This window comes from Vulpes lagopus, chromosome 2, assembly GCF_018345385.1.
Source record: "Vulpes lagopus strain Blue_001 chromosome 2, ASM1834538v1, whole genome shotgun sequence".
Taxonomy (NCBI): Eukaryota; Metazoa; Chordata; class Mammalia; order Carnivora; family Canidae; genus Vulpes; species Vulpes lagopus.
Window position 1 is genome coordinate 169,435,507 of NC_054825.1, and position 243,793 is coordinate 169,679,299.

The window sequence follows — 243,793 nt, forward strand, 5'->3', positions numbered from 1 at the left end:
AATTGTGTGCAAAACCCTCTTAGCAGAAATAACCATGCATGTTATGCTATATGTTGGCAAATTGAACTCCAATAAAAAATTTAAGAAAGAAAGAAAGAAAGAAAGAAAGAAAGAAAGAAAGAAAGAAAGAAAGAAAGAAAGAAAGAAAGAAAGAAAGAAAGAAAGAAAAAGAAAGAAAGAAAGAAAGAAAGAAAGAAAGAAAGAAAGAAAAAAGAAAGAAAGAAAGAAAGAAAGAAAGAAAGAAAGAAAGAAAGAAAGAAAGAAATACCCATGCAGTCCAGTTTGGAAATAGTGTCACATTCCGGAAAGCATCATCCTGCTTCAAAATAAATTAAAAGCATGTTGAAACTATTATTTATTTTTATATCAGGACAGTAAAAAAATACCGTGATGAAAAGAAAAAGAGGGGCACCTGGGTGGCTCAGTCAGTTAAGCATCTGACTTCAGCTTAGGTCCTGATCTCAGGGTCCTGAGACCAAGCCCCGAGTCAGGCTCAGCACGGAGTCTGCTTATCCATCTGCACCTCCTCTGGCTTGTGCTTTCTTTCTCAAATAAATAAAATCTTTTTTAAAAAAAGAAAATTATGAGGGGCCTGGGTAGCTCAGTTGGTTAACAATCTGCCTTAGGCTAAGGTCTCAGGTCACAATTCTAGGGTCCTGGGATTGAGCCCCACATAGGGTGCCCTGCTCAGCAGGAAGCCTGCTTCTCTCTCTCCCTCTGCCCTTCCCCCACTCTTGCTTATGCGCTCTCTGAAATAAATAAATAAATAAATAAATAAATAAATAAATAAAATCTTTTTTTTTATTTTATTTTATTTATGATAGTCACAGAGAGAGAGAGAGAGAGAGAGAGAGAGAGGCAGAGACACAGGCAGAGGGAGAAGCAGGCTCCATGCACCGGGAGCCCGATGTGGGATTCGATCCCGGGTCTCCAGGATCGCGCCCTGGGCCAAAGACAGGCGCCAAACCGCTGCGCCACCCAGGGATCCCTAAAATCTTTTAAAAAAAAAGAAAAGAAAAAGAAAAAAAGGCATTGTGACAGAAATTGACTAAGTGTTCACCAACCCCATTTCTTTCTCATGGGTATATAAGGTTACATTTCCCAATATCCTTTGTAGCTAGCTTAGGACCAGGGACATCAGAATGTGTTTCATGTAAGTAAGAAATAAACCTTCTTGTCTTGAGTTAATGAGATTTTGGACTTGTTTGTTACAGCAGCGAGGGGAATAACTTGCAGATCCAAGCACATAGCCGTTTGGGTCAAAACTAGCATTACTTCCCACATAAGGGTTATGATATTTAAAAATGTAAGTTTTTATTCAATTAAATTGAATCATTATTCTGAAAAACTTTATTTCAATAGTAATAATGTCTTTTGTATGTTATTTTGAAGTAATTTCTGAAGTCTTGAAACCTTGGACTTACATTAAAATTTAATGGATAGTCACAATCTTGCAATAGTGGTTACTAAGCATGATTGTAAAAGTACGTAAATTTTATTTTTATTTTTACATGCTATGGAGCTATTATGACTTATAGCCACCTTATTTTTATTTTTTTAAAGATTTTATTTATTCATTCATAACAGACAGAGAGAGAGAGAGAGAAAGGCAGAGACATAGGCAGAGGGAGAAGCAGGCTCCAGGCAGGACTCGAGCCTAGACTTGACCCCGGGACCCCAGGATCACACCCTGGGCCGAAGGCAGGCACTAAACCTTTAAGCCATCCAGGGATCCCCTTACAGCCACTTTAATAAACAGGTTCATTTTGTAACTTTTTAATTTTTTTGAAGTAAGTTCCACACCCAGTGTGGAGCCCAACATGGGGCTTGACCTCCAAATCCTGAGATTAAGACTCTGGGATCAAGACCTGAGCCAAGATCAAGAGTTAGATGCTTAACCAACTGAGCCACGCTGGCACCCCTGTTTTGTCACTTAAAAAGATGTAAAAGGGATGTACAGGGTTGTAGGAAGTTGTATTGAAAGTTTTACTGATCGGCTGAAATGCCGATATGAGAGACAGTTCTCAACTATCTCTTTCCCCACAGCCAGTTTTCTCTGTGAAATAGACAGTAGTTGCTTCGGTTAAAAATTAGAATTAATATGAATAGTTCGGACTAGGGACAGTAATGACAGAGAAATACAATTGTGTATGTGCTTTTGGGTGTTTTTTAGGGAAAAAAGTAATTTTGTTCAAAAGCAATGGTTCTCAGGTTACTATTTATTTAGTCTCTTATTGAGGAACCCAAAGAGCTTTAGTTTATGTGGGTGAGGTCTATTTTTATTACTGTAGTGACAATTGAGATGGAGAAAATTTTAAAATATTTGTGAATCCATTTAAGATAACAATAATGAGAGCATTACATATTTGCATAAATAATATCTTGGTATTGTTTGACCTGTGGACTGCCTCAGAGAGACTTATTGTCTTCAGCATCAGTTTGCTCCAGAATAAAATCTTTTTAAAAACCAACTCTCCATTTCTCCTTTCCTTAAAAATTATTTTAATTTGAGTATAGTGAACACACAACATTATGTTAGGTTTCAGGTGAACAATATAGTGATTCAACACGTTTATATATTATGCTATCCTCACCATGTGTACAGCTACCATCTGTCACCATGTATCACTATTACAATTTTTGCCTTATTTTTTTTAAGATTTCATTTATTTATGCATGAGAGACATACACAGAGAGAGAAAGAGAGAGAGGCAGAGACACAGGCAGAGGGAGAAGCAGGTTCCATGCAGGGAGTCCGATGTGGGACTTGATCCCAGGTCTCCAGGATCACACCCTAGGCTGAGCCACCTGGGCTGCCCTCTGCCTTATTTATGAATGATGTATTTGCTATATATAGAATTCTTGCCTGACAGTTTTTTCTTCCAACACTCAAAGGTGTCCCTCCATTTTTTTCTTCTTTGCATGATTTCTAAGAGAAGTTTGTTATGATACTTATCCTTGTTCCTCATAGGTAAGGTGCATTTTTTCTTCTGGTTACCTATAAAATTTTCTCTTTGTCTTTGGTTTCCTGAAATTTGAATATAATATGCTTACATGTGTGTTTTTTCTTTTTTAATCCATTGGTGGTTTTTGATTTTCTTGGATCTGTGGTTTGGTGTCTGTCATCACATTTGGAAAAAACCCAACTGTCCTTTCTTGTAATATTACTACTGTCCTATTATGTCTCTCTTCTTTGAATTCCTTTGGCATTCCAGTCGTGCAGATGTAACACTATTTGATGGAAGGAGGGATAGAGGAAGGAGGAGGAGGAAGAAAGAAAGAAAGAAGAAAGAAAGAAAGAAAGAAAGAAAGAAAGAAAGAAAGAAAGAAAGAGGAGAGAAATGACAAAATGAGGGAAGCAGTACGTTGAGAGAGTGAATTAAGGAAGAAAGAAGGAAGATAGAGAGGGGAGGGTATTTGAAAGAGGAAAGAGAGGGGGAGTAGGGGATAGAGAGAGAAAAAGATGAGAAGAAAACAGAGGTAATAGAGTGAAGAGGGGAAAGTAAAGGGAGACAAGAAGGAAGAGAAGAAGAAAATGAGGGAAATAAAGGAAAGATAATTTTCAAATGATAAAAACATAATTCTCAAAATAGATGAATATGTGCCAAAGATTATTTAATCCATTAGTTAGGGAACTAGATATAAACAAAGCTGATTCAAAAGACAAATGAGGAATGCTTGGGTAGCCCAGCAGTTGTATGTCTGCCTTCAGCTCAGAGCATTATCCTGGGGTTCTGGGTGGAGTCCTGCATAGGGCTCCCTGCAGGAAGCCTGCTTCTCCCTCTGCCTATGTCTTGGCCTCTCTCTCTCTGTGTCTCTCATGAATAAATAAATAAAATCTTGGGATGCCGGGATGGCTCAGAGGTTGGGCGTCTGCCTTTGGCTCAGGTCCTGATCTCGGAATCCGGGATCGAGTCCCACATCAGGCTCCTTGCATGGAGCCTGCTTCTCCCTCTGCCTATGTCTCTGCCTCTGTCTCTGTGTCTCTCATGAATAAATAAATAAATAAACTGTTTTTAAAAAAATTAAAAAAATAAAATCTTTAAAAAGAAAAAGACAAATGAAACACTAGGTTTTTTTATAGGAAAAAAGAAGTTCTGAGTTAAATACAAAACTAGCTAATGTCTGATTTAATGGCATTATTATTTTTTAAAATTTTGGTGGAAGGTCACCTTCTCTACCAAACAGAAAAGATAGTCATCGTGACTTAGCAGTTTTGCAGAACTGTAAAAAGCTTAGACCTTGATTAATTGTGCAAACAAAGTAACATTCCATTTTGGGGATGAGATTATCTTTAAATGGGCCTGTTAGAAAATATGCCTAACTTGACATGAAAAGGGCCCATAAATCATTTTTTTCTTTATTCACATGTTTCAAATAATTTTTCTTAGCAGAAGGAAAGAAATTTGGAGCTCCATTCACTATCCTTCCCACTTTCCAATAGAAAAAATGATCTCTGTGCCGCATTCACCATCCAGGATTTGGTTCCAAAGATTCTACAAGTTTATTTTGGTTGTGACTGAGAACAACAGGTATGTACCTGCTGTACCTTTCTGCTCTGAATGAAAACATCCAGAATGGAATAAGAGGTCATCCTGCCCCTTTTTCCACATTCCTCCCTTTTCTTTTAGGATTTTATTTAGTCATTCGTGAGAGACTCAGAGAGAGTCAGAGACACAGGCAGAGGGAGAAGCTGGCTCCATGTAGGCGGCCCCACGTGGGACTTGATCGCAGGTCTCCAGGACCATGCACCAGGCTGAAGGCAGGCACCAAAAACGGCCCAGCCACCCAGGCATCCCAACTCCTCCCTTTTCTAAAGCTCATCCCTACTCCCAACTAGAACAATCTATACACTGAAAGCTGAAAATCGTAGAATTCTGGAATCCTCAAACATTAGAACAACAGATTCTGAGAACCATGGAATCTTAAAAAAAAAAAAAAAAAGCCAGCTTCAAGAAGCTCAGTCTTGGAATGATCCCATAAAACATCTCCTATAATGGGTCTTCTTAGACAATGCATGAAATTCTCCAGGCCCTAATCTTATCTCCTTAGAAAAAAGTATTCAATTCTAGGTACTCTCCCTTGTACTACAGCCAAAGAGAGGCTAATAGATTTCTTCAGGTTCCCGTGTCCTTTCTCCACTCAGCTTTTCCTAATCCTGGCTTCATGCCCAGCGGCGCTCTAATTTTCATTTGAACTGATATTTATTAAGTGCTTGTTGTGTGCCATAACTCACCAAGTATTCCCCCAAACCCAAAAGATCAAACAGTCATTTGCCCCATTTCCTAGATAAAAAAACTGAGGCACAGATACTGTCCAAGGTGTATTCAGGGAATCTTAGAATCCTGCCATTTTATAACTGTCAGATGATGCTAAAAACCTCACATTACTTGAGTTCTTTATCCTGGGCCAAATTTTAAAAACCCTATGAGGGAAGTACTATTGTCATCTCCCAAATACAGAGGACAAAGGCTCCAAGAGGGAGGTTCACTTTCCTAGGGGCTTCATGTCTGTCAGTCTCCAGACACGTTAGAGTGCTGCCCCCTGTATAGCATTGTCCATATGCCCTATCCTGTAAGCTGGACGTTTGCGTTAGAAGGTACCCTGCTTGTCAAACACACAGCTCAGTGCCTGGCACAGGATGACAATAAATAAATAATGACATCCTCAGTAGCATCACAGTATTTCTTGGTCCCAGAGGAGAGCCATGTGACTCGACATAAAATGATCCAGGCTCCATTTCACGCTCATATCCCATGAACCCCAAATCATTCTCTCTCCATTCACTTTGCTCTGTGTTTGTCTCTCTTCGTATCTCTTTGTGTCTTTGTCTCTCTCTCCCTGTTCATCTCTACCTCTGAGTCAATGGTTTTATAATAATGAGAGAGGGAGGAAAAGAAGAGAGAGAGCACTAGCTTTCTGGGTTCCTCTTGTCTCTTCTTCCTTGACCATATGTCTCTTTCTCAGTCTCACTGAAGCTTTTTTTTTTCTTCCTGTCCTATATATATTTTTTTCTGATTGTCTCTCCCTCTCTCGGTTTCTTTGAATTTTCTTTGTCTCTGTGTCTTCCTTGATACCTATCTTTGACTCATTCTCTCTCCCACTCTCCCCCTCTCTCTGCTCTATTTTGGTCTCACTCTAGTTCTAGTTCTCTGCACACTTCTTTCTTTTCTTTTTTCTTTTCTTTTCTTTTAATATTTTACTTATTTTTTTTTTTTATTTGAGAGAGTGTGTACATGCATGGGTGGTGCGGGGAGTAGGGGGAGAATAAGCCAACTCCAGGCTGAGCATAGAGCTGATGCCAGGGCTCCCTTGTACCCTTCTTTTTTCTTTGTGTCTCTCTAGTCTTGGTCTCTATCTCCATCACACGAAACCTGGCACAATCAGCCTCTCCTTATGTTTCTCTGCAGCTATTTTGACTCTTTAACTTGCTTACACCATTGAGTTCAAGCGCCTTCACTCCTGGCTTCTTGCCTAGAGTGGGATGGTGAGAGGGACTGCTCTAAGGACACCTCTCCTTTCCTGTCTTAATGAGAAGACAAGACTCAACCACCACCATCACAAACAATTAAGGAACTAGTCCTGAAGGTGTAAGGGTGTGTGTGTTGTGGGGGAGGTCAGAATGGAAGGGAGAAGCCAGAGCTGGGAGGGTCCTAGGAGGCAGCCTAGAGCTAACTCTTATCCCAGAAAAGACATCATAGCAGCCCATTGAAAATCTAGAAGATGGTGCTGTGTGAGTCACTCTGTTTTCCCAGAATCCCTACCACTTCTCTTGGACACAAGATGCCTCAAATCAGCCAGCCAGGCCTTATTCCAAAACTGGCAGGTTCCCTAAGGGATTCATTTTCCATATCTGAGAATCAGGACATATGAGAAGGGCATTTGATTTTTTTTTAATTTTTTTTTATTTATTTATGATAGTCATCAGAGAGAGAGAGAGAGAGGCAGAGACATAGGCAGAGGGAGAAGCAGGCTCCATGCCCGGGGAGCCCGATGTGGGATTCGATCCCGGGTCTTCAGGATCGCGCCCTGGGCCAAAGACAGGCGCCAAACCACTGCTCCACCCAGGGATCCCCAAGGGCATTTGATTTTAACAACACATATAGGTAGGTTATAATACACTAGAATTTTGTTTCAGGACAGTACAAATTTACAAATATTTGATACAAAAAGAGTTAAAAATCATTTACTTAGATTAATACAGAGAACAATCAGTTCACCATGATTCTAGAGATGGTCTTCCCCTCTGGAGACTGGGATTCAGAGATCGTCTCTATATCTTAGACTTTGGAAATCAACGTACGCACACACACACACATACCAGCAAGGTCCTGATAAACAAACATGAGTAATCTTTATCACTATTTAATATCACCTTGAGGAGAAACAAGACTGAATAAAACCCTTTCAGGGTGCCTGGGTGACTCAATCGATTGAGCATCCGATTCTTGGTTTGGGCTCAGGTCATGATCTCAGGGGGTGAGATCAAGCTCCACACTGGGCTCTGTGCTTGGTGTGGAATCTGCTTGAGATTATTTCTCCTCCCCCTCCCATCCCTTCTGCTCCTCCTCCTGCTTGCACTCTGTCTTTCTCTTTCTAAAAATAAATAAAATCTTTTGGGATCCCTGGGTGGCGCAGCGGTTTGGCGCCTGCCTTTGGCCCAGGGCGCGATCCTGGAGACCCGGGATCGAATCCCACGTCGGGCTCCCGGTGCATGGAGCCTGCTTCTCCCTCTGCCTGTGTCTCTGCCTCTCTCTCTCTCTGTGACTATCATAAATAAATAAAAATTAAAAAAAAAATTTAAATAAAATCTTTTTTAAAGATCCTTTCAATTGAGTTATTTCTTTTGCTATTCTGAATCTTCATCTTACTATATTTTTAAATTATTAATTGGGGTCTGGCAAAGAGAAAGGAGTCATCTTTGTTCTCTACCAAGAACTTTTTATTATTTTTTATTTTTTTTAATTAATTTTTTATTGGTGTTCAATTTACCAACATACAGAGAAACACCCAGTGCTCATCCCGTCAAGTGTCCCCCTCAGTGCCCGTCACCCATTCCCCTCCACCCCCCGCCCTCCTCCCCTTCCACCACCCCTAGTTCGTTTCCCAGAGTTAGGAGTCTTTATGTTCTGTCTCCCTTCCTGATATTTCCCAACATTTCTTTTCCCTTCCTTTATATTCCCTTTCACTATTTTTTATATTCCCCAAATGAATGAGAACATACACTGTTTGTCCTTCTCCGATTGACTTATTTCACTCAGCATAATACCCTCCAGTTCCATCCACGTCGAAGCAAATGGTGGGTATTTGTCGTTTCTAATTGCTGAGTAATATTCCATTGTATACATAAACCACATCTTCTTTATCCATTCATCTTTTGATGGACACCGAGGCTCCTTCCACAGTTTGGCTATTGTGGACATTGCTGCTAGAAACATCGGGGTGCAGGTGTCCTGGCGTTTCATTGCTACCAAGAACTTTTTAAAAAGATTTTGTTTATTTATTCATGAAAGACACCCAGAGAGAGGCAGGGACATAGCAGAAGGAGAAGCAGGCCTCCCACAGGGAGCATGATGCAGGACTTGATCCCAGGACCCCAGGATCATGAACTGAGACAAAGACAGACACTCAACCACTGAGCCACCCAGATGTCCCTACAAAAACTTTCTAAAACAGTATGACTACCTTATTTTTGATAGATTCCAGAAACTGAGGCCAAGAGATTTAGGCAACTCACCAATGAAGAAAAGGTGAAGCGGAATTTTGAACCCAGATTGTCTGATTCCTAAATGCAATAGCCTAAAAATGATGTTCAACAGCTTCCCATATCCTGCCAAGACTTTTTGAACTAGGGATCAAGCTGAGAGACTGGAAATATGAAGAAAGAGGGATGGCCCCAGTGGATTTCCCTGGGTGAATTCAATCCATCTTTATTCAGGTGGGAGATTATAAGTTATATAACCACCACCTCCCCCAGATAAAGCAATATCCTCTCTAATGGCCTCCATACCCGGAAAACATGAATCTCAGGGTGTTCAGATTTCTGTACAGCTGATTTCCCAGAACATATTTAAGCAGGATCTGGTGTCCTGGACACAACCCCTCAACCTGGCACCATGGAGCTAGGAGGGGCCTTCACCATCTTCTTGGCACTCTCCTTGTCTTGTCTACTCATCCTCATTGCCTGGAAACGGAACAGCAAGGGGGGGAAGCTTCCCCCTGGTCCCACACCAATACCCTTCCTGGGGAATGTGCTGCAAGTCCGTACTGATGCCACTTTTCAGTCTTTTATGAAGGTAAGTCTAATTACTCTTCTCACAGAATTGGAAGCAACTAATTATATAGACACACACACGTATAACCTTCTAGCATCTAAAACACAGACTCTTGGAAACTAGACTCCATAAACTTTAGAATACTGAAACTCTGAAATCTTAGACTCTAGGAATACAGACTCCTGGCACACTGGACCTTAAGACTCTCACAAACTCAGGACTTTGGAATCATAGCACCTTACACCCTTAAACACAAGAACTTGTGCACTCCTTTGGACTTAGAACTTTGACACTTAGTATCATGAAATCTTAGGGTTCTAGAAATTGAGCATTGCAGAGAAAGAAGCATAGATCTTGTAGTTCAGCTCATCCAGGTCCACCATATTACAGATGAGGAAACTAAGACTTTAGAGGCATTGGGGGTCTTACCCAGCATCATAGAAGCCAACGCATCTGTGCTTTTTGTCTCAATGGTCCTTCAAAGCCCAAGACTCACCTACATTTGTACCTCTTGAAATGTCCACCCTAAAGTCCTTGATTGGTCTGTAATTGGTGCTCCAATCAGCTCCCTTCTCTTATGCCTTCCTTCACTCTCAGCTCAGGGAGAAGTATGGCCCAATCTTCACCGTGTACATGGGTCCCCGGCCAGTAGTTGTTTTATGTGGACATGAGGCAGTGAAGGAGGCCTTAGTAGACCGAGCAGATGAGTTCAGTGGCCGTGGAGAACTGGCTTCAATAGAGCGAAACTTCCAAGGTCATGGTAAGTAAAAACAACAACAGCAACAACAACAATAGCAACAAAATGATTATAATATACTTCCTATGTCCCAGGTTTTTGATAAGTACTCTGCAGTGTTGCACAGCCTGCATTATTGCATTGACTCCTTTGAAAGAACTATTAATGTCTTACTAATTTTGCAAATGAGGAAGTGAGGGTGGAAATGTTAGGTAATACTACACAGTAAGTGGAGAACCATTTTGTTTTCAACCCAAACCATCTGATTCTTCAGTATCTGCTGCATTTGTTTTTAACGGATTAGTGACACTGTGTACCCACTGAAGCCCTTACAGCCAACCTTACTTCTCATTTCTCTATACATACACACATACCCAGCGCATAGATCTCTGCCACCTCCATTTAGGTTGATATCTTTCTAGTGTGTCCTGCATATCCATCTCTAACTGCTCACACCCTGCAATTCCAAGCAGCCTCATGTTATTCTTTCCCTACTTCCATCCACCCATCTATTGCTATATATTTCCTTCCATTTATCTAATTTTCCATTGATCCATACATCCGCCAAAAACAGCCATTTATTAATTTGCCTTTCTGTACAAATTTCTTTCTATCCAATTTATCTGTACATCTATGAATTAATTTTCCATTTACCCATCTATCCATCATTCCACCCATCCATTCATTAACCCTTACATTATTTACCGATCTTTTAGTCTTTCAATGCACAGATCTTTCCAATCATTTATCCATTCATCGCAAACTATCTATCCATTAATCCTTTACTCATCCATTGAGCCTTTCATCCACTATCAGTCATTATCAGTCATCCCAGTCAAAAATTCTTCCTTCCATTCATTAATCCACCAAAATAATTTCATTAAATTTCCAAAAATTAATTATCAATCCATGTACATCTGGTAACTTCTAAATGTTTCTTACTACAGGGTAGCTCCTTTTGGGTAGGTCTATTGATGTACAGGTGTGAGCTTCTGCGTATATGTATGCATATACTACAGAATCCAAGTGGTATATAGAAAACAGAAGTAGTTCTCCATTCCAGGGTACTGTATATGACATTTTACTTATACCTTCCTCCACATTCCTATGCATCTAACCAGTTATTTATCCAGTTCTAGGTCTTTATCCTATAAGAAATTCTCCTTGATCTCTCCCAATCACTCCTAGCCTGACTTCCTTTCCTGCTTTTGAGAGTCTTGTAGGGAGGGAACCATAATCAATCCATCAAGCCTGGGAAGTTGGGAGGGGCTTCCTTGAGACAAGAGTCTAATATGTGTTTCTAATATTGCTTTCATAATTTGTCCTCCTTGTGTAGCATACAGTTGGACACAGGAAGGGGAGGGTAGGCAGGAGGCTGACACAGAGATTTTGGCAGGTGTAGCTCTGGCTAATGGAGAACGATGGAGGATCCTCCGACGCTTCTCCCTGACCATTCTTCGGGACTTCGGAATGGGAAAGCGGAGCATTGAGGAGAGGATCCAGGAGGAGGCTGGCTTCTTACTAGAGGAATTACGGAAGACCAAAGGTATGGGGGCCACCAGGGGCAGGGCTAAAAGGTGACTGAATGGCTATATAGAGCTCAATAGTGAGAAGATAGGCCTTGGCAGAGGAAAGCTCTAGAATGGTAGAGGATGAAAAAGACTAAAGGTTTACTGAGATTTCCAGCTAGGTTCCACGTTAAAATTAACATGAAAGCCCCTTAAAGACCACTAGTTCAGAAGATTTAATCAGTGGATTTCAGGGATTTTGTGAGCTCCTGAAATCATGTGCAGACTTCTGCAATATGTAAATTAGTGCCTTTTTCCGGTGACAGGATCAAATTTAATTACATATATATGTATACATAAAATACATACATGCAATTATCATAAAAACCACATAATATAAAATTTTGCCATCCTAACCATTCCTAAGTGTCTTTGTCAGTGTACTTGCATTGTTGTGAAACAGATCTTTAGAACTTTTTCATCTTGAAAATCTGAAATTCTATGCCCATTTGATTCTATTTTTTAAGGAATCTGATCCTTGCCCCCAAATAAGGTCTGGAACCAATGGGATTTAGAGGAAAAAAGACAAAGCAGCTAAGCAATATAGATATGAATAAATAAGGAATAAGGTATAGAGAGATTAAATTTCTCTAAATCAGAGTTTTTCTCCTAGTTTTCATGGATGCTGATTAAGCAGTCTATATAAAGGCTTTGAATGTCCATGTACCCCCAGAAATTATTTGCAAAATTGTGCATCTGTGAATATGAGCATTGTTCTGGAGAAATTGATCCCTGATCTAGGATCCTGTTTTAGATGTGCAGCCGAGGCCAACGGAAGAATTTTCTTAATAGCTCAAATGGAATCATTGATAGAGAGACTCAGAATCCAGCCATCCTTTTTTTAAAAATGTGTCCCGTGGCATGACTTCTTTCCCAAATCTGTGACTCTACAGCACAAATACAGTTAAATACTAATACCAAAAAAGTAATGATTAAACTCCATCAACATTTCTTGAGTGCTTACTTAAACATGACAAGGACTGTGAAAGCATTTCACATGGATAATTACATCGAAGCCTCAGGTTGAGTGGTTACTAAACCAATTTGCAGACTGGGAGATCTAGACTCAAAACACAAAAATGAAGTAACTAACACATGCTATTAGGCAGTGGAGCCAGGACTCATATCCATCCCTGAATGATTCCCCATCCCATGCTTCTAATCATTGTCTCCAACCTAGATAATTTCCATCATCCAGGTTCTCCCATCGAACCCACCTTCTTCCTGAGCCGCACTGTCTCCAACGTCATCAGTTCTGTCGTCTTTGGAAGCCGCTTTGACTACGAAGACAAGCAGTTCCTGAAGCTGCTGCAAATGATCAACGAGAGTTTCATTGAGATGAGCACACCCTGGGCACAGGTGCCCACCAACTACCTCCCTGCCCACCCCCAATCTCAGTTAACTAAGCACCTGCCAATACCTCACTTAATCCTCCCCCCACAATCCTGGGAGGCAAGTGTCAATACACCCCAAGTCTCCAAGAAGCAAATGGACTCACCCAATCCTCAGACCCAGAACTGGATGTTCAGCCCAGGTCACTGACTCCAGATGCCTATGCTGGCCCCAGGCTCCCATTGCTGACAAACCCCCTTTGCCTATTCCCCACAGCTATATGACATGTATTCTGGAATCATGCAATATTTGCCAGGAAGACACAATCGCATCTACTACTTGATAGAAGAACTCAAGGACTTCATTGCCTCTAGAGTGAAGATCAATGAAGCATCTCTTGATCCACAAAACCCTAGGGACTTCATTGACTGTTTCCTCATCAAGATGCACCAGGTACCCCTTCCCCTTTCTCCAATCCTTTTTTTTCTCATCATCTTATTCCCTAGCACCTGCAACTTTAATTTGCAAACATGTTGGAGACAAAGGAGCAAGCATTGTTTCACATGGTTGACTTTTATTTATAAATGAGATCTAGAAACTGTAAAGGCATACATAAAGTCTTACACTTTTAAAATAAACTTTGAATCTCAAAACTGCAGGAGCAAGGATCCTTGAAACTTAAGCCTTTTAAATCATTTGTGATTACAACTGCCAGAGACTTACAAATAAAGAAAACCAGAATGAGTATTTATAGTCTTAGAATCTGTGAAGCTTAGGCTTTAAGAATTTGAGAAGCTTAAAATTTTAAATTTAAAGCTTTAAAATTTAAGCTTTAAATTTAAAAGTCTTAGAGATATAGAAATTTAGAAGCTTAATACTTCTGTATCATAAAGTCTTAGAATTTTAGGCATTTTTATGTATATTTTTATTATACAAACCTTTCTTGATTTTTTTGTTATAAACTTGGAAGTGTATAATTATATAGCTTAATGTCCTAGAACTTTCAAATCTCTACTTTTTTCTCCTCACATTCTCTCCACTGTCTACTCCAACCACTACTGGCCTCCTCCTTGCTGTTCCGCTACATACCACGCACACTCCTGCCCCAGGACCTTTGCTCGGCTATTTCTTCTCCCAGATAGTCATTTGGTTTACCCATCTATTGTGTTTTAACAAAGGGAGAAAATAAGAAGATAATGACAGAAGAGGGTGATTCTGTGTCCTATCCCTCTTGTTTTCAGGATACAAATAATCCCCACACAGAATTCAACCTCAAGAACTTGGTCCTGACCACTCTCAACCTCTTCTTTGCTGGCACAGAGACTGTGAGCTCTACACTACGTTATGGATTACTGCTAATGATGAAGCATCCTGAGGTAGAAGGTGAGTGTCCACCTGAGCTGCTTACCTGGTGACTCTCGCTCCCAAGGAGGAAGAATACATAATCTTGAAACCTTAGAAACCCAGGGCCCTACACTCTTCACACTTAAGAATCTCAGGCTATGGGATCTTACAATCTCTGATTTAGAAGGTCATTTAATTAATCTTCTACTTTGTGCCTGTGTTAGTTTCCTATGGCTACTGTAATAAATTACCAGAAACTTAGTAGCCTAAAGTAGCATAGATTTATTATCCTATAGTTCTGGATTTCAGAAGTTCACACGGGCTTTCACTAGGTGGAACCAAGGTAGAATTAGATTCCTTGCCTTTTCAGCATCAAGAGTGTATTCCTTGCATTCTTGGGCTTATGACCCTTCTTCCATCTTCAAAGCCAGCAGCGTAGTATCTTCAAATCTCTCTGCCTCAATTGCCACATCTCCTCTGACTCTGACCTTTCTGCTTTGCACTTATACAGACACTTGTAATTATATTTAGGGCCAACCTGGATAATCTCCCCATCTTAAGAGCCTTAACTTGATGATGTTTTCAAAGTCCCTTTTGTCCTCTATGGTAACATGCACAAGTTCCAGGGATTAGGAGGTAGATATCTTTGATGGTCATTATTTAGCTGACTGTAGTGCCAGAATCCAATAGGATCCATCTCCGATAAATTAAAATCTGATCTCGTTGGTTAACTAGTGATGAGGAACTCATTCTTTGCTTAAGGAAAACCCCCAATTTTGACAGCTTTCTCTTCTAATGCAGAAACTTACAAATAAAGTCTTCCCCCAAAACAAGCCAACAGATTTCTCCTGGTATAGAAGATGGAAAAGACTAACTTGTTTCCATCAAACTTTACTAGTTTTTCCCCCATTGTCCAAGTTGTGTTTTACTAAGTATCTAAATAATAATAATATTCATAACAACAACTAAATATCTAAATAATCAGATATTTAATGGACACCTGGTATGTGCTAGGCACTGTTCTAGTTACTTGCACACTGGATTTCATGTAAATTTTACAATTCTATGAGCTGGTTGGACCATCACATCCATTTAGAGGGTAAAGAAACAGAGACTCAGAAGGTAAAGTCATTTGCCTCAAAGTCACTCATCCAGGAAGTACAGGGAGGGGTAACTACACCAATAGTGTTCTTAATTCCTGTTTCATAATTGCTGTCACTTGCTTCAGTCCTGTCCTGGCTTTGTACCTTTTTCCCATCCTGCTAAAAACCTGTATGACAGCCCATCTGGGACCAGGACACTGCCCTGCTCCTTAGATCTTTTAAGATAAAGACCAAACATCCCAGCAGGCACGGAAGGCTCCCAAGCTGTGTGCCTCCTAGTAGGCTGATGAGTATTTTTTAACCCCACCAATGTCTCAGATGTTAAGAATAAAGAGGCAGTGCAAACATACACGGTGTGGTCCCTTGGGATCCACAGGTACTAAAGATACAAACCCGTAGCCTAGCCTTGACCTCCACAAACACCTCCTGTGTCCTTGTCTGCTATGTTTTCTGGCCTCTTCTAGCCAAGATCCATGAAGAGATTGACCAGGTGATTGGACCACACCGGATCCCAAGTGTGGATGACAGAGCCAAGATGCCCTACACAGATGCTGTGATCCATGAGATACAGAGACTGACAGATATCGTACCCATGGGTGTCCCCCATAATGTTATCCGAGACACTCATTTCCGAGGCTACCTTCTGCCCAAGGTGGAGTTGGGTCTCATTGTTACCCTTTCCTTCTCCCTCCACCTCCCTCCCCTCTCTTCCTAGTTCCCTGCTCCATCTTCCAACATTGATTTCTCCTAACTGTCCCCCTTTTTCACCCCAGGGTACTGATGTGTTCCCCCTGCTTGGCTCTGTTCTCAAAGACCCCAAATACTTCCGCTACCCAGATGCCTTCTATCCACAACACTTCCTGGATGATCAGGGCCGCTTCAAGAAGAATGAAGCCTTTGTACCTTTTTCTTCTGGTAGGTTTCTATGGTCTGAGTCCCCTGCTCCCCACCCCCAGGAACATGCTAGATATAACCCTCACCCCAACCATTGGTCTGTATTTGACATTCAGGTTTGAATGGGAAGTTGAATGTTATTTCCCAGAATCATATTAAAACCACTGACTCTGATAATTAGAAAAGGAATAGCACTAAACAGAGATCAGCAAACTTTTTCTGTTAAGGATCAAATAGAAAATATTTTAATTTTCACCACCCATAATGTCTCAGTCTGAACTATGCAATCTGAACTATTCAGCTGCCCCATAGTACTGCAGAAGTGACCATGGACAGTATGAAAATGCATGAGAATGTCTGTGATGCCAAAAACCTTCACTTATGGACATAGAAACTTGAGTTTCATTGAACTCACACATGTCACAAAATACTATTTTTCTTTCAATTGTTTTCAACCATTTAAAGATGAGAAAAGCATCCTTAGTTTTGTTAAAGAACAAATACTCAATTGAGTAAATTTGAATATATAATTGGCTTTATTAAATGATTCATGAATCAAGCAGCATTCCACCTGGTTAGTAGAGGGGAGCCTCAGGAGGTGTAGAAATGGAAGTTCTTTATGGGAAGGGGGAGCAAAAAGTTATTAGCAAAAGAAACAAAAGGCTTGTTAAAGGAAAGGTCACATTCCCCTGGAGGAAAGGCAGGAGCTTTTTTTTTTTTCTTTTTTTTTTAGTTTAGTTAATTAATGTATAGTGTGTCATTAGTTTCAGAGGTAAAGTTCAGTGATTCATCAGTTGCATATAACATCCAGTGCTCATTAATCAAATACCCTCCTTTTTTTTTTAAGATTTTATTTATTTGAAAGAGAGAGACAGAGATAGCGACTGAGAGAGCACAAGCATGGAGGATAGGGAGAAGTAGGCTCCACATTGAGCAGGGAGCCCGATGTGGGGCTCTATCCTAGGAACGGAGGATCATGACCTGAATTGAAGACAGATGTTTAACCAACTGAGCCACCCAAGTGCCCCCATATGCCCCTCTTAATGCCCATCACCCTCTTACTGCATCCCCTCTAATTCCCTCCCCTCCAGCAACCCTCAGTTTGTTTCCTAGAATTCAGAGTCTCTTGTAGTTTGTCTCCCTCTCTGATTTCATCTCATTTTATTTTTTCCTCCCTTGCCCTATGATCCTCTGTTTTGTTTCCTAAATTCTACATATGAGTGAAATCATGTGATATTTGTCTTTCTCTGAATGACTTATTTTGCTTAGCATGATACCCTCTAGTTCCATCCATGTCATTGCAGATGGCAAGATCTTATTAGATGGATTACCTCACTTCCTTTGGGTTGGAGAGGGCCCATGTGACAGATCACTTCATTGAAGTTGATCAAAAAATCTCTGACTAAATAGTTAAGACTACATTTCTGGGCGAGGTTGAAACTGCCATAAGGTTAGATTTTGATTCTGGTTTGATGACTTGATCTAACGTAAGTGACTTTATTTGGGGCCTGTGGGTTTTTTTTTAACAGTTTGCAGGCAGTACAAAAACAGGCAGAAGGTGGATTTGCCTAATGAACAGTAGCTTGTGACCCATGACATAATCCCTTACAATAGTATTTTAAGTATAAGCCATATTGAGTCAGTGCAGTGGTTAGGAAACAGGACCTACCCCTCCCCTCTCTTTACAAAGTGTAGAGTCATAGGTGAGTTACTTCCATTCTCTGTCTGTAAAATGGAGATTTATTTCTCCAAACCATTGAAAGGGTGACCAACAAATAGTAAGCATTATTTAAGTGTGAGCTTTCTTTTCTATTCTTTTTTTTCCTCACCAGTGTCTGGCACCTAGTAGGCATTTGATAAACCTTTGAAAATTTTAAATGAACAGAAACTTCAAATTCAAGAATTTTTTTTCTTTTTTTATTCATGAGAGACACAGAGAAAGAGGCAGACACATTAGCAGAGGGAGAAGCAGGCTCCCTGCAGGGAGCCAAATGGGTGACTCCACCCCAGGACACCGGAATCACAACCTGAGCCAAAAGGCAAATGCTCTACCACTGAGCCACCCAGGTGTCCCTAAATTCAAGGATTTTTTTAGAACCATTCTATCGTGGGATCTGATGAAACCAAGCCATTAGAGAAGTAGCTGCCACGTGTTGAGCCCCTATAAGTGGCAGATCCTAGCGGAGCCCACTGAGTCTTTATAACCCCACAAAGTAGGTATTATCATGACCCCAGAGGGGCTGCGGACGTTCTGAGATGTGATGGGGCCAGAACGCTCCCCAGGCCCTCCTCATAGCAATACAGATATGAGCCGTCCTCCCACCCTCTCTTGCGTCCACAGGAAAGCGTATCTGCCTTGGTGAGGCCATGGCCCGCATGGAACTCTTTCTCTACTTCACCTCCATCCTTCAGAACTTCTCTCTACACTCGCTGGTGCCGCCTGCTGACATCGACATCACACCCAGGGTCTCAGGCTTTGGCAACATCCCTCCGATTTACGAGCTCTGCCTCAAGGCCCGCTGAGCGCCCCCTACTGGGCGCAGAAGGAACCGTCAGAGAACAGAGCTCTGTCCACCGATACAAGTGCACCACCTCATCATCTCCATAAATTCCCACAACAGGGGCACCTGGGTGGCTCAGTGGTTGAGCGTCTGTCTTTGGCTAGGGTCGTGATCCCGGGGTCCTGGGATCGAGTCTCTCTGCCTATGTCTCTTCCTCTCTCTGTCTCTCATGAATAAATAAAATCTAAAAAAAAAAAAAAATCCCAACAACAGCTCAAAGAGAAGGCACTATTCCTACTGTCATGGGACTGCGGGTCAGTGAGGGTCACCTGCAAATATAGAGATGTGCATCAGCTGCATCCAGTGGAAAAGGAATGCGCTGTCCAAGATTTCAGCCCCCTCTAAGTGTGTTTTTGGTCTCCACCAAATTCTTGTAGATTCTGTCTTTATGTGATAGTGACCCAAATGTAGTTGACCATTCTTCCTAATTATCATCTCCCACACAAAACAAAATAAAATAAAAGCAACCATGGTATCAAGGCTGTTGTGAGTAGCAAGTTTCTTGTGTGTTGTGTGTATCATCACTGTAGGGCATAGAAAAAACTAAAAGGACCTTTTAGACATCCCTGTTATTATCCTTCCTAGCAGTCCACTACCAGAGATTACCCACTTGATGGTCCACTCCCTTAATACTCCATTCTCAACCATATTCCTACATCCTTACCTCCCACCCCCATCACTCATCTCTCCCTCTAAAACTGCCTTCCTGGTCTGGAGAGAACTTCTATCACAACTCCCAGTTCCAAATTCTTCTCATTCTATTTTGAAGAAGAGTTTAGCCACTCCAACTTCTATTATCATATTTCCAAACTCCATCAACATGCTTCCCTCATGCATCATTTTATTTGACCAATGTTTACTGAATACCCAACTTGTGCCAATACTCTCTTCAAGTACTTAGGATCCATCAGTGAACAAAGCAGACCAAACTTCATTCTAGTGGGAGAGGTAGACAATGAAGAATAAACATAATAAACAAATAAATGATATAGTATGTTACAACAGAAGAGATTCTGGAATTGGAATTAGAATCAAGACAGGGTAGGTCTCACAAGATGTTGGAGGAGCAAGTTATGCAGGTATCTGGAAAGGAAGTGTTTCTGGCATGGAGATTAAAAATAACAAAGTTGTAAAGCAGTAGGCTATGTGTGCATGTTCTAGAATCCACAAGGGGATTCTGGCTGGAGTGGAAGAGGAAGAGTAGAGGTAAATGGGAAGAAGGCAGAGGATTACAGAGCCAGATTGTGTAAAGCTTTGTGGTCCTCAGTAAGGACTTGGGGCTTTTATTTTAGCCTGAGTGAGATGATGGTTCATGGTGAGCATAGGGTGACTACACTGACTCATATTTTAAAAGCAAATTCTAGCTGCTGCATAAAAATAGGCTGAGAGTAAGGAAGCAGAGATACCTGTTTTTTAAAAAAGATTTTTATCTGTTTATTCATGAGAGGCAGAGGGAGAGAAAGGGGGGGTAGAGATGGAGGCAGAGGGAGAAGCAGGCTCCCTGCAGGGAGCCCGATGCGGGACTCGATCCTGGGTCCTCAGGATCACACCCTGGGCCAAAGGCAGCACTAAACCTCTGAGCCACCCAGGCTGCCCAGAGATACCTGTTGTACAGGCAGGGAGAAGTGAGTGGATTTGGAATCTGCTGTGAAGATAGAGCCAGCAGGGTTTGCTGATGAATAGGATAAGGGGTGGGAAAGAAAGAGGGCAGAGATGAAACCTCAACCTTTGGAATCTCTTTTAACTTCAGGTGTTCTGGGCACATGAGTCCCCACAATAATTGGCTTTGTAATTTTAGGGAACATGAACAAAATTTGGCTACTTAAGTATATAAGGCTGCTGGCTGCTGTAAGACTATCAATAAGTTCATATTATTTTGGGATCCCTGGGTGGTGCAGAGGTTTAGCGCCTGCCTTTGGCCCAGGGCGCGATCCTGGAGACCCGGGATCGAATCCCATGTTGGGCTCCCGGTGCATGGAGCCTGCTTCTCCCTCTGCCTGTGTCTCTGCCTCTGTGTGTGTGTGTGTGTGACTATCATAAATAAATAAAAATTTTAAAAAAAGTTCATATTATTTTGTGAATTCTAGAGACCTTGGCTCAGAATATGCGTGGGAAAAAAAGAGTTAACAGCCAGCAGCTGCTGCTGCCACTGCCCCCCCCCATGACCCCTGTGACCTTGGACACCGAACCACTGCTATGGGACTCTTGACTCATTGCTGCCACTATGGACAACTTCCTCATTGTATTTGTGATTTTGTGTTACTTCCTCATGATTCAAAGTTCCAGGAAGGACTTACTATCCAATTAGTCACATGTTAAAGCCTTAGGGCTCAGGGTTTGGTGAAGAAGAGTAAATGGCCCCTTTAGCTGCTGTGGTGGATGACAAAGCCTGGCCCATGACCAAGAATCTCACAATAGGAGATTCTCCCAGAATTGGAAGGGATTTTGAGATGGGGTAGGGAAGTAACAACAAATGTCATTCTTTACACACAATATGTCCATTGGGTCTTCTGGGAAGCAGATGTTGGCTTGATGTTAAGAGGGAAAGTGTTTCATGGAGGGATAAGAGAGGTAAGAAACAGAATGGGTCGGAAAGATCTTCAAACACAGGTGTAGATGCAACACATTTGTGGAATGAAAAATGAAGGAAAATTGGGCAAGAAGAGACACGGATCTCCATGCAGAGCTGACAGTCTCATTCCATCAAAAAAGTACATCGGGATTGAAGATTGTCTTTTAGGGGTGCCTCATGTTGGGCACAAATGGTCATGCCCCATGCCCCAACTGTCTTCAGTCACTGGCTGGGGCTTCCTTGGAAGAGCGTGGACTCTGCTCCAAGCTAAGGTAGATCCTGATGGTGCTGGAGCAGAAGGCTGTCAGCTTACTGCTCTCCTTGCAGCTGAACGGTAAGTTCTTCTCGAAGGGGGATTGGGATGCACGTCTCCATGCTTACCACAGACATAGATACACAAACACACATCACTATAGCCCTACTGCTCTTTCCATGAGTAGTTTTAGAGCTATCAACACACCTAGCAAGTATATAGTCCAAGGGTCATTACACATTTTTAGCTGTGAAAATCCTATGCCAAATATTCCTGTGTGCAAGTCCAATACATGAAATAGGTGAAGTACAGAAGAGCTGTAGACCCTCAAAGGCCCTTTACTTTCTTTCATGAGGAGACATCCCCAGGGTAACAAGCCACCCAGTGATTCCAGACACATTCCTTCTTCAGTCCTACATACTGTTGGGATCTACTGACACTAAGGTAATCAGGATACAGCCAGTCACTGGCCACACGGCTCACAGTCCAGCATGTTACTTACTGGTCTCAAGGAAAACCAGTAATTAGATGGGTTTCATCTAACAAAGGCAAAGGCTAGAGTTATATAACAGAAAGGTGATAGAGGCAGATGGAAAAGTTACACAATGTGGGGACTCTGAACTTTGTTTTTCTTTTCTTGAGTGGGCTGCTGATGAGCTGGCAGCTATTAGAGGCTGGTTCTGCCCTTGGGTAGTTAGATGGATCACCAATAAAAACAAATTGAAGGGATCCCTGGGTGGCGCAGCGGTTTGGCGCCTGTCTTTGGCCCAGGGCATGATCCTGGAGACCCGGGATCGAATCCCACATCGGGCTCCCGGTGCATGGAGCCTGCTTCTCCCTCTGCCTGTGTCTCTGCCTCTCTCTCTCTCTGTGTGACTATCATAAATAAATAAAAATTAAAAAAAAAAAAAACAAATTGAATTTTTTTTTTTTTAAGATTTTATTCATGAGAGACAGAGAGAGAGAGAGAGAGGCACAGGCACAGGCAGAGGGAGAAACAGACTCCATGCAGGGAGCCGGACATGGGACTTGATCCCAGTTCTCCAGGATCACACCCTGGGCTGAAGGCAGCACTAAACCGCTGAGCCACCCGGGCTGCCCAACAAATTGAATTCTTTATGGAATCATCCAGGAGATCTTGAGACTTGAACTCTGTCATGTGTGAAAGGCTCTCGCTATCCATATCTGTCACTGTCTTGACCACCTTCATGTTTGGTATTTATCATTTCCTTACCTGAACTTTCCATACTGCTCCCTTATGAGACACATTGTTCTCAAAATTTGTCAATTGAATGATCACGAAAAGGTGATACACTATGGTTTAAGTTTTTGTCTCTTTGATTAGGAATGAGGACTTTTGTGTGTATATTCTTGCATTTCTACTTTTATAAGTTGTTAGTTTATATCCTTCACCCATGTACCTACTCTATATTTAGAACTTTTCTCATTGGTTCTATAAACCTGTCATGCAAAGAAGATGCTGACCTTTATTCTTGGTTTTGGGTAAAGAGATTTCATTATGCATTTGCCCTTGGATTCAGGTTTTTAAAAAAATAATGAAATTACTACTTTTGAAATAAAATTCTAATTTTTGGTGATTTGTCTAATTATCTCTGGTTTTAGAAATATCTTCTCTGTACATACATTTTGACCCAACAGTTATACTTCAGAAAAATGTGCAAAGATGGAAACACAAGAATGTTTGTTTCAACTGTGTTTATAAAGACAAAAATAAATAATCCACATATGCATTTTCTAACAGAGCAGCATGCATTGGTTATCAATCCCAAGGGAGCAGAACACCATGCACTGGTTACTCAATCTCAGGAAAGGACTCAACTACATGAACATTAGGAAAAACCATTGCCATAACAACCACCAAGAATAAAAGTCCAAACAACACGTTTGCCAACTGAATCTTGGTATCAGAGTTGCTAAGGAAAATACAGTGCAGTCAAGTACTGGATGGAACAATGGTGAATTGACATAGAGGAGAGACATTAAGATGCCCATTCATCCCCCATGGCCAGCAGATGTCTTCTAGCAGGTGATACAAGACGATTCACCTCTGGTTCACCTCTCTTGTGCCATATGGAAAGACCTTGTCCCCATCCAGTGGAGACAGATACAGCAGTGGGGTTGGCCAGCGGTCATCTGACACATGCTTAAGCAGAACAAAGGAGTATTCATTGAACTTAAACAGAAACAGATATTCCTAGCCAAAGTGATAAGCCCAGCACAAGCTATTTAGGCTCCCTATCTCTTAGTAAGGAAGTGTCCAAGCCCAAGAATCATTTTATGCTGACTGGAGGTCAAAAGACTGCATGTTGAGACAGGCTCTTCCAACATCCATCTATAGGGGACTGAAATATCTCATACAATAAGATACTAAGCAACAAATAAAAAGTCAAAACTGAAATTTAGACACGTAAAATTACATCATAATTTGTAGTGTAATATTTGTGTTATGAAACTATCTTCTGGAAATATTTGGACAAACAGAAGACTCCATTTTTCTTACCAAGCCGTAACTAAATTAATCTGTGCTTTTCCTCCAATAAGAAAAAGATCTAGAACTTGAAAAAAAATTACTAAAAATGTTTCAACAAAGTCTCTTTTATTTTCCACTTGGTATAATAATAAGTGAAAAGGAGATATTACCTGAGCAACTTTCTTGGTTCTCAGCAGCTGGGGTTTCTTCCCTCCACTTCAACATTATGAGCATTAGTGAACTCTCCCAATATAAGAGGGGTGTGCAAAACAGACTCGTTGAGAGAGGATGACCACATCACCACTCCCAAGGGGTGAGCTATCAAGACTTTAACCACTGAAAAAAATGACTTTAATGATACCTAATCACAAACTTCCCTTTCCCATATTGGCCAAGAGAACAGGAGTGGAGGTGTTACTTAGTCTTCCTCTAGATCTGCGCTGTCCAGCATGATTGCCACTAGCTATATGTGACAAGTAAGTGCTTGGAATGTAGCTAGTGAGAAGAAATCACAACTGATGAGGGAGTTTTGCTACCTTGTTATTAATTCCAGTCCATAGTTTCATTAGGGTTTACTCTAACTGAGAAAAATAAATATTGCATGATCTCACATGTGGAATCTAAAAAAACCCCAATTTCTAGAAACACGGGTTAGACTGGTGATTCCAGAAACTGGAGACCAGGGGAAATGGGGAGATGTTGATCAGAAGGTACACACTTCCAGTTATAAGACAAGCAAGTTTTGCAGATCTAATGTATGGCATTATGACTACACTTAACAGTACATTATATTACATACTTGAAAGTTGGTAAGACAATAAATCTTGAATGCTCTTACCACCAAAGAAAATAGTGATTATATGGGGCAATGTGTTAATTTGCTCTATCCTAGTAATCATTTTGCAGTATATATGTGCACCAAATCATCATTAGTTCACCTTCCATTTACACAGTGCTACACGTCAATTATAAATGAAGCTGCAAAAGAAAAGAAACCCAACTTCAGATGAGCCTTGAATATTATGAGGGAGCCTGTCACAAGATGCTGGGGAACAAGGTTTCAGGCAAAGGGAACAGTAAATGTAATTGTGTACTAACATATATTTATGTGCACTCAGGAAGTTCTGGAAGAGAGTTCATCTAAATAGAAAGTCTTATATCTATGAGAGGGGATTTAGGGTTGACCTGCTTACCTTTTCCTGGGTAACAAAGCACAATTTCTTTTTTTTTTAAAGATTTTATTTATTTATTCATTCATGATAGTCACACACACACACACAGAGAGAGAGAGAGAGAGAGGCAGAGACACAGGCAGAGGGAGAAGCAGGCTCCATGTACCGGGAGCCCCACGTGGGATTCGATCCCGGGTCTCCAGGATCGCGCCCTGGGCCAAAGGCAGGCACTAAACCGCTGCACCACCCAGGGATCCCACAAAGCACAATATTTCATTCCGGGATAAGTATTTATTGAACTTGGGTTTCTGAGGGTTAGCTGGGGGTTTGTCAATATGGGCTCAGCTTGCCTAGGTGGCTCCCCTCCCTATGGCCATCACTTCCTCATGCCCAGTGGCCTAGCCCACCCCGTTCTCATGGTGATGGCAGAGATGCAGGAGTGAAAATTCAACTATACAAGTGCCTTTCATATCTTTGATCACTCCACATCTGTAACTCAAAGCAAGTCACTGGGCCACACCCAAGGTCAAAATGTGAAGACATACACTCTACCCATGAGGATGTGGAGAAGGAGCAAATGTTTCTGAAGGATAACTTACTCTGAGTTTTACTTTTTTCTTTAGCCTTTTCTGTTTAAATTACTTTAATAACCAGTGTGTATCATTTCAACATTAAGGGAAAAAAGTAATAAAGTCATTCAATTTAAAACAAAAGAGAACAGGGATGCCTGGGTGGCTCAGTCAGTTGAGTGTCCAACTCTTAATTTTGGCTCAGGTCTTGATTCTGGGGTTGTGGAATTGAGCCCTGCTGGGCCTGGAGCTTGCTTGGGAGTCTCTCTCCCCCTCACCCCATGCATACTCTCTCTCTCTAAAAAAATAAAAATTAAATAAAGATTTAGAAAATAAACAAAAGAGAATAGAGATGCCCAACAACATACATATATTTATTATTGTCTAGTTTTTAAATGGTTACTTTTTCGGCAAAGCTTACTGAATGAGTTCTTAAGACTGCCATAATGCATTGCAAGCCTCTGGTCTAGCTTCCACCAGCTGCCTGCAACCCCTGGCAGTCCTCAACTTGTTAGCTACATCACTCCGATCTTTTCCTGTCTTCTCATTGCCTCCTCCTCTGTGTGTCTGTCTTCAATTCTGTCTGTCATCCCTCTCTCTGCCTTTCTTTTATAAAGAAACTTGTCATTGGATTTATGGCCCACTCAAATAATCCACAATGTTCTCCTCATTTCAAGATCCTTAAATTAATTACACCTGCAAAGTCTTTCTTCCAAACAAGGTAACATTCACAAGATCTGGATATTAGAACACAAGACATACCTTTTAAGGGCCACCATTCAACCCACTACTCCTATCATACATACTAATTATTGTATAAAATATACAAGAACTTTTTCAAGAAAAGAAAATGAACACTTTCTTCACCCAGGAAATAAAACATTACAACTTTAGAAATCCACTCTGTCCCTTTCCAGTCATATCTCTTGCCTTCCCTGATAAACAATTTCCATTCTGAAATTCCTATTTATCATTCTCTTGTCCTTCTTTAAAGTTTTCCCACATATGAATCATCCTTAATACATGGTGATATTACATTAGTTTTACCTGTTTTAAACTTTACATAAACAGAATCATAGGATACATATTCTTCTGTGATTTCCCCCCTGCTCAATATTGTTTCTGCAATTCCATGTTGTTTTGTATGGCTGTAATTCATTTTTATTTATGGATAAATATGCCATTGGAATGAGCCCACTTTATGTAAATATCATAGTGTATTTGTCCATCCTATTGTTGATGGGCATTTGGAGTGGTTTCATGATGCTTTTTATTTTTTATTGAAGTTCAATTTGCCAACATATAGTATAACACCCAGTGCTCATCCCATCAAGGGCCCTCCTTAGTGCCCTTCATCCAGTTACCCCAACCCCCTGCCCACCTCCCCTTTTGCAACCCTTTGTTTCCCAGTTAGGAGTCTCTTGTGGTTTGTCTCCCTCTCTAATTTTTCTCACTCAGTTCCCCTCCTTTCCCTTATAATCCCTTTAACTATTTCTTACATTCCCAGTATGAGTGAAACCATATGATGATAGTCCTTCTCCGACTGACTTACTTCACTCAGCATAATACTCTCCAGTTCCATCTACACTGAACCAAATGGTGGGTATTCGTCCTTCCTGATGGCTGGATAATATTCCATTGTATATATACACCACATCTTCTTTATCCATTCACCTCTCCAAGGACACCGAGGCTCCTTCCACAGTTTGGCTATTGTGGACACTGCTGCTATGAACATTGGGGTCTAGGTGTCCTGGCGTTTCACTGCATCTGTATCTTTGGGGTAAATCCCCAGCAGTGCAATTGTTGGGTCATAGGGTAGCTCTATATTTAACTTTTTGAGGAACCGCCACACTGTTTTCCAGAGTGGCTGCACCAGCTGGCATTCCCACCAACAGTACAAAAGGGTTCCCCCTTCTCCACATCCTCTCCACATTTGTTTTCTGTCTTGTTAATTTTCGCCATTCTCACTGGTGTGAGGTGGTATCTCATTATGTTTTTGATTTGTATTTCCCTGATGGCAAGTGACACAGAGCATTTTCTCATGTGCTTGTTGGCCATGTGTATGTCTTCTTTGGTGAGATTTCTGTTCATGTCTTTTGCCCATTTCATGATTGGATTGTTTCTTGGCGGCTGAGTTTAAGAAGTTCTTAATAGATCTTGGATACTAGTCCTTTATCTGATACGTCATTTGCAAATATCTTCTCCCATTCTGTAGGTTGTCTTTTAGTTTTGTTAGCTTTTGCTGTGCAGAAGCTTTTTGTCCTGATTAAGTCCCAATAGTTCATTTTTTGCTTTTGTTTCCTTTGCCTTCATAGATGTATCTTACAAGAAGTTACTGTGGCCAAGTTCAAAAAGGTTGTTGCTTGTGTTCTCTAGGGTTTTGATGGATTGTCTCACATTTAGATCTTTCAACCATTTTGAGTTTATCTTTGTGTGTGGTATAAGAAAATGGTCTAGTTTCATTCATCTGCATGTGGCTAATTTTCCCAACACCATTTATTGAAAAGACTGTCCTTTTTTTTTAAAGATTATTTATTTATTTATTCATGAGGGAGAGAGAGAGAGAGGCAGAGATGAAGGCAGAGGGAGAAGCAGGCTCCATGCAGGACGCCCAATGCGGTACTCAATCCCGGGACTCCAGGATCACGCCCTGGGCTGAAGGCAGGCACCAAACTGCTGAGCCACCCAGGGATCCCCAAGACTATCCTTTTTCCAGTGGATATTCTTCCCTGCCTTGTCAAATATTAGTTGACCATAGAGCTGAGGGTCCACTTTTGGGTTCTCTATTCTGTTCCATTGATTTAGGTGTCTATTTTTGTGCCAATACCACACTGTCTTGATGACCACAGCTTTGTAGTACAACTTGAAATCCGTCATTGTGACGTCCCTGGCTCTGGTTTTCTTTTTCAATATTCCTCTGGCTATTCGGGATCTTTTCCGATTCCATGATTTCATGATATTTTTATACATTTCCTGGTGCAAACTTGCACAAATACCTTCAGGATATACACATGTAGGAGGAAGATTGAGTCAAATTTCCTCAGTAAAGCAAACTTTTCCAACATCACATAATTTATAGTTCTACCCTCTGTGAAAAGAGTTTCCATCCTGCCATATCCATCAGTTGCCATTATCAGACACTTTCAGAATATGCTGATTTAGTGGGCACCAAAACGGTGCCTCAATTTGATTATAGTTTTTAATTTGCCTGATTATTAGTAAGGTTAAGTATCTTTCCATACTTTATGGGCTATTTATATTTCCTTTTCTGTGAAATAACTGTGTCTTTTGCCCATCTCCACAGGCACGAGCTGTCCCAACAACCTGAAAGAAAGGAGCTTGCTTTCTTCTGCTCCTTGACTTTCCGCTGACCCCATTTCAGCCACACTCCTCCAGCCCACCCTGATCTTTGCTACCACCTGAAACCTGAACACAAACACTTCATTCTCCAGCCAACTCCTTGTTCTGCTCACTCTCTACCTCACTGCAGTGACTCTGCTTGGCCGGGTATTTGGTTACTCTTCCAAAGAATGCCAACTCAACAGAAGGTCAAGTCTCCCTCCTACTGAAGAAGTTTTTTATTTTTATTTCTTATTTCACACTCAGAATTTTCTGTTTTAGGCTTATAGGGAAGCATTTCAAGAACCACAGGATTATCAGGAACAGTTTCCTGATGTCTCATAAAGAATCAAGGTGAGGTTTGGCAGTCCAGAGTGGTGATTAAGAGCATGAAATCTAGAGTCAACACAAGCCCATGCCAGGCTCTACCCTGATCAGCCATGGAGCCCCAAACAACTCACTTCCATCTCTTTGGGTCTTGTTTAACTCATCTGCAACTGGGAGTGCAGGCTTGCTGTGAGGGCTTTAAAAAGATACTGCTCATAAGAAGCTTCACGCAGTAAGATAATAAGCTCACTGAATGCTATCATTATCAGCAATACAAGCATTTACATTTGAACCAAGAAGGCTTACCTCAGATTCTCACTTGGGAATGTTTTAGAACTATTGGAGGTGGCTGGTTTTTCAACTCCATGAATGTACTAAATGTCACTGAACTGTTTCCATTGAAAAGGTTCATTTTTTAATAAATATTTGTTGGGAGAATTCCTGGATTGTTCAGTGGTTTGGCGCCTGCCTTCGGCCAAGGGTGTGGTCCTGGGGTCCCAGGATCGAGTTCCACGTCGGGCTCCCTGCATGGAGCCTCTTCTCCCTCTGCTTGTTTCTCTGCCTCTCTCTCTCTCTCTCTGTGTGTGTGTGTGTGTGTGTGACTCATGAATAAATAAATAAAATCTTTAAAAATAAATAAATATTTGTTTATTTTTTAACTTACATATTTATTTATTTAAGCCATACATCCAATGTGGAGCTTGAACTCACAATCCTAAGATCAAGAGTTGCATGCTCTACTGACTGAGCCATCCAGGCACCCCTTCACTTCAATTAGAAAAAACATTCTCATTTGGGAGAGGTCATAGATTTCAGCTGCACTTGTGAGCATGAGCCAAGTTTTCCTGAGAGTTTTGGGTCAGGATAAGGGGTCGAAGACAGCAAGTTGACTGGTGAGGTTGGCAGAGGGAGCAGGGGGTGTAGCAGTCACATATGTCTTCTCTGTCCCATCATCTCACAAGTCTAAATGTGGCTTGCCAGAACTTGCCAGAGTCTCTCTGAGCTGCCCTCTTTGATCCCCCACCTGTGAAACCCATCCTGCAAGACCCAGTTCAAATGACACCACCTCTAGGAAGCCCTCCCAATCCTCAATCCCAAGTACTCAATCATTACAAATAATTACTAATGAATACTAATAGGATCATTGAAGACTTTAGTTTATCAGGGTCTGCTGTCCCACTAGTCTAAGAAATCCCAAGAAGCAGGGATTGTGCCCAGTTCCCACCATGTCTAAAGTGGAACTCATTATCTCCTTCCTCAAACCTGCTCCTGATCTGTGTCCCCAAAGCAATAGACAACATTACCATCTACCCCCACACTGGGCTCCTCCCTCACACAGCCAACACATAACCAAGTAAGAATAGGTTTTTCCTTCTGTATATTTTCCAAACCACGCCTCTTCCCCATGCTCATGGCCAGGTCCTCTATAGGCCTGGAGCCTATAGAAGCCACTTCTGGGTCTTTGGACCTGCAGTCTCATCTCCCAAAATCTGAACAATCTCCCTGAAACTCAAATTTGAATTTTGTTCTCCTGCCTAAGACCTTTCCAGGGCTCCCCATCATCTTAGGACAGAGTCTACACTCCCCTCCAAGTCACATAAGGTCCAGCAGGTCTGACTCCTGCTGATGACGACAGCCTCATCATTGCCCAGCTCAGATCCTGCCAGCCTAACAGCACCTGACCATGCTCCCCTGCCTTGGCACTTGGATTCCTCTGCCCAGCATGCTCCCTCCATAATCTCCCCCTCCTGCCTCAAAAACTCTTATTTAGTCCTCTAGTGGCTCATCCTGAGCATACAAGGTTGAAGCAAATGCCATTTCTGGGTCCCTACAGATGCCTGTGCGCCCCCCCCATCCCCATCCTGATCCCTCTGTCTGATCCACCATCCCCATCCTGCCCTCTATGCCTAGGTCTCCATCCCTCTGATGCCTTTTCCTGACCTGCCCTGACCTTTCTGCCTGTGTCCCTGTGCCCACGTTGACCTGTCTTCCCTGCCCTCCCCTGACCCCTCTGTCGGTGCCTTCTCACACCAGCCCTGTACATCCTGAGCTTCACTGACTTGTGGCTACTCTTTCTCTCCAGTGGAGTGAGAGCTTCATGAGGGCAGGGCCCAGGGTCACCCCTGTGTCCTCAGCATCCCTCAGCACAGGCTGGCACAGAATGACCAGTTGACTGAGCGTAGGTCAGATGACTGGCTTAAGTGTGTTGAAGGCTTAGGAGGCTGGGGGACACCGTGGGAGAGAGAATTTTCAGAGTGGATATTTGAGTTGATCCTCAGAATACTGTCAGGACACACCTGTCACATGCAGGCCTTTTCTGTCTACTGTGACCTTTGAACACTGAGAGAGGCAATACCCTGGAAAAAAGAAATACTTGGTTTTCCAGGAAGGAAATGGAGCTGGGCCAGGGTTGTGTTTGAAAGCAAACACAGGCACAAGCAGATTTCAGACACTGTACATTGCGTGGCCCACGTGCCTACATCTCATGCCAGAATGCACACGCAGAATGCCCAACCACACACGCACACACATAGTCACCAGTACTACGTGCATACATACACATGTGAATGCACAGTCAGACGTCAGGGTGGACACACAGACACACATGCAGACGCCCTCCAACAGGCACACTGCAAAGCATGTACTCAGTTGCTCACAAACAGATACAGAGACTGGCGTGCATTCAGGCACACTGGCCTGCACACACGCACCCTGTCATAAGCTCACACAGGTGTACACGTCTCGACATAAACAGGTATGGATACCCTCTTGTGTGCGCACGCACACTCCACAAAGACAGGGGTGTTCATCAATACAGGTATCAACATAGACACGCTGATACATACGTGCGCTCAGACGGGCAGAGACCCCCAGCATGTGCCCAGAATGACACACATACACAGATGTATAAAGAAGAAGAAACATGACACAGGCCTCCAGGAGAACCTGCTGCACACACTGGCATGAACAGAAAGATCCAGAAGCGCACAAGAGGGCTGAAAGGCTGACTTGCAGGATGTACATGACAAGGGGAGACACAAAGATATGGATGGGCAAGGTGCTATGCCCCCTTCAACCCCCAAACAAGCTGAGGGTTGTTTGCACCCTCCTCACACTCCACTATCCCTCCAGGAGGCCACCTCTGAGGTCAAAGCTCCATTGGAAGCTCCAGGAGAAAGGCTCAGCTGTGCCCCAGAGGGAAGGGCAGGCAGATTCCCCCAAGGCTTTCTCTCCCTTCCCCGTTTCCCAAAGGGGAAGTATTCAGAACTTCAGACCAGAGAACATAAAGTCCAGAAGGGGGTTTAGAGAACCGCTTCCTCATGTCCTTCATCCTGAAGATTAATAGGAATAGCTATTACTTATTGGCACTTACTGCCATGTACTTCACAGCCATTAACCCACTGACTCTTCCCATAATGGGGGAAGAGGCAGGTCCTGTCATTGGCCTCAGGAGGCTCAGAGAGATGAGGTGAGTTGTTCAAGGTCCCACTGCAAGAACGGATAAGGGATTCCAATCCAGGCCTTAACTGTGCTCTTAACTGCTGTGCAACCTGCTGGTTGGGATTAGGGGAACTGACACTTGCCAGGCTTGTGCTAGTAGTCCAGCCAAGCTTTTCATGACAAACAGGGGTACCTTAGTGGCTCAGATGGTTAAGCATCTGCCTTCACCTCAGGTCATGATCCTGGGGTCCTAAGATTAGCCTCACATCAGCAGCTTCTCATTCTCCCTGCCTCTCTGCCTACTTTTGTGTGTACGCTCTCTCTCAAATAAGTAAATAAAATCTTAAAAAAAGAAAACAAGCCAACAAACATTCCTAGCCAATGAACAAAAACAAAACAAAGCAAAACCAAAACCACCAACAAACAACTTTTCTATCTCTGTTTTGTTCTCTGCCCTCTGTTTCCGCCCCAGAGGACTACGGCTCAGCGGCAACATGCCAGTCTGAGTGCCAACCTCACCCACCTGCACTCATCCAAAGTTAGCTCTGGCATCTGAGCAGGTGAGAGAAAGTTTTGACCATCAGATGCTGCCTCGTGCCCTATGGGGCCCACAGAAGATCAATCCAAGACCCACATGGTGCTTATGTCAGAGCCAGCTGGGACCAGCCTCAGGGCTACATGGTGCCACCCTTGTGACCCCCTGAAGTCAGCCCCTGTGGCCGCCAGGGCCTACCGTCAGACCCTCCTGGCACCAGGGCTGGCTCCGTTAGTGTTCTCTTGGTATCAAGCCCAGTGTCAACTGGCTTTCAATGCTAGTGTCTACTGGGGGCCAGCTGATGCCAGCAGCAGAAGTTGCTAGCATCTCTGTGCACTAGCAACTATTTATTAGCACTTACTGCCATGTACTTCACAGGCATTAACCCACTGACTCCCACATGCCAATCCCATGCCACCCCTTGCTACACTTGGCCTCCACTTGGCCCTCACGGTGGGCTAGGCCAGTCAGTGGAGGTAGGAGAGGACACGGTTCAAATCCCAGCTCCCTACCTGCCACCTCTGTGACCTCAAGCAAGTGCCAGTAGAGAGGCTCTTGTGAACAGCAAAACGAAGATGATATGAACAAGCCGCACTGCTAGAAGGATTCCATGAGCTCACACATCCACACACTGGCTCTTCACAATTAGTGCTCACCAAAGGATAGTGCCCTATTGTTGAGGAAGAAGGTCACTGAGGGAAGGACAGCAAGGCCACCATGTGTTCTACTCCCACCCTCAGTCTCCAGGGCTTGGCTCTCTCCCCACTCAGTTTTCCCAAACCTCTCCCACTGTGGGTCCCTCTGTGTGCCTCCAGCAGCCCTGCTGAATCTGCAATCACCCCAAAGGGACCTCACACGCCCTCACCCTCCACCTTCTCTTCTCAGGTACTCCCTTTCCACTGGCTACTAATAACAACAATGGGGATGATGATCCTAGTGAGCTCCCCAGGGACCTGGGTAGAACCAGTGAGGCTTTCTGTAAATTACACCCCTTGAGACACTTGGGACTTTGGGGCACCGTACTGGTGGATGTCATTACTATTTCAAGTCTTGCCCAGTCCCTCTGCCACTCAGACCACAAGTTACTCTTCCTTGCTAAGGGAAGTTCCACTTAAATGTGGCTCTGGACTTCTACCTCTTTCCCAATCACAGAGAGGCAGGGATACTGATCCTAACCTTGCTTTGAAGTCCTATAGGGATTTTCTGTTCAAAGCAATGGCAGGGCAAAGCCTGGGGCAAGTGCTACTCTTTGATCCTGCCAGACTCCCATATACTCCTCCTCCCAGGAACCCTATCACAGCCAGGGGTCCTCCCTCTCACAAAACCCTCAGATCCAGTCCCTGGGATCTCTCATCCCATGGCCTTTAACCATACATCCCTCTTCCCTCAAAAAATCCTAAATCTACAACCATACATGCTGTCCCATTCCAACAAAAACCCAATTCTCTGGATTCTTGTCTCCAAAGATGCCCTAATCCATAATTTTTGGATCACTTCTCACTCTACCTCAAATCCAAAGTCCAGGAGTCTGAATCTATATTTCCAAAATCTTAAGAATCAGAATTTGCTTACTGCTTCACCCAGAGTCTATAGACTTCAGGTGACCCTTCCTAAGGGCCCTTCCACTCTGTTAATCTCCCAGGTGTCCCATCCTTCTGACTTGCTGTCTTGTCCCAAGCTCAGCTGTGAGTCCAGGGGTGGAGGTTGGGAGGCACTATATCTGGGAAATGAAATGGCACAATTAACAAACAGAACCAAAGTCCACCCTTCTCTCCCAGGTGGTATAAAGGCGAACCACCCCAGCCAGCACCATCTGACCGTCTTGCCCAGTGCCACCATGGTGGCCTCAGGGATCCTTCTGGTGGCTTTGCTCACCTGCTTGACAGTAATGGTCTTGATGTCTGTCTGGAGGCAGTGGAAGCTCTTGGAGAAGCTCCCTCCAGGACCTACTCCATTGCCCTTCATCGGGAACTACCTGCAGCTGAACATACAGCAGATGTCTGATTCCTTCATGAAGGTGTCAGGACATAATGAATGGGTGGAATGGAGTGGGGCTGGGGGGCTTGCCTAATTGATCTGGGACTTTGTGGCAGGGGATGGGCAAGGTTGGATCATTCTTAAGAAAGTAGAAATGTGCAGGTTGGGCGTCAGGGTCCTGGACAAGAAAGAGCAGATTTTGGGATGTCCAGCCCCTTGAGTAACAGAATGTGGGGGAATGCATGCAGTAGGTAAGGACTGCTCTCAGGGCCAGGTCCCAGTGGGGGCTGCAGCCTCTAAGCACCCCCACCTCCATCAGATCAGCAAACGCTATGGCCCTGTGTTCACCATCCACCTGGGGCCTAGGCGCGTCGTGGTGCTGTGTGGATACGAGGCGGTGAAGGAAGCTCTGGTGGACCAGGCTGAAGAATTCAGTGGGCGAGGCGCACAGGCCACCTTTGACACTCTCTTCAAAGGCTATGGTGAGGGGGCTCTGGGTGAGGGCCCGTGGTCAGGCACACTTGATGCCTCAATTTCTCCACTCTTCTTCTCCTGACTCACCTGCCCAGAGCTATGGCCAAGTTCTACCCCTGCTCCCCTCTGTCCTGTTCTTGGTTATTGTGGCCTCTCCCTGGTCTTCTCTAGCTTGACTCAGGGTGTCTGTGTCTCTACTCCTCCTGCTTCTCGGCCTATCTCCTTGTTCTCTCTCACCCATGCCTCTTCTTCCTCTGGGTTTGGGAGGAGCTCTTGCTTGAAACCCAGGTCATAAAAAATAAATAAATAAATAAATAAATAAATAAATAAATAAATAAATAAATAATAAAAAAGAAACCCAGGTCATACATCTCTGTGTCCTTTACTCTCTCCTGATTGTTTTCTTCCAACCTGGTCTCTAAATCTTTCAGTATTTCTCTAACTCTGACTTGTATTTCTCCTTGTCTCCCCACCAATCGCTCCCCAACCCATCTTTCCCTGCCTCTTGCTCTCTGACTACCTCTGTCCACCTCTGTCCACACCCCTACCCACATCCTCTCAGCCCTATGCTCCCTCCCCAGGGGTGACGTTCAGCAACGGGGAGCGGGCCAAGCAGCTCAGGCGCTTCTCCATCACCACACTGCGGGACTTTGGAGTGGGAAAGCGCGGCATTGAAGAGCGCATCCAGGAGGAGGCAGGCTTCCTCATTGAGGCCCTCCGGGGCACACGAGGTGAGTGAGCAGGAGGGAGAGAGAAGGAGGGCCACACTCACACAGGCATGTGCTTTCTCCTCCAGGAAGGGGACTGGATTGGGAGAAGGGATCCAGGCTCTGGGATCCTGTGCTAGAAGTTTGGCTCCTCACTCCAGGGCCCTCCCCCAATTCTCAGGCTGGCATCAGACCACCCAGTTGATGCTTTCCCAAACTGCTGTCTCTTCCCACCCCCAACCCATTCCCCAGGTGCCTTCATCGATCCCACCTTCTTCCTGAGCCGAACAGTGTCCAATGTCATCAGCTCCATTGTTTTTGGGGATCGCTTTGACTATGAGGACAAAGAGTTCCTGTCACTGCTGCGTATGATGCTGGGGAGCTTCCAGTTCACAGCTACATCTATGGGGCAGGTAACCCATCTCAATCTGGCTCTACAACACTACTACTGCCAAATGCTCCCCCATGTGGAAAACAGCTGCCCCAAACTGCATCCTTCTCTAGTAGGGTATTCTAAAAAACAGCCCCCATTCTTGGACAATTGAACGTTGCATCAGAACCCAGGACATGTGTCCAGGACCCAGTTTCCAAAGACACCTGGATATCTCAACAGTAGATCCTCACCAAAAAGAGGAGGAGGAGGAGAATGAAGAGGGGAAGAAGGAGAAAGAGGAGGAAGAGAAGGAAAAGGAGGAAGCGAAGGAAGAGAGGGAAGGAATAGAAGAAGAGGAGTTGGAAGGGACAGTAAAGTGGAAATAGATGGAGGACGAGGAGAAGAGGAGAAGGAGGAAGAGGAGGAGGAGGAGGAGGAGGAGGAGGAGGGGGAGGAGGAGGAGGAGAAGAAAGAGGAAGAAGAAGAAGAAGAAGAAGAAGAAGAAGAAGAAGAAGAAGAAGAAGAAGAAGAAGAAGAAGAAAGAGGAGGAGGAGGAGGGAAGGGGGAGGAGGAGGAGGAAAGGAGGGAAGGGGGAGGAGGAGGAACAGAGGAAGAAGAAAGAAGAAGAAGAAGAAGAAGACGACCATCAGAGCCTGCAGACAAGAAACACATCCTCATACCAGCTCTCTCACCTGGGTAGGTGTTCTCATCCCGACCTCACCTTAATATCTAATAGTTGCTCCCTATTAAGATATTCCATCTTTCCGCCTGAGTATCTTAGCACCTGGACAAATAACCACCTCAGCCCATTTCCCGAACACCCAAACACCAGGTGCTATAAAATCCAGCCCATTAAAATAATTTGATATTTACACAGATATCCCACACTGGCCCACTAGAATAGCTAGTAAGTGCCACCTACAAGCCCAGATAAATATCTGAACATCATGACAGGTTCCAGTAATGGTCCCCTAAATGTGTAAACACACCTGGGTAAACTGATCCCCAAACACTGAAAAAGTATCCCCCAATCCAGCTCACTCAAACACCTGCAGATATGCCCCCTATCAGCCCATATGAATAACTCACACACATGAACAGATGTCTCCACCCACATTTAAAACACCTGCACACCAGCCCCACTTAATACCTGAAACCTAGACAGAAGCCCTCAATTCAGATCCACTATGAATAATTGTCTCAAACCTGTGAGATCATATGAATGCTTAAACAACTTAGATATGTGTCTCCCATCAAATCTTGAATACTTGAAACCTGGATGTGTCCCAATCCATCTCACCTACATTCTTTTTTTTTTTAAAGATTTATTTATTTATTTACTCATGATAGACACAGAGAGAGAGAGAGAGAGAGAGAGAGAGAGAGAGAGAGGCAGACACACAGGCAGAGGGAGAAGCAGGCTCCATGCGCCGGGAGCCCGACACGGGACTCCATCCCAGGACTCCAGGATCACGCCCGGGGCCAAAGGCAGGCACTAAACTGCTGAGCCACCCAGGGATCCCCTCTCACCTACATTCTGAGACAGGAGCCCTCACACTGAACTCACATGAAAATGTATATATCTGCTCCCATCAAGCCTCATATATAACCTAAACACTTGGACAGGTGCCTTTAACCCACTGCCTTCCTTGCCCCAAGAAAGGTCCTGCTCCTATCAGGACCTACCCACTGACGCCTGTCCTTCCCGTCCTTTCTTCTCTCCCCATCCTCAGCTCTGTGAAATGTTCCATTCAGTGATAAAATACCTGCCAGGGCCACAGCAACAGGCAATTAAGGAGCTGCAGGGTCTGGAAGACTTCATAACCAAGAAGGTGGAGCAGAACCAACGCACACTAGACCCCAACTCTCCTCGAGACTTCATTGACTCCTTCCTCATCCGCATGCAGGAGGTACAACCCAGCAGCATTCCTCTTTTGCGGACAGCCTGCAAAGCCAGGCAGAGGGAAACCAGGCTGGGATGGGGAGAGCAGAGGCCCATTCTTATCATCCCCCTGATAACATCCTCACCATCCCAAGTGTAATAACCCTGGCTGCTCCATCTATGAGCACTTGCCCATGGGTAGGACCTGCAGGTGAACCATTAAGCAACACTTGTGTACCGTGTGCTTGCTGTCTGCATCCCTCTCCTTCTAATATTCCCTACCATAAAATTGTGACGCCGGGGCTGATGAGTAAAGGACAGATAGGCAGCCAGGTAAAGAGTGTGGAAGGGGGTTTTGGGCAGAGCCAGCAGCCTGAACAAAGCCTTGGCTGGACTGAGGTCCTCTCCCCACCTCTGGTCTGGATCTAAGAGAGGTGGGTCCACACGGAAAGATCCCGGAAGGGCTCTGAGAGCCCTGAGGGGAGTGGGTCTGGCCTGAAGCCCTCTCTCCCTGCAGGAGCAGAACAACCCTAACACGGAGTTTCACTTGAAGAACCTGGTGTTGACCACACTGAACCTCTTCTTTGCGGGCACTGAGACAGTCAGTACAACCCTGCGGTATGGCTTCCTGCTGCTCATGAAGCACCCAGATGTGGAGGGTAAGCCGGGGAAGGGGGGCAGGCAGTGAAACAGTGGCCACAGATCCCAACACTTCCTCTGAGTCCACTGTAATGTCCCCGCCTTTCCCAGGGCCCAGGACCCTAAGGATGCCCTGTTATCCAGCTATAGGTGATATTCTGCTGATAAGCATCAGCTGAGTTTCACTCGCTGTGAAAATGTTGAAAATACCTGAACTGACTGGCAGTTCTGTGCCGAGTCAACTGTATGTGAGACCACATACAGCTTGAGACCAGGTGAATAGGATGCTTCACCAACAATGTTTATGGCCAAGATCTGTTTTGAATGGTCTACATCCATGTTACAGATAGATACACATATTTGGACTATCATCCCCACCCTGAGACCCCCAGATACCTAAACACTTTCCCCCTCCTCCCACAGCCAAAGTCCATGAGGAGATTGATCGTGTGATTGGCAAGAACCGTCAGCCCAAGTTTGAGGACCGGGCCAAGATGCCCTACACAGAGGCAGTGATCCATGAGATCCAAAGATTTGGAGACATAATCCCTTTGAGTCTGGCCCGCAGAGTCACCAAGGACACCAAGTTTCGGGAATTTCTCCTCCCCAAGGTACTTTCCTGTCTGGCCTACAGGGACCTCCAGCCTGCTCCTTGCGACCTAGCATCTCCCATTCCCCTTAGAAGCTTCCCAGCCCCTGTCCCACTGTCTCAATCAAACACTCCCCCAACCACCATTTATTTCCCTTCAACCCACCCACTCAGAGATTCTTGAATCCTTTATCTTCCCCAGAGCTCCTGCCACAGGGCATATGAGCCCCATGTCCCCAAACTTTCTCTTTTAAAAGACATGAACCTCATTTCTAGACCTCTTCTCTCAAGGGCATGAATCTCATGCCCCCCAGACATCTCACCTAGAGAGGCACAAACTTGATATCTCTCAAACTTCTGTCTCTGGGAGCATGAACCCATATCCTTTCAACTTCCTGCCTTGGAAGACATGAGCTCCACATCCCCCATACCTTCTGTCCTAAGAGACACAGAATCTGTGCTTTTCAAACTTCTCTTGTCAGGAGACATGAACCCCATGTCTGCCAAGCTTCCTTCTAAGCACCCACATTCCCACACCTCCCATTTCTCATCACCTAGGGCACTCCAATTGTCCCTCCAACCTCCATGCACTTTCAGCACACGATACCCCCACTCTACCTTATCAGATCCCTCTCTCCTCCTCACCAGGGCACCGAAGTGTTCCCTATGCTGGGCTCTGTGCTGAGAGATACCAAGTTCTTCTCCAACCCCCAAGACTTCCACCCCCAGCACTTCCTGGATGAGAAGGGGCAGTTTAAGAAGAGCGATGCTTTTGTGCCCTTCTCCATTGGTAAGAGACCACTGTCTGCTGCCAAGCCACTGCTCCCACCAACAGGGCCTCCTTCATCCCAGCTCCCTCTCTAAGGTGTAGCCTGGTGTCTTTCTCCAGCTTGGAAGTCCCTCTCATGCTCTACCTTGCAGCCCATCAGTTGCCACCTCCAGAGCTACTTGAGCTCAAGCAAAAGGATAGGGGTGATCATACCCGTTTCAGAGAAGCAGAAAAATCAAAGCCCTTAGTGAATCAGAGATTTGTCCAGAGTCATTTACATTCTTCTTTAGGTTCCTTGGGAGGAGATGAGAACCCAGCAGCCGAGTGTATACTTGGAGTGAAGGGGCATCTAAATTTCCCATTGCTACAGACTGCTAGCTCACCCCCATCTCCTGTGCAAGGGAAACTGATGCTCAGAGAGGATTAGAGATGTCTCTGAAAGTCTCTCAGGCCACGATATTGCAGCACCTCCTCCCTGGGTAATGCACCTGGGGATGGACAGTGGGGCAAGAGGGCAGTGAGAGCAGGCCTTACCTCCAGCTCTCCCATTCTGTGTCTTCAGGAAAGCGATACTGTTTTGGAGAAGGCCTGGCTAGGATGGAGCTCTTTCTCTTCCTCACCACCATCTTGCAGAACTTCTGCTTCAAGTCCCCGCAGCTGCCCCAAGACATCGATGTGTCCCCCAAGCTCGTGGGCTTAGCCACCATCCCACGAAATTACACCATGAGCTTCCAGCCCTGCTGAACAAGGACTTTGGGAGGGTAGGGCTGGTTGGGGGAGCAAAGCAGAGGTAGGTACAGGGGCTTGGCTATTGAGAGTGGCGGGGTTATTGGAGGGCAGGGCTAGCAGGAGGGAGGTGGATTAATGAAATAAGAGGGGCAGAGTGGATGGGAGAGGAAGAGGAAAGGAATGGGCTTTATTCACCTTGGAAAACATAGATTCTTCAGAGGTGGGATGAGAGGAAGGGAAATTATTGAGCAAATATTCTCTGTCGGGTCCATGCAAAAGTGTTAACACATTTACTTCACCTAATGCTCACATGGCTATGCAACAGAAAACTGTTTATGCCCATTTACAGGTGGCAAATCTTAAATAATTCCCAAGGAATCTACAACAATGACCAAAAAAAAAAAAAAAAAAACTCCTAATAAACAACTTTAGCAAAGTCACTAAACATACCAAAAAAATTTTTTGTGTTGTTGCTTTCTATACACTAGCAAGAACTCTATGAAATCAAAATTAACACAATACCATTTACAGTCACTCCAAAAAAATAATATACGTAACTATCTAACAACACATGCACAGAATCTAACAACACATTCACAGAACTTAAATGCTGAAAGCTACATAACACTGAAGAAAGATAAAAATTTTTTAAAGATTTTATTTATTTATTCATGAGAGACAGAGAGAGAGAGAGAGAGAGGCAGAGACACAGGCAGAGGGAGAAGCAGGCTCCATGCAAGGAGCCCAACATGGGACTCGAGCCCGGGGCCCCAGGATCACACCCTGGGCCGAAGGTAGGTGCTAAACTGCTGAGCCACCCAGGGATCCCCAAAAGATCAAAATTTTTATATAGACAATCTGAATATCCATTGATAGATGAATGGATAAATGAAATGTGTGTGTATGCAATATGCAATAGAATATTAGTCAGTCATAAGAGGGAAGAAAATCCTTGCATGTGTGACAACATAGATGAAACTTAAGGATTTTATTGAGTGAAATAAGCCAATCAAAGAAGAACTAATAATATGTGAATCCACTTGTAGGGTGAATCTAAAATAGTCAAACTCATAGAAGCAGAAAGTAGAGTGGTGGTTGCCAGGGGCTGGAGGAAGGGGAAAAAGAGGCATTGGTCTTCAGTGGGAATAGTTTCCTTTGCCGAAGCTGAGTAAATTCTAGAAATCTGAGGCAGGACATTGTGTCTATAGTTGCAATACTGTACACTTAATTTGTTAAGAAGGTAGTTCTGTTGAACGTTCTTTCCACAACTAAAAAAAAAGAAAAGAAAAAATCTAACAACAAAGAAGTATAAACTAAAAATCAGAAGGATTTACTGACACCCTAAAAAAGAGGATTAAAAGTCACCTCAGGGGCACCTGGGTGGCTCAGTGGTTGAGCGTCTGCCTTCGGTCCAGGTCATCATCCCAGGGTACTAAGACTGAGTCCCGCACAGGCTTCTGGAGCCTGCATCTCCCTCTGCCTATGTTTATGCCTCTATGTGTCTCTCATGGATAAATAAGTAAAATCTTTAAAAAGATAAGTTACCTCGGGGATCCCTGGGTGGCTCAGCGGTTTAGCGCCTGCCTTTGGCCCAGGGCGCGATCCTGGAGTCCCGAGATCGAGTCCCGCGTTGGGCTCCCGGCATGGAGCCTGCTTCTTCTCCCTCCTCCTGTGTCTCTGCCTCTCTCTCTCTATCATAAATAAATAAATCTTTTTTTAAAAAAGTTACCTCAAAGTGATGAATAACCTGGCCTTTGTGATTGCTCAGGTCAACCTAATACATCGCATAGAGATTGGTAAGACCAAAATGACATTTATTTTACATATATTTAATTTAGGTGACAGTGTGCATACCAGTGAGAATGATTCGGTTGAAAATATAGGAATTATGGCATAAAAGTTAGTCTGGAAATAAAAGTCATGATGTAGGAACGAGTTAGGGGCAGACGGGGCTAGGCAGGGAAAGATAAGGAAAAGTCCCCAGAGTCAGGCTTCTATCCACTCCAAGAAAACAGATAAGACAGTAAAAACAGAAAAAAATAAACCCAGCTCTCTAGCTCCAAAATGTTAGGGAGTATCCCCCTTTAATGGCTACTAAGTAATCACAGAAATCCCAGATGTAGAGAAATGTTATGGAGGAGATATTGACTGTAGAGAAGGGAACACTTTGTGCTCATGACATTTACAAAAAAAAACTTGTTGTTACAAGCCCACCTTTTTTTTCTAAATATAGACATGATACTTACAAATCCACCCTGATATTGATGAGAAATTTACCAAGTTCCCTTGTCATTTTCCTATAAAAGACAGACCATAAAAGTCCTCAGTGGCAACCCTATGGGGAGCTCTCTCACTTTTGAGAATTTTCTCTGTATTTCTGCTTAATAAACCTCTATGGCTTTGCTCCCTTTCTTGTCAGTGAGATTCATTCTTCAACTCCATGAAACAAGAATCAAGTTCTCCTGTATCAGTCACATGCAAATAAATGTCCTATTATAGTTTGAAGAAAGTACCTTCTTATACCTTACTCAGCTTAACCTCCTCAGAAAAGAATGCTCACAACTGGAAGCAACACAATGAAGGTGGGACAGCCATCACAAGGATCATTTTTAGATGTTTAGAAATGTTTTATAAATCCTTTTTTAAAAATGATTTTATTTATTTATTTATTCATGAGAGACACTGAGAGAGGCAGAGACATAGGCAGTCTCCATGTCAGGAGCCTGATGTGAGACTCGATCCCTGGGATTCCAGGATCATGCCCTGGGCGGAAGGCAGGTGCTCAACCACTGAGCCACCCAGGAGGCCCTTATAAATCCTTTTAAATAATTTCTGTAAACTACGAAGATATCTGTGTATCTAATACTTGAATGTGTAGGAAAATTTTGGAGATTAGTTATACTGTACTTTGAATTCCTGAGAATATTAATGAGCACCAAACTGTCAGATCTTTTCAATTGTGATGTAATATTGTTTGAAAAGGTTACTGGACTTGGGTCCTTGGACCTAGGAACAAGAGAAACCAGGCTGAACCCAAAATTTAAAGGCACAAGCAAAGCTTTATCAGAGCTTATGCTGGAGCACCAAGGAGGCAACACAAAGGAAAGAATCCTCAGGCTGACTCTATGAGGTCAGGAAGTTTTTTTTAAAGAAACCTAGGTGGAAAAAGCAGGACTTCTATGCAGGTAGAAGTGGGGATTTATTAGTACCCGCATACTAAAAGGTTATGTTTCTTCTTATATTACATGTCTAATTAACATGTTAAATCTTATCCTTCAGGGTGCAGAGTGGCTTAGTTAAGTGTTGGACTCTTTTTTTTTTTTTTTATTATAGTCACAGAGAGAGAGAGAGGCAGAGGCAGAGACAGAGGGAGAAGCAGGCTCCATGCACCGGGAGCTCAACGTGGGATTCGATCCCGGGTCTCCAGGATCACGTCCTGGGCCAAAGGCAGGCGCTAAACCGCTGCGCCACCCAGGGATCCCAAGTGTTGGACTCTTAGTTTCAATTCAGGTCATGGTCTGGGTGCCTTGAGGTCAAGCCCATGTAGAGCTCTGCACTCAGCAGGGAGTCTGCTTGAGATTCTCTCTCTCCCTTTCCTTCTGCCCCTCTACCCACTAGCACTCACACACATGTGCATGCTCTCTCTCTCTCTCAAATACATAAATAAATCTTAAAAAAAAAAAAAACCTCTACCCTTGTGTGATTTTTAGTATTATAATGAAGGGAAAAGTTGCTGAAATTTTGGCACTGGGGGGTCCTTCTTGGTCCAAACTGGTTTGGCCTGGTCTTAGTAGTGAGCATCCTCCCTCCCCATTCCTGCAAGATATCCTAATCAAGAAGCACAGAGTTTTAGCTTCTTCTTCTTCTTCTTCTTCTTCTTCTTCTTATGGAGGTAGCTATTAGGGGTACCTGGCTGGCTCAGTTGGTGGAGCATGTGACTCCTGATCTCTGAATTGTGAGTTCAAGCCCCACATTGGGTGTAGAGCTGACTTAAAAGATAAAATCTTAATAATAATTAAAAAAAGAATGCTGGATTTTGTGGTCAGGATTGAGGGGACCCAAGTCTAGTCCCTACCCCTAGTCTACCCTGTATGTTTCTGAGGAGACAAAAAGGGCTCTTACTCAAATAAATATGTTACCCAAAATAAGTCAGAGGGTTGCCTGGGTGGCTCAGTTGGTGGAGCATCTGCCTTCCGCTCAGGTCATGATCCCAGGGCCCTCAGACCTGTGTTGGGCTCCCTGCTCAGCTCAGAGCCTGCTTCCCCCTTGCCCCCTGCTCCTGCTTTCTCTCTTTATCTCTCTCTCAAATAGATAAATAAACCCTTAAAAAATCAAGCCAGAGTTCAAAAAGAAAAAAAAGCAAGAAGTTCGTCAACATAACTCTACTAACTAGTAGAGTGCCCAGCACCTATTAGCTGCAGGGTGATGTTTTAAACATTAACCATCTGGTATGACAAGGTGCTGACCAATGAAAATGAATACTATTTGCCTTTGCTTTTTCTTTTTTTAAAGATTTTTTTTATTTACTTGATGGAAAGAGAGTGCACAAGAGCAAGCACAAGCGGGGCAGATAGGCAGAAGGAGAAGCAAACTCCCCTCTGAGAAAGGACCCTAATGGGGGACTTGATCCCAGGACCTGGCAATCATGACCTGAGGGGAAGGCATACACTTAACCAACTGAACCATGAAGGTGCCCTGCCTTTTCTTTTCCTATTGAGAAGCAGGGGTTAATATCATGAACACTGGTGTCAGACAAGTTGGGTGTTTAAATCCCAGCCCTGACTGTGTAACCCTGCAAGTGATTCCGTCCCTGGGTGGCTCATTTTCTCATGAGTCTGTCTGGGGACATATGTTTCAAGCATTTCGAATCCTAGGGGATTTGTTAGGGGTAACAGGTGACTTCTTATTCTCTTTCTGTTGTGTCAATTTTTCGCTTTCTGTTTCTCGATTTCCACGTGCCTCTTTCTCTGCCTCTCCCTCTCTCCTATCCTCTCTCTAACCAGAATATCTTGTACGTTGCTGTTCCCTGCCCGCCCCCTCGCCCCGCTTCCACCTTGGTTCTCCCTTCTCTGCCCTTCCTCTTTAGTCCTTCGCAGTCCTTACCACCACCCCACCCCAGCCTGCCTCCATGGACCCCGATTCTGCACCATGGCTCTCCTCAGGTGAGAGCACGAGTTCCAGCTGTGCTCCACGAGACCCCTCTCCCTGCAGCCAGAACCGGCAGAGGTGACCTCACTCTCTTTGGCGACAGATGATCCTCCTTTCTTAAACTCGGGCCCACTGTGTCGAAAGCTCCAGAGAAAGATGAGAGACACAAGTTTCAGGGTCTCCAAGTGGCTAAAACATAGGTTTCTCCTCCTCGGGGTCTTTTGTTGACTTGAGGGGGGCAGAGCATGTGGAAGACTGATTGTGGAGAGGGTAGAAGGTTTTAATGGCAAAGATGATGCAGCCAAGAGAGTATGACAAGAGGGAAAGTAGCCAATAGGGGGCGGGGGGCGGGTGGTGGTGGTGGTGGAAACCTCAGCTCTTGCGCAGGCGCATTAAGAGCCTAGGCGAGCCTGTTGCGGCAAGAATCAATTGGGGCCACGTCGATGTCCTTGGGCGCCCCCTGCGGCTGCAGCGAGAAGCTGTGCAGAATGACGGTGAGGGAGGTAGTCGAAGAACTCCACGTACCTCGTACCTCGGGGACTTGTCCAAGCCACAAGGGCACATCCGACTCCCTGGCGTGAGAACAGGGTCTGAGTTGAAATGACAGATAAGAAGAGAGGTTGTGACTTGCTCAAAGCCATACAGCTAGAAGTTACTGTAGCCGAGTTCAAAAAGGGTGTTGCCTGTGTTCTCCTCTAGGATTTTGATGGAATCTTGTCTCACATTTAGATCTTTCATCCATTTTGAGTTTATCTTTGTGTCTGGTGAAAGAGAGTGGTCTAGTTTCATTCTTCTGCACGTGGATGTCCAATTTTCCCAGCACCATTTATTGAAGAGACTGTCCTTTTTCCAATGGATAGTCTTTCCTCCTTTGTCGAATATTAGTTGACCATAGAGTTGAAGGCCCATTTCTGAGTTCTCTATTCTGTTCCATTGACCTATGTGTCTGTTTTTGTGCCAATACCACAGTGTTGATGACCACAGCTTTGTAGTACAACATGAAATCTGGCATTGTGATGCCCCCAGCTATGGTTTTCTTTTTTAAAATTCCCCTGGCTATTCGGGGTGTTTTCTGATTCCACACAAATCTTAAAATAATTTGTTCCAACTCTCTGAAGAAAGTCCATGGTATTTTGATAGGGATTGCATTAAACGTGTAAGTTGTCCTGGGTAACATTGACATTTTCACAATATTAATTCTTCCAATCCATGAGCATGGAATATTTTTCCATCTCTTTGTGTCTTCCTCAATTTCTTTCAGAAGTGTTCTGTAGTTTTTAGGGTATAGATCCTTTACCTCTTTGGTTAGGTTTATTCCTAGGTATTTATGCCACAATAACTTCTTGCAAGATACATCCATGAAGGCAAGAGAAACAAAAGCAAAAATGAGCTATTGGGACTTCATCAAGATAAGAAGCTTTTGCTGTGCAAAAGATACAGTCAACAAAACTAAAAGACAACCTACAGAATGGGAGAAGATATTTGCAAATGACCTATCAGATAAAGGGCTAGTTTCCAAGATCTATAAAGAACTTACTAACCTCAACAGCAAAGAAACAAACAATCCAATCATGAAATAGGCAAAAGACATGAACAGAAATCTCACAGAGGAAGACATAGACATGGCCAACACCCACATGAGAAAATGCCCCGCATCACTTGCCATCAGGGAAATTCAAATCAAAACCGCAATGAGATACCACCTCACACCAGTGAGAATGCGGAAAATTAACAAGGCAGGAAACCACAAATGTTGAAGAGGATGTGAAGAAAGGAGAACCCTCCTGCACTGTTGGTGGGAATGTGAACTGGTGCAGCCACTCTGGAAAACTTTGTAGAGGTTCCTCAAAGAGTTAAAAATAGATCTGCCCTATGACCCAGCAATTGCACTGCTGGGGATTTACCCCAAAGATACAGATGCAATGAAACGCCGGGACACCTGCACCCCGATGTTTATAGCAGCAATGTCCACAATAGCTAAACTGTGGAAGGAGCCTCGGTGTCCATCGAAAGATGAATGGATAAAGAAGATGTGGTTTATGTATACAATGGAATATTACTCAGCCATTAGAAATGACAAATACTTAAAAAATAAAAAAAAAAGAGATGACAAATACCCACCATTTGCTTCGACGTGGATGGAACTGGAGGGTATTATGCTGAGTGAAATAAGTCAATCGGAGAAGGACAAACACTATATGGTCTCATTCATCTGGGGAATATAAAAAATAGTGACAGGGAATAAAGGGGAAAGGAGAGAAAATGAGTGGGAAATATCAGAAAGGGAGACAGAACATGAGAGACTCCTAACTCTGGGAAACGAACTAGGGGTGGTGGAAGGGGAGGTGGGTGGGGGGTGGGGGTGACTGGGTGACGGGCACTGAGGGGAACACTTTATGAGATGAGCACTGGGTATTATTCTATATGTTGGCAAATTGAACACCAATAAAAAATAAGTTTACAAAAAAAAAAAATAAAGCCATACAGCTAACAGTGACAGAGCCAAGATGCAGAAGCAGAGCCCTGGCCTCTATAGTCTTTCTCGTATGTGCTAGGTGCACACAGCTAGCAATATCATATTACCTCTTACAATTATTCCATTTTTCCGCAACTATGTAAACATCAATATTTTTTCCCAATCTAGTAGTGTACTAAATATGAAAAACTATAACCAGTTCTATTGCGCCAGATGACAAGGTTCATGTAAGCTCTACCTCAAAGTTGTCATTCCTTGCCTGTAACTACAAAACTGGACAGTCAGAGCTGGAGGTGTCTCTGAGCACAGGAAGCAGACACTGTTTGAAGCTTTCTGTGTTTCCCTAGCTTGAAACGAAGCAGTGAGAGTGGAGAATGGAATCAGAGCTGGGGTGGAGGTAGGAGAATGGGAATCTGGACATTCCAAGGCTGTGACTCCCACCCTGACCACACTCACCAGCTGAGAATGGCATGAAGGCAGGGATCTTCTTGAAGGACTGACTAGCATCCAGAAAGTGCTCACAGTTGAACTCCTGGGGCATCAAGAATTGGCTGAGGTTGTGGCAAACAGTACCAAGGAGGGTGATGACATCTGAGCTCTGCAAAAGAGGAGGAGAAAATCAGTGGTATGATGTGAGGGACAAACTCCCGGAAGCAGAGCTCTCATATTTGCCAGGGCTGGAGGCCTTGGGACTTGAGAGGGGAATGGAACATGTGACCTGAGCAGAGTGTCAAGGGAGCTGGTGTCTGGGTCTCAAGACCTGCTGTGTGCAGGTCTAAAGCTGAGATGTATGAGTGGGGGGGTCTGAGGTGTGAGTCTGAGCTCCCCCTCCTGAAGAAAGGCATCTGGGTACCTGAGTTGGTCTCCTGGGGTAGTGGAGAAGACTCAGAATACCTGGGGATAGTCCATGGGCCCCAAGTTCTGGAGAAAGGTCCTGAGAAAAGAAACCTGGCCTTGTGGAGGCGTGAGATTTCAGAATGGGTTCCAGGTTGCTCAGCACAGGAGGGGATCCTGGGGAAGAGTATGGTTGCTATGTCTCAGGATGCCAGTTGCCAAGGCTCCAGGAGCCCCAGGATGCTAGGTGCCAAGGCCCAGGTTCCAGTTGACAGGTTCCCAGTGGAGGCTGGTACATGACACACATTGGGCAGCATAAAGCCGAGGAATACCGTGTCCCTGGAGACACAGATGGAAAGTTCAGAGGAATGACATCTGCAAGCCCTGTACCTCTGGATTTATCTTAGGATTAATGTAAGGCAAGACCTGGTGGTCCTCAGCACCGGTAGCTCTGCATACCCCACCATGGGGTGGATCTCCTGCTGCTTAAGAACTGTGGGTGGAGGCCTGGAGGAGGCAGGTGGTGTCATTGAGGTTGGGCCTCTCTTCAGGGACATGTAGGGTAGCTAGGGGGAATCTGTACTTGTTTTTAGAAGCAGGAGGCAGGCCCATAGGAACTTGTTGGGATTTGCCAGAGACTGGGAGGGAAGGGATGGTGCTGACTGGGTTAATGGATTCACAAATGGTATGGTGGTAGGTGGTTGCATTGGGTCACAGTGCTGAGAAACCAGGTTGTTTCTAGGGAGTGTGTGTGGGTGGACAGGTCATGAAGTCCTGGAAATATGGGTGAGTTTGGGGAGCTTAGAATTGGGTATGTGGGTGGGGCTTCTGGACAAGGAAGTGTCAGATACTTCACTTGGCTGTGGGCAGAATCTGAAGAAGTCCTGGGGAATATGGGGTGTGATAAGGGGGCATGTTAGAAGGGAAAAACAGGAGCCTTTGAAATTCTAGGTGCGTGGTAGAGGAGCTGGGAAGGCCCCCTGAGTGGGAGACTTGTAACTGTCTCCATGCTGGGGGGGGGGGGGGCTTCTGCACTTCTAGTGCTTCCTGAAGGATAAATAAACAAAGTCTTTTAGCGCACACACACACACACACACACACACACACACACACACCTTTCCTTGGCGGAATTGAGGAATGTGGAGGTGTATGGCTAAACACATCCCACTCAAAGGGTGCCTTAATGACTTCTTCATCAGGTGTGAATTGGTAAACCAGGACCTGGGTGATTTGGCTGATTTTTCCAGACCCAAATGGCTAGATGTTCGGGCTCCGCCTGAGGGTAGTGAGAAGGAAGATCTCAAAACACTTCATCCTGTTTTCTGAGCTTGCTCAACCTGAGGTTGGGTTCCCAGTCCCCTCCCTGTGGCAGAGCCTGCAGACAGAGATGGGACTGCCAAACAGTTAATACCTGTGCAATGTTGGCAAGGAAGCAGTGGATGGAGTCCCGGAGAGAGGGTAGACTCGGAGGCCTGAGGTTCAAGAACACTGAGTGATGAGGTGCTTCAGGCACTCCCAGCTCTGGAAGAGGTGATGATGTGGCCTGGGCCGCCAGCCTAGGAGGCTGAGGGAAGAGGCTGTACATCTGGGGGTGGGGCAGGGGCAAGAGAGGCAGGTAGGAACACAAGGGATCCAAAAAAAAGAAGGGTTCTGTCATATTAAAAAGGGGTGGCCGGGAGAGAGTGGAAAGGTAAGACCTGGAAAGAGGTGCTGGAATATCAGGTGGGGAATGGTGAGGTCAGTCAGAATGTTAGAGGTGAGGTGCAAGAAGTGATCATTGAGGAGTCTCCAACACCTGCTCTGTGGGGTTAATCTTCACTCCACCTCAGACTCTGGTGTCTCCCTACCCCAGTATCACCTGATCCTTAGTGCCTTCTCCCCCTACCTTAAACTCTCTGTTCCCCATTCTTGATTGCCCTACCCCACAGTCCCATAACTTTTGTCCTCAAGTTCTCAAAGATCTCTAACCTTTCCTGGACAGAAGATCAGAAGATGGTCAGTCTTGCCCTAGAGGTTGTTGATGATCTGGAATTTGTCTTAGAGGAGCCAGTGATCAACACCAGATGCTTATTTTCAAGGTCAAAGCATCCGCTGAAAAACACAGAGCAGATGGCGTTGCACAAAGAGTGATTCAGCACTAAAGTGGAGTCTAAGGTTGGCCTACGGGTGGGAGATAAGGAAAGTGGGATGCTCTTTGGTTTCCCCATCACTCAGGAGGCCCAGGGTGCAACAAAACAGTCTGTGCAGCCACAAAACTGGTTCATATAATATAGGACTAATCTACAGAAATATCACTGGCAGCACAGAACATGCACATGGCTGTGCAAGATATAGCCCAACAAAGCCTCGTAAGTATGTAGTAGCTCAGAAGGCCCCACAAAACATCATAAGAACACATAGCAACCAAACACAGCAAATATGACAACTGTGTATTTTGGCACACAACAAAGCCCAACAGTAAGAGTAACCACGGGGAAGCCCAGAACACTTCATAAGACACAGTGTCACAGTACAAAATACAGAGCTGAATAATAACAGCATGTGGCTGGAATAATCTGTCACACAGTGCAAAACCAAAAGACAATTTGCAATGTAATGACATCAGAATGACACACAACAATGAAACATCACTTAACTAAACCCTACAGGGTCACCTGATACATTTGTCTACCCACAAGTTATGAAGGATCAAAGATCAAGGCACAGAGATATAAATTTCTTTGTCTAATTTTCTTCTTTAAAATGAGGCTAGAGGGATGCCTGGGTGGCTCAGCAGTTGAGCATCTGCCTTCAGCTCAGGGCATGATCCTATGGTCTCGGGATCAAGTGCCGCATCGGGCTGGCTCCCTGCATGGAGCCTGCTTCTCCCTCTGCCTGTGTCTTTGCCTCTCTCTCTCTCTGTGTGTCTCTCATGAATAAATGAGTAAAATATTTAATAAAATAAGGCTAGAGGGGCACCTGAGTGGCTCTGTTGAGCATCCAACTCTTGATTTTGCCTCAGGTCATGACCTCAGGGTCATGGGATCAGACCTGCATTGGGCTCATGCTCATTTTGGAGTCTTCTTGTGCCTCTCCCTCTGTTCCTCTCTCTGCTTATACCCCCCCTAATAAGTAAAATAAATAAATAAATAAATAAATAAATAAATAAATAAATAAATAAAATTTTTAAAATGAGGCTGGGGTGCCCGGCTGGCTCAGTTGGTAGAGCCTGAGACTCTTCATCCCAGGGTCTTGAGTTTGGGCCCCATATTGGATGTGGAACCTACTTAAGAAATAAAATGAGGGTAAAAGGAGTATCTACCTTATATGTTATGGTGATGATTCATTTTATAAATGTAAAACCCTAAGGGTAATTCATAATACATGGTAGTGCTATTTACTAGTTGTTAATCTGGTTTTCCAAGTGTTTGCTTTAGGTTTATATTATCTATCTTGAACATATCACAGTCTTCCTTCAGGTAATATGTACCACGTCTTGCATGCTGTAAGAACATAGTATTGTGAAATTATTTTCCTCCTGGCCTTTGTGCTATTGTCAAGACTTTTGCATGTGTTAGAAATCCTACATATGTCATCATTATTTTTTGCCTTTAACACACAAATACTTTTTAAAGAGTTTTTAAAAATAAGAAGTTGGGGTGTGTGGGTTGCTCATTCGGTTGAGTGTCGGACTCCTGAGTGTCAGACTCTTGATCTCAGCTCAGGTCTTGATCTCAGGGTTGTAAGTTCAAAACCCATGTTGGGTTCCATGCTAAGCATGGAGCCTACTTAAAAAAAAAGAAGAAGAAGAAAAAGAAGCCCTTTATATCTACATACATATTTACCATTTCTGCAGTTCTTATGACCTTTGTAGACACATATCTTCATTAGCACCATTTTCCTTCTGCCTGAAAAACTTCCTTTGATAATTTTTTGTAGTGCAAATATGCTGGTGATGATTTCATTCCAATTTTGTAGACTTTACAAAGTCTACTTTCCTTCATTTTTTGACACTTTTCTTCGGGCCTTAAATTCTAGATAGATGGCCTTTGGTTTTTCTGGGTCTTGGGGGGTTTCATGACTTTTTCCTTTCAGGACTTTAAAGATGCTACTCTACAGTCCAGGGGCTTGCATTGTTTCCAACTATAAGCGGGTTTTCCTCTTTTTTAGTCTTCTGTATGTAACAGGTATTTTTCCCTCTGGCTACTTTCAAGATTTTTCTTTTTTTTTTTTTAAGATTTTTTATTTATTTATTCATGAGAGACACAGAGAGAGAAAGGTAGAGACATAGGCAGAGGGAGAAGCAGGCTCCATGCAGGGGGCCTGACGTGGGACTCAATCCTGGGTCTCCAGGATCACGACCTGGGCTGAAGGCGGCACTAAATGGCTGAGCCACCGGGGCTGCCCAAGATTTTTCTCTTTATCACTAGTTTTAAGCAATTTGATTGTGTTGTGCCTTGATGTAGTTTTCTTTCTATACCCTGTGCTTGAGGCTTACGATGAGTTTTCAGTTTGAGCGATTATGGAATATTTTATCCACATTTTTTGCATTTAACTTTTCTTTGTTTTCTCTTTTGAGACTTTTAATTTCACATGTTAATCATCTCACAGTTTAGCACCATGTTTATTTTTATAGTTTTGATAAATATGGCTTTGAGTGTTCTAATCTTCTGCGCTTTCTTTTTTTTAAGCTTTTATTTATTTATTTGAGAGAAACAGAGCATGAGTGGGGTGGAGGGGCAGAGGGAGAGGGAGAAGCAGATTCCTACTGAGTAGCAGGGAGCCCAGCATGGGGCTTGATCCCAGGACCCTGAGATTATGACTTGAGCCAAAGGCAGATGCTTAACCAACTAAGCCACCCAGGTGCCCCTCTTATACACTCTCTAATCTGGTAAAATTCCCTTCTGTTGTGTTCTTTATTTCAGACATTGTAATTTTCAACTGATAAAGTTCAATTTGAACTCTTTCACATGTAACATGTCTCTCCTTAGCATACCTATGAAGTTGAATTTCAGTTTGATTTGAGGTTGGGTTGTTACACAATGTGTTGGATTTGGTGATTGGATCTGTAGAATTTATTTTATTTTTTTTCAAAGATTTTATTTATTTATTCGTGAGAGACACAAAGAGAGAGGCAGAGACATAGGCAGAAGGAAAAGCAGGCTCCCTGTGGGGAACCGGGTAGGTGACTCCATCCCAGGACCCTGGGATCACAACCTGAGCCAAAGGCAGACGCCCAACCACTGAGCCACCCAGGCACCCTGGATCTGTAGAATTTAGATGGAGAACAAGTATTGGAGACTGGCCAAATTGGAGAGTATTTGGGATAGAAGATGGAGCCAGAAATTGGAAGAAAATTGTGAGTGTATTTTGACAAATAGGATTGGGATGGGGGGGTCCCTGGGTGGCGCAGCGGTTTGGCGCCTGCCTTTGGCCCAGGGCGTGATCCTGGAGACCCGGGATTGAATCCCACATGGGGCTCCTGGTGCATGGAGCCTGCTTCTCCCTCTGCCTGTGTCTCTGCCTCTCTCTCTCTCTGTGACTATCATAAATAAATAAAAATTTTAAAAAAAGAGTATAGAGGGATTTGTTGTACTATTCTTGCAACTTAATATTTTTAATGTTTCAAAATAAAAAATTAGGGGGAAGAACCATCCTTACACATATCTTTTTTTCCCTTACACATATCTCATTGCACACATGAAACTCTAGGTTATATACTATAAGTGTAATTTCTAGGTCATAAAATATGAGCATCTTTAGCTTTATTAGATATTGCTAAATTACTCTCCAAGGTAGTCGTCCCAGTTTATACTTCCACCACATTTCACCACATCTTCACATAACACTGTTAATGCTCATTTCTGCCAATCTGATGGGTGTAAGATAGCATCTCATTGCTGCTTTTTTCCCAAATATTTTATTATGAAAAAAATTAAACAGAAATTCTAAAAAATTATGCAGTGAATTCAGGTGGCAGCTATGAGCATTTGCCCTTTTTGCGTTATCATGTATTTACACCCAGGAAATTTCTTACAAAAGTTGTGTTTTGTAATACACAACACAATAGGGAATAGTGTTTTCATTTCCTCTTTATATAAACCCAGAAGTGGGATTTCTGGATTGCATGGTAATTCTATTTTTGGCTACAGAGGTGATGAGCTATGGCCTGAAGGTACTGAGAAAGACACCTGAGAACCACACAGCAGTGACCAGGTCTATTAGGTTCTTGAATCACCACCAACAGCTGCCCCCAGGTTTTATCAGGGCCTTTTGCATCAAGCCCAAGGGAGATGATGGGGAGGGAGGTCCTAGGTGCCTCCAACTGAGTCATTGTTCCTGGCCATGCTGGGCTTATTACTTTACTAGGGCTTCAGGAACTAAGTACTACACCTGAGTTGCATAATCATTAGAAATCCATCCAGCCCAGTTGTAGTAGCTGTCTTTCGGTACACCTTAGGCACTGTGTTGTTGGAGTCTGCCTGTTTTCTTCCCTCTTAGCTTATCCTTTTCCTAAATTCTATTACGTATTTCTCTCTCCATCACATCCCATTCAGCTGCCTCATCTAGATAATTGGGCTGTGTTGTCTCCTCCATGGAGTTGCATGGAGACATGTGGGAATCCCCACTTTAGGTGCTATGGGAGCCTCCACTCCTCCAGCATTTTCTGAGTCACTCTTTCAAATCCACTGCTCTTTGGCCCAGCTCTTCTCTTGCCTGACCAGCTGTTCAGAGCTGAGTAAACAAACCACATGCTGGATATGGTTATGATCCTTTGACAAAATGCTATAGGGACAGGAGGTATGAAATCCCATGGCCCTCAGGAGAAAACGTGGAGAAGTAAGAATGGATGTTTTCCTCCCCCAGGACACTCTCTAGAGTGCCTAGAGTGCCTAGAAATAGAAGAGAAGGTTCCAGTAGTAAGTGGGATAGAAGTTAGACTCCGAAAAGAAGTTGGTGAATGTGGTGCCTTTTCTGCTCCAGTCTTCTGCTCCAGGTATTTCTGGGTGTGAGTTAATTGAGGGTTGTGAGTTCCTAAAAGGGAATCCCCCTTCTTTCTCCTGTTTGCCAGAGTGGGTTTGGGAATTCTAGGAGCTGGACTGGTTTGGGGCCAACTCAAGTTTTGCTTTCCTCCCTCTCTTTGCCCTTTTATCATGTTAATCACTAAATCAAAAGACAAGCTAAGGACTGGCACACAAGATAAGTTGATGGTAAGCAGAGCTGTACTGTCTTATGTTGCACTGTTGAGTACTATTGAGACTCTGATATAGCTGACCTAAGTTGAAAGTCCCACTAACAGCCATTTCAGGACAGGACTATGGCATAGGGTCTCCTTAAGTGGCCATGGACCATGTGTCTTGGCCTGGGTTTATTTGTGCGTCTCAGAATGAAGCTGTGATTCATGTGAGACTCAGGGGAAAGACTATATCCTGTAACTGATTAGTTGTATGTCCCAACCAGGCTTTGGCCCCAGATATAGAGCACTCAGAGGAAGGGACTATACTCTGTGATGTGTGGGTCCATTGAGTGACCACTCAGGGAAGAGTCATCTCTGGGGAGCTAAAAAAAGAGAGAGAGGGGAAAAGAGGAAATAAGCCGCTTTAGGTGGCATACTGAGGTCCACACTCTAAGAGTGGACTGCTCACCAGAACCCTCACGTTCCTATGCTACTGCTGCTCATGCCTCTGTTACTGCGAGGATCCTGATCCTCTGGGTTATAGGGTAAAATGTCCAGTGCACCCCTTGGCACATGAGGAGATTAATTCAACCTGACTGAAGTGTTATAAAGTAATCACCGCCATGGTTCTTTACCCATTCATCTGTCACAGACATTTAGGTTGTTTCCATATCTCGACTACTATGAATTATGCTGCAATGAACCCAAGAATTCAAATATCTCTTGGATATCTTGGAAATAGTGTTTTCGTTTCCTCTTTATATAAACCCAGAAGTGGGATTTCTGGATTGCATGGTAATTCTATTTTTGACATTTTGAGGACCAGCCATTCTGTTTTCCATCGTGGAAATAAATTGATGGTTTACCAATTTACATTCATACCAATGGTGTCACAAGGGTTCCAGTTCACATCATCGTCAGTATTTGTTCTCTTGTATCTATGATAGCTATAAGGTTTGAAATAATATCTCATTGTGGTTTTGATTTGCATTTCTCTTATAAATAGTGATATTGAACACCTTTTCATACATCTGTTGGCTATTTGTATGTCTTTTTTTTTTTTAAGTAGGCTCCATGCCCAGCATAGAACCCAATACAAGGCTTGAACTCACAACCTGAGATCAAGACCTAAGCTGAGATCAAGAGTCAGTTGCTTGGGATCCCTGGGTGGCGCAGCGGTTTGGCGCCTGCCTTTGGCCCAGGGCATGATTCTGGAGACCCGGGATCAAGTCCCACGTCGGGCTCCCGGTGCATGGAGCCTGCTTCTCCCTCTGCCTATGTCGCTGCCTCTCTCTCTCTCTCTCTCTCTCTCTCTCTCTTTCTGTGACTATCATAAATAAATAAAAATTTTAAAAAAAAAGAGTCAGTTGCTTAACTGACTGAGCCACCCAGGCACCACTGTATGTCTTTTTTTGAATTACATCTATTCATGTCCTCTGTCCAATTTTTAATCTGGTGGGTATTTTTTGTTTTGGGGGGTTCTTTTTTTTATTTTGAGGCGTTTTTTGCTACTGAGGTATGAGAGAGGCTGAGTGACATTCCATGGTGTGTGTGTGTGTGTGTATTTTCCATTCACTGAGTTGTAAAGCAAAAATCAATAAGTTGAAGTACATCACTGAAAAGTTTCTGCACAACAAACAGATAATGTATAAAATGAAAAGGGAACCTCCAGAATGGGGAAAATATGTTGTAAACCATATACCTGATAAGGGGTAAATATCCAAAATATTTCCTCCCTTCAGGATCTAATCTAAAACCATGCATTACATTTATTTTTTTAAGATTTTATTTATTTATTCATGAGAGACACAGAGAGAGAGGCAGAGACACAGGCAGAGGGAGAAGCAGACCCCATGCAGGGAGCCCAAAGTGGAACTCGATTCTGGGTCTCCAGGATCAGGCCCTGGGCCGAAGGCGGCACTAAACTGCTGAGCCACCTGGGCTACCTCATGCATTACATTTAGTTGTAATGTCTTTGGTCTTCTTTAATCTGGAATAGATTCTCAGCTTTTGTTTTTCTTGACCTTGATATTTTGAATAGCATTGAATAATTATTTTGGAAATTGTCCAGACTTCAATTTGGAGTTGCTTGATGTTTTCTTGTACATTTTTTCTAGCACAATTTTCATTCCTTTGGAAGGACACTTAACATGGCATCACACCAAAGCCTAACCTTTGGCTTCCATAAACTCTATTGAAGTGAGCTTTGGAGGAAGTCCTTTCAATTTCCAGTATCTGTTGTCTCACAGTTTCATGAGGCTCTATAGTCAAGCCTTTATAGATAGGATTATTTTTTTTAATTTTTTTTATTTATGATTTTTTAAAATTTTTTAAAATTTATTTATGATAGTCACAGAGAGAGAGAGAGAGGCAGAGGCACAGGCAGAGGGAGAAGCAGGCTCCATGCACCGGGAGCCCGACGTGGGACTTGATCCCAGGTCTCCAGGATCACGCCCTGGGCCAAAGGCAGGCGCTAAACCGCTGCGCCACCCAGGGATCCCTAGATAGGATTATTAAATGCCACATATCAGGGCACCTGGGTGGTGCAGACTGTTAAGCATCTGACTCTTGTTTCAGGGCTCTCCTCTCAGGGTGGTGAGACTGAGTCGGGTGCCATGCTCAGCACAGAGTCTGCTTAAGATTCTCTCTCCCTCTGTCCCTCCCCCTGTGCATTCTCTCTCTAATAAACAAATAAATCATTTTTAAAAAGTCACATGACTGAGTGGCTCAATGGTTTAGCATCTGCCTTTGGCTCAGGACATGATTCCAGAGTCCTGGGATTGATTCCCACATCAGGCTCCCCAGAGGGAGTCTGCTGCTCCCTCTGCCTGTGTCTCTGCCTCTCTTTCTGTGTCTCTCGTGAATTAAAAAAAAAAAGTCACATGACTCAAGTGACCTCAACTAACAGAACGTTTTAGATCATCTGCAGCTAAGATTTTTGCCCCATAATCTCCCCACAGATTTGGCTCACTTAAAAAAAAGTCCTAGTTACTCTTTAAAAATATATATATTTTCACATGCAGTAAAACCTGCTTTTTACTATGGGGTTTCACAAATGCATAGATTCTTATCATTACCACCACAGACAGGATGCTGAATAATTTCAACAGCCCAAAGCGTTATCTTGTGTTATATTTTTATTCAAATCTTTACCCCACCTCTACCTTCTGACAGCCATAGATGTATTCTCTGCATCAATATTTTTGATTTTGATTCTTTTCCAGAATTTCACATAAATGGAATAATACATTATATAACCTTTTCAGACTGGGTTCTTTGACCTAGCACAATGCCTTTGTAATTCATCCAAGTTGTGTATCAACATTTGTTAGTTTTATTGCTGAGTAGTTTTGTTGCCTGAATGTGGCACAGTCAGCTCCTCTGTTCAACGCTGAAGAACATCTGGGTTGTTTCTAGTTTGTGGAAAAGTTGCTATAAGTATTCGAGTACAAGTTTTGTGTGCACATAAACTTTTACTTTTTAAGAATAAATACCTGGAAATGGGATTCCAAGTCATCTGAATTAAATGTACATTTAGCTTTTAAAGAAACCACCAAATTGTTATCTAGAGTTAACTGTACTATTTTGCATTTCCATCAGCAATAATAAGAATTCCAGCAGCTCCACATCTTTGCCAATATGAGGTGTTATTAGTATTTTTTATTTTAGTCATTCTAATAGGTGTGTGGGTATCTCATTAGGTTTAAATTTACATTTCCCTAATGACTATGATGTTGAGCATTGATTTGTGAGCTTGTCATTCATATATCTTTTTAGTGAAGCACATGTCCAAAAATTTAGCCCATTTTTAAACTGGGTTGTTTTCTTATGCTGTCATTTGAAAGTTCTTTACATACCCTGTATAGCAGACCTTTGTTTTTGATATGAGTGGTGGTTACCTGAATCTACAGGTGTGATAAAATTGCATGGAAACACACACAAGTGCATATAAAACTTGTAAACTGAATAAGTTCTGTAGACCTACCAACATCAATTTCCTGGCTTTTGATATTGTACTATAGTCATGCAAAATGTTGCCATTGGGGGAAGCTGGAGAAACAATACAGAGAACTTCCCTGTACTTTTTTTTTTTTTTACAAGTTCTTATGAGTCTGTAACTATATCAAAATAAAAGGGAATCTGTAGTGTAGCCAAGTTGACAATAGATATTGAATCCATACTCTTCATAACAACCTAAAAGTTTTTTCCATTAACTTCTCCATTAATATCTATTGTCTCCTTCCTTACACTATCTTTGAGTTTTCTGTATTGTTCTTTTTCCTAACTTTTAAAGATGGACACTTAGTACATTAATTTTTAAACTTCCTTCCTCTCCAATATGAAAATATAAGGCTACAAACTTATCTCTAAACAGAGCTTTTATTGATTCCCAAGGGAACAAATTGGAAAGTGTGATTCTCCACTTCATCCTTCTTTAAAATTGTTTTAGCTCTCTTCCTTTGCCTTTCCATATAATTTTTTTAAAGATTTTATTTATTTATTCATGACAGACAGACAGAGAGAGAGAGAGGCAGAGACACAGGCAAAGGGAGAAGCAGGCTCCATGCAGGGAGCCCAATGTGGGACTCCATCCGGGGTCTCCAGGATCACACCCCGGGTGGGGGGAAGGCAGCGCTAAACCGCTGGGCCACCAGGGCTGCCCTTTCCATATAAATTTTCAAATAAATGTCTAAATCCATACCAAAAAAATCTTGCTGTCGTTTCTATGGTAATTATGTTACACCTATACATCAGTTTTCTTCTTTCTTCTTTACTGTACTGATCCGCCAATCAATGAACATGGTATCTCTTTTTATTTAAAAAATATTTTCTTTCCCTCATCGGTATTTTGTAGTTTTCGCCGTACAGGCTTGGCACATGTGTTGTCAGATTTATACTTAAGTATTTCAGTGACTCTACATGTTATTGTGTAATTTTTATGTCCTAAAATATACAGAAAAACAACAGAAAAAGACTTTTATGTGCTTAGTGACCTTACTAAACTCATTTATTAAAAGAATTTTTCGTTCTTGCTGTAGATTCCTTGGGAATCAGTTAGATTTTGTCACTTGTAAAATGGGCATGAACACTGGCAGATGGGTTTGTGAGCATTAAGTGATGTAAGTGTGTGACGCTTTTAGCACAGAACTAACACAGAGTTTGATTCAATAAATAATACGCATTATTATTATTAACAGTATAGTATAAAGTTTCCCTTCCTCTTACCCCACCTCTTAAGGATCCATCTCTAACAAGATCAATAGATGGAGTCAATTCCTTTCCTCTTCCTCTCCTATTAACCTTGCCCTATCATTCCCTAAAAGCCACCTCCCTCCTACTAGCCCCACCCCCGCAGAAACCCAGTAGCTACACCCCTGTTCCCCACTCCCCTTTGCTTCTCCCCATACCCCGGCCCTTGCACAGCCCTTGTTCAGCGGGGCTGGAAGCTCATGGTGTAATTTCGTGGGATGGTCGCAAAACCCACATGTTTGGGGGACACATCGATGTCTTGGGGCAGCTGCGGGGACTTGAAGCGGAAGTTCTGCAAGATGGTGGTGAGGAAGAGAAAGAGCTCCATCCTAGCCAGGCCTTCTCCAAAACAGTATCGCTTTCCTGAAGACACAGAATGGGAGAGCTGGAGGTAAGGCCTGCTCTCACTGCCCTCTTGCCCCACTGTCCATCCCCAGCTGCATTACCAAGGGAGGAGGTGCTGCAATATCGTGGCCTGAGAGACTTTCAGAGACATCTCTAATCCTCTCTGAGCATCAGTTTCCCTTGCACAGGAGATGGGGGTGAGCTAGCAGTCTGTAGCAATGGGAAACTTATGTGCCCCTTCCCTTCAAGTATACACTCAGATATGGCTGCTGGGCTCTCATCTCCTCCCAACCTAAAGAAGAATGTAAATGACTCTGGACAAATTTCTGATTCACTGAGGGCTTTGATTTTTCTGCTTCTCTGAAATGGGTATGATCACCTCTATCCTTTTACTTGAGCTCAAGTAGTTATGATGGTTGCAGCTTATGGGCTGCAAGGTAGAGCATGAGAGGGACTTCCAAGCTGGAGAAAGACACCAGGCTACACCTTAGAGAGGGAGCTGGGATGAAGGAGGCCCTGTTGGTGGGAGCAGTGGCTTGGCAGCAGACAGTGGTCTCTTACCAATGGAGAAGGGCACAAAAGCATCGCTCTTCTTAAACTGCCCCTTCTCATCCAGGAAGTGCTGAGGGTGGAAGTCTTGGGGGTTGGAGAAGAACTTGGTATCTCTCAGCACAGAGCCCAGCATAGGGAACACTTCGGTACCCTGGTGAGGAGGAGAGAGGGATCTGATAAGGTAGAGTGGGGGTATCGTGTGCTGAAAGTGCATGGAGGTTGGAGGGACAATTGGAGTGCCCTAGGTGATGAGAAATGGGAGGTGTGGGAATGTGGGTGCTTAGAAGGAAGCTTGGCAGACATAGGGTTCATGTCTCCTGACAAGAGAAGTTTGAAAAGCACAGATTCTGTGTCTCTTAGGACAGAAGGTATGGGGGATGTGGAGCTCATGTCTTCCAAGGCAGGAAGTTGAAAGGATATGGGTTCATGCTCCCAGAGACAGGAAGTTTGAGAGATATCAAGTTTGTGCCTCTCTAGGTGAGATGTCTGGGGGACATGAGATTCATGCCCTTGAGAGAAGAGGTCTAGAAATGAGGTTCATGTCTTTTAAAAGAGAAAGTTTGGGGACATGGGGCTCATATGCCCTGTGGCAGGAGCTCTGGGGAAGATAAAGGATTCAAGAATCTCTGAGTGGGTGGGTTGAAGGGAAATAAATGGTGGTTGGGGGAGTGTTTGATTGAGACAGTGGGACAGGGGCTGGGAAGCTTCTAAGGGGAATGGGAGATGCTAGGTCACAAGGAGCAGGCTGGAGGTCCCTGTAGGCCAGACAGGAAAGTACCTTGGGGAGGAGAAATTCCCGAAACTTAGTGTCCTTGGTGACTCTGCGGGCCAGGCCCATGGGGATCATGTCTCCAAATCTTTGGATCTCATGGATCACTGCCTCTGTGTAGGGCATCTTGGCCCGGTCCTCAAACTTGGGCTGACGGTTCTTGCCAATCACACGATCAATCTCCTCATGGACTTTGGCTGTGGGAGGAGGGGAAAGTGTTTAGATATCTGGGGGTCTCAGGGTGGGGATGAGAGTCCAAATATGTGTATCTATCTGTAACATGGATGTAGACCATTCAAAACAGATCTTGGCCATAAACATTGTTGGTGAAGCATCCTATTCACCTGGTCTCAAGCTGTATGTGGTCTCACATACAGTTGACTCGGCACCGAACTTCCAGTCAGTTCAGGTATTTTCAACATTTTCACAGCGAGTGAAACTCAGCTGATGCTTATCAGCAGAATATCACCTATAGCTGGATAACAGGGCATCCTTAGGGTCCTGGGCCCTGGGAAAGGTGGGGACATTACAGTGGACTCAGAGGAAGTGTTGGGATCTGTGGCCACTATTTCACTGCCTGCCCCCCTTCCCCGGCTTACCCTCCACATCTGGGTGCTTCATGAGCAGCAGGAAGCCATACCGCAGGGTTGTACTGACTGTCTCAGTGCCCGCAAAGAAGAGGTTCAGTGTGGTCAACACCAGGTTCTTCAAGTGAAACTCCGTGTTAGGGTTGTTCTGCTCCTGCAGGGAGAGAGGGCTTCAGGCCAGACCCACTCCCCTCAGGGCTCTCAGAGCCCTTCCGGGATCTTTCCGTGTGGACCCACCTCTCTTAGATCCAGACCAGAGGTGGGGAGAGGACCTCAGTCCAGCCAAGGCTTTGTTCAGGCTGCTGGCTCTGCCCAAAACCCCCTTCCACACTCTTTACCTGGCTGCCTATCTGTCCTTTACTCATCAGCCCCGGCGTCACAATTTTATGGTAGGGAATATTAGAAGGAGAGGGATGCAGACAGCAAGCACACGGTACACAAGTGTTGCTTAATGGTTCACCTGCAGGTCCTACCCATGGGCAAGTGCTCATAGATGGAGCAGCCAGGGTTATTACACTTGGGATGGTGAGGATGTTATCAGGGGGATGATAAGAATGGGCCTCTGCTCTCCCCATCCCAGCCTGGTTTCCCTCTGCCTGGCTTTGCAGGCTGTCCGCAAAAGAGGAATGCTGCTGGGTTGTACCTCCTGCATGCGGATGAGGAAGGAGTCAATGAAGTCTCGAGGGGAGTTGGGGTCTAGTGTGCGTTGGTTCTGCTCCACCTTCTTGGATATAAAGTCTTCCAGACCCTGCAGCTCCTTAAATGCCTGTTGCTGTGGCCCTGGCAGGTGTTTCATCACTGAGTAAAACATCTCATAGAGCTGAGGATGGGGAGAGAAGAAGGGATGGGAAGCTGTCAGTGGGTAGGTCCTGATGGGAGCAGGACCTTTCTTGGGGCAAGGAAGGCACTGGATTAAAGGCACCTGTCCAGGTGACTTTTATTTATACGGGGCTTGATGGGAGGAGATATCTAAGTTTTCACGTGAGTTAAGTGTGAGGCTCCTGTCTCAGAATATAAGTGAGAAGGATTGGGACACACATCCAGGTTCCAGGTATTCAGGTGAGGTTGGATTGGAGAACACATCTAGGTATTCACATATATTCAGGTGAGGTTGAATTGGGAGACGACTATCCAGGTGTCTACCTATTTTTTTTTCCTGACTGATATGGGCAGGGGAGGTCACCTATTTAGGTCTTTAGGTATCAAGTAGGTTCAGTTGGAGACAACTATCCAGATATTTAGGGGATATGGAATGGTGGCTTCTGTACAGGTGTTGAGGTATTAAAGTGGGGGCAGGTATGCAAGTGATGAGGTGGGGTAGTTCATGTATTTCAGATATTCACAGGGGCTGATGGGGGAGCACTTATGTGAGTCAGCTGGGTTAGGGGACACGATTTGGGTGTTTGAGGAACCATCTATCCAGTGTTTAGATGTGTTGGGATCTTCTTAGCTGGGGCACCTGTCCAGATGTTCAGGTGTTTCAAGGGGCTCTGTAGGGACACTTATCTAGGTAGCCAAGCGGGCTGGTGTGGGACCTGTGTAAATACCAAATGATTTTGGTGGGCTGTGTTTTAGAACACCAGGTGTTCATGTATTCGGGAGGTGGGCTGAGGTGGTCATTTGTTCAGGTGTTAAGATATTAAGATAGAAAAATGGACTATCTTATAAGGGAGCCAATAGGTAAGTTGGGATAGGAACACATGCCCAGGCAGTATGGCTGGGCTGATAACGTGTACCTTGCCTGCAGACTGTTCTTTGTTTGGTTTCAGTTTTGGGTTTTTTTTGGTGGGGGGGAGCATCTGTTGAGATGTCCAAGTGTCCTTGAAAACTGGGTATTCTGGTATAACTATTCCACTGTCAAAGAGTGGCTTTGACGGAACCCTGTCTGGAGGAGGATGCAGTTTGGAGCAGCTGTTTTCCACATGGGGGAGCATTTGGCAGTGGTAGTGTTGTAGAGCCAGATTGAGATGGGTTACCTGCCCCATAGATGTAGCTGTGAACTGGAAGCTCCCCAGCATCATACGCAGCAGTGACAGGAACTCTTTGTCCTCATAGTCAAAGCGATCCCCAAAAACAATGGAGCTGATGACATTGGACACTGTTCGGCTCAGGAAGAAGGTGGGATCGATGAAGGCACCTGGGGAATGGGTTGGGGGTGGGGAGAGACAGCAATTTGGGAAAGCATCAACTTGGTGGTCTGATGCCAGCCTGAGAATTGGGGGAGGGCCCTGGAGTGAGGAGCCAAACTTCTAGCACAGGATCCCAGAGCCTGGATCCCTTCTCCCAATCCAGTCCCCTTCCTGGAGGAGAAAGCACATGCCTGTGTGAGTGTGGCCCTCCTTCTCTCTCCCTCCTGCTCACTCACCTCGTGTGCCCCGGAGGGCCTCAATGAGGAAGCCTGCCTCCTCCTGGATGCGCTCTTCAATGCCGCGCTTTCCCACTCCAAAGTCCCGCAGTGTGGTGATGGAGAAGCGCCTGAGCTGCTTGGCCCGCTCCCCGTTGCTGAACGCCACGCCTGAGGAGGGAGCATGGGGGTGCCAGGAGGTGGGGGGGAGATGGGGGACAGAGGTGGACAGAAGTGGGCAGGGAGCAGGAGGTGGGGAAGGATGGGTTGGAGGGGAGATGAAGAGAGATACAACTCAAGGTCAGAGCAATACTGAAACAGAGACTGGGTTGGAAAAAAAAGAATCGGAAGGAGAGAGAGACAAGTCAGATGCTCAGAGAAAACGAGATACGGAGACACATAAACACAAAGCGATGGGGTGGGAGGAGGCATCTGATATTCCTGGGGATCTGGGAAGTGGCAGTAAAAACCATTAAGGATTCTAACTCTGAGCCAGAGAAAGGGGAAAATACAGAGCAAGAACAGAGAGGGTCTGGAGAGAGGAGAAGCGGTTTCCAGAGATAGAAGCATAGGATGTGAAGCAGAAACAAGGTGAGATTCTCACACCAAGAACCAAGATGCAGACAGAGGGAGGCAGAAGCAAGGGGAAATATCGAAGCTGGGAAGGAGAAAGAAGGACACAGAGGTGGAGGACCGAGTTCCAAAGCAGAAATCCCAAGAGCTCCTCCCAGACCCGGGGGAAGAAGAGGCATCCGTGAGAGAGACCAGGGAGGTAGGCCGAGAAGCTGGGGGAGTAGAGACATAGACCCTTGAGTCAAGCTAGAGAAGACCAGAGAAAGGCCACAATAACCAAGGACAGGACAGAGGGAGCAGGGGTAGAACCCCGCCATAGCCTTGGGCAAATGAGTCAGGAGAAAAACAGTGGAGAAACTGAGGCATCAAGCATGCCTGACCATGTGCCCCCACCGGGAGCCTCCTCACCATAGCCTTTGAAGAGCCAGTCAAACGTGGCCTGCTCGCCTCGCCCGCTGAATTCCTCAGCCTGGTCCACCAGAGCCTCCTTCACCGCCTCGTGTCCACACAGCACCACGACAGGCCGGGGCCCCAGGTGGATGGTGAACACCGGGCCATAGCGCTCGCTGATCTGATGGAGGTGGGGGTGCTTAGAGGCTGCGGCCCCCACTGGGACCTGGCCCTGAGAGCAGTCCTCACCTACTGCATGCGTTCCCCCAGGTTCTGATACTCAAGGGACTGGACATCCCGAGATCTGCTCTTTCTTATGCCCAGTCTGCGCATTTCCACTTTCTTAAGACTCTGTCCAACCTTTCCCGTCCCCTGCCACAAAGTCCCAGCTCCTTTAGGCAGGTCCCCAACCCTACCCCATTCCACCCATTCCCTGCCTCCTGACACCTTCATGAGAGAGTTGTACATCTGCTCTGTGTTCAGCTGCAGGTAATTTCCGATGAACGGCAGTGGGGTGGGTCCTGGAGGGAGCTTCCCCCCCAGTTTCCTCTGCTTCCAGACAGACATCAAGACAATTATTGTCAGGCAGGCCAGCAAAGCCACCAGAAGAAGCCCTGAGGCCAGCATGGTGGCACTGAGACAGACAGTCAGATGGTACTGGCTGGGGTGGTTTGCCTTTATACCACCTAGGAAAGGCGGAGTTTGGTGCCGATTATATAATTGTGCCATTTCAGCTTTCCAGCTACACCCACACACAGACACCCCCGGCTCACTGCTGAGGTTGGCACACAGCCAACAAGGCAGGAGGAGGGGACTCCAGGGAGATTAACAGGGATTAGGCCCCAAAACAGAGTGTGTTGTCCCTCAGGAGGGCCCACCCCAGGGCCATAGAATTGAGTGAAGCAGTAGACAAATTCCAGAACTGAAGAGTTTAGAATACTTGGATGTGGAGCACCCTGAGGTTTGAATATTCAGTCTCAGAGAAGGGACCCTAACATTGTATAATTTGAGGTCTCCAGAGAAAAGAATCCAGAGAGCTGGGTTTAAGAGTGTTGGAAGGGAGAACACCTGGGTGGCTCAGTCAGTTAGGCATTCAACTCTTGATTTCAGCTCAGGTAATGATCTCAGGATCATTAGATAAGCCCAGCATCAGGCTCTGAGCTGGACTGGACTGGTTGGGGAGGCTGCTTAAGATTATCTCTCTCAGGGATCCCTGGGTGGCGCAGCGGTTTGGCGCCTGCCTTTGGCCCAGGGCGCGATCCTGAAGACCCAGGATCGAATCCCACGTCGGGCTCCCGGTGCATGGAGCCTGCTTCTCCCTCTGCCTGTGTCTCTGCCTCTCTCTGTCTCTCTCTGTGGCTATCATAAATAAATAAAAATTAAAAAAAAAAAAAAAGATTATCTCTCTCCATTCTCCCTCTGGCCCTCCTCCTCCCCTACCCCAGCTAAGCACTCCCTCACTCTCTCTCTAAAAAAAAGAAAAAAGAAAAGAAAGAAAGAGAAAGAAAGAAGAAAGAAAAAAGAAGGAAAGTTAGATTAAAAGAGTGTTGAGGGAATCCCTGAGTGGCTTAGCGGTTTGGCACCTGCCTTCAGGCCAGGGTGTGATCCTAGAGTCCCACCATCAGGCTTCCTGCATGGAGCCTGCTTCTCCTCTGTGTCTCTGTCTCTCTCTCTCTCTGTGTGTCTCTTATGAATAAATAAAATAAAATCTTAAAAAAAAAAAAAAGAGTGTTGAAATGGGATAGCCTGTGTGTCTGTAGATATAGATTTGGGGGTTTTGGTAAGGAGGGATACATGTTTAAAGGTCTTAGGAGGGGATCAGGTGCCTGGGTGGCTAGTCAGTTAAGCATCGGACACTTGATCTCAGCTTAGCTCTTAATCTCAGAGTTGTGAATTCAAGCCCTGTGCTGGGCTCCAGGCTGGGTGTAGAACTTACTTAAAAATAAAAAAGGTAGGAGAGACTGGGTGGCTTGGTGGTTGAGCATCTGCCTTTGGTTCAGGTTATGATCCCGGGGTCCTGATTTCAAGTCCCGCATCAGGCTCCCTGCCTACTTCTTCCTCTACCTTGTCTCTGTCTCTCATGAGTAAATAAATAATATATTTTTTTAAATGAAATAATAAATTAAAAATAAAAATTTTAAAAGTCTTGGACTGAGAGATCCCAGGGACTGGATTTGAGGGTTTTGTGAGAGGGAGGACCCCTGGCTGTGATAGGGTTCCTGGGAGGAGGAGTATATGGGAGTCTGGCAGGATCAAAGAGTAGCACTTGCCCCAGGCTTTGCCCTGCCATTGCTTTGAACAGAGAATCCCCACGGGGACATCAAAGCAAGGTCAGGATCAATGTCCTTGCCTCTCTGTGATTGGGAAAAAGGTAGAAGTCCAGAGCCACATTTAAGTGGAACTTCCCTTAGCAAGGAAGAGTAACTTGTGGTCTGAGTGGCAGAGGGACTGGGCAAGACTTGAAATAGTAATGACATCCACCAGTACGGTGCCCCAAAGTCCCAAGTGTCTCAAGGGGTGTAATTTACAGAAAGCCTCACTGGTTCTACCCAGGTCCCTGGGGAGCTCACTAGGATCATCATCCCCATTGTTGTTGTTAGTAGTGGGGTTACTAGTGTTCCCGATTTCATATGTGAGATACTGAGGAGAGACAACAGAGGGTGGGCAGGGGCTCCTGTGTCTCCTCTGCATGCTTACTCCCCTTTCTGGGGCTGGGTTTCCCCGCCAGAGAAGAGAAGGTGGAGGGTGAGGGCGTGTGAGGTCCCTTTGGGGTGATTGCAGATTCAGCAGGGCTGCTGGAGGCACACAGAGGGACCCACAGTGGGAGAGGGTTTGGGAAAACTGAGTGGGGAGAGAGCCAAGCCCTGGAGACTGAGGGTGGGAGTAGAACACATGGTGGCCTTGCTGTCCTTCCTCAGTGACCTTCTTCCTCAACAATAGGGCACTATCCTTTGGTGAGCACTAATTGTGAAGAGCCAGTGTGTGGATGTGTGAGCTCATGGAATCCTTCTAGCAGTGCGGCTTGTTCATATCATCTTCGTTTTGCTGTTCACAAGAGCCTCTCTACTGGCACTTGCTTGAGGTCACAGAGGTGGCAGGTAGGGAGCTGGGATTTGAACCGTGTCCTCTCCTACCTCCACTGACTGGCCTAGCCCACCGTGAGGGCCAAGTGGAGGCCAAGTGTAGCAAGGGGTGGCATGGGATTGGCATGTGGGAGTCAGTGGGTTAATGCCTGTGAAGTACATGGCAGTAAGTGCTAATAAATAGTTGCTAGTGCACAGAGATGCTAGCAACTTCTGCTGCTGGCATCAGCTGGCCCCCAGTAGACACTAGCATTGAAAGCCAGTTGACACTGGGCTTGATACCAAGAGAACACTAACGGAGCCAGCCCTGGTGCCAGGAGGGTCTGACGGTAGGCCCTGGCGGCCACAGGGGCTGACTTCAGGGGGTCACAAGGGTGGCACCATGTAGCCCTGAGGCTGGTCCCAGCTGGCTCTGACATAAGCACCATGTGGGTCTTGGATTGATCTTCTGTGGGCCCCATAGGGCACGAGGCAGCATCTGATGGTCAAAACTTCCTCTCACCTGTTCAGATGCCAGAGCTAACTTTGGCTGAGTGCAGGTGGGTGAGGTTGGCACTCAGACTGGCATGTTGCGCTAAGCCTTAGTCCTCTGGGGCGGAAACAGAAGGCAGAGAACAAAGCAGAGATAGGAACGTTGTTTGTTGGTTTTAGAGGGAGTAGTGGAGGGAAGGATTAGCACAGGCTTGGCAGGTATGAGTCTCCTTAATCCCAAAAGGCAGCCTACACCTGGGCCACAGGCCACACCTTCCCCTCCCTCCCCCACCGGTTTTCCTTGGCAAGGATAGAGGTAGAATTTCAAGAGTTTGTTTTCAGTGAGTTTGGCACCAGGCAGGGAACTGAGTGTTCAGACTGGCTCTCGTTAGCTGGGAGTTGAAGCAGGGAGTAGGGCACGTGGCAGACAGAAGTATTTGGCAACAGAGAGGTCAAGTGAGGTTGGCCTTGTTGGTAACACTAGAAATAGAGTGAAGTCAGTTTTTATCATGCTATCTCCCCCAGAGGCAGGAGCATTCCAGGCGAGTGTACAAGGGCCAGGGATCAGCTTCTAGGGTGAGTTAGTGGTGCGCTCAGAAAAATCTCTTTCCCTTACTGAGACTCAGTATCCCTTTCTGGACAATGGTACAGCACTTAAGAGTGCAGTTAAGAGCACAGTTAAGGCCTGGATTGGAATCCCTTATCCGTTCTTGCAGTGGGACCTTGAACAACTCACCTCATCTCTCTGAGCCTCCTGAGGCCAATGACAGGACCTGCCTCTTCCCCCATTATGGGAAGAGTCAGTGGGTTAATGGCTGTGAAGTACATGGCAGTAAGTGCCAATAAGTAATAGCTATTCCTATTAATCTTCAGGATGAAGGACATGAGGAAGCGGTTCTCTAAACCCCCTTCTGGACTTTATGTTCTCTGGTCTGAAGTTCTGAATACTTCCCCTTTGGGAAACGGGGAAGGGAGAGAAAGCCTTGTGGGAATCTGCCTGCCCTTCCCTCTGGGGCACAGCTGAGCCTTTCTCCTGGAGCTTCCAATGGAGCTTTGACCTCAGAGGTGGCCTCCTGGAGGGACGGTGGAGTGTGAGGAGGGTGCAAACAACCCTCAGCTTGTTTGGGGGTTGAAGGGGGCACAGCACCTTGCCCATCCATATCTTTGTATCTCCTCTTGTCATGTACATCCTGCAAGTCAGCCTTTCAGCCCTCTTGTGTGCTTCTGGATCTTTCTGTTCATGCCAGTGTGTGCAGCAGGTTCTCCTGGAGGCCTGTGTCATGTTTCTTCTTCTTTATACATCTGTGTATGTGTGTCATTCTGGGCACATGCTGGGGGTCTCTGCCCGTCTGAGCGCACGTATGTATCAGCGTGTCCATGTTGATACCTGTATTGATGAACACCCCTGTCTTTGTGGAGTGTGCGTGCGCACACAAGAGGGTATCCATACCTGTTTATGTCGAGACGTGTACACCTGTGTGAGCTTATGACAGGGTGCGTGTGTGCAGGCCAGTGTGCCTGAATGCACGCCAGTCTCTGTATCTGTTTGTGAGCAACTGAGTACATGCTTTGCAGTGTGCCTGTTGGAGGGCGTCTGCACGTGTGTCTGTGTGTCCACCCTGACGTCTGACTGTGCATTCACATGTGTATGTATGCACGTAGTACTGGTGACTATGTGTGTGCGTGTGTGGTTGGGCATTCTGCGTGTGCATTCTGGCATGAGATGTAGGCACGTGGGCCACGCTATGTACAGTGTCTGAAATCTGCTTGTGCCTGTGTTTGCTTTCAAACACAACCCTGGCCCAGCTCCATTTCCTTCCTGGAACACCAAGTATTTCTTTTTTCCAGGGTATTGCCTCTCTCAGTGTTCAAAGGTCACAGTAGACAGAAAAGGCCTGCATGTGATAGGTGTGTCCTGACAGTATTCTGAGGATCAACTCAAATATCCACTCTGAAAATTCTCTCTCCCACGGTGTCCCCCAGCCTCCTAAGCCTTCAACACACTTAAGCCAGTCATCTGACCTACGCTCAGTCAACTGGTCATTCTGTGCCAGCCTGTGCTGAAGGATGCTGAGGACACAGGGGTGACCCTGGGCCCTGCCCTCATGAAGCTCTCACTCCACAGGGAGAAAGAGTAGCCACAAGTCAGTGAAGCTCAGGATGTACAGGGCTGGTGTGAGAAGGCACCGACAGAGGGGTCAGGGGAGGGCAGGGAAGACAGGTCAACGTGGGCACAGTGACACAGGCAGAAAGGTCAGGGCAGGGCAGGTAAAGGCATCAGAGGGATGGAGACCTAGGCAGAGGGGTCAGGATGGGGATGGTGGATCAGACAGAGGGATCAGGATGGGGATGGGGGGGCACAGGCATCTGTAGGGACCCAGAAATGGCATTTGCTTCAACCTTGTATGTTCAGGATGAGCCACTAGAGGACTAAATAAGAGTTTTTGAGGCAGGAGGGGGAGATTAGGGAGGGAGCATGCTGGGCAGAGGAATCCAAGTGCCAAGGCAGGGGAGCATGGTCAGGTGCTGTTAGGCTGGCAGGATCTGAGCTGGGCAATGATGAGGCTGTCGTCATCAGCAGGAGTCAGACCTGCTGGACCTTATGCAACTTGGTGGGGAGTGTAGACTCTGTCCTAAGATGATGGGGAGCCCCAGAAAGGTCTTAGGCAGGGGAACAAAATGTTCAAATTTGAGTTTCAGGGAGATTGTTCAGATTTTGGGAGATGAGACTGCAGGTCCAAAGACACAGAAGTGGCTTCTTAGGCTCCAGGACACAAAGGACCAGGCCATGAGCATGGGGAGGAGGCGTGGTTTGGAAAATATACAGAAGGAAGAACCTATTCTTACTTGGTTATGTGTTGGCTGTGTGAGGGAGGAGCCCAGTGTGGGGGTAGATGGTAATGTTGTCTATTGGTTTGGGGACACAGATCAGGAGCAGGTTTGAGGAAGGAGATAATGAGTTCCACTTTAGACATGGTGGGAACTGGGCACAATCCCTCCTTCTAGGGATTTCTTAGACTAGTGGGACAGCTGACCCCGATAAACCGAAGTCTTCAATGATCCCATTAGTATTCATTAGAAATTATTTGTAATGATTGAGTACTTGGGATTGAGGATTGGGAGGGCTTCCTAGAGGTGGTGTCATTTGAACTGGGTCTTGCAGGATGGGTTTCACAGGTGGGGGATGAAAGAGGGCATGGCAGAGAGACTCTGGCAAGCCACATTTAGACTTGCGAGATGACGGGACAGAGCAGACATATGTGACTGCCACACCTGCTCCCTCTGCCAACCTCACCAGTCAACTTGCTATCCTCTACCCCTTATCCTGACCGAAAACCCTCAGGAAAACTTGGCTCATGCTCACAAGTGCAGCTGAAATCTATGACCCTCTTCCAAATGAGAATGTTTTTTCTAATTGAAGTGAAGGGGTGCCTGGCTGGCTCAGTCAGTAGAGCATGCAACTCTTGATCTTAGGGTTGTGAGTTCAAGCTCCACATTGGATGTATGGCTTAAATAAATAAATATGTAAGTTAAAAAATAAATCAACAAATATTTATAAAAAATTAACCTTATTAACGGAAACAGTTCAGTGGCATTTAGTATATTCATGGAGTTGAAAAACCAACCACCTCCAACTAGTTCTAAAACATTCCCAAATGAGAATCTTTGGTAAACTTTATTGGTTCAAATGTAAATGTTTGTGGGGATCCCTGGGTGGCTCAGCAGTTTAGTGCCTGACTTGGGCCCAGGATGTGATCCTGGAGTCCCGAGATCGAGTCCCGCATCAGGCTCCCTCCATGGAGCCTGCTTCTCCCTCTGCCTCTCTCTTTCTCTCTCTCTCTCTCTCTCTGTGTGTGTGTGTGTGTGTGTGTCTCATGAATAAATAAAATCTTTAAAAATAATTTTTTTCAAATGTAAATACTCGTATTGCTGATAATGATAGCATTCAGTGAGCTTATTCTCTTACTGTGTGAAGCTTCTTATGAGCATGATCTTTTTAAAGTCCTCACAGCAAGCCTGCATCCCCAGTTGCAGAGGAGTTAAACAAGACCCAAGGAGGTTAAAGTGAGTTGTTTGGGGCTCCACAGCTGATCAGGGTAGGGCCTTGCATGGGCTTGTGTTGACTCTAGATTTCATGCTCTTAACCACCACTCTGGACTGCCAAACCTCACCTTGATTCTTTATGAGACATCAGGAAACTGTTCCTGATAATCCTGTGGTTCTTGAAATGCTTCCCTATAAGCCTAAAACAGAAGATTCTGAGTGTGAAATAAGAAATAAAAATAAAACAGTCCTTTCAGTAGGAGGGAGACTTGACCTTCTGTTGATTTGGCATTCTTTGGAACAGTAACCAAAGACCCGGCCAAGCAGAGTCACTGCAGTAAGACAGAGAGTGAGCAGAACAAGGGTTACGGACAGAGAGTGAAATGTTTGTGTTCAGGTTTCAGATGGCAGCAAAGATCAGGGTGGGCTGAGGGAGTGTGGCTGAAATGGAGTCAGTGGAAGGCCAAGGAGCAGACAAAAGTCAAGCTCCTTTCTGTCAGGTTGTTGGGACAGCTCATACCTGTGGCCACTCACATGCCTTCTTACAGGAGCAGAGCAGGTCTTGGAGGAGAGAGAGGGAGAAAGTTTGACAGAAGACAAAGCCAAACGAGACAGATTCATAAAGGAAGGGTTTTAATGAGACTGAGGAGAGTCATACTCTAGAAGTGCTCTGGAGGGTTCCTGACTCTGGTAATGGTTGAGAAGCTCCTACTGGATCAAGCATCCTGAAAGTCACAGCTATCAACTCAGAAAATGTTCAAAAGAGCAACCACCTGCTTCCCTGACATCACTGGGGAATGGATCAAAGCAGGCAGATACTGAAGGGGATCAGAAGGGAATTTCCTGTTATGAAAGCTTTGGGCCATGGGGATCCCTGGGTGGCGCAGTGGTTTAGCGCCTGCCTTTTGCCCAGGGCGCGATCCTGGAGACCCGGGATCGAACCCCACGTCGGGCTCCCAGTGCATGGAGCCTGCTTCTCCCTCTGCCTCTCTCTCTCTCTCTCTCTCTCTCTGTGACTATCATAAACAAATAAAATAAAATAAAATAAAGAAACCTTTGGGCCTGAAGACAGGTGAGGACAGTGCCTTGAGGAGGACTGAAACTGAAGCAGAAGCTTGTTAGTTTTCTGAGTTGAAGAATCAGAGGACAGAATGCAGGGTGATTACAGCAGCTGGTGGTAGAGGTTGTAGGATCTCAGAAAGAGGAGATCCAGAGTGGGGGAACCCCCAATCTATATCTAGACATACCATATTTTGTTGTCCTTCACAGTCATTGAATATTTTCCAAACTGAAGTTTGTGGCAACCTTGTCTGGAGATAGTCTCTTGGCACCATTTTTCCAACAGCATTTGCTCACTTTGTGAGAACACAAGTGTCTCTGTGTCATATTTTGGCAATTCTCACAGTATTTCAAGACTGTTTTTTATTCTTATATTTGCTATGTTGATCTGTGATTAGTGACCTACGATATTGCTATTATAGTTGTTTTTGGGTGCTGCAAACCATGCCCATATAAGGTGGCAAACTTAATGGGTAAAGATTTTGTGGGTCCTGAGTACTCCACTGTCAAGTCCATCCCCATCTATCTCCCTCCTCTGAGCCTCCCTATTCACTGAAATAAAATATTGAAATTAGGCTCCTAATTTCAATTAGGGGCACCTGGGTGGCTCAAGAGGTTGAGCTTCTGACTCTTGATATCAGCTCAGGTCTTGATCTCAAGGTCATGAGTTCAAGCCCCACATTGGGCTTCCTGCTGGGCATGGAGCCTACTTTAAAAAGAAAGAGAGGGAAGGCAGGAGGGAGGGAAGGGAGGGAGGGAGGAGGGGGGAAGGGAGGAAGGAAGGAAGGAAGGAAGGAAGGAAGGAAGGAAGGAAGGAAGAAACTGGGTCAACTAATAACCTTACAGTTGCCTCTAAGTGCTCAAGTAAAAGAAAGAGTTGCACATGTCTCACTTTAAATCAAGAAATAAAAAAAATCAAGAAATAATTAAGGGGATGCCTGGGTGGCTCAGTTGGTAAACATCTGCCTTTGGCTCAGGTCATGATACTGGGGTCCTGGGATCAAGCCCCACATCGGACTCCCTGTTTGGCAGGGAGTCTGCTTGTCCCTCTCCCTCTGTTGCTTCCCCTGCTTGTGCTCTCTCTCTCTCTCTGTCAAATAAATAAATAAAATCTTTTAAAAAAAGAAAGAGTTAAGAAATAATTAAGCTTCATGAGGAAGACATGTCAAAAACCAACATAGTCCAAAAGCTCAGCCTCTTGTGCCAGTTAGCCAAGTTGTGAAGACAAAGTAAAAGTTTTGAAGGAAATGAAAAGTGCTACTTCAGTGAACATATGAGTGATAAGAAAGCAAAACAGTCTTATTGCTGATCTGGAGGAAATTTTAGTGGTCTGGATAGAAGATCAAATCAGACACAACAGTCCCTTAAGCCAAAGCCTAATCCAGAGCAAGGCCCTAACTTCCTTCAGTTCTTTGTAGGCTGAGAAAGGTGGGGAAGCTGCAGAAGAAAAGTGTGAAGCTAGCAGAGGTTGGTTCATGAAGTTTAAGGACAGAAACCATCGATCTCAATTTCCTGGTTTTGATAATTGTGCTATGTTTATATTAGATGTTCACATCTAGAGAAGCTGGATGTAAATATAATATTCAGAGTGAAATTTATACTTGTAAAAGCATATGCTAGAAGATAAGAACAACTGAAAACCAGTGATGTAAGCTACTATTACAAGAAGCTTGATAAAGAATAACAATTTGGCTAAAATCAATACAAGAAACAAGTGTTGGCGAGGATGTGGGGAAAGCGGAACTCTCTTACAATGTTGGTGGGAATGCACACTGGTGTAGCCACTGTGGAAGACAGTGTGGAGGAAAATTAAAAATAGAATTACTATATGATCCATTAGTTCCTCTACTGGGTATTTACCCAAAGAATATGAAAATGCTCATTTGAAAAGATATATGTGGTACACCTGGCTGGCTCAGTCAGTAGAACATAGGACTCTTAATCTTGGGGATATGAGCTCGAGCCCCACATTGAGTGTAGAAATCAATTAAAAATAATAAAATATTTTTTTAAAAAAGAAAAGATGTATGCATCTCTATGTTTATTTACAGCAGACAAGAAATGGAAACAACCAAAGTGCCACTGACAGATAAATGAATAAAAATAAAAGAAAAGAAAAGAAAAGAAAAGAAAAGAATAAAAAAGATGTGGTATAAATATATATACACCACACATATTTAAATATATGTGTGGTACATATATATTTATATATTTGGTATATATGTATATATAGGTACTAATAAATATAAATATATATTTATATATGTGGTGTATGTATATACTACATATATTTAAATATATATTTATATTGGAATGTGTGTATATGTATATATATATATATATATATATATATATATATATATATCTCCCATATCTTGGCTGCTGTAAATTTTATATGTATATGTATGTTGGAATATTACTTAGCTATAAAAAAATGAAATCTTGCTATTTGCAACAACATGAATGGATCTAGAGGGTATAATGCTAAGTGAAATAAGCCAGAGAAAGTTAGAGAAAGGCAAATACCATATGATTTCACTCATATGTGGAATTTAAGAAACAAATCAACAAAGAAAAAAAAGAGCCAACCAAAAAAACAGACTCTTTTTTTTTATTAAAATTTTTTTTATTATTATTTATTTATGATAGTCACAGAGAGAGAGAGAGAGGCAGAGACACAGGCAGAGGGAGAAGCAGGCTCCATGCACCGGGAGCCCGATAAGGGATTCAATCCCGGGTCTCCAGGATCGCGCCCTGGGCCAAAGGCAGGCGCCGAACCGCTGCGCCACCCAGAGATCCCAAAAACAGACTCTTAAGTATAGAGAACACATTGGTGGTTAGCAGAGGGATGGAAGGTGGGGGGATGGAGAAAACAGGTGAAGGGGATCAAGAGTACACTTACTATGATGAGCACTGAGTAATGTACAGAATTGTTGCATCACTATATTGTACACCTGAAACTAATATAACACTGTATATTAACTATACTGGAATTTTAAAATAAATAAGAATAACAATTTGTCCAAACATTTAAGAAATAAATAATAACAATTTTTGGAGAAAAATACTCTTACAGAAAATACAAAAGGAGGTAATACTTCTCAAGTTATTGACAAAAGCTTGCCAAAGGCTTACAAGAAAGGGAATATCAGTCATGATAATAGAAACAAAAAACCTAAACAATATATTAAATCTAATACTGCAATATATAAATGGAATATTTCAAAGACAAATGGGTTTACTGCAGGAATAAATGCCACTTTACACCAACAGAGGAGCTAAACTAGAATGAGCAGGCAAGTCCAAGGTTTGCCATTGATGTGGAGAAATAAGAAGATTCATACCTTGCTGTTGGGGATGTATAGTCATACAATCCTTTAGGAAACTGGCCGTTTACTAAAACTAAACATATGCTTAACCAGCGAGGAAGCAAAGCCTTGGTATAAACCCAGAAGTGATGCGTGCACATGTCCCACAAAAGATAAGTACTAGGATGTTCACGGCAGAGTTGTTCAAAATGGCCAAACATTGGAAACAACCCAAATGTCCATCAATTGTAGAGTAGATAAGAAACAATAGCCTATTCATACAATGATATTCTGCATAGCAATTTTAAAAAGTACCCACTACAATGTGCTGGTACCTGCGACAATGTGAATTATTATCATAGATATGTTAAGTGAAAAAAGCAAACATACAAAAATGAAAACATACTCACTCTGTGATTCCATTTATGTGAATTTCAAAAATAATGGCAAAACAAATTTGTTAAGGTCAGGACAATAGTTGCTTTGGGGGTGAAAATGACTGGATGGGACACAGAAGAGTCTTCCAAAGTATTAGAAATATTCTGAGTAGTATCTACATGGTCTATACAAGTGTAGAAATTCTTCAAGCCCATTCATTCAATATCCATGCCCATTACTGCATGTAATTTATAGTTATCAAAGAAAAAAGCAAAAAAATTGAGCAGAAAATAGCAAAATATATACAAGATAATAGTTTATTTAAAGTAGCTTCCTTTAGGGTCACCTAACTGGCTCAGTCAGTAGAGCATGCGACTTTTGATCTCAGATCGTGAGTTGGGCATGGAGCCTACCTAAAATAAATAAATATTTTTTTAAAGTAGTTTCCTTTAGGGATGCCTGGATGACACAGCGGTTAAACATCTGCCTTCGGCTCAGGGCGTGATCTTGTTGGGGGGTCCTGGTATCAAGTCCTGCATTGGGCTCCCCATGAGCCTGCTCCCCCCCCCCCCACCTACATCTCTGCCTCTCTCTGTGCATCTCTCATGAATAAATAAATAAAATCTTTCTCTTTTAAAGTAGTTTCCTTTGGCTGAGGGGCGTCAAGGGTAGGAGGATAGGTTGGAGCAAGGTAATTTCACTTTATATCCATTTTGAATTTGAAATCAAGTGAGTTACTTGTTCAAAAGAATAAGTTAGGGATCCCTGGGTGGCCCAGCGGTTTAGCGCCTGCCTTTGGCCCAGGGTGTGATCCTGGAGTCCCAGGATCGAATCCCGCATCAGGCTCCCGGCATGGAGCCTGTTTCTCCCTCCTCCTGTCTCTCTCTCTCTCTCTCTCTCTCTCTCTATCATGAATAAATAAATAAATCTTTAAAAAAAAAAGAATAAGTTAAAAGTCTGAGCAGAGGGTGTGTCTGTTTCCAAATGAAGGAAAGAAAAATGATTGGGCCATCAGCCCAAGAGAACTGGTGGGGCCTTAGCCTGGTTGATATAATCACAAGTAATGGTCACAGGTTTCTAATGGTCTCTAGGTTCTATTTGAAGGGCTTCACATTTAGTGATTCACTTAATCCTCTCAACAATCCTTTGAAGTAGATACAGTTATTACATCCATCTCACAGATAATTAGACTACATCCTAGCCAGGCTGAGTCATTTGCCAAGAGAGAGCAGAGAGCAAGAGGCAGACCTGGAATTTGAGCCTGACAGCTTGATCTCAGAACTGTGCACCCAACCATGGTGTTGGGCTGCCTCTCTTGACAAGCAACGTATATTTACAATCCCAAAAATGAGCTTCTAGGAGTATGGCTCTTCTACTACATGTCACATGTTCAGATGTAGTTCCCAAGTCATGATGAGTGAAGTTGAAGGCTCTTCTAGCTTTTACCTTGCACCTGCCTGGACCAGTCCTTTTCCATCAACATGTGTGCAAAGTTATCTACTACAGGTCCCTTCTGCCCTCAAAGTGAGATTCCCTCTCGGGTCCTTGGAGTCTTTTTTGTGGCATCAGACTTAAACCAGACACATCCCAATCTATGAGAGGGGTTCTAAGAAAAATGAATTTCTAAAGGGGAAAGGTTAGAGTGTCCTAGCAGATTCCTTGATCCCTAGGCAAATTTATCTCATTCTAACCTGGAGACCAGCTCTCCACTGAAGAAGAGATCTGCACTGGACACAGTCTATCAATATCCCTTCCTTTGAGAACAGTGCTTCCCTTATTCCACTGGGAACTTGCTCAAGTTCACGTGTGGTTTGGGATGGAGAAGGTAGGGGTGGGATCATAATGCAGGCATGACCAATCACAGTACACCACTCCCTGCCACCACTCTTTCATAAGAGATGGCCACATGATCTACTCAGATTTCTTTCTGAAATGTTCGCTTCAGCTGCTGGGGAAAGAGTTGCTGCTTTTCTAAAAACTAGAACCATGAATATAATGTATCAGTCAGCTTAGACTAAGTTATCCAGCACCAACAAATGACTCAACAAGGGTACAGTACTTACAAAGTCATACTTGTTGCTGATTAGCTGTGGATTTGCTTCATATCCCCTTCGTTGCTGGACCAATGCTGAAGATGGAGCATTTGCCTGGGACAGGCCAGTACTATGTGAGGGAAGAAAAATCAAAGCAATGAGATAATCCTTAAAGTTTATGCTTACCAGCTCATTTTCACTCACAATTTATTACCCAAAGCAAGTTAAATGGGCAAACCTGAAGTAGGAGGGTGAGAAATATAATCTGCCCATAGGGTAAGGCTCAGTAGGGAAGGAATATAATCTGCCAAAGACAATGTAGGCCTAAGACTGTAAAAGTCCATCTTACAACCACTTGGGGAACCCCTAGAAGAGAACAAAGTCATACATAGACCAGTAGATCCAGAAAATGCAGTTATGGACAGCGTCCAGAAGACTCATCTGAGCCCCTGAATTCAAACTCAGTGTGAGTTAACAAATTACAATTTTTGCTAAAGTTGGTTTGAATCTAATTTCTACCACTTGCAACAGAAGAGTCCTGACCCAGGGCTATCTGAGAGGCTTTTGTCTATCCCTGACCTACACCTATATCTCTACCACAGATTTGAGTAATGATTCAACTCAAATCTTTATTAACATGACCACTAACTAAGACACCTAGAAGCAAACAACCTCTCTTCTTCATTCTCTCTAATGAGCCAGGGGATCCCTGGGTGGCGCAGCGGTTTGGCGCCTGCCTTTGGCCCAGGGTGCGATCCTGGAGACCCGGGATCGGGTCCCACGTCGGGCTCCTGGTGCATGGAGCCTGCTTCTCCCTCTGCCTCTCTCTCTCTCTCTCTCTCTCTCTCTCTCTATCATAAATAATTAATATATGTATATATATATATTTGCTCTCTAATGAGCCATGCCTTGACACATAGAACCAAAGCTGTAGAATAAGAACCACTACCTCGGGCAACCCCGGTGGCGCAGCGGTTTAGCGCCGCCTGCAGCCCAGGGCGTGATCCTGGAGACCCTGGATTGAGTCCCGCGTCAGGCTCTCTGTATGATGCCTGCTTCTCCCTCTGCCTGTGTCTCTGCCTCTCTCTCTCTCTCTCTGTCTCTATGAATAAATAAATAAAATCTTAAAAAAAAAAAAAAAAAGAACCACTACCTCTAAATCTTAGCATCAGGAACACTGAATTTTAGAATCAGGAATTCTTTCTCACTCATATCTAGACACTACATTAGAAGATCCCCTAGAATGGCAGATTTCTATCCGAAGAGGTTGGTATTTCTTCCCAACACCCATCAAAAATCCTTCCCACCACTGCTTATAAAGAAGGAGGAGGCTATTCTAAATTCAGCTTGGTTCTGTAAGCCCAGGGCTCATCCCAGAGAAGGACATGTGACTGGCTGATTAGTAGGTGGGAGAGGATGGATGGGAAGAGGGAGAAACAATTAATCCTATAATCGCAGAGCTAACAGAGAAAGTAGGTGTGACCAGATTTCAGCAGAGGTGCTGAGCTGAATCACCTTCTGAGTCAACAAAGCCCTGCTCTTCTTTGACTAAACTGTTGCCGGTGCCCAGCTCCAGAATTTTGAAAAGCTACTCCCCACTTAATAAAAATCTCAATTCATGATATTAGTTGGAAGGCTAAGTAGCTCTAAGAGGCCTAGCTGTCAGGGAGGCAAAAGTGCTGGCTTCTAGCCCAGGATCTGTCACCACACCCTATACTATCCTAGCTCCCACAGTTGGTCACTGTTTCCCCTTCTGTGAAGTGGGGATGGTGATGACTTCTATCTCCTCATTCAAAAGTCTCACTTTTAGGTCAAAATGGAAACCAGATGGTAAAAGCTTGGAAAACTGCCAGTGACAGGAGCGATAAAAGAACCATTAACACGTGCTGAGCGCCTCCTGTCAAGCACTGCCCTCTCAATTCATTTAATCCTTACAACACCCAAAGGAGATGTTGTGATTACCCTCATTTTACAATAACATGAATAACACAAAGCAAAAAGAGGTTAAGTAACTTGCCGAGTCACATGGGCAGTCTGGCCTCTGGGTGCTTGCTCTTGTGCATTACACATCTTAGGGGCTCAGGCTCAACACCGGTTTATCTGTTGAGTCATATATGTCTCATCAACCCAGGTTCCTCCATCCTGAGACCTTTGGCCTGAGACTCAAATACCATCTACGGCTGTCCTAAAATATAGCAATCAAATAATAATAATAAAAATTTTGGGGTGATTGTTTTGTCTTACCCATATAATAATAATGATAAGGGTTAACATTTATTGGGCATGTCAGTAGACATGATAACCATATCTCTTGCGTGGTATCATCGTATCTTTACAACAAATGTGAAAGGAACGGACAGTATCAGTGATCTACTGGGAAGTGTCTAATAGCTGACTTTCAGCAGTCGGGGCAGGGAGATGCTCTGTCTTCTGGCTGATTTCAAGCTATTGACTCAACATAAAGTCACTAAACAGTGGAATTGAGAAAAGATGCACAGTGGCTCTCGGGAGTTGGTACTGGCCAGTTCCAGCACACCACTGGTTTATGTTCATTTTACAACAAGAAAAAGTAAGACTTTTTCTTTTTAAGATGTTGTTTATTAATTCATGAGAGACACAGAGAGAGAGAGCAGAGACACAGGCAGAGGGAGAAGCAGGCTCCATGTGGGAGCCCGATGCAAGACTCAATCCCAGGTCTCCAGGGTCAGGCCCTACGCTAAAGACAGAAACTCAACCACTAAGCCACCCAGGAGTCCCAAAGCCAAGACTCTTCATCACTGTCCTCTACTATCTCTCTAAGCTGGGTTCCCCCTTGGACTAGAGATAATCCATAAAGATTATCCACTAGGAGGAATTAGCAGATTTATTCCCTGGAGAAACAGTCCCTAGCTTGCTAGTGACCCCTAACGAAGACTGAAGGCCTGATTTTGGAACATTAAATGACCACATAATCTGTGCTATCATAAACTGAGTATTATCTTTTTTTTTTTTAAGATTTACTTCTTTATTTTAGAGAGAGAGTGAGCAGAAGAAGGGGCAGAGGAAGAAAGAGACAAGCAGACTCCCCGCTGAGTGGGTAGCCCTATATGGCACTCGATCCCAGGACCCTGAGATCATGCCCTTAGCCAAAATCGAGTCAGATGCTTAACCAGCTGAGCCACCCAGGTGTTCAAAGATGAGTATTATCTAATCTCTCAAGCCACAAAGTTGGATGTATGCAGCAATAATCTATTGTCAAGTGGAAATGACATATGGATATATGAACAAGGTAGTTGTAGGAGCAGTTGGCTCCAGTTTGGTTGACACCAACTCCTAGTGAATTGTCTTCTCTTTTCATCTATAACTTTGGCTTCATGGGGAGATTTCTTACAATCAGTTGATCAAAGACACACACACACACACACACACACACACACACACACAAAAGAAAAACACCTTAAACCTGGTTTAAATATGTTTCTAAATGATATGTTGATACCAACTGAAAATGGACTGCTTGCCAAAGCATTAAAATTCAGTTAGGGCTGCTCCTGAAAGGAAGCGAGGAAGTGAGAACTTTGAGCAGTATATTTGACCTGACTGGGAGATGGGCAGAAGTATGAATATATAGTAATTAGTGGGAAGCTGTAGATCATTTAACCAAATGCTCAGGGACTTCAAACAAACAAACAAACAAACAAAAAGATAGATGAAAAGCAGATCTGGGGAAGAGGCATTTGGACAGAACTCTCAGAATGGCCTTAGAATATGAAGTTTTGTTTTTGTTTTTGTTTTTTTTTTTCCTGATATGAATGCTCAGTAAAGTACATCCAGTGTAGTTTATGCTCAGTAATCAGATGTACAGAGTGATCCATACTGTGGATTTCACTCAGCCTCTGCCTCCAGCCACCTAAGTGCTTCCTTAGTAGGCCCACATCAAAACAGTGTCAAGAGTGAGGACTATGCATGAACTGAACAACATGGATTTAACCTCAGTGAGGCTAACCTCCTTACTTCCAGTGTTGAGAGCCTAGCCTGCCACCAGCAGAAACCAAAGTAGATACTTTGAATAAGTGACTGATGTATGATCCTATTTCTTCTACAGGATTCAAGAATCAGTGGTGGAATGGAGCATAGTACCTTTCATTAATAACTCACTTGCAGGTTTTTACCCCCTGAAATCTTAAGCTCTGCAGTTTGAGAGAGCTTACTTCCCAAAAGAGGAAAGCTTTCAACAGAGCACCTGGCATTGATTCAACTGAAAAGGAAGTTGAGGAACACCTGGGTGGCTCAGTCAGTTAAGTGTCTGCCTTCAGCTCAGGTGGTGATCACAGGGTCCTGGGATCGAGCCCCCCATCAGGCTCCCTGCTTAGTGGGGAGCCTGCTTCTGCCTCTGCCCCCCTCAACTCATGTTTTCTCTCTTTCTATCTCAAATAAATAAGTAAAATCTTTTTTTAAAAAGGGGAGGTTGAAATTATATCTCAACATTTTGGGCTTCTCATCCTACTATACCAATGGGCAAAGAAACACTATTAGATGGGATGGGTGATCTGATTAGGAAGGAAAGATTGGATTGCTGATACACAAGTGGGGCATGAGAAACATATCTGTCACTTAGATGAGTCTCTGGATACTCCTCAGGACTTGTATGTCCAACTGGAAACATTCATGAAAAATTACAATAATTGCAAAAAAATCAAGCTATTGAAGATTTAGATACTTCAGACACAAAATTTAAGGTCACATCACCCATAAATGACCCAAACCAGCTAAGGTCTTGGTTGAGGGAAAAAGAACCATGCAATCTGGTAGTGGTAGAAGGAAATATAAATATCAGAGCCAGGAGGATATGGTGGTGAGGATAATGTGCCAAGGCACCATGGTTTCCATACATAGGGAAAGGGCCGAATTTTACCAAACTTGGGTGAGAAGTTTCTGAGATGACAGGAGTGCCATGCTGGGGAGACCTACTTGGGATAGCAAAACATATCATGGTGGCGCAGGCAAATCGATGACTTTGGGGTTCTTGATTCTCTATGGCTATTTTTTAAAGATCTATTTATTTATTCATGAGAGACATATAAGAGAGAGAGAGGCAGAGACAGAGGCAGAAGGAGAAGCAGGCTCCTCACAGGAGCCTAATGTAGGACTCAATCCCGGATCCTGGGATCACAACCTGAGCCAAAGGCAGGCGCCCAACCACTGAGCCACCCAGGTGTCCCTCTTTTTATTTTGTTGGTGAAGAAATGGAGTCTGAGAGCCATTGAATAACATAGCCATGATTACACAGCTAAAAAGTAGCCATACCCAGACTTCAACTCGATCTTTTTGGCTCTTTCTTGCCCTTTCTCATTCTACACACAGGCAAAAGAAAAGTCAAATGTAAAGTAGTAACTTAACCTCCAGAGCCCTGTGTGTTTCATAATACACCATAGTTATCCGATTCCAGACATTTTCAGATTTGTGTGAACAGCTCAGGTTCCAGTTTCAGATGATTTCCATGGGGGAAGGTGGGAGAATAGGAGGAAACCCAAAATCCACATGTCTTGTTTCATAACAAACACATTAATAACAAGTGCCTGTTCGGACCATAATCATCCATGTGCACTGTCTCTTGGGAAGAAGCTGAAAACCTTTGACTCACAAACTCCCTTTCACAAATCTTTGATAGATGGCATAAAGATTCATGAAATCTGGGAACCATGGTCTCAGTACCAAAGACTTGAAATATTATAATCATTGTACACAAAATCATAGTCCCTTAAAAATAAAAATGTTTGGGGTGCCTGGGTGGCTCAGTTAGTTGAGCATCTGCCTTTGGCCCAGGTCATGATCCTGGGATCCTGGGATATAGCCCCATGTCAGGAGCTTGCTTCTCCTTCTCCCGCTGCTGCTCCCCTTGCTTGTGCTCTCTCTGGCTCTCTCTCTCAAATAAATAAATAAAATCTTTTTTAAAAAAATAAATAAAAATGTTCTAATATGAACCTTCAAAATTTTCTCTTAACTACTGTGATCAGAGATTCCAAGATGGAAAACAAGTACATTCACACACCTCATTTATTCAGTTTATTCCAGATACCCGTCTATTATTAACCAGAAGTCTGGTATCCCTATCTTGAGAATTCTTAGTAGCCTCCAGGACAGTTTTCAAAACATTTAGGGTTAAAGACTTAGTCTAAACCAGCAACCCTCACTTTTATCCACTGCTTGTGGAGTTGTGGGTTGGTACAACCCCTGAGTATGATTTAACAATATCATCCAAAATTATAAAGATTATTTGACTCAACAATTCCTCATCTAATAGTTTATCCTACAGTTTTACACGAATGTGTGCAAAATGACCTTTGTGCAAGTTTATGTGTTGCAGCTTTGTATAATAGAGAAAGAGTGGAAATAGCTGTACTCAGATGACCAACCATACAAATTATGGAGCAGCCATACAATGGAATGCAAGACACCAGCAGGAAAGGTGAGTCACACACCAATGGGGTCATTAGAGTTTAATAAAAGGACTATTTGCAAAATTGAGAGAAATCCAACAAGGCATAGTGGAATACCTGTAAACTAGCCACAGTGAGGCTGTATTGTATCCTTGAAGGTACAAAGGGAAGGAATAGTTGCTGGAACCTGACAAGACCTATAGGCACAAAGAGGGCCAACATGAGACATGGTCAAAGTGAGTTACATGACCAAGCGTGTCAGCAGGGACAGGAAAGTGTAATCCTCTCCTAAGGAAAAGGCCAGTGGGGAGGAAGAAGACATTTTGAAAACGAAACAATCTACCAAAGACAAGGTAAGCCTCATACTTGCAGTAGCTCTCCTCTCATGGCAGAGATAATACCTATCAGACAGTAAAGTTAGAAAGAAATGGAGCATTTGGGTGGCTTAGTCGGGTAAGCATCTGACTATTGATTTCAGCTCAGGGTTGTGAATTCAAGCCCTGCGTTGGGCTCCATGCTAGGCGTGGAGACTACTTAATATAAACAAACAAACAGAGTACAAAGAGATTAAGAAAAACAGAATCCTGAAGACATCACATAAAGCCTGAATCCAGAGCTCCCAAAATAGATGCCCATTTTTGTTTAAACTAGCTTGAGTTAGGGATCCCTGGGTGGCACAGTGGTTTGGCGCCTGCCTTTGGCCCAGGGCGCGATCCTAGAGACCCAGGATCGAATCCCACATCGGGCTCCTGGTGCATGGAGCCTGTTTCTCCTTCTGCCTGTGTCTCTGCCTCTCTCTCTCTCTCTCTCTCTCTCTCTCTCTCTCTCTCTCTCTCTGTGACTATCATAAATAAATAAATAAATAAATAAATAAATTTAAAAAATAAATAAATAAACTAGCTTGAGTTAGATTTTCACCACTGGCAACAGAAGTCCTACCCCCTCCAAAAAAATAAAGAAGTCCTAACCCCAGATCTTTGGGGAGAAAAGCCTTTGTCAAGCTCCGTTACATCCTACCAGCAGACTTGAGTGCTGGCTCAACTCCCATTTGAAAATCTCAAATCAGGGCACCTGGGTAGCTTAGTCAGTTGGGCACCTGCCTTCAGCTCAGATCATGATCATAGGGTCCTGGGATCAAGCCCGGCATCGGGCTCTCTGTTCAACAAGGAATCTACCTTTTCCCCTCTCTCTGCTCCTCCACTCCCTGCTTGTACTTTCTCTCTCAAAAAAAAAAAAGAAAAGAAAAGAAAAGAAAAGAAAGAAAATCTCAAATAATTAACTCTTCCAAGGCAATCAGCTGTCTCTACTAAGAGAAGTGAATAGCATCATATTCTCCTAACATTTTCTTATGATAGTTTGGAAATACTCAGAAAAGTTGAAAGAATCATACAGTAAACTACTACCTAGATTCTATAGTCAGTATTACTATACTTGCTTTATCACACACCCATCCACCTATACATACTCTGATCCTTCCACTAATTCATCTGTGTTTTGATACATTTCAAAATAAGTGGCAGACATCAGTGCACTTTCACCCTCGACAATTCACAAATTGTTCGTTTTATAATTCTTCAAGATGAGACATCCTTGACACCTAGAAACAAATTTTAGTCCTAGAAGAAGCATCGGAGAATCTCAAACTTCCCAAATCTTAGAATCATGAGGGACCCAAAAATTTAGACTCCAAGATTATTCTGCATTCATCTTTACAAAGGACATCCGTAGCTTCTCCTTGGTAGCAAATCTCTTCTTAAAAAAATGATGTTTCTTTCCACCAGTCATCATAAATCCTTCCCAGTCACTGCTGTGAGAAAGAGGATGGCTGGAACCAGCTTGGTTTGCTAACGAAGAGCTCCTGAAGAAGGTTTTCAGGTTGGCTGACTGCCATTACACATGGAGAGACAACAGAGAAGAAGGAATGAAGATTAAGCCCCAAATCTGAAAGCAAATGGAGAACATGGATGTGACTGCAAATAGTATTGAGGCCATGAAAGGAATCACCTCCATCTACACTTTGGAAGTGCTACTCCCCACTTAGCAGCTAAACCCAGCTCAGCTCTCAACTGAAATCTCAGGCATCTCTGGGGTTTAGGGAAAGGAATAGTTAGGGAAGGCAGGGGTGTACGGATCTTGCCCAGGCTTTGGACTTGCCCACAAGTCCCTATGTAATCTTGCATATGATGATGGCTATTTCTCCCTCCCTTGAAAGTGTCCCTACATGTCAAGCACTGTTCTAAGTGCTTTTAAATTTTCAGTTGATTGAATCCCTACAACAACCCTAAGAGTTAGTTGCTGCTATTATCTTTATTGTACAGATGAGTAAACTGAGGCACAGAGAAATTTAATAACTCAGGCCAGTGCAGACTGGCTCCAGATCCCACACTCTTATTCACTGCACTGTCCTGGGATAATATTGAACCAAAGAAATCAGGCATAAGGTGCGTCCTGCATGATCCCCTTTATAGACAGAATAAAATGGTCTCCTGGGTGGCTCAGTCAGTTAAGTGTCCGACTCTTGATTTCAGCTCAGGTCATGATCTCAGGATTCTGAGATCAAGTCCCAGGTCAGGCTCTGTGCTCAGCGGGGAATATACTTGAGATTCTCTCTCTCTCAGTCTTCCTCTGCCCCTCCCCCTGCTTGTGCAATAAATAAATAAATAAATAAATAAATAAATTCCTTAAAATAAATAAATAAAGCTATTTTAATTATTATATTTTATTATATTATTTTATTTGAAAAATAAAACTCACATGGCACAGAAAGGATAAATATCAGTAAGTAGGAGAAGACATAACAGCTTAATGTCCCCTGAAAGAGAGTGTGACTATACTTCTATATAAAATAAAGTTGAAAAAAAAATAAAATAAAATAAAATAAAGTTGACATTATGGCAAAAGGGAATGTCAAAAGTGCAGGAATGAAAGAAGTAAAACCAATAAATTGCTGAAGTAGCAATTAATAGAAGTTTATTGTGCACACACCAGAAAGAGTTTGCAAACCAGGAGCATCCAAACCAAATATGGAATGAAGCTCAGGGGTATATTGCTGAAAAGCAGCTTATAAAGTGAGACAGCAGGGCAGCCCTGGTGGCTCAGTGGTTTAGCGCCGCCTTCAGCCTGATCCTGGAGTCCCGGGATTGAGTCCCACATAGGGCTCCCTGCACAGAGCCTGCTTCTCCCTCTGCCTGTGTCTCTGCCCCTCTCTCTCTCTCTCTCTCTCTCTCTCTCTCTCTCTCTCTCGTCTCTCATGAATAAATAAATAAAATCTAAAAAAATAATAATAATAATAAAGTGAGACAGCAGTGACTGTTTATTCTTCACAGTGATTGGTCATAGTAATGGAATTTTCTTAAAGGACTGAAAGTTTTTTTAAGATTTTATTTATTTGAGAGAGACAAAGAGCACAAGCAGCGGGAGGGGCAGAGGGAGGCTCCCGCTGAGCAAGGAGTCAGACTTGGGTGGGGCAGCTCTATCCCAGGATTTGGGATTATGACCTGAGCCGAAGTCAGATGTCAACCAAGGTGCCCCTGAAGATTTTCTCTCTCTCTTTTTTTAAAGGTTTTATTCATTTATTCATGAGGGACAGAGAGAGAGAGAGGCAGAAACACAGGCAGAGGAAGAAACAGGCTCCTTGCAAGGAGCCTGACCGAAAGCAGGCACCAAACCGCTGAGCCACCCAGGGATCCCCTTCTGAAGATTTTTTTTTAATATAAATTTATTTTTTATTGGTGTTCAATTTGCCAACATATAGAATAACACCCAGTGCTCATCCCGTCAAATGCCCCCCTCAGTGCCCGTCACCAGATTTTCTTAATCCTTGGTCAGTGGTTACCTTATATCAACCTTGGGCGACAGGTCAAGTTCTACACATGATTTCCAGAAGCATAAGCAAGGAATGACCCAGGTCAAGTTAATATTGCAAAATAAGCTGCATGAAGCTTAGTTTTTAATGTCTGCACTGGTTTTGACTGGTCAGGGTGTTTTCAGGGCTGGTCTCTGTTTTTTTATTTTAGCAGAATTATTAGGAAAAACAGGAATATTGTGTTAAAAGGAACAATGCACCATGAAAATATACAAATCCTGACATATAACAATATAGCTCTAAATTACAAGATCTTAATGCTATCAGTCATTGAGAAATCAAACAGATAAAAAATTAATAAAGGTTAGAATATTTGAAAAAGATAATTAGGTTAAATCAATTAACAACTATAGATTCCTCTTCATTTGTGAATCCTCATTCCTTTCTTTTTTTTAAGATTTTATTTATTTATTCATGAGAGACACAGAGAGAAGGCAGAGACACAGCGAGAGGGAGAAGCAGGCTCTTCGCAGGGAGCCTGATGTGGGACTCGATCCCAGAACTCCGAGATCATGCCCTGAGCCGAAGGCAGATGCCCAACCGCTGAGCCACCTAGACGTCCCGTCCTCATTCCTTTCAATCACATCTGAGGTTTTACAAATATTAGCCACAAACCAGGCCAAGACATAAATCTTCATAAATGTTGAGGAAATATTATAGACAATACAGTCTACTCACAATACAGAAAGAAAGAAAAGAAAGAAAGAAAAATCATTAACAATAAAGAGAAGACCAGGGGTGCCTGGGTGGCTCAGTTGGTTGAGAGTCTGCCTTCAGCTCAGGTCATGGGATGAAGTCCTGAGGATCCTTGCTCAGCAGGGAGCTTGCTTCTCCCTCTCCCTCTGCCTGCTGCTCCCCCTGCTTGTGTTCACTCACTCGTGCTCTCTCTGTCAAACAGACGAATAAAATCTTTTAAAGAGAGAGAGAAGACCACACACCAAAATGCTTTAAAATGTTAAAGCATGCTGCTCTATAATGGATGGACCAAATAGAAATCATATTGGAAATTAGAAATGTTTACAGATGAATCTACATCTCAATACTTAGAGGAGGTAGGTAAAGCAGACTTTCAAGGGAAGTGCTTATCTGTGAAAATAGGAAAACTGCAAATTAAAGAGTTTAGCATCCAATATAGGGAACTTTTTTTTTTTTAATTTTTTATTTATTTATGATAGTCACACAGAGAGAGAGAGAGAGGGGCAGAGACATAGGCAGAGGGAGAAGCAGGCTCCATGCACCGGGAGCCCGATGTGGGATTCGATCCCGGGTCTCCAGGATCGCGCCCTGGGCCAAAGGCAGGCGCCAAACCGCTGCGCCACCCAGGGATCCCCAATATAGGGAACTTAAAAAAATAACAGACCAATCCATTCTAAAAGGGGAAGGGAAAGAAATAATATCATAGCAGCAATGAATGAAGCACAAAACAACAACAAAAACCGTGGAGGGAATCTATGAGATCAAACACTACTCCTTTAAGAAGAAAAAAATTGTTAAACTTCTTATAATATGTGGGGTAAGCAGAATTCTAAAAATGATCCCCAAGGACACACCTTCATATAATCCCATTCCCTTGAGTGTGGGTGGGACGTGTGAATAGGATAGGATGTCACTCCCATGACTATGTTACATTATATGACAAAAGGGATTTTACAGATGTAATTAGAGTACCAAATGCATTGCTCTTGAGGTTAATCATAAAGTAAGATCATCCTAGGGGGGCCTGACCCAGCCAGGAGTTGAGTCCTTCAAAGGGGACCTTCCAACCAAGAATTTGTGATTAGACTAAATAATAAACTCCTATAAACCAATAAGGAAAAAAACCACAAAAGATATTCAGAGGCAGTCGCAAGGCAGGAATTTGAATGGCCAACACACAGACTCAACTCAGCAGCCAGCCAATTGGAGGAAAGTAAATGAAAGCAAGATAGAATTTCACACTCATTGGATTAGCAAAATTTTATAACTGACAGGATCGAGTATTGAATGACAACACAGGAATCTTGTTTTTAAAGATTTTATTTATTTATTTGACAGAGAAAGGGGAGAGCACGAGCAAGGGGGGAGGAGCAGAGGGAGAAGAAGCAGGCTCCTCCCTGAGCAGGGAGCCCTGACACAAAGTGGGGTGATCCCAGGGTCCTGGGATCATGACCTGAGCTGAAGGCAGATGCTTAACTGCTTACCAGACTGAGCCACACAGGTGCCCCAGAAATCTTTTTTTATCCACTGTTGGTGGGAGTAGACATTAGTTCAACTGCTTTGCAGAGCAATTCGGCAATGCCAAGTCCAAGCCAGCAGATCTACCTCTAGGGATGGACCCCAGAGAAACACCCACAGCTGCGCACATGAGGTAGCCCGGCTAAAACGTCCACTCCCTGAGAGCACGGCATTTTTTTCTGTTTTATTCTTTGCTCTATCTCCAGTGCTTATGCTTAGTTGATGTTTAGTTAACATTTGTTGACTTGATTAATGGATGAACTAAAGACATGGTGATATTGGGGAAGATCGCTCCAAGCTCCATCAAGGAGGTGGAGACTAGAGGCAGGAGGAGAGAGGTACAATGCTATAGGTGGAAAGTGACGGCGTCCTCTATCATGAAGACCAATTCAGATGGAGTGACTGTCCCAGTTGCACACTCAGTTATTCCCTGGTAAGCTCATCTCCTTCCTCCTCTTCTCACAGACAGCCTGAGGGTCTCTGCCTTAGACCTCAGTCAGGAGATTCCTAAATTCTTCTTTAGTAAACCGAGAGTCAAGCATTGTGTGCAACGGATCTCATCATTCAGCAACCGTGTTCCAGGACCTAGTAAACAAAGTCCGAGTTCCTCAGCCTGGCATTTAATACCCTTTAATACCTATCATTCCCTACACTCAAATGCCCCCAGGGGCCTGATGGGCCACCAGCAAGAGATTTGGGCTGGGAGGGGACTGGGGGCTGAGAGCAGGTGCCCCATCTGAAGTGGGCAGCCACCGCCAGCCCAGCAGACACTGAGACAGTCCTCCTGACCTGCTCTGTCACTCACCTCTGGGATCTTACACACACACACACACACACACACACACACACACACATTCTAACATCAGGGAGCGGTGAGCACCTCAAGAAGATACAGCAGTTAATAGCTGCAGAGGAATGAAGTTGCCTGGTTTCCATAAGGTGGATGGAAAGGTTTCCGTGAGGAAGAGAATTTGATTTGAGATCTGAAGGAAGGAGTGAACCATGCAGATGAGTTAAAGAATAGGGAAGGCGGGGGATCTCTGGGTGGCTCAGCGGTTTAGCGTCTGCCTTTGGCCCAGGGCGTGATCCTGGAGTCCCGGGATCGAGTCCTGGGATGGAGTCCCACATTGGGCTCCCTGCGTGGAGCCTGCTTCTCCCTCTGCCTGTGTCTCTGCCTCTCTCTCTCTCTCTCTCTCTCTCTCATGAATAAATAAATAAATCTTAAAAAAAAAAAAAAAAAAAGGGATCCCTGGGTGGCGCAGCAGTTTAGCGCCTGCCTTTGGCCCAGGGCGCGATCCTGGAGACCCGGGATTGAGTCCCACGTCAGGCTCCCGGTGCATGGAGCCTGCTTCTCCCTCTGCCTATGTCTCTGCCTCTCTCTCTCTCTCTCTGTGACTATCATAAATAAATAAAAAGTTAACAAAAAAAATTTAATAAAAAAAAAAGAATAGAGAAGGCAGTCTGTGGAGCTAAACCCAGCATGCAGATTATTTTATTTTTTTAATTGAAGCACAGGTGACACACAATGTTACATTAGTTCAGGTATACAACATAGTGATTGGACAACTCTATATGTGATGCTATGTTCACCGCAAGTGTAGCTCATGCTATCATGAGACTTTTTTCCAGAACCTCACACCTGGACAGAGCCATTCAGCGTTGGAAACCAGCAGGCTGCTCTGCACAGAAGAGTGCAGAGCACAAATATACCTTTGACTACATGCCCTATGCTGTACCTTTCATCCCCATGACTTATAACTGGAAACCTGTACCTCCCACTGCCCCTCTCTCATTTTGCCCTTCTCCCTCTATAAACCATTAGTTCTCTGTCTTTATGGGTCTGTTTCTGCTTTTTTTTTGTTTCTTTGTTGTGTTTTTTAGATTCCACATATAAGTGAAATCCTATGGTATTTGTCTTTCTGTCTGACTTACTTCAGCTAGCATAATACCCTCTGGGTCCATCCATATTGTCACAAATGGCAAGATCCCATTCTTTTTTATGACTAATATCCCATTTTATATATACCATATCTTCTTTATCCATTCATCCATTGATGGACACTGGGGCTGCTTCCATATGTTGGCCATTGTAAATAATGCTGCAAGGGTATATATATCTTTTTTAATTCGTGTTTTAATTTTCTGTGGGGTAAATACCTGGTACTGGAACTGATGGATCATATGGCGATTCTATTTTTAATCTTTTGAGCAACCTCCATACTGTTGTCCACAGTGGCTGCACCAATTTTCATTCTCATCAATGGCACATGAGGGCTCCTTTTTCTCCACATCCTCACCAACACTTGTTATTTCTTGTCTTTTTAAAAAAAGTATTTATTTATTTTGAGAAAGAGAGAGACTGAACCTGAGTGGAGGGCGGGGAGAGGCAGAGGAGAAGAGGCAGACTCCCCACTGAGCAGGAAGCCGACTCAGGGCTCAAACCCAGGATCCCAGGATGACTCAGGGCTCAAACCCAGGATCCCAGGATCACGACGTGAGCAGGAGGCAGACACTTAACCAACTGAGCCACGCAGGTGCCCCTATTTCTTATCTTTTTGATACTAGTCATTCAAGTGATAACCTATTATGTTTTTTTTAGGTTTTATTTCAGTAATCTCTGCACCCAACGTGGGGCTCACCACCCTGAGGTGAAGAGTCACATGTTCTTCCAACTGATCCAGCCAGGTGCCCCTCATTGTGGTTTTGATTTGCATTTCCCTGATAATGAGTGATGTTGAGCATCTTTCCATGTGTCTATTGGCCATCTGGATGTATTCTTTGGAAAAATGTCTGTTCAGGTCCTCGACCCATTTTCTATCAGATTGTTTCCTTTTTTAGCATTCAGTTGTATAAGCACTTTATATATTTTTTATATTAACTCCTTATCAGATATATAATTTGAAAATATATTTTCCTATACAGTAGGTTGCCTTTTTGTTTTGTTGATGGTTTTCTTTGCTGTGCAAAAGCTTTTTATTTTGGTAGAGTCTCAATAGTTTATTTTAGCTTTTTTTTTTAAAGATTTCATTTATTTATTCATGAGAAACAGAGAGAGACAGAGACACAGGCAGAGGGAGAAGCAGGCTCCACACAGGGAGCCCGATGCGGGACTCAATCCCTAGACCCTGGGATCACGCCCTGAGCCAAAGGCAGACACTCAACCACTGAGCCATGCAGGCATCCCTTGTTTTTGTTTTTGTTTCTCTTATCTCAGATGATATATCTAGAAACATATTGCTAAGGCAGATATCAAAGAGATTGCTGCCTATGTTTTCTTCTAAGAGTTTTACGATTTGGGGTCTTAATTTTAGGTCTTTAACCCATTTTGAGTTAATTTTCATGTATGGTGTAAGAAAGTGGTCCAGTTTCATTCTTTTGCATGCAGCTGTCCAGTCTTTCTAGCACCATTTATTAAAGAGAGTATCTTTTCACCATTGTATATTCTTAGAGTGTAGATTTTTTAAAATCTTGTTCCACGTGGTATTAGACAAGGTTTATCTCATAAGCAAATCCTCTCAATTTCTGATCCCTTTGAAAGTCCAGAGCTGTGTCCTTTGGGGGTCCCCCATCCTCACTCCCCAACACACAGCAGCCAGTATGGCTTCTGTGCAGAGCAGCCCACTGGGTTTCCAATTCTGAATGATACTGTCCAGGAGGGAGGTTCTGAAAAAAGTCTCATCGACTGTGCTTGGGACCTGTGAGGAGTTCCCTTCCACCACTGGATGATGAAGCCTGCCTTGGGCCATCTCTCCCCAGACTCTCCCTATTCCTTGACATCCAAGCTAGAGTGCTTAGAAAGCACGTGACAGGAAATCAGTGCCTTCATTTATTCAGTCAGCAGCTCTAACACTGGCAATCACCCACTAGGTTCTGGCAGTTATACCTACTATCAAAGGCTGCTGGTCAGTGCCCATGCCAAGCAGTTGCAAAAACTCCCTACTGGAACTTTTAGTCTAATTCTTTACCCCTCTGTCTGCTCTTCAGTCTCCTTTCTCTCCAACTCATGACTTTGCAGCTTTGAGGCTGCCAACATCTCCCCGAGCTCTTTCTGAGAGAATGGGTGGCACATTCAGCAAATTAACTGACCTGTTTAAAGTTTCAGGGTCATGAAAGGTTGAGGAATTGACATGAATGTCATCCAATATGCCATCCATACTAGATGCTGTGTGTTAGGGAGCGAGGAAGGGGGACCCCCCCCAAAGGACACAGCTCTGGATTTTCAAATGAATTAGAAGTTGAGAGGATTTGGTTATGAGATAAGCACTTAGTTGACTCAAAGTCCTCTTCTAAAACCAAGTGAAATGGAAATTTCAATGTGGGGCCTGAACCCACAATCCTGAGATCAAGTTCTGAGCTGAGACCAAGAGTCGGATGCTTAACCAACTGAGCCACTCAGGTACCCCCAAACCAAATTTTTAAAAATCAGCATTCTAAGGGAGAACTTGCCTGGCTCGGTCAGGGGAGGGGAGTGTGATGTGTGATTTTTTTTTTTTTTTTGATGTGTGACTCTTGATATCGGAGTTGTCAGTTCGAGCCCCATGTTTGGTATAGAGATTACTTAATAAACTTCAAAAAATCCTCATTCTAAGAATATACAATGGGGAATTTATAAATATTCATAAATTGGAAGAGCCTCAGGAGACACGAAAACTAAACACAATGTGAAATTCTAGATGACATCTTGGAATAGAAAATGGACATTCATGGTAGAACTGATAAGTCTGAATAAAGTCTGAGTCGGTAGTATTGTATCAATGCTAATTTCTTAATTTTGCTCACTGTACCATGATTTTGCAATATGTTCTCATGAGAGAAAGCTAGATGAAGGGTAAGCAAAACTTTTCTGTACTCTCCAACTTCTCTGCACTTCTGAAAGTATTTCAAAATTTATAATTTTTTATTTTTTTAAAGATTTATTTATTTATTTATTTATTTATTTATTTATTTATTCATGAGACACACAGAGCCAGAGACATTGGCAGAGGGAGAAGAAAGCTCCCTGAGGGGAGCCCAATGTGGGACTTGATCCCAGGACTCTGGGATCATGTCTTGAGCCAAAGGTAGATGCTTAGGCACTGAACCACCCAGGCATCCCAAAATCTATAATTTTTTAAGACTCTTCGAATACTTGCCATTTTTTAATCTTTCTCGGTATCTTTCCACTGCATGAAAGATTTAATCAGATAATAAAAGGGACTTCTGAAACACTTTAACATAATTTCCCTCATTAATTACCCTAAACCACAGCTCTTCTATATCATAGTTATTGACCAGTCCTGTGTAACCTTCCCCTGAGCCCCCTTCATTGTAGGATGGCTTATAGGCAAAATGTGAGGCCACTTTTGGAACCTCTTAGAACCGTCTAGCTTGCATGTAGGTCAACCTCTAATTTCACTTTCGGCATCAGAGAGATAGGCAGAGACCAGACATACAGCTAAACATCCTACCATGCACAGGATAGCTCCCCGCTACACATACACACACACACAAATAATTATCCAGCCCAAATGTCAATAGTACCAGGGTTGAGAAACCCTACAACACAGCCCCCCTATCCCACATTTTCTCTGTAGCAGGAGAGCAAGTCAGACTATAAGAACTCAAAGCCCCTTAAAATCCCTTCTTATGAGTGCCATGTTCCCCAGAGAGGCAGTCCCATCTGGACCCTCTCAACTCACTTTTAGGGTCAAGGAAAAGTAATTTATAGGCTTCAGATGGATCCAGTCCTGCCCCTTGCCCCAGAAGTAGGAGTAGATGCCAAGGGAAACTGGAGATATATAATCCCATAATCTAGCCTTCACCCTTCTTCCAGGGCTTGCCCTAACCAGACTCTCTGGAACTTAAACAACAGCATGGGCCCCACCTCCATCCTGCCATGTGCCTGAGACCTCAGGTGTCAAGTTTCTCAGGACCTTCAAGCACTTCCTCATCTTCATGGGAAAGGCAAACACTGTGTATACCCACAGACCTGTGGGGGCACCCACATACCACCTGGCCTCCCAGACTCTTAACCTCAGGGGCTCTCTTCCCCACCCTAACTCCTAGCACTGGAGTCCTAGCCTAGATCCATGTTTTGCAGCCTGCCCTCCTGACCTTGCCAGTTTCTGGGGGCAGGAACCCAGAGCAGGCACCGCTGGTGGGGGCTGAGGAGAGTGGGGGGAGACAGTGTAGGCAGAAGGCTGCAGGGGAATCATTCAAGTATGAGGTCAAACCTACTGGCTCAATTGGGAGAACATGAGACTCTTGATCTCGGGATTTAAAATAAAATCTTGGGATCCCTGGGTGGCGCAGCGGTTTGGCGCCTGCCTTTGGCCCAGGGCGCGATCCTGGAGACCCGGGATCGAATCCCACATCGGGCTCCCGGTGCATGGAGTCTGCTTCTCCCTCTGCCTGTGTCTGCCTCTCTCTCTCTGTGTGTGTGTGACTATCATAAATAAATAAAAATTTAAAAAAAAAATGAAATAAAATAAAATCTTGGGATCCCTGGGTGGCTCAGCAGTTTGGTGCCTGCTTTCAGCCCAGGGTGTGATCCTGGAGACCCGGGATCGAGTCCCACATCAGGCTCTCTGCGTGGAGCCGCTTCTCCCTCTGCCTGTGTCTCTGCTTCTCTCTCTCTCTCTTTCTCATGAATGAATAAATTTAAAAAATCTTTAAATAAAAAATAAAATAAAATCTTTAGGGGCACCTGGGTGGCTCAGTTGGTTAATTGCCCCACTCTTGATTTTGCCTCAGGTCACGATCTCAGGGTCATGAGATGGAGCCCTACATCGGGCTCCATGCTAAGTGTGGAGTCTGCTTGGGATTCTTTTTCCCCCACTCCCTCTGCCCCTCCTGGCCCGCTCTCACTCTCTCTCTAAAATAAAATAAAAGCTTAAAGCAAACAAATCTGAGGTCTGTTCTCCAACTTCCTCCAAATCCTCCCTCAATCTCAGCCCACTTCAACACTGCCCACTGCAATCTGATTCATGGAGGCATGAGAGACAGAAAGAGAAAGATACCCAGAGGGTCAAGGAAGAGACAGTGACTGAGAAAGACTTACAGGGAGAGGGAAGCAGAGAGAAAAAGAAAAATCACAGAGAGAATTAGAGACAAAACAAAGATGAGAGGGGCACCTGGGTGGCTCAGTCAGTTAAGCATCTGCCTTTCAGGTCATGATCCCAGAGTCCTAGGATCAAGCCCCACATCGGACTCCCCATTCGGGGATGAGCTTGCTTCTCCCTCTGCCTCTGCTGTTCCACCTGCTTGTTCTCTCTCTCTCTCTCTCTCTCTGTCAAATAAATAATTTTTTAAAAAATAAAACAGAGATGAGAGACCCAGAAACACACAGGGTGCAAGAATGAGAGAGACATAAAGAGAGACCAAAGGATTCAGAAGCAGAAGCAAAGTGAGACACACACAGAATTTCAGAGACCAACCGTGAGAGACAGAGGATGGCCAGAAGAGCTGTGAACAGGTGCCAGAGAGTGGGAGAACTCCAGTCCAGAACAGAAAGAAACTTGCCTGGGTCACATGACCAGTCAGGGGCAGGAAAGAACTTGAACTCAGAAAAACAGACCAAGTGCCCAAAACACCGAACAGATCCTGCCCCAATCCCTGGCTCATTCTGCCGAGCCCCGAAACCCCAGATCCAACCCAAAATGAGACCTAGGGCCCCAAATGGCAAAAAAAGGAAAAGTTTGGGGTACCTGGGTGGCTCAGTTGGTTAAGCCTCCGACTCTTGATTTAGGCTCAGGTCACAGTCTTGGGGTGGTGAGATCCGGCCCAGTGTGAGCCCGCATGAAGCCAGCTTCAGATACTCCCTCTCCCTCTCCTTCTGCCCCTCTCCCCACTTGCACCCTCTCTCTCTCTTCAAAATAAATAAGTAAAGTCTTTAAAGAAAAAAATGGAAAAGATTTCGCCCTACTGTAGGGCAAAGGGCTACTATTGATCACAGTAAAGGAGAGATTAGGTCAGCCCCAAAGAGGCCACTGGAGGGCTCCCAAGGGGTGGCACCCACCGAGGCATCACTCCAGCTGGCTGCGAGCCCCAAGCCCTGGGCCACTTGAAAGGTAAGGCAAGAAAATGGAAGGGATTAAAAGTCACTGGAAAACCTAGGGGCGGGGGGCAAGGGGTGTGGACAGAGATGATTTAAGAGCAGCCCCCACCCCCTAGGCATACCCAGAGCGGCTGGGCACAGATCTGGAGCAGATCACACCTCGGCTGCCCCCCAAAATTCAGCAGGTAAAGAACCTGGTGCAGGTCACAGAGGAGGATGGCTCTCAAGAGAGGGGTCACCGGCTTCATTTCCCTGTCGCTAAGACTAGCCGGGACCTTCCCTATCACCTCTTCCGAGGGGTCTCGAGGTCTCTGGGACTGTCTTTCTGGGTTTTTTCCTGGCTCTCTGTTCGTCTGCTACGTTCTAGAGCTCTCAGCGGGGCTGAGCACCGGCACTTCCAGGGACTGTGCTTTACCCAGCAGGTGGTATGTCTCTCTGGACTCCGTCCCTCCGCTTCTGCTTCTGCCTCTTTCTCTGTCTCTGTGCGTCTCTGTCTAATGTTCCATGTGCCTGTCTGTCTGTCTGTCTGTGCATCTCCCTTTTCTGTCACTTTCTCCCCTTCAGTCTCAGTACAGCTCTGTCTCTCTTTCCTGTCCTTTCTCTTTCCGTGTCTGTCTTTATGTCTCCCGGGAAGTGTGTGTCTCTCTATCTCCCTCTTCTTTCTCTAGCTTTGTGTTTTCATTTGTCTGTCTCTGCCCCCCTGTGTCTGTATCTCTTATCACTGTCTCTGCATAAGTTTCGGTCTCATGATAGATGACAGATGATGACAGGCAGGCAGATAGCTAGATGATTGGCAGACATCTATAGATACTCAGATAACTCACTTGGTTTTCCCTGTATCCCTCATTATCTCCATGTGTCTCTCTCTGTCTCTCCGTCTGTCTCCGTTCTGTTGCTGTCTCTCTTGCTGTCAATCTCTCTGTATTTTGACTGTCTCTGCCTCTATTGTCTCTGTGTGCGCTCCCTCTCTCCCTCCCCACCTCCCCACTTCCCTCCCCTCATCCCCTGGCCTTTCTCCATCCCTACCTCTCTCTACCTCCTTTCTTCTCTTTGCCTGCCATCACTTCTAGGGCCTGGGGAAGGCAAGTCCCAGGAGATGTGGAGTGAGGGGGTCTCACTTTCTCCCCAATCCCACCCTCTCCTCTTCTGCCCCACCCCCAGATACCTGCAGCTGCTTTCACCATGGATGGTGTGAGCACAGCCATCTTGCTCGGGCTCCTGGCTCTCGCCTTTCTGTTCCTGATCCTCAATTCAAGGGGCAAGAGCCAGCTGCCCCCAGGCCCCAGACCCCTCCCATTCCTGGGAAACCTGCTGCAGCTTCGCTCCCAAGACATGCTGACCTCTCTCACCAAGGTGCAAGGATCTAGGCTTGGAAGAGGGGGGAGGAACTGGGGGAGGGGTCTCAGGGCCCCAAACACCCCTGTGACGTCTGTCTTCCTACTCCCAGCTGAGCAAGGAGTATGGCTCGGTGTACACAGTGTACCTGGGGCCGAGACGCGTGGTGGTCCTCAGTGGGTACCAAGCCGTGAAGGAGGCCCTTGTGGACCAAGGGGAGGATTTTAGTGGCCGTGGTGACTACCCTGTCTTTTTCAACTTCACTAAGGGCAATGGTAAGCCTGCTCCCCATCTTCTCCACCCCAACTCATTCTACACTGAGGGAAGGGACAAGAGTAGGAGAATGTCCTCCCAATTTTAGTTATACTCAGGGCTATTGGTCTCACCGATGACACCAGCTGGGTGGAGCCAGACAGCGCTAGTCTAGAGTCTGTCTGTTCCACCTTCTCCATCCCCACATCCCACCACCATCTTGAAATGCACTTCTTTTTTTTTTTTTAAGATTTATTTGTTTATTTATGAGAGAGGCAGAGACACAGTCAGAGGGAGAAGCAGGCTCCCTGTGGGGAGCCCGATGGGGGACTCAATCCCGGATCCCGGGATCACAACCTGAGCCAAAAGCAACCACCCAAATGCTGAGCCACCCAGGCGTCCCTGAAATGCACTTCTATACCAATCCCCATCCCCATCCCCATCCAACTCCAATCCCATTCTCATTCCAATCCCTACCTCCAGCCTAACCACATGATCAAATTTCCATCTCAGTCAAGTGGCCAAATTATCTGGCCCAGCCCACGTTGCCCACCTCAACCGGGTCCTCATCAACCCTACCTCCATGTTCCCCATTCCATCTTCAATTTCATCTTTATCTGCAACGCTGATACATCTCCCTCCCTCCATTCCCATTATGAACCCTCTCCCAGTACCCACATTAAAATCTGTTATCAACCCCATCCTAACCCTTCAAACTGAACTCCACCATCACTTTTCTCTGCAGCCCTATATTCTATCTTCATCACCTATTGAAGTTTTCAGTTCCCAGTTGCATTTTCAACCCTAATCAAACTACCATCACCAAAACCAACCCTGGCACATATCTACCCAAGCCCAAGCTCAAACTCCACCCCAATCTACCATTCCTTCCCAATCTACACAACTCCATTCCCATCAGCAACCTCACTCAGTTTATCATGAGTCCCATAATCACCTCTCATCCCCCATTGTCATCCCTTTCCTGATCCAAACCCAGATCCACCCATCCAGCAATTCATATCAACCCCAAACCTCTTCTATCTCAATATCCTGTCCTCCTTAGGTTTGGAAATCACCTTGTCTTGTGGGTTTTCTTTATTTATTTATTTTTAAAGATCTTATTTATTTATTCATGAGAGGCAGAGAGAGAGAGAGAGGGAGAGGCAGAGACACAGGCAGAGGGAGAAGCAGGCTCCATGCAGGGAGCCCGATGTGGGACCTGATCCCGGGACTCCAGGATCACGCCCTGGGCCAAAGGCAGGCACTAAACTGAGCTGAGCCACCCAGGGATCCCCTCTTTCTTTTTTTAACATTAATCTTTTATTCAAAGAAAGCCATGTGACAGGGACCAATAAATGACAAAGGAGATAAAGAAAGAGTAAGTTGACAGAACGTTTCTCTGATTGGAAAGGAGATCCTGGAGACTTGTACCTTGGACTGTTCTTCTCCCCCTAAAGAAGACCTAGGGCTCCCCCGTCCCCTTCACTAGATGGGTCCCAGCTGCTCCAGGATTTGGAAGTCAAGAGCTCTGGTTAAAAACAAAAATCCACCTATTGTGTATTGAATACACTTTCCACCTTCATGTCCCCTTCCTGGACTTGACCTTATGACCTCACCTGTCCAGGTACACCAAATGCAAGGAGGTGGACACAGAGCATTTGAGAAAGTCACCTTGCTACTTTCACACAGAGGACATCTGGATACATACGTTACCTGTTACTAAAAATAGCTACCATCTAATTCAATACATACCACAGAGGATAAGAAACAACAGGGTCTGCTGCTTACTGGTTGTGTAGCTTTGGATAAGTGGCTTCCCCTCTCTGACCCTGAGTCCGCTAGCATGAGAAAGTTGTTACAAATCAATGAGATAATGCAGGCAATGCAAGAAAATCACTGAGGTTTTTTCTTCTTTAGCATCTAGTTCTCTGCTTGCTCCAGGGCAATCAGAAACAAACACATCAGAGACCTTATCCTACTGTTAGCCCCACCGCCAGACTATGGCACATACAATGGAATGCGGGATGCCAGGGGAACTGTGGGAGCCCAGAGGAAGCACCTGAGCCAGCCAGGGAGGGAGAGCCAGCAAGAGCTTTCTGGAGAAAGGGACCTCTAAGTTGAGACCTAAAAGATGAAGATCACTAGTCAGGAGCAGACAAAGAGTGAAGAGTGTTCTGGAAGAAGGACCAGCCTGTGCAAAGACCCTGAGTCCAGGGAACGAAGCGAAGAGGATCTGTCATGTTCCTGAATGAGGTCCCAATGCCTCAGTGTTTATTTCCCTTGCTTTTCTCCCTTATTTGTGCTTTCATTAATTTTTAAGCAATCACCACCAGCACCTCCGGTGTGGTAAGCCCTACACTGTGGACAATGCTAGGGACACAGTGGTGACCAAGACAGCCCCTTCCTCCCTCCATTCTCACCCCCACCTTCACAGCTTAGGGAAGGAGATAGCCCCATGGCTAGATGGTGATAGTTCAGAAAGATCAGGTCTGCGATGAAGGAAACAGAGGCAGAGTGATCAGGACCATGGTGAGGAAGCCCAGGACCCTCTGGAAGCTCAGAGGTGGCACTTGACCCAGGCTGGAGGGTTAGGTAGGACTTCCCAGGGTGGACATAGGGGGTTGATTCCAAATTCTCAGCCTCTCTCCCAGCAGTCATCAGGAAAGGAGACTTGGATGGTAGTAGTCTTGGGGACAAGTCATCAGTTGAGTTGGCCCCTCCCTTTCTCCCCAGGCATCGCCTTCTCCAACGGGGACCGGTGGAAAGTCCTGAGGAGGTTCTCCGTCCAGATTCTGAGGAACTTCGGGATGGGGAAGAGAAGCATTGAGGAGCGGATCCTGGAGGAAGGCAGCTTCCTGCTGGCAGAGCTAAGGAAAACTGAAGGTTGGGGTCCCCGAACATAGTAGGATACCCCTAACTCACATCCATCCTCCTCAGTGGTCAGGACTGCCAGATAGGGTAGGCATGAACTCAAAACTCCTGGAGGCTCCTCACTTGGAGCGCAATAAGAGTGGTGATCCCTGCAGGTGGATCGGTTTCAGGTGCTGTGTTCCTTGATGTATAGCGACAGGATAGGTCATATGGTAGCCGCTCTGTTGTGCTGTCTCTGCAAGGTATTCTGTTTTAAAGATTTATTTATCATGAAGGGGGGCGGGGAGAGTGGGCAGGGAGGTGCAAAGGGAGAGAATCTTCAAACGGACTCCCTACTGAGTGTAGCAATCTACCCGCGGCTCCATCTCACTACCCTGAGATCATGACCTGACCTGAGTGGAAACCCAGAGTCCACCAGTTAACCCACTGAGCCACTCAGGTGCCCCCTCTGTGTGGTATTTTGAATGCAGTTGTTATCATTGTGGTGGATGGTGATGATGATGATGATGATGATGATGATGATGATGACACTCTTGAGAATGCTCCACTTGTGGGGCCCTGTGTTAAGCACACTTACATGCATAACCCCCTTAAGCCTCTGAGCGATCCTTTTTCCAGATAAGGAAACTGAGGCACAGAGAGGTCAACTAACTGGCTTGAAATAATAAAACTAGCCAGTGGAGGAGCCAAGATTTAAACCTGTGTCTTACTGACACTAAGGTCCACCCTCAACACACTAATGCCCATTTACTGAGCGCTTCCTAGACACCAGGCACTATACTAAACTCTTCATATGTATGAACACATGTCACCTCCCCCCAAAATCCTGGGAAGTTATTGCAAGCAATGAACCTGAGGCCCAGTTGATTAAGCATCCAACTCTTGATCTCAGCTCAGATCTTGATCTCAGGGTCATGAGCTCAAGCCCCACATTGGGCTCCATGCTGGGCTTGGAGCTTACTTAAAAAAATGGAAATAGCCAACACTTACATGGTGCCTACCATATGCCAGCGTTGTTCTAAGGACTTTGTGCATACTACCTCCTTGAACAATCACCCAAACCTAAGAAGGAGATCCTCTTATAAACCCCAATTTACAGGAGAAGAAACTGAAGCAGAGAGGTAAACAGCTCTCTATTCTGATCTCCAAATCTTGCTGGCTTTGGGAGGCCGGGGGAGCAAATGTGGCCAGCGATGCTGCAGGATTAAATGATACAATATAAATAAAGGAATAGGGCAGCCCAGGTGGCGCAGTGGTTTAGCGCCACCTTCAGCCCAGGGCCTGATCCTGGAGACCCAGGATGGAGTCCCACGTTGGGCTCCCTGTGTGGAGCCTGCTTCTCCCTCTGCCTGTGTCTCTGCCTCTCAATCTCTCCCTCTCTGGGTCTCTCATGAATAAATAAAATCTTAAAATAATAAATAAATAAAGGAATAATGACTGCCTAAGTTAGTTTCCAATGACTGCTATTTTTTAAAAAAAGCTACAAACTTACTGACTTAAAGCAACACAAATTTATTCTCATATAGTTCTAGAAGTCCATAAAACTAAAACAGTTGGCAGGGCTGGCTCCTTCTGGAAGATCTAAGGGAGAATCCACTTCCTTGTTTTTTCCAGGCTCTAAGAGGCTCTCTGCATCCCTGCCTCGTGGTCCCTTCCCCCATCTTCAAAGCCAGCAACATAGCATCTTCCAAAATCTCTCCCTCTCTTCTCTCCTTCTCTCCATCACATCACCTTTCGTTACTCAGACCCTTCTGCCTCCCTTGTGATTACATTAGGCCCACTCGAATAATAATTTCCCCATCTCAAAATCCTTAACTTAATCACGTGTTCACAGGTCCTTGGAGTTGAGGACAAGGATATTTGGGGGGGGGGCATTATTCAGTCTATCACACCACCCTGATTTATACAGGCTCTGGATGAGCCAGGCCCTTAGCCAGCTACTTTCTTTTTCTTTCTTTCTTTCTTTCTTTCTTTCTTTCTTTCTTTCTTTCTTTCTTTCTTTCTTTTTCTTTCTCTTTCTTTCTTTCTTTCTTTTTCTTTCTTTCTTTCTTCTTTCTTTCTTTCTTTCTTTCTTTCTTTCTTTCTCTTTCTCTCTCTCTTTTTAAAAGACTTTATTTATTTATTCGTGAGAGACACAGAGAGGCAGAGGCAGGCAGAGGGAGAAGCAGGCTCCCCATGGGGAGCCTGATGCAGGACTCGATCCCAGGACCCTGGGATCACCACCACCTGAGCCAAAGGCAGATGCTCAACCACTAAGCCACCCAGGTATCCAAGCCAGCCACACTTTCATGGACTCCTTATAACAGCTCCACGAGAAGACTGTCATCAAGCCCACTTTACAGACAGGAAAAATGAGGCTCGGAGAAGGGAAGTCAGTTCATCAGGTCCACAGTGAGACTGAGAGGCCAAGCCAAAATCCAAACTATGTCTCTCTAATTCCAGACTCAGTTTCCTGGACTGTTGTTATAATGACTAACTTGTTATTTTCTATGATCTGTTCAGTCTTCAGATCATTGGGTGTTAGATGTTGTGTTGCTGTGCCATTACTGGGTGAGGTTGTAGTGTTATCAGGTGCTGATGGGATATTATCTTGTATTGTATGTTGCGTGCACATTGTTTGGTGTGTGCTGTGTGTCGTACAGTAAAGAACAGTCTGTTCGGTTGTTCAGTGGTGGTGTCCACCAGGACAGGATGTTGTGGGTTCTGTCCTGCCTGGCGTGTTGCCAAGTACATCTAACATGCAGTAGCACCTGGGGTGTTAGATGTTAGACGGCCTGACCATCTGTGCTGCAAGTCGCACTGTCATTGTTGGGCGGGGTGTTGTGCCCTCTGGCGCTGTTGCCGCACGGGGTCTGGTGTGTTGCCCAATGCACCCTCTGACCCACTCTGCCCCTCGCTCTCAGGCAAGCCCTTCGACCCCACGTTTGTGCTCAGCCGCTCCGTGTCCAACATCATCTGCTCGGTGATCTTCGGCAGCCGCTTTGACTACGATGATGAGCGTCTGCTCACCATTATCCGCCTCATTAATGACAACTTCCAAATCATGAGCGGCCCCTGGGGAGAGGTCAGGAGGCCTAGCTCTGGCGGGACGGGGTTGGGGGTTGGGGTTCATCTTGTCCCGGGAAAGGGGAAACAGCGGGCGGGGAGACGAGGTGACGGGCTGTCTGGCCCCGCCCCTTCCCGTCTGGCTCCGCCCCCCGCGCCGCACCACCGGGTCCTGCCAAGGTCGGTCTCCCCACCACGTTGCGGTAGACGCCCAGAGCCCGCGTCCCACCTCGGTCTCTCCGGAACCCAGCTGACCCACAAGATCCCGCCCGTGCCCACCTGCTCCACCTGACCTCACTGGCAGCCACGCGCGCACACACACCTTGCCTGATCCCCCAAACCCCTCCCACTCTCCCTCATCCCCAGTTGTACAACATCTTTCCGAGCCTCCTGGACTGGATACCTGGGCCACACCGGCGCCTTTTCCAGAACTTTGGGTGCATGAAAGACCTCATCGCCCGCAGCGTCCGCGACCACCAGGACTCCCTCGACCCCAGCTGTCCCCGGGACTTCATTGATTGTTTCCTCAACAAAATGGCACAAGTAAGCCTGGCCTGGAAGTGTCGTCTCTGGTCTGACCTGCCGCCCCCGCCTCAAACCAACACGGATCCCGGGCTGAGCAGGTTTGAGAATGATCTCCCTGCATCTGGGGAGTGAAGTTGAAACACTTAGCTCTGCCCGGATGGAGCCCCGGAGCCACTGGGGGCCACTGCCAATTAACAGCTCATTAAGAAGTCCTTAAGGATCTGTTAATTGTGGGCCTTGCGGCTAAGAGTGCCTCTACCCAGCCCTTCCGCGCTCCCCAGCTTCCCCGAGGAAACAAAGTTAAACCGAGGAGGGACTGAAGTGAGACCCAGCAGGTGTCGTGCAGGGCTGTGGGAAGCGGGTCGCACAGACTCCCAGCCTGGGGTCAGCGTCCGGGCGGGATCTCTCAGGGCTCAGACCCCCACTCCTCTCCCCCCGCAGGAGAAGCAGGACCCGCACAGCCACTTCTACATGGATACCCTGCTGATGACCACACATAACCTGATCTTCGGTGGCACCGAGACCGTGGGCACCACGCTGCGCCACGCCTTCCTTGTGCTCATGAAGTACCCGAAAGTGCAAGGTGCGCGCGCCCCAAGCCTGACCCGGAGATCCTGCACCCAGCGCCGCGGGGCACACCTGCTTGGCACTCACCTACCTCTAAGCCCTGCCCACAACCAAAGGGCACGGCCCCGCCCCGCATGCTACTTAGCCCAGGCCTCCTGGGTAGCCTGAGACCCCCAGCCAAACCCCCAAGCCCCCTCCCGTGGCCCGCACAGCCTGCGGGAACCCGCACCCCGCCCTCGTGGTCTTGCTTTGCGGCCCACCTCTGACCGGGTCCACACAGCACGCATCCAGCCTCGAGCCCCGATCACAGTCGGCTAGAGCCTGGGCCCGAGCCTCCCCCGCAGGGCCAGCCAGGAACCGTCAGCCTGACCACCCGCCCACACAGCATGGTCTGGGACCCCAGCTCCCCAAACCCAGCCTGTGGCCGGATCGTGGAACCCTGGCCTTCGGCACAGTCTATCGGAGTTCACGCCGCCTGCATCACCCCCAGTCTCCCGGGGCTTTCGCGAGCCCACGCACTCGACCCACCCTCCATCCCACCTGGTCCTTCAGCTTCCCCCGCAGCCCCATCCGGGACCTGACTCCAGGCAGCCCCTAGGTCCCCCACCCCCAGCACAACCTGCCCCTAGGAGCCCTTGCACCAACCAAATTTTCGCCCTCACCTACGTCTCTCAAACCAACCCTTCCCTTCGAGGCTTCCGCTAACCATCACCGGCATCTCAGCGCCGGCGCCCCTACTGGGAAGCGCTGGCTGGACCCCGCCCACACATGCCTCTCCCCAGCCCAGTCGAGCCCTTGGGTGCCCTTGACTGCGCTGCCCCGTCCCTCCTCCACCTGCAGCCCGCGTCCAGGAGGAGATCGACCGCGTGGTGGGACGCGCGCGGCTGCCGGCGCTGGAGGACCGAGCGGCCATGCCTTACACGGATGCGGTGATCCACGAGGTGCAGCGCTTCGCGGACGTCATCCCCATGAACTTGCCGCACCGCGTCATTCGGGACACACGCTTTCGCGGCTTCCTGCTACCCAAGGTGTGCTGGGCACCTGGCAACGGGCGCACTAGGAAGAGGCATCCCAGACTTGCGAATGGCATGCTCGTCTCTAGCAAGGAGGATCCCAGGCCCTAGCAATCAGTACCCCGGGCCTTAGTGATCGGCATCCCATGCCCTTAGGAACAGACATCTGAGGCTCTTAAATCCAGAACCGCAGCCCCTTCCCAGGACCCTATTCAGTACTATAATGGACTGGATCCTGACCTGAACCCCAGACCCCTTCCTCATGACAGTTCCACTTCCCAGGATCTCTCTCCAGCATCCCCAAGACTTCATCCTGGGGAACCCCTGTGCCTACTAAACACTGTTCTGAAAGAACACTCCCTATTCCCAGAAACACCAAATCTGCTCTGACAAGGAGAGGTAGCTCCCATCCCTGTCAACACAGCTTCCAGCACCCATCACTTGGGACCCCAGACAGGGACACACGTTTCCTGAATTGCTGCTGGAGTCCTATGCTCCACGCCCCATTCGTTATCAAGTCCCTGGGACCTCCAGCCCTGTGGGGTGGAGATTTCAGCTTGACAATCTCCTACATCTTTTACCGTACTGATCCTTCCTCCCCACCCACACAGGGCACGGATATCATCACCCTTCTTAACACAGTCCACTATGACCCCAACCAGTTCCTGACGCCCCAGGAATTCAACCCCGAGCATTTTCTGGATGCCAATCAGTCTTTCAAGAAGAGCCCTGCCTTCATGCCTTTCTCAGCTGGTGAGAGCCATGGCGACAAGTCAGGGTCTTTGGGGCCCCATTCCTATCTGCATTCCTCAGTCCTAATTCCACTTTCCAAACCCTCTCGCTTCTTCATCCCACCGAATCCTCAGCTTTGGGTGTGCGGAGACATTTGTTCTCCCTCTCATCTCTGCTCCTATATAGACTGATAGATAATGGCTAAATCCTTACGGAGGGAGGTGGGGAGGCAGGATGTTAATTCAACTTGGAAAAAAGAAAAATTCAACTTGGAAGTGGTCACCATCAGTCTCCCCACTGGGTGGCGCAGGTGAGCAGTTCTAGTTTTCCACGCCTGTGGTCTTGATCCCGCTGGGAAAAAAATCGTTCCAGTTTAACCCAGGGGCAGAAATTTAAAAGGCGGGAGGCGGGGGTGGGGGTGGGGAGATAATAAGCCACTTACCCTACTGCCTACTGTGCTCCAGGCGCTACTTTTAAGAAGAGCTATTAGAGCTATTAGTGGCTAAGAGTTGGGGTTTTCCAGCCAGACCCTAGCTCTGTCATCTCCTAGCTATAACGGCCTTGAATATGTTACTTCACCTCTATGAGCCTCAACTTCCACATCTATAAAATGGAGAATGATAAAGCCCACCTCTTGGAATTAGGATTAAATTAATGACTATCAATATAGTGCCTAGACTAACATATGACACGCAGTATGACCTACATAGCATCATATTCTCATTTCTTTACCTGTATGTACCATTCACAACAATTACTGAGGCACTACTTTCATCCCCATTTTTTAAATTTTATTTTTCATCATCCCCATTTTATTTTTTAAAAAGATTTTATTTGTGGGGCAGCCCGGGTGGCTCAGTGGTTTAGCGCCGCCTTCAGCCCGGGGCCTGATCCTGGCGACCTGGAATCGAGTCCCACGTAGGGGCTCCCTGCATGGAGCCTGCTGCTCCCTCTGCCTTTGTCTCTGCCTCTCTCTTCCCCTGTGTCTCTCATGAATAAATAAATAAAATCTTTAAAAAAAATAAGATTTCATTTGTTCATGAGAGACACAGAAAGAGAGAGAGAGGCAGAGGGAGAAGCAGGCTCCATGTAGGGAGCCCGATGTGGGACTCGATCCTAGGTCTCCAGGATCACACTCTGGGCTGAAGGTGGCGCTAAACCGCTGAGCCACCCGGGCTGCCCATCATCCCCATTTTATTTTTATTTTTAAGATTTCATTTATTTATTTATTCATGAGAGTCACAGAGGGCGGGGGGGGGGGGCAGAGACACAGGCAGAGGGAGAAGCAGGCTCCATGCAGGGAGCCCGATGTGGGACTCGATCCCGGGTCTCCAGGATCACGCCCTGGGCCAAAGGCAGACGCTCAACCGCTGAGCCACCCAGGCGTCCCCATCCCCATTTTAAATACTCGGAAACTGGCTTGCCCAAGGTCACAGAACTAGTAACGACAGAGCTGCAATTCGAACCCATGAACTTGTCCTTGTATGGGCCAGACCCTCCTTGGAGGATTTACTTAAGCATCTTTCCCAGACCTTTAGATGAGTGGCTCTGTGACCCAAACAGTTTTTTCCGAGAGTCCGGGACTGGAGCCGCTCACCCCATCTTTACCTGGCCGCTCCTCCGCACCCCGCAGGTCGCCGGCTGTGCCTGGGCGAGTCGCTGGCGCGCATGGAGCTCTTCCTCTACCTCACCGCCATCCTGCAGAGCTTCTCGCTGCAGCCGCTGGGGGCGCCCGAGGACATCGACCTGACGCCGCTCAGCTCCGGGCTCGGCAACCTCCCGCGGCCTTTCCAGCTGCGCCTGCGCACGCGCTGAACCCCGCCGCCCTTCCCGGGGAGGCCAGCCTGGTGCAGGGTGGATCCCCCCGCCCGTCACCCTGTGCCCCCGCCCCTCTCGCGCACACACCCGCTTCCCCGCCCCCGTGCCTGCCGCCCCCGCCATCCTCCATCCCCCATCTTGACCTGCTCTGCGCCCCCAGAAACGGAGAAACGCAAGGGGAAAGGAGGAGAGCTCGCCTCGTTCTACTGGGCGCCCTTGGGGGGGGGGGGGGGCTATTTGTGTCATTTTCTAATAAAGTGTCTTTATGAAAGATTCAAACCTAGGACGCCTGGGCGGCTCAATGGTTGAGCGTCTGCCTTTGGCTCAGGTCGTGGTCCAGGGGTCCCGGGATCAAGTCCCACATCGGGGTCCCTGCATGGAGCCTGCTTCTCCCTCTGCCTATGTCTCTGCCTCTGTTTTCTGTGTCTCTCATGAATAAATGAAATCTTTTAAAAATTAAAAAAAAAAAAAAAAAGATTCAAACCTGCCTGGGCTGAATGACAGGGAGGAGGACACCCCACCCCACCCCACCCCCGGATCAGGAGAAGGGATGTCTGGCTGCAGAGAAAGGAGTCACTGTACTGATCAGTCTTACTCCCAACCCCTAGAGTGGCTAGAAACTGGGAGACATTGTTTCCTGGGGTAAGGGCTGTGAGGGCCTGATGACACAGAAGCAGAGAAAAAGCCCAGAGGTAGACAGAATAGGTCTGCAAGAGATGCAGGGTGCTGTGCAAAGATGGACATGGAAGCAGAGAGAACGTGACAGCTGGGAGACAGCCACAGAGACTGAGAAATAACACTAATGCACAGCGCTTCCCATTCACTCCAAACACCCCCCATTTAAAGCTCCTTATAAGGAACACCTGGGTGGCTCTGGTTGGGTGTCTGCCTTTGGCTCGGATCATGATCCCACAGTCCTGGGATCAAGTTCCATATTGGGTTCCCATGGTGAGTCTGCTTCTCCCTCGGCCTATGTCTCTGCCTGTGTCTCTCATGAATAAATATATAACATTAGAAAAATAGAAATTAAAAAAGAATAAAGCTTCCTATAGGACAAAGCAGCATTACACACGTTTAGAAACTCAGAGGGCTGAAAGGACTTGGCCAAGATCATACAGCCGGAAGCAAGGCAGGGTTGGGAACAGAATGCAGACTCTGACACTGCTCCCGTCCACCTCACAAGTCAGAGGCGCAGAGGAAAGCAAAGGGGTACAGGGACGGAGAAATGGGGAGACAAAAGAGAAAGGAGAGACAAAGAAAGAAACAGAAATGGCCAGAGAAGGCCAAAGAGGAAGAACGATGAATGGAGAGAAGGCACTAGAAGATGGAAGACTATTCCTTTGTCTCGCACTCCCTTTGGGGTGCGGATAGCAGTCCCAGGCACGGGGCCTCCCAACCTGGGGCTGGGCTTGTCAGCCTGACATCCTGCTGACAGCTTTTCTCAACAAACAGGTGAATAGACGAATAGGCGTCTTAAGTTCTATGGAGCCAGAGTCAGGCAGAGCGGTGGTGGCCTCCCAGCCATGGGCGGAGGCGGCCTGCGTGATCCTGCCCGAAACAGGGTCTCCCCAAGGCCATCCAGAAGCTGGGACATGCTCTGCTGAGACTTATAGGCGGTCCCCACGCCAGGCGTTGGCTCCTTAATCCCCATGGCTGTTCCCACCACAGGCCAACCAGAGTCTGCTCCAGGGGCCATTGCAGGGCTGCAGGGGTGGAGAGAGAGGGAGAGATTCAGAGGGCCCGAGGAAGAAAGATGAAGAGACAGCAAACGGGAATACATGGAAGTACAAAAAAAAAAAAAAAAAAAAAAAAAGGAGAGAGACAGGAGAGATCCCGAAGACTAAAAACTGGAAGTGAGACAGAGAGACAAGGAGGCACTGACAAGAAGGGAGAGACAGGGGCACGGGGGGGCGGGGGGGGGGGGGGGGCTCAGTTGCTTAAGTGTCTACCTTCAGCTCAGGTCATGATCTTGAGGTCCTGGGATCGAGCCCTGCTGGGTGCTCCCTGCTCAGCTGGGGGTGGGGGTGGGGGTGCCTCTGCTTCTCCCTCTCCCTCTTCGTCTCCCTCTCCCCTTCCAGTTCCTCACAGGCACGTACTTTCTCTCCCTCTCAAATAAATACATGAATCATTTTTTAAAAAACAACCAGGGACTCCTGGGTGGCTCAGTTGGTTGAGCATCTGCCTTCGGCTCAAGTCATGATCCCAGGATCCTGGGATCAAGCCCCACATCAGGCTCTCCGCTCAGCAGGCAGTCTATTTCTCCCACCCCCTCTTCCAGCCTGTGCTGTCAAGTAAATAAATAAAAATCTTAAAATAAAAGGGGGGGGGAATGCTTGGGTGGCTCAACAATTGCGTGTTTGCCTTTGACTCAGGGCATGATCCTGGGGTCCCGGGATTGAGTCCTACATCGGGCTTCCTGCATGGAGCCTGCTTCTCCCTCTGCCTATGTCTGCCTCTCTCTGTGTGTCTCTCATGAATAAATAAATAAAACATTTTTAAAAAGAGACAGAGAGAGATATGAACAAAGAAACACAGAGGAAGACACTGAGAGATGAAATAAAGATAGAGACCCTGAGAGACACTCCCAGGGACAAGGCCATTCCCTAGAAGCTGTGCAGCCCCCACCCTCTTCCCAGGTCTGGGCCCTGTGCCAGGCACCTGGCGGAAGGCTGGATCCGGCCAGGCAGGGGCCTGCAGGAGGGTGGGCCGCCTTCCTGAGCACTTTACGGGTACAGCATACACGGTTCCAAGGGCAGGGGCATGAAAGTGACAAAGGCTCAGGCAAGAGCCACCAGGAATCACAAACACAGGGCACAGGAGTGTTTTTGAAGTGTAATTGGAAGTGAGGAATGTGTTTAGGAATCAAAAGTATAGAGTACAGCATTCAGGGTGTCACAGGCCCAAAGGTGGCCAGGGGATTCATAAATGCACGCCTACAGGCCAAGGATGATGGATGCAAAGGACCCAAAGGCTTAGTAGGGTGCACCTGTTGGTCAGGTGTATTGACATGGAGATGCTAGTGCAACAAAGTCGACAAATGGGGCAGACTGAATCAGAAAGGATGAATACCTACCATTTACTTCAAGGTGGCGGGAACTGGAGGGTGTTCTGCAGAAATGAAATAAGTCAATTGGAGAAAGACAATTAGCATACGGTTTCACTCATATGTGGAATATAAGAAATAGTGAAAGGGACCTAAAGGGAAAAAAAATGGGGAAAAATTAGAGAGGAAGACAAACCACGAGAGACTTCTTTTTTTTTTTTAATTTTTTTCTTTTAATTTATTTATGATAGTCACACACAGAGAGAGAGAGAGGCAGAGACACAGGCAGAGGGAGAAGCAGGCTCCATGCACCGGGAGCCCGACGTAGGATTTGATCCTGGGTCTTCAGGATCGCGCCCTGGGCCAAAGGCAGGCGCCAAACCGCTGTGCCACCCAGGGATCCCCGAGAAACTTCTAACTCTAGGAAAACACAAAGTTGCAGAAGGGGAGGTGGGGGGATGGGGTGAATGGGTGATGGGCACTAAAGGGGGCACGTAATGAGATGAACACTGCGTGTTATATATGTTGGCAAGTTGGATTTAAATAAAATATATATTTTTTTAAAAACAGGGCAGGCTGAGCCTGGCACAAGAGTGACAGAGCTGGGGGACTGGGTGGAGACCTTGGGTTGGGGAATCTGCAAAATGAGCAGCCTGGCGACACCCACCTCTCCCACTCCCAGTATCCGCCCTGCTCCACCCAAGGACCCAAAGGGAATCAAATAAAGGCAAAGAGGGCAGGCAGGGAAGATAGAGGTCATGATGTTCACGGCGCTGCTGCTGCTGCTGCTGCTGCTCCTGCTGCTGGCCCTAGCCAGGCGGAGTTGGGGTGCTCGGGGCACTCGGACTCAGGGGGCCCTACCCCCGGGGCCCACGCCTCTCCCACTGCTTGGGAACTTGCTGCAGCTGGAGTCTCGACGCCTGGACCGTGCGCTCATGGAGGTAGCCCTGATTTTTTTGGGGGGGGAGGGGGCTGGAACTCCTGGTTCTCTGAATGAAGACAGCTGAGGGCTCTGATCCCCCGAGTCCTGAGGAGGGTGGAGGGGTCTTGGAGGCCTGTGTCCCAGGAAAGGAGGCTAGAGGTGGAAGCTGGGAGCCTGGACATCTGCTTGAGAGAGGAGAGGACAGTGGGCCTGGCGGAATGGCCCTGGGATCCCTCCCTCCCGCCCCATCCCGCGCCCCCGCTCCCGGGTCCTGAGGGAGGAGGAGCCTAGGGTGAGAAGTCGGGTCCGCTCCCCTGGTTCGGCGGAGAGGAGAGTGCCGAGGGCCCAGACGCCTAGTTCTGAGGGTGCGGAGGGCTCGGGACCTGGTGTTTAGATCCCGAGAGAAGAGGGAGCTGGGAGCCTGGACTCCTGCAGAGGAAAGAGGGAGGGAGGAAGTGGGGATCTGATCTCTCCTCCGCCAGTAATGAGGGAGCTGGGGTCGGGGCTCCGGGCTGCAGAGGGAGGTCCGGAGCCCCGACCCGGAGCGCTGAGCCCCGGCTCCGCGTAGCTCTCCGGCCGCTGGGGCCCGGTGTTCACCGTGCGGCTGGGCCCGCGCCCTGCAGTGGTGCTGTGCGGCTACGCGGCGCTGCGGGACGCACTAGTGCTGCAGGCGGACGCCTTCTCCGGCCGCGGGGCCGTGGCGGTCTTCGAGCGCTTCACTCACGGAAACGGTGAGCCTCAGGCGGCGGAAGCGCTGGCCGGGACCACCCGGCTCGAGGGGCGGGGCGGGTCCGGGGGCGGGGCCTAATGAAGCGGCCAATGAAGGCAAAGAGCGAGGGGCGGGGCGGAGCTAAAGCGCAGGGCCCGAATGGGGTGGGGGCGGAAGGAGACCTGCAGGGGTGAGGCCGACGTGTGGGTAGGGCCGCGAAGGCTGGGGTTGCAACCATCAAGTCTGGAAAGCAGTAGAGGGGTTGCGAGGAAGCCGGCCCCCCAACTGGACGCTTCCCGGGTGGGGCGTGGCCCACCCCGCGGCCCGCCCCTCCCCTGCCCCACCTCCAGGCATCGTGTTTTCCAACGGGCTGCGCTGGCGGACGCTGCGCAATTTTGCACTGGGAGCACTTAAGGAGTTCGGACTGGGAACGCGGACCATAGAGGAGCGCATCCTGGAGGAGGCGGCTTGTCTGCTTGGCGAATTTCAAGCCACCACTGGTGCGGCCTGGTCGGAAAAGGAGCGGGGACTTTTGTGGATGTGGCCAATGATCAAGAAGGGGCAGGGTGGGGCGCCTGGCTGGTTCAGTCAGTAGAGCAAGCGACTCTCCATCAGGGTTGTAGGTTCGAGCCCCGGGCTTGGTATAGAGATTACTTAAAAATAAAATCTTTCAAATCTTAAGAAGTGGGGAGTTGGGGCGCGGGGCGCAGGGAGGCATTTGCTTTCTTGGCATTTGCCAAACCACAGCGTTAAGACCCCGTGCTGTCCCCACCCCCAGGAGCACCGTTCGACCCCCGGCGGCTACTAGGTAATGCTGTATCTAACGTTATCTGTTCCGTGGTCTTTGGGAACCGCTATGGCTATGAGGACCCAGAGTTCCAGAGACTCCTGGACCTCTTCAATGACAACTTCCGCATCATGAGTTCCAGATGGGGCGAGGTGAGAGAGCTAGCCCCAGGCCCTCCCTCCTGTGCCCAACCCATGCCAAACCCAGAGTACATAGACCTACCGACCTTGGATCATTAGGTCGTGTCCCCCTAGATGTACAACGTTTTCCCCTCCCTCCTTGACTGGCTCCCGGGCCCACACCACCGAATCTTTCAAAACTTCACGGAGCTTCGGGTCTTCATCTCTGAGCAAATCCAGCGGCACCAGCAGACGCGGCAGCCTGGGAAGCCCCGCGACTTCATCGACTGCTTCCTCGATCAGATGGATAAGGTTCAGGCCCCTGCGACCCTAAACTCTACCCACGCTGCCCACCAGGAAGAGCCCGGCACGCCACAGCACCCATCTCTGTCCACAGGAGCAGAATGACCCTGAGAGCCATTTCCAGAAAGAGACGCTGGTAATGACGACGCACAACCTTTTCTTCGGTGGCACAGAGACCACAAGCACCACTCTGCGCTACGGGCTCCTCATTCTGCTTAAGTACCCAGAGGTGGCAGGTCGGTGAGCTGGAAAGCCTGCGGTTAGGGGGTGACGGGGCTGGCGTTTGGGGATGGCTGCGGGCCAGGGCTCACCCAACTCACACCCTCTGCCCACCCCAGCCAAAGTGCAGGCCGAGCTGGATGCTGTGGTAGGTCGGTCGCGCACCCCAAGGCTGGGGGACCGTGAGCGCCTGCCCTACACCAACGCCGTGCTGCATGAGATTCAGCGCTTCATCAGTGTGCTGCCATTGGGGCTGCCACGTGCCCTCACGCGTGACACCCACCTGTATGGCTACTTCCTGCCCAAGGTGCCCACTCAGCATGGGGATTCTGCGGGGGGCTGGGGAGCACCTATAATTGAAATTGTCAGCTCTGAGCATGTGCAATGCTAAGTCACAACCGTGGGAGGAGAGAAGGCCCACCTTCCCACTGGCTTTTAAACAGGGTCTTGGGTGGATAAAAGGCAGTGGCTAACCAAGTCCTTGGGGTAACCCCTGTGCACCACCCCCCAGGGTACCTTTGTGATTCCTCTGCTTGTGTCTTCACATCGGGACCCCACCCAATTCAAAGACCCAGACTGCTTCAACCCCACGAATTTCCTGGACGACAAGGGCGAGTTTCAGACCAATGATGCCTTCATGCCCTTTGCCCCAGGTCTGGGCCAGGGAGGGAGGGGACAAGGCTGGGCAGGCCCCAGGTTGCCTGGTTCCCACCCTGCATCCCTGTGTCCTCAGGAAAGAGGATGTGCCTGGGAGCAGGCCTGGCGCGATCGGAGATCTTCCTCTTCTTTACGGCCATCCTGCAGCAGTTCTGTTTGCTCCCAGTGAGGAACCCTGCCAACATCGACCTCAGCCCACAGTGCACTGGCCTGGGCAACATCCCCCCAGCCTTCCAGCTCCGTCTGGTGGCCCGCTGAGGGCAGGCTTAGCTGCCCTCTGTTCACTGGCTCCCAGACCTCCTTACCCCCTCTGGTCAATAAAGGCCCTTAACTGCAGATGGACGGGTCTCCTTACAGTAAGTGGAAGCAGGAGAATCAGAGGATTGCAGCTCTGAGGTAAACTTTTATTTCTTTCTTGGCTGACAGGACTCTTCACGCCCATGCTCCTCCTGGCACCTTTTCTCCTGCCCACGCAGTGGCAGCCTAGTCCACAGGTGCCATGGCCACAGGGGTTGGGGAGTCACTTCACATTCCAGGCTGGAGGAGTGGGGGGCTTGGGGCTACTGTCCCCCCCAACAAACCTTTGCCAGCAAGAGGCCATGACACCCCCAACCCCCAATCCTGCATCCTGGTGGGAGGTGGCAATGCCTCCTTCCAAGTCTCCACATAAAAGGAGTACAACCAGACAGGGCAAGCCACAAGGCCCCAGCTCCAGTGATGGCAGCTCCCGACACCGGCCCCTGCCCGGGTCACCACCTCAGCCCCCAACCCAGGGCAGCAGAGGTTTCTCCTCCTCCTTGGTCCTCAGCGTCAGACGGAGCCCTCCACACCAGGCAGGACAGAGGCAAAGCTGGAAGCAGCAGCGGTGGCAGAAAAGGAGCAGGCACCAAGACTGGTGGGCTGCTGGGCCTGCAGCACGGGGCCAAAGGCTCTCCCGAAGTCAGGGCAAGCTGTCTGTCCATGCAACTCTGGGGCTGGCCCCTAGGTGGGCGTGGTCGGTTGTGACACGGGTACTTGCACACCTTTCTGTCCAGATGCTAGGGGTGAGACAAGAGGAGACAGGGAGTCATCAGGGAAGGGACACAGAGGCCAAGGAAAACATGGAAATATGGAGAGGACCACAAGGGATGGGGCTCATGCCAGGGGTCCCAGGAGAAAGGGCTGTCTAGGGGAGATGGGCAGAGGGGAGGAAAAAAAAAAAAAAGACTCACAAAATGTAGGAAGAGAATGATAAAGTGAATAAAGGGACTTGAGGCCTTGTGAGGTACATGGACTAGAAAGGGCCTGAGAGAAGGGATGCTATTTGGGATGCAGGTACCTAGCTGATACTTGTCTTTGGCCGCTGCCCGCTCCTTAGCATCAAAATACCAGACAGTGATGGCGTACCTGGGGACCAGAGCAGCCCCAAAGGGCAGTTAGGGATCACTGTTCAATTCCAGCCACCACCTCCACGATGACACTGCAGTCCACCCTTCTGAGCTTGGTTCTATTCCCGCCTAGGCCCCACTCAGCACTTCACTTCCTAGCCACTCCTGGGGTCTGACAAGACTTTGCTGGCACAGAGCAGGACACCTGAGCACATCCCCACAAGTATCCATCATACCTGGTGGCATAGGCTGGTTTCACCTCGTGAGGGTTCCGCCGATCAGACCAGAAAATGAGCAACCGATCAAAGAGTGGTTCGATGTTGGCAACCACAGGCCGGCCCTCAGGGAAGATCTGCAGCAGGCCGCCATGCACCTGAGGGCAGGCCAGAGGATGAGGCAGGAAGCTGGCTGGTCCAGCCTGGAGCCTCTGCCTTGCCCTCTGGAGCCCATGCTCTGGATGCCGCAGCTGCTCCTATCACTCCCTCCCACCACTCAGGCTCTTAAAAGTGAGTGACAGCCCAGAGTCTGCATCACCAAGGAGCAGGGCAGGAAGCTACTAGAGACAGGAAAAGGGATTGGGGGGTGCTGCCACCAGCCGGGTCAGCTGGAGACAAGGAGGCCCACTTCCCAGGAAGAACCAGCCAGCAGGCTGGCTGCACTGCCCCTGTGGGCTGAGAACAGGAATGGGAGAATGCTAGAAACTGAGCTGGGAGTGCAAAAAGGAGTGCATGCAACCACCTCACCCTGACCCCCACCCTCATTCCCACTCCCACCCCCTACCTTGACGTCCCAGTTTTGATTCAGGTAATAGATACAGGTGATGCAGCGCCCATCGCCGTGGGGATTGTCAACATGCCTCACGTACCCCAGCCCGTTGCCTGGGTAACACGCCACCATGGCCTGGCAGAAACAGATGGAGTGGGCTTACGGGGCTAGGCAAGGACGTTTAGGGAAGCAGCCATTACCTCTTCTCTCACACCTCCCAGCCCCTTGTCTCTCCCTGGACACCACCAAAGGCTCCTCCAGCCTCCAGACCTTCATCAGCCAAGCCACCATCTACCAGAAACAGCTCTTGGGCCTTGATAGCCCACTACACGACCGCACATGAGGACACTTTTGTATTTTCAAATTGTCATCACTGAAGAAAAGGTGGTGGTCATTACACACACACACATACACACACACACACACACACGTGCACATACGCCCAGAGCCTGGCACCCAGATAGGGCTCAATGAGTAACTCAGGGTTTTATTTTTTAAAGATAACCCAACCTCCCCCTACCTCAGACCCATCAGAATAAAACCAGTGTACATATTTTCTGGTAAGGAGGGATGTGGCCTCATAGCCCTGCACCAGGGGTTCTACACCCTGGCTTCAGTATGGGATCACCTGGGATGCTGATGCCCAGGCCCATCTCACGTTCAGAAATACCTAATCTAAGGTAGAACCTGGAATTTTTAAAGGTTCCCCAAATAATTCTAATGTACAGCAATGCTGAGAACTGTTGCCCTTGACTACAAAGAATCCCCACTAAATAACTTCTGTGAATCATACAAACAAGTACCAAAACCGTGAATGTGACTAAAACCTGACCCTCTAGCCCCCACTCCAAGGATAACTGCTGGGTAGTTCTTGACAGTCCCATCACCTGAATGGGCCGCAAACGCCTCATCCATTAAGTAGACTAATAAACACCTCCTCTGAGAACAGCCCTCTGGAGATTCCTGACTCCCCCACACCTTGGCCAGTGTGTGTACAGGTCTAGCCGCAGGGTTCTGACCTCCTCTCCCTGCTGGCTGCCATCCCCCTGGACTATGTGGAGGCCTGGGCCCCAGATGCTCATGGGGCCTGTTTTTCATCGGGGAGCCAACAGAAAAGTGGATGTGGGGTGAGGGAAAGGGTCCAGGCGTTCCTTCAGCCCTAATTCCCAGGTTCAAGGCCCAGGGCAGCCACATCAGCTGTAACATCATGCTGGAGACTTTGCTTCCGGTCTCCGGTTCCTCATCTGTGAAATGGGGCTGATAAACTATTTCCCAGGCAGTTGTGGGAATTGAGTACGACAAACGTTTGGGAAGGCACCAAGCACAGTGCCTGCCACGTGACTGAAAGCCAAAGCGCAGGCTGAAATGATGTTAAAAAAAAAAAGAAAAAAGTCCTTGTTCTACTCTTTGCCCAAAGCCACTTGGGAGGGCTGCAAAAGGCCAAGGGGGGAGTCCTGGCGTGCAGACCCTCCAGCTCCTTGGACCATCTGTCTTGACACTGTGACCCATTCCAGGCCAGAGACAGCCGGCTGCTGCTCCTCATTAACGCTCAGCTACATCTGTGGGTCACAGCCCTGAGATAAACATTCCACATCAAAAAGATGGGCATTTACTACCCAAACAGGAAGCCTGCCTAGCACTCCAGATCAGGCTAGACTGACTTCTCAGCCTTCTTCCAACACATTATCCCCAGGGCTCACACGGGCATGAACGGTCAGCAGCTCTCCATCAAACATGTGTACCCGAAGCGCCACAGTACCTGCCCTGGAAAAGGAGAGGCCAATAGGGCCGCAGCTAGGTAAGGCCAGCCAGCATTGGAAAGCCATGCTTCTCTCTGGCAGGAACAGGGCAAGACCCTGACCCCCACACCCCCTGGGTTCAGGAGAACCTTCTTTGCACTGCTTACTCTCTATAAATGGGTCAGGGCTCTGAGCAACCATCTCACTGGGAGGAAAGAATGTGGTTATGCCCGGGTGGCCTGCCATCAGTGAATCACTGAAGCCCTCCCCGGATCGAATCCAAGCAGATTTTGCTGGTTCTGCACAAGGATGTGGGGAGAGGGGTCCCATGCTGCAGCCTCTCCCCGCCAGTCCATCTCCACACAGCAGCCACAGACCCATTCCTCCAGCTCTTCACTGTTCAACCCGCTTCAAGACTCCACTGCATCAGGAGAAAATACAAAATACACATTTCATATTTTCACAGCCCCAGCCTCCAAGGCCACCAATCTCAACTACTACTCCCTTCACTCTGCTCCAGCTTCTCTAGGCCACCTGACTGCTCTCTGACCAGGCCACGTTCATCCACAAGGCCTCTTCCCTGCCTGAAATACACTTCCCCTGGTCCTCCCTTGTTTTTGATGTCTCAGGTCAAAGAGCACCTTGAGTATTCCAGCTGAAGGCATCCGGGCTGATCTTCCATTCCTCCCCTCCCGACAGGAAATCAGTCCAGGTACTTGTTTACTTAGTTCTGGCCCAACAAGCAGCCCTGTGGAAGCCCCTGGGGCCAGGCGTGTCTCCCTAGTGCCCAAGCAGTAGCTGCTTACTGAAAATCCTCCTTCCTCTAGGTCTCAGAGCTCCGTGGAGTCCTGTCCTGCACACCCTCACACGGGGTCTCCCGCCATGCAGGCAGGGACAGCGTCTGTATTCTGGCCTGGAATGGGAATCCTGCATGAAGGCTGCGCACAGACACAGACCTTTTAAACTCCACTAATCTCCCTACATACAGGCTTTGGGAGGGAAGGGGAGCATCCTCTGGCCCCCAAAAAACACTTACTTCCTGCCCACATGAGGGAAAGGGATAACAAGCAGAGTGACATGGAAGCCTGCTCCTCACCCATCTCAGGAAAAGGGGCAGCTAGTGTCAGAGCACCGAGAGACTACAGAATTAAAGGCTACTGGTGACACGGTGCCAAAAGCCACCCCCCCACACACACACAAGAAACTGGGGACTGAGCCAATGACAGCAGGCCCCACCTCCGAGCTGCTCTTAAAGGGGTAACCAAGCCAGCCAGGCCCTCCTTGCGGTTCCCTATGGTTGTCCTTGATGGCAGTAGGAGTCCACTCTCTCCCACCTGCAGTCCCTTCAGCAGAGGAACTAGAGAGTTGGGAGAACAGAACATACAAGCTCCAATTCAGGGGACGCCTGGGTGGCTCAGCAGTTGAGCGTCTGCCTTTGGCTCACGGTCTATGATCTAGGGTCTCCGGATTGAGTCCCGCATCAGGCTCCCTGCAGGGAGCGGTACGTCTGCCTATATCTCGGCCTCTCTCATGAGTAAAAAAATCAATCTTAAAAAAAAGACAGCTCCATTCAGGCATTCAGGAATGACCAAGAGACAGGTTGTTGCTGGCCTGAGCCACACTGGTGATCCGTGCCCGCTCCACCCACACCTCAGCACCCCACACTCTCATTTCAGAGCGTGGGGAGAGAGTCCAGATGCTGGCCATTGAAGGAGTGGGCATCTCACTGGGGCAGGGGAGGGTCGGAGAGGAACTCCAGTGATTGGGTTCGCTCCTCCCTTCCTTTCTCAGTTTAGGCTAGTTTGCTCTTACCTCCCAGAGCAACAGAAGTCACCCAAGGCTAAAATTGTCCCAACACTCCCAGCCCCCAATCTTAGCCAGGGTCTTGTCCCCAACCACATCCAAGGCACCAAAGGGGAAGAGATCTGCACACTTCACTTTCCGTTCACCTCCTAAAACTGCTAAGACTAGCTGGGGACTTAACTGATTTTCCCATCCTTGGATTAGCAAACAGGCTCAGGAAAGCGTGCTTCAGTTCTCAGTCTCCCCTCAAACTCCCTCCTATGAGGCTGGGTGACCTGAGGTGAAGATGCTGAGCACCTGGTGGCCAGGAAACTCCCACTCATCTCTCCTGTCTGCACAGGAGCAAAGACCAGGAAAGGGCCTCTTCTGGCTCTCAAGCTATCAACAAATGGGAGGAAGAGGGAAGTAGGACAAGTTCTAGCTGGGTGGAGAGGATGCTGGCCCTGACTGAGGAAGCATGGGTCCCTGAGCCAGCTCCAGCTGGAGACAGAAGCTGCACAGAGGCAGAACCCAAGATGGGACCAGAGGGAGGAGGGAGGAGAATCAGGAGCACAGCCTCATGCCTGCTGGGAAGCAAACAGCCCTGCCATCAGCCAGGCATCACTGGTGTGCAGCAGGCATTCCCTACAGGGCCTTGGCCAAATAATACTGGCCTTGGACTCAAGGCCAGAGCCCTCTCACCCCTCTATGAAGAGAATTATTGTGTCAGGAGGCCAGAAAGGCCCAACAGACCACTGTCTTGTGCAGAGCTCCTGACCCTCGGTTCTCAAATGGGCAGCTGGAGATTCAGGAGGTGTTGACAACTGCTCATAAATAGACAAATAAGCATTTTTTCTAAAACAGGGTCTGTGGTTTTGGCAAATTCTCAAAAAAGCTGACTTCAAAAAAAAAAGATTAATAACTACTCCAAAACAAGGAAAAGGTACCAAGAAGAAACAAAAAAACAAAAAATCAAGAGAACAGATCAGAACCAAAAATAATAAAGTGACGGATAGACAAGACGGGAAGGATATAAGACAAACATTAGGATGGGAAGCATAAGAAAGATGGAAGACAGGACCCTCCCTCCTCCCCTAGGCCAGCATACAGGCAGCCAGTGCCACCCTCAGGAAGCTGTCCTTGCCACAGATGCCACAGTACGGCACATGGGGTACAATGTAGTCCAGCACAAGTGCAGCAGGCAGCACCTCCTCCCTCAGCCTGGCACTGGCCTCACCACCGCCACCCTCCCCACTCCTCCTGGGAGACAGAACAGACAGACCAGAGGACAGACCAGAAACGACTGAAAGGAGAGATGAGACAGGGATGGATGAAAAGATAGGGGATCGGAGAAAGAGTAAGAGCACAACCCCCAAAATCCTCCCAGGAAGGGAGAGCCCAAATCAAACTCCAACACCAACATTTACTCCACTAGAGCTGCCTAAATCCTTTTGTGACCCCAGAAGCCTATCTTCAAGGGCGTTGATGCTCAAAGCACCAGGTCTCCAACAAACAAGTACTGGGGGGCCCCCTCCACACAAGGCCCTGCAAGTCTTACCTTGGTGCGCCCGTTGATGACATAGCCACCTAGGCGCCCAGCGCAGTGGCGAATCACAGCATCCACATGGGCCATGAGGACCCCAATGCTTCGGCAGCCCGGCTCATGGCCTTCCACCCAGGCAATCTGGTCCCCACGAATGCTGCGTGGCGGGATAGCCCGCTGGCTCACCAGCTGCCCGTCACGCAGGCGCCCGCTCCGCTTCAGGGCCTCCACCTCAGCCAGCACGCAGCCACCCAATGCCGCCCCCAAGAAGCTGTCCTTGACACAGATGCCATAGTACCGCATGCAGGGCACAATATAGTCCAGGGCCAGACGCTCAGGTGCGGCGGGCAGCACCTCCTCCCGCGGCCCCACGCTGGCCTCTCCATTGCCACTGCTGCAGCCCATGCCGCCCTCCCCTTCGGCTTCTGCCTCCCGGTTCTCCTGCCTGGCCCAGGACCGCTTGCTGGGTGCTGGGGCATCCCCACCATCCTCTGCCCACTTCCGTTTGGGGGCCTCAGGCCGGGCACCCTGGGCGGCCAGTCGCTGGCACCCCTTGGTGACCAGTGCTGCAGCGCCCTCACTCTGCAGCGGGCGCAGCTCGCCACCATCCTGCCCGCCGAAGCCCTCCCGCAGGGGGCTGGCTGTTGTGGAGGTGGCTGTGGCCCTGGGGGTCCCACTCCCCGCCGAGGCCTCACCAGGTGCTCCTGGGCGGTGGTAGGAGGGTAGCAGTGGACAGGGCAGGTAACTCTCCACCCCCATCCTGGCCCGGCCAGGCTCCAAGGGCTCTGACACAGAACCCGGCAACTGAGGAAGAGCCTGACTCAGGGGCTGCGGCTGGCACGGGCTGTCCATGGCAGCAGTGTCTTCATCCCCCGGGCATGGAGGGCACGGCCCGGGCCCATGGTGCCACCCTCCTCCGCCTCCGCCTCCTCCACTTGATGCAGCCGGGGGCCGGGGCGGCTCAGCCTGGCGAAGGACAGGGTGAGGCAGGGCAGGCAGCAGAGGCTCTTCTCGCGCCCTGAGGGTGCTTGCTGGTCCCCAAGTCCTCTGCTGCCCCTAGGGGCTTGGGAAAGGACCCGTCAGGGTGGCTGAAGGGCGAAAGAGAGAAAAAGGAATGTGAGAAGAGCTAGAGGCACTCCAGCTGGGGTAGAGGTGAAGGGTAGCAGGGGCAATAGAGAGGAAGGCAGACTTGGCTACACAGACACCCCAAACCCGAGGCCACATTGGAGAGAAAACCATGAGAACTGGGGAGGGGGGTGACAATCACGGAGAGAGGAGTGAGGCTGGGAAGATGACCCAGAGACACAGAACTGTGGTGGGGGCTGCGGGAGAGCATCCTGAGACAGAGAGAGAGAAAAAACAGAAAAGACAGAGAAGACCTAAAGTAGACAAGGAATGCTGGGGCAGTGGGGAAGCAGTGGGGAGCAGGAGATCGGCCTCGGGATTCCAGACACGCACGGCGGGACCGGGGGGCTGCACACACACAGCAAACCGGGGAGTCCAGAGACAAAGAGAATGGGGGGCCCAGAAGCGGAAAAGCCGACCGGGGAGAAGCTGGGAGGGCGGGCCTGAGACAGCGGGACAGACCGGGGCGGAGGGGTCAACCTGAGCCCAACGAGAGGAAGCCTGCCGGCGGCTCACACACACCCAGACGGAAGGGAGGGCCTAAGACAGACAGACAGACGGAAGGCAGCCGCGAGAGGAGGGTCCACGGCGACGCGGGGGGAGGGCGGGGGAGGGCTCACGCACTCGGGCACAGGACGGGGGAAGGCGGCCCCTCCCAACCCCCTTCGGTGCGGGCCTCCCCGCTCGGGGCGCTGGAGGCGACCGCGGCCGGGCCGGGGGGCCGCTGGGCCCCCGCGCCCGCTCCCCTCCCCCCTCCCGCCCGCCGGCACGCGCCCTCCGCCCCCACCCCTACCCTCCAACGGCCGGCACTCGACGAGCCGGGCGCGCTCCCTCCCCCACGCCCTGCCCCCTCCTTCCCTCCCCCCGCTCGCCGCGCTCCGCCACGCCGGGCCGCCGCGCGCCCCCACACCCCGCCCGGCTCGCGCCGGCGCCCCGCCCCGAGAGCCTTCTTCGCCCCCTTCGCTCCCTTCGCTCCCCGCTCCCTTCCCTCCCCGAGCTCTCCTCACCGAGCTTTTTCCTCCGGCCTCGGCGCCGCCGTTTGTGCCAGCCGCCCAGCGCCGCACAGCGCGCCATACCCCGCCCCCACCTCCCGCGACGCTCCGCCCCCGCCTCGCCCGGTGGGCACGTGACCGCGCCCGCGGAGGACACCGCGCGTGCGCAGGCGCGAGCCGCGCGGGGCGGAGCAAGGTAGCGCAGGACAACCCCCCCCGCCCCCCGAGAGAGGGGAAATGGGTCGGTCGCCAACGGGAGGCTCATTTGCGTGCTGCGCTCCGCCCCTTACGGGCGAGGAGGGAAGGCCTGAGGGAGTTCAACGGTTAGGCCAAAAGACGTGGGAGGGGCATGCAAATAGCGTTATTTGCATGGGCCGGCCCACCCCTCGGAGCACCGAGCGGTGGAAAGTGACATGCAAATAATATTATTTACATGGGCAGTCCCGCCTTCTCCCAGCCCCAGAGTAGGACTGTGATAGAGAAATGTCAAAAAAAAAAAAAAGAAAAAGAAATGTCTGCGCATTTAGTAGAGAAACGTATAGAAACGTGCACATTAGTCATTTACTTAAGTACTTTTTATAAAGGAGGGAAAGAAGCTGTGGAAGGTCCCTAAGGGAGGAAGACTGGAAGGGATGTGCCACAGTAAGACCCGCTCCACCCTGCCCTGTCGGGACAATTGTGAGAATCTAAATAAAGCAACCTAGGAAAGCTACGCAGAGTTCGCAGACAAGACATTTGTCTGACAGCCTCGGGTCTAGGAACATGTTAGGTGACCTAGCCTGGAAGGACTATGCAGATGAGGTTATCTAAATGCCCTGCCCCCTCCACCATCGCCAGAGCGGAGGTGGGGGGGCGGGGAAGAGGCCGCAGGCTCAGGGGTCAGGCCTACCCTGTGAGTGGGTTAGTGCGGACTTGGGGATGGCAGAGAAGCTGGAAGTGTCCTGAGGGGGGGGCTGCACCTGTCCCTGGCAGAGTACTTGCAAGTATGTCAGTTCCTCAGGACACAAGAGATATACACCAGTATCAAGTATGCACAAGTCTCAAATATGCACAAGGTGCACAAAGGCCCACAGAGTCCTCGGGAGCATACTCAGGGTTCATGGTCACACGCAGGCGTGTCAAGGGTGCCAAATTCACACAAGACACACACAGACCTCAGGGACATACACACAGTGTCACACACACAACAGTCAGACATGGCCTGGGACTTTCTAGCATCAAACATGCATGGGTATTACCTCCTGGCCTTAATTTTCATTCCCTGGCCTTGGTCCCAAACAACACCAGCCTCATGGTTACAATCACTAAGGACACAAAGTAGTCACAGGCAACAGTATCACACACAATCAGCACATATTCCTACAGATACCATCATACAGGTCACAAACACAGGACATCAGCGCCCCACAGGTGGACTTCCAGCATGCCTTGTCACAACATGTGCAGTTGCAAATTCCCTCCACAAGACCACTGGAGTCATGGTGTACCCCCATACCATATCCAATCCAAAAACATGGCCCCCAAACACCATGACACATGGTTCTTCCATCAGGGACCTCTTCCATCTCCCCTCCCTCCCCATCACCCCAAAATAACAGAGGCCAAGACACAGGTGTAAACAATGCTTTATGGGGGTGGAGTGGGGACTGGACAGGCCTCCAGGCAATAAATAACACGTACTCGCAATGGCGGGGAGCTGGGGCCAAATGCCCAGGTCTCAGGCTTTGGGAACTCTTCGAGTATGGTTAGGGGTTCCGGGGGGACAGGGGTTAGCCAAGACAGAGGAAGCAGCAGCAGGTACGGATTCCCCCTTCCCCCGTGGCTCAGTCTTGCCCCTCAGCCAGGCCCCACCAGGCCAGGGAAGGGGAACAGGTGGCGGGGCAGCTTCTCTGGGGCCAGGACAGGTGAGGGGCTCGGCCTCCCAGGGCCTGGGTCTGGGCCCCGGCCAGAAGGGCAGGGCTGGTCCTGGAGAACAGGTGAGCTGAAAGAAAAGTGTGTAGTGAACTAGAGGGATCCTGGGTCTGTCCAGCCGGTGTCTCTGTCTCATTTCTGGGTATCTTCCTGTCTTCCTATCTGTGTCTGTCTGTCCGTATCTTTTCTCTTTCTTCCAGAGTTTCTACATTGTCTGATTTTCTATTTCTTGTCTGCAATTTGTGGCTGTCTCTCTGAGGGTACTTGCATCTCCCTGTTTGTCTCAGAGAGCTGACCCAGTGAGTCTGCAGCAGGATATTTCAATATCTAAATTTCACACTCCCACCTTTGTATCTCTGTGTCCCTCTATGTTCCTGGATCACCCCAGATCATTCCAGTGTTTTCCAAACTGAGGAGACACCTTCGGTTAGTAGTTGTTGCTTCAGCTACGATAGCATTACCTGGGAGCTTCTAGAAATCCGGAAATCCCTTCAGAATCTCTGGGGTGAGGCCCAGGCATCAGACTCTTTTAAAGCTCTCCAGGTGATTTCAGTGTGCAGCACTGCATTAGTGGGTTGGGAAATCAGTTTGGTGGGCCCTGGCCACTTTTCCAATGAGATAGAATAAAATAGAATAGAAAATATCAGAGTGGCATCATATGTAATAAGAATGTTGCTCCACAGACATAGCAGGCAAGATTGGTGGGTGTCAGAGGCTGGCAGGGGGAATGGGGAGTGACTGTGAAAATGTTTTGGAACATTTTCATGGCTAAATGTATGCCGTTGTGAATTTCATCTCAATAAAAAAAAAAAAGCAAAGAATATTAGTGCTAGAAAAATATGTCTTAGCTTTACGTGCATGTGACTGCATCAGATCGAGACATAAAATGTATTTTCTTGGGGCACCTGGGTGGCTCAGTGGGTTGAGCAGCTGCCTTCAGCTCAGGTCATGATGGCAGCGTCCTGGACCGAGTCTTGCGTGGGGCTCCCTGCTCAGTGGGGAGACTGCTTCTCCCTCTGCCCCTCCTCCAGCTCCTGCTCTCTCTCACTGGCTCTCTCTCAAATAAATAAAAATCTGAAATAAATTAACTTATTTAATTTAATGTATTTTATCCTGAAGATTGTAGTCAACAATGTTTGAAAAAGCACTGTCTTACTACATTTGATTCACTGAGGGCAAACTCTGAAACGGATGCTATATACTAAGCCCTCGGGTGAAGAATACCCACCCATCCATTTCTCCACAGCCCAGATTCGTTAAAGTGGATAGTAAAAAGAAAAATAATAAACAGCTCTCATCTATCAAGTCTTTACTAAGCATCAGGCTCTGTGCTAAGGACTTCACATGACTTGATATCATTAATCTTCAACACCCACAGGAGGGGAGGCCCTATTATTAACCCCATTTTACAGGTGAAAAAAAACAAGTCCCAGAGTGGTTAAATAATTTGCCCAGGGTTGTGCAGGTAGGAAGTGACAGAGTCAGAGTTGAAACCCAGGCAGCCTGGCTCTGCAGTTTTCGACCTATCACCGATCCTTCCCTTCCCAGATGGGAAAGACAAACTTGATCACGACCAAGTGTGCAGAGCTGGATGCTTTAAAGAGTAGGGGGCAGCTGTGAGACCACCCAGTTGGAGGCAGTGAGCCCCCCATCTGGGAAGCTGATAAAGGTGTCCTGCAGGAAAAGTCATTTTAGTGAAGACCAGATGAGGAGTGGCAGCTGGCATAAGAAAAGAGGCCGGGGCACAGCAGATGCAGAGGCACGGGAGGAAAAGAGGGATGCCTGAAACACTCACCCTTGACTCCTCTCTCTCAAATGCCATGTCCATTCATCAGGAAATCATGTTGGCTCTGCCTTCAAAGTGTATCCAAGGTCTAAGCACTTTTCCCCACAGCCACCCTGGAGCCGCCAAGGGCTGGAAGCAGGGGAGGCCGGGGGCGTGAAGCACAGGGGAGAACTGGCAAGACACACACGCTCTCAAAGAGGTGGGGAAGGGACCTCATCCTGCAGGACCCTGCAAGCCCAGAAAGGAGTGTGGACCAAGCATAGGGGAAGCAAGGCTTCCTGGAGGAGGCAGAGGAGGGAAGAGAGGGAAGGAACAGTGTTCCTGGCAGAGGGAATGGCGTAAACAAAGACCCAGAGAAACGGGGAGAACTTTAGTGTGGCTACAGCAGCCTGAGAGGTGGGGAGGGGTGTGTGAGTTGAGACAGATGAGGCTGGCAGGGGCAAAAACCAGGCTAGGAGCCTCCGGCTGTGTCCCACAGACCCTGGGAGCCATGGGTGGTTTTAAACAGGGGAGGGACAGAATTAGATTTGTGCTTTAGAAAGACCCAGTGGCTACATCAAGAGGGGCAAGACTCAGTCTGTCCTCTAAGGGCACCCGCACCCCACGTCCTGTCCACCATGGTCTCTCAGCCTGACTCTGCAGTAGTCTCTCACTGGTCTCTCAGCAACCACTCCTGCCCACACCCTCCTCTCCTCTATATGCAGCCAGAGGGATCCTGGGAACACCTGCATCAGGTCCTGTCCCTTCTCTGCTCAGAGCCCTCCCACGGCTCCCATCCCAACTGGGGTATAACCCAGAGCCTCCTCATGGACAACAAAGCCCTATCTGATCTTCTCCCCCCACCCCTGACCTCATCTCTTCTTACCTCCCCTACCCCCCAATACACACATGTACTCCACTCTAGCCATGCTGGCCTCCCTGGACTTCCTCCTCACCCAGCTCAGGCATGCTTCTACCTCAGGACTTTTGCATTGGCTGTTCTCTCTGCCTAGAACACTAGCCCCCAGGGACCCATATGACACCCCCCACCTCATTCCCCTAGCTTCAGGTCTTTGCTCCAATGTCACCTTTTCAGGGAGGGATTCCCTCATCATGGAAAATTCCACTCCTCACCTCCCTACCCCTCACTTTCCCTTTATTTTTCTCCATAACTCTTATCTTCTTAACTACTGTATCATTTTCTTATGTGTCTTGTTTATTGCCTGCCTCCTCCCAAGAGCATGTCGGCTCCACGAGGGCAGGGATTGTTTGGCCCACTGCCTGAACAGGATCTGGCACACAGCAGACACTCGCTCAATATTTGCTGAATTATGAATGGGTGGGTCAGAGATCTGGGGCAGGGAGCTGGTGGCAAGATGGAAAGGACGTCCCCGAGGCCAGGACGATGGCTCCTTTCATGCAACTGTTTCTGCATCGTTCTTTCTCACCCTTTCTCTTGTCACCTCTCCCTTTCTGTGTCTCTGTCTCTGCTCCACATTCCCCCTTGCTGGGACCCCACCCCTGCCATCCCCAGGCTCCCACCTGGGCTCCCACCTGGCTCCACATGTCTCAGCAGCCACAGGGCTGAGGGGCCACGGCCTGGGCACTCCGAGGCTGCCGCAGCTGACGGAGGGAAGCATCCCCGTACTGAATGCCTGAGCCCATCCTCTCGGGGTCCAGCTCACCTGGGGGTTGAGGGGAGGGGGACAGGAGAGAGGTCAGGACTAGTGTCCTGGAGACTTCTGGGCCCTGCCTTCCACTCCCACTCCCACTCTGGGCAGTCAGGGGCCTCACCTGAGTCGATCTTGTTCAGGATGGTGCGGGCACACTTCAGGAAAGCCTCTTCCACGTTCTCACCCGTGAGGGCACTAGTCTCCAGGAACATTAGCTCTGGGGGGCAGGGCCTCGGTGAGTCCCTGCCCTTCCCTTGACTCTGATCTACCACCTCTGCCCTTACTACTCCAGGCCTTTGCACCTACCATTGGCCTGCCACCAAGGGACCCCCTCCCCAGGTGGTTCCTGCTAATATGCCTCCTCCTCCAGAAAGTCCTCCCTGACTTCCCAGCATGGATCAGGTGCCCTCCCCCTCCTCAGGCTCCCAAAGCCCCCAGTGCCTCCCCTACCTCAGCCCTGACCTCTCTGGGCTATCACTGGAAAGGGTGGTGTCTCCCTTCCCTACTCACTGGACTGTGAGCCTGTGAGAGCTGGGCCTAGGGTGTCTTTAACGCTATGTCCCTACCACCATCTGGGACAGGCCCAGGCCCACCACAGACAACCCTTTAGCCTCAAAGCCATATATTTCTGATGGCAAAACATCGTCTCAACCTGGAGGTTACAAGCTGGAGGAACATGGACAGACCCCGAGCCAGTAGATGTTTGGCCAACACGAACTTTTCAAATGAGTTTATATTTGCACACCTTTTGACGTGGCTGTGGGATCTGTCTACACCCCGAATGCTGGTGCCTGCTAACTTGGGGTCCACCCTATCCTGTCTCCCTTAATCACAAAACAGGCCTGTCCCCTCGGGCCATCGGAGTTTGCAACCTCCACGTTACACCAATACCCAGCACTGGCCGAAACCTTCTTAGCAGCCAACATTCATCAAGCGCCCGCTGCTGTGTCCAGGCAGTGCCAAGGGCTCTCCGTGACCAACTCCCTTAAGCATCACACGCTATGTGAGGCAGAAACATCGTGACTCCCCTTTTCCAGACAGGGAGACAGGACCAGAGTGGTCACACGGCTCACATGTGGCCAACACTCGAATTTGAACCCAGACCTCTAAATCTCCGCATTCCTCTGCTAGGGAGAGCCACAGAGGCCGGGAGCTGTGGGCCCCAGGGGACACCCCCTGCTCCTCAGCCCAATCCCCTCCCCCACTGGCCCACCAGCAGGTCCTCACCATTCTCCTGGGCAAAGCGGGAGGCCTCCAGGAAAGTGACCTCACGCTCAGGGTCCAGGTCTTTCTTGTTGCCACAGAGGATGACCACGATGTTGGGGCTAGCCAGCGTGCGGGCGTCCGTCAGCCAGGCAGCCAACGAGTTGTATGTCTCCCGGCTATGGAGAAGGGAGAGAGGAGGAGGGCAGGCACAGGATAGGGGGCCCCCACCCCAGCCCTGCCCCACTCTCTCCGTGCACCGACCTGGTGATGTCGTACACCAGCAGGGCTCCAGCCGCCCCTCGGTAGTAACTCCGTGTCACCGACCTGTGGGGCCAGGGGGACCCAGTCACCCCCGAGGCTGGGGTCTGCCCTGAGACTGCCCCCTTCTGCGGAGAGAGACTGATGCTGGTGGCTCAGAGGGCCCCCCGCCCCCCGGCCTTTACTGCTGACCTATCCCCCAGAAGCTAGCGGTGTTCTGGTCTCACCACAATTTCCTTCTCTGCTGGTCTCTCTCCTTGTCTCCCTCAATCTCCCTTAGCTGTCTGTCCATCGGCCTCAGAGGCTCTCCCTGTCTTTGACTCTGTGTCCCTGTGTTCCCTTTCTCTTCAGTGGTCTGTGTCTTTCCGTCCATCTCTCTAACATGTGTGTCTCTCTCACTTCCTTATGTCTCTGTATCTCTGTGTGTCTCTCTGGCTCTGGTTCTCTCATCCTTTTTTTTTTTTTTTTAAGATTTTCTTTATTCTTTAGAGACACAGAGAGAAAGGCAGAGACATAGGCAGAGGGAGAAGCAGTCTTCCCTGCGGGAAGCCTGATGTGGGACTCGATCCCAGGAGCCCTTGGGCCCTGAGCCAAAGGCAGACACTCAACCGCTGAGCCACCTAGGAGTCCCTCTTCACTCTTGATTTCTCATGCATTCACTCATGCCTCATTTCGCCTTCTTCCCTTTGCCCATTCCTGGCCAAGTGCTCTGCAACTACACTGGCTTGTCCCTCTCCTGCTGCATCTTGGGGAGGCCCTCTTCCCAGGGTGGCTGCATCTGCCTGCATCTCCGTGTCACCTGTCTGGGTCCTCCTCGAATTCAACCATTCCACAAGCACTCACTAAGCACTTAGCACAAACCCAGCGCCAGCCACTCACCCTTCGCCTTCTCTCTGTCTCTCTCACATGGTGATATCAACAATATCACCAATATTAACTTAGCAGCTACAACGCCGTGCTGGCTAGGGACCACACTTCTCCATGGACTCGATTCCCTCGTGTCCCTCCTCTGTCTCTTAAACTCAGGGTTTCTGTGCCCCAACCACCTTGTCTGCAGCCATTTCTTGAAGACACACTGTATGCTGAGCCCTCCGCCATTCTCTCTCCCCCACCACACAACATCCATTTCTCCATCTCTCTGGCTCCTCCTGTCCCATCCTCCCTCTCCGGCTTGGACCTATTTCTCTTTGTGTCTCTTTATCCTCCTTCCCTTGCTCTTCTTCTCAGTCTCTGTCTCTCTGTCTAATTCTGAGTGTATCTCTTCCTCAGTTTCCCTCTCTTTCAATCTCTCTCTTTCCACCTCTACCCCTGGCCCCCACCCCAAGCGCCTTTCCCCAGGCACAAATCTCCATCTCTCCAGCCTCATGGCTCGATCTACTGCCGTCTCTCTAGGGTCTGTGGGTCTCTCCTTTCATTATGCTTCTTTCTCAGCCTCATTCTCCCTTGCAATCCTTGCTCTCTCTCCAGGACCCCTGCTAGCTCTGGCTATAATAGGCACCTGTACTGAGTCTCTGCCTTTCTCCCGCAGCCTCGCCTGCCCTCTCATTGTCTCTGTGCTTCCGTCATACCTCCAAGTGACTGCACACACCTCTCTCTCTGTCCCTCTATCTCATTTTGTCTCCTCTTTCCTCTGCCCCCCTCCCTTGGGAGCCCGGCCCCCACCTACCGAAACCGCTCTTGGCCGGCTGTGTCCCAAATCTGGAGCTTCACAGTCTTCCCACCCACGTTGACTACCCGAGATCCAAACTCCACGCCGATTGTGTGGTTGGAGTCCTGTTTGACTGGGAGTGGGAAGGAGAGAAGAGGCAGTGCAGGGGCTCAGAAGCTTCCCTGTCCTCCAAAGCCTCCTCAGCACCATTCTCATTGCTGGGGTGACTGAGATCCTCAAGGAGGATCTAGCAAAGGCGAGGGCCAGGCAGCCAGCACTGAAATTGTACCTACAGCCAGCCCTGCCCCTGCCCACGCTATGCCCACACCCACAGTTCAGTGCTCCCGGGACCACTCCCAGAAACTCACACTTATTCTCAATGAACTGATGAAGGAGACATGATTTGCCAGTTCCTGCACTGCCAATCACCAGGAATTTGAAGAGGAAGTCTGAGCAGATGGAGCCAAAATCAGGGAAACCCATATGGAGAGAATGATACAGGGCAAAAGATGGAAACCAAGAGACCATCACAGTTACAAGGGGACAAACAGACACAGGCAGAAACAGAGCAACAGTAACAACAGACAATTCATATACAGTGCTTACCACATAACAGGCACAGTTCTAGAGCTCTTTACTACGGCAAGCTCACTTAATCCTCAGAAAAACACTACAAGGGAGGTATACCAACAAGTATCTCCATCTTCCAGATGAGGACAGAAAGGTTAACTGGTCTACCCAAGACCCCATAGCTGGGCATAGCTGGGATTCGAACCCAGCTCAACTGGCTCCAGAGCTCAAAAGCTTAGCTATGATGTTGTTAAAGCCTCTCAAGATCCATGTTACCCAGGGTGACAGCCTTGCCCTTGCCCTTGCCCATCACGACCTCACCTCCTACCACGTTCTCATTCACTCTATTCTAGCCTGGGGCCTTCAGTCTATTCCCTGAAAATGGCAAGCTGGTTCTCACCTCAGGATCTTTGCACTTGTTCCCTCGGTTTTTCTCTACTCGTTGAAGGAATATAGCTCCTTCTGATTCTTACACCAGTGCTGTTTCTACGGCACCCTGTCCTCCCACCTCCTATTCATCCATCCATCCGGATTCTCCAATTCTCAGTCCCTCCATCCCTTCCTCGGCCCAAGGCCCTCTCAAGTTTAAGCCCCACCCACCCCTTGCCACTAGTCCCTCCCACCACCTAATTCAAGGACGACGCATCCCCAACCCCACTGCAGCCCTCTCCAGCCAGAGCAATCCCAGGATCCACAGCAACCCCTCGGGGTTCTCCCAGCCCACCATCCTCAAGCCCTGCCATTCACACAGCCAGCCCCACCCATCCATCCAGACTCCGCCCCGACACAGTAAGAACCATCCTTTCCTTCAAGGCCTGCCCAAGTCCATCAAGACTGGCTCCCTCAAATCCCGCCCCAGATCTATTTAACCCACACACCAGACCCTCAGGCTCCGCCCAAATCCATGAAGCCCAGCCTCGTACCCATTAAACCCCTCCCAGCATCCACTAGGCCCTGCCCCATGCCAGACCCCGCCCCCTGGCACATAAGGCCCCGCCCCACTCCCCAAAGGCCGCATCCTCCCTGGGCCCAGACCCCAGACCCTGACTCCGGCCCACCACCCTCACCGTAGGTCTCGGCCATGACTCGGTCGCGGCCGCTCGGGGCCGCAATATGGCGCCGCGGCCGCGCCTGCTCCTCGGCTGGCAGCCGCTCCACTCCGGCTGCAGCCCCGGCTCCTTCCTACTCCCGGGACCGGCGCCGCCACTTCCGCCTCCACCCCCCACAGCGCGACCCGCTAGGGCTGCGGGATACCAGGCCACGCTTCCCGAGGGCAGGGATTGGCGAACTCGGCGGCCGGGAGGCGGGACAAAGGGCGCGGATTGGCCGCGCGAGAGGGGACGGGCCAAGGGGGGCGGGACCAAGACGAGCGATTGGCGGAGCAGGTGGGAAGGGACCGTACCGAGATGCTTCAGCCCCGCTGAGAAACGGATTTGGTCAGGAGTACGGGTGCAGAGTCGAGACTCCGGATTGGGTAGGAGCGGACCTGGGGGCGGGGACACGGCTGCAAAGAAGGGGGCATGGACAGGATTGACAGAAAGACCCCGAAGAGGAGCGGGTATCGAGCTGGGGAGCGCTTTTTCAGACCTCAAAGACAAGAAAGACGAAAACGGGGGGGGGGGGTAGGGGGTACGCGCTGGCTAACCTCCCCCTTCCCTTTGCAGATGGTCTTCCACGAAAACCTCTTATTCTGTTATTCTGTGATTTATGTCTTCCTCGTGGCCTTATTGGCTCCTTCCCAACAGTTCAACTCCCTCCCCTCGGTCTAGAGAGGACACTAAAAAACCCGCAACCGGTCTGTTCAGGTTATTCCGCCTTCTCATTTGCTTGTGTATCTAAGTTTAGCCCACCTCTGGTACCCAGCTCGGAGCAGAGAGCATTTAGTGGAAGTCTGCCTAGCAACCACTGACGTCACGAGAGTCAATGAGTTGACTGGCTAAATTCAGGAACCTGGGGAAACATTTCCTTTGTTACACCACCCCCCCCCCGCCCCCCAAAGAAAGACCACGGAGACCTGCATTTTGCACTTGGCTGATATATTTGTATAAAGCCAGAAGGAAAAAAAAAAAAAAAAAAAACCACAGCAGGAACAGTGGTAGGTTGAGCTCACTGGCAGTAGAAATCCCATTTCTGAAAAAGAGAAAGGGTAAACAGTGGGGAGTAAACCAGCGGTCACACCACAAAGGATCTAGTGGTTTTTGTTGTGGCAGGGGCCAGGTTTGGCCAAACATGTGCTATGCAAATTAGTCCAGAGTCCTCCAATCTTTGCACCTCTCAATCTAACAGGGACTTCAAAAAAAAAAAAAAATCACTCTCCCATTTTACAGATAAGAAAACCGAGGCAGGGAATTTGTCCCAGTGCACACAGCTACACTGCCAGGGAGCCAAGGGCAGGAGCATCTTTGCCTATCATCACAACCTCAGGGTCCTCCCTCCGGATCCCTGCCAGCCCCCCAAGTCACTCACATCTGTCTTCACGTCGATTTTGCCAGGTTTCAGGGTCTGGTCCTCACGTACAACACTACTGGGGAAATAGCCCAGGCGAGCAGCTAGATCTCCATAGTAATCTCCCTGAACCTGGAGAGGAAGAATTCAAAGCCAGGGTTCTGGGAGGATGGCAAACTTGTTCCTGCTGAAGACCATAGCACTTTTCCTCTTCCTGATTTCTAGAGGACTGGCTCCATGCTTGTCACTCAGCTCTCTTACAGTCACTGTGTGGAGGCCCTGCCTGACCACCTGAAGTAGCCACCCACTCAATGGGTATTAATTCTCAAAGGAGGGGCCCCTGGGTGGCTCAGTGGTTGAGCATCTGCCTTTGGTGCAGGTCATGATCCTGGGGTCCTGGGATTGAGTCCCACATCAGGCTTCCCACAGGGAACCTGCTTTTCCCTCCACCTCTGTCTTTGCCTCTCTCTCCCCATGTCTCTCATGAAAAGACTAAAATGCTTATTTTTTTAAAGTTATTTATGAGAGGCACAGAGAGAGAGAGAGAGAGAGGGGCAGAGACACAGGCAGAGGGAGAAGTAGGCTCCATGCAGGCAACCTGATGTGAGACTCGATCCTGGGTCCCACATCAGGTGGGACCCCGGGCCGAATGAAGGCAGGTGCTAAACTGCTGAGCCACCCAGGGATCCCAAAAAGTAAAGTCTTTAAAAAAAAAAATTCTCAAAGGAGCACGAATTTGCTTATTATTTTTTGATGGCTTGCAGTAATTGAGAGACTACCTTTGGCTTGGGTCATGATCCTGGGGTCCTGGGCATCAGGCTCCCCATGGGGACCCTGCTTCTCCCTCTGCTTATGTCTCTCATGAATAAACAAAAAAGAGTACAATATCCTCTCCCCCGGCCAAACTATTTCAGTCTACACCCTCAAACTTTCCCTTTGGGTGGAAAACTAGGATGCACTCCCACCCTAGCCCCATATCCTTTCTTTTTCTGTTCTCCCAAGACTCACACTGCCTCCCCAGAAGAGCCGCCCTCGGCCCTTCAGCTTGGAGAAGACATACACAACTTGGCCCCTGTGTATGGTCAGGAAACGGCAGTCGGGGGCCACGTAGTCCTGAAGGGCCACAGCCATGGAGATGGGGTCTGGGGAAGGAATAGAAGGGAATGACAGCACCCTCCACACAGGCTGGCAACCCAAGCTCCCAAGGCCCCCCAGCCCCCAAGTCTTACAGCTGCATTCCTCATCAGCACACAGCTTGCGGTCAGCCAGCTTGGGCATGGCACGGCCCCCGACACTAGGCGCTAGGAAGGCAGACAGCAAAACAATGATACCGAGGAACACTGGCGACCCAGCCATCATGGACTGAGCAAGGGAGTGACTGAGGGGGAAATGGGGTCTCCAATTTCCTTCTGCCCTCCCTCTCTCCAGCAACACAAGGAAACCTGTGTTCTCCATCCTGTCTCCACCCTTAACCGGTCCCAAATTTCACCCACAATACCTAGAGGCTGCTGCCCAGCCAGAACCATTTCAAAGACAGGGTGAGGGCAGCCTGCCCAAGAAAATGCCCAAATAGGTCCAAAGCAGCCCAGGCCGCTCCAAGTGACAGCAACCCCTACCTCCTGCCCCCACCTCAACCATCAGAGGCCCAGATAGGCAGGTTGAGATATTCAATTCCATCTTTGTCAATTCTAGGCTGTTTGGGTACCTGGGCCCCTCCAAGAACAGAAACAGGCAGCTAGTACAGAAAACTATCTTGGAATTTCCTGTGTTCAAGGACAGAACAAGGCGGCCTTTTGATCGCCAGGAACAGCCCCCACTCTCAAGGACCAAGTATTATATGCTGGGTCTTAAGGCTAGTAAGGCCCTACCATAATCACTATTTATCTTCACAAGCCACTTCCTGACTGGGTGACCTGGGCTAAGCTATTTCTCTTCTGAGAGCCTCGCCTTTCTCCTCTGTAAAATAGGGACAATGAAATGAAAGCCAAGTTATTTAAAGAGCACTCGGCACATAATTTCAAATGGACCGCATCATCTTAAGGGGGCTGTTATAACCCCACTGGACATAGAAATGGCAGGGGAGAGCCTTCAGAAACTTGAAGTCTAGAGCCAGGAAGCAAAGGGGCCAGATTTGGCTCCAGGCCCACACCTGTCACTCACTGAGCATGGAGTTGGCAGCTGCAGTTCAGGATAAAGTGGTGGTGGGGGGAGGGATGTGGAACTCAAGTCTCAAACTAAAACTGCGTTTCCTGGGATGCCTGCATGGCTCAGCAGTTGAGCACCTGCCTTTGGCACAGGGCATGATCCTGGGGTCCTGGGATCGAGTCCCACATCAGGCTTCCTGCATGGGGCCTGCTACTCCCTCTGCCTATATATGCTTGGGGTTGCCCCATGTCTCTGCTCCTCTGTCTCTCATGAATAAATAAAACCCTTAAAAATAAAACTGTGTTTCCTATAGCTCCACGTGCCAAGATCATTCACCTGCGCGGCCATCTCCGTCGTAGGACATACTCACCTCTGGCCTCAAGTCCAAACTTTTGTGCAGGGGAAGTGGATCAGGCACACATGGGCTCGGGGATTGGGAAAGAATTCATCAGGGCAAAGCCTGGACCTCAGCCATCTCTACGCACCCAATTACCCAGCACCATCATGGCTGGGAGATGCTCAAGTCAGCTCTGCTCAAGTCACCAATGATTGGCTTTCCTTGATCACCGGGACCATTCCCCAGCTGGGCCACCTCAGTTGTATCAGAACATGGTATTTGCAATGAACTTTATTCACCACTGTGTGTCCTATGCAAAGAACAGTATTTAGCATAATGGGTACTTGGCAAGTATTTGCTGAATATATAGGCTTACTGAGTGCCCTTGGGGATAGTGACCTACACCAATGGTACCACAGTATGAATATACCGGAATTCTGGGGCACCCAGGTGGCTGTCAGTTAAGCATCTGCCTTTGGCTCAGGTCATGATCCCAGGGGTCCTGAGATCAAGCCCCACATCAGGCTTCCTGCCTAGTGGAGCTCTGCTTCTCCCTTTGCCCCTTCCCTCCGTGTGCTCACTCTCTCAAATAAATTCTTTAAAAAACACCCAAACGTAACAGGAATTCTTTCCCTACACAGGAATAAAATGTAGCTCGGAGTGGGCATGTCAATTGCTCATAGGAAACATAGGAGGTCCACCAGGCAGACAATAAAAACCAGGACCCACTGACCACAGAACCTGATGTGGTGGGTGAGATGTTTCCATTTGCCATCTGCAATAATACTTGCCTCTTAGTGAAGATAACAATCTTTCAGTCTTTCAGATCCTACAAGAAGGAAGACTGTATTTGGTGCCATAAGTCTTTATCATTGCAAACACTGATGTTCCTTTTTAATAGAAAAGAGCAGAGCCAGAGTAGGCTTAGCTTAGAGCCTTCACAAAAGATAGACACTACTCAACACTCTTGTCTTTTTATTTTTTTTGAAGATTTTATTTATTCATGAGACAGAGAGGCAGGCTGAGACACAGGCAGAGGGAGAAGCAGGCTCCCTGTGGGGAGTCCGATGTGGGACTCGATCCTGGGGCTCCAGGGTCACACCCTGGGTCGAAGGTAGACACTCAACCACTGAGCCACCCAGGCCTCCCAACACTTTTGTCTTCTTGTATTTATTTTTTTGTTTTCTATATTCTACTTCTGGCAAATGATCTCAGGGGTATCATGTTCAAGTCCTGAGAAAGATCTTAAGCAATATATACATGTTTTTTAAGTTAACTAATAAAATTTCCAGGGGGGCCCAATTGGTTAAGCATCTAATTTCAGCTCAGGTCATGATCTCAGGGTCCTGGGATCAAGTTCCGAATCAGACTCCCTGCTCAGTGGCGAGTCTGCTCCCTTCTCTCTCAAATAAATAAAATCTTTTTATTTTATTTTATTTTATTTATTTATGATAGTCACAGAGAGAGAGAGAGAGAGAGGCAGAGACACAGGCGGAGGAAGAAGCAGGCTCCATGCACCGGGAGCCTGATGTGGGATTCGATCCCGGGTCTCCAGGATCGCGCCCTGGGCCAAAGGCAGGCGCCAAACCGCTGCGCCACCCAGGGATCCCCTAAATAAAATCTTTTAAAAAAATTTTGTTCCAGATCAAATGTGTATGAGACTGAAGAAGGTTCCTCCTTCCATCTCCCTTCTTATCCATAGCTTCAGCTGTTATTTCATGACTGTCCAACCAGAACTCCATTTCCTAGACTCCCCTGCAGCCAGAGCACTGGAGGGGAGGAACGTGGTTCAGCCACCTGCCCGAGGCTCCTGGCTGAGTAGCAGGTGGCCAGAAGGGAAGATTAGCAGTGTTTGAAGTGGCTACACCCATTGTGCCTGGTCAGCAGCTCTCCATGTGGGATGGGGCACTTCCATCAGCAGCCGTGGCACCTTCCTCTAGTCCAGAATACAGCTCAATCAGAGATTGCAAACTTCAACTCAAGTGTCTCAAGCCCAGGCTACCACTCCTTCTCTTCTTCCAATGAGTTCCTGAGCACTCAGTTCCCTTTCTTTTCTTCCTGAAGTATCTAGCATGGATTCTGGGGACTGTTGCTAGGATGGAACAATTTTTGTGAAGATTCAAAAAAGACAAAAAACCTCTTTAACATTCCATTATGTTTGAAAAAAAAAAAACATGAATCTACAAAGTGAATGGCGTGCCCTTTAAGGTGGCATCCTTATTTAGTACAAAACCTGTCCAAGATTAGATGGCAGCATGGGTTTTAATTTCCTGCTCTGAATGCTGATTGAGACAAAAGAGAAATTTTTCCAAAGGATTAAATAAAGATTCCTGAGTCTTAGAGAAAGTTACTACACTATTCTGTGTTTCCCCAAGGTTGCAAAGCCCAACACGCTAACAGGTCCAAATACCCAGAATGTTCTGATATGCAAGAAAACGCAGCAGAGAAGACAAAAAATAAATAAATAAATAAAAACGACAAATGGCTGTGAAAAACCAAACCTCAAAAAAACCACTTTAATTCCGGCCTAACAGCGCCAGGTGCAATGTCTGGGGACAGACTCTGGGTACAATGCTGTGTGGCGACCACTCACTCACACACGGCTCTGAGAAGGCCCCTGAGGGGGACTTACCTTCAGGGGGCTGAGCCAAGGGGGGGAAGGGGTGGCCCCAGAGCAGGGGGCAGGGGCAGGCAGGGGGGAAAAGGTGCTACTTCTTGGCAAAAGAGATCTTCATGGCATTGTTCTGGGTGATCTTGAAGCCCTGCAGTGCGTCGCGAGCGGCCCCTGCCTGTACCTCATTGTCAAACTCCACAAAGGCAATGTCGTGCCGCCCAGGGACCAGTCGTACCTCCTTGAAGCCAGGGAACCTGGGGAGAAGGGAAGAGACCTCAGGGATCCAGACTTGGCATCTCCCCCAAATGTTCTGGCATCTGAAGTGTAGAAGCCACCAGGGATGCTGCTAAACATCCGCTACAATGCATAGTAAGAGAGGATCATCCAGACCCAAGTGTATACAGTCCTAAGCTGAAGAGCCCGGACACAAACGAGTACACACGATGTAAACATGTCATTTAAGGAAATATTTTAACGTGAACACCTATGCAGCCTTAAGTTAGATCAAGGAATAGGACACTGCCCCCATATCCCTCCCTGATCATACCCACCACTGGGTTCCAGAAATAAACACTACCCTGACTTTTTATGATCTGCTGTTTCTCTCACCCCCCCCCCACCCTTCCCCAACTTCCTTCCCCATAAGGCAACCATCCTCATGTTTGCTGGGTACACTTTCTTCTGCACCTATTCTTACGGAGTCTGTATTGTTTCACAGAAAGATATGCGTGTGATACTGTATTTCCCTCTTACGGAGTTTCTCAAAATTCCCTCCCAGCACTGTTACAGAAAACCGTCGGCACTGCACTGTTCCTCAGCTGCCACAGAGCAGGCCACAGTGAGCAGCCCTTCTGACCTCTGGCTTCTTCCCCTGGGGCTGCCTCCAACTCCCTACCACCCAGAGGAATCATGCCCATCCACACCCCCTTGGGACTTCTGTTAACAATGGCTTTAGTAGGGGTGCCTGGGCAGCTCAGCCGGTTAAGCATCTGCCTTCGCCTCAGGTCATGATCCCAGGGTCCTGGGATCCAGTCCTGCATTAGGCTCCTTGCTCAGTGGGGAGTCTGTTTCTTCCTCTCCCTCACTCTCTGCCATTCCCCCAACTTGTGCTCTCTAGCTTTCTCTGGCTATCAAATAAATAAGTAAATAAAATCTTTAAAAAAAAAAAACAAAAAAACTTTAGAAGACCAGAAAGCAGAGCCGCCAGGTGAGCACACAACCCTTCCTTCACTGAACAGTGAATGTGTTACCCTGTGCAATAGCCATAGTGGTGTACACCCCGTCACCAGCACCTGGAGTTGCCAACATCCCTAACCTCCCACTGTGCAGTTTGAGCGTGCCAATTCCGACCAGTCTAGCCAGTGCTCGATGCCACTGCACTGTTATTTTATACACACCTGGCATTTTTCTGATTTAGAGGCTGGAAAGAAGAGGCCCAGGGACCCCTGCACCCCCCACAAGGTCAAGGAAGGTCCAATGCTCCCTTGGCCACGCTATGTCTGAGGCTTGCCACTGCCACGCCTCCTCAGGCTGTGGGCCTCAGCCTCCACCCTTTATGCCTCCAAATCACTGTTCTGCCTGCAAATCCTAAGCAGGCTCAAGACTCCACCAGCAGAACTCCAAGGCCTGTCTCCACGGTGCTGACTCCTGGGCCATCACCCTCTGGACCCTGCCCAGCTACGGGCCCCACTTACTGGTTGAAAAGCATGGACAGCATGAGCTCATTGGTCTCCTCAGGCAGGTTGGTGAGGAATAAGATGTGATTTGGTGGATTTTCTGAAAGCTGCAAGGAAGTGACAGAGCCTGTGAGTCTAGTGGGAGAACCTACTGCCTTCCTATTTTCTACCCCTGTCCCCTCTTAAGTTCCTCCTGGTCCCTTCACCTGACATGCCTGATGTTGCCTGTCTATACCACCTTGCACCCACCAGACTAAAAGCCATAGAGAACACTGCTGTTTTCATCAGTGTTTTCATCAGATTCTGCACAGAAGTTTACTGAATCAAGCTGGGCTCTGGTCACTGCTCCAGCCTCACCCCGACCTCTTGAAGCTCCTCCGACATACATATAATCCCTCTCTGGCTCTATAACAGCACCCCTACCCGTCCCTTTTTATTCCCATGTTCTGACTGTTCATAGGAGACCCCAGGAGCAGTAGGTACTTACAGGCTGGGCTGGTGGCATCTGCCCCGGCATAAGCTGCTGTGGGGGCATGGCCCCTGGCGGGATTTGTCCAGGTGCCAGGCCTGGAGGCGGGATCATGCCAGGAGGCGGCATGTAGGGAGGCTGGCCTGGCATGTGATGCATGATGCGGGGGGCTTGAGTCATTGGGGGCATACCCTGCAGAGAGAGGGAGGACAGGGTTGAGTGGGGCACCCAGCAGACAAGAGGGATCGAGTCTGGTGTCAGGAGAGAGAACAGTGTGTCAGAAGACCCAGGGAGAGATTCAGACTTGCAAGGTGGAAAAAAAGGCACCCATGGAGACAAAGGTCATCCAAAAGAAAATGGATGGAGCAAAACAGACCCAACTCAGGCTCGAGGGAGACATCAAACCAGAAACTTAAAAATTTTTCTAACAAAGAAAAACTAATCAGTGTGGTCCAGCTCTATCGACATAGAAGAAAGAAAACAACACTGGAAAAAATCAAATGCTAACAACAGTCAACAAAAAGAGCGAAAATAAACACTATAATGAGCATGCTGGAGTTTTACTTCCAAAAATACACTTGGGGGTGGGGGGGAAAGAGACCTACAGAGAAAAAAGGAGCAGACAGTGGACGGCAGAGATGGACACGGACAGTCAGGACAGATGGAGAAAGCAATGGAGGGGTGGCAGGGAGGTGGGAGCCAGCCAAAGGGCACAAGGTCATGCACGCAAGGGAGACAGGGCCATTGGAGCTGGAGCCACCGCTAAGGACTCAAAGGTGCACATACAGCTGGGTGCAGCAGAGGAGAGTGGGGAAGAAGAGGGAAATTAGACAGAGGGAAACCCTGACATCACTGCTGACACCAAAGAGCGAGAACTGGTATCAGTGAAAGGACAAGTACGGTGTGATCCGGTTAGCAGAGGTACTATGGGGACTCAGAAATGAGTAGAGGCAATTCATCTATCTTAAGTACTTCGTGCTTTCTCGATTCTGTTTTACAAAACAGGATGTTTCTACTTCTCATGCCCTCACAAAGTTCATGAAGAGATTTTCCTGTTTCCTTCTAGAATCTTTATTGTTTCAATGGCCACAATGAGGTCTACTATTCATCTCAAACTAACTTATATGGTTGAGGTAGGACTAACACTTTGCCTTAAAGACATCTGATTCGTCCAGCACCATTTATTAGCAAGATAAAGTCCTTTCACCACGGGAACGCAATGGTGCCTTCACTGGCTGACAAACCACGCCTGTGTGGACCGGACCGACTTTTGGACTCTCTTCTGCCACCTGGTCCCTCTTCTTCCCCTCAGGCCAACATCTCACCATCTTGATGACTACAGCAGCCTCCCTGCTTCATTCTCCCTGCCTTTCTACATACCTGTGGAAAGACTGCCAGCGTGCTCAGAATTCCTGTCGGCATTTTGATTGGAATTGTGCTGAGGGTTAGGCCAGTTTGGAGGACTGACATCCTAACAAGTTTGTTTTAAAATTTAAATTCAGGGGGGGATCCCTGGGTGGTTGGGCGCCTGCCTTAGGCCCAGGGTGTGATCCTGGAGTCCCAGGATCAAGTCCCACATCGTGCTCCCTGCATGGAGCCTGCTTCTCCCTCTGCCTCTCTCTCTCTCTCTCTCTCTCTCTGTGTTTATCACGAATAAATAAATAAATAAATAAATAAATAAATAAATAAATAAATAAATAAATATTTTTAAAGAATTTAAATTCAGGGACACCTGGGTGGCTCAGCGGTTGAGCATCTGCCTTTGGCTCAGGTCGTGATCCCAGCGTCTGGGGATGGAGTCCTGCAGCTCTCCCTCTGCCTGTGTCTCTACCTCTGTGTCTCTCATGAATAAATAAAATTTAAATTCAATTTGCCAACATATAGTATAACACCCAGTGCTGATCTTATCATGTGCCTTCCTTAAAGCCCATCACCCAGCCACCCCATCCCCTCCACCTCCTCTCCTGGAACCCTTTATTTTCCAAAGTTAGGAGTCTCTCATGGTTTGTCTTCCTCTTTAATTTTTCCCCTCCTAATAAGTTTTGAGTCTCCCATCCATTTGCTGAATTCACCTCCCATTTCTCTCAAGAGATGCTCTGTACTTTCAGTGAGTATATTTTGCTTACCCTTCATGGGATTTACTCCTGAGCCATTTTTAAATTTGGAGGCTACTTGTTTGCTGCTAGCACACAGAAATAAAACTGACTTCTTCCACACTAACCTTCTCTCTGATGACCCTGCTAAATTAAATTCACTAATTAATCCCAAAAAGTTGGTTCATGGCTTCTTCTGGGTTTTCTGCATAGACATTAACTTAAAAAACACAGACAGTAAGATCAAGGTCAAGGGGAGAAAAATACTAAGGAACAGAGAGACAGAAAGAAAGATCTGAAAAACAGGCAACCACAGAGGTATTTCCAAATGTAGACTCCATCACGCAGGTGCATAATCCCTCACAGTGAGGTGCATAATTTCCATCAGAAAATGGAAGGGGAGAGTGCCCAAACCCCTGGGGAGACCACCTCCACCCTCCACCATGCCCACACGCCAGGCCACACAGCTGAGGAAGGCCTGATGGGAGAGAGGGCAGGGTCTCTCAGCCCTGGCTTACCGGGACAGGGCCCTGGACAGCCCCCACCACAGGGGCGGCAGCCCCACCCTGCACAGCCTTCTTGGCTGCTGGGGTCTCCTGGCTTTTGGGCTTCCTCTTCTCCCGCTTGCGGTCCCGCTCCACGAAGGTACCCTTCATCTTGGCAATAATATCTGAGTCAGTCTTGGCATACTGAATGCGCTGCCAAACAAAGAGCAGAAGGTTAAGGAGTGTATCAAGGCCCAATCGCCTGGGTACAAAAGCAGATCTTACCAGAAGCTCAGTGAACAATGTTATGGAAATCACTTGGCCTCAATATCCTCATCTGTAAAATGGTAACTGAGATTTTCCACTGGAAAGGAGAACTGTAAGAACTAAATAAGCTTAAGTGCTCTGAACAGTAGCTGGCACAAACTAGGCATTCAGTCAGTGAGATGTTGGGATTTTGAAGGGAAGATGGGACAGTCCTGAGCATCAGGCCAAAGGCAGATGCCTGAGGAAACAAGGCTAGGAGAGGAACACTATGCAGGGGGGATTCTAGTCACACAGGAGTTTATATTCCCAGGTGAAAGCTGATTCTCAGTGGTCTACGGAGAACCTATACTCTGGGGTACAGCAACGAGTGTGTCAAAGGTCCCTGCCCTCATGATCTCCTTGGTGAGAAAGATATGATGAAAAAAATTAAAAACTAAACTGGAAAAGGAGATGGAAAATTTCAGAGGCGCCTGGGTGGCTCAGTGTCTGCCTTCGGCTCAGCTCATGATCCCAGAGTCCCAGGATCGAGTCCTGCGTTGGGCTCCCTGCTCAATGGGGAGACGGCTTCTCCCTCTCTCTGCTCCTCCCCCTGCTCATGTTCTCTCGCTTGCTCACTATCAAACAAATAAAATCTTAAAATAAAAAAAATAAAACAAAACCCCAGAATTGAAAATTTCAGAGTGTGGCTAAGGCAGGCCTCAGTGAAGTGACACTGGCATAGAGACAGAGGGAGGAAGGCCTGTTAAGAGAAAAGCATTCCAGGAAAGGGAACAGTAGACCTAAGGTGTGCAGCGTGTGTTCAAGATCAATGGGGATGAGGAGGGAGACAAGATCTCAGAGAGCAGGGTGGGGTGGTACTCTGGACACAGTGGTCCAACTTGGGGTTTTTTCCTGAGATCGCTGGGACCCATGGAGTATCTTACGCAGAGTGAGATTTCACTGGTGTGCCAGAAGCAGCCCTGGGGCTGTGTGTGGAGAATAGCCCACGGGGAGCAAGGGTCCAAGCAGAGACCGGGAAGCCACAGGGGAGGAGGGGAAAACAGGCAGTGGTAGATGTCTCCAGGGCAAGGTCCCCACTGTCCCTGATAGAACTCACTCATGCTTGAGTGTCTGAAATGGTCTGAGCAGTGATTTGGGGAGTAGAGGGGAGGGAGGATCAACACAGTAAGATCGTGGTCTTTATGCTTCAATTCAAAACCTAATTCCTGCTGCTCCAGAAAAGCAATGGGAGATGTGGCAAGTCTGGGCTCACACCATCTAGAGGTGACAGCAGGCAGATGAGTTCCCCCGCCACACGGAGGGTCCCAGGGCACCCCACGGACCCCAGGTCCACTGTCTCCGACAGCAAGTCACCTGCCTGGGACCTGAACACACCAGCATTTGCTGTTCCCTCCTCCAAAGAGTTGGTTCAGGAAGAATATTCCAATCAGGGGAAAGTCAGCTGACAGGGGGATGAGGGAAAAGACCCCAAGAACCAAAGACAGCTGCCAGTGATCCGGCAGGAATGCTAGTTCAGGGCAGGCACTTTAAGCCACTCCTCACCTCCCAGAACACAGCCCCCTCAGCTGTCCACTTGGCCTCTTGAACCCCTGCAACCCACCGTTTCTACCCATTCCCCGCCCCTGCCCCAGGCCTGGCACAAGCCCTCACATCTGAGAGCCCGACCCAGCCTCCTCTAACCTACCCGCTCTAATCCACTCTCCCCAATGGCTAGAGGCATCTCCCTAAACCCTCCCATGGCTCCCCAGCACCCCAACCCACCCCCACCCTTCACTCCAGCCAAACAGTCTTGACTCACTTCCTCCAAGACAAATGCTCTCAGTTACCTAACACTTTCTCCCCTGCCTCCCACAGCTACTCCTCCCTTGAACCTCACATCCAGAGAGCCTTCCTCGAACCCCTAGACTGGGTGAGGTGTCTCCCCTAAGCTCCCCGAACTCTGTGCATTTCCCCTGTCCTGGCCCTGATCCCTCATCACCATCTGGGGTCTGAAAGAGCAGGGCTGCGGGGGAGTCCCTCAGTCACTGTATCCCTCATCCCCCGCCTCCAGTACAAAGAACAGTGGATGCTGATAAAGGGACAAAGAAAGCCTTGCGACTTCAGGGGACTGCACTAGGGGTGACAGGTCCGGACCCAGCTAGCCCGCCCAGCGCTCTGCAGCGCACACCCTCCACACCCACAGTGCTCACCATGGGCTTGTCGTAGAAGGGGAAACCCTGCATGGAGCGCAGGGCATTGGTGGCACTGCTGACCTCCTTGAAGATGACAAAGGCCTGGCCCCTCATCTTCAAGCTTCGAGATACCAGGATATCCAGGATCTGGCCAAACTGGGAGAAGATGGCGTAGAGGGACTTCTTCAGCTCTGCAGGGGGAGGAAGGGAAGGCCCATGGGTGACTAGAGCTCTTGGTACCTGCTCCTAGGGTTGGAGCTTCTTTTCTGGAGCCAAGTGATGCCCAGGGAAACCATCGGCCACCTGACACAACGGCTACAGGTCAGGAATCCCTCAAGAGCCAGCAATACCAGTGGCAGCTGAGCACCACTGGGGTGGTCCGGGCTATGCGCACTCCTCCTAAGCACAGAAGGCACAGGTACCTGCCCACCCCCATACCCACCCCCCAGGGCTGCCAGATGAAGAACAGGACGCATTCTGAACAATGGCACATAGCAAATACTCAATAAACGAGTATGCTTTTCCTTGTCACCAGCACCTTGACCCAGGCCTGTGTGGTGTGGCCCCGGCCAGCTTCTCCAACCCGGTCTCCCCACACTCCACCCCAGAAAGTGTTAGGTAACCCCACTCCCCTGTCTCCAGTCACAGTGGCCTCATAGCCCTTTCTCAGGCCAGTACACAGAGGCTGCCTCAGGACCTTTGCCCCGGCTGCTGCCTCCACCAGAAGGACCTTCCTCCAGATGTGGACCCGGTTGCCTCCTTCTAGTCACGGGGTCTCAGCAAAGTGTGCCCGCTTCAGGGGCCTGCCCTGATCACCCTCTCTAAATAAAGGTCTCCCATCATCACTCTTCCCACTCCTCAACCCCATTCTTTTTCCTTCACGGTATTTCCCACCTCCAAACTCCAGAGTTGCTGACTTATTTAGCTATCCTCAACTACAAGCCTCTCCAATTTACTGCAGTATTCCCAGGCTCAGCGCAGACTCTAGCACCCACGTTTCTCCAAACACACTTGCACGACTAAAGATACTTAAAAAAAAAAAAAAAAAAAAAAAGATATTTACTCACGAGGGAAACGGGGGGGGGGGGGGGGGGCACAGAAGCAGGCTCCTCACTGAGCAGGGAGCCCAATACAGGACTCGATCCCAGGACACTGGGATCTTGACCAGAGCCAAAGGCAGATACTCAACCAACTGAGCCACCCAGGCACCCTAAAGATACCATTAAATGTAGACAGAAAAGTTTGGTCCCTTTCATAGAAAAGGAGACATTTCAGGGTGCCTGGGTGGCTCAGTCCTTAAGCATCTGCCTTCAGCTTGGGTCATGATTTTGGGGTCCTGGGATCAAGTCCCACCTAGGGATCTCTGCTCAGCAAGGAGTCTGCTTCCTTATTTGCCTGTCTCTCAACAAGAAGTAAATAAAATCTTTGTGGGGAAAATGTCTCTTATGGAAAAGACTTCACTAAATTCTCACAATGACTTCACAAGGCAGCAACTGTAACGGTCTTAATTTTACTAACATGCAAACAGGCTCTCAGAGGATTCGTAACTGGCTCAGGAGAAGGTACTTCTTACAAAGAACCAACAGAGGGACGCCTGGGTGCCTCAGGGGTTAAGCATCTGCCTTCCACTCGGGGCATGAGTCCTGAGTCGCCGGATCAAGCCCCACATTGGGCTCCCTGCTGGAGCCTGCTTCTCCCTCTGCCTACGTCTGTGCCTCTCTCTGTGTGTCTCTCATGAATAAATAAATAAAACCTAAAAAAAAAAAAAAAAAAAAACAACAGAGCTGGGACTGGGACCAGGACCCACGTCCATCTGAACCCTACACCACCACATCTCACTAACAAACTGCCACCCCTGACAGAAAAGAATCCCAATCTTATTCAAAGAAAAGGCGGCACCTGAGCTGAAGACGCTTGCTGAAAGACTAGGTAAGGGAAGAAAAAAAAAATGGTGGGGTAAAGAAGGAGGCCAAAGGTGTTTTGGCGAGATTTGCCAAAAATTCTGTTGCCTTATTTTTTTTTAATTAAGATTTTATTTCTTGGGATATTTGGGTGGCTCAGTGGTTGACCATCTGCCTTTGGCTCAGGGTGTGATCCTGGATCCCGGGATCAAGTCCCATATCAGGCTCCCTGTGAGGAGCCTGCTTCTCCCTCTGCCTATGTCTCTGCTTCTCTCTCTCTCTCATGAATAAATAAAATCTTTAAAAACAGGAAAGAAGGGATCCCTGGGTGGCGCAGCGGTTTGGCGCCTGCCTTTGGCCCAGGGCGCGATCCTGGAGACCCGGGATCGAATCCCACGTTGGGCTCCCGGTGCATGGAGCCTGCTTCTCCCTCTGCCTGTGTCTCTGCCTCTCTCTCTCTGTGACTATCATAAAAAAAAAAAAAAAAAAAAAAACAGGAAAGAAAGAAAAGAGAAGAGAAGAGAAGAGAAGAGAAGAGAAGAGAAGAGAAGAGAAGAGAAAGAAGAGAAGAGAAGAGAAAAAAAGAGGAAAGAAATGAAAGAAAGAAAAGAGAAAAAAGTACACATGTACATGAGCAGGATGAGGGGCACAGGGAGAAGCAGGCTCTCCACTGAGCAGGGAGTCTTGATAAGGGCTCGATCCTGGGACTCTGGGACCCTGACCTGAGCCGAAAGGTATGTTTGACCACCTGAACCAGTCAGGCGCCCTCCTGATTCCATTTTTGGTGTTTCTCTCCCTCCTCCACCCACATGATCTCAGTTTGGCCCTCGACATTCCCCTGGACTCTGGGCCTCTCTCCCTCCTCCCCTCTTGCCCACTCAAGTTCACCCTCCTGATGTTGTCCTCATACCAGAGGGTCCCTCACCTGGCTCCTTGATGGCCTCATGACAAAGTCTAACGGCCTACCTGCCCACAGGATCCCATGAACCATCAGTGCACTGCTCACTAGAAGGTGCTGCCTGTGTCACAAGTCTCAGTCACACAAAACTACTTGTATTTTCCAGAATGCCCCAGGCTCTCTTTTGCCCCTAGGCACCTGGACACATAGGTCTGGGTTCGGAACATTCTTCTTCCGCACCACAATATATATACTCCTTCCTCTACACGGAAACGCTTTCTGAAATGTCTCCTTTTCCTTTTTTTTTTTTTGGTAAAGATTTTATTTATTCATCCATGAGAGACAGAGAAGCAAACATAAAAAAAAAAAAAAAAAAAGAGAGAGAGAGAGGCAGACATAGGCAGAGGGAGAAGCAGGCTCCCTGTGGGAAGCCTGATATGGAACTCGATCCCAGGACCCCAGGAACACAACCTAAGCCACCCAGGTGCCCCTAAATGTCTCCTTTTCTATGAAAGAGACCAAACCCCTCTGTCTAGGTGCCCAATCCCTCCTGACCACTCTGCTTGTGCTTCCCCCATCATGGCCCTGGCTACTCTGGGCAATCACTGTCTGGAAGGTCAGTCTCCCCCACTGGACTGTCCGTCACCAGTGTTTCTCCAGCACCACATGGTACTGGCTGCACATGATACCCTAAGAGCACATGGGGATTTACATAGCTTGGTCCATTTTCCTCAACAGTTAACTTTATTGGTAACCTCAAAGTTAATCCCAGAAACTCCTTCCTTTGGTTCTCCTGAGAATTTTCTTAAAGTGACAATAAAAGATAAATTTTATCCAAACTTAACTATCTGACAGGTATTTAGCTAATTTAATCCACAAAGCATTCACGCCCAAAAATACCAGGGATTTGTTCAACTTTCAAATATAAAAAATGAAATTCAATGCGATGATAAATGAAACGAAAAAATATGTCCAATGAATGTTAAGAATCAAGTTCTTAAGCAGTATTTCCACACTGGTGGCCTCAACCACTTTACCTTGCTGTGTGACTTTTGGGCAACTCACATCACCCCCGCCTGAGAAATAGGGAGTAATAGCTCCTTACTGAAAATTGTCGAGAATTCAATGTAATAAAGTCGTATGTATCAGTGCCTAATGACAGTGTTAGCCATCGTATTATCATTTCATTTTCTTTTTGAAATGAAACACCTCCACTGTGCGCTGATCATTGAGATCACAAGGCCGTCCAGGCGCTTGCCCTCGTGGAGCTCACAGACTTGTGCAGACAGCCCCACAACAGCCCAAAACAATTGAGGGTTTGAGCGGGAGATATCCAGGGCCTATGGGAAGTCAGGGGCAAGGCACCTGGGGGGAAAGAGGCCGGCGAAGGATTCTTGGAGGAGTCCTGTGAGTTGAAACCCTGAAGGATGAACAAAAGCGACCAGGCTAATGGGCAGAGTAGAAGACGGGCTGGAGGAGCGTTAAAGACACAGGAAGCAGCGTGTGCAAAGGCTGAATTCAGTATTAACTCGACAGTTTGGAGAAAAGGAAGAGAAGTTAATTCGAGGGATGGAAGAGGGTGCCGGCTCGTGCGAGGCAACCTGGAGTCTGTACTATCCCAACTCACCATCCTTCTTGATCTTCTCGTTGAGGTTGTTGATATAAATAGTGTGGTTGGGGCGGGTCTCGGGAACTGCCATGGAGAGAGGTGCCGAGGTAGAGCTGAAAGAAGGGGGAAAAGGTTAACTTCAGCCCCGGGTTTCTCCAAATCCTCTGCCCTAAAGCAGGCTTAACGAGCTGCTCGGGGATGGGGATCTTCCTTCCAGGGGGAAGTCCGGAGAGGAGGGAAGGAAGTACAGCTAGGAAACAAAGCGAAAGCAGGACACCCCTTCTGCTCCCCGCGTGGTTACCAGAAGGAAATCTCGAGAGGCTTACTACGAGTCCCAGAATGCTCTACGGGGCCCAGTAGGCGGAGCGTCCTAAGCGGAGACTCCCATTGGCTCACGAGCTCAAAGGGCGGCCCAGGAGAAAAAACCCGGATACATGAGCCAGTTCAGGAGACGGCTCTGGCGCCCTAACCTCGCGCAGCGGCAAGAGAATTTCCCCACACGAGGCACGAGAAGGCCCAGGCGGCAAGCGCTCCGCCCGCCCGGCGTCCACGGCCGCGTGCGCACGACGACTACTCACCAACAGAGTCGCAGCTCCCGCAAGCGTCGCCTCCTACGCTTCTGAGAGCCGACGACAAAAGCTTCCTCTCTTAGTCCCGCCTTTAGCTTTCTGCAGGCCAATCCCGCGCGGAAACTCAGTAGCCTGACCAATCAGAGCCAGCCTCGCCCCTGGGTCCAAAGGTTGCCAATCAAAACGACATTTGGGTTCCCGCCTCGGCAGGAAAGCCCCGCCCGACGCTGCACCGAGGGTCTACGGGCCAATCAGCGAAGGCCGTGCCCCCTCACGCGCTTCCTGCCAATGGGGAAGCCGCTCGCGCTTCAGTCTCTTCCGGGGGCAGTCCTTTGAAAGCAAAGCCTCTCCTCTCCCGCCCCGCCTTCTCTCGTCACGTGACCCTCCAAGGGCACGAGCCGCCGGCCCCGCCACGTGATACGGGAAATATGCGTGCTGCGGCCGCCATTTTGGTGGAAGGGGAGGCGCGCTTTATTTTCTGGCTCGCCTGCGGCTCCCAGCGGTGTCGCGGCTGCCAGCGTCTTCCCGTCTCTGCCGTCCCCAACCCGGAGGACTTTTCCTTTTGCGCGCTGATTCCAGCACCTTCTCCACGACTAAGTCGTTCTCCCTGCCGGGTGTTTTTTGATCTCTTGAGCGCTGATTCAAAGGTCAGCTCCAAGGTTCCGAACTGGGGCCCGGGATGTGAGGGGTTTCAGAGCCTAAATTCCTTAGTCTGTAGCCCCGGCCCCCGAATCCCACCCGAGCGGGGCCTTCATTTTCCCAGAACTGACTCGCGAGTTTCCAAACCTCGTTCCGGATAATACAGTAACTCTTAACTACCCTCCCCCCCACCTTGAGCCTTGCAGCCCAACCCCACACCAAGATCTAGTTGCGGATAAAGGACCCGCCCTGTTATCTTCTTAGATCCCCTGATGATTTGAGTCCAAATGTCAGTCCTGGTTCTTTTGAGTCCCACCGCTCAGCAGCCAAGTTCTGGAACTTTGCTCTAAAACCCTCAGAACGTCCATCCCGGCGACAAACCTATTTTAGAGGATCCAACCGTCTCCCATTCTTGACCTCCCAGCACTTGCATGCTGTAGACCCCCAAAATGATTTCTCCGTGCTCTCCTGAACAGCCCCCAGCCGCTCCTCAGACCCCTGTTCCCCAAGCCCCCATCACTCCACTTCCTCCTCCACCCCCAGCAAGTCTCCAGGCCCCTATCCCACCCCCTCCTCTGCCACCTCCACCCTCTGTTAGGGGGCTGGCTCCCCCTCATGTCTTTGGCCTGGAGAAGAGCCAGCTCCTGAAGGAAGCCTTAGAGAAAGCTGGCCCAGTCCCCAGCAGCAGAGATGACGTCAAGAGGCTCCTGAAGCTGCACAAGGACCGGTAGGGTCTCCCTGAACCACCTGTCCCTGGGGACAGTCACTGCGTCCTGTCCTGGGGTTTCCTGTTTCCTCAAGGTCAAGGAGCCTGCATGCCTCAGCCCCCTACTTAGGCCTGTTCAGGATGCGCCTTCAGCAAAGAGCCTGACCTCACGGGCACCTACCCTGGTGGCAGAGACCCATCCCTCCCTCAGCAGTGGCAGCCCAGAGCATCAGAGCTGTGATGAGGGCGTGCCTGGCCAAGGCTGAGGGTTAGTGGGGCCTGCCTGGAGAAGGGGACCCCTGAGAGCTCCCCCGCGTTGAGAAGAGTCAACAGCCTGTGTAGAGGCCCAGGCTGAAATGAAGAGTTGTTCTTCTCAAGGCTCTGCAAATATTTAACAGGTCGGGGCTGGGGGCGGGGGTGGTTGGTAAACATGGGGTTTCACAGGTGGACAGGAGCCAGATCACACAGGGCATGGGCACCATGTGGAGGGAGATGGTCTATCCTGGGGGCGCCTGGGAGCTGTGGGAGGGCTTTGCACAGACAGCAGGGCTCCCTGTGGGGAGTGGAGGTGGTGACACAGTTGACAGCCCAGGGGGAAGCTGGAGCACCCAGAGACCCAGGCTGGAGGGGGCTAGACCCGGGCTGGGACGACCCAGTTTAACAATAAGTGAGTTGCCCAGACTCACAGAAGAAACTTTCCACTCTCCAGACAAGTTTATAATCTGTTTGGTTAGAACATTTTTCCTAACCCAAGTGAGGAAAATTGAATGCAAATATTGGCCATCACCCAATAGTGCACGTCTATGGTATATCAAACATTATTCTAAGTGTTTTTAGGTATTTATTTCATTCTCTTGGTGATTCTAATAATAAGAACTATTATTACATCATTTTGCAGACAAGGAAACTGAGGCTCATGGAGGTGAAATCACTTAGCCACAGCACTTAGAAAGAGCCCGATTTGCACAGGGCTTCGTGCTTTTAATCACTGTGGCGTGGTATCTTCCATCAGGTTGCTGCCCCAACCTGGGAACCAGGAACATTTTTCCCCCCAGCCTTGCTCTTTAACTGGCCTTGGAACAGAAATACTGGATAAGCAAGTTTCCCAGCCCCTCCTGAGCCCTGGGGCAGCAGCGCAGAGATCAAAATTTTCTGAGTGACTTCCCCAAGGGTGGGGCTGAACAGGCCTGCAAGGGCTCCTCATGCAGGTGATCTCTTAGGCCTGGAGCATGTTGTTACCTGGTTCTTCTCTAGGCTGAGTTAAGGGATTTTCATCCCTATTTAACAGGCTTGAGAAGGGAAGGAAATCACAGGAAGGGTTTGGATATAGAGACAGCCCTTCGAGAAATTTCTCCTAATCCATTTTTCTGGCTCCAAGTTGCAGAGCTTTTGCACATCTGCTCTTTGCCCCTTCGGTAACAAAGAAGGCGCAGGGAGCAGCAGGTGGGAGGATGATCCCCACTGAGCAGACAAGGATTCTGAAGGCTGGAGAAGGGAAATAAGCCTCATTGGGGAGAATACAGTTGCATCAGAGCCTGGAGATGCCCTCAGGCCTTAGGACAGCTAGGCCTGGGTTCCTTTCCCCATCCCTCAAGCTACACTCCCAGTCAGACCTCAAGGGGGGATCTAGGAGCTGGTGTCCATGTGACCTGAGCACACTGTGATTCAGTTTCAGAAGTGACTTGCAATGGATCCTCTTCTGTGCCGACCTGCCCTCCCTCATCCAGGAAGGCCCTCAGTACGTGCCCTGATCTGGGACCCCGAACTTTGCTGTGCTTCCTGAGGACCTATCTGTAGGGTGGGAGGTGTGGGTACATCCCAGGCAGCTTAAGAGGAGGTGGAGGGGAGGGGAAGCAGGGGACTGGAGAGTGGGGTCCTGGGTGCATGCGCAGTGAACTGTTGGAATGCATGAGCAAGCAAGTAAGCAGGGGAACAGTCTTCAGCTCTGATCCTGCTTTGGTATCTCCTCCTCCTAGAAGCCCAGGTGACCTCTCCCTACTCTCCCACTCTCCCTGCAGCCCTGCAGCACTGCAGCCCTAGCCTCAGGCCAAGGTCACCCTCTTCCCTGTCAGGCATGGGAGGGAGGGAAATTCACCCAGTGCCGCAGACCTGTTCCCCACACTCCAGCTTCGGGGGCAGAGGGTACCCCGTAAAGACATGACTTAGGGGTTGGGGGACTGGGCCTGTGTCTCCCCAGGTGCGGGCTGGTGGCTCTATGGATGGCAGGCACACTCCTGGCACCACCCAGTGGCGTCCCGCTGGAGAAACTTGTGCAGGTGGCCATGGAGAGAGGCTACACGGCCCAGGGAGAGATGTTCTCCGGTGAGTTGGGTGCAGAAAGGTCTCAACCCACGTGTGTGAGGGAACCCTTTTCTCCCCACCCAGTAGAGTGTGGGGTGGGTTGTCTTCATTCTTTTTTTTTTTTTTTTAAGATTTTATTTATTCATGGGAGACATGGAGGGGTAGAGAGGCAGAGACACAGGCAGAGGGAGAAGCAGGCTCCACGCAAGGGAGCCTGACGTGGCACTCGATCCCAAGTCTCCAGGATCACACCCTGGGCTGAAGGCAGACGCTCACCCGTGAGCCACCCAGGCGTCCGGGTTGTCTTCATTCTGAGCCCAGCTCTGCCACCCTACCCTGTGCTGGGCGGCTGTGACAAGCAGCTTACCCTCTCTGTGCCTCATTTTCTGTGTTTGTACAAAGACGTCAAGGTTGCAGTGATGATTAGAGGAGCTGATCCCCAGTTAGCCCATGGTTTGGAGCCAGGCACACAGTGATCGTTCTGTCTGTGTCACCCCTGCAGTGGCTGACATGGGCAAGCTGGCCCAGGAGGCATTGGGCTGCCAGGTTGAGCATCTTTGCGGTGGCCTGGGCGGTCCCAACAGAGCCCGTGTCCTGCAGCACCTTGTCTCTGGACATCCCTTGCTCATCCCGTATCCCGGGGCCCAGGAGGGAGCTGGGTGGGGACAGAAGAGTGGGTACCAGGGCCACACCGCAGCTTTGGCCTTAACCCCAGCACCAGCTACGACGAGGACTTCAACCACGAGCCATGTCAGAGGAAGGGTCACAAGGCCCACTGGGCAGTGAGCGCAGGTGGGTCTTCCTTCCTATACCCCTGTGTGCTCACCCTGTTTGTCCCATTACCCTCACCACCCTCCACATTCTCAACCTGACCCTGACGCTTCTCCTATACTCGAGGCAGGGACCAGGGCTGGGCTTTCCCTGTCCCCACAGGGTACTTAGTAGGGACCTGGCAGGCAGCAGGTGCCTCAGTATCTGCTAATCAGGATTTCCACAGACAAACTCATAACACTGACTTTAGGATCAGTGTGGGCTCCAGATCTGGTCCAGCCACTTCCGGGCTCTGTGACTCTGGGCTTTCCTTCCTCTATCTGGAAATTGGGGTGACAACGGGCAAAATGTATACAAGTCTGAATGCGCGTTGCACATGTCAGTAAGTGTTAGCTTTGATCAGCCTTGTCATCCACCCCACCTGCACGAAGGCTGATTTGCATGTTGGGGGGCCTGGATGAGGCTCCCTCGTGCCCAGGTCTGTGGCCTCGAGGGATCCTCTGAGCATTTTTTTGCTTAATGCCATCTCCCCTCCCTGTGCTGCCAGACTGTTGGAGGCAAGACTTAAAAGCCTGCAGCCCTGGAACCAGACACCCAGGGTCACCTCCCAGCCCAGCTGTGGGCCCACAGCCCTGCTGACTGTTCCAAGACGCAGTGTGGAGGCAGCACCCACACCTGCCCTGAAGGGCTGTGGGGAGCTTGGTGAGCCCCAGCACCGAGTCAGGGCTCACTCCCACTCACAGCCTCCCCTCTCCTCCCAGGGGTTCTGCTGGGTGTGCAGGCTGTGCCAAGCCCCGGCTATGCTGAGGACCCCGAACTGCCAGGTCTCTTCCACCCGGCGCCCAGCACCCTCCACCAGCCACCGTCCCTGCCAGAGGACGGGTCCCCGGGAGCCGTCTACCTTCTCTCCAAGCAAGGCAAGAGTTGGCATTACCAGCTGTGGGACTACGACCAGGTCCGGGACAGCAACCTGCAGCTGACGGACTTCTCGCCCTCAAGGGCCACTGACGGCAGGGCATACGTAGTGCCTGCAGGTGGGGTGCAGGCCGGCCTTTGTGGTCAGGCCTTGCTCCTCACACCACAGGACTTCAGCCGCTAGCCTGCTGCAGCCCTGAGCGGGGGTGACAGGGCCCCGGCCACCACTTGGCTCTTTCACCTTTTGAACAATTCACCATTTTCTCCCTTTGCGACGGCCCATGGGTGTGGACTGTTCTGGGGAACCTCCAGCCAGAGATCCTCCATGTGGAGGCCCCCTCCCACCCCAGTCCATCCAGTCCAATCCCCTTCCAACACGCCCGCCCCCCAGTATTGGGCTCTTGCTGTGTGGCTGGGGTTAAAGCCAGGAGCCAGCGAGACAAGCTCCCTCTCTAGGGAGGGAACTGACCACAGCTCAGCCCGCAGGTCCCGCCTGCCCCACCTGAGTGTTGCATCCAGCCATTTCCCACTGGTGACCACCATCTTCTACAGCACACTCCTCTCTGGACCCCTTTCTGCCCCCATGTCTGTTTCCATGGAGCCTAGGGAGCCTTGCCTTTCAAAATGCAAACCAGATCTTAACCACTCATCTCCAGGGAAGCTTCCAGCAGGTCCTTGTCCACAGGACAGGGATTAAACTCTCCCAGCTCCAGCTCACCGGGATTTCTGCCACAAGCCATGAGCCATACTGGCCCTTCAAGTCCCTAAAGTGTCATATTCCCCCACACCCAATCCTCTGCTAAGGATAACTCCTTACTTTTCTGTTTGGCTCATCTTCCTCAGGGAAGACTTCCCCAGCCCCAGGCACAGCCGCTTCCCAACCTCTCTGTGTTCTAATTTAGAAACCCACAGTAAGTGCCTCTGAGAGCAGGTCTATGTGCCAACGCCGTTTGCCTGTTTTAACTCCTCAAATTCTCCAGCCAGGTAATAAGGAAGGTACTAGACCTTCCATTTTAGAGATGGAGAGACCAAGGCCTGGAGAAGTGCACTCACTGGCCTAAGGTCACAGAGCTGGCCAGTGGCAGGCCAGGACTCAAACCCAGCAGTTAGTACCTATGCAGACAAGGAGGAAGAGGTTATTAATTGAATAAATACCTGTCACTTCCACTGTGAAAGGGGAGGAACAGGTCTGTCTTGGTCACTTGTGTACCCAGTGCCCAGTCTGATTTGGAGAAGCTGTACCGTGTGGTGTTTCTCCCCTAAAGAGTGTGCGTGCGCGCGCGCCCATGCGTTCACACACACACACACACACACACACACCCCAGGCACCTGTGAGCCAAAGCATCCCAGCCCTGGCGCCTGGTTGGCAGTGTCTGGTGCACCGTCCTAGGAGCCTCTGAGGGCACAGCGTGGAACTACCTTGGTCAGTAGTATGTTCCCCATGTTGTCCAACAGAGCCAGGCACAAGAGCAGCAGCTCGGTGAATGCTGAATGGATGAACCAGCCTGCTCTGTTCCTGCATCTATATCCCAAGCTAGTCATTATCACATGACCCCACCCAGCACTAGTGGCGAGTTTTGAAAAAAATCCACAAAGTTGACTTTGAATGTGTGATTTATTGGAGCATCAGCACAGGAGGAAAGGATGTGAAGCGATTTTTGCCTCCTGTTCCCCAATGCTGCCCCAGCTAACAACTATCTCTCATATAAATAAGTATAAAGACGATCAGTAGAAAAGGAGCACACCTCCTCAGGTCTGGAAGACACATTAGAGCTTCAGCTTAGGGAAGAGGGAGGTGCCTGGTTCCCAGCCTCAGGCTAGGAAGCTGAAGGGACAGGTGCAGGAGGAGGGGGATGGAGGGGCATCACCCACGCTTGAGGGTGCTAAGGTCTTTGGTTTGGACCAGGCTGCAAACCCCATGTCACAGCCAGCGGCCCCACCTACCTAGTCTGCACCTCTGATTCCCAAGCCCGCTTTTCCACGTCTGAAAGCCCTTCCTGCCACCAGCTGGCTTGGAGCAAGGACAAGGGGGTGGGGGGAAAGGAGAAAGTCCCAAGGCTGAGGCTGGTGCCCAAGGAATGAGGTTGTGCTAGTCACAGTGCTGACATGGGATGTGGCTGTGGTTTAGGTCGCAGGGGATCAGCATAGTTCTTTCAGGAGTGGGGAAGATCTCATGGGGCCAGGGGAGGGCAGGACCGGGGGAACTGGGTCCCACCCAACAGCAGCAGCTCTCAGACCAGCCCCATGGTGTCACACCCTCCCCAGAGTCCTTCAGCCCTGGGATGGCTCCCAGATGAACAGATGGGGCCCTAATTCTCCCAGGCAGGCAGGTGCTCCTGGGGTCCTAGCTCGCCCAGGCAGGCACTCCTGCGTCTGTTCGCAGGTGAGGGCTGGTTCTCTGGGGCACCAATGATGGAAACTGACCCTCCCCTGGCCTCTAGGAGCCAGCTTGAGCCTGGGAGCAGGCTGGCAAGGAGGCAGTGACTATAGTCATTCCTACAGTGAGAGGCACCATCTCACACCCACACCCTGTGGCTTCTGAATTGTGTTCTGTTGAGGCCCAGAGCTAGTTATGGTCTCCAGCAGCCCCTCAGAAACTTTCCTGGCTGGTGGGAGGACCCAGTCTGGTTCTGATTCACCGTGAGATGCGGCCATGTCACACCCCCTCTCCAGTCTAAAACCTCCGGGCACTACGTGGTCTCCAAGACCCTTAAAAAGACCTTCTGCTCTGGTCTTGTGTACAACACCACCTTTGCTATCCCCAAGGTCCACCCCCGTGGCCAATCCCGGGGCACCACCAGCCAGATGGGCACCATCCAATAAGTAAACCTGGCAGTGGGCAAGTGGGTCAACCTTGGGCCAGCCCCTGAAGGAGGTGGATCAAGTTGTCCAGACCCCAGAGGTACCCATCCTCGCGGTTGCCCTCTGCCCAGGGCAATCGGTGGCTGAGCGTCTGGTGGTCAGGCAGGGCCACTGTCTTGCCGAAGTCAATCATCCAGACCCTGGCCAGGCCAGTGTGGTCATGCACAAAGAGAAGCGAGCTGCCCACCACCTGCAGGGAGAGAGGTAGGAGGTTAGGGGGAGGAGCAAGCACTGGCTCAGGGCCCTCCCCACCCAGCAAGTGGCTGAGCAGAGCAGCTGACCATGAACTCTGGAGCCAGGCTTGTCTGGGTTCAAATCCTGGCTCTGCCACTACTGGGGCTAAGTGGCCTTGAGCAGGTGACTTACCCTTCCTGTGCCTCTACTTGCTCATATACAAAGTGGGAATCATGGCATAACAATACCATTTGCCTCAAAGATTGCTGTGCGTGTCACGTGTGGGAATTCATCCACATACAGCTCTGAGGGTAGCTGCCAGTATAGCGAGTGGGCGGCAAATGTTAACCATCACCCTTTTTCCTTAAGACTTTTTTATTTATTCATGAGAGACACAGAGAGAGGCAGAGACATAGGGAGAGGGAGAAGCAGGCTCCATGCGGGGGGCCTGACGTGGGACTCGATCCTGGGTCTCCAGGATCACGCCCTGGGCTGAAGGCGGCGCTAAACCGCTGAGCCACCCAGGAGTCCCACCATCACCCTTTTTCAAGCCAGGGTATAAAGTCAAATGCCTGTGGGATCTTACATGGATCAAGGGAGCCCAGCGGGCACTATGAAGTGGATAATGCCTTCCCCGTGGAAGAACTGCTCAGCCCCGGACGAGAAAGGTGACTGCCTCTACCCGCTAAGGCCGTTGGCAGCAATCCACAACCCACACACTCTTGAAGTGCCTTGTGGTGCTTGACACACAGCTCTCGGTAGATGCTGGCTTGGGCAGGGGGGAGGGGGTGTTTATAATTAGAAATAGTACTTTCGTGGCCTTTATGGAACTCCAAGTACGCAAGCTCCTCTCCTTTTCTAGTCAGGTTTCAAACCCCACTGCTCCCAGAGAACCCAGGTAACTCGGCAGGTGAGCAGGTGGCTGTAAGGAGGGGCAGCCGCCGCCCCACTCTGTTTGGCGGTTGGTGTACGGTGAGCAACCCAGTTATTGCCCAGCAGGCCAGGGAAACCGGAAGTCCCAATTTTGGTGTCAAGTCTTATGTTATAGACGTTGGCAACTTATTTTTTAAAATGCCAAGTCATCAGGTAAGTGAAACATGAATTCAAAAGGGATGAGGTCCCGAGGCCTCCTCTTGTGACGTGCGTGTAAAGCCCAAAGGTAGTGACAAGGACGATGAGGATGACATTTGATGGCAATCAACATGACAGTAGCAGCTGGCACCTAAGGGTTTACTATATGGGCCGTGCTTCCACGTATTAATCCACTCTGTCCTCACCATCCCCAGGAGGCAGGTCGCAGGCCCAGGTAGCTGGGGGGTGCAGACTGTGACTCGAACCTAGAGGCCCAACTCCCAGATCAGGAATCTATCAGAAGTTGGGGATTCCAGGAAAAAGAAGTGAGGGGGGCCTAAGAGGAGAGGTAGAGGAGCTAGGAGAGAGGAGGGAGAAGACACATGAGTGAGGTCACCACTTCACAGACTTCCTGTGACAGCCCAGAAAATGAGACACAGACTGCCGAAGGGACGGAGGAGGGGAGGGGGGAGAGCCACCAAACAGGAAGGCAGTTCCCATAATTGGATATAATTATTATTACAAAGTAATTTTAGGAGCAAGGAGTTACATGCACTTCTGTGCTCCAAATGGCACTTGAAGTCTGCTGGTCTAACACCTCAGCAGCCCCGTGAGGAAGATACCGTTGTTCTTCCCTGTGCAAGAAGGAGGCCAAGGCCCTAGAAGGTAAGTCACGTGCCCAGTGTTGAACATCCTTCATTGCAGACCACCTGGCTCAAGCCCATGTTCCTAACTGTCCCATCTCCCTGAAATCCCCTTTGCTGCCTACCCTAAAAGAGCAAACCCCAAGACTTGGGAGTTCAGCTTTGCCCTGTAACTCTGTGAATGGTTTCTCTTCAGTGTCACCTGGATGCTGACATGCACCCCCCTCCCGACCCCCAAACACACAGGGCCTTCTGCTCAAATGGCAGCTGGGGCTCGCACCTCGTGGGTCTTGAAGAAGGGGGAGTTCTCCAGAGCTTCTCGGAGTTCTTCCAGGCGTGCCACATACTTTCTCTGTATGAGAGGGAGCATTTCTTGGTTAGCACAGGGGCTTCGTGGGTCCTTACCCTCTTTGAGATCCGACGCGGCGCGGGATCAGGGGAGCCACCCTGGGGACACTGGGAGGTGAGTGGAGGCTTGGTTGTCTCTGGGTGGCACAGGCAAGAGCCTGGTTGGGAGATTACAGGAAGAGCCATAATTCCTAGAAGCTCCTCCCACCAAGAGGTGGAGTCCGAGTCCCTTTAATCTCAGCTTGGTCAAAGGACGTGCTCTGGCCAATAAAACAGGGCAGAAATGATGGTGGCCATTCTGAGCCATCAAGACATCTTACATTTTCATCTGTTCTCTGGGCCACCTGCTTCCACCCTGGGAACAAGCCCAGGCTAGCCTGCTGGATCATGAGACACAAGTGGCCAAGTTGTGAGGCAAGATGGTGAGCCCATCACCAGACATATGAGCGCAGGCCCCTCCTAGACCAGTCTGCTCCAGCCAAGACACCAGCTGACCACAGATGGTACACAATGCAGGCCAGTAGAGGCCAACCTCAGCCTAAAGCAGGCCATTGCCTTAGGAACAATGACTGTGGTGATCTTAAGCTGCTCAAATTCAGGGCATGGGTATCCCGCTCACCAGGATTCCACGATTCCCGTCCACAAAGTCCTCCAACACCTTTGTCACCTGCTCTAGCTCCTTTGTCTTCTTAAAATTGGTGTTGCAGGTCCCGTTGGCTTTCTGCAGGGCAAGGCGGGAAGGCAGTGTCATACCTTTTCCTTCGTATGCCTGACACCAAGCAGCCTCAGGCACCTCCCAGGACCACCTGCCTGTCCCAGCATTCCTGGCTGTTCAGGAGGAGCCAGCCCACCTGCCAGCCCAGCTCCACCCCACCCTAAGGCACACTCCAGAGCAACCGGTCCTTCCCAGTCTAACCTTGAACCCCCTGGCCGAGCCAGTCTAGCCAAGTGGACTTTGGAGAGGGGTGGGTCTGGCTTTGAACAGTGACTCTGCTACTTCCTAGCTGGCGGCCTTAAACAAGCCACTTCACCGGCCTCAACCTCAGTTCCCACATCTGGAAAATGGGGATTACGTTGATATTTACTACCTCAAGCTGGTACAAGGATTAGAAGAGACTGGATGTGTGGGATACATGGCACAGTGCCTGGCACACAGTTAAGTGTGCCAGGTGCCATGTGTGCACTGATAACACGGAGGTAACAGGACAGACAGGTGAACAAGGCGGGTATGGAATAAGATCATCACAACGGGAAATAAGAATAATGAGGAAGTAAAGAGAGGACCCTGATGTAGCAGGATAGAAGTCAAGACAGGCTTCCTGAAGGAAGTGAAATTTGAAAGGAGACAGGAAAATGACTGGGAGTCAATCAGGGGAACAGTAGTGGGAAGAACAATCCTGGCAGAGGGAACAGCATGTGCAGAGGCTCTGTGGCAGAAAAGAGCAGGGCTCTTTCAAGGAAATGAAAGTGCTTCACAGTGGCCTGAAGGTAGATAAGGAGGAAGAGAGGGGGAAAAGATTAGGCTAGACCTCGGAGGGCCCCCTAGGCAGGGAACTTCTCCCGAAAGGACGAGGGAGCCATGGAAGGATTTTGAAGAGAAGAATGAGTCAGATGTACAATTCGGAAAGATGGTTCATGGGGCTGTGGGAAAACAGGCACCCCATGTATCACTGGTGGGGTGCACAATGTTTCCACCCTTGTGAAAGGAGTCTGACAATCTCTCGCAAAACTCCCATTGCACCTCATCTTCAACATTGTCCTCCTGCTTGTGAGAATCTCGTCTACAGCCAACTGTACACACTTAACAAAGTGTTTTATGTACAAAGTGATTCACTGAGGCACTGTTTGTAATGGCAAAAAATGGAAACCCAGGTGGCCATCTGTAGGGGACTGTTTCTCACCCACAGAAAGCTATTACACAGCTGAGAAAGATAGGAACAGAGGAAGGAAGAGAAAGAAAGGCAGGCAGGCAGGCAGGCATATTTTCTATGGAACAATATGGAAAACTCTCCAGGGTTCTGCTACCTTTTGTGTAAGAATGGGAGGAAGAAAATTGAGGATATGCAATTGCATTGGTTTGTATTTGCGGGAAGAATCAGGAGAAAGCCTAAACTGGTTCTCCAGGAGCAGGCGGGGGTAGAGGGAGAGATTGGAAAGGACCGCAGTGGGGCTGGGAGAGACATTATACCCTTTCTTATTATTTTGACTTTTGAACTGTGCAAATTCCTCTTCAAGCAATTAGATGTAATTTATAACAAAGGAGAGAAAGGAGAAAGGAAAGAAAAAAAAAAAAGAAAATCTTTCTCCATATGGGGGAAAAAGGATCCCTCCAGCTGCTGTGTTAGATAAGGATCAGAGGGGGTGAGACCAGGACCCAGGAGCCCAGGGAGACTAGGACAGGAGAGGCCAGGGAGGTCAGGGTGGGAGAGATGGGCAGACTAGGGCAGGGTCATGGGGAGGGGGAGCAGATGGACTCAGGAGCTGTTCAGAGAGACAGATAAACAAATCTTGGTCACTGATGGGGGTGACAGAGAAGCAGGACCTCCTGAGCCCCTGTCTACTCATCTTTGAAAGTCTTCTGCTCTTTCTCCATGTCCTGGTTCTTTCCAGCTTTCCCTGACAACCATGTTCCCCGAGAAGCCCAGCCTCTGATCTAGTTCTCAGCCTTCTGGCAACAGGCTAGTGGCTCCTGGCCCCCACCTTGATGCCCTCAATCCGGAAGCCCAGGGTGGAAGTTGAGCTCACGGTCTCCCTCCACTGCATGTAGCGGGGCTTGGTGACAGCACCCTGGGTATGTTCCTCAGGGGTGGGGGCCCCAGGGTCCACAGCCACCATCTTCTCATACATGTCCTTCCGGGGCCGGGGCCTTTCTCGTGCCTTCACTAGCTCCTCCTCCAGGTAGGTCCTGGGACACAGAGGATGTGACAAAGAACACTATGAGAAACAAAGATGGAGGACATACTCCCTGATATCGAGACAAGTTATAAAACTACAGCATGATGCAAGAATAGACAATCAGATCGATGGACCAGAAGAGAGTCTAAAAACAGACACACACACGTACATTCACCCAAATTATGACAAAGAAGGCCTAGCAATTCAATGGGAAAAGGGGGGCAGCCCTGGTGGTGCAGCAGTTTAGCACTGCCTGCAGCCCAGTGTGTGATCCTGGAGACCCGGGATTGAGTCCCTCATAGGGCTCCCTGCATGGAGCCTGCTTCTCCTTCTGCCTATGTCTCTGCCTCTCTCTCTGTGTCTCTCTCATGAATAAATAAATGGAGTCTTAAAAAAAAAAAATGGGAAAAGGGAAGTCTTCTCAATAAATGGTGCTGAGTCGGGATCCCTGGGTGGCGCAGCGGTTTAGCGCCTGCCTTTGGCCCAGGGCGCGATCCTGGAGACCCGGGATCGAATCCCACGTCGGGATCCCGGTGCATGGAGCCTGCTTCTCCCTCTGCCTATGTCTCTGCCTCTCTCTCTCTCTCTCTCTCTCTCTCTATCATAAATAAATAAAAATTAAAAAAAAAAATGGTGCTGAGTCAATAGGATTGCCATATGGAGGAGGTGGGGGAAACTTCAATACCTACCTCACACCATGTATAAAAATTAATTTTAGATGGACTTCAAATCTAGATGTGAAAGTTTAAACAATAAAGCTTGTAAAAGAAAACATAGGAGATGTTTACAATCTTGGAGTAGGCAGATTTCTTAAATACAAAGCTACCAATCATAATGAAAAATGACAAACGGGCCTAAACTAAAAGTGCTTCTGTTATTAAGGAGTGAAATGGGGAATGCCTGGATGGATCAGCTGGTTGAGCATCCACCTCTTGATCTTTGCTTAGGTCATGATCTCAGTGTGCTGGGCATAGAGACTGCTTGGGATATTCTCTCTTCCTCTCCCTCTGCCAATACCCTCCTCCATCCTCTATCTATCTCTAAAAAAAAAAAAAAAAAAGATTGATATAGGAAAGCTGGAGAATGTGTGTATGGATATCCAATAAAAGACTTGTATCCAGAATATGCAGAGTCATTAAAAAAAAACAACAAAAAACAGATAGCCCAATAGAAAAATGGGCAAAATATTCAAAGCAGCACTTTTCAAAAGAGGATTTCCAAATGGCCAACCAACCAACACTCAACTTCTTTGGTCATCAGAGAAAGAGATATTAAAATCCTAATGAGACACTCACCAGAATGATTAAAATTAATAAAATAGGCAATACCAAATATTGATGAGAAGATAAAACAACTGGAACTCTCACATACTGCTCGTGGGAATGTATGTTGGTACAACCACTTTGAAGACTGAGTAGTACCATCTTCAAAAATGCCCTTTCCTGACGCTCCACCTCTGCCCCATGGCCGCCCTTGAACCTACCTGCTGCCCATCTTGCAGTCCATAATGGAAGGGCCCTCAAAATCCGCCAGGAGATCTTCCATCTGGTTGAAGGCCTGACCATCCCGCTGTACCATACCATAGTAGGTGGGCACGAAAGGCCGCAGGGGGTCATTCATCAGCTGTTCCAGGCTGCGTTGCTCACACTGACAGAAACGCTTTAGGATCCGACCATCCTCTCCTGCTTGGAAGTTCCCTAGGAGCAGCACAACCGACAAGAGGGTCAGAAGCTGGATCAGCCAGAGAATCTTCTCTCCCCATTCATCAGATCCTGGTTGCCCTCATCTTGCCTGACCCTTCCAAAAGGCTTTCTCTCCCTCCCTACAACTCTCACAGTCTTGGCCAGGATGTGCCAAGGGAATGACCATACTGCTGCTCCTTGTTTAAAGAGTCCTGTTCATAGCACCTAGTGTCTTCATTTGTTTTTTTATTGTTTGTTTTTTTTCATTTGTTTTGTCATTTCAGATTGTGAGCTCATGATCAGCTGTGGGAATTTTTGCGTGATTTGAGTCGAGAGCATGACGCTCTAGAGCAGATTTGCATTTGTTTCTGCCTGGAGTCCCACAATGCTAACTGGGGCCCATTTAAGTTAAATGACAATTCTGGCATTTCCTGGACCATGCAGACTGTGTAGATTAGAATGACAAATTCTTTTTTTTTAATATTTTAATTTATTTATTCATAAGAGACGGGGGGGGGGGGGGGAGGAGCAGAGACACAGGCAGAGGGAGAGCAGGCTCCATGCAGGAAACCTGACATGGGACTCGATCCCAGGTCCCCAGGATGACACCCTGGGCCAAAGGTGGCACTAAATTGCTGAGCCACTCGGGCTGCCCCAGAATTACAAATTCTTATTGAGGCAAATTGTATTTTCAGGTTATATTCTCCAAAGATGGGCTGCAGCAATAGCTCCTGCCCCATATGTTCTTCTAGAATTTCACCACTCCCCATCAAGAAGTGGAATCTAATTTTTCTCCCCTTAAATCTGGGAGGGCTGATGGCAGAAGCAATACTGTGACTTCAGAGTCTAGGCCACAAGAGGAGATGTGATTTCGACTTTATTGGCAGAGATGTTTGCTTCGTGGTCCTGAGCAGCCACGTAAGAAAGCAGACTACTTGGGGACGCCTGGGTGGCTCAGTGATTGAGCACCTGCCTTCAGCCCAGGGCATGACCCTGGTGTCCCAGGGTCAAGTCCTACATCGGGCTCCCTGCATGGAACCTGCTTCTCCCTCTGCCTGTATCTCTGCCTCCCTCTCTCTCTCCCAGGGTCAAGTCCTACATCGGACTCCCTGCATGGAGCCTGCTTCTCCCTCTGCCTATATCTCTGCCTCTCTCTCTCTCATGAATAAATAAGTAAATAAAATGAAAAAAAAAAAAAAAAAAAAAGCTTTCCAGCCAGTGGCCCTGAGACCTAGCCAACAATTGATCATGAGGCCCATGAGTGAATAAATCTCAAAAGTTTCTGCCCTGCAGCATTCAAGCTGTCCTAGCTGAGTTCTCAGATACCATGAAGCAGCAAGAAGCGACCCCTGTCATGCCCTGTCTGGATCCTGACCCAAAACCTGTAAGGGTAATAAAATGTTTTTTTTTTTACTCCACTAAGTTTTTGTTTAACCACCATTAACTTATGAGGGTTTTTTTGTTTTGTTTTGTTTTGTTTTGTTTTTTGTTTGTTTGTTTGTTTTTGGTATCTTAACCCAGTTAGAATAACTAGAACGCATAGACATGGCAGCCCTGTGTTTTCAGTAGCAGGGGAGCTGGCCTTTTCAATGACTCAGATCTAGGACAAACAAGTTAGGTAAATTCCCTTCTGTCTTTCTTTCCTGGTGGGCCCAATTTGTCTAGTTGCCACCAGTACTATTTTTGTAAATAAAGTTTTATTGGAACACAGACACATTTTTGTGTTTCTGTATTATCTATGGCTGCTTTTGTGCTGCAACAACAGAGTTGAGTAGTTGTGACAAAGACTGTATGGCCCACAAAGCCTAGAGTATTTACTATCTAACCCTTTACAGAAAATGCTGTGTGATGATGGGCACGGTGCTACTATGTGTCTGAGACATCATGCTAGGTTCTGGGGAAAGCCATTAGAGCTGCTGTTTATTGAGGGCCTACTATACTTTAGACATGAGAAGAGAACAAAGAATGACTGTTTATATTTACGAGGGGCCCATGTCTCAATCTTCATATACATTTTGGGGTTTTTAATTATTTTTTAAAGATATTTTATTTTATTTTTAAGTAGGCTCCATACCAGATGTGGGGCTTGAACTCCCAACCCTGAGATTAAGTGTAACATGCTTGGAGCACCTGGGTGGCTCCATGGTTGAGCGTCTGCCTTTAGCTCAGGTTGTAATCCTGGAGTCTCGGGATTGAGTCCCACATCAGCCTCCCCTCAGGGGGCCTGCTTCTCCCTCTGCCTGTGTCTCTGCCTCTCTCTCTCTGTGTCTCTCATGAATAAATAAATAAAATCTTAAAAAAAAAAACAAAAAACAAAACCTCACATGCTCTATCAACCGAACCAGCCAGGCAACCCATTCATATACATTTTTATATTAACCCTTCAGTTAAGCCTGCAAGGGAGGTATGGTGAGAAAACTAAGGCCCAGTGAGAGAAAGTAAATTGCCTGGGATCATCCATATATAAAGTGCAGCATGAGGAATTGAGCCCAGGACCATTTTTCCCCAGGGTTGAGGATTTGCTCCCCCATCCCCCTGGCACTGAGACAACAGGGAGCAGCCCTCAGCCCTGGTGTAAGGATGGCTCGGCCCAGCCCTAAGCACTTCCCATAAAAGACTCATAAAGTGGACGCTCTCCACCCATCTGACATAGTTGAACTCCAGAGAATGGCTCTAGAACTTTCTTTCCCTGGCCTGGGTGTCTCTGCCCAGCCAGTCTGCCACCTGCCCCCACCACCATCCCCTGCACCCCTGCTCTCACCAGCATGTCCCGACAGCTGGACCCAAGGGTAGTGTTTTCGGAAGGAAACCACGAAGGGCGAATATTTCAAAACCGTCTTCAGCTTCTTCCACGGTTTATTCTGTGTGAGGCAAAGCAGGGTGGGATCAGTGCCAGGGCTGGGGAAGGAAGGGGGTGGAGATGTTGCATTAAGGGAAACCAGGTGGACCAGGGGGCCTTCCAGGGCCAGGAGATCACTGTTCCCAGCTCACTGGGGTGAACAAGGCCCACTACTTCAGTCATCTAGAGATCCCCCAAAAGCCTCAGCAAAGGTGGGGAAGAGTCTGTCTGTTTTTCTCTGTCCTTCTCAAATGAGTACAAATAGGTCAGGTCTTGCTGTAGTAACAAGCAGCCCCCAAGTCTTCCCCTCCACAGACACACACCAAACACTTAGAAACCTCACTTCTGTCCCAAAACCAAGTCAAACCTTCTAGAGGTGATAACAGAAGCAGGAGTTGATGAGGGGAGGCTGAACCACAGAGAAAGACAAAAACAGAAGCAGATGACAAGGTGATGACAGAGATGGGCAGAGATGGAAATGGGGATAGTCATGGGAGCTGCTCACCAAAAAGCCCCAGTTCCCCCCCCTGCCAGGATGTCCCTGCCATCTTGAACTTAGGCTACTGACTTGCTGTGGCCAGTGAAATGTGAGCAGAAGCGTTAAAGCCAGTACATGATTCTCTGTGTCCTTTGCCCTGCTATAGAAGGGGGTAGGGACCGTGGAAAGAGAAACAGAAGCTTCCTCAGTCTGGGCCTTGAGTAAAGACAGCATGGAGTAGAGCCTCCTCACCCACCAGTGGCCCATGGTCCATGCGCAATATGAAATAATCCTGTGCTTTCCAAGTCAATAAATTTGGGGGTTCTTTGTTGCTATAGCAAACCCTGACTGAGCCTGACTAATACAGAGACAGGGTTACCAAAAGACAAAGAAAGAAAATATAGAAACCCAGAAAGGGAGACAGGGATACAAAATAACAGAAAAAGATAAATAGAAGCAAAGAAAGAGAGCGAACAAGCAACAGAAAACCAGTAAAGCAAACTGAAAACAAAGATTCGGTTGTATCATGTTGACTCAGTCAAGAGGTTCTTGAAAAGGGTCAGTGTCTGATTCACATGCATGAGCACACATGCACATACAAGAATACATTCTTGGCTCCAAACACATGACAGCCCCTTAGGCAAGTGTTAGGGAAGGAGACCCCACTACCCTGGCATCAGCCATGTTCTCTCCCATCTGCTCAGAGCCCAGCTACCTAGCAGACATCGAACTGATGGTGGGAAGGTCAAGCAGAGGCAGGGTGTTGGGAATGTAGGATTCAGGAAGGGCTATTCCTTCTACCCTCCAACTGCCAGCCATGGAGAGGAGGTGATTAATAAAAGTTCCTGTTTACTAAGCACCTGGAACATTCCAGGCACAATGACAAAGACTCGGTGAGCCATAACCTACTTAATCCTAAAAACACAACTCCAGGAGGATTGTTGACTATGTGTTACAGAGGAAACAGAGGCTCAGAGAGATGAAGTCACTTGCCTAAGTCACACAGTACAGTGCTAGGGTTCTAACTTAGAACCCACTGCCCTGGGCTTACAGACTATACCCCTGGCTGGACTATGAACTCGGAAGGCAGGGATTGGGGTTATCATGGTTATGCCTGTGTCTCCATCCCATGGCCTAGCACACAATAGCCACTCACTCCAAAACCTTGTTTGGATTGAAAGAGGTTAGTTATAATGGTCTTTTTTTTTTTTTTTTTTTTTTTAAATCGTAAGCAGATTCAGTATCTTGTCTCTTTCTTGGACCTCATGGTTAATCCAGGCTTTCTCTGATGGTTTCACGGTGGTCTCATCACTCATGCCCCCTCCTCCTGGAAGCCCTCTCTGATACCCCAGGTGCAGCCAATCACACCCCATAACCACCCCCCCACACTCACCCCATGGTCTGCCACAACACTCAGCTTCTCCCTTCCCAGCCCTGACCACTCCGTATGGTGATGGGTCTGTCTTCTCCACTGGCCTGGGCGCCCCAGGAGGGTAATGTCTCTGTCCCCACTGTGTCCCCCGCAGAGCCAACACAGGGCCAGACACAGAACAGAGGCTCAAGGACTGTTGGTTGTCTGATTAGGAGGACAGGAGGGATGTGAGAAGGAAGGGAAGCAGGGAGGAAAGGAAGAAAGTAGTGGGACTTGCAGGTTGGATGGGATTTCAAAATTAAGCAGGAAGGAAGCAAGAGTTTGTTTTCTGGGCAGTGGGAACAGCTTGAGCAAAGAGGGGAGGCAGGACGGTGGCAGGGTGTTCAAGGAACAGTGTGGCCTTTGGCTTTGTGGCAGTGGAGAGGGACAGGAGGGGAGGCCGGGAAGCCGCCTGGAGACAGGAAGCTCTGAACACAGGACTGAACTTCTGATCACTATCTGGAAGGCCCTGGGGAGCCACAGAAGGCACGGAAAGCAGGGAAAGTTCACAAGTTGATCAGAAGTGGGTCTGGGAGGCAGATTCTGGAAGGATGAAGAAAAACTGGAGACGGAGGTCTGGGAGAAAAGCGAGTTAGGGACGGATCCATCCATACACCCCAGAGGCTGAAATAACAGGGTTTTAAACTCAGCCAAACCAAAACTGAATTAGAATCTTGGCTCCGACCAAGGTTGGCCTTGGCCAACCCTGAGCAAGTGACCAAACCTCTCTGAACCAGCTTCCTCATCTATGAAATACACACGATCAAAAAAAAAGAAAGAAATACACACGATCATAATCCCGATCTCACAGTGCTGTTATGAGGACTCAGGATTAACACATACACAGCACTTAGAAAACTGCCTGGTGTTCCAAGGGTTTGAATCCCAGGTCTGTGTCTTCCAAAATGTGTGACCTTGGACGGGCGTCATGACCTGTCTGGACCTCAGTTTCCCCATCTATGAAATGGGAATAATAATAGTATCTACCTCATAGGGCTGCCATGAGGATTAAGTGAGTTAATTCGAGTGAGGAGCTTAGTATATAGAGCTGGGCATAAGTGAGAGCTAGCTGCTATTTTTTTCCCCATCCACTTCCAGATCAGCTGTTTTGAAATGCCAAGAACGTGAGAGAGTAGGTGGAGGGAATAGTTAAGGCAGAAAGACCAGAGGGTTAGCTCCTTTCCTCTGGCACAGGCAGGTTGAGGCAGGTCTGTCTCTACCCATGGCCACATGTGTGAGCATGTTCCTAAGGGAGGCCTGTGGGGTGAGGGGGGCTCAGGGCAGACGCCAGCCAGAGGCCCCAGGAGAATGGGAGGACCCAGTAGGCCAACCCACTTGAGGTTCTCACACCTGCCTCTGTGCTGACCCTCCCTGAACCTGCCCTGCCAGCCCTCCTGATTCACCAGGGAAGAACCGCACCCAAGCTGGGAGTGAAGGTGGAGGATGTAAACAAGAATCTGCAGAGGGCCCTCTGGGGAGTGTGGGGGAGACCAGGAAGGTCCCTGGTTAAGTTGGGGGTCCTTAGCATTTTGGGCTCACACAGCCCTTTAAGAATCTGATAAAAGCTGGGGGGGCTTACTCCCTACGAAAGTGAATGGCTCAAGGGTAGCAAAGGTTCATGACCCCTTAAGACAGCCACAGGCCCTAGACTAAAAAATTTGGGGTAAAAGGTGTACCTTTCTGTCTTCCTACACTAGAGCTCTTCAGATTTTGAGGTTACATACTTTCGAGAAGATCCAACAGAAGTCATGCACACTTGCTGCAAAAATCTATGTGTGCACGCACACAGACTCACACGATCACACAATTTCAGGAGTTCCTGGGCACCATTAAGTCAGCCAGTGGCTGCCCATTTTAGGCCCTAGGACCAGAGGCGTGGAGGAGGAGAAAAGGAAAGGATTAGGAGGGGGCCTGGAGTGGGCTGGTAATCCGGCTGTCAGAGGGAGGAGGTCGACAGGTGGAAGCGGTGCCCGGGAGATGAAATTGTTGGTGGCTGCTAGAAAACTTCTCAAAGCAAAAGCGGGGGTGGGGGAGCGGTTAGGGGTCTGGGGGGATGTGGCTTAAGGGCAGGACGGTCCCCACTCACCCCAGACCTGTCCTCGGGGTCGCTGGCACCTCCGCCCCCGGCCACCACATCATCCTCAGACTCGTCGAAAGAGGAGGCAGAGGAGAAGCCGCCATTGCCCCCCTCAGCACGGGAGGGGGGTCCCACTGGCTGAGCCTCGGGCTCTGGTGTTTCAGGAGTGATGATAAGGCGGGGTACAGGGGTCAGGAGGCTACACTCCAGGTGAGAGTACAGGTGCGTCCCCAACTCCCCAGGTTCTGGTTCCTCTAATGGGCCATCCTGCTTGGATTCGCCCAAAAAACAGTCTGTCCCAGGTTCTGTCTGGGGACCATCAGTGCCAGGCCGTGTCCAGGAGCCAACAGTATCTTGCTGTGTTGGGAAGCCATCAGTGCCAACCTGTGTGCAGGCTGTTCCAGTATCCCGTTGTATCTGGGAGCCATCAGTGTACAGTTCTTTCCAAGAGCCACCAGCATTTGGCCCTGTTGAGGTACGGCCCCCCTCTGGCTGAGTCCGGAGGTTGGACCTGTTATTATGGGTCCAGAGGTTATGCGCCCAGGTCTTGGCCCTCTCTGGTTGGGTCTGTGACCCATGACTTTCTGTCTCTGTCCACGGCCCCGAAACACCGCGCTGCGTCCAGAGGCTGGCCCTCTCTGACTGAGACTGGAGGTCAGACCTGTGTGGATCCGTCCAAAAGCCATCTGTCCCAGTCTCCGTCCAGGGACCGGCTGTCTCCAGCTCTGACCAGTGGCTGCTCCTTTCTGGACACGTCCGGAGGCTGGATTTGTCTGGCTCCGTCCTTCGGCCGGGCCGTTCTGTGTCCCCTCCGAGGCCAGCTGCTTCAGGCTCACCCTGTCCGTCTGTCCCCGGCTCAGGCCCGAGGCCGACCCTCTCGGGCTCCGTGTGGAGGCTGCACCCCTCGGTCCCGGCCCAGGGCCCGCCCCCGTCCGGCCGCCCCGCCGGGCCCCCTGCGCCGGGCCCAGGGCGCTGCTGCCCGGGCTGCCGCCGCCGCCCCCCTCGCGGCGCCTCCAGCCCCATGCGGGCCGCTCCCGGCAGCGCCCCGGCCTCTGCCTCGCTCAGGCTCCCCCGGCACGGGCAGCGCCGCATGCCCGCTCCCTAGCTTCGGGCTTCCACCAACCCGGCCCCTCCGGCCCCTTTAAATCCCGCGAGGGGTGTGGCTGGGGAGCCCCGACTCGCGGGTTCCGGCCAGCGGAGTCCTGCCCGGTCGGCCACGCAGGGGTTAACCGATACTCTCCCCGCCCCGCCGGGAAAGCCCCGAAGCCCCGCCCCCACCGGACGTGACGCAAGGGGGCGGGCCTCGCCTGGTCCCGCCCGCTCCAATGAGAGGGGCGGGGCTCCGAGCGCTCGGAGCTGCTCCAGCTTGGATATGGGCCACCGGGCTCCCGGCTGCGGGGCGGTGTGGCCCCTTCCTAGACCCCGCAACTAATCCGACCTACCTGCCTCCTCGAGTGACCAACTTAGCCTCCCCGTAGCCCTCGGTGACGAGTCCAGCAGCGCGCCCATTCTTCAGATGGAGCATGGACTGGCTTGCAAAGACTTGGAAATCCTACTGACCTGGGTTCAAGACCTGCCTCTGCCACTTTCACCTGTAGTGTGTGGCTTTCTTTCCCTCCCACCTGCCCCAGTCCCAGGGCTCAATTTTCTCACCTGTAAAACGAGGATACATAATATGACTTATTGTTTCAGAAAATGTGTGCTGGATGCTACAAGAGCCAAGTATTTTTACCAACAGGGATCTTGATTCCCAGAGCGGTGAAAGAATTTGTCTAAAGGCAAAATGAGGGCATCCCTAAGTGGCTCAGCGGTTTAGCGCCGCCTTCGGCCCACGGTGTGATCCTGGAGACCCTGGATCGAGTCCCACGTCGGGCTCCCTGGGTAGAGCCTGCTTCTCCCTCTGCCTGTGTCTCTGCATTGATCTGTCTCTCTTTCTCTGTCTCTCATGAATAAATAAATAAAATTTTAAAAAATAAAGGCAAAATGAGGGGCACCTGGGTGGCTCAGTCAGTTGAGCATCTGCCTTTGGCCCAGGTCATGGTCCTAGTGTCCCTGGATCAAGCCCCATATCTATGGGGAGGGGAGAGGATACTCTCATCAGCAGGGAGTCTGCTTCTCCCTCTCCATCTGCTGCTTCCCTGCTTGTTCTCTCTCTCTCTCTCAAATAAATAAATAGAATCTTAAAAAAAAAAAATAGAGACAAAGTGAGGTTAGATGAGGGGCAACCTTAACCCTGAAGTGAGGATGCCTAGCTTTAAATCTTGACTCCAGCACTCGCTTCTTCTCTGAGCCTGTTTTCTCGTCTGTAAAAAGGGGATAGCAGGGATAATTTCCTCACAGGACCACTATGGGAGTTTTTATTTATTTATAACAGCATTTACATTTGTGTTAAAGAAAGAGAGGTTAAAAGAGTATTTTCTCGAAATCAGATCATATCCTCTGCTCAGAACCGTCCATGGTCCCCATCCCACAGGGTAAAAACGATAGTCTTCACTGTGACTCACTATCCCCTAAGTGATCTGCTCCTAGTTACATCCCAGACCTCCTGTCTTTCCCCCTCACTAAGTATGTCCATCAGTCTCTTTGCTATTTCTCTGACATATTTTCCACCACAGGGCCTTTGCACTGGTTGTTCTTTCTGCCTGGAATATTTTTCCCTCAGATATTCCAATAGCTCCTCCCCTTGCCTCTTTTAGATCTTTGTTCAAATGTTACCCTCTCAAATACCTCTTCAGTGAGGTCTTCCCTGACCACTCAAAATCTGTTTAAACGCAAGGTCTCTACTCCTTGCCCCCCTTCCCTGGTTTATTTTTCTCTTTAACACATGTCATTTTTTTAAATATACTTACTTATCCCCCCCCACCATTGGAAGCCAGCACATTTGCCAAAAGAGCAAATATTTTTGGCTGAATTACTCCTTGGTGTGTCCCCTAGAAAAGCCTAGAGGGATGCCTGGGTGGCTCAGTGGTTGAGTGTCTGCCTTCGGCTCAGGACATGATCCCAGAGTCCCGGGATCAAGTCCCACATGGGGATCCCTGCATGGAGCCTGCTTCTCCTCCCTCTGCCTATGTCTCTGCCTCTCTCTCTCTCTCATGAATAAATAAATATTTTTTAAAAAATGCTTAGAAAAAAAAATGCTTAGAAATAAGTGCTTAACAGGAAATTTGGAAAGTGTGACTTTTCCATAAGAAATTTCTCTCATGAAAAAAAAAAAAATTCTCTCATGTATAGAGCTCTTGTCCTGTACCAGGTCCTGTGCTGAGCTCATTACAGACACTGTTTCACTACATCTCTTTCTTTCATTAGCACTGAGTGAGATAGGATGCCACAGCTCCATTTTACAGATAGTACACTGAGGCTCAGAAATCTTCCAGTCTCTAGCCTTGCTTGTAGCCTTTGGTATGACCTCAGAAAGGTGCAGCATGTGGCATTGGGCTTGGCACTATCAGCCACAGTCCTGTAGGGTTATTTATCGTCATAGGTGTTTTTTATATATTTTTGCCCCCAAGGATGAGCTGTCACCCAGCTCCTGAGTCACACCTTTACGTCTGGAGGGTGACAGGGGGTGTTTTGTCTTGAAATCGAGTCATCTGGGGGTGGGGCATTGGGCACAGGCCCAGGGCTCTAAAATGAGTCATCTCTTCACAGACCAGTAAGAAATCATAGCGGGAGCCCCCTAACAAGTCACACAGGCTGGGAAGATAAAGTGCAGAAAGAGTTGGGGCTCTTCTGAGGTCATAGCACGGGGACAGAGACAGGGAGGTCTGATTTCCAACCAAAGGAGTTAGACAGTGGGCGGGGGGATTTCTGCGACGAAAGCGTCACATCCCTCCTTCTCCCAGCGGTGGGAGAGATGCCCCAGCCAGCTGCTTCTATTCCAGACTGTGAGAAGGGGTGAGTCAGCCTGTTGTGGGGGGAGCGGGCTATAAGCCGGCCTGCCTCCCCCCCGCCCCCCAAACACACACCCAGATGGGCTGGGAGCTGGTTTTCTGGGATGCCAGGGCTCCTGACTCAGCACTGGGAATCTTGGCTGAGCGTGTTCTGGGAAATGTCAGGCCTACAGGAAACAGAGGGCTCCCACTCACACCATCCCGCAGGTGGGCGGGGAGTGGAGAGAGAGCAGGGTGTATGAGAGAACAGGAGCCCAGTGTGCAAGGGGCTAAGCAAGAGGGAGTTTATATGGGGGGGGGGGGGGGAGTTGAGAGTATGAGAGGGAGACAGTTGGCAAGCAAAGCAAAGGGTTTATAAGTGCAAGAGAAGAGGCTGGGTGCCAGGGTGTGGGTGCCTGAGACAGCGGGTGGATGTGCAAAGTGGAGGGGCTCCCAGTGCAAGGGAAGCGTTTGCTGGGGAGATGTGGGTTCAAAGGAGAGGCGTCCAGTCCGCCGAGGGGGTCAAAGTAAGAAAGCAGCCGGCAAGATGTTCGTGCAGGGAAGAGATGCGGAGGTTGTATGGCGCGTTTGCAAAAAAGACAGCGTGGGGGAAAGAAAGGTCTGCCACGCACGCGGCACTCAAGTGCGCGGAAGGGCATAAAAGGGCACGTGTGCGCCCCAACAATCCCAGCAGGCCCCAACGCCCCCGTAGGCCCCGCCCCCAGCCCCGCCCCCGACGCACAGCGGAGCGTGCTACGCGCCCGGGAGTGAGCTGCTGCTCCACCATTGGCTAGCTGACCGGAGGGGGCGGGCGTGCAGACTCTCCCGGAAGCGCTGGAGGCTCCCGCTCGTAGCGGACCGGGATCCTGGGAACAGTGGGTGCTTAGCAACGGGGGGAGGTGCCCAGTAACGGGCGAGGTGGGGGGGAGGAATTGTGGGTGCCTAGCAACAGAGAGGAAGGCGGTGCCTAGCAACGAGGGGGGCCCCGAGGAGTGGAGAGGTAGCCCCGGAGAATCTGTGGGTGTCTAGCAACGGGGGAGGACCCTAGCAACGGCGGGGAGTGGGACAAGGGGACAGTGGGTTTTGGGAGGTGCGCAGGAAGAGCTATGGGTTCCTAGCAACCGGAGAGGAAACCAGGAGAAACTGGGGGAACTAGTAGCAGGAAAGGAAGTCTTTGGTGGGTGGGAATCTTAGCGTGGACGCGGAGGAATGTGAGGGCTTAGCGAAGACAAGGGCAAAGCAGGGAGGTCAGTGCCAACTCCTACTCGAGTAATCCCTCCCGTTCTCCCCCAGGCGATGTGGCTGGAGGTGGGGGGCTTACTGCGGGGGACCTGTGGACAGCTGGGCCGGACTGTTGGTCTGCCTTGTGGGGCCCTGGGGCCTGGGCCCCACTGGTGGGTAAGAGGGGGAGCAGTCTCCAAGGGGAGGAGGCTGAGGGAGGTGTTAGGCCGTAAAGTGACAGGGAGGGGCCCCAAAGGGCCAGGCGGATCCTATGTCCTCCACTCCTTACCGATATCCACTTTTCTTGCAGGGGCCATGTGGGGGTTCGCGGGCCCAAATGCTTCATAAGGATGGGCCTGGTAGAGGCCTGGGTGAGGAGGACATTCGCAGGATACGGGAGGCCCGGGTCAAGAAGACATCCCGGCCCCAGGTATCATTGGCTCCCACCCACCCCGCAGCACCCCGTCAAGGCAGCTGATCTCCCAAGCTTGGGGAAGGGTATGGGGGCAGGTTGCTCGGACTCCCTGGGCACTATGCTCATCTTCCCAGCCTCAGACCTTCTCCCCATTTCCCAGCTGAGCGACCGCTCTCGAGAACGCAAGGTGCCCGCTTCCCGCATCAGCCGCTTGGCCAACTTTGGGGGTAGGTGTGACTGTGGAAAATTGTGACCTAGATCAGAGGAGGCCACATTTACAGAATAAAGCAAGGGGGGAGAGGGTGAATCAGAGACAGGGGGAGTAGTGAGAGATGGAAAGAGAAGGAAGGCAGAGGCCTACAAAGCCAAGAGAAAGAGAGGAAGGAAACATTTTTTGAGCGTTTGGCATGTATAAGGCCCCAGGTATACTTGATATCTCTGCACTGAATTAATGAGTGTTAATTTCCACTCTATATATGAGGAAATTGAGGTGAAGGGAACCAAAGTGACTTGACCCTAAATTATGCAGCAAGATTATTCAAACTTCAGGTCACAGTCTGCATGAAATAATTTAGTGGGTTGGAACCAGCATTAAAAAGAATAGAATGATGGATGCCTGGGTGGCTGTTGCTTAAGCGACTTCAGCTCAGGTCATGATCTGGGGGGCTCTGGGATTTTTTTTTTATCTTTTTTTTTTTTTTAAGATTTTATTTATTTGACAGAGAAAGAGTGTGCACAAGCTGGGGGCAGCAGGCAGAGAGAGAGGGAGAAGCAGGCTCCCCACTGAGCATGGGGCCCAATGGATGCAATGGATGCAGGGCTCCATCCTAGGACCCTGGGATCATGACCTGAGCCGAAGGCAAACGCTTAACCAACTGAGCCACCCAGGCGCCCCTCAAATTAAAAAACTCTTAAAAAAAAAAAAAAAGAAGAAGAATGGAAAATATAGGTGCACATGTAAAGGAAATTCTTTTTTTTTTTTTTTTTTTTAAGATTTCATTCATTTATTCATGAGAGACACAGAGAGAGGGGCAGAGACATAGGCAGAGGGAGAAGGAGTCTCCTCACAGGGAGCCCGATTAGAGGCTCGATCCCTGGCCCTGGATCACACCCTGAGCTGAAGGCAGAGACTCAAGCATTGAGCCACCCAAGCGTCCCAAGTAAAGGACATTCTTATTTAATGGCATATGTCTTTAGTATGGATCATGGTTCAAATTTTAAATGTACTGGTTGACAGTATAAAGAGGGAGTTAAATGCACTGTTTAGAGTTTTGATACCAGACTGCTCAGGGTTCAAGGGATGATTCTGCGGCATTCTCACTTCGTGACTCTGGACAAGTTACCTAACTTTTCTGAGCCTTGAGATTTCCTTTTTTGTGAGGATAAAATGAGTTAATGCATATAAGGCCCCAGGAATGGATCCAAGCACATAGCAAGCGCTCAGAAAAGGCCAGCTACAATGATTTACAGAGATGGTGATGGTGAAAGAGGCAGAGAGGGGACCCCTGGGTGGCTCGGTTGTTGAACATCTGCCTTCAACTTAGGGCATGATCCCCAAGTCCTGGGATTGAGTCCTGCATCAGGCTCCCAGCGGGGGACCTGCTTTCTCCCTCTGCCTATGTCTCTGCCTTTCTCTTTGTGTCTCTCATGAATAAATAAAATCTTAAAAAAAAAAAAAAGGCAGAGAAACTCAAGGTGTCTTTAGGGACAAGGAGAGAGAGGAGGCAGAGGAAAGCAAAGCCAGAGAGATAACATCAAAAGGAGGGACACAGAGAAGCCTGAACAGCTGTGCCAGGTGGAGGGAGGGGGAGGGGGAGAGACAGAAAAACCAACTTACATGAGGAGAGGTGGGCCTGAAGAAGATGAGCTGTAGACAGAGAAATGGAAGTCATAGAAACACAGAGAGACCCAGGAGGGTCATTTCAGAGCCTTCTTACCCTTGGCTGCATGCTAAAATCATCTGGGATGCTTAAAATACATACATGAATTCCAAGGCTCATCTCAGGTCACATTTAGGGGGAACTTCAGTGGAGAGGCCTGGGCCTCATATTGACCAAAGTCCCCCAGAGGACTCAGATGTGCAGCCAGGGGTGAGATCCGTCAGCCCGGGAGACAGACGTGGACAGAACGATGGAGAAAGAGGTAGCTGTACCTCCAAGGGAGCCCCAAGCAGGGAGAGAGTAAGAGACTGATAAGAGATAAGCAGAGAGTTGCCGACAGAGAGCTGGGGGACAGGTTGATTAGGGAGAAACTGAGAGCAGACAGGGTCGGGGGACAAGGCCCAGGGGTGGGCAGGCAGACACCCGGGCTCTTGTCTTATCCGCAGGACTGGCTGTGGGCTTGGGGCTGGGAGTGCTGACTGAGGTGGCCAAGAAGTCCCTGCCAGGAGGACGTCTACCAGCAGGTGAGTGATCCACACTGCCTGGGTTCAGACTCTGGCCTTGCTGTGTGACTTGGGGCAAGTGGCTTCACCTCTCCGAGCCCAGTTTTCTCCTGAAGAAAATGGCTGATAATGTACCCACCTCTCTGGGTGCCTGGGTGGCACAGTAGTTGAGCGTCTGCCTTTGGCTCAGGGTGTGATCCTGGGGTCCTGGGATTGAGTTCCACATCGAGGTCCCCACAGGGAGCCTGCTTCTCCCTCTGCCTGTCTCTGTCTCTGTCTCTCTCTGTCTCTCTCTCTCTTTATCTCTCATGAATAAATAAAATCTTTAAAAAAAAATGTACCCACTTCTCAGGGTCTTCATGAAGCTGCCAGCAGGGTCATGATGGGCAGAAGCCTATAGTGTGAGAAAAACAATTAGAGTTTGAGTTCCTACAAGTTTTTACAAAAGAAAAAATTAAATTAAAAGGTGGGTTTAAGTGGAAGATTAGGCTTTAGGTAAAGCCAAACTGGGTCTATACCCAGCTCTAGCTCTGCCACTTCTGTGCTGTGTGGCCCAGGGCCAGGCACTGGACCTCTCTGAATGTCTTACTTCCTCACCTTGAAAATTGAGGCACTGGTAGTTCTTCCTTCTGGGCTAATTGTGGGGATTCAGCCAGAGAATCCACAGAGACACTTGGAACTCTGCCTGGCATAGAGTGAGCCCTAGCTAGATAAAGAGCTAATAATTTTTTTTTTTAAGATTTTATTTATTTATTTGAGAGAGAGTGCAAGTAAGAGAGAGCACAAGCAGTGGGGAGGGGCAAAGGGAGAAGCAGACTCCCTGATGAGCAGGGAGCCTGATGCAGGACTCAATCCCAAACCCCAGGATCATGAGCTGAGCAGAGGCTTAAGCAACTGAATGACCCAGGCACCCCAAAGAGCTCAATAAATTTTTTATCAAATAAATAAAAGCTTAATAAATGCTATATTGAATAAGCATATAATTTGTATACAGAGCTATACACATATCATAAGCGTATAGCTTGGTCCATTTTCACAAAGTAGATACATCTGTGTACCCCGATCAAGAAACCCTAAGACAGGGATGCCTGGGTGGCTTAGCAGTTGAGCATCTGCCTTTGGCTCAGGGCGTGATCCCAGGATCCGGGATCGAGTCCCGCATCAGGCTCCCTGTGAGGAGCCTGCTTCTCTTCCCTCTTCCTATGTCTCTGCCTCTCTCTCTGTCTCTCATGAATAAATAAATAAAATCTTAAAAAAAAAAAAAAAAAAAAAGAAACCTTAAGACAGCAGTTCTCAAACTTTTCAGTCTCCGGATCCCTGCACACCCTTACAACTTAGGAATGGATAAACAAAATATGTTATATTCACCTGATGGGATATTATCCAGCTATAAAAGGGAATGAAGTACTGATCCATGCTACAGTGTGGATGAATCTTGAAAACTATCCTAAGTGAAAGAAGCCATACGCAGCAAGTCACATATTGTATGATTCCATTCATATGAATGTCCAGAATAAGTAAATGCATAGATACCACAGATCAGTAATTTCTGGGGCCTCGGGTTGAGGTGGTTGGGAGAAATGGGGGATGACTGCTAATAGGTATGGGGTTTCTTTTTGGGCTGTGAAAATGTTCCAAAATTGCTTGTGGTGATAGTTGTACAACTTGAATTATATACCTTAAATGGGTGAGTTACACGGTTTGTGAATTCTATCTCAATAAAAAATAGAATAAGGACCCCAAAGAACCTGTTTATGGACTATATTTTGTGGTTATATTTATGGATATTTACTGCATTAGAGATTAAAATAGAATATTTTTATTTTTATTTTATTTTTATTTTTTAAAGATCTTATTTATTTATTCATGATAGACATATATAGAGAGAGAGGTAGAGACACAGGCAGAGGGAGAAGCAGGCTCCATGCAGGGAACCCGATGTGGAACTTGATCCCAGGTCTCTAGGATTGGGCCCTGGGCCAAAGGCAGGCGCTAAACCACTGAGCCACCAGGGATCCCAAATAGAATATTTTTAATGTTTCAAGTTGTTATTTAAATTCAGTTAGTTAACATATACTGTAATGTATTAATTTCAGTAGAAAACAAATTTCTATTTTTTATTTTTTTAAAGATTTTATTTATCTTATTTATTTTACTTTTTAATTTATTTATTCATGAGAGACACGGAATGAGAGAGGCAGAGACACAGGCAGAGGGAGAAGAAGCAGGCTCCATACAGGGAGCCTCATGCAGGACTCAATTCTGGGACTCTAGGATCAAGCCCTGGTCCAAAGGCAGGCGCTAAACTGCTGAGCCACCCAGGGATCCCTATTTACTTATTTATTCATGAGACACAGAGAGAGAGGCAGGCTCCCTGCAGGGAACTGGACTAGACCGGAATCACACCCTGAGCCAAAGGCAGATGCTCAATGGCTGAGCCACCCAGGCATCCCGAAAACAAATTTTTAAAACACAAGGATACACAGACAGGTGATTCCATCAGCCGTCAAAGCAATGGCATCATCAGAGGTCATGGAGTTTCTGGAAATCTCCACTAGACATTTATGGGAGAATGAGAGTAAAAAAGGAGCAAATAACATTAATATTATCATGAAAAGAATTTTGATCTCACAGAGCCTCCTAAAGGGTCTCAAGGGACCCTCAGTGTTCCCAGAACCACAGTTTGAGAATGACTGGCCTCATTCTCCAGAAGCTCCGATCTGCCCTGTCTTGGCTACTCATCTCACCAAGGGAAACCATTATCTTGGCTTCAGACGCCCAAGATCAGTTTTGACTGTTTTTCCTCCTTACACCAATGTAACCAGACAGCATAGTCTCATGCATGTCTGGCTGCTTTTGCTCAACATTCTGTTTGAGGGATGCCTCCATGTTGCTGTGCATGGATGTAGGTTGTTCATTCAATGCTGTAGGAGTCACTGTTCCATCATGCCTTTGTTCATTCTCTTGACAGTCATTTGGGTTATTTCCATTTGGGGATAGTTATGAATAGTGCTGCTGTGAACCGTCTTGGAATAACTGTCAGTGGACACCCATATGCCATATATACCTAGGAGAGAAATTACATTGGCTGTAGGTGTGTGCTCTCTGGAAGCTTCCCAAAGGGCTTGTGCCATGACTCTCATCGACAATATGGGTATTAGGCTGCTCTACATCCTTGTCAACACTTAGTATTGTCTGTTTCATCTTAGCCATTATGCAGTGGTGCTATCATGATTTTTTGTGTGATCATAATACTTATGATTATTCTCTCCACCCCAGAGAGCAGCTCCCCGCCAGGCTCCAGCCCTTTCCTGTCAGAGGCCAATGCCGAGCGGATTGTGCAGACCTTGTGTACAGTTCGGGGGGCCGCCCTCAAAGTTGGCCAAATGCTCAGCATCCAGGGTACAGCATGACCCTCAACTCCTGACCCTCGACCTCAGTTCTTCCCCACCCCACCCACCCACCCACAGATACTCCTACAGGGGCCCCACCTCGCCTCCTCCCTCACTACTTCCCTTGTCCCCCTGTCTCCCAAGACAACAGCTTCATCAGCCCTCAGCTACAACGCATCTTTGAGCGGGTCCGCCAGAGCGCCGACTTCATGCCCCGCTGGCAGATGCTGGTGAGTGCCTGGCCAGGGAAGACTGGTGAGGGAGGCGTGCTCCACCTGCCTGATCCCCCTGTCTGACTCTGAGCCTCAGTTTTCCCATCTGTAAAATGGGGATCACTAAGGTACATATTTCAGAGGATTGTTGAGAGGATTACATGAGAGAATGGTGCACAGTGCTAAGTCCAGCCCCTGGCAGGCTCTGGGCCCTGTCATGGCTACTAAAGAGGCAGGGAAGTACAATGGATAGGGGCCAGACTTTATCAGTTCAAATCCTAGCTCTGCCAGGTACTGCCTGTGTGATCTCAGACCTCTCTGTGCCTCAGTTACCTCATCTGTGAAATGGCCACGGTGATAGTAACACCCACATCATAGGATTGCATAAATTAGTATATGTAAAGCACTTAGAAAGGGTCCCTGACACACCATGAGTGACATGCAAGTTCTTGATATTATTAGTACTAGTTGGTTTTTTGTTTTTGTTTTTGTTTTTGTTTTTTAAGAGTTATTTACTTGAGAAAGAGAGCGTGCATGTGAGCGTGGGGAGTGGGGCAGGACCAGAGGAGAAAAAATCTCAAGCAGACTCCATGCTAAGCATGGAGCCTGATATGGGGCTCCATCTTAGGACCCCGAGATCATGACCTGAGCTGAAATCAAGAGTCAGACACCCAACTGACTGAGCCACCCTGGCACCTCAGTACTAGGTTTTTAATTAAAGGAGATTGTATCTGGAAATAGGTTGGCACAGCACCTGGCAATTAGTAACTTCTAATTACTAGGTAAGGGTGTGGAATCTGGATCCAGCTGCCTGCCTACCTTCCTTCTGATCTCTGCTCTGCTCATTTGCCATGTGTCCCTGGGTCATTAGTGCCTCTCTCCAAGCCACTCTGGACAGGTCCTGGCCCACAGGAAGCCCTCTGTACATTTTAGTTCTTCTTTATCACTATCACATTCACTTCGGGTTGATAATATAATCTAGGAGTATAACAAAGGATTATATCAGTCTCAAATATACATAATAGCAATCCCCACAATAGCCCACATCGCCTTGGGAGTACAGGCTTAGGCCAGGCCTCCCAATCCACTGGCACCTGGCTTGTCGCCTTGGCCAAGAAACTTCTGGCAGAGCCTCAGTCTCCTCATCTGTAAAGTTGAATAGTAGCCAGGAGCTTAGCCCAGAGCTCAGCATGTGATGAAGCACTCAGCACAGGTAGTGAACTCAGCTGCCCGTAATTCCAGTAACGATCATTTCAACCACTGTCCCCAGAAAGTTCTCGAAGAGGAGCTCGGCAGGGACTGGCGGGCCAAGGTGGCCTCTTTGGAGGAGGTGCCCTTTGCTGCTGCCTCGATCGGGCAGGTGCACCAGGGCACGCTGAGGGATGGGACGGAGGTGGCTGTGAAGATCCAGGTGAGGGGGGAGGCAGGGCAGGGGCGGGAGTGGGCACCCTGCTATCCCAGCCAAGTGACTTGCACCCCCTGTCCCTTCCTGCTCGCAGTACCCAGGTGTGGCCCAGAGCATCCAGAGTGATATCCAGAACCTGCTGGCGGTGCTCAGGATGAGCGTGGCCCTGCCAGAGGGTGAGGTGCCAGTCAACCCCTGGCTGTGGGAGGGATGCCCCAAAAGGAGAAAGTGGGGCTGGACGGAGGGAAAGAGGCCAGCTCGGGGTGGGGAATGCCCATATGTATGAGTGTGGGTGAGTGTGTAAGTCCATGAGTCTGAGACAGAAAGCAGGGGTACTATGGCAGGGAGAGCCCAGAGTTTGAATGGGTCAGAAAAAGACAAACTTAGAGATTCTAACAGTCCCAGAGACAGAAGCCCACCCTGAAGTTCAGAAACAGACACACAGGGTGCTCAGAGAGGGATTGGAGGTCTGGAAAAGAGCCACAGAAGCAGGAGGTGGGGGTAAGTGGGACCCCGTGTGTGTGTGTGTGTGTGTGTGTGTGTGTGTGTGTGTGTGTGTGTGTTAGGTCTGGAAGTAAGATTTTGAGGCCGTGAGAACAGTGTGAGAGATGGTGTGTGTGCCCATGAATGAGATGCCTGGGGGCTGGCATGTGTGCCTGAGAAGGAGACCCCCGGAGAGAGACTTCCGGAGAGGCCACAGCTATATGAAGGACAGAGGGGAGGTGCGTGTGGATGGACAATGTAGTAAAAGGCCTGGAGCAGAGGTGTGAGGACCTGTGACAGACAGACAGGGAGAGACCTGATTAGCAAGAGAAGACATCGCTGAGTGGAAGCCTGGGGGATGGCTGTCCTATGGGGACAGGCTCTGGCCTTCCCTGGCTGATGCAGCTGCCCCCTCAGGCCTGTTTGCTGAGCAGAGCCTGCAGGCCTTACAGCAGGAACTGGCTTGGGAGTGTGACTACCGTCGTGAGGCAGCTTGTGCCCAGAACTTCAGGTGAGCTGAGCCCTCTGCAGGCTCCCCCAGGATCCCTCGCTTCGCTCCCAGGAGGAAGGGGAAGTTGAAGGCCTGGCAGCTGAAGGCCTGGGCTGGGGCTGGCAAACTCTTTCTCTTCATTTGCTCATCCATCCCTCTGTTTACTCCTGACGTGAGTTATCTTCCGTGTCCTCCGTGAGCTTGGGCCCATCACTTCCTCTCTGTCAGTTTTCTCATCTGTTAAATGGGATGCACAACCACCATGGTCTGGTGGGGGAGATGGATTTGTCAGCAGGTACTTAGTTATGCAGTGAGGTACCCCCACTGTTGGATGGACAAAGCATAAGCAGCGTGACAGTGTCATGAGGGGGAAAGAACGGGGCTCCAGGTCATCCCTTATACACTGTGGGCAGGAGGAGACATTGAGATAAGCATTTTGGAGAACAGTCTGGCCTCATCAAGGCCCAGTATTCACATAAAACCCCATAACCGCCCTCCTTGTAAACAAATGTTCTAGGGACACTTAGGCTGGTATATACATCAGCCTTTTCCAGAATGCTCAGAGCAGCAGTCACCCCAAACTGGACACAACCCAAATCTATCAAATTCATCCGGCAACATAGATAAATAAATTACCGTATATTCACAGCAGACTATCATACAGCAGCGAAAATGCAGGAACTCAGCTATAGAGAACAATGTGGTTGTATCTTAGAAGCATTGTGACATGCAGCAGTTAATTACACCCAGTGAGACCCTCCACGGCATGGCCCACGGGTGTACGGAGCCAAGGTCTGTAGATACAGAATGAGAGAAGGGGCAGTAGAAAGCAGTGGTTCAGGGCATGAGCCCTGGACTCATGTGGGATCCAGTCCCAGGTCAGCCCTCAGTTGGCTGGGTGGCCTGAATCTTCACTCGGGAGAGCATCCTTCTTATATGGGAGTGAGGGGAAAAGGGGGATTGTGTCGATTAAATGCTTGGCACAGAGCCTGGTCCAGGAGGAGCGGTTCAAATATCAGAGATTTTATAAACAAGGACAAAAATAGACGCCCCCAAGTGGGACCCTGAAGGGTATGAGTGGGCTGGGCCAGGGCACTCCTGTGTGGAGTATGGAAGCCCCTTCCAGGATTTCCCAGTGCCCTTAGAATAAAACTCCTATCGTTCCCCAGGCCCTGCCCATCTCCCTGCCCCCTGGCCCCCCCAGCCATCCCACAGCTCCCAACCATGGGTCTTGCTCATATTCTTTGCCTCCCAAATCACATATTGACACACTTCACTCAATCTATTATTGGTCCATTTGTATATTTGTTAGAATATGGTCTCTGTGTCTAGGGGATGCAGGCCCAGAGCTCATCCACTGCTCTGTCACCCAGCATCATCTAGCACAGAGATAGACACCAAGGAATCAGTATTTTTTTTTAAAGATTTTATTTATTTATTCATGAGACACACACACACACACACACACACACACACACACACACAGAGGCAGAGACACAGACACAGGCAGAGGGAGAAGCAGGCCCCATGCAGGGAGCCTGATGCGGGACTCGATCCCAGGTCTCCACGATCCGGCCCTGGGCTGAAGGCGGTGCTAAACCACTGAGCCACCCGGGCTGCCCCCAAGGAGTCAGTATGTATTAACAGTGTTCAGAGTAATGACTCCAAGGAGTAACCAAGGAGTATCGCTATGGACTTGAAGATTTGTATATCGGCCACTCCTTTTTTGGATGGATTACATAATAAATTGATGAAAAAGTAATGCTCATCAGGCTTAATACATTGAGCTCTGTCCTGGGGGCAACCGGAAGTCATAGAAATGTTTCCGGTAGGGAAGTGGTAACTGGGGCTCCAGTAGCGCCCACCTTAGGGGTGGGCACAGAGTAGGTTCTAAGGAGATATTTGATGAATGGGGGAATGAATGAATGATTGAAACGTCTGAATTAATGTCAGTCTGGCTAGGTATTGACCATCACTTGGGACAGACATGCACAAGGAGGGAAGGCAAGACCTAGACTTTTCAGAGTACTTCTCAAAGGAAGAGGAGGAGGCCTTGAGCGGGCCACTGAGGCCTGACGCATGAAGTCCCACCCCTTTTGCCCCAGGCAGTTGTTGGCAAATGACCCCTTCTTCCGGGTGCCTGCTGTGATTAAGGAGCTGTGCACAACGCGGGTGCTGGGCATGGAGCTGGCTGGAGGGGTCCCCCTGGACCAGTGCCAAGGCTTGAGCCAGGACATCCGGAACCAGGTATGGGGTCTCAGGATGGGAGGGCAGGTCTAGTAGGGTGGATAGACCCACAGTCCCTCTCCAGGCCCGAGAGAGCTCTATAGGGGCAGATGACTCTGAGATGTCTGTTACTCCTCCCCACTCCAGATCTGCTTCCAGCTCCTGAGGCTGTGTCTGCGGGAGCTGTTTGAGTTCCGATTCATGCAGACAGACCCCAACTGGGCCAACTTCCTGTATGATGCCTCCAGCCACCAGGTTGGTTCCTTGTGATATGTATCGTGGTACATAAGCTGCTTTAACAGATAAGTTCCCCATAATTCAGTAGCTCAACACAGTAGTAGTTATAACCCACATAACAGGCTAGAGTGGCTGTCCTCTACATGTGACTCAGGGACCCAGGATCCTTCCCTTCTGTGATTGCACCATCCCCTAGGTCTTGCACTGTTCTTCTTCCAGTGAAAGGGGGAAGAGAGGTCAAGAGGATAGCACCCTGTCTAATTGCTTTGGCTAGAAGTGACACATCATTCTGTACTGTTCCATTGATAAGAACTGGTCACAAGCCCTGTCTAGATGCAAGGGATGCTGGAAAATGGAATCTGCTGGGAAATGGGTACCCTAGCGGCACAATTTTTGGAAGGCAGTTAGTCATCACTGCCGCACTCTGCATTGATTTAACACACCAAGCATCTGCTGCCCCTTGACAGTAATGCCAAGACAACCCTGATCCTCATCTCAGAGTTCCCAGTCCAGGAGAGGGCCCCATGACCAGATGGTGATGACCAAGTAGTTATAGTACCATGACGGGCAAGCATAGGCCAGAGTGGGCAGTGATGGGGGGGGGGGCATAGGCGGGCTGTGGGGACCCAGGAAACACGCCTGACTCAGCACAGGATAGGTGAAGTCAAGGAAGACTTCTGGAAGAAAGTGCCATTAAAGTTGAAACCAGAAAGATGAGAAGGGATCAGCCACCTGAAGAGCAGGGAAGAATGTCCCCAGCAGAGGGCACAGGGTGGCCAAAGGCCTGGGGTAAGAAAGACTCAGTGAGCCTGGCTGCCAGGTGGCTCTCCAAAGAGGTCTATACCCATTCCGTCCCCAGAAGAATCTTTTGAAAACACACAAATCTGGCCAAGCTGTCCCTTCCACAGCTCCTCATGCACCTCAGGAGCAGATCTGAGTCCTCTGCTGAGCGCAATGTTGTTGGTTTCACTGAGTCTCCAGCCTCAGCCTCTTGCCACCCCCTCCGTGCCAAGTACACAGATAGCCTGTGTCCCTGCTGGGCTCACATCACTAGGAAGTATTTTTCTAACTCAGGGTGAGGGGGGTGATTATAGGAGTCCTGACATCAATTTATTGGGTCTCAATGGCAGTTTTTGTTTTAAAGCCATAAAATAGAAGATATCCATGTGTCACAGATGGGAGGGATCCACATTATTTCGGGAGGCTTTTGTTTGACCTTATATTTGCGTGTGGCTGGGCACTGGCACCCAGTTCAATCTGTATTTCTTACTGCAGTTTGTGATCAATGGTGTGAACTCCACTGTCCTAGAGAAACTCTTAAACACCTGCCCATTGGGCACCGTTTTAAATAGCAAACAACCAGTGTCCATCAGCCAGATAAACACACTGTGATGTATTCACACGATGAAGTCCTTACACAGCAGTGAAAACATGAATGAGTGAGGGCTGCGCAGAGCAATGGGAATTAATTGCAAAACCCTGTCGAGCACAAAAGACAAGCCATAGGATAACATAAATATCATTTATGTGAAGTTTTTTTTTTAATGTTTTTTTTAAATTTTTTTATTTATGATAGTCAGTCACACACACACAGAGAGAGAGGCAGAGACATAGGCAGAGGGAGAAGCAGGCTCCATGCACCGGGAGCCCGACGTGGGACTTGATCCCGGGTCTCCAGGATCACGCCCTGGGCCAAAGGCAGGCGCTAAACTGCTGCGCCACCCAGGGATCCCCATTTATGTGAAGTTTTAAAACACACAGAGTATTACTATTTGTTGTTCCCTCAGCACACATGTATGTAGAAAATGTAGAAATGCACACATGGGAATTTCAGGAAATAATACCTGAGTATTGATAATCTCAGGAGAGTGATGACCCTGGAAGAGAGGATGGGGACATTGGAGAGGTTGGATCAGGCCGGGGTCTGTGGGAGGCTCCACTCGGATTGGTCATATTTAAAATTAAGCTGGGTGGTGGGATTTGTGAGTGTTCGTTTTACTTTTCCACATATTTTTTATTATCCTTCAGATTTTTTCTATGCCTAGAACATGCTAGTATAAAAATAATTAGGGCCAAACATATAAAAGTTAGGTCCCTTCAGTTTCATGTGGGGGTGGATGGGAAGTGTGGAGACCGGAAGCCAGGAACCCAGGCAGGCAGCCAGGCAGGGACTCTGTCAAGAGGGGTAGGGTGTAGGGATGGACCGGGCATCCTCACCTCAGACCGTGGGGACTGGTGGTGGACTCCCAGCATCCCTTTCACCATCCTTCATCCCAGGTGACCCTGTTGGACTTTGGTGCAAGCCGGGAATTTGGTACCGAATTCACAGACCATTACATCGAGGTGAGTCCTTCCATCCCTGGGGTGTTTGAAGGGCCTCAACCCTGATACTGAGGTGAGGGTGAGAAGGGGAAATATAGTATCTGGAAGTAAGAGATCATAAATAATAGTAATAGTAATAGCTAATAAATGCAGAGCTCTCGGGACACCTGGGTAGCTCAGCGGTTGAGCATCTGCCTTTGGCTCAGGGGGTGATCCCGGGATTCCGGGATGGAGTCCCGCATCAGGCTCCCTGCATAGAGCCTGCTTCTCTTCCTCTGCCTGTGTCTCTGCCTCTCTCTGTGTGTCTCTCATGAATAAATAAATAAAATCTTTAAAAAAAATTAAAAAACAAAAGCTCTCAATATGATGTCAGGTACTCTTCTAGGTGCTATCCATGTGGTAACTGAGCTAAACTATAGAGCAATCTATGGGGCCAGGACCATTTTTAAGCATTTAAATTTTTTTTATTTTTTTATTTATTAGAGACAGAGAGAGACATGAGTGGAAGGGAAGGAGGGGCAAAGGGAGAAGCAGACTCCCCAATGAGCAGGGAGCCCAACTTGGGGCCCAATCCCAGGACCCCGAGATCATGACCTGAGCTGAAGGCAGATGCTTCACCAACTGAGCCACCCAGGTGCCCCAGGTTAGGAACATCTTTGGTGACATTTTACAGATGAAGTTACTGGAGCTCAGATAAGTTCAGTCACTTGCCCTAGGTCACAGCAGACCTAGGATCCAGACTCAGGGAGCTTAGGTCCAGAAGCCATGCTCCCAAACTCTCACTGGCCCCTGATGGCCCACAGTGGCCATCCTGCCACCTCCCCACACCCCAGGCTGCCCTGGGCCTGGGTGTTTGGCCTTACACTCACATACCTCCCTGGCCAACTGCTCCCTGGAGGGCAGCTCTCCCCTCAGGAACGTCTGTTACCCGTCCTTCCCACCCACCTGCCTAAGGCCTCGCATTAATTTATTGAGTCTGGCTATTTGACCTGGGTCTTCTACTCATTTACTCATCACTTCCAGAATTCTCTGACACCCCTCTGTGCCCAGCCCTGTTCTGGGCAGTACCAACCCAGTGAGCCACACAACCCAGTCTCTGCCTTTACAGATCTTACAGACCAGGACAGGGATAGACAGTAAGGACCCAGAGTGGTCAGGGCTGGATCAGGGAAGCACAGCAGACTGGAAGCCCAGAGGTGGAGCCTGAGCCAGCCTAGGGGGCCAGGGAGAGCTTCCTAGAGGAAGAGGTATAGTTGAGACCCAAGGGATGAGGAGACCAATTAGGAAGAGGCAAGGTAGGTATTCCAGACTGATAAACATACAAAAGCCAAGAAGAGAAAAGGGATAGTCCCAGTAGGGAAGCGCTTCTCAAACTTTAGTATCTATGAGACACCTACCACCCCCACTACCGGCATGGTCCTCCTAAATGTGGTCTGGAATCCGGCATAAGATGCTGCGTTTCTAACACACTCCAAGGTGATGCCAAAGCTACTGGTACAGGGACCACACTGAGTAGTCGGTCCTAGAGGACCAAAAGGAAATTCATTTCTGACTGGGCCAGCAGGTGAGGGATGGGGCAGGAACCAGCAGCCAAATCACTCTGAGTCTGAAAAGCCATGCTTTGCGCTTTGTACTTTCTCCAGGTGCTGTGAGGACCCACGGGTGGGACAGAGAGTTAGACAACTCTCAGGATAGCAAGTAGCCTTTGAGACTGGGGGCTGGGAGCCCAGAGAAGAGAAGAGAAGACAAAGCTCAGGGCTCTGACTTGGGGACTGGGGGATGGTGGGGCCACCCCTGACATAGAGACAGGAAGGAGGAGCTGGCAGCCCCTCTACCCACACACACACATCCGCACAGGCTCCTTGGCCCTCCCTCTAGGCCACCTGAGGCACAAAGCCAGGGCCCCAGTATCTGGGTAGCTGGAGCATTTTGTGTGTCCCTCCCTCCCCAGGCCTATTTGGCATGGCTGTCCTCTGGGCTCCCCAGCCTTTTCCAGTTTAAAAAAGCCCCATCACACCAGTCCCTGAGGACCGCAGGCCTGACAGATGGCCAGACAGGCTCGGGCAGGGGGAGCCGAGACAGACTAGAACTGCCAGATTGAATCTCGTATTCCCCTTCCTCCCAAGAAAGTGGTTAAGGTTTTCACTTCTCGTTTGCCGTTCCCCACTCAGCCTTTTTACTTTCCTGTGAAGCAGGGACCTTCCCATCCATCTCCTAATAATGGTAGCTCATCATGGTTATAGCTCTCCCTACGTGCAGGCAGATAGCTCCTCCTGCCTCCCTACAGCCATCCAAAAGCAAGAGACTCTCGGGATCCCTGGGTGGCGCAGCGGTTTGGCGCCTGCCTTTGGCCCAGGGCGCGATCCTGGAGACCCGGGATCGAATCCCACGTCGGGCTCCCAGTGCATGGAGCCTGCTTCTCCCTCTGCCTGTGTCTCTGCCTCTCTCTCTCTCTCTCTCTCTGTGTGACTATCATAAATGGATAAAAATCTAAAAAAAAAATTACCATTCTTTAAAAAAAAAAAAAAAAACAAAAGCAAGAGACTCTCATCACCCCTGCTTCACAGATAAGCAAAGAGGCGGCCCAAGGCAAAGCACCTTACCCAGAATCTCTCAGCCCGCAAGTGGCAGAGCTGGGACAGAGCCCCAGGAGGCTGCCTCTGATTCTATCTGCCCTCAACCTGATTCCTGCTCTCCCTAAACGCACCCGTGGTTGGAGAGGGGCATCACTCCACAGCTGATTTGCCAAACAGGTTCACCAAGGGTCTCCTGAATGCCAGACCCTGTGCCACAAGTCCAGCTGGGACTAAAGCCAGTGGGGATCCCTGCTGTCTTGGGGCTCCAAGCCCAGTGTAGGAGACAGATGTCCACCAGGCATTTACAGAGATGCACAGTGGCAACCTTAGATGCAGTTCCGGGCCACGGTCACATCCTTGTCCAGTTGAGTGTTTGGACCACCCACAAATAGCACTTGACATTTATTTTCCTCTGGCTGTTTCACTGTGCTGGTTTCTAGGCAGGCTCTACATTCTAGGCCAGGTGGGCAGAACCCCAGACCACCCTCTTACCTCCCCTCCATACCCCAGGCTCTGGAACAGTCCTGAGGGAGATATAGACAGGGGCAAGGTGGGGAGGGAGAGGCTTTTAGGGGAGAGGGCCTAAGTAGAAGAGAATGTAGCAAGGGCCAGACCCCTCCTTGAACCCTACTCCCTTAGCCTTTGACCTCTGTCAAACACCCATTTCCCCAGGTGGTGATGGCAGCAGCCAATGGAGACAGAGACCGGGTCCTGAAGAAATCCCGAGACCTTAAATTCCTCACAGGCTTTGAAACCAAGGTTGGAAACACTGCAGGGCTTGTGGGGCTGCTAATTTTTACTGGGGGGCTCTGAGGACTGGGGGGGAGTGGAGACTGCTTGGCTACTGAGAGACCCTGGGGAAATGGGCCCCATTTATCTACTCTAGAGGGAGGGAGTGGGGGGACTCCTAGTGGGTACTGGGGGTGGGGAAGTGGAGGCTGTTAGTTCTAGAGAGAGGGTTATTTGTCCACTGGAGGCTCTGAAAGGAAATAAAGGGACATTTTGGGGAGGTCTAGGGGCTCTGAAGAAAGTGGAGGTTGCTTATTACTCCTCAGGGAGCAGGGGGCTTGTGTTTATACTTGAGAGTATGAGGGAAACGAGGGTCCCTCTGGGTTAAGTGGAGGGCTGTACCTCCACACCGCGTGCCTCTTGGTCTGTCCTGTCCATAGGCATTCTCGGATGCCCACGTGGAGGCAGTGATGATCCTGGGGGAGCCCTTTGCCACCCAGGGCCCCTATGACTTTGGGGCAGGTGACACTGCTCGCCGAGTGCAGGGCCTCATCCCCGTGCTGCTGCAGCATCGGCTGCGCCCACCACCGGAGGAGACCTATGCCCTGCACCGCAAGCTGGCAGGGGCTTTCCTGGCCTGTGCCCGCCTCCGCGCCCACATCGCCTGCCGGGACCTCTTCCAGGACACCTACCACCATTACTGGGCCAGTCGCCAGGCATAGCCACTGCCTGCAGCCTCCGGACCAAAAGAGACATCTGATCAGACCCTTTAGACCACCTCCATCCCCGGATTCCGGCCCCAAAGCCGGCCATCCCCTGCTGGGATGCCTTCTTTCCATTCTCCTGCAGGTCGGGGACCACCCCCTTGGGCTTCCCAGTCTTGCCCTAGCTCCCTTCCTGGGGGCTGGGGAACCCTCAGGCTAGGGAACTCCCATATCTTGCTCCTCACACTCCAAAGTGGGCATCCAGGAACTCTGCGCCAGGGATTAACTTATTTTTGCCAACATGAAGAGCCTTAGGTCCCCTGCCCGCTGATGTGCAGATCCAGCCTCATCTAGATGTAGAGCCCCTCACCTCTGCCTCAGGTCTCCCAGGGATCTGGCCAATGAAAGGGGAGGGACGGTGGTTGGTGGAGGCAGCCCTCACCTTTGCTGCCCTCAGCCCTCCGCCAGCTGCGTTCTCGAAGTTCTCCGTGGCTCCGTCCCTTCTGTGTGTCGGGGAGGGGGCAGGGAGGGTGTTTGAAACTTCAGACGGAATAAAAGCGGCCCTCCCCTTCCCGGCTCTTTTCTCTGCGCTGGTGGGCGGGGGGGGATGGGGGGAGGAGCTCTCAGCCTGCCTCCAGGTGCAGATGGCCAGCCCCCTCCCATCCTCTGGTCTGAAAGCCCCAGCCCAGCCTGGGCCATCTGTTGCCGGGAACCTCCTTCTACCCTTTCCCTCCCACCATCCCGCCCCTCCCGCACGTGCTGACCACCTGCTCGGAGGGCTGTGGCAGCTGAGAAGGCCTGCCCACCCCCCCTCCCAGGCTCCGCGCTCCCTCCCCTCGGCTCCCAGCAACCTCGCCTTTGCTAATGGGCCGTAATGCCCCTGCCAGCTGCTTTGCCAAACCCATAGGACTGAGTGGGAGCGGGGGTGCGGTGGCGGCCAGAACCGCGCCCCGGTCCCAGCCTGGTGCTCCCGCCCCCAAAGCCGAAACGCTCGCGCGCTAGGACGCCGGGGTCTCCTCGTTCCCCCTCCCCTTCCTTGCAAAAAGTGCCTCGTCACGGCTTCTGCCCGCCCCCGCTGGGCTGGGAGAAATCGTGGGGTTAGCTGGAAGATTTGGGTATGTGGGGCGGCAAAGAGCTTCCCGAAGCAACTCTTTCACGGACGTGGAACAGAAGGGGACCTGGGGTCAAGGGTCACCGAGGGGAAGAGAGCCCACGCCTGGATGGGCCTGGGGGAAGGTCTCAGCGAGGCTCACATGCTGGCTCAGCCAAGGACTGGCCAATGGGCGTGGCGGGGCGGTGGCCGCACCAGGGAGGGCGGGGCCGAATCTGCGTGTGGGCGGGGCCTGCGGCCAGGGGGTGGGGCCTGGGCCGGCCGGGCGCCGGGCCGGGGCGGGGCCTTCTTGCAGATCCCGCAGGCGGCGGGCCAATGGGCGGGGCCGGGGCGGGGAGCCGAGGCGGGAGGGGCGCTCCCCCGCCCCCGGAACGGAATCCTCCGGGGAGCGGAGCAGGCTCGCGCGCGTGCATCCCGCACCATCCCCCGGCCCCCGGCCCCGGCCCGCGTCAGATCGAGCTGCCGCCGCCGCCGCCGCCGCCGCAGCAGCAGCAGCGCTCGGGGATCCGGGCCCAGCCGGGGCCGCGGGAGGCGGGGGCGCCCGGGCCCTGGATGTCCCGCAGCGCGGCGGCCAGCGTGAGAAGGGCGGGAGAGGGGGACTCGGGTGGGGGGCGGCGCCGCTGCTGATGTGGCGGAGGGTGGGAGGCGGCCGCGGCGCCCGGATGGAGCTAGGGTGCCAAGGCTGGGGAGGGTGGGCCCGGGTGGGGGTCCAGAACGGGCCCCCACCAAGCAAAAGCTTGAGAGACGGGGGTCCGGCACAGGCCCCCTCTTGCCCAGGCCCTGGAGATAGGGCTCGTGGATATAGACCTGGCCCTCAAAAAAATCAAGGACAGGGGGACAGATTCTAGGTACAACTCCCTGGGCAAGGTTTTGGGGATAGGGGTCCAGGACACAACCCCCACATCAAGCCAAGGCCTCCAGGAGGCCATTCCAGAGCAGACGCAATCCCTACCCCTCCCTGCCTGAGGTGGTCTCTGAGCACAACCCTCTAGACAAGGTCTTGAGGATGGGGTCCCTGGGCACAGCTTCCCCACCAAGCCAAGGCCAGGGTGGGGGGATTCCGGGCATAGTCTGTACCCAGGCCTCAGAGACGTCCTGGCCACAGCATCTCCCCCAGTCCTTGGGCGGTGTCCCAGGGATAGCCCCTTCTCGAAGCAAGGTCCCTGTGCCTGGGACTTCACCCCCCACCCAGCCTGAATAAAATAGGGAAATTTCAGGCAACCCCCAAAGGCTTGTCAAGTGTCCCTGGGGCTGCCCAGCTGCCTGGGAGCGCCCCCCTCCCCCCACAGACAATGCGCCGCCTCCCCCTCCTGGGTATGGCCCCCCAGGCTCCACCATTCAGGCTGGGGGTGGGGGGCGGCTCCCCAGGGATGGAGCGAAGCCCTATCTGTCTGCAGCGTCTGCGGGTGTCGGCGGCTTTGTGTGTGGTACCTGGGGGGAAGGGGGGAAGCAAGCGATGGGGAGGTGGCTAGGAGTGTGACCCGGTGTTTATGTGACTGTGGCTCTGTGTGCGCGCTCATGTGTGCTGGAGCTGAGGAATCCTGTGCGTGTGTTTTGTGCTTGTGGTTGTGTCTAATAATGCGTGCGATTGTGTCTGTATGTGACCCCAGCATTTGTGTGACTATATGTGTGTGTGACAGCTGCTCCTTGTGCAGAACCCTGTACTTTTTAGTCTGTATTTGAGTGTGTGTGTGCATGGTTGTGACTGTGTGGTTGTGTCTGTGATTACACCTTTTGTGACCCTGGCATGTGCTTCGGTAACTATAACTGGATTGTGACAGTGTGTGTGTTGGGTTTGGGGTTGGGCAAGTGTGTGGCTGACACTCTATAGGTGGAGTTGGGACTGTGTATGTAGAGTTGTGTCTCTGACTCTATGTCCATGTGCCTCTCTCCCAATGACTTGTGAATGTTTGTGGTTGCATCTATAACTGATTGTATATGTGGGTCACACGTGTCTGTATGACACACAACTGTCCCTGCAACTCTGGGTAGTGCCTGCCATTGCATATGGAGTCACATTGTGCCTGGTTGTGTGATGGCACTGTGACTTGTATGACAGTGGTTGTGTGTTCACAACCACATCTAGGTACGTGACCAGGTATAAATGTCTCCATCTAGCTCTGTGTTTTGATACTAAGTGACTGTGCGGTTTTATAGTTGTGTCTGTGTGTGGTTTGGGTTAAACATCAGAGTAGGGGTCTGAACCCCTGACTGATTATTTTAGAGGGTTATTTCATCGCGTGTGACTCAAGCTCTAGTTGTGTTTATGTGAGATGGCACCAGGTAACTGTGTTGTGGGGGTGGGGGTATGTGTGACTGTGGCTTCTATATTTGTGTTTGACCTGCATGTCTGTGACCCTGGGTGAAGATATGTACTTGTGTCTGTGTCATGGCCTATGAGAGTGTGTGTGTCTATAGCCGTGTGGCTGCCTGGTGTGTGTGTGTGTGTGTGTGTGTCCCTATGTGCACGATGGGCTGCATGTGTTTCCATCTGTGTGATTTGGTGACGGGGTGACTATCCTGACTGCGTATATGGCTCTACCAGGAACCGTGTCTTCTGTGTAAACGCAGCTAGAAATGCTGTGTGACATAGAAACTGTGTGCTGATGTCTCTCTGTGAGATACTGTGTGTCTGTCCACATGGGACTGTGATTGTACGTGGCCACATGCTTATCCCTGTGACCTGTGCATTTGCATGAGGAAAGACTATGTGTTTGCAGTGGGGTGACGTGGTGCCGCCAGGTATGGGACATTGGGTGACTGGATAATGGCCATGGTGTATGGCTGGGTAATGTGGACACTGATGCTGTGTGACTTCACACACATAGTCATTTCTGAAATGGTGTATGGCTGTGACTCTGAGCCAGCAACCGTCTGGCTGTACCTGAGTGTGGCCATCCTTAGGGACAGTTGTCTCTGGGTGGTTCTGTGCACGTCTTCAGTGTGTGTGCCTGTTTCTCTATAACTCATAGGCCACAGCCATCTGTGTCCCTGGTGATTGGTTAGGGGAGACTATCCATGTAAGTGTGGCTGATACTGTGACCACATGTGTGTCCCCATGACTGGGTGTGTGTGTGACTGTGACAGCATGTGACCAAAACAGTGTGTTGGTGTGGCTGCTATGGTTGGGGCTGAGTATCCACGTGCAGCCTTGTGCCTGGAGATGATTAAGCACATGTGGCTGTGACCGGGTGTGGCAGCGTGGAACCAAATGTGTGTCAGTGTCATCTGCATGGACCCATGACCAGATGTCAACGTACACCAGTGGAGCTGTGTGTGACAAGTGTGTGTGTCTGTGACTGTGTCTGTGTGTGACTCTGTGCTGGTGGGCGACCTCTGACTTGGGGAGGTGACATTCTAGGTGTGATTCTAGGTGCTGCGACAGGAGTACCTTGGGCAGGGGCCTGGGGAAACGTCATTGGGAGTGGTTGTACGCGTGTCGCTCTGGCGGGTGTGCCTGGACCCGGCTCTGGGTATGTGGAGAAAATAGAAGTGACCAAATACCCAGTAGCTGATGTGACCAGATGTTTGTGGCAGTGCCTAGCGGGGCTGGGACTTGGTATTCAAGCGGACAAATGTCTGTGTCTGTGAACATGGATATGTGACCGGGTGGTTATAGTGGCTGCCACTGTGGATGTGTATCTGTGTGATCTGGGGTGTGCAGCGCAGCTGTGGTGGTGTCTGTGTATAACCACACGTGCAGAGCTGTGACCAGGTGCCAGGGACAACTGTAGACATGAGCCACGTGCATGCATGCATGTGACTGTATGTTTCTGTGGAGCCTGGACAAGTGTCTAGAGGTCAAGGCCACTCCCTCCTCCCGCCATCCCCTTGGGTACTGAGGACCTCCTGAGGCCAGGGCATCCCCACACATGTGCCAGGAAACACACCTACTCATTCCTGGGCCCCTGCTACCAGGTGGCTGGTCTCCCTAGTAACAGTTGCTATGACAACCGGGGCTCTCCCCAGGGAGCCTGAGATGGAGGGGGGGTGTTGGCTGTTGTCCAAAGAGGGGGTGAAGTAGGGGACTGAGCCCCAACCCAAGCCAGTTTCTCACCTTCTCCTCCCTTCCTTGGGCAGGGCGGACCCAGGAGGCCTGAGAAGCATCTGCCCCCAGCCCCCTGTGGGGCCCCGGGGCCCCCCGAAACCTCCAGGACGGAGCCAGGTGAGTGACCAGCTGGGGCCAAGGCAAGGGCTGAGTGAGTGCGTGGGTCTGCCTAGGACGACGAGAGGAACTGTCCCTGTGCTCACACAGGCTTAATCACACTCACGAGGGGATGCCCTCTAGCATCCTCCCTGCACACTCAGTGACCATCAGTCACCCCCTCACAGATAACACGTGTGAACACACTCTCACAGACACAATCTCATGTTCTCACACATCTGCCCAGACACTTGGTTGCATATACAAACCCTCAGAACAATGCTCATGAACTCACACTCTGGACAACAACCACGTGCTCTGACACAGACACATCCTCTCAAACAAAAGCCACAGCCCCACAGCCTCACCCCCAACAGTGGCACTCTTGGCCAGAGACACGGGCTCTTGGGTAACGCACCATCACATACTGTCATAGGTGACAGCCATGAAAGACAATAGCCACACCCTCACACAGACGCACAGCTTCAAAGACAACAGCTTTACCCTCAGACACAACCTCATAGGCAATGTTCCCTGACACACATTCCACAACTACTCTCACATTTGGATACTCTTCAGCAACAACTGTCAGGGACCTTCACTTATAGACAACAACCACACTCTTGGATACAGACCCCCTCACAGACAGCATTCCCAGACACACACTTTTACAGACAACCATTCTCAGACTTGTGTCCTTCTGCACATACAGTCTTCAGAAATACACACACTCATAGACAACTGCTGCATGCTCAGATCTAGACACTGTTCAGGAATATACCAATTGCTTGTACACACACACACACACTCCTCCCTTCCTTGGGCAGGGCGGACCCAGGAGGCCTGAGAAGCATCTGCCCCCAGCCCCCTGTGGGGCCTGTACACACACACATACACAGAGTCCCTATCTGCTGGTGGTGCTCTATCCTGGTTGTCCCCTCATGCTCCTCCCGGGACTGTCAGTATGGCCTAACAATCAGTGGAGACTGTCTTAGTCAATGAAGACTGTTCCCATCTCCATTGTGGCCACCCCACTTCCCCCTCCTTCCTCTGATGGTCACAGGTGCACACTGCCCCAGGGGCTCCTGTCTTAGCCTGGACACGGTTGTCAGAGGGGCGTACCTCACGGAGATGAGCCCTCAGCCCCTATACCCTCTGGCTTGGGTTCCGGACCTCAATCTTTCTGAGTACCCCCCACTCAGATATCCCAGGTATCCCCCGACTGCCATGTGCTCTGACCCAGTGACCCTGTAACCCAAATGCCACGTTATCTGGCCCCTGTCCTGTGTTACCAGAAGGGGCGGGCACCATGAATAAGTTACGGCAGAGCCTGCGGCGGCGGAAACCAGCCTACGTGCCCGAGGCGTCGCGCCCCCACCAGTGGCAAGCAGACGAGGACGCTGTGCGCAAGGGCACGTGCAGCTTCCCGGTCAGGGTGAGTGGGCGGGGCGTCGACGCGGGTGGGGCGGGGCTTGAGCGGTCGGGGCGGGGCTTGGGCGGGGCTTGGGGCGGGGCACCGGCTACAGCTGTGTGCTTGCGGGTCCCTGGTGCTGGGCGCGGTGGCTGAGGCCACGTTCTGTGTGTAGGAGACGTCACATTCCCAAAGAACCGTGGATCCTGCTGGAGCAGGACCCCACGCCCTGGGCCCTTCAAAGGTGGGATCAAAAGCCAACACAAGGGGCTGCTCGGGTGGCTGAGCGGTTTAGCGTCGCCCTCAGTCCAGGCCTTGATCCTGGAGTCCCGGTATCGAATCCCACGTCGGGCTCCCTGCATGGAGCCTGCTTCACCCACTGCCTCTCTCTGTGTGTCTCTCTCATGGATAAATAGATTAAAATCTTTAGAAAACAAAACAACAACAAAAAACCCCCAACACACATTCTCCTGTACCCGGTTATCTTTCTCCTGAAGTCACCCTATTCTGCGGGAGCTCACAACTTCCAAAAGGTACTGGAGGGTCACAAAAGTCTGTAGCATTTGGACACCTCTCTACTGTTCAGTCCCATCTGGTTAAAACCATCACGCCTCTTTACAACACACGCTGCGCTTCTGTGAGGGAGACAGCAGGATTCAGGTTCAAATCCCAACACTGCCCTTGCCTGGCTGAGTGAGTGACCTTAGCAGATGGTCACAACCCCTCCATTTTTTGTGTGTTTTTTTTCTCCTTCCCCCAGAAGCATGCATAGAGCATGAAGGGGTCCATCTGGAGGTGTGGGAAATGCTGGTGGGGCTGAGGCAGGGAAAGCAGCCAGTAAAGGGTGTGTCACTGGCCTGCAGCTATGGGTACTGGAGCTTGGTGCCCCTGGGGAAAATGCTGGCAAATGAGCCATCACACCCACGGGGTGAGCGAGCTGGGGTGAGCATCCCTCAGTTCCCCCTAGTCATTGATGGGCCAGTCCTGAGGCCCAGAGATGCACTGATGCCCAGAAGGAAGAAAGTAATGAGTTAAGGCCCAGGAAGAGAGGCAAGATGGGAATCAGGACTACTCGCTTGCTTCGGTGTCCCCATCTGTATATCAGAGTCCCTACCTCACAGAGCTGAGGCGCAGAGTGAATGAATATGTATGATGGGCTAGGGACCTTGTGTGACCCATCGCAGCTGCTCCGGGGACACTGGGAAGGTATTGATTACCATGCTTATTTTCTGTCCTCCCATCTCCTCCCCCGCCAAGTACCTGGGCCATGTGGAGGTGGAGGAGTCCCGGGGGATGCATGTGTGTGAAGATGCTGTGAAGAAGCTGAAGGCGGTGAGTGAGGGGTGGGGCTGGGAGGGGCTCAGACCAGAAGAGGCAGCCTTCTGACCAGGCCCTGTGCCCTCCTCCTCCATCCCAGATGGGCCGGAAGTCCGTGAAGTCTGTCCTTTGGGTGTCGGCTGATGGGCTCCGAGTGGTGGATGACAAGACCAAGGTAGGAGGCCTGTGGGGGGTGGGAGGCAGCACCAGCGGGCCCCTCTCTAACCTCTTGCTTGAACTGGGGGTCAGGACGCCTTCTCACCCACCTCCAGGATGTCCCTCCCTCCCAGGCCTCCTAGATTGTGTGCTCCTGCAACATCTTGGCACACCTGGTAGTCACAATTCACAAATGAGTCCTGCAGTTATTATGAGCTGGCACAGATAGTGGGTGAGAGCACAGGCTGTGGAGCAGCCACCTTAGCTCGGATCCCAGCTCACCCACAGATCTGCTGGGTGACCCAGAGTATGAGACTTAACCCCTCCATGCCTCAGTTGCCTCATCTGTAAAATGTGGATAAACATGGACTCTCCCCATAAATGAGAAGGTGCATTCATGCCATGTAACACTGCCAGGTGCAGCTTAAGTGCTCAGATCAGTAGATGTTAGCTGTTCTGTGTTTATTGTCGCGGTGCCCGGCCAGCAGGGAGCATCATGCGGCCCGGATCTGAGTAGCTATTTGCTCACCATTGATTTCCCCGCCCAGAGACTGCCCAAGGAGGCAGCAGCACAGGACAAGAGTTAGGTTAACAACTAAACAGGATTGACACCTTTGCACAGGCAGTTCCCTCACCCCGAAAGACTGTTCCCTGCCTTTTTGCCTAGTTAATACCTCTTCCAGGAAGCTCTGGCCGTCTCTTCACCAGGTTGAGTCAGGCACCTCTTAGTGGCTCCCACGGGTCCCTGTGCCTCCCCCACTTCTGGGCCTGACCCCGTGCCTGTGCCTCTCTGCTGATGGGCCTGATTCGCACACTAACCCAGAAGCCCCATGTGAGCAGGACCCACTGCTGTTTCAGTGAGTCGGGGTCCCCACCCCATCCAGGACAGGACAGAGAGCAGACACTAAGAGAGTCCTGGATGAATCCGTGAAAGATAAGTCAAGTCCCTTTCCTGGTTTCCCCGGCCACCTCCCAGGACCTGCTGGTAGACCAGACCATCGAAAAGGTCTCTTTTTGTGCCCCCGACCGCAACCTCGACAAGGCTTTCTCCTACATCTGCCGTGATGGGACCACCCGTCGCTGGATCTGCCACTGTTTCCTGGCACTCAAGGACTCTGTGAGTATCACCAAAGCCGGGAGGAAGCTGGCTGACTCTTCTGTCCTGCGGGGTTGGGCCAGCCACTCACCTCTCCTCTCTGTGCCCTGTGTCCTCACAGCTCCTAACTTAGAGGGTCACGGGGAGGCTTGAGTGGGTTAATACAAAGTATTTGGAACGATGGCTGGCACATCAGAAGTGCTCAGGAAAACATTAATTATCATCCTCCTCATTTTCCATACATAGATCTTTTTTTTTTTTAAGATTTTATTTATTTATGCATGAGAGACACAGAGAAAGACAGAGAGGGGTAGAGACACAGGCAGAGGGAGAAGCAGGCTCCATGCCGGGAGCCTGATGTGGGACTCGATCCCGGGTCTCCAGGATCATGCCCTGGGCTGAAGGCAGCGCTGAACTGCTAAGCCACCCAAGCTTCCCTCCATACATAGTTCTACATGTTTCTTTTTTTTTTTTTTTAAGATTTTATTTTTTTTAAAAGATTTTTTTATTTATTTATGATAGTCATACAGAGAGAGAGAGAGAGAGGCAGAGACACAGGCAGAGGGAGAAGCAGGCTCCATGCACCGGAAGCCCGACGTGGGATTCGATCCCAGGTCTCCAGGATCGCGCCCTGGGCCAAAGGCAGGCGCCAAACCGCTGCGCCACCCAGGGATCCCATTCTACATGTTTCTCTTATTTTTCTTTTTTATGAGCGTCGTTATGCGTATAGTAATATGCAGAGGTGGTCTGGGCACAGTTCTATAAATTCTTGCTTATATAAAAATCCCACCTGGGTCAAGTTGTAGACTTTTCTGCCCCCAGCTGGCTCTCTCAGGCCCTTCTCAGTGATAGCCCCAGGATACCCATTCTTTTTTTAGCCTCGATTCAGTGTCTGTGGTTCTTTACATTTGGGGCATCAAGGTCCCCTCTGAGAATCTGATGAAAGCCATAAATGGCCTGTCTTCTCAGAAACATTCTCATAGTTAGAATTCTGAGGCTGTGGGATAACTGCGTGGCTCAGTGGTTGAGCATCTGCCTTCAGCTCAGGACGTGATCCCAGAGTCCCAGGATCGAGTCCCACGTCGGGCCCCCTGCAGGAGTCTGCTTCTCCCTCTGCCTCTGTCTCTGCCTCTGTCTCCATGTTCTCATGAATAAATAAATAAAATCTTTAAAAAAAGGATTCTGAGGCTGTGACAGAAAGCCCACAGCTGCCAGCCATTTCAGTGAGATAGAAGACTGTTCCTGTTTCATGTGAAAGACATCCGGAGGCAGGCAGTGCAGGATCAGTGTGGCTCCTCTCTGCCCATTGAAAGCTGCAGCTCCTTTACCTTGTCACTGAACTGGAGTGTGGTCTTCACTCCATCATCCAAAATGGGTGCACATGCTCCAGCCATCACATCTTCATTCTAGCTACATACAAGAGGGAGGCATGAAGAGCCATGTAACAATAATATCCCACTGGCCAAAAAAAAAAAAAAAAAAAAAATCCCACTGGCCAGAACGTAGTCCATGGACATCGCTTGTTGTAAAAAATGGTGGAAAATATCTTTATTCTATCCTATCCTTTGGACCCTGACCTCAGACCTCATACAACTTGGTAGGAAGGCACAGTCTCAGCTCCCTGCCTCAGCCAGTGTTTCTTGGTGGCTGGGAACAGAAACCAGTCTGTCTAACTTAACTCCAAAATGTTATAAAGGAGGGATCTCAGGAATCAAAGGGCAACCAGAGCATTAAGCAACAGAAAGGTCAGGGAGCTCAGCAGCCTGGAGACGCCACACCAGGGGACAGGTCCCCTCTTCACTGCTGCAGAGATAAATCCAGCCTCCCAGTGGCCCGGGTTAAAATTCTGACAAGAGGGCATGGGATTGGCCTGGCTGGGGGGTCAGGCCTCCCCTTAGTCTGGGGAGGGTAGAGCACACAGACTGACTTATTCAACATTGAAGAGGAGCTCCCCAAAGGGAATTTGGGGTGCCGTTATCAAAAGCAGGGGGAATGGATGCTGGGCAGGTAAAATGACATGTGTCCCTCCCAGATTTTAACAGGATTCCGTCCTATTTCAGGAATCCCCACCCCAAGAGCTCTGAACTCCCAAAACTGATCAGGACCTCCTACTTCCTCACTCATACACACAGTCTCAGACCTCAAATCGGGGGTGGAAAACAAATGTGAGGGTGTCAGGATTGATTAGTCAGTTCTGATGAGTGTCCCCCAGGGCCTAGCATGGAGATGTTAGAAACCCAGAGCCCCTAGCAACGGCTTATTTCCTGAGCACAGCATGCTAGACTGTATCAGTTATCTGTTGCTGCGTAACAAATTGCTCCAACATTTAGTGGCTCAAAATGACAATCATTTATTATCTCTCAGGGCTTTTGTAGGTCAGGAATTTGGACGAGGCTCAGCTGGGTAGAGCTGGATCCAGGGTCTCTTACGTTATTCCAATCTGATGGTGTCTGGAGCTGTAACCCCAGGAGACCGGCCAGATATCCCCACTCCTCATGTATCTTGGGACCTCTCTTCAAGGTCTCTCCAGCAAGGGGGGCTGCAGGAGAGCTGGACTGCCTACATAGTGGTGCCGGGTTCCAAAGTGAGTTGGGAGAGAGACAGAGACAGAGCTTGCACCAGTAGGAAGCTGTGTCAGCTGCGTGGACTTGGTCTTGGAAACCACACAGCATTGCTTCTGTGGTTATTCTCTTGGTCTAGGCAGTCACAGAGGTCTTCCCAGGCTAAGGGGAGAGAACACAGACTCCACCTCTGACAGGGGAGTGACAAAATTCTGGAAGAGTGTGCGGTTGCCAGAAATTTGTTGCGGTTATTTTTGGAAGACACGCTGCCACATGGTCAGCGTGGATTCAGTGTCACACCACCTAGCTGTGGGACATTAGGCACAAGTGACTTTCCTCTCTGGGACTCAGTTTCCTCCCCCATGAAATGGGGATGTTAGCACTGGCTGCTCACAGGTGTGTCGCAGAAGCCTGGAGAAAGTTCTACACAGAGTACCCTAACACATGTTCAGTCACTAGGACCAGTTGCTATCATTTGAAAAGTACTTGGGGGTGATAATCAAAGCAAGAAAAGAGCAAGGCCATCCCCTCTGGGGCAAGAGTGTGACCTTCTCTGAATTCCCTTCCACTTCTGAGCCTCAGGTTTTAAGCATTAAGCAGTAGAACTCCCAGGACTCCCCAAGTGTAACTTTATTTTTTGAGGTGCAATTCACACAAAATTCATCATATTAAAGCATACAATTCAGGGGCATTTAGTACGCTCTCAGCCTTGCTTGTTCATCACCTCTCTCTAGTTCCCAATATTCTCATCACGCCAGGAGCACCTGGGTGGCTCAATTGTTGAGCATCAGCCTTTGGCTCAGGTCATGATCCTGGGGCCCTGGGATCGAGTCTTGCGTCTGGCTCCCCACAGGGAGCCTGCTTCTCCCTCTGCCTATGTCTCTGCCTCTCTCTGTGTGTCTTTCATGAATAAATAAATAAAAATCTTTAAAAAAAAAGAATTCTCATCACACCCCAAAGGGACCTCAGACCCATTAAGCCATCACTCCCTGTTCCCCACACCCTTCTCCCCAAGCCTGGCAACCACTAGTCTGTTATCTGTCTCTGTGGAGTTAACTCCTCTAGATAGTTCATACAAAATGAATCATACGGTACGTGGTCTTTTGCCACTGGCTTTTCAGTTAGCAAAATCTTTTCAAGGTTCACCCATGTCATAGCATGTCTCAGTACTTTTTTTAAGGGCTGAATAATAGTCCAGTGTGTGGCTGTATTACATTTTGTTTATCTTTTCATTTACTGATGGACATTTGGGTTTATCTCTACCTTTTGGATATTGTGAATAGTGCTGCTATGGACATTGGTGTGCCAGTATTTGTTTGAATACCTATTTTTAATACTTTAGGGTCTAGACCTAGAAGCTAGATTGCTAGATCATATAGTAAATCTATAAACTTTTTTGAGGAATTGCTGAACTGTTCTCCACCACAGCTGCAGGATTTTACATTCCCGCTAGCAAAGTACAAGGGTTCCAATTTCTCCACATCCTGGCCAACACTTGCTTTCCCCCTTTTCTTTCTTTTCTTTTTTTTTTTTTTTTTTTTTTTGGAATTATAGCCACCCTATAGGGGTGAAGTGGTATTTCACTGTGGTTTTGATTTGTATTTCCCTGATGACTCATGATGTTGAGCCTCTTTTTCTGTATTTATTGGCCACTTGTATATCTTCTTTGAAGAATGTCTGTTCAAATCCTTTACCCATTTTTAATTTATTTTTTATTTTATTTATTTATTTTATTATTTATTTATTTATTCATGAGAGACACACAGACAGAAAGAGGCAGAGACACAGGCAGAGGGAGAAGCAGGCCCCATGCAGGGAGCCTGATGCGGGACTCGATCCCGGGTCTCCAGGATCACACCCCAGGCCAAAGGTGGTGCTAAACCACGGAGCCACTCAGGCTGCCCTACCCATTTTTAAAATTGGGTTGTCCATTTATTGTTGAATTGTAAGAACTTTTTATATATGCTGGATACTAGATTTTTATCAGTTATATGATTTGCAAAAATCCCTCCCCCTCCATTTTATGGGTTATCTTTTCACTTTCTTGGTAGTGTCTTTTGAAGTTAATTTTGATGAAGTTCAATTTCTCTATTTTTTTGTTTGTTTGTTTGTTGTTGTTTGTGCATTCGGTGTCATATCTAGGAATCCATTGTCAAATCTAAGGTTGTGAAGATTTACTCCATGTTTTGTTCTAGAGTTTTATAGTTTTAACTCTTACATTTCAAAATGCCTTTTATCTATTCTGAGTTAATTTTTGTAAGTGATATGAAGTACAGGTCCAACTTTATTTTTTCCATGTGGATATCCAGTTGTCTCAGCACCATTTTTTAATAGGACTGTTCTTTCTCCATTGAATAGTTTTGGTACCCTTACTGAAATGAAAATCAATTGACCGTAGATGTGTGGTCATCTCACAATGGCTCTCAATTCTATTTCATTGATTTATGTTATACTTATGGCAGTATCACATTATTTTGATTACTATAGCTTTGGAGTACTATTTTAGGTCAGAAAGTATGAGTTCTTTTATTTTGCTCTTTTTCTGAATTACTCTGGCTGTTCTGGGCCCTTTGCAACTCCATGTGAATTTTAGGGTCACTTTTCTATTTCTGCAAGAGTCTGTTGGGATTTTGATAGGGTTTGCATTGAATCTGTAGACCACTTTGGAAATATTGCTGTTAACAATATTAAATCTCCCAATCCATGAGCTGTATTTCCATTTATTTAGGTCTTCTTTAATTTCTTTCAGCAAATAAATAAAATCTTAAAAAAAAAAAAAAAAGATTTAAAGAGCAGCCCAGGTGGCTCAGCGGTTTAGTGCAGCCTTCAGCCCAGAGCCTGATCCTGGAGACCCAGGATCGAGTCCCACTATCGAGTCTCACGTCAGGCTCCCTGCATGGAGCCTGCTTCTCTCTCTGCTTTATTTTTTTTATTCATGAGAGACACACAGAGAGAGAGGCAGAGACACAGGCAGACGGAGAAGCAGGCACCATGCAGCGAGCCCGACGTGGGACTTGATCCAGGGTCCCTAGCATCACGCCCCCAGCTGCAGGCGGCGCTAAACAGCTGCGCCACCGGGGCTGCCCCCTTTTTTTTTTTTTTTAAGATTTTATTTATTCATGAAAGACACAGAGAGGCAAAGACACAGGCAGAGAGAGAACGCTCCCTGTGGTGAGCCCCATGCAGGACTCAATCCCAGGACCTCAGGAAGACCTGAACCAAAGGCAGACACTCAACCGCTAAGCCACCCAGGTGCCCCAAATAAAATCTTAAAAAAAAAAGATTTAATTTTTTTCAGCAGTGTTTGGTAGCTTTTGGCACAGGTGTCTTTCACTTCCTTGATTAAATTTATTCCTAGCCATTTTGTTACTTCATTTCATTTTATTCATTTTTTTTAGACAGAGAGAGAAAGAGAGAGGGTGCACACGGCAGGGAGTGGGGGAGTGGGAGGGGCAGAGGGAAGGGGAGGGAGAGAATTTTAAGCAGGCTCCACACTCCGCACAGAGCCTGACACGGGGGCTCGATCTCACGACCTTGAGATCATGATCTGAGCCAAAATCAAGAATCATATGCTTAACCAACTGAGCTACCCAGGCGCCCCCATTTTACTATTTTAGATGCTATTGTAAATGAAATTGTTGTAACTTCATTTCTGGATTGTCTGCTGTCAGTGTAGATAGGTATAACTGATTTTTCTGTTGATCTTAGATCTTGCAACTTTGTCAATTTCATTTATTACCACTAGTTCCTTTGAGGATTCTTTTTTTAAAAAATATTTTATTTATTTATTTGACACAGAGAGCAAGCAAGCAAGCACAAGCAGGGAGAGCAGCAGACAGAGGGACAAGCAGGCTCCCTGCTGACATGGGGCTCAATCCCAGGACCCTGGGATCATGACCTGAGCCTAAAGCAGATGCTTAACTGACTGAGTCACCCAGGTGCCCCTCCTTTGTGGATTCTTTACGATTTTCTATCTATAAGACTATGATTATGTTATTTGCAAATAGAGATGTTATTACTTCTCCCTTTCTGATTTGGATGCCTTTATTTCTTTTTCTTGTTTAATTACTCTAGTGAGAACTTCCGGTACAGAATAGAAGTGATGAAAATGAACATCCTTATCTTGTTCCTGTTCTTAGGGAAAGGCTTCCACTCCTTCACCATTGAGTATGATGTTAGCCATGAGTTTTTTTTATCAACCTCTTTATCACATTGAGGAAGTTCCCTTCTATTCCATATTTGCTGAACTTTCTTTTATCATGAAAGGGAGCTGGATTTTGTCAAGTACTTTTTTTGGCATTCGTGAAGATGATCGTGTGGCTTTTTTTCCATCTTTCTGGTAATGTGGCATATAACACTGATTGATTCTCATATGTGGAGCCAACCTTGCATTCCTGGGATAAATCTCACTTGATTATGGTGCATAACCCTTTTCCTGGGCTGGTGAGTTCAGCTTGTTAGTATTTTGTTGAGGACTTTTGTCTCCAAGTTTCTCTTTAAAAGGTGGCTGAGCATCTTGGTAGGAAACAGAAGCCAGATTTGGCGCTCGATCCCAGGATCCTGGGATGGTGACCTGAGCCAAAGCCAGCTGCTTAACTGTCTGAGCTACCCAGGTGCCCCAAGTTTACCGAATTCTTGCAACAACCCTGTTAAGTTGTTAGGGCCCCCACATTTTACAGACAAGAAGGCTTAGGCACCAAGAGGCAAAGTGGATTTCTGGAGAACACACAGCTGGGGAGTAGTGGCCAGCATCAGTGTGACTTTGGATCCTCTGAAGTAGGCACTCAAGAAGAAACAGGTGCCGCTGTTTTCATCCCCAGCATTTTATTTTATTTTTTTTTTTAATTTTATTTATTTATGATAGGCACACAGTGAGAGAGAGAGAAGCAGAGACACAGGCAGAGGGAGAAGCAGGCTCCATGCACCGGGAGCCCGACGTGGGATTCGATCCCGGGTCTCCAGGATCGCGCCCTGGGCCAAAGGCAGGCGCCAAACCGCTGCGCCACCCAGGGATCCCCATCCCCAGCATTTTATAACAAATGTTTTCAAGCATGCAGCAAAGCCAACTTGTACAGTAACCAGTGACCTGCATGCCCACTGCCCCGATCGTGCCATTAGGTTTGTCTGCACTTACTCTGTCAGTTATCTGTCCATCTCACTTTTGATGCATTTCTGAGTTGCAGATACCAGATGTTTCCCCCAGACATTTCAGTGTGCATACCATGAAGTAGAATTAATCTGCTTCCAGCTCATTTTCTTTCAAGTTAAAATAAGTGCCGTGCACAGACCCAAGTATGTTAACAACTGCATATCCCCGTGTAATCCCAGCCCCCATCAAGACCTAGAACATTACCTGCACCCCAGCCAGCCCCCTGCCCCTTCCTGGTTAGTTCCCACCCCCACCCACTAAGAAACAGCCACTCCTCTGACTTTCTTCACCATAGATTTGTTTTGCTGCTTCTAGAACTTCATACAAATGGAGCCATACAGCACTGCCCTCTTGTTTCTGGCTTTTTTCACTCCAAGCTGTCATTTGTTTGCTTCCTGACGCACACTGAGGCCCAGCCGTGGGGGTGGGGGGCTTGTCTAGGATCACCCAACATTGAGCTGCTGGCACCCAGGGCTTCTGGCATTCGGCCTGCATGACACAGCCTCTCCAAGCCCAGCCTGACCTCTTCTTCCCACAGGGCGAGAGGCTGAGCCACGCTGTGGGCTGTGCCTTCGCGGCCTGCCTGGAGCGGAAACAACGCCGGGAGAAGGAATGTGGGGTCACAGCCGCCTTCGATGCCAGCCGCACCAGCTTTGCCCGTGAGGGCTCCTTCCGCCTGTCGGGGGGTGGGCGGCCCACTGAGCGAGAGGCCGCTGAGAAGAAGAAAGGTGGGTGCGACCCAGAGGGCAGGGCTGGGCACAGAGCGGCCCCCGGGTGGGACTGGGGATCCCGTCTAGGAAGAGAGGTGCAGAGACATGGGGACTGGGCAGCTTACAAAGCAGAGCACCAGGCACGAGGTTGGATTACAGTTTATAAAGCTCACTTCGGTGTGAGGAGTTCTTTGGGGAATATTCTGCAGGCCGCAGATCACAGCAGAGCTCACCAGAGCTTCATTATCTGCTAACTCAGGGAGGCTGGGAGGCTGGGAGGCTGGGAGGCTGGGAGGCATTTCGGATTGTGCATCCAGGCCAGTTAAGGGCTTGTGAAGGCAGCTTGGTGGATTGTGGCTGCTGCTGAAAAGAATGGAATAGGAAAGAACAGAAAATATCAGATTAGCTGAATGTAGTAAAGGTAAGTGTAGTTTACTGGTACTTTTATTTCAGCATACGTATGTGCCTGTGCATATGTCAGTGGGCAGTGGGGGACAGGTTACCATGTAAGATTTCTTACTCTGGGTTGCCATCAAGAAAAATTCTAAGTAACATTCTAGGTAAGTGGCAAGTGCTATGTAAGTTCTAAAACAGTGTGTTTATATTATTATTTTTGAGAGAGAGAGAGAGAGCGTGAGGGGGGCAGATGAAGAAGCAGAATCTCAAGCAGGGGGAGCCTGGGTGGCTCGGTCAGGTAAGCATCCAACTATGGCTCAGGTCCTGATCCCAGGGTCCTGGGATCGAGCCCCGTGTTAGGTGGGCTCCCAGCTTAGCCAGGAGTCTTCTTCTCCCTCTCCCTCTGCCCCTCCCCCAGCTTATGCACACTTGCTCTCTCTCTTTCATGTTTTTTTAAAAAATATTTTTATTTATTTATTCATGAGAGAGAGAGAGAGGCAGAGACACAGGCACAGGGAGGAGCAGGTTCCATGCAGGGAGCCCGACATGGGACTTGATCCCAGGTCTCCAGGATCACGTCCTGAGCCGAAGGCGGCGCTCAACCGCTGAGCCACCTGGGCTGCTCTCTTCTTCTTCTTCTTCTTCTTTTTTTTTTTTTTTTTTAATATTTTATTTATTTAAGAGAGAGAGAGGGACACCTGGGTGGCTCAGCAATTGAATCCAAAGCAGGCTCCATGCCCAGCTTGGAGCCCAACATGGGGCTTGATCTCACAACCTTGAGATTATGATCTGAGCCAAAATCAAGAGTCAGGTGACTGAGCCATATAACACTTGACACAGCCGTATAAACACATTTAAAAAACAGTGTGTTTTTTAAGATACAAGTCTACTGTGTTCCGAGTCACAGTCTGTTTGTTTTTTAATTAATCAATTAATTAATTATATTGTGGATTCTAGTTTTTAAATTTTTGGAAAACACTGCTTAGAATTTACAAAGAATTTACCGTGGGGAACTGACCCAGATTAAAGGAGACTAAAGAGATTTGGCAAGTAGTAATAAATGCAAGGTATGATCCTGAACTGGATCTTAGATTATCTCTATGTATAAAGAACATCTCTAAGGGACATGATCAGGACAGTTGGGGAAACTGGAACACGGACTGCAGATTAGCTAATCGTCTTATACGCACATTAAATTGAATTGTGCTGTGGTTCTGAAGGAGGCTGGCCTTGTTCTTCGGAGGTGTATGCTGGAGGTTTTAGGGTTTCGAGTATGTTGCCTGCAATTTACACCTAATTGGTACAAAAAAAAATTATGGAAGGGAAGAGAGATCAAATAAGTTAACCTTGGGGAGCATAGGTTAAGAGAACATGTGCACCCAGTATTCCATTACTACATCTTATCTGTAAGTTTATAACATTTTTTATGAAGAAAAGTAAAAAGTAAAAAAATATTTCTAACTAAAATTTAGGAACACAGAAATTTGTATCACTTACTAGAATATTAGAGCATACAGAGTACATTTCTTTTTGTAAATTACATGACCATTTACATCCCTCTTGACCAACTCACAAGTTCTTCACAGTTTGCAAAGTATTTCTGTTAACATCATCTATTTGAATTTGTAAAGGATTTTCCCATCCACAAAGCAGATTATGAAATGAAGTTAACAGAGGGCCTGAGCAAGTATATGATGTTTTCTTGTTTACGAAAGAACACGTTGGGTCCACAGTTCTTCACAGTGTACAGATATTTCTTTACCATTTATAGAGACTGTTGGAATTTACAAAGAATGTCATTTGCTTTAGAGTTTGCAAAGGATTTTTGCCCTTTCCAAAGGAATGTGGTAATTTCTAGGTACTTTGTGATATAGGAGGCACTTTACAGCTTGCACAGGAAAGTGAGAGTTTACAGCATGTGGTATGATTTGCTGAACACACCACCCAGCATTTTGCTATAGATGCACTGATTGACAGTCTAAGGTACCACGCTTGCCCTTTGACAAAGCACTCCTTCCAATTTAGGAGTGACGGAGCAGTGCACTTTCCACAAAGTTGTTCACAGAGCTTTTGTCGGATTCCAAAGCATTGAATATTCACTGCCTCAACTGATCCTGTCAGGAGGTCTGAGGAGGCGGTACAGGGGCATTTATCCCAGGTCTAGTCAAGAGACTGGAGCCCAGAGAGGGGAAAGGGCTTCCTGAGGTCACACGATGAGGTGGGGACAGGTGGTTTCTTGGTTCTAACCTGTCCCGGGCTGTTCGAGCTGCCCTCAGCCAGGCCTGGCTGAGAGCCTTACCGTGTCCACCTGGAAAATGTGAGAAGCAGTGCTCGAGGACCTCCCTACCCAGTCCGAGCCCGTTTTTACCTCATATTTGAGCAGCAGCTATGGTAAAGCACCGATTGGAGGATGGGTGTGTATTTGTGTTTTGGCAGGGCTGGGGGGACCCTGCCTTTGGAGAGCCCGCATATTGTGATGAGTGGGGAGAGCAGGTCCCCCCAGAGGGCAGAGGGCAGTCCCAGAGTGGAGCAGCTGGAACAATCTGGAAAATCCCCCAGAGGAAGAAGTGTGCCAGACTGGGTCTAGAGCGATAAGTAGCAACTGGAGGAAGAAGCGAAGCACCTGAGCTGGGAAGAATGGTGGGAAATAGAAGAGCAGATGGAATGACAGGAAGGCAGCATGAGTGGAGAGAGCAGGCCAGAAGGAGAGGCAGGTGAGGGTATCTGTTTGGGACATCGACTGGGGTCAGCGTGCCCCTTCCTAGCAGCCTGGCTTCTGCAGAGTCATTTACCATTGCTGGGGTTTGGTTTCCACATCTGCAAAATGGGGCTAATGGTCATTTCAGCCTCACTGGGTAGTTGTGAGGATCGAATGACTTAACACTTGCAAGGCACTTGGAACGATGCCTGATACATGCATGATGCACCAAACACGTGTTCATCAAATTAATCAGAAAGGGAGACAGAAAGTCTCAGAAGGGAAAACAGCAGAAGCAGCGAAGAAAGCCAGACTGGGGACAGAAAGCTAGGGAGACACAGGTCAGGCAGGGGAAGGAATCCCCAAGGGCCTCCTGGGGCAGGTGCTACTGGCGTGGGGGGATGGGAGACATTTCAGGGCTCTGGCCAGCCTGTTGTGAGGATAGGACACACTGGGTGAGGAAGGCAGCCTGAGAGGTGATCAAGGAGTCTGGGGGAGGGGGAGCACATGCCTAGGTGGGGTTTCTAACCACCTGTCTCCCCTATGTCTCCAGCAGAGGCAGCAGCTGCCCCAACTGCAGCTCCCGGCCCTGCCCAGCCTGGGCACGTGTCCCCAACACCGGCCACCACATCCCCTGGTGAGAAGGGTGAGGCAGGCACCCCAGTGGCTGCAGGCACCAGTGCAGCCGCCATCCCCCGACGCCATGCCCCCCTGGAACAGCTGGTTCGCCAGGGCTCCTTCCGTGGGTTCCCCGCACTCAGCCAGAAGAACTCACCTTTCAAACGGCAGCTGAGCCTCCGGCTGAACGAGCTGCCATCCACGCTGCAGCGCCGCACTGACTTCCAGGTGAAGGGCACAGGTGAGTTGTGGGCTCAGTGGGAAGGAACGTCAGGATCAATACCATACCACTGTCACCAGATGGAGAAGAGGTGGTACACACCTTGATTGATTGGCACCCTCTGCCCTGGGAAAGGAGAGGTGGAATACATCGTGGTCGATTAGCAGTCTCTGCCGGCAGCGAGGCGGAGAGAGGTAGCAGAAATCATGATCCAATCGATTAGCAATGTCTGCTACTGGGAAGGTATAGCAGGAAGGTGGTGCAAGCCACGATCTGTTAGTAATGTCTGCCGTAGTTAGGGAAACAAGATAGGTGACATGTGTCATGACTCATGAGCAAAGTCAGCCATGGGCTCTGGAGAGGAGAGAAGCTGTCTAGGTGCCATTGTTTGCTCAGGAGGAGGCCGAGACTCCAAGCGTTCGGTCCTGTGGCACCATGAGATCCAGCTAGCGAAGGAAACAGGCTCAGAGGGAGGGAGGATTGTGATGGGTTACCAGGCCGCCTAGGGCAGGAGAACAGAACGGTGGCACATGGCACTGTCTCCTTACAGGATCTGCCATGAGCAAGAAAGAGGAGCGGGGTGGCACCCCAGATGATTAATTAGTGAAGGTTGCCATGGATAAGGGAGAAGACAGAGCAGCGGAAGTTATGTCAACTCAAGGAGAGGCTCCCAGAATTTGGCCCGTGGGGACATGAGACGAAAAGCACACATGAGCGCAGGGGTCAGGGGTCAAGGAGCATAGTGATGGACCTGCGATGTCGCTGGCGGGCAAAGGATCAGCAGAGGCAGCACCCATCATCGTTGAGTAGCCATGTCTTCCAGGGACAGCGCCAAGGACAGAGGCGGCACATCATCATCGATTAGCAGTGTCTGCCCTGGGTGCTGATGGGAGAGGCAGTGTAGCTGCCCTGTTCCCTTAGAGGGGAGATGGAATTACAAGGACCAGTGCTCTCTCCTAGCATTTGGCCGGTCAGCCATGAGGTCTGGCCAGGTGAGTGGGAAGGTGAGCAAAGAGTTTGGGGGGGTTGGGGGGAGCATCATGTTTGATCACTAATGTCTGCCATGGACCAGAAAGGAGAGAGGTGGCGTAGATCGTGATCATCTAAAAGCAACGTCTGTCATGGGAAAGGGGGAACATGGTACCATGTTCTGCCCGAGGGAGACAGGCAAGAGGGCTGCCTTTCCTCCCAGCTGCCAGTGAGGTCACGTGGTCTGGCCCGCTCTCCCGCGTCCATATGCCAAATCAGAGACACCCACCTCTTATGGCCTCGGGAATTGGCGTGGGAGGTGTTGATCTGTGTCCAGAAGGCCGGGCTGCTCCCAAAGGTGACTGCTGAGCAGATACCAGTGCTTGTTGAAGGTGATGCACACGTGGTTCATGTCCTGCAGCGTCCCTTGGCTGTCACACACCCTCATGTCTGCTGTCCTCATGCACCCCGACATGAAGCACACCCTGGGGTTGTCACACGCCCTCCCTGAGAGGTAGCAGGCTCCGTAGCCTTGATTTGGAAGCTTCCTGTGCCTGTAGCCCGTTACACACTTGCTTGGATGTGCCTCGCCACTCAGAACCTCCAGATCCATGGGTGTCATGCTCTGCCTCAGGCGCCACACACAGGAGTCACACACTCGGCGTGACTCAAAAGTTACACACCCTTGGAAGTCACAGAAGCAGATGTTTCCATGAACACACACTTAGGCACGTTTCCAGATATCCCACGCAGATTTCCACACACTCACAAGCCACATACCTGGATTCACGCAAACTTGGAAGTCACCTCTGCAGATTCATGCGCACCTGCAAAAATGTTCGTATGTCACTCATGGTGACTGGATTGGCTCACACTTGGGAATCACAAACCAGGTGCCACATGCCTGGCTTTTGGTCATGCTTAGATGTCACACCTATTTGGACTAATAAACAGAGTCATCATAGAATTTACTTGGAAACCACTTACCCACCCATGTGGACACCCCCACGTCACACCTGCTAAGCCCTATAGTCAATTTCTTTCTCATGCTCACTGGAGCATCACACATGTTCCCTTGGAGATAGCCACTTGCCGAGATGTCACGCTACACTTGCATCTCTCTCTTGTTTATCTGGATGGCACTTTTGTTAATCCCAAGTGCTTGTGAGGCCTCCATACCTGCTCAGCATTTCTGGTCTTGCTGGCACAGGTGCATCTCTGCCCTCATGATGTATGCTGTTGGCCAGACCAGGTGTGGTGGACAGGGCCCCATTTCTCCGCCCCAAATAGGACAAATGATCCCCAGGCAGCACACAGCAACGTGGCCAACATCCATCCTGACCAGGCAGTGCTCTTGGCTGCACACACCCTCCTGTGTCCATATGCCAAATCGTAAGAGGGGGCCACCTGAGGGCACAGGGTCAAGGGCAGTGCCTGGGCCTCTTCGCTGACCTCCACCCTTCCCTGACTTCCCAGTGCCTGAGATGGAGCCTCCTGGGGCCAGTGACAGTGACGGCATCAATGCCCTGTGCACACAGATCAGTTCGTCTTTCGCCAGTGCTGGGGCGCCAGCGCCAGGGCCACCAGCAGCCTCAGCAGGTAAATTCAGCCCGTCTACTGCATAAGCCACCCTGCAGTGCCCCTCCTGCAGTCCCCTGCTTCACTCAGGGCTACCTCCAAGACGACCAGGAACCTTGGGATCCCACGGGCTTAGAACTGTGGATCACCTAAGGGCTATGGGCCCGTCCTTGCACCCTGGAATTAGTTGAGAGCCTTGGATCATCTTAGAATCCTAGGGTCGTCTCAGAGCCAAGGGTTCATCCTAGAACCATGAGGTAACATTAGAATTATGGGGTCAACTTAGAACCACTGGATCAATATTACACCTTCCTGTCTCAGAATCATAAAATTTAGAAACCTACAGCCGTCGAATCACAGGATATTAGCCCCTCCAGATTTGGAACCATGAAACCTTGGAATCACCTTGGAGTCATGAGCTTGTCCTAGGACCCTGGAAGCACTGGGAACCGCAGCAGAAATTTAGATCTCTTGAATCTTCCAAAGCACAACCTTAAAACCATTGCACCTCACTGTGTTCGAATCGTACACTCTGAGAAAGACCCATGCAATCTTAGAATCTTAGCCTCCCAAAGCAAATGTGGTCAAAATATCAGAAACCAAGGGTGATGTTAAAAATATTTAGTGACAGGGTGGGTACTGCCCAACAAGAAGGGAAGCCAGGCTGGTGAGGGTCAGCCTTACCTGTGCTTTTCCATCTTAGGACCTCAGAAGCTCAGAACGGTATTTTCTTAGCACTTCGGAACCATTCAGTGGTCCAGGGGGGTTAAGCCGTTTGCCCCAGAGTTGGCACAGCTGGTGAGGAGCAGAGCCGCAGACAAGGCGCTTGGCCTGGCTGCATCATCTGACCCCCACTCCAGCCAAGTGTTCTCTCCACTGCAGCCCATGCACCTCAACTGCCCCTCTCTTCTCTCTAGGGACTTCTGCCTGGGGTGAGTCCTCTGTGCCCCCTGCAGCTGCCTTCCAACCTGGGCACAAGCGGACCCCTTCGGAGGCCGAGAGGTGGCTAGAGGAGGTGTCCCAGGTGGCCAAAGCGCAGCAGCAGCAGCAGCAGCAACAGCAGCAGCAAGCAGCCGCGGTGGCCCCCGTGGCTCCCGCCCTGCAGCCCTTCCCCGCCCCCGTGGGGCCCTTCGATGCCACGCCTGCCCAGGTGGCCGTGTTCCTGCCGCCCCCACACATACAGCCCCCATTTGTGCCCGCCTACCCGGGCCTGGGCTACCCGCCCATGCCCCGCGTGCCCGTGGTGGGCATCACGCCCTCACAGATGGTGGCCAACGCCTTCTGCTCAGCTGCCCAGCTCCAGCCCCAGCCCGCCACCCTGCTCGGGAAAGCTGGAGCCTTCCCACCACCGGCCATGCCCACTGCTCCAGGGGCCCAGGTCCGCCCGCGCCCCAGTGGGGCCCCCTGGCCTCCAGAGCCGGCCCCAGCCCCGGCCCCTGAGTTGGACCCCTTTGAGGCCCAGTGGGCAGCATTAGAAGGCAAACCGGCCGTAGAGAAACCTTCCAACCCCTTCTCGGGAGACCTGCAGAAGACCTTCGAGATTGAACTGTAGCCCGAGCCGCCCTGCCCACCTCAGCATCTCCAGGTGCCCCGCACCTGGGAGTGGAGGCCCAACCTCTCCCTAGTCCCGCTCGCTGGGGCTGCGCCCCCCCAACACCCCTTCTAGCCCCTTCTTTTGACCACCCCACACACAACCACTACAGAACCGACGTGCGCCCAGATTGCAACAGGATGGAATTCAGGGACGGACCTGGCCTGGCTAAGGGACCCATTTCACTGCCAGACTTTGGCTGGCCATGCCCTTCCCCCACTGGGCACCCCAGACACAGGGGGATGGCCACAGTCCCCTCTCCCTCCCTCCAGTGGAGTGTCCTCTGTTCAAGCGACATTTCCCAGTTTCTGTTGTTGACCTTCCACCTTCCGGTGTTGGGTGGGATAGAAAAGGGATGCCTGCTTAGGGGCCCTTCTGAGCCCCATATGAGGGCCCACCCCAGGTCTGGTCATCCCCTCCCATACACAGCACAAGCAAAGGGCTTCCCTCTGCCCACCTGCTGCGTTCACTGCCAATGCTGTGCCCACCCCCGTCACCCCACTCCCCCCACTTAGGGGCCCACATCTTCCTTGGGCCAAGGTCTCGTGGGGGCGGGGGCCAAGTTGGGGGCCCAGGAGGCGGGGTAGGGGGAAGGGGAAGGAGATGCTCAGTTACCTCACGTCAGTGCCCGCTGGGGAGGGGTCCGGGACGAATGGGGGGCGCCTGGCGGGTACTTTTCTATCTTTTATTTCCAGATTTTTTTGTATCTAAACTTACAGATTTGTATTATACAAGGACAGCCAATAAAGGAAGAATATAATAATGCCCCTCGGAACAGCGGGATGTGTCTGGGGGGGTGGTGGGGGTGCAACAGCAGAGCCCTTCCTCCCGAATCATCTAAAACGTGGGAATGGAAAGGGTCTCCCCGCACAATAACCTCTGAGTCCTAACATAGTAGCAGGGAACGCTGATCCAGCATTTGAGAGGCGGGTAGTGAAGGGGCTCCAAAACTAATCACCCCCCATTTCTAATTCTTACAGATTTCAAACCAAGGAATTAAACAACTTAAAATCTGCTTCTCATAAGTTCAGTATTGAAATTGTATTTTTTTTTTAATTTTTTAGTTCAATACGGAAATTTTCAATAACCAGGTTTGGAATAGTAGTATCTTTGAGCTGGAAAAGTCTCGTTTGGCCGATTGCATTTTCTGTAACTGAGGCCACAGTATCCTCGGACTTGGCAGCATGTTTTTTAAGTCTCTTGTTTCTTGGGTCCCTTGATATAATTGACAGGTTATATATTTTGAAATACATAACAGACAAAATTAGACATTTAATTCTTTATAGCCCTTGAAAATGAGGTGATTGGTTTTGTGAAACCCAATATCATATGCCCGGTTGATGGACTGGGAAGTTCAGCCACGTGGCCAAGGACACACACCTGATGCAGTGGGGGAGTTGGGGTGAACCACCAGCTCCTGGCCAACCTCAAGGCCAATCATTAAACCATCAGTTGCAATGGAATAAGCTTAAGGTCCGCCCTCAAGAGTTTACAGCCCAGCAACCAGGTGTGGACCATGAACTAGGGCACCTGGGCCAGGCGGCTCTTCCAGGGCACTAGGGATCCCCAGGGATGGAGCAAAGGACTCTGCTGGAAATGAGCCACACTTTGCAGACGCCATTCCTTGCACCTAAAACACCTTTCCTGACAGCACCTTTGCCCAGAGAGTGCTACTGTTAATTGTCCAGCCTCGGTTCAAATATCACCTCTTCCCAGAAAGGAAGCCTCTTCCTCTTCCCACCCCCCACCCCCCCATGCAATCCTTTCAAAGTCTGACCCTTCAGGCTGAGTCAGGAGCACCCCTCCCCACATGGGTCTCCTGCCCTCCTTCCCCGGAGCTAATTCAGTCCTAGCCCTGGCCCATTCTGGGCTGTCCCTATCTGGGCCCCCCCTGGACTGTGGTGAGGGGTGAGTGTCCTTCACTTCAGCGTTCCAGCATAGGGTGGGGCACAGCGGAGGCAACCTCAGCAACGGACTCCGCGAGCGGCCGGCTAGGGAGGGAGGCATGAAGGTCCCAGCACTGGGACAGGGATGATGTGAGCTTTCAGACTGATGGGGAAACAGGCCGCGCAGCACCCAGAAAATCAGGGACAGAGCCAAAAAACCCTCTTCCCTGTGGCAGGCTCGGGGCAGTCTTCCTCCACTGCCCCCCCTCCCAGCGGTCCCCAGAGATTCGGATGTTCTGGTCCCCAGGGCCCCGCAGGCCCATGATCTCCGGGCACGTCCCGCGGGCTCCTCTTGGCCGTTTCCCCGGCCTCCCACAGCCGACGCGCCTGGCCCTTCCCGGTGCTTCCCTCTCCACGAGACCACAGATGTGGGGTTCGCCTCCCACTCCCCACTCCCCCGGAGCTCGGGCTCTCGGAATAGACCTTGAGATGCAGAGACGCCGGGCAACGCCCCCGCCCTCTCCGGGAGCCGCCTCGCAGCCGAGGGGCGCCCTGCCCCCGAGCCGGGGGACAGACCCTACCGCGCGGCGCCGGGCGGGCGGCCCGGGTCTCTGCCGAAACGTCCCCCCCCTCCAGGGCACCCCCGCCCTCCACACCCTCTGCCAGAGCCCCCCTCCCCAAAGCCGCGTGGATCAGAGCGAGCGCGGGAGAGCAGCTCCCCCTTGTGGCCGTGTCCTGGGGACCGGGCCGGATCCTGGGCTCGCAGGAGAGACCTCAGGACAGATGCTAAGGCAGAAAAAGTGGATGGGTGGGTGGGTGGATGGATGGATGGATGGATGGATGGATGGATGGATGGATGGGAGAAAGAAAGAAGACTAAAAAGAAAAAGGAAAAAGAGCAAGAAATTGGTCATGAACAACATTCTCTGGTTCAGCCCTTTGCTCCTTTAGGTAGTGCTCCCTGACTCCTCCCATCTGGATCCAGAGTCTCCTGGGCTTCCTCCATCTCATCCCTGACCACCCTGCCAGTCACTCCCCATCCTGGCCCCTGATGTGGGAAACAGAGGCAGAAGAGAAATTATCACATTTCCTTACTCCCTACAGCACACTGACAAGCCCTTGAAACAGGCAGAGGGACACTCCTCTACGGACTCAACTGCCTCAATGTTCATAGTTTACTACGGGCAAAAGGCAACCTAAGCCCAACCCCCGGGATCCTGTGAGTCTACTTTAACATATAAAAATTCCTTTAGAAATTTCCTTTATCTCTACCCCCCCAAGGTATAAACTGGCAATCATCCAGTTTATCCAAGCACATGGCCCATCGACATACATCTGAAGGGTGTCATGACTAAGGTTTTACCGTATAATAAAACCGTATAAAAAATAAGTGACCTTTTCCCAAAAATAGCTAGCCCCTCAAGGTCCTGGACACCTTGCTTCCAAAATTCCTCAGAGAGTTATGCTGTCCCTCCCTTAATCCCCTCCCAACATGAAAGTATACAATGGGCCACTCTTCATGACCCTGGTGCAGCTCTTTCTGCCCACTGGTCCTGTCCCTATGCTTTCAGAAAATCAGCTTTTTGCACCAAAAACATCTCAAGAACTCTTTCTTGGATGTAGAATTCGAACCCTAACACCTTTTCTACATCAACCCCTGGGCTGTCACTGCCGGCCTGTGAAGGCAGACACAAGGGCCGTCTCAGTCACCACTGAGCCCCCACGATCACAGCACAGAGTAAGGCTCCGATGACCAGCAAGGCATCTCTTAGGGAGCATTCACTTACTCCCACAATACACATTTTGCTTTGTTTTGTTTAATAGTTTTATTGAAGTAAAATCTACGTATCATAAAATTCAGATTTTTAAAAAAAGATTTTACTTATTTATCTGAGAGGGGAGGGATGGCTGGGTGGCTCAGGAGTTGAGCCTCTGCCTTTGGCTCAGGGCGTGATCTCGGAGTTCCTGCATCTGGCTCCCTACTGGGAGCCTGCTTCTCCCTCTGCCTATATCTCTGCCTTCTCTCTCTGTCTCTCATGAATAAATAAAATCTTTTGAGAGAGAGAGGGAGAGGGAGAGAGGGGGGGGGAAGGAGGGAGAGAGAGCACGCACAGAGGTAAAGGGAGGGAGGGAGAAGCCAACTCCCACTGAGCAGGAAGCTTGACCCTGGGCTCTATCCCAGGACTCTGAGATCATGACCTGAGTCGAAGGCAGATGCCTGACTGAGCCACCCAGGTGTCCCAAATTCACCCATTTTAAGTGCTTTAATGTTGTGGGGTTGATTTTACAGAGTTGTATAGCCATCACCACAATCCTGTGAGTCTACTTTAACATATAAAAATTCCTTTAGAAATTTCCTTTATCTCTACCCCCCAAGGTATAAACTGGCAATCATCCAGTTTATCCAAGCACATGGCCCATCGACATACATCTGAAGGGTGTCATGACTAAGGTTTTACCGTGTAATAAAACCGTATAAAAAATAAGTGACCTTTTTAGAACATTTCTATCACCCTAAAAAGAGTGACCACCCTAAAAAATTTTTTGCAGTCACTTCCCATTCCCACACCCAGCCCCAGGCAACCACTGATCTACATTTCCTCATGTATATATTCTTTTGTACATTTTACATGCATTTGCTGGATACTTCCTTCCATCAGATATTAGGTGCTGAGAACACACAATGACCCACAAGGCTCTGCCCTCAGGGAAGTCAAAGTCTGGCTAGGGCAATGGTTAATGGGAAATATGTTCACTTGCTCGGTCATTCATTCAAAAGTATTTGATGTTTATTGAGTGGCTTCCATGTGCCAGGTACTGCCTGAGGATCTAGCAGTGGGGGTGGGGGGACGCAAAAATCCTGCTCTGCTGGAGTGATATTTTAATGAGAGGATAAAAAGAAAGAAATAGGGCAGCCCAGGTGGCTTATTTATTTATTTATTTAAGATTTATTTATTTATTCATGAGAGACAGAGAGAGAGAGAGCGAGGCAGACACAGGCAGAGGCAGAAGCCGACTCCTCGAAGGGAAACCGATGCAGGACTCTATCCCAGATCCTGGGATCATACTCTGAGTCGAAGGCGAAGGCAGACACTCAACTGCTGAGCCACCCAGGTGTCCCAAATTGTACACTTTATTTATTTATTTATTTATTTATTTATTTATTTATTTATTTATTTATTTTAATTGTACACTTTAATGAGTTAGTTTAATTGTAGCTCAAAAGCCATTAAAAAGTGGGGGGGAGGGCAGCCTGGGTGGCTCAGCAGTGTAGCGCCGCCTTCAGCCCAGGGTGTGATCCTGGAGACCCAGGATCAAGTCCCACGTCAGGCTTCCTGCATGGAGCCTGCTTCTCCCTGTCTGTGTCTCTGCCTCTCTCTGTGTCTCTCATGAATAAATAAATAAAATCTTTTAAAAAAGAAAGAAAGAAACAAGAAGATGTGTGATACAATAGCTAGTTAAGTGTTATAAAGTGTTATAAAGAGAAATAAACCAGTGGAAGGGATAGAAAGTGATGGGGTGTGGGCACCAGGGTGGCTCAGTTGGTTAAGCATTGGATTCTTGGTTTTGGCTCAGGCTATGAGCTCAGGGTCCTGATCCAGCTGCCTTGGCTTGCTTCCATGCTCTGCACAGGGTCTGCTTAAGACTCCATCTCCGGACAGCCCGGGTGGCTCAGCAGTTTAGCGCCTTCAGCCCAGGGATCCTGGAGACCCGGGACCCAGTCCCACGTCAGGCTCCCTGCAGGGAGCCTGCTTCTCCCTCTGACTGTGTCTCTGCCTCTCTCTCTATCTCTCTCATGAATAAATAAATAAAATCTTAAAAAAAAAAAAAAGACTCCATCTTCCACTCCCTCTCCCACACTGCGCTCTTGCACTCACTCTCTAAAATAAATAAAACTTAAAAAAAAAAAAAGTGATGGGGTGTAATTTTAGACAAGGTGTTCAGGGAGCATGTCTCTGAGAAGTAAACATTTGATAAGTGACCTGACCTATTTTATAATAAAGTGTTGAAAAACTCACGTAATTTCTTGAATACTGTGCTGAAAGTGAAAAACAGATGGTTATTTGAGTACATAATGGTTAAAAGTGAGTCAGTTTTTTACTCTCATGATCATAGGGCTGACTGGGTGCTGCACTATCACTGCCCAGCATAAGGACAGCATCTTGTACCACATATAAACAAATCCAGGAAAAGAGCAAAATTCAGAATTTGAAGTATTGTCTCTATTGAATGCATATTACTTTTGTACCATTGAAAAATAAAAAAATCCTAATTTGGGGACTGTTTCAAGTTTAGATACCTTCCCACCACATCCACTCCCCAGTTCTGTTTGCACGTAAAAGACCCCCTCCAGACCCCAGATAACTGGGCCAAAGGGATACCATCCAAAGGGGGCACTTTTGTCATTGTGGCAGCACTGTCCCCACATGCTGCAGCACATTCAGCATTCCTAGCCATCCCAGAGTTTGCTTCAGGGTCCCCTGGGGAGGACCCTGAGACATTATGTTTGCAGAATTAAAGCTATCTCCATAATATTGTTTTTTTTTTTTTTTTTTTTTTTTTGCTTATTTCACTCATGGAATGTGTGCTTGTGGGTTCTTGTAATTAATTAATTTATTAATTAATTAATTAATTTATAAGTAGGATTTCATTTTTTTAGAGGCTTTATTTATTTAAGAGAGAGAGAGGGCAGCCCCAGTGGCCCAGCAGTTTAGCACCTGCCTTTGGCCCAGGGCCTGATCCTGGAGACCCGGGATCCAGTCCCACATCAGGCTCCCTGCATGGAGCCTGCTTCTCCCTCTGCCTGTGTCTCTGCCTCTCTCTCTCTCTGTGTCTCTCATGAATAAATAAAAAAATCTTAAAGAAAGAAAGAAATAAGCTTTCTCTTTAAAAAAAAAAAAAAAAGAGAGAGAGAGAGAGAGAGCATGAATGGTGGGGAGAAGCAGAGGGAGGGGGAGGCATAGACTCCCTGTCCAGCAGGCACCCAATGCCAAGCTCTATCCTGGGACCCTAAGCCGAAAGCAGATGCTTAACTGACAGCCACCCAGGTGCCCCTATTTTTATTAATCCATTTTTTTAAAGTAATCTCTATACTCAATATGGGGCTTGAACTCATGAGCCCAAGATCAAGAGTTCCATGCTCTACCAACTGAGCCAGCCGGGTGCCCACACCAGGTTCTTATATTTTAAAATTATCTGTTTGGGGACACCTGGGTGGCTCAGTGATTGTGTCTGCCACTCAGAGAAATAAAATTCTCGGGATCCCTGGGTGGCGCAGCGGTTTGGCGCCTGCCTTTGGCCCAGGGCGTGATCCTGGAGACCCGGGATCGAGTCCCACATCGGGCTCCCAGTGCATGGAGCCTGCTTCTCCCTCTGCCTGTGTCTCTGCCTCTCTCTCTCTCTCTCTGTGACTATCATAAATAAATAAAAATTAAAAAAATAAAAAAATAAAATTCTCTGCTTTTAGTTCTAATATAGTAAATATCAGTAGTTGTAGTCCACATAAATAAAAGCTCTTTGGCGTCCTCAATACTTTTAAGAAAAGGATCCTGAGATGAGAAACTTCCAGAACACCTGCCCACAACAAACCTTTACCAAGTCACTGTGACAGTCACCAAAGGATCCTACAAATTTCCAAATGTTGCCCAGCCAATGCCCTGGGTGTGAATCACAACCATCAGCAGCAGAGAATCAACTGCAGTCTCTGTCCTTTTTCTCTTACTTCTGTAAAAGGATGTTGAATTGGATTTTTCCAGGACTGCCAAATTGCTACTAACTCCCAAAGCTGGAGCCCCCAAAGTGGCTAACTACCCCATAGCTTAAGTTCAAGGTCTCCACAATTGGAACCAGCCACTTGCCCAAAGAATTCACTGAAAGGTCACAAGGCTGACCAACTTCCAGCAACCCCCACTTCCCACTAAAAAAGATGAAGCAGAGAAAGGAAGTGCCAGCCTGTTTGGAAGGAAAGGAAAGGAAAACAGTTCCCTACAGTTAACAAGATCTTTCTCTCTTTTGTGGACTCTGAATCAGGTTTCAGCAGAAATTTTTTGGGTTGTTTTTCCCTCAAATATTTGTTATGAAAAAGTTTAGGGGCGCCTGGGTGGCTCAGTCAGTTAAGCTGCTGACTCTTGGTTTTGGCTCAGGTCATGATCTCAGGGTCATGGGATCAAGCCCTGCTTCAGGCTCCGTGCTCGGTAAGAAGTCTGCTGGAGATTCTCTTTCTCTCTCCCTCTGCCCCTGCTCCTCTTTCTAAAATAAATACATATGTTTTTTAAAAACTTAGGGGATCCCTGGGTGGCACAGCGGTTTGGCGCCTGCCTTTGGCCCAGGGCGCGATCCTGGAGACCCGGGATCGAATTCCACGTCGGGCTCCCGGTGCATGGAGCCTGCTTCCCTCTCTGCCTGTGTCTCTGCCTCTCTCTCTCTCTCTCTCTCTCTCTCTCTCTGTGACTATCATAAATAAATTTAAAAAAATTTTTTAAATTTAAATCTATGGAAAAGTTGAGAGAACACAAACTCCCTCATATCCTCTACCTAGAGTCAGCAGTTACTAACAATGCATGCTATTTGTTTCCTCTCTCTCTCAATAAATACCCACACATGCTCACATGATCTTTGCTGAACCATCCTGAGTCTTGGCTCCTAAAACTTTATGTATTTTTTTTTCAGATATTCTCTAAGAATAAGGGTATTTGCTCACAGAATGAGAATACCATTATCACACCTAAAAGCCTGAGCAATCATTCCATACAAAGATGTAGTATCCCAGCTTCCGTTTTAAAATGAATGAAAATGAGGGATCCCTGGGTGGCTCAGGGGTTTAGCACCTGTCTTTGGCCCAGGGCATGATCCTGGAGTCTCAGGATGGAGTCCCACGTCAGGCTCCCTGAATGGAGCCTGCTTCTCCCTCTGCCTGTGTCTCTGCCTCTCTCTCTCTCTGTGTGTGTGTCTCTCATGAATAAATAAATAAAATCTTTTTAAAAAAGTAATAAAATAAATAAAAATGAAATAAAACCGACTGATAAAGACAAACACCATATGATTTCACTCATGTGGAATATAAAAAGCAAAACGAAAAAACAAAAAGTAGAAACAAAAAATAGACTGATGGGGAAAAACAGAGGGGAGGAGGGTGGAGGAATGGGCAAATGGGTGAAGGGGAGTGGGAGATACAGACTTCCAGTTAGGGAGTGAAAAAGTCACAGGAGATTAAAGGTATAGCATAGGGGATATAGCCAATGATACTGTAATAGCATTGTATGGTGACAGATGGTAGCTACACTTGTGGTCAGCATAGTACAACATATACAGATGCTGAATCACTGTGTTGTGTACCTGAAATTAATGGAACATTATGTGTCAACCATACTCAAGAAAAAATGTAATAAAAAAATGAATGAGGGACTCCTGGGTGGCTCAGCGGTTGATCATCTGCCTTCAGCTCAGGTCGTGATCTTAGAGTTCTGGGATCGAGTCCCACATCAGGCTCCCTGAGGGGGGCCTGCTTCTCCCTCTGCCTGTGTTTCTCATGAATAAATAAATAAAATCTTATTAAAAAAAAGTCTACAGCCTTTATCCAAAAGGGAAGAAAGAAATTAACATAGAGTTCAGATGGGGATAGTAGCTAAATAACAAAAGGAAACTGTCATGTTTTGATTCCAAGGAATTCAAACTTCTCAATAGGGATGCCTGTGTGGCTCAGTGGTTGAGTGTCTGCCTTTGGCTCAGGTCGTGATTCTGGGGTCCTGGAATCAAGTTCCGCATTGGGTTCCCCACAGGGTGTTTGCTTCTGTCTCTACCTCTCTCTGTATCTCTCATGAATAAATAAAACCTCAGAAAAGAAAAAAAGAAACTTCTCAGTAAACTATCTCCATTCAGAATTGGGAAGTGGAGGCCATGACCTCGGTGGATGGTACTGGGCAATGGTTGTACACAAGTGGGTTTTAAGTTTGTACCAAGATAGCCAAACTGCAATGTCCAGAGATGGCTGTAACAAGGTTTCCCATCACGCAATTTTCCGAGAGCCCCAACAGGCCTCTCGTTGAGAAGTGAGGCTTGTGTGCTCTCTTTGGAAGCTGCTTCTGATTCTTTTGTGAAACACTCACGGTCGATGGCCTGAGCTGCTGGGTCAGACAGAAATCCAACTGCCCTGAGGCCACTGCCATGTGAGGAAGCCCAACCCAGTGCAGGTGGAGAGACCAAGTGGAGCAGCCCTGAAACAACACGGGAGAGAGAACTGCGCACCGGGCCCCCAGCTGCTTCTCTGTCCCAGCTTCAGCCACCAACTGACTGCAACCACATGAGATCCCAAGCCAGAACTGCCCAGCTGGATCCTTCCCCAAACTCTGACCACAGACATGGTGAGAGATAATAGGCTATTGTTTTAAGCCACTATGTTTTGGAGTGATTTGTTACCCAGCAATAGTAACTAGAAAGGGTGGAGTGCAGAAAATAAGCAGCTTGCGGAGAATTGCAGCCTCCAGGGCTGGGGATGATCATATAATGACAGCAACAGCAGATAACGCGAAAGTGCTCTGTGTCTGAGCACCATTTTAAGTGCTTGGCATTGACCAGCTAATTTAACCTGCACAGCAACCCTAGGAGGAGAGCGTCATAATTACCCCGGTTTTACAGACGGGAAATGTGGCAGGGAAGACAACGGGAATTGGCTAAAAAAAAAAAACAACGGAATTTGAACCCAGGCCGTAGCCGCAGCAGCCGGCGTTGACCACTCACCTTGCCAATGAGGAGCACGCGACGTGGCTCAGCCAATCTGGGCAGTCGGCTCCCTGCCTCTCCCAGGCCACGGTGATTGGCTCGGAGGTGGGCATGTGACTAGACCTGGCGGGGCCACGTGGCCTGGGCCAGCCAATCAGCGTCGGCCTCGTTCCTGGGGCGGGGAACTCTGAGCCAGAGGCGTGCTCCTTTACCTTCGGATTTACCCCGTGACCGGAAGGCTGGTGGCCGCCATCTTGGGAGCTGCTGCATTCGAAAGATGCCCATCCTGCAGCGGGCAGGGAAGGAATAGGGCGGTTGGTGACGTTGCTGACCTGGCGTTATCAACTTCAGCTGTAGCCCGCCGAGGGGGGATTTTCCAGTTACAAATCTCCCCTTCTAGCATGAGCCATTTGAGGCAGCTTTTCTGTGATGCGCATGAGACTAATGAGAATGTTTGACCAGCAGCACTCTGGGCTCCGAGCCTGCCGTGTGGTGCATTGCTGTGCCCGACAGTGACATTTTTCTTGCTGCTTCGTGGGGGAGGCCTGGGAAGTCCTGCGGGGGACACCAGGGCAGTTGGAGTGGTCACGGTGAGGGGCATTGGCGGGCCTTGAGGCCGCGTGGTTCACCAACCAAAACATATTTTAGGGACGCCCGGGTGGCTCCGTGGTCGAGCATCTGCCTTCGGCTCAGGTCGCGATCCCGGGGCCCTGGGATCGAGTCCCGCGTCGGGCTCCCTGCGAGGAGCCTGCTTCCCCCTCTGCCCGTGTCTCTGCCCCTCTCTGTATGTCTCTCATGAACATACATCTTTTTAAAAATATCATAACAAATAACCTAATATCTCAACAATGTTCATAGCACAATAGTCCAGGCTGAATGTTCGCTTTACTTGCTGACTGATGCAACCTCCTTTCGACACAAGCTAGTGTGAATGGATTTCTGTTTCCTGCAAGTGGGGGAAAAAAAAAAAAAGACATCCTTTCATGAACCTGAGTCATGACTCAAACCTTTAGGAAATAACAAATAGCAGTGAGATCTCACTTTAACCGAATGAGGTCATTTCAGCTTCGGGTCAGGCGGAAACTACGGAGATTTTGACTGAGCTGCCAGGGTCCGCACCCTTTGGCCCAGGAGTCCCGCTTCTGGGACGTCCGAGGATGTGGATCGGGGCATTATTTATAATGGGAGGAAATTGGAAACAGCTTCAATGTCTGGCAACGCTGCCTCGTTGAGTAAACATCGTGCAAACATTAGAAATTGTGTTTACACAAAGATGTTTTAACAGGGGAACAGCTTACGTTTTAAGAAGGGAAAAAGTAGGACTGTATAAACAATTTGCTCACACAGTTATGTAAAATACAGACACACACACATTTTCTTAAAGCCTGCATAAAATAGAAAAGACTCAATGGAAATACATCAAAATATTAACTACAGTAGTGACGTGCGATTTGCAGGCAAAGCATCTTTGTCTTTCTAGTTTTCTGTATTTTCCAAATTGTGCTTAACAGACAACAAGCGTTTTGCTTTGTTTTGTTTTAAAGCAATGTTAACTACTATTAGTATTTTTCAAGATTTTAGTTTTAAGTAATCTGTACACCCGACATGGGGCTCAAATTCACAATCCCAAGATCAAGAGTTGCACTCTCCCCTGAGCCAGCTGAGTGTCTGGAAACTCTTTTATTTTCAAAAATTGTAACTGAGATCATGAACATTTCCAGATACAAAAACAAAAAACGGAGAGACAGTAAAGCCACACGGGCCCATCACCCAGCTTCAAGAATCATCAATGTTCTGGCCATTTCATCCTCTTTCCCCTCCCTATTGTTTCAATACTTAAAAAAAAAAAAAAATACAAGTGACAGACATCACTTATTTAGGACAAAGAGCATCTGAAAGAGGGGGATATATTGGGCAGCCTGGGTGGCTCAGCATTTTAGAGCCACCTTCAGCCCAGGGCCTGATCCCATCGATCTGGGATCGAGTCCCCCATCGGGCTCCCTGCATGGAGCCTGCTTCTCCCTCTGCCTGTGTCTCCACCTCTCTCTGTGTGTCTCTATGGATAAATAAATAAAAATCTTTAAAAATTAAAAAAATAAATAAAAAATAAAAGGGGGGATATATTTCTTTACATAACTACAATGCCTAATCACATCTAACGAAATTAACACATTTCTTTCTCTTTTTTTTTTAGGTTTATTTGTTTGTTGTAATCTCTACTCCCAAAGTGGGGCTCAGTCAAAGGACCCCATGATCAAGGGTCACATGATCTACCGACTGAGCCAGACACACTTGTTCTCAGTTTTTTAACATTCTTATTTACGGTGAAAGTCAAGTGTGTGTGTGTGTGTGTGTGTGTGTGTGTGTGTGTGTGTGTGTAGGTATGTGTACAGTTCTATGAGTTTTGACAAATCCAGAGTCATGGTAATGACCATCAGAAGCAGGATTCATGGCAGTTTAATCACTCCCAAAATGCCCTTGGGCTTTGTAGTCAAATATGTTTGGTTTTTATGTTTCTGTACATATTTTCATTCCCTAATGGGAGAGAAAGCAATCATCAGAGGTGATTTAAGGCCTGAGCTTATTTAAGATTACCAAGCACTGGGTTAGGTAGGAGACTTGGGCTCCAGGTACACTCTCTCCAGCTTGGGGCCTTCCTCTCTCTGAGCCTCAGTTTCCCATGTGTAAAGTGGAGGCTATGAAGATCCAGTGAATTAGGAAGGTGCTCAGGAAGCTCTCAGTGATATGGGGGGGGGGGCCTGACCTGCCTTTCCTTATTTTTTTATTTAAAAAAATTAATTAATTAATCAATTAATTAATCAATTAATTAATTTAATTATTTATAATGATTTATTTATCATGAGAGACACAGAAGAGAGGCAGAGACATAGGCAAGAGGGAGCAGCCAGGCTCCCTGCCAGGGAATCCATCGCGAGTCCATCCCTGGAGCCTGCTTCTCCTCTGCCTGTGTCTCTGCTCTCTCTCTCTCTCTCTGTGTCTCTCATGAATAAATAAAAAAATCTTAAAGAAAGAAAGAAATAAGCTTTCTCTTTAAAAAAAA

General features: G+C 48.8%; 13 protein-coding genes across 37 annotated transcripts; 7 read left to right on the forward strand and 6 right to left on the reverse strand.

The window, feature by feature from the left end:
- The first annotated feature begins 9,116 nt into the window (after window positions 1–9,116).
- On the forward strand, window positions 9,117–18,775 carry LOC121485385 (cytochrome P450 2G1). The gene is made up of 9 exons (XM_041745652.1): window positions 9,117–9,296; window positions 9,873–10,035; window positions 11,408–11,557; window positions 12,778–12,938; window positions 13,188–13,364; window positions 14,153–14,294; window positions 15,823–16,010; window positions 16,132–16,273; window positions 18,594–18,775. Exons 1-9 carry the CDS (start codon window positions 9,117–9,119, stop codon window positions 18,773–18,775), a joined length of 1,485 nt encoding a protein of 494 aa, XP_041601586.1.
- Window positions 18,776–35,313: 16,538 nt separating this feature from the next.
- Window positions 35,314–45,003, forward strand: LOC121484618 (cytochrome P450 2A13-like). Of its 2 annotated transcripts, XM_041744075.1 has the most exons (10): window positions 35,314–35,532; window positions 35,812–35,974; window positions 36,548–36,697; window positions 36,926–37,086; window positions 38,780–38,956; window positions 39,446–39,587; window positions 39,991–40,178; window positions 40,805–40,946; window positions 41,488–41,715; window positions 44,988–45,003. In XM_041744075.1, exons 1-9 carry the CDS (start codon window positions 35,353–35,355, stop codon window positions 41,667–41,669), a joined length of 1,485 nt encoding a protein of 494 aa, XP_041600009.1. In that variant the 5' UTR covers window positions 35,314–35,352; the 3' UTR covers window positions 41,670–41,715; window positions 44,988–45,003. The 2 variants fall into 2 exon arrangements, with proteins under 2 accessions (XP_041600009.1, XP_041600008.1); XM_041744074.1 differs by lacking the exon at window positions 44,988–45,003 and having other exon boundaries at window positions 41,488–42,315.
- A 17,424-nt stretch (window positions 45,004–62,427) lies between these two features.
- Window positions 62,428–68,748, reverse strand: LOC121484617 (cytochrome P450 2A13). The gene is made up of 9 exons (XM_041744073.1): window positions 68,526–68,748; window positions 68,097–68,259; window positions 67,137–67,286; window positions 66,748–66,908; window positions 65,415–65,591; window positions 64,784–64,925; window positions 64,194–64,381; window positions 63,425–63,566; window positions 62,428–62,881 (listed from the first exon to the last, which is right to left on the reverse strand). The coding sequence occupies exons 1-9, from the start codon at window positions 68,703–68,705 to the stop codon at window positions 62,700–62,702; spliced, it is 1,485 nt and encodes a 494-aa protein (XP_041600007.1). The 5' UTR covers window positions 68,706–68,748; the 3' UTR covers window positions 62,428–62,699.
- Window positions 68,749–102,981: 34,233 nt separating this feature from the next.
- On the forward strand, window positions 102,982–115,549 carry LOC121476052 (cytochrome P450 2F5). Its single transcript, XM_041729778.1, has 11 exons — window positions 102,982–103,000; window positions 103,104–103,172; window positions 104,149–104,340; window positions 104,435–104,597; window positions 107,308–107,457; window positions 110,349–110,509; window positions 110,857–111,033; window positions 111,457–111,598; window positions 112,423–112,610; window positions 113,207–113,348; window positions 114,961–115,549. Exons 3-11 carry the CDS (start codon window positions 104,170–104,172, stop codon window positions 115,140–115,142), a joined length of 1,476 nt encoding a protein of 491 aa, XP_041585712.1. The 5' UTR covers window positions 102,982–103,000; window positions 103,104–103,172; window positions 104,149–104,169; the 3' UTR covers window positions 115,143–115,549.
- Window positions 115,550–118,946: 3,397 nt separating this feature from the next.
- LOC121479072 (cytochrome P450 2F2-like) lies at window positions 118,947–122,269 on the forward strand. Its single transcript, XM_041734579.1, has 9 exons — window positions 118,947–119,129; window positions 119,679–119,841; window positions 120,170–120,319; window positions 120,598–120,758; window positions 120,861–121,037; window positions 121,123–121,264; window positions 121,367–121,554; window positions 121,759–121,900; window positions 121,981–122,269. The coding sequence occupies exons 1-9, from the start codon at window positions 118,947–118,949 to the stop codon at window positions 122,160–122,162; spliced, it is 1,488 nt and encodes a 495-aa protein (XP_041590513.1). The 3' UTR covers window positions 122,163–122,269.
- Window positions 122,270–122,287: 18 nt separating this feature from the next.
- Window positions 122,288–131,362, reverse strand: EGLN2 (egl-9 family hypoxia inducible factor 2). Of its 3 annotated transcripts, none has more exons than XM_041744203.1 (6): window positions 131,233–131,362; window positions 129,116–130,188; window positions 124,052–124,171; window positions 123,508–123,644; window positions 123,223–123,290; window positions 122,288–122,941 (listed from the first exon to the last, which is right to left on the reverse strand). In XM_041744203.1, exons 2-6 carry the CDS (start codon window positions 129,950–129,952, stop codon window positions 122,886–122,888), a joined length of 1,218 nt encoding a protein of 405 aa, XP_041600137.1. In that variant the 5' UTR covers window positions 129,953–130,188; window positions 131,233–131,362; the 3' UTR covers window positions 122,288–122,885. The 3 variants fall into 3 exon arrangements, with proteins under 3 accessions (XP_041600137.1, XP_041600136.1, XP_041600138.1); XM_041744202.1 differs by lacking the exon at window positions 131,233–131,362 and adding an exon at window positions 130,706–130,991; XM_041744204.1 differs by lacking the exons at window positions 123,223–123,290; window positions 131,233–131,362 and adding an exon at window positions 130,706–130,996.
- Window positions 131,363–132,826: 1,464 nt separating this feature from the next.
- On the reverse strand, window positions 132,827–141,479 carry RAB4B (RAB4B, member RAS oncogene family). Of its 5 annotated transcripts, none has more exons than XR_005986259.1 (9): window positions 141,316–141,479; window positions 140,047–140,127; window positions 139,697–139,811; window positions 138,034–138,096; window positions 137,794–137,948; window positions 136,688–136,783; window positions 136,448–136,578; window positions 133,590–133,733; window positions 132,827–133,198 (listed from the first exon to the last, which is right to left on the reverse strand). XR_005986259.1 is itself a non-coding variant. In XM_041745637.1 (8 exons), exons 1-7 carry the CDS (start codon window positions 141,329–141,331, stop codon window positions 136,463–136,465), a joined length of 642 nt encoding a protein of 213 aa, XP_041601571.1. In that variant the 5' UTR covers window positions 141,332–141,479; the 3' UTR covers window positions 132,827–133,198; window positions 136,436–136,462. The 5 variants fall into 5 exon arrangements, 3 of the variants coding, with proteins under 3 accessions (XP_041601571.1, XP_041601570.1, XP_041601572.1); XR_005986260.1 differs by having other exon boundaries at window positions 136,436–136,578; XM_041745637.1 differs by lacking the exon at window positions 133,590–133,733 and having other exon boundaries at window positions 136,436–136,578.
- Window positions 141,480–142,306: 827 nt separating this feature from the next.
- Window positions 142,307–146,593, reverse strand: MIA (MIA SH3 domain containing). 3 transcript variants are annotated; one of them, XM_041735657.1, is made up of 5 exons: window positions 145,324–146,593; window positions 143,923–143,994; window positions 143,702–143,835; window positions 142,715–142,825; window positions 142,307–142,378 (listed from the first exon to the last, which is right to left on the reverse strand). In XM_041735657.1, exons 2-5 carry the CDS (start codon window positions 143,969–143,971, stop codon window positions 142,355–142,357), a joined length of 318 nt encoding a protein of 105 aa, XP_041591591.1. In that variant the 5' UTR covers window positions 143,972–143,994; window positions 145,324–146,593; the 3' UTR covers window positions 142,307–142,354. The 3 variants fall into 3 exon arrangements, with proteins under 3 accessions (XP_041591591.1, XP_041591580.1, XP_041591569.1); XM_041735646.1 differs by having other exon boundaries at window positions 143,923–146,593; XM_041735635.1 differs by having other exon boundaries at window positions 143,702–146,593.
- Window positions 146,594–147,661: 1,068 nt separating this feature from the next.
- SNRPA (small nuclear ribonucleoprotein polypeptide A) lies at window positions 147,662–160,066 on the reverse strand. The gene is made up of 7 exons (XM_041743413.1): window positions 159,937–160,066; window positions 159,377–159,471; window positions 154,969–155,141; window positions 152,546–152,725; window positions 149,953–150,126; window positions 149,484–149,572; window positions 147,662–148,043 (listed from the first exon to the last, which is right to left on the reverse strand). The coding sequence occupies exons 2-7, from the start codon at window positions 159,447–159,449 to the stop codon at window positions 147,884–147,886; spliced, it is 849 nt and encodes a 282-aa protein (XP_041599347.1). The 5' UTR covers window positions 159,450–159,471; window positions 159,937–160,066; the 3' UTR covers window positions 147,662–147,883.
- Window positions 160,067–160,365: 299 nt separating this feature from the next.
- Window positions 160,366–165,487, forward strand: C2H19orf54 (chromosome 2 C19orf54 homolog). Of its 5 annotated transcripts, none has more exons than XM_041743408.1 (6): window positions 160,366–161,293; window positions 162,948–163,010; window positions 163,470–163,594; window positions 164,076–164,205; window positions 164,295–164,365; window positions 165,106–165,487. In XM_041743408.1, the coding sequence occupies exons 1-6, from the start codon at window positions 161,016–161,018 to the stop codon at window positions 165,441–165,443; spliced, it is 1,005 nt and encodes a 334-aa protein (XP_041599342.1). In that variant the 5' UTR covers window positions 160,366–161,015; the 3' UTR covers window positions 165,444–165,487. The 5 variants fall into 5 exon arrangements, with proteins under 5 accessions (XP_041599342.1, XP_041599343.1, XP_041599341.1 ...); XM_041743407.1 differs by having other exon boundaries at window positions 160,368–161,293; window positions 162,942–163,010; XM_041743410.1 differs by having other exon boundaries at window positions 160,378–160,574; window positions 162,942–163,010.
- Window positions 165,488–166,855: 1,368 nt separating this feature from the next.
- ITPKC (inositol-trisphosphate 3-kinase C) lies at window positions 166,856–182,981 on the reverse strand. The gene is made up of 7 exons (XM_041743406.1): window positions 181,750–182,981; window positions 177,697–177,796; window positions 174,737–174,950; window positions 173,059–173,263; window positions 170,978–171,079; window positions 170,291–170,362; window positions 166,856–168,311 (listed from the first exon to the last, which is right to left on the reverse strand). Exons 1-7 carry the CDS (start codon window positions 182,830–182,832, stop codon window positions 168,108–168,110), a joined length of 1,980 nt encoding a protein of 659 aa, XP_041599340.1. The 5' UTR covers window positions 182,833–182,981; the 3' UTR covers window positions 166,856–168,107.
- Window positions 182,982–185,583: 2,602 nt separating this feature from the next.
- Window positions 185,584–204,975, forward strand: COQ8B (coenzyme Q8B). 8 transcript variants are annotated; one of them, XM_041746441.1, is made up of 15 exons: window positions 185,584–185,634; window positions 186,903–187,007; window positions 187,141–187,260; window positions 187,406–187,472; window positions 189,572–189,649; window positions 192,908–193,030; window positions 193,165–193,250; window positions 194,503–194,643; window positions 194,732–194,813; window positions 195,538–195,631; window positions 197,716–197,857; window positions 197,984–198,091; window positions 200,351–200,416; window positions 203,644–203,730; window positions 204,141–204,975. In XM_041746441.1, exons 2-15 carry the CDS (start codon window positions 186,906–186,908, stop codon window positions 204,420–204,422), a joined length of 1,578 nt encoding a protein of 525 aa, XP_041602375.1. In that variant the 5' UTR covers window positions 185,584–185,634; window positions 186,903–186,905; the 3' UTR covers window positions 204,423–204,975. The 8 variants fall into 8 exon arrangements, with proteins under 8 accessions (XP_041602375.1, XP_041602379.1, XP_041602372.1 ...); XM_041746438.1 differs by lacking the exon at window positions 185,584–185,634 and adding an exon at window positions 186,406–186,484; XM_041746440.1 differs by lacking the exon at window positions 185,584–185,634 and adding an exon at window positions 186,407–186,488.
- Window positions 204,976–205,866: 891 nt separating this feature from the next.
- On the forward strand, window positions 205,867–230,892 carry NUMBL (NUMB like endocytic adaptor protein). Of its 5 annotated transcripts, none has more exons than XM_041746147.1 (12): window positions 205,867–206,091; window positions 209,596–209,680; window positions 210,955–211,094; window positions 212,328–212,402; window positions 212,488–212,562; window positions 213,520–213,660; window positions 221,888–222,077; window positions 225,707–226,012; window positions 227,184–227,318; window positions 228,251–228,352; window positions 228,437–228,559; window positions 229,456–230,892. In XM_041746147.1, exons 1-12 carry the CDS (start codon window positions 206,068–206,070, stop codon window positions 230,088–230,090), a joined length of 2,031 nt encoding a protein of 676 aa, XP_041602081.1. In that variant the 5' UTR covers window positions 205,867–206,067; the 3' UTR covers window positions 230,091–230,892. The 5 variants fall into 5 exon arrangements, with proteins under 5 accessions (XP_041602081.1, XP_041602082.1, XP_041602083.1 ...); XM_041746148.1 differs by having other exon boundaries at window positions 225,710–226,012; XM_041746149.1 differs by lacking the exon at window positions 228,251–228,352.
- Window positions 230,893–243,793: the final 12,901 nt, after the last annotated feature.

What these genes read in the sequence shown, in the direction of transcription:
- LOC121485385 (XM_041745652.1), top strand. Translation starts at nt 9,117, where the DNA reads ATGGAGCTAGGAGGGGCCTTCACCATCTTCTTGGCACTCTCCTTGTCT. An exon ending in GCGAAACTTCCAAGGTCATG is followed by an intron (nt 10,036 to 11,407) that starts GTAAGTAAAAAC and finishes AGATTTTGGCAG; the next exon opens with GTGTAGCTCTGGCTAATGGA. An exon ending in CTTTGTACCTTTTTCTTCTG is followed by an intron (nt 16,274 to 18,593) that starts GTAGGTTTCTAT and finishes TTGCGTCCACAG; the next exon opens with GAAAGCGTATCTGCCTTGGT.
- LOC121484618 (XM_041744075.1), top strand. Translation starts at nt 35,353, where the DNA reads ATGGTGGCCTCAGGGATCCTTCTGGTGGCTTTGCTCACCTGCTTGACA. An exon ending in GGCCCTCCGGGGCACACGAG is followed by an intron (nt 36,698 to 36,925) that starts GTGAGTGAGCAG and finishes CCCATTCCCCAG; the next exon opens with GTGCCTTCATCGATCCCACC. An exon ending in GGGAATTTCTCCTCCCCAAG is followed by an intron (nt 40,179 to 40,804) that starts GTACTTTCCTGT and finishes CCTCCTCACCAG; the next exon opens with GGCACCGAAGTGTTCCCTAT.
- LOC121484617 (XM_041744073.1), bottom strand. Translation starts at nt 68,705, where the DNA reads ATGCTGGCCTCAGGGCTTCTTCTGGTGGCTTTGCTGGCCTGCCTGACA. An exon ending in CAGCTACATCTATGGGGCAG is followed by an intron (nt 65,592 to 66,747) that starts GTAACCCATCTC and finishes CCCCATCCTCAG; the next exon opens with CTCTATGAGATGTTTTACTC. An exon ending in TTTTGTGCCCTTCTCCATTG is followed by an intron (nt 62,882 to 63,424) that starts GTAAGAGACCAC and finishes CTGTGTCTTCAG; the next exon opens with GAAAGCGATACTGTTTTGGA.
- LOC121476052 (XM_041729778.1), top strand. Translation starts at nt 104,170, where the DNA reads ATGGATGGTGTGAGCACAGCCATCTTGCTCGGGCTCCTGGCTCTCGCC. An exon ending in TCCTCAACAAAATGGCACAA is followed by an intron (nt 111,034 to 111,456) that starts GTAAGCCTGGCC and finishes CTCCCCCCGCAG; the next exon opens with GAGAAGCAGGACCCGCACAG. An exon ending in GAAGTACCCGAAAGTGCAAG is followed by an intron (nt 111,599 to 112,422) that starts GTGCGCGCGCCC and finishes CTCCACCTGCAG; the next exon opens with CCCGCGTCCAGGAGGAGATC.
- LOC121479072 (XM_041734579.1), top strand. Translation starts at nt 118,947, where the DNA reads ATGATGTTCACGGCGCTGCTGCTGCTGCTGCTGCTGCTCCTGCTGCTG. An exon ending in TGGACCGTGCGCTCATGGAG is followed by an intron (nt 119,130 to 119,678) that starts GTAGCCCTGATT and finishes GGCTCCGCGTAG; the next exon opens with CTCTCCGGCCGCTGGGGCCC. An exon ending in TGAGTTCCAGATGGGGCGAG is followed by an intron (nt 120,759 to 120,860) that starts GTGAGAGAGCTA and finishes GTGTCCCCCTAG; the next exon opens with ATGTACAACGTTTTCCCCTC.
- EGLN2 (XM_041744203.1), bottom strand. Translation starts at nt 129,952, where the DNA reads ATGGACAGCCCGTGCCAGCCGCAGCCCCTGAGTCAGGCTCTTCCTCAG. An exon ending in ATCAAAACTGGGACGTCAAG is followed by an intron (nt 123,645 to 124,051) that starts GTAGGGGGTGGG and finishes GCCTGCCCTCAG; the next exon opens with GTGCATGGCGGCCTGCTGCA. An exon ending in CAAAGACAAGTATCAGCTAG is followed by an intron (nt 122,942 to 123,222) that starts GTACCTGCATCC and finishes TCTCACCCCTAG; the next exon opens with CATCTGGACAGAAAGGTGTG.
- RAB4B (XM_041745637.1), bottom strand. An exon ending in TCAGTTCATTGAGAATAAGT is followed by an intron (nt 139,812 to 140,046) that starts GTGAGTTTCTGG and finishes TCCCACTCCCAG; the next exon opens with TCAAACAGGACTCCAACCAC. An exon ending in CTGGTGTACGACATCACCAG is followed by an intron (nt 137,949 to 138,033) that starts GTCGGTGCACGG and finishes CCTTCTCCATAG; the next exon opens with CCGGGAGACATACAACTCGT.
- MIA (XM_041735635.1), bottom strand. Translation starts at nt 144,148, where the DNA reads ATGGAGAACACAGGTTTCCTTGTGTTGCTGGAGAGAGGGAGGGCAGAA. An exon ending in GGCTCTTCTGGGGAGGCAGT is followed by an intron (nt 142,826 to 143,701) that starts GTGAGTCTTGGG and finishes CTTCCTCTCCAG; the next exon opens with GTTCAGGGAGATTACTATGG. An exon ending in AAATCGACGTGAAGACAGAT is followed by an intron (nt 142,379 to 142,714) that starts GTGAGTGACTTG and finishes TCTCTTTTTCAG; the next exon opens with AAATGGGATTTCTACTGCCA.
- SNRPA (XM_041743413.1), bottom strand. Translation starts at nt 159,449, where the DNA reads ATGGCAGTTCCCGAGACCCGCCCCAACCACACTATTTATATCAACAAC. An exon ending in CCTTCTACGACAAGCCCATG is followed by an intron (nt 152,726 to 154,968) that starts GTGAGCACTGTG and finishes TTTGTTTGGCAG; the next exon opens with CGCATTCAGTATGCCAAGAC. An exon ending in CTGTCCAGGGCCCTGTCCCG is followed by an intron (nt 150,127 to 152,545) that starts GTAAGCCAGGGC and finishes CTCTCTCTGCAG; the next exon opens with GGTATGCCCCCAATGACTCA.
- C2H19orf54 (XM_041743407.1), top strand. Translation starts at nt 161,016, where the DNA reads ATGATTTCTCCGTGCTCTCCTGAACAGCCCCCAGCCGCTCCTCAGACC. An exon ending in CTGAAGCTGCACAAGGACCG is followed by an intron (nt 161,294 to 162,941) that starts GTAGGGTCTCCC and finishes ACTGTGATTCAG; the next exon opens with TTTCAGAAGTGACTTGCAAT. An exon ending in CCAGGGAGAGATGTTCTCCG is followed by an intron (nt 163,595 to 164,075) that starts GTGAGTTGGGTG and finishes TCACCCCTGCAG; the next exon opens with TGGCTGACATGGGCAAGCTG.
- ITPKC (XM_041743406.1), bottom strand. Translation starts at nt 182,832, where the DNA reads ATGCGGCGCTGCCCGTGCCGGGGGAGCCTGAGCGAGGCAGAGGCCGGG. An exon ending in ACCCCGAGGACAGGTCTGGG is followed by an intron (nt 177,797 to 181,749) that starts GTGAGTGGGGAC and finishes TGCCTCACACAG; the next exon opens with AATAAACCGTGGAAGAAGCT. An exon ending in CCAGCTGTCGGGACATGCTG is followed by an intron (nt 174,951 to 177,696) that starts GTGAGAGCAGGG and finishes TGCTGCTCCTAG; the next exon opens with GGAACTTCCAAGCAGGAGAG.
- COQ8B (XM_041746441.1), top strand. Translation starts at nt 186,906, where the DNA reads ATGTGGCTGGAGGTGGGGGGCTTACTGCGGGGGACCTGTGGACAGCTG. An exon ending in CCAAATGCTCAGCATCCAGG is followed by an intron (nt 193,031 to 193,164) that starts GTACAGCATGAC and finishes CTGTCTCCCAAG; the next exon opens with ACAACAGCTTCATCAGCCCT. An exon ending in ATGATGCCTCCAGCCACCAG is followed by an intron (nt 198,092 to 200,350) that starts GTTGGTTCCTTG and finishes CCTTCATCCCAG; the next exon opens with GTGACCCTGTTGGACTTTGG.
- NUMBL (XM_041746147.1), top strand. Translation starts at nt 206,068, where the DNA reads ATGTCCCGCAGCGCGGCGGCCAGC. An exon ending in CGTGCAGCTTCCCGGTCAGG is followed by an intron (nt 211,095 to 212,327) that starts GTGAGTGGGCGG and finishes TCCCCCGCCAAG; the next exon opens with TACCTGGGCCATGTGGAGGT. An exon ending in TGGTGGATGACAAGACCAAG is followed by an intron (nt 212,563 to 213,519) that starts GTAGGAGGCCTG and finishes GCCACCTCCCAG; the next exon opens with GACCTGCTGGTAGACCAGAC.